This window comes from Spermophilus citellus, assembly GCF_964194105.1.
Source record: "Spermophilus citellus genome assembly, chromosome: 1".
In the NCBI taxonomy this organism is placed as follows: domain Eukaryota; kingdom Metazoa; phylum Chordata; class Mammalia; order Rodentia; family Sciuridae; genus Spermophilus; species Spermophilus citellus.
This window is the reverse complement of record NC_138182.1, coordinates 172,714,382-172,945,941: the sequence shown is the minus strand read 5'-3', so window position 1 is coordinate 172,945,941 and position 231,560 is coordinate 172,714,382. Positions and strand designations below refer to the sequence as shown.

Here is a 231,560-nt window from a genome sequence, read left to right as displayed (position 1 = left end):
TGCTGGACCTATTCTGGGGTGCAGGAGATCTACTGCACAACCTCCCTGCTCTTCCCTGCCCACACTAGCTAGTTTTCTAGTGCTGCTGTGACAAATTGCTAGAAATTTAGAAACTTGAAAGCCACAAATATATTATCTTGCAGTTCTAGAGGTCAGAAGACTCAAATGAGTCTTATGGGCTAAAAGCAAAGTAGTCAGCAGGACTTGTTCCTTCTGGAAATTCTAGAAGAGACTCTGCTTATTTGCTTTGCCGACTTCTAGTGGCCACCTGCATTTCTTGATTCATGGCCCTATCCTCTATCTTCACAATTTTTTCCTATTTGCAGTGCTGGGGATTGGACCCAGAGCCTTGCCTATGCTAGGCAAGTGCTCTACTACTGAACACATCTCTGGCCCTCCTGCCTAGATCTTCACAGACAGCAGGAAGCACCATTACATCTCCTTCACTGATTCTGTTGAACTGCCTCCCTTGGAGCCCTTGGGATTATACTGAGTCCCTTAGGTGGACATAGTGTAATCCAAGGTACTCACTGTATCCACCTAAGGACTCAGTGTAATCCCAAGGGACTCACTCGCCTCAAGATCCTTCACTTATTCATACCTACAGTCTTTTTTTTTTTGATATGTAAAGTAACTTATTCACAGGTACCAAGAATTGGAACATGGACATTTGGGTGGGCTTTAAGTCCATCTTGCACATCTTGCTGTTGCCTCCCTGGGGCCTCCCTGCCACCACACTCCACTGGCAATCAGGACCCAGCCCACCCCCAATCTGGGACCTGAATTCCAAACATTGGAAACAACCCAAATATTCATCAGTAAATAAAGAAATTGTGATGTATGCATAAAATGAAATTTAATCATCCATAATAAGGTAATGGACTACTGATATATGCCATAATGTGAATGAATCTTGAAACACTATGCTAAATGAAAGAATCCAGACAAAACAGGTCACATATTCTATGATTCCATTTATATGAATGATCTAGAACAGGAAAACAGAATGCAGATTGGTAGTTGCCAGGAGCTGGGAAAGGGAGACTGACTGCTTAAGGGTTCAGAGTTTTCCTTTGGAGTGATGAGCATGTTTTGGAATTAGCTAGAGTTGGCAATTAGATAATATTGTGAAAGTTCCAAATGCCACTGGATTGTACACTTGAAAGGGGTTAATTTCATATGATGTAAATTTCACATCAATTTTTAACAAGAGAAATATGTAACTATGAGTAAAAGGACATGAGACTGAGTCTTGATTTTAGTACTAATTCACTATGGACAAGCAACTTAAATTACCTCTGAGCCTCAGTTTGTTCATTTATAAAGTATTTGTATTTGTACCACCTACTTCATAGGATTATTATATGAATAAAATGAGATATTATATGACATATGGGGTATCCAGAAAATTGAGAGCTTCCTTTCATACTTTTCAAGATCCAAGCTGTGATAAATGTACTCACTGCTTTCTATTTTTACTCTATATATTGTAATCAAAGGAATATAATAGATCCTATTTATTCAAATAAGTACAGATAATTTTAAAAATGTACTTTAGGATATCAATTATAAAAGTGACCTTGAGGAAGGAAGATAAAACACACATCAAACCTTTAAGGACAGGTGACAGAAGTATAAGTCACTTTATGTGCCTAACAGGCACAAGTGACACCTGGATATTTGTGCTACATCAGTCTTCCTTGAAGCAGATTTTCACATCATTATTTCATATCACTACTTCAACAAAATAATGATAAAAATATGAAGGAGGGGATCTAAAACATCTTAATTTAAGGAATTATTAACCTTACTTCATGATTACAATGGCTTAATGTTTAATTACTTTGTTAAACATGTCCTCTCCACAAATCAGGATAATGAGAAATTTGATTAAAAAAAAACAGAACAGAACTTTATCTACATATTATGAGACTTAGGAAATACTACCAAAATCCCCACCACCACCACACACATGAATCCCATAAGCAGTGCAGTTCCAAAAGAATCCAGTAATAAACAAGTCAGATCTGATGGGACAATTAAGATTTTTTATAGCATGTTTATTAGGCTAGCAAGTTATTACTCTTCTTTGACTTTATTGCTCTACACTACTTCCCCAAAGTACCTAGCTAATAATTTCTTGAAATATTTTAAGAGTTAAATTCAGGAAACTTGAGGATTTATAGGTTTTCACAAATAATATAGACTACTTAAATATAACTTTTTTTATTTAGAATGCCGATGTCATTTCCTGACACTGAGATTCTGGCCTAAAATTACCCATTGGCACTATTTCGTTATTAGAAATAAAACTCTTTAACATAAACTAGACATATGTACTTGCTATGAGTGTCAGGTGAAACTATAATAGCTCTGCCTAGCTGGAATGTGTATGATTGTTTTGATACTGGTTCAGTGTTTTTTCAAAACACTCTAAGTATCTGGCAGCAAACACATTAGTCCTCAAATTTCTGTAAGCCCATCATGATGCTTGAGCTGAGAGCCAGACCCCAAAGAGTTGGTCTGGAATAACTAAGGATCCTTTGTAATTCCAAATAACCAAGGATACCTCATAACCTCCATATTCTGAGTTTTTATGTACTAAGTTACACATATGAATAATTCACTTTCCCAGTTTTAATTAATCTGTGTGTGTACCCAGAAAGATTGCTGATGAACACAGATAAGTTGATAGAGTTGCCAAAGGAACTTAGTATTTTAGTTAAATTCATTATAAGAAATATAATAATTCTATTAGTATTTTTGAACTATTAAAATAGTATTTTGAACTATTAAATTAGTATTTTTGAACTATTAAATAGAATTTCTTGCACAAACTATGTGCAAGAAATTCTATGCATCAGTAACTTGGACTGAAAACAGAAAAGATCTAATGTTACTTATGATAGGTTAGATTCTTTCACACACATCATAATACCATATGTATATGATTTGGGCATATGTATGTATTTACATGCCCATTTAACTCTCACCAAAATCTTGAGAAGAAGCTGTCATCCTCTTGTTTTGAGAGGTAAAGACACTATGGCTCAGAGAATTTAAGTAAATTGATGTCCCACACAGCTAGTAGGCCAAACTAGGGCTCAAGCACAGGGCCTTTTGACTCCAGGGGCAGGGTTTAAAAACCCAGGTTAATGGGTTAACAAGGGACCTAGCAGACCAACCTTAAAATAGCTTCCTAGATGTTGAGAAAAGAAAACCAGAACCAAGCCTTGATTTCAGGAATAGTGAATAATCTTCTAACAAGTATTTTCTAAGCACTTATAAAATGCCTTGAATTATGTGTTGTGAAGGGGACAGACTTGATCCATCCTGCCGTTATGGAGTTTATATTTTGGAAGACATCGAGCCAGTGATCATGTGGCCCTAAAGAGCTTTGGAAGTGGCAATGAGAACACACCACAGGAGAAAGGCCTTCCAGCTCCCATGCAGGCTCTCAAGATAATGGAGAGGAAGTGAAAATGAATCTGGAAACAGTAGTAAACATAATCAGTTTAATAAGAGGCCTTTGATTTATTTCACAAGCATTGACAGAACACAAACTAAGTGCAAGACACCAGGCTGAACCTTCTCTTTTCATAAGATATTCCAATTCTTCATGCATCTCATGTTTCATACATGAATGAATCTTCCAGGAGAAAGTTGCTTTTCTGTTTAGAGATCAAAGGTATTTAAAGATTTTGTTGATTACCCTAAAGGTGGTATGGAGATAAGAGGCTTTTCCATGTGGGCAGTCTAGCAGGACTTGAGGACACAAGGGTGGGGTGTTCCAGACCAGATTACATGCAGGCAGTGACCACAGAATTGGAGCATTCAGGTCGTGTCTCCCTCCAATGCACCTAACTGTGGAAACTCAATCAGGTCCAAAAATGAATCAATTTCCTTTGCCTGTGTCCTTAAATTTGATGAATAGAGCCTTTGCTTGGAGCTACTGAAGCTTCTATTCATCTCGGTTAGTTGCTAAATAAAACGTTGTTCTTGGATGTAATTCTGGCGAATATGACTTTGGAGATTTTTCGTTTAACTATGCAAACCCAAATTATTCCCCAAGTGATGCTACGTTTGAGCTATTTTTGTTCCACATGCTCCATATTTTTTTCCATGTTAGACTAGGAACCTAGAAGAACACGTTTTTCTTGTTGACTGTGAGAAAGAAAAGTCTGAGCACAAGTGCAAAATTTTGTGACAAAACAGCTAAAGTCAATCTCACGAAGAATTTGTTTTAGTAAATGTGGTTTGATCATCTGGAAATAGTTTTGAATCTTCAAATAGAGAAAATGTAAGATAATGAAGAAAGATAAAGCTTGAAGAAATAAAATAAGCTTTTTTTTTTTTTTTAATCATAGGAGTAGTAATTTTGACTTGAAACAGAGGGGCTAGTGCAACTTTCTTTACACAATAATCCAGAACCTGCAGTCTTCCACGGTTCAGGACTCATCCAGGGTCATGCACCTAGTTAATGGTGGCATATAACTAGACCATGAGTCCTTTATCCCCCCTTTTACAAAAGTTTTAAATAAACTTTGATTTTTAGTCTAAGTGAGACTTGCTTACAGTTTAGAAAATCCAAAAATAAAACAAAAAGTCTTCTCACAGAAAAGACTTGTCCTTTACCCACTGCTCACTGTACCCCTATTTCTGTCTTCTGAGTACTGCTTTTGACCTGTTGTTTCCGACACTTACACCAATTTATATGTATAAATTACGCACACTTTTGGGATAAATTTTCTAAAATGTAAGTTGCAAGCCTCGTGACACTTCACTCCTAAATACTATATAGTGAAACTAAATATAAAACTATGGTATTTTTTGCTTTCTCTCTTTTAGATATTATCACTTGACTTTCTATTATGGGAACAGAAGATTTCATTTTTTTATACCACCATCCATCTGCTTTACATCTGCCATCCTCCCAGTATAGCTATAGTTTAATTTTAGATAAGCATATTCAACATCATATACCCTTTTTTGATGAAATTAATAATTGCTTTCAGTTTTCACTTGCTTAGCTCATTTTTTTTTCTTTTTTCTCAGTGCTCAGGATCAAATCCAGGGCCTTGCACATGCCAAGCACATACTTTACCACTGAACTACACCTTCAGACCCAAAAAGTCTTTTAAAACATTCCACTCACAGACCAATCTCTGTTAAGCATATACCCCAGTGTCCAAGCTTCCTAGTACTGTATATCATGTTTTCCTCTTTCATGATGTATTTACTCCCTTGCTTTGGTAGGAGAGAGCCTTTAGGAGCTTCCTGAGAAAGGGAACGTGGAAGGTAAAATTTTTTAGAACTTCCATGTCTGAAAACGCCTTTTTCTACACTTGATCTGTATCTTGGCTAGTAATGCATTACAGGCTTGGAAGAATTCTCCTCCAGAATTTGGAGTCATTCCTTTATTGTCTCTTGGCTTTTGGTGACGCAGTTAAAGTCCAAAACCATTGTGATTCCTGATCCTTTGTATGTCTCCCGTTTTGTTTTTTCCTCTACTTCACCTTACACAATCTTATTTTGAAAATTTAAGATGATGCACTTTGTAATTATCTAATTATATTACCTTTCATCTCCTCCTACTTTCCATTTCCGTTTTCATCAATTTTCTGAAAGATTTATTCAACTTTCTTTTTTTGGCATTTCTAATTCCAATTCTAGTAACATTTCTGCGCTGTTAAGCTTTTAATTTCTAAATGTTATATTTTTGTTCTTTGCAAGCACTTGAGTTTGTATTGTTTTCTGTGCATCTCTCATTTCATACTTCTGCATTGCTTTGATTTCTCCGAGTAGCTTTTTTTTTTTTCCTGTTGGTTCATGTTGGCCTCTAACTTCTGGGTTATCGACATCCCTCACATACCTGGCAATCCTTGGCAGTCTGCTTATGTTTAATATGGGGAACTAGAAAGCTGACTGGAAGTTTTGAGATGTTTGCTTTGGGTTTATCCATGTTCAACTTCATTATAGAATGAGCTGGCTGGGTTGTTTTAGAGGCAACTTCTGAGTTAGAGTTTTTAGGTCTTATGTCTAGGACTGAAATACCCTTCTCTCTCCTGATTCGAAGGAAGAGCCTGGCTTCCTGTGATCTTGAATCAAGTGGAAGAACAAACTGGGAGGACTCAGCATTGAGTGCACAAACTTATTCACTTAGCTTGGGATGTAACGCGCCCTGCCTGGTATTCCCCTGTCCAGATACCCTCAGCTTCTCCTCTGCAGGGAACAACTGCCCAGGAGAAGGGCCAGTTCCCAGAGTAGGGGTGCAGCCAGCAGAGGGGTCTGCTAACTTCTTCAACAGTGCTCAGTTGGGTCTCCTTACTCTACTTCCCCATCCAAGCTTTCTCCTTCTATTCCAGAACCCCTGTGCTGCCAGTTTCCAAGACTTTCAGGACCTTGCTTGTCAGTCAGTCTGGTTTCCATCTTTTCCCACAGCAGGTTTAGAATTTGGTTTCTTGCATGAGCTAAGATTCCTCCTGTCCATCTGCTTTCCAATTTACAAAGTTTCTCCTGTTGTGGCCACTCTGTGGTTTTACCTTTTATTTTAAATCTCTTTACTGTAGTTTTCATAGGATTTCAGAAGAGAGCAAAATTAGGCAAATGTGTTCAACCTGTCATTTTATCTAGGACATTCCATCATGTTTTTTTTCTACACTATTACAAATATTTATGTTAACTGACTTATGAACTATATAATCTAAGATTATATGATAAAGATAATTATGATACTTATATAACCACCTTAATCAACTAAAGTAACCATGGAGTGATTATCAGAAGTTTTGAATTTTAAAGGGATGAAAAAGTTGAAAAAAGGGGAAAGAAAGAAAAAATTTTAACTTATTTTGGATGATATTATCCAATTTACTCGTAGGACAAAAACAGTTATGTAACAAACACAAGAGTGTCCTGCAGAAGCCTACTGTTGATTCACAGATGGGCAGTTACTTGATATGTACTGTCCAAGAAGGTGTGTGGCTCAAGATTAAGGGAAGCCAAAAGAGGACTAGAGAGCAGGAGCTAGGATGCTTTTACCAAGACTGAGAACTGAGAGGAAGGAGTACTCAGAGCCTGGAGCCAATGTGCTAATAAAAGAAAGAAATTTGTTTAGGAAGCTTCCCTGAGTAGGAGGCTAATAGACCCACAATACCCAGGAAGCCACCAGCCTTCTAAAACTCAAAGATCCCCAACTGAGGACCCAATGCTCAATATAGTTTGATTAAAAAGGGAAAGTGAGAAATGAGAGAGAGAGAAAAAAAAAAACAGGGGATTTCAGCTTGGACTAAAGCAAAGAATGACCTTGAAAATGAAATAGATTTTTAAAATACACAGGCAGGTCTCAGTACTACATTAGTTCATTTCAAGATGAATGTAATAAATACTTTGTGTGCCCATAAATCGCCCTCCTGAAGTATCTTTCTTAAAACAGTTTGAATTTTACACAAGCATGGAAAGCAGTGTTGTACAGTGGAGGGTGAGACTCCAGAGGCAAGAGTCATCATCTTTGGTGGTGGACTTTGGAGAAGAAATTCCTGGACCTACTGACAAGTTACAAGGAGTCCTCTGTTTGGGGGGCTCTAGTCTATTCTGGTCTATTCTATTCTGGTCTATTTGACAGAGTGTATGTTGTCCAGCCCTTAGAGTAAAAGTTGCTTTGGTCATCCAACTAATCCCTGACATTGCTTTAGATTTACTTATTGTACAAGCAGTCATGGAATGCCTATTTTGTGGCATGGAAACTAGGTGCTGAAGGTGCAAAGATGAAACTAGGTGCTGATATGGCCTTTGCCATTAAAGAGACAGCGAGAAAGACATTTTGATGGTTTTCTGGTCAAACTTCGAAATGGTTCTAACAATCTGGAGACACTCTGGTTGTTCTTTGAACAGGGAACACATTGAGCCCCTAGTATTTTCAATCTCCACCCTTCCCTGATTTTACTTCCTTTTTTTCTTGCCAAATACAGAAGCACAAGGCATTTTACATCATTACATTCACACACACTTTTATTTAACGCACATTTGATCCAGTGTTAACACTGGATGCAGGAAAAAAAGCTTCTCTGTGTTAGCATGTGCTCTCTTCTAAGATGAGAAGACTACACTTGAAATTTACTCAGAAAGCTTTCTGATTCCACCCTTAAGGAACTGGAGAAGCCAGGGATGGTCACTGCAAGAACTGTGTCCTTAAAGTGTGCACAACTTCCCAATGAGTGGGCAGTTGTACAATTTTCATTTTTCTGTCTCACAGTAACTCTGTGTGTGACAATCAACAGCCCTTGCAGGAAGGATGCCACACTAACAAAGCAGCCAATAGACATCACACACAAGGTCTCTCTGACTCAAAGTTCTACAGTTTCATTTGAATAGGATGTGACCCAAAGCTGCCAAGGCTGCATCAGTTGGAGCTTATACACAGAGCCCATTTCTCTTTAAGTAGATCAGATAGCCATTGGCCAATTGATCCATCAAGAATGAAGACCTGATTCTGCCAGTGGCTCTGTTAAAACAAAATGGAACACACAAGAGAAAGTCAGTGTCAGAGAAAGAAAGAGGGTAGAATCCCGGTTAGTTTAAGCCAAGAAGTTTCCAGAAGGCTAGAGAACTAGACTTTAGACTCCAAAATCCTAGCACAGCTGCCCCCAGAGATCAGGATCCTGCAGCTGATGGACAGCCATGGTTTGCTGGCTGCCTAGCAGCTTGAAGAGAGTGCCATATCTACATATCACTTAGCCTCGCCTAAGAAAAGCTCAAAATTCAAAATTCAAGGTAGAATGCCTATCACTTTCACACCACCATAAAGTAAAAAAATTGTCAGTCAAACTAATATAATGATTAACTGACCTGTCAATGTAAGTGGGCTATCCAGATGAACATCTTTTGGGAGTGGATCTATGAGGGTGTTTCTGGATGACAATCAAATTTGAACCAGTGGACTCAGTGAAATAGATTTTCTTCCCCTGTGTGGGCGGGCATCTTTGAATCTGTTGACAGTACCAATAGAGCAAAAAAGTGGAAGAAGAAGGAATATGTTCTTTATTTCCCAACTCTCTGCTGCATCTGGGACATCTCATCTTATTTTCTCCTACCCTGGGTCTCCAGCAAGTAGATGGTAGATCCTGGGGCTCTCAGCCACCATAATCACATAAATAAATCCTCATAATAAATCTGTCTCAATCTCCTCCCTCCCTACCCCCCTTCTCTCTCTCTCTCTCTCACACATACACACACACACACACACACACACACACACACACAGTTGTTAAACCCAAACTCTTGATACTGAGGGATATTTGAAATAAAAGGGCTTATTGAGTTATCACAGATGCTAGGACCAGATCCTGGACAAGTTTCCATAACTACCAACAAAAGAGTTAGGTGGCAGTTGGAAATACTTCTGCAGGACCAGAGCTAAGAGCATTTTTTCTTTTCTTTCTTTCTTTCTTTCTTTCTTTCTTTCTTTCTTTCTTTCTTTCTTTCTTTCTTTCTTTCTTTCTTTTTTTCTTTCTTTCTTTCTTTTTTTTGTGATGCTGGGGATTGAACCTAGGGCCTTGTGCATGCAAGGCAAGCACTGTACAAACTGAGCTATATCCCCAGCCCATAAGAGCATTTTTAAATAATTAAAATTTAGAGAAGATAGGCTGGAGTTGTCGCTCAGTGGTAGTGCACTTGCCTAGCATGTGTGAGGCACTGGATTCGATTCTCAGCACTGCATACAAATAATTGAATAAAAATAAAGGTTCATCAACATCTAAAAATATTTTTAAAAAATTAGAGAACAAAGGCATACATTATTTACACTGACCCTACATTAGCCATAGCTAAGAGGGGTGAGAATATGTAACATGAGGAAAGCTTTGCGATAGGAGGGCAGTCCATAAGTGATTTTTGCTTCTGGGTTGGGTGAGAGTGGAAAGCAGGATGCAGTGAAGCTTAGGGGATTTTAGGAAGGAGTGTAACACACATTTAACATACATTCAAGAACATGAAATGGCTCAAAAAACTTAATACCACAAAACAAATACCCCAATCAATAAAGGGGCAAAGGAAATGAACAAGCACATCACAGAAGAAGAAACATGATCAGTCAACAAATATGTGAAAAAATGTTCAACATTTCTAACAATTAGAAAAATGCAAATTAAAACCACACTGATATTCCATCTTGCTCCAGTCAAAATGGCAATTATCAAGAATACAAGTAACAATAAATGTTGACAAGGATTTTGGGGAAAAGATACACTCATACATTGCTGATGGGACTGAAAATTGGTGCAACCACTCTGGAAAGCAGTACAGAGATTCCTCAGAAAACTTGGAATGGAACCACTATTTGACCCAGTTATCCCGCTCCTCAACAAATCCCCAAAGGAGTTAAAATCAGCACACTACAGTGACTCAGCCACATCAATGTTTATAGCAGCTCAATATACAATAGTTAAGCTACAGAACCAACCTAGGTACCCTTCAACAGATGAATGGAAAAAGAAAATGTGGTCTGTACACAGAATGAACTAGTAGCCATAAAGAAGAATGAAATTATGGCATTTTCCAGTAAATGGATGGATCTAGAGACTATCATGCTAAATGAAATAAGCCAATCCCCCAAAATGAAGGTTGAATTTTTTCTCTGATATGCAGATGCTAACACACAATAAGGAAGGGGAGGATAAAATAGAAGACCACCAGATTAGACAAAGGGAAATAAAAGGAAAGGGGTGGTGGATGGAAATAGGAAAGACAGTAGAATGAATAAGACATAGGTTTCCTATGTTCATATATGAATACATGGCCAATGTAACTCCACATCGTGTTCACCCACAAGAATGGGATCATAATAAGGATAAGTTATACTTCATGTATGTATAATATGTCAAAATACACTCTACTGTCATGATATCTAAAAAGAACAAATAAAAATAACAAATAAAATCAGCATACTATAGTGACTCAGCCACATCAGTATTTGTAGCAGCTCAATTAGCAATAGTTCAGCCACATAACCAACCTATGTGTTCTTCAACAGATGAATGAATATAGAAAATGTGGTATATACACACAATGAAGCCATACAAAACAATGACTTTATGACATTTGCCAGTAAATGGATAGATCTGGAGACTATCATTCTAAGTGAAATAAGCCAATCTAAAAAAAATCAAAGGTAGAATGTTTTCTCTGATAGGTGGAACATAACCCCCAATAAGGGATGTGTGGGGGGTAGAATTTCGGTGAATTAGACAAAGGGGAATGAAGGGAAAGGAGAGGGATAGGAAAAGGAAGACATTGCAATGAATCTGACATAACTTTCCTATGTATGTATGTGAATACAGTAGTGAATCTGACCATCATGTACATCTACAAGAACAGGGTCCTAATTAGAGTAATATATATTCCATGCTTATATAATTATATCAAAATAGAATTTACTGTCACGTAGAACTAAAAAGAACCAATAGAATTTTTTAAAAAAGAATATGAAATGGCCTTTTGTTCTTGGTCTGTAGCTTGTTAATAGATTAATGTCTCACATCTCTCCTCCCCTCTGTCCTTCAACATTTGAAACTAAATTTAGGACAACCCAGATTTTTTTTCTCTTATCACAGCCATGTGTCACATGACCTTTCAGTAAATAATGGACTAGTATATGATGGTGGTCCCATGAGATTATATCACCCAGTGATGTCATAGCCGTCTTAAGTTTCTGTAAGCACAACCTATGAAGTTTGCACCACTAAGAAACTGCCTAATGACACATTTCTCAGAACATATAACCATCCTTAAATGACATATCTCTTCTTCCTATATCTATCTAGCTAGCTAGCTAGCTACACCTTCAATTGGTTCTGCTTCTCTGGAGAACTCTGATGGATACAGTGGTGTGTGTGTGTGTGTGTGTGTGTGTGTGTGTGTCTGTGTGTGTATTTCCCCTCTTTCACTTATTCCCAAGTCTTTGGCAGGCTCAGTTTTGAGTGGGGATGGGTCAGTCTTACACCAGGTGGTGGTGATGATGACAGAATGAGGAGCAGCCCTCCCTACCTGAGATTCTCCTGACACTCCTGAGCTTGGAAAGTCAGTGTGTCCTTTTGAGAAAGTGAGCAGCCCCCCTTAGAGTCTCTCCACGCCAGGATCAATAGAACAACGCAGAGAAATCCTAAAGGATTCTCTTAATAAACTCCCATAACACGATTACAGATTGAAAGATTATGGCAGGGTCAAACAGTTATCCATTATTTTGCAGCATATCACCTCCAAATTTAGTGACTGTAAAAACACTTGTTTATTATTTCTCACACTTTCTGGAGTTGGCTGGGCAGTTTCTGCTGGCTGCGTGTGCTGAAGGACTTTTTGAGCTGACAGTTGAAGCTGGCCTCACCCACTTGCTGGCCAGTGTGCTTCTTTTCTCCTTCCTGTTTGTCCTCTCAGTTTCCTGTAGGACAAACTAGCTTCCTGACCCTATAGCCTTGGAGAAGGGCTCAAAGACATGAAGGTGACCTTCCAGGGCTACTTAAGGCCTGTCCTCAGGAACCTAATTCACCTCATTTCTATCAGATTCTATTAAAGTGAATGAAGCCAGCCAAAATTCAAAGGGGCAGGGAAATGGCTACCACCTCCAGATGGAACGGGAAGCACAGTCACATTACAGAAGGAGTGCATGCTGGGATTAGGGAGGTGAAAGCTGGGATTAATGGTCACAAACAACCTACCATATGGGTAAGTTCAAGGCAGACACAATTAAACCCTTGGTAATTGCTACAGTCTGAATGTATCTCCCCAATATCATATGTGGAATTGTAACCACCAGTGTGATAGTATTAAGAGGTACAGGCTTTAGGAAGTGATTAAGCCATGAGAGGAAAGCCTTCATGAATGGGATTAATGACCTTATAAAAGAGATGCAATGGAGCTATTGCCCATTTTCCTGCTTCCAGCATATGAGGAGGCAGCAAGAAGGTACAAGCCCTCATCAGACACCAAATCTGCTGGCACCTTGATCTTGGACTTCCCATTCTCCAGAGCTATGAGAAATAAATTCCTATTATTTATAAATTACCCAGTCTCATATATTTTTTTACAGTAGCAGAAATGGACTAAGACAGTGATGATACAGAAATTGGGTAAATGGGTAATGTTCAATACCCATCTTCTCAATAAGGCAAATACAATGAAATTCAGTTCAAAAAACTGAAAAAGTATTTCTGTAATAGCTGTAGTTGAAGACAGGAATTTTTAGTAACCTCTTCTTGATGGAATTAATAACCTCCTTGTTTTTCTTTTTTAAACCGTAGCTTAAAAGTTATGAGAAAATATCACCTTTATAAAGTCCCTTCCAGCACCACGGGTCGAGAATTCCAGGATTTATGTCAAGCTTGAAGGTACAGCAGGACTTTATTGAGAACTGTTACTGAAAACTTTACAGCTTTCCAGTTTCCCTGGCATGTTCCTCCATTGAATGGAAAACTTAGAGGCTTTTCAAAATCATTTCACTGTGTTATGATGTGCCGTGAATTGAAAGGGAGATAGAAATCCCTCTCTAGTTAAAACCTTAAGTCCAGGTCTATGCTGGAACTCAGGCTGACTTCAACCCACCACTACCAGGCAATCCTTTGCAAGCAGCTGGAGGCAGCAAAACCACCTGTAGAGTGAGGTGAAGTGGCTCCTGGCTGGTGACAGAGCGCTGCCTGAAGTTATTTCACTTCCCTGGACTTCAACTTTCTTATATATTAATGAAAGGCAGGGGACTGAAGCCCTTCCTGTTCTGGTATCCTAAGGCTCTAGAAGCAAGTGGATGGGACAGGGCACCCCTGCCACTCTGGGCCTGGCTGGCTGGAGCAGTGCTCTGTGCACTCACAGAAGAGGTATGCTGAGGTGCACAGAGAGCTCATGTGACCCCAGGAGCAGTTGCGGGACATAAGTGCTCACCTAAGAAGTGAGTTGCCAGGCCCTTCCCTGTCAAGGATGAGATGCTTTCTACTTCTCTCTGCTATCTTTTCAAGTTCAATTTTTAGTTCTAACACCTGAAAGCCACTGTGTGGTGTTTGTGAGATCTGAAAAATCTTTTCTTTTATAAAGGTTTGTTATTATTGTGGGAGAGATGATACTTTAAAAAAAATTTCATTTCTGGGCTGGGGATGTGGCTCAAGCGGTAGCGCGCTCGCCTGGCATGCGTGCGGCCCGGGTTCAATCATCAGCACCACATACCAACAAAGATGTTGTGTTCGCCGAGAACTAAAAAATAAATATTAAAAAAATTCTCTCTCTCACTCTCTCTCCTCTCTCACTCTCTCTTTTAAAAAAAATTCATTTCTATAACTTACTTTACATCTTCCAAAAACATGTTTTAAAATCTTAATTTATACTTTACCACAAAAGACATCCTAGAGCATTATATTAATTGAATTCAATGAAAAAAAATAAAATACCAAGTCAAACGAGCAGAATAATAGAAAAACAGAAAGAAAAAAAACATAAAAACATTAATAGTATTTACTTTGGAAGATGAGGACATTGAATATTTTTCCTTATTTTTCTAAATTGTACATTTTATTTTTTAAAATTTACATACAGTAAAAATATTTGCTCAAAAATATTTAGTATAAAAATACTTAGTATAATAGGCCCATACCTAGAATTACATGTTTAATAAGCAATCAATAAATTTTTTGGCTCCTAAAATAATATATTAGCTTGTTTGAAAAGATTGATATAAAAACAGTGGCTTGCAGTTTATCTTATATTTGACTCTAATTTTATGACCATGGATTAGCCCTTTGATAGTGAATACAGGTAGATTTACAATACCAGTATCTTTTCTCTCCAAGGAAAGCACATTAAACTGCCACTCGAATGCCCATGGTATCTCAACCTGAAAAGTCAGTACTGTTTCAACAATCCTTCAAATAGGAATTAGAGAGAGAGAGGGGGGGGGGGAAGAAAAAGAAAAGCAAGCAACAATTTTAAAAAATCAAGCAGAGAAGGAATATTTTCTGCAACAATTTCAAATATGTCCTCTCAGCTTGCTTTCTTAAGCAGTGCCCTCCACCAGAAATCCTAGGAGCAACTCACTTATCAGTTAGTGGAAAAAAGATATTCAAAGAGAAATCCTCACAGATCCTGTTAGCCAGTGGCCAACACAGAGCACACAAAATGATAAGAATGTCAGTGTTTAAAAGAGCTGGAACTTTTTGAAACAGAGGAGTACATGGACTTTGTCAATCTGATGTTTTAACGAGGAGATAGATGCCACCATTTTGCTTTGCCAACTTTTTTCTTGAGGATGGGGGAAGGGGTGTTTGTTTCTGTGGATACTAATTATATCCAAAGTGGCAGCTAAGAAAAAAAATTGCCCTTTAGACTACTGTTGTTCCTAGCAGTTGGGCTCAGATTTGGTTATTTTTTAAAACCAATACCAATGAAAAGTATTTTATTGCCACTTAAAAAAATTGATAATCTGGGGCTGGGGTTGTGGCTCAGCGGTAGAGCTCCCCTAGCACGTGCGAGAGACTGGGTTTGATCCTCAGCACCACATAAAAATAAATAAAATAAAGGTATTGTGTCCAACTACAGCTAATTTTTTTAAATTGCTAATCTGAACTTTCCTGAATTTCCAACTTAAAAAAAAATGATGGAGGAAATTTCTCTTAACAAGAATGTGAAGGACACAAAGTGTTTAAAGTAGAACTTCTCCCCACTCCTAGGTCTTCTCTAACACAATGAGAAGTCATTACCAGTAAGAGTGGATTTGTATTTTACCTTTTATACATAATATATAGTATAATTCAGTCCCACAAAACAGGTTTTGAAGTAAATAAATCTGCTTACAGTAACTTTGCAAATGTTCCTTTGACTTTGGATTTATTATTTCAACTGTCTCTGGTAAGGGCATTTCATATGCTTATAAATCTCCTCAGTTTCTTTTTGTGTTTTAGTGCTTCATGTTAATGGACTCTATAACTGTTACATAAAACACATCTATCAGCAAAGGTTTAGGAACAAACATTTATACCAAGACTGTTTAAAAGTTGGCAGCCTTGGTGAATAGTAAATAACAGTGAATAGGACAGAACATAAATATACAGATCAATTTAATAACAGATTGTCTCCAAAGAATTAGAAACAGGGTTGCCTGAACTGTCAAGGAAGACATATCAGACACTCAGATCAATGCAGCATGGTGTAGGGATTATCATGGTTTTGCAACATTAAATTTCAGTTCCCTTGCATAAACAAAATTCCCTTAATTTTTGGATCAAAATCAATGTTTAATTAATCTCCTATTTCATTTTAAGTTGCAAGAACCGTATTTACCTGCTCTCAACTTCTCAACACTTCCTATTTATCACTCTCAGATCCAGTTAGGCTTCTGTGTTCCCTAAATTAACCATTTTGGCCACTTCGTTTTTGTAAGTTAGATATTTGTGAAATCTCCCTCACACTTGAACTTCATAGAAGCAAGCAGATGAAAGTTTCTGATGAACTTCAATTCCCTTTTTTTTTTTTTTTTTTTTTTTTTTTGGTAACAGGGATTAAACCCAGGGGCTTTTAACCACTGAGTCACATCCTCAACATTTTTCACCTTTTGTTTGAGACAGGGTCTCACTAAGTTGCTAATTAATTCCTCATTTGTATAGGTTTCTAACAATCTCTCTGCCCTCCCCCCTCCTGCCATGAGTTATAGGGGCCACTATATACAAGATTCCTTTTATGTAGCAGATACTCCATGAAGGTCAGATTTCCCTTTTGCAATGTTGCTCTGTGGGTTCAGTCTTCCATATTATGCTCTTTGGATTATTCACTTGCTTTGCAACAAAATGTTCCTTTACATGGTTTTAAATTCTCTTCATGTACATAGTCTACCTTTGAAACTCCGTGAAGTCTTCTTTGAAGTGTCACTGCTGCTTTTGTTCTGGCTGGTGGTAAAGGAGCTCAGGGAAGTGATGGCCAGACCAGCAAATAGAAGCAAGATTAGTTTTTAATGTCTTCAAGAATTTGTTATGGAAAGTTTGACATGGGCAGCTCTTGAAAGGGAGAGCATTTGGGTAAATGACTAGCTCCAGAAAATGTGCTATGTGTGATAAAGACAAGGACAATACAAGAGCCCCAATAATGTCACCCTAATCCAAGGCCCTGGCCAGTAAACCCTAGTTCCTCCTGATGACCTCAGGTGACTGCAGCTTCCCTTGTTCTAATATTTAAAAGAATTTCCCAAGCAAAAACTCATCAGACAGCCAGCAACTAACAAAGGCCTTGGACATTTATTTGCTAAAAGTAAGTCTAACAAATATATTTGTGTTGGTTCCCATGTGGTTTGAGGGGAAAGTAATGTTTGAGTTAACTAAGATGTTATTTTCAGAGATGAGAGAAAGAGTTAATGTAGTGGACCCCCCCCCCAAAAAAAAAAGGTTAAGTATTTCGAAAGACTTTGAAACGTAGACTTGAAAGCCACATTTGTTTTTATAAGTAGCAGAAATCTAAAATTTGTGACTGCTGGGGAAAACACTAGTATATAGATGACTGTGATAAGCATAAATAGGCTACATATTCTGTTGAGAACAAAACAGAAGTGATCAGACTTCACTTAAAAAACAATTTATGGGGCTGGGGCTGGGGCTCAGCGGTAGAGAACTCACCAAGCACATACAGGGCCCTGGGTTCTATCCTCAGCACCACATAAAAATAAAGGATTGTGTCCAACTACAACTAAAAAAATTTAAAAAAAAAACAATTTATGGAGCTGAAGATGTTGATTAATGAATGACCCGGCACTTGCCTAGAACCAGCAAAACCCTGTACCAGGCACTTAAAAAAAAAAAATCCAACCAACCAACCAAAAAACTCAATGTATGTTATGTTATTTATAAGATCTATATTGAAATAGAAAATGAAGAGCCAGGCCTGGTGGCACATACCTGTAATTCCAGCCTCTTGAGAGGCTGAGGCAGGATGATAGCAAGTTTGAGGCCAGCCTCAGCAATTTAGCAAGACCCTGTTTCAAAATAAAAAAAATAGGGTTAGGGTTAGTCTAGTCAGTCTAGTCTCATTTATGAATTTGGATGCAAAAACCTTAAAAATAAGATTAGCAAATTTATCCACTAACATCAAAATAGCATGTGGGTGATCCTTAACTTGATCTGAACTAGAAAGCCAGAGCCACACCTCAGCTACCATTTTTCCTGAACTTGTCTTTTTTTTTGTTTGTTTGCTTTGGTTAATTTTATTAATACAATAAACTTTAGCAAACCACATCCAGTAAAAAGACAGATAAGTGTTAAATATATTCCGGAATGTGAGGTTTTGCTAAGATTTAAAAAATCAATGTAATTCTTCACATTAATAGAGTAAAAAAATAATCATATGATTATTTCAGTTGATATCAATAGATGATTTTGATAAAATTCAAATCAAGTTCATGATAAAAACTCTTAGTAAACTAGAAATAGAAAAGAATTGTCTCAATCTGAAAAAAAGACATAATTCAACAGAATCTTCAGTGAATATCATACTGAATGGTGAAACTTTGGAAACTTTTTCTCAGGGTTGGATTAAGACAAGGTATACAAGCTTCAATATACATTTATTATTTCACAGTTCCAGAGGTCAGCAATCTGAAACCAAGATGTCGTTCTCCTTGAGGGCTCTAGGACAGGATCTTTCCCTCTTTCTAGCTTCTAGTGGTTACCAGTAATATTTGGCATCTCTTGAATTATCAGTCAAATCTCTGCCTCCATCTTCATATGGTTTTCTCCTTTGTGTGTCTTTTTTTTAAGGCTACCAATCATATTAGAGTAGATACACCCTGCTCCAATATGACCTCATTTAATTTGATTACATCTGAAAGAAATTCTGTTTCCACATAAGGTCCCACTCGTTCACAAACACTGGGGTTTAAGACTTCACTATGTCTTTATTTGATTCATTTATTTATATGTGGTGCTGAGAATTGAACCCAGTGCCTCACACCTGCTAGGCAAGTGCTCTACCACTGAGCCACAGCCCCAGCCTCTTCACTATGTCTTTTTCAGGGACAATTTAACCCACAACAGAAGGACTCACTTTTGCCACTTCATTTTATACTATAGGTCCTAGCCAGTGTAATAAGGTAAGAAAAAGAAATAAAAGGTGTAAAAACTATGAAAGAAGAAATAAAACTGTTACTTTTCATGGACCATATAATTTTCTGTGAATAAAATCATACATAATTCAAATAAATTATAAATAAGTAAGTGTAACAAATTTGGTATATACAAGGTTAATATATAAAATTAACTTTCTGCCAGTATGACAACAGGAAAATAAATGCTGAAAAAAGTATAATTGACAATAGCATGAAAAAACAAAACTTGGAAATCAATCTAATGAAATAGGCATACGACTGTTGGCAGAAGCTATAAAATATTATTGGTAGAAATTAAGAAATGACCACAAGCACCACTCCCGCAGATGCTGCTGCAGGGCTCAGAGGTCTTTTCTCTGGGCTCAGATGCCACTATCTCCAAGGCCGCAGCTTGCATTGCTACTGCCTATGCTGCTGCATTGCTGCTGCTGCCCTGAAGTTAAGGTCACCTGGAGGTCTTCTTTCTGGGTGTTGCTGCCCATGCAGCTGCAGCCACACAGCTGCTGCCCCCCGCCCCAGAAGTTGCATGGGTGATGCTGCCCTCACAGCTCCAACTGCAGCCACTGCTGCTACTGTCCCACTACTGCTGCCACCACCACTCAGAGGTCTGTTGCTAGGGAGACTACAGGTTTGGTTGCACATGGTCCGCATCCATTTTGGGACTCCAGGCGGGGCCACAGGGGCCAGGGTGCTAGCAGATTTTCTGTCAGAAGCCGCCTCTGTCTGGGGACTCAGATCAGGACTTGGAGGTCCAGTGTGTGTGTGGGGGGGGAGTATCTGTGGATTTGGCTGCTCCTGGGGTATCTCTGGTGGGAGTGCTGGTGGCTCCCATGTTGTTGCTTCTCAGGGTTGCTCCCTTGTGGTTTCTCTGAAACTTAGAACAGTTTTGAGATTTTGGGACTGCAGCATGGTGGAGCCTGGAGTATTTGAAACCCAGATCGGTGGGCTAGTGACTGGGTCTGCAAGGGCTGAGCTGGGCCTGGTGATCCTGTGAGACCTCAAAGACAGGGCTGAGAAACTTTTGAACACTGACAGAGAGTTCAATTTCCATCAAGATTTATTTTATTTTATTATTCTCTAACATCTCTACCATATTTGGAGCAGGGTGTTTTTTATGTATCAGTGTGTGGAGGACATAATATATGAATGGTATTTTGCAGTTTTTTTGTATTCTTATTTTTTTGGTTTGTATTCCTCCTCTCACTTGTCTGTTTTCCTAGATTCTCTTTCCACCCTTTCTCCAACCAACAACCAATATCTGTCAGTTCCTCTCTCACTCTTCCTGTGAATTTTTGCTTCTAGCTTCTCTCTACCTGCCTCATGAATTGCATACTATGCTACTTCTGAAACTTAATTTCGCTGAAATTCATCATATCAATAGACTTAAAAACAAGAATCATATGATCATCTCAATAGATTCAGAAAAAGCATTTGACAAAATACAGTACCCCTTCATGTTCAAAACACTAGAAAAATTAGGGATAGTAGGAACATACCTCAACATTGTAAAAGCTATATATGCTAAGCCTAAGGCCAGCATAATTCTAAACAAAGAAAAATTGTAAGTATTTCCTCTAAAATCTGGAACAAAAAAAGGATGCCCTGGGCTGGGTTGTGGCTCAGCGGTAGAGCACTCGCTTAGTACATGCAAGGCCCTGGGTTCGATCCTCAGCACCACATAAAAATAAATAAATAAAGGTATTGTGTCCAACTACAACTAAAAAATAAATATTAAAAAAGGATGCCCTCTTTTACCACTTTTATTCAACATTGTCCTTGAAACTCTAGCCAAAGCAATTAGTCAGAAGAAAGAAATTAAAGAGATATAAATATGTAAAGAAGAACTCAAACTATCACTATTTGCTTATGACATGATTCTATATTTAGAAGATCAAAACAATTCCACCAGAAAACTTCTAGAACTAATAAATGAATTCAGCAAAATATCAGGATATAAAATCAACACCTATAAATCAAACACATTCCTATACATTGGCATTGAATCCACTGAAAGAGAAATTAGAAAAACTACCCCATTCACAATAACCTCAAAAAAAAAAAAAAAAAAACAACTTTGGAATCAACCTAGCAAAAGAGGTGAAAGATCTCTACAATGAAAACTACAGAACACTAAAGAAAGAAATTGAAGAAGATCTTAGAAGATGGAAAGCTTTCCCAGGCTCCTGGATAGGCAGAACTAATACTGTCCAAATGGCCATACTAACAAAAGCATTAGACAGATTTAATGCAATTCCTATTAAAATCCCAGTGGCATTCTTATAGAAATAGAAAAGGCAATCATGAAATTCATTTGGAAAAATAAGAGACCCAGAATAGCTAAAACAATTCTTAGCAAGGGGTGGGGGGGAATGTTCATGAATTGAAAGACTCAATATTGTAAATTTACCAAGTTCTACCAAGATGATCTATAGATGCAATGCAATCCCAATCAAAATCGTAGTATGTGGAAACAGACAAGCTGATTCTCATATTTACATGGACACGGAAAAGGTCAAAGGTAGCCGATAATTTATTGACCAAAGTTGAGAGGATATGTACCATTGATTATGAAGATTTATTATATAGCTATTCTGACAATGTGATATTGGCACAAAGATAGACAAAAAGGCCAATGGGACAGGATTGGGTGCCCACAAACAGACCAATGCATATCTGAACACTTGCTCCAGGACAGAAGCAGAACTATGGGACAGTGAATAAAAGAGAAACTCTTTAATAAGTTGGGTGGGGACAAGTGGGTACCCATAGGGGAAAAAAATTGAATTTGTCTCTACCTTGTGTTATGCACCAAATAGCCACAGACAAAAACATGGAGAAATTTCACAAAAATTTAAGCAAAATCAAAACAACAACAAACAACTAGAAGGTTCCATTCATACAAAGTTGAAAGAAAAGAAGGCAGAAGTCATAACTGAAGTTAAGTTGGGAAGAAAACAGTATTAGTAAATGGGAAATGGAAAAAGAAGAGTTTCTAGAGTTCTGGTGAATATTTTATTTGTGTGCCTTTGGATGGTGAGGTAGTATAGAAAGTCTTTAGCTTATCAATATCTACCACTCTATACCAGACATTGCAGTAAGTCGGAGTCATCAAAAGGAATAAAAACAGGCATGATCCCACCACTTTGGTGGTGCTTGTCTCTGATAACTGAGACAGACAAAGGCAATTACAGTGATGAGCAGCTCAGATAAATATATACAATCACCCAGTAGGATAAGTGCTCTGAGAGATACCCTTAGCTTACTGCACAAAGGGAATTCTTTCTTCACTGGGGGTGGAGTTGAGGAGAAAAGCCATCAGGTCTTCACCGTACTGAATTATAAAAATAGTTCCAACGTGTTTTACCCATCCCTAAAAAGCACTGGTTACTCCTTTTATCTATAATAAATGGTTTCAGTGTCATTTTAGATATACTCTTAGGAATGCCATCTGCTTATCCAGGAAAAATGTTGACTTTAAAGCCAGGGCACCTGGGGCTGGAATTGTGGCTCAGCAGTAGAGTGCTTTCCTGCACGTGTGTGCAAGGCGCTGGGTTCGACCCTCAGCACCACATAAAAATACATAAAATAAAGGCATGTGTCCAACCTCAACTAAAAAAAAATAAAATACTCAAACCTAATTGGACGTTTTTCCAGGGCAAAGGAACTATGAATCCAGCAATTCCAAGTTCCTCCAAACCTGATCATTTCAATAAGAAGATATTCATCATGTGAAACAGAGCTCCACCCTCCCAGAAATCCCCAAAGTTTTGAGAGGCATCCAAAGCTTTAAGATTCTGAGAACACATTCTGAAGTTGCTTCGCCCACTGTGATCCAGCCGCAGTTTCCTGCCCCGCGGCGTTCAAATTTCGAGGAAGACCCAGAGAACTGAGCGCGTTCGACTTTCCGCCTGGGTGTAACACGCGACGTGGTTAAGTTCGCGGAGATGGCCCGGCGCGCAACCTTCAGCTCGCAGGTTCCCCTGGCAGACCCTGCAGCTTGGAACGCTGGGGACCAGCGCCTCTCCAGGTACTATGCCCTCGCCCTCGGCGCGCGTTCGTCAGAATCCCAAATTTAGGTCGCGGGAACGAACTTGGGAGGAGCGCGCCCCCGGTCCCCGCCCTGCCCCTACTACAGCCTCCCCCTCCCATCCGCCCTCCCCGCTCCAACTGGAAGCGCGCAGGCGCAGCCGACCAGGAGTCCTGCCAACTGTCCAGGAGCCTGAGGTCGCCTGTGCCATCCCTGCCACTTCCACGCTCGCCATGGGCCTGGGTCCCCGGCTGCTGCTACCGCTTCTGCTTTGCCTGGGGCTCAGCGCACTCGTGTCTTCGGGCTCCTCGGGCAACCGCAAGCGAGGCCCTTTGGTGACAGCCAAGGTGACCGAACGGCGGGCAGCCACTTCCCCTCCTGTGGGCCAGGGGATGGTGGTGCTTTGGATACTGGGACTTCTGTGTCCCGGCCGGGAGGAGGGGGCTTCCAGAGCGCAGGGACACTGGAAGTGGCGGTGCGGTAGGTGGTAGAGGGCTGCTCGCGTGGGAGGAGCGGCCCTCTTCCGGGATACTCGGGGCTCTGGGACCAGGCTAGTCTGCCTCTGTCGCCTGCTGTTTGTACTCAGTCTCTGGGGTCGTGGTCCGCCGTTACCGCGCTGGAGTCGAAAGCCTAGTTCTCCTGGGAGGAGACAACTCCAGTACTTCCTTTGGCGTGGCCTGGACTTGGGAACAAAGCAGGAAGAATGCAGAGGGAGGGGACGGGCGGCAGAGACGCGCTAGCAACCGAGTGACCGCGGCCCGGCCGCCCACCACGCACGTCATTGGGTCAGGAAGAGCCGAACTCCAAGCTGGCCTTGAATGCCCTCCTCCTCTCCCTCCTCCCTTGTTCCCCTCCCATCTCTCTCCACTTAGGAACTGTCACCTCCCCTGGGAGGGAGAGGTGCACTTTTAAACTTCGGGCTGGACCCTGAGTTTAGGATGATGCTAGGCGCGGTAGAGGTGACACCTCTAGTGTTGGGCCTAACTTTTCATCTCTGTTGGGGGCACGTTTAGGGAATCTGCCTGGAATTGCGTCCTCACGGCTTGATACTCAGAATACTTAACGCCGCTTTAGTTTTATTTTCAGCGAGTTTTACCTAAGGTTAGAAGATAATGGGATGGTGCAGAGAGAGAGAGAGAGAGAGAGAGAGAGAGAGAGAGAGAGAGAGAGAGGAGGGAGAGAGGGGTAATATTGCGGTGCCCGTGATCACCACTTCTAGAAAACCCACCGGCAGTCGTGACTTGGAATCTGGAGGGCGGTTTGGCCAGATTAAAGTGGTCTTAACAAGCAGGCGGGGGTAGTCAGTGAAAAATGATACCTTTAAACTAGTTAGCATCTTTAAATCCTCCATGGAAGGCGCCACCCAAGGAGCAGAGACACCACCCAAGGAGCAGGGAGGACAACAGAGGTGTGGGAGAGGGAGGTTCAGCCCAACGTCTGAGGTAAGGGAAGAGAACTGAAAGCCCTGGCCATGCTGCAGGCAGGGTTGATAAACTCAGCCTGGTTCCTCTGAGAAGCTCTGATTCTACTCGCAGCCTCATGATCTAGCTTTGCAACTGGTTTGTGGAGGGCCACAGAGCTGAAAGGGTTTCTTTCAGTCTGCAGGTACTATTTCTGTCTCTTGGTTGTTGAAAACCATAAACATAAAATTTATACAACTATGAGATGTTGAAGGAAATGAAACTAATATGGGTTGGGTGATATTTGAAAACATCTGATGCAGATCAAGGGTCATATGTTTTCTTTCATATGTGGAAACTAAAGAGGAAAAAGGAAGAGAAAGGTGGGTATCTCATGAAATTGGAAGGGAGAACAGTAAAGGAAAGGGACCAAGGGGGAGGCTGGAGGTGAAGGAAAAGGGAGATACTGGGGAATGATATTGCCCAAAATATATTGTTGTATTTTGTGCATCTATGAATATGTAGCAATAAACATCACCATTATGTACAACTATAATGTACCAATAAAAAAGGAAAAAAAGAAAGAAAAATACCTGATGAATGAGAAAAATCAGTTTGGGAAAGGCTTAGGTAGTAAAGGACAGGTGCAAAGATCTCCAGGCAGGAAAACCATCAGTGTGTTCAGAGGATGCAGAGTACTGCGTGGCTTTGGGGCAGGGATGAGAGCACAGTGGCCTGACATGAGGTGGGGGAGGGGTGCTCATCCATCATTTAGGGGTTTAACAGCTGTAAGGAGTGTGGGCATTGAGGTAATTATTCTTATAATTTGAGGTCTTATTTTAAGTGTAGTTAATTGCTGAAGAGTTTTATACATAGGAATGACATCATTTCATATCTGCTTTTAAGAAATCCCTCTGGGTCAGTCAGTGGAGTGTGAACTGGAGTCCAGATAGTGGTTTGGATTAGGGTGGAAATCTTGGGAATGGGGAGCAAAGGAGGAACTTGGAATATGTTTTAGAGATGTAACTAACAGGAGATGCTGACAGTGTAGACAGAGTGAGGGAGAGAGGGTAGAATGGTCAGATAAAATGCAGGACACCAATGAGATGTGAATTTCACATTAACAATGAATAAATTTTTACTGTGCATCTCCTGGAATATTTGGGAACAAGTTTCACTGGGAAACTTTTTAGACATACTGATGAAGAGCTAGCCAATCACCATCTTTGGGGAAGGAGTCCAGTTATTTACCTTTTTTTAAAAAAAAAATTTTTATTAGTTATTGATGGACATTTATTTATTTATTTATTTATTTATTTATTTATTTGTGGTGCTGACAATTGATCTCAGTGCCTCACACATGCTAGGCAAGCGCTCTTCCACAGAGCCACAACCCCAGCCCCAGTAGTTTACCTTTTAACAACATTCTGGTGAGTTTTGAGGTGCAGCCTGGGCTGGGAACCACTAGAATAAAGCTGAGCAAGGAGAAAACTGCAGGAGGGCAAGAATTGGGACACACTGAGCCCAGGTCTAGGGCACTGTAACTAAGGGAGAGTTTTCATGTGCTCCACTCTTGCTTGGAATTGTAACTTAACATATCTTTTATTTTTTTCCCCCACCAAATATATCAAGTTCTGAAAGCTAATTGCCTAGACAAGCCTTATACCCATTGGACTCTTTTGAATTACTTTTTTAGTGAACATATTTAAGCAACTAAATATATTGGAAAATGAACATATTAAAAATAATTTATCTGAGTGCAGAAAAGTAGATTTATTGGCCACTGTTCTAGTGCATTGTTTTTCTCAGCAGTGTTTTATAAGAATCTGTAAATAAAAGATAGGAGGTGCTGGTTTCTCCCAAAGGACTGTTAGTGGCACTAACCTCGTCCACGGATCCTGCTGCTGAGCCAACCTGGCAGCGTCCTCCTGCCCTGCAGGGACTCAGGTGAGGCTCTGATACACTGGACTCAGAATCCACTGAATTTTGATTTCCTGAATTTTCCAGTAAATGTGATGAATTCTGTGCAGGATCCAGCATGCCAAACAGCACTGCATCTTTCTAGCTACACAGCTTGCAAACATGTTAGCCGGTAGTGGCTACGCAGCAACAGCTAAGGGACCTTGGACAAGTTATCTAATATCTGGGGTTCCACTTTCTCCTCTGTAAAAAGGAGATAGAAATAATACCTACCTGGAAGGGTTTTATGTATTAAATGTGCTAAAGCAGGTAAAATGGTTAGTCTATGGTCCCTGGTTTAAGAGGCCACTGGTTGATGTTAGAAATGTTCATCTTATTAATCCTGTTGTGATAGCAAGGAATCATCATCTATTTTACAGATGAGGAATAAGAGCTCAGAGTTTAGTTTGCCAAGAGTCTATGGACATTTAGTGGTGGAACTGGCTTTAACCATTTCCTTCACATCACCGCTCATGCGCTTGGTACTTTGCCAGTTACTTTGGAAGGATTTTGGCAGTATTAATGCCATAGGGGTTTGGATCAGGCTGTGTGAGTGCCTCTTCTCTGCTTCCCTACTTCCTCTAACCTTCAGTGCCCCCCAATTTTTAAATGACTTTCAAGGATGGCTTGAGGGAAAAAGTGATGAGTTGCCCACCCACAAAGTGCAGCACAATGTCCAAGTCCCAGCTTTTCAGGAACACCCTGATCCCCACAGACTATCACCAGCCCTTCCCAGGACTTATCTTTATCTGACTCTTCTCATAAAACCCAGTTGCCCATTATATCATAGCATTTATGTGTATATTTTTTCTTCTACTGAACTTTAGACTCCAGGAGGGTAAAAACTTTGTAGCTCACCCTTGTCCAGCACTGGACTTTGTTCCCAGGGACACTCAGCAAAGTTAGAAATGAGTTGTCTGGCAGCCCCCCACCTCCTGTCTAGGGGTGTGCCCCCATATTTCATTTCACTTGGCATTGAACATTTCTTGACTGTCTGCTTGTGTTGACAATATACTGGGATCGCGGGAACTAAAAACACTTTGTACCCTTTTGGGATTCCTTTGCCTTGCCTGCAAGAGCTGGACTGATGATATGTCACAGTTTAACTACAGGTAGCCTGGGTTGAAATTCTGGCTCTAACACTCAACCTTGGTAAATCACTTAACCTCTCTCACCCTCACTTTCCTCATTTATAAATTAGTGATAATACTCCTCCCTCCCCAGGATGTGGTGAGGATTCATCTTATAAGAGGATGTAGGTAAAGCACACAGACACCACTATTGTGTTTCCTTCCATTTTCCTTTTTCCTCCCGCTTCCTTCTCCCCTTTATATAAAGGTGTCCCCCTGTCAACCATCCTTACATTCTCTCAGGCACCACCCCAGTGCAGACCATTATGGCGTCATTCTTTTTTTTTTTTTTTTTGGATCTGTGTTTTTTTTTTTATTGTTGGTTGTTCAAAACATTACATAGTTCTTGACATATCATATTTCACACTTTGATTCAAGTGGGTTATGAACTCCCATTTTTACCCCGTATACAGATTGCAGAATCACATCAGTTACACTTCCATTGATTTACATATTGCCATACTAGTGTCTGTTGTATTCTGCTGCTTTTCTTATCCTCTACTATCCCCCCTCCCCTCCCCTCCCCTCCCCTCTTCTCTCTCTACCCCCTCTACTATAATTCATTTCTCCCCCTTGTATTATTTTTCCCTTTCCCCTCACTTCCTCTTGTATGTAATTTTGTATAACCCTGAGGGTCTCCTTCCATTTCCATGCAATTTCCCTTCTCTCTCCCTTTCCCTCCCACCTCTCATCCCTGTTTCATGTTAATCTTCTTCTCATGCTCTTCGTCCCTACTCTGTTCTTAGTTACTCTCATTATATCAAAGAAGACATTTGGCATTTGTTTTTTAGGGATTGGCTAGCTTCACTTAGCATAATCTTCTCTAATGCCATCCATTTCCCTCCAAATTCTATGATTTTGTCATTTTTTAATGCAGAGTAACACTCCATTGTGTATAAATGCCACATTTTTTTTTATCCATTCGTCTATTGAAGGGCATTTAGGTTGGTTCCACAGTCTTGCTATTGTGAATTGTGCTGCTATGAACATCGATGTAGCAGTGTCCCTGTAGCATGCTCTTTTTAGGTCTTTAGGGAATAGACCGAGAAGGGGAATAGCTAGGTCAAATGGTGGTTCCATTCCCAGCTTTCCCAGGAATCTCCATACTGCTTTCCAAATTGGCTGCACCAATTTGCAGTCCCATCAACAATGTACAAGTGTACCCTTTTCCCCACATCCTCCCCAGCACTTGTTGTTGTTTGACTTCATAATGGCTGCCAACCTTACTGGAATGAGATGGTATCTTAGGGTGGTTTTGATTTGCATTTCTCTGACTGCTAGAGATGGTGAGCATTTTTTCATGTACTTGTTGATTGATTGTATGTCCTCCTCTGAGAAGTGTCTGTTCAGGTCCTTGGCCCATTTGTTGATTGGGTTATTTGTTATCTTATTGTCTAATTTTTTGAGTTCTTTGTATACTCTGGATATTAGGGCTCTATCTGAAGTGTGAGGAGTAAAAATTTGTTCCCAGGATGTAGGCTCCCTATTTACCTCTCTTATTGTTTCTCTTGCTGAGAAAAAAACTTTTTAGTTTGAGTAAGTCCCATTTGTTGATTCTAGTTATTAACTCTTGTGCTATGGGTGTCCTATTGAGGAATTTGGAGCCCGACCCCACAGTATGTAGATCAGAGCCAACTTTTTCTTCTATCAGATGCAGAGTCTCTGATTTGATATCAAGCTCCTTGATCCATTTTGAGTTAACTTTTGTGCATGGTGAGAGAAAGGGATTCAGTTTCATTTTGTTGCATATGGATTTCCAGTTTTCCCAGCACCATTTGTTGAAGATGCTATCCTTCCTCCATTGCATGCTTTTAGCCCCTTTATCAAATATAAGATAGTTGTAGTTTTGTGGATTGGCTTCTGTGTCCTCTATTCTGTACCATTGGTCCACCTGCCTGTTTTGGTACCAGTACCATGCTGTTTTTGTTACTATTGCTCTGTAGTATAGTTTGAAGTCTGGTATCGCTATACCGCCTGATTCACACTTCCTGCTTAGCATTGTTTTTGCTATTCTGGGTCTTTTATTTTTCCATATGAATTTCATGATTGCTTTCTCTATTTCTACAAGAAATGCCATTGGGATTTTGATTGGCATTGCATTAAACCTATAGAGAACTTTTGGTAATATCGCCATTTTGATGATGTTAGTTCTGCCTATCCATGAACAGGGTATATTTTTCCATCTTCTAAGATCTTCTATTTCTCTCTTTAGGGTTCTGTAGTTTTCATTGTATAAGTCTTCCACCTCTTTTGTTAGGTTGATTCCCAAGTATTTTATTTTTTTTGAGGATATTGTGAATGGAGTGGTTGTCCTCATTTCCATTTCAGAGGATTTGTCGCTGATATACAGGAATGCCTTTGATTTATGCATGTTGATTTTATATCCTGCCACTTTGCTGAATTCATTTATTAGCTCTAATAGTTTCTTTGTAGACCCTTTTGGGTCTGCTAGGTATAGAATCATGTCATCTGCAAATAGTGATAATTTAAGTTCTTTTTTTCCTATTTTTATGCCTTTAATTTCTTTCATCTGTCTAATTGCTCTGGCCAGTGTTTCGAGAACTATATTGAACAGAAGTGGTGATAGAGGGCATCCCTGTCTTGTTCCAGATTTTAGAGGGAATGCCTTCAATTTTTCTCCATTCAGAATGATGCTAGCCTGAGGCTTAGCATAGATTGCTTTTACAATGTTGAGGTATGTTCCTGTTATCCCTAGTTTTTCTAGAGTTTTGAACATAAAGGGATGCTGTACTGTGTCAAATGCTTTTTCTGCATCTATCGAGATGATCATATGGTTCTTATTTTTAAGTCTATTGATGTGGTGAATAACATTTATTGATTTCCATATATTGAACCAGCCTTGCATCCCAGGGATGAATCCTACTTGATCATGGTGCACAATTTTTTTGATATGTTTTTGATTCCGATTCGCCAGAATTTTATTGAGGATTTTTGCATCTAGGTTCATTAGAGATATTGGTCTGTAGTTTTCTTTCTTTGAAGTGTCTTTGTCTGGTTTAGGAATCAGGGTGATGTTGGCCTCATAGAATGAATTTGGAAGTTCTCCCTCTTTTTCTATTTCCTGAAATAGCTTGAAAAGTATTGGTATTAGTTCCTCTTTAAAGGTTTTGTAAAACTCTGCTGTATACCCATCCAGTCCTGGGCTTTTCTTAGTTGGTAGTCTTTTGATGGTTTCTTCTATTTCCTCAATTGATATTGGTCTGTTTAGGTTGTCTATATCCTCCTGACTCAATCTGGGCAGATCATATGACTTAAGAAATTTATCGATGTCTTCACTATCTTCTATTTTATTGGAGTATAAGGATTCAAAATAATTTCTGATTATCTTTTGTATTTCTGAAGTGTCTGTTGTGATATTGCCTTTTTCATCCCGTATGCTAGTAATTTGAGTTCTCTCTCTTCTTCTCTTCGTTAGCGTGGCTAAGGGTCTGTCGATTTTATTTATTTTTTCAAAGAACCAACTTTTAGTTTTGTCAATTTTTTCAATTGTTTCTTTTGTTTCGATTTCATTAATTTCAGCTCTGATTTTAATTATTTCTTGCCTTCTACTTCTTTTGCTGTTGTTTTGCTCTTCTTTTTCTAGGATTTTGAGATGAATTATGAGATCATTTATTTGTTGGTTTTTTCTTTTTTTAAGGAATGAACTCCAAGCAATGAATTTGCCTCTTAGAACTGCTTTCAATGTGTCCCATAGATTCCGATATGTTGTGTCTGTGTTTTCATTTATCTCTAAGAATTTTTTAATTTCCTCCTTGATGTCTTCTATAACCCACTGATCATTCAGTAACCTATCGTTCATTCTCCAAGTGATGCATGATTTTTCCTTCCTTCTTTTATTGTTCATTTTCAGTTTCATTCTATTGTGATCAGATAAGATGCATGGTATTATCTCTACTCCTTTATATTGTCTAAGAGTTGCCATGTGACATAATATATGATCTATTTTTGAGAAGGATCCATGTGCTGCTGAGAAAAAAGTGTAACTGCTTGATGTTGGGTGGTATATTCTATATATGTCAATTAAGTCTAGGTTATTAATTGTGTTATTGAGTTCTATAGTTTCCTTATTTAACTTTTGTTTGGAAGATCTGTCCAGTGGTGAGAGAGGTGTGTTGAAGTCTCCCATGATTATTGTATGGTGGTCTATTAGACTCTTGAACTTGAGAAGAGTTTGCTTGATGAACATAGCTGCACCATTGTTTGGGACATATATATTTATGATTGTTATGTCTTGTTGGTGTATGGTTCCCTTGAGCAGTATGTAGTGTCCCTCTTTATCCCTTTTGATTAACTTTGGCTTGAAATCTATTTTATTTGATATGAGTATGGACACTCCTGCTTGTTTCCGCAGTCCATATGAGTGATATGATTTTTCCCAACCTTTCACCTTCAGTCTATGTATGTCTTTTCCTATCAAATGCGTCTCCTGTAGGTAGCATATTGTTGGGTCTTGTTTTGTGATCCATTCTACTAGCCTGTGTCTCTTAATTGGTGAGGTTAAGCCATTAACATTTAGGGTTATTATTGAGATATTGGTTGTTCTTCCAGCCATATTTGTTTATTTATGTTACTAAACATGGTTTGTTTTCCTCTTTGATTATTTCCCCCCCCTTTACTGTCCTACCTCCCACTGTTGGTTTTCATTGTTATTTTCCATTTCCTCTTCCTGAAATATTTTGCCGAGGATGTTTTGAAGAGATGGTTTTCTAGCTGCAAATTCTTTTAACTTTTGTTTATCATGGAAGGTTTTAATTTCATCTTCCATCCTGAAGCTTAATTTCACTGGATACACGATTCTTGGTTGGAACCCATTTTCTTTCAGTGTTTGAAATATGTTATTCCAGGATCTTCTAGCTTTCAGAGTCTGTGTTGAGAGATCAGCTGTTATCCTGATTGGTTTACCCCTAAATGTAATCTGCTTCCTTTCTCTTGTAGCTTTTAAAATTCTCTCCTTATTCTGTATGGTGGGCATCTTCATTATAATGTGTCTAGGTGTGGATCTCTTATGATTTTGCACATTGGCATCCTGTAGGCTTCTAGGATTTGGGATTCTGTCTCATTCTTCAAGTCTGGGAAGTTTTCTCGTATTATTTCATTGAATAGATTGCTCCTTCCTTTGGTTTGGACCTCTATACCTTCCTGTATCCCAATGACTCTTAAGTTTGGTCTCTTTATGTTATCCCATATTTCTTGGATGTTCTGCTCATGGTTTCTTAACAGTCTTGCTGAGCTGTCTATGTTCTTTTCAAGTTGAAATACTTTGTCTTCATTGTCTGATGTTCTATCTTCTAAGTGTTCTACTCTGCTGGTAGTATTCTCAATTGAGTTTTTAAGTTGGTTTATTGCTTCCTGTATTTCTAGGATTTCTGTTTGTTTTTTATAACCTCTATCCCCCTGTATAGTTGATCTTTTGCTTCTTGGATTTGTTTATGTAATTCATTGTCGAAGTGATCTTTCATTGTCTGATTTTGCTGTCTCATGTCTTCCTTGAGACTCCAGATCATCTGAAGCATGTATATCCTGAACTCTTTATCTGACATTCCATCTGCTGCAGCTATTACCTCTTCTAAAGTTGAATTGACCTGCATTGCTTGTGGTCCTTTCTTTCCTTGTCTTTTCATACTGCTCATGTTTCTTTCTGCTTGGTGAAACTGTTGTGTTTTTGAAATTTTCCCCCTATATATTTATATTGCTCTTGTATAGTTGAAAAGTCTCCCTTGCAGGGCGGGCAGCAGCTGTGCTCCTCCTCCAATTGGGGTGATCTCTCTACCACGCTGGAGGGCCGCTGGGTCTGTTCTGCCGGTCAGTCGCAGGTCTGCCTACCTTGCAGGCGCGGGCAGCGGCTCTGCTCTACCCTTACTCCAAATGGGGTGATGTGTCTACCACGCCGGCGGGCCGCTGGGCCTGTTACGGGCGCGGGCGACGGCTCTGCTCTGCCCCTACTCTAGTTGGGGTGACATGACTACCACGCTGGCGGGCTTCTGGGCCTGTTCCGGGCGCGGGCGGCGGCTCTGCTCTGCCCGTACTCCAAATGGGGTGATGTGTCTGCGGCGCCGGCAGGCCGCTGGGCCTATTCCGCCGGTCGGTCACAGGCCTGTCTACGTTGGGGGCGCGGGTGGCGGCTCTGCTCTGCCCCTACTCCAATTGGGGTGACGTGGCTGCCACGCCAGCGGGTCTCTGGGCCTGGTCTGGGCACGGGTGGTGGCTCTGCTCGGCCCCTACTCCAGTTGGGGTGATGTGATACCACACCGGCGGGTCGCTGGGCCTGTTCCGGGTGCGGGCAGCGGCTCTGCTCTGCCCCTACTTCAATTGGGGTGACGTGACTACCACGCCTGCGGGTCGCTGGGCCTGTTCTGGGCGCAGGCGGTGGCTCTGCTCTGCCCCTACTCCAATTGGGGTGACGTGACTACCACGCCTGCGGGTCGCTGGGCCTGTTCTGGGCGCGGGTGGCGGCTCTGCTCTGCCCCTACTCCAATTGGGGTGACGTGACTATCACGCCTGCGGGTCACTGGGCCTGTTCCGGGCGCAAGTGGCGGCTCTGCTCTGCCCCTCTGGCTTGATGACAAAGTGAGAGAATGTGGCGTCATTCCTGAACTGGTACATAAAATTCCAGGTTCTCTTTCTCCTCCATTTGATTATTATTCCCAATGTCTCATTTGCCTTCCCCCACCCCCAACCCCATACCAGGGTACTTAACCACTGAGCCTCATGTATTTTATTTAGAGACAGGGTTTTACTGAGTTGCTTAGGGCTTTGCTAAGTTCCTGAGGCTGGCTTTGCACTCTCAATCCTCCTGTTTCAGCCTCACAAGCCGCTGGTATTACAGGCATGTGCCGCGCCGCCATGCCCAGCTGGGCCCGATTCATTCCATTCTGTTGTCTTCAAAACTTGAACCTTCAAGTCCACCATCTTTTCTCTGTCTTTTGGAACTGGTGGGCAGCTGTCTTCCAGGGACTTTGTCCTCACCTGTGGTCACAGAACTGCATTGCTTTTCTGCAAACAGAACACATTTCCTGCTTTGGTGCTTTGCTTCCAATAAGTGGCAGGTGAGCTAACCCTTGTGTCTGATACTGCTCCCCTTCTCCAGGCCTGTTTCCCAGGATGTCCTCTCCCAGCCCTTAATATCGCCCCAGGCCTCGATATACAGGATTCCTGGGGCATCTGTCACATGCTGCCTTGTACTTATCTTATTCTTTTAAACTACCTTAGAACAGGGGTTCTCTCGTACACCTTGTGACTTTACACTACCTTTCACATAGATCTTTAATAAATACTGGTCAACTAAATAAGATTTGATTTTCTCATTTCTGTTAGAGTTGGGAAAACTACTATAGTTTCTTGTACTCCTTCACGAAGTTGCAGGATACTGCAATTTGGGGGAAGAATCATATCAATAGGTAAACTAGACTGTATGTAAAAATATATGATTTTTATTGAAGCATTATGCTGGGACAGTCAATTTTTCTTCATCTTCTCAGGCTGCTCTCCCAGATTTTATTTATTTATTTGCTTTCTAAATATTCACAGGAGTAATTTTCTCCTTGATTTTGCAAGTCTGGAAGGCCTTTCAAGTGTCTTATAAGATGTTTCTTAGGATTACATCCCTGATTTTTTTCCTGAGACTGCTTCATTATTGTCCACATTGCATTTATACCTCGGCTTAAAAATTCTTTGTAGAAACTGCTTCTCACTACCACCAGCTTTGCCCTGACCAGGCTCCCGTGAATGCTGTCCCCAGACCACTAATTGCAGATGAGACCCTTCTGCGTTGCCTTACCTCAAGGGCAGGGTCTTTCTGTAAGCTCTTCTATATAAATAATAATAAAACTTTTGCTGCTTCAGCCATGTAAAGATTGTAAAATGCCACATGGAACACTAAATATCACATCACCCTGTGACAGATGTGCTGATGTATTGGCAGAAGTCCTTGTCTTGAGCTAAAGCTTGACAGTCTTTACTTAGTGATTTTTCTAAACTGCAAGACATCTTTTTTCTTTGACAACCCTTCTTATATTTTTTAAAGCCATCTCTTGAATGTCTTTTTTTAACCATTCAAACAGTAAATTGGTTCATATAATCTCAACTCTCTAATAGAATGCCCTTTGACTCCATGGCCTTTTCAAGCTTCTCTCTCAGTGATTTGGGAAGCAAAACGTGTATAATTTGGTTTCAGAACAAACAGTTTAAAAAAAAAAGTCTAAAAGAACTTTTAAGACTCAATCTGCAAAAAAAGGCAACTCATCCTCACCTTTGGGTGTTTTGTTTTAAGCTGTGACAGAGAAGGAACACATTCTACTTGGGTGACTTTGGGAATATGACAATAGAATCCAGTGTCTTAAGTTTAAAAGGTAAATGACTTTGTCAGGCATGGAGTGCAGTGCTCGCTGTCTTTTGGATGAGACTGGGGACCCGGTGCTTGGACCTGAGTGGCAGGCCTTTTGAAGGACTGCTGTATGTTTTAATCATCTTTTGTGAGTCCCTTGATAGCAGACATCTATTGAGAAGTCACTGGGAGTTTGGCAGTATTTGAAGTGACAAAAAAAAAAAAAAAAAAGAAAAAAAGTAAATCTAGATGGCTAGCCTCTTTCTCTCCTCACTATTTTTTCCCCTGCCAAGATTAGAGAGCAGTACCTTTGAAAAGAACAACACATTCCACTATAATCTTCATCCCAAAGCTGGGGAACAAGAAGTAGCAGCAGAGTTCATTTGGGGCATGAGTAGGCAGTAGAATTCTTGAAGACTTTATTTGGCTGATTCTTTCAGTATTTGTAGAACTGACTTTAAACTCAGTACCTAGTACCGTGCCTAGCCCTTAGAGGGTGTTCATTAAATGTTTGTTGAATGAGTAGTGCAAGTGAACCATACCGACACAGACATTTTTAGAGCACCTTTCACTAATAGCCCCTTCATGACTCCTTTCTAAAATACCGATGGGCAGGCTTTCCTCAGATTTTAATTTTGATTTAGCTTGTCTTTTTGTCTTCTCCATGTTATAACCTTCTATTCTGTGTTTTCAATTATATGCAGGTCTTCTTTGATATAAGGATTGGAGACAGAGATGTGGGCAGAATTGTGATTGGCCTCTTCGAAAAAGTTGTACCCAAGACAGTGGAAAATTTTGTCACTCTGGCAACAGGAGAGGTCTGTCTCCATTTTATTTCCTTCAACTGTGCACACACACAAAAATTGTATTTTATTTCTTTTAAGTAAAATACAAAATGCCGCTGGGAGAACAAGTATTAAATTAATGTCAAATGAATCTGTGACATTCAATTATATTTTACTATGAAATCTTTATTATTCAGGTACACAGCCTCTGTAGGCTTCCAGAAATTAGAAGAAAACAAGTGAAAATGCTCTTGTTTTTACTTATTCACATCAATCCTCTCTTTCCATAGTTTGTTCATAGTTTGTTTATTTGTTGTTTTGGTCAGCCAGTGATAAGTTTCTCTCAGTAAATCATTGCTGTCACTGGGTATGGTGGCACACACCTGTAGTCCTAGCTACTTGGGAGGCAGAGGCTGGAGGATCACCTAGTTCCAGACCAGCCTGAGCAACTTAATGAAATCTGTCTCAAAATTTAAAAATAAATAAATAAAAAGGGTTGGGGGTGTGGCTTGGTAGTAGAACACCCCTGGGTTCAATCTCTAGCACTGCCAGAGAGAGAGAGAGAGAGAGAGAGAGAGAGAGAGAGAGAGAGAAATCATTGCCAAGACCTAATCAAATTCTGTAGATATTTTGATTTTTCTCACTTTACCATTTTCAAATAAACACTGGGGTTGAAGGTTCATCTTTCAGTATGGATTTTTTTTCTACTTGTGTATTCAATTGAAATAATCTCTTTAGAAAGGATATGGATATAAAGGAAGCACCTTTCATCGTGTCATCAAGGATTTCATGATTCAAGGAGGAGACTTCACTGCGGGAGATGGCACTGGTGGTAGGTAACGCCATCTTTTGCCTTTCTCCTTTCCCACTTCCCAAGCTGAAACCCAAGAGTCAGTCAGTATGTGAACCCAAGATAGCCAGATTCCCCCATTTAAGAAGCAAGGCCGTAAAGACAGCTCAAAGTCTTTCCAGAAGATAGAGGTTTGGGGACCTCATTTATCAGAATCTTTTTGGGTATGAATGAATGAGTCTTCCTAATTCTAAATGGGATGGTTTTGGTGTTCGTTGTCATAGTGTAGATCCATTCATTTGGCAGAATATCTCACAATTATTAAAACCGCTCGACTGCTAGTATGTAGCAATATAAAGCAGTGCATGCCATAGGAAGGAAGAGGTGAACTATAGAGCTGTGTGCCCTGGGGTGGCAGCTGGCCACAAGTTGGGGCCGGGGAAGAGGATGGGACATGGTGCCAGAATAACAGGATTGGAGTGTAGGTGGCAGGATCATGATGAATTTTTCCCTTTCTTTCAAAAGTGTTTTCTTTTATTGTCGATTTTTTTAATAATAAAAAAGTTATAGCTGAGTCATCAAAATTATAACTAATTCCAAGAACAAAGTAGAATAAAGGACAAATACTTAAGGTCATTGAGTTTCAAATCTCCCTCAGCATATTGTGTCTCATTGAGGATCTTAACTACCCAGCTCCATGGACTATTTTCCTTCTGAAATGTAGGGAGAAGCTTTTCTTTTCTTTTCTTTTTTTTCCTCCAGAACACCTATTGCATGTGTAACTACACAAAATTTAAGATTTTAAGCTCAGAAAATACTTGTTAGGGTAGATATTAGTTGCTTACTTTTTAAAGAAAAGCCACCTTCAGTCATTATTTCTATTTATGTTTATTGTAATGGTTTATTTCTTGATAATAAAAATAGTTGCCATTAAATGCTATGATTTACCAGGCACTTTATAAAGAGTACTTTTAGCTCTTGCAAAAATGCTATAGGGTATAAGGATACAGAATGGAATAGAGAAGCTGGTTCAGGTTCGTCAAGGTTACAGGGTTTGCTGAGAATGCTTGTGGAAGCAATCCTAGCTGCTGAGGTGCTAGACTCACTGGAAAACCTGGTAGCTCTAGTACCTGTGCTCTTGGTACCAGCATCCACCATCCCACCACACGATCCAGCAGGAAGAGTGACTGAGTTTTACTTTGCTATCTTTTCTATTTTTATTCTCTCTCTATTTTCCCTCCCCAACACATGTGGGTCTGGGGTTAAAATTTTCTGAGAGGAAATTTTGAACTATTTAAATTTAGCCTAGACCCCTCTGGGCAGAGCTTTCCAGCTAGGTCACCCACATGTCCCTGCCCAACCAGCTATAAATTGCTTGACATTGATATCTACTTCTGGTCCTTTTAACGGAGCCAGGATTTTGAGGTTGGCAACCAGTGGATAAGGAGCTCAGTAATACAAAAGCACAAGAGGCCTTCAAGGTGTTAGGAATGAGGCAGATGCTCCCTATGGTCCATATTGTTGTTATGGGAGAGGGCTTCTACTATATCCTCTACTTTGCTAGAATTCCAGATCACAGGCTGGTTCTTCAGCAAGGCTGATCCCCAGGTGGTCCCAATTCTCAGGATGCATCCTTGAGCATCCTGAGAGCCTTGCGCTTAATGTCTTTCATCCTAGTTGCTACTGCCTCAGTGCTGAGGTAAGAAAAAGCACCAGCTTTAGAGTCAGAAAGTCAGATGTTCCAATTCTGATCTGCTGTTTTCAAGTTTTATACCTCTGATTCCCAGTGTGAAAAGGGGACTGAGAATACCAACTACACTGGTATGTTGTGGGAATAAGCTGAGGGTGTCCACTCAGTGAGTGGTTGGGTGCCAAGGTAACAGTGACCTGGGACAAGTCACCTGAATATAGTACAGAGGTAGAGCCATGAGGCTGGCTCACCCACCTTTCCATCTGGCTTTCGGATACCACCCTGCCCTGCTGTTCCTTCTCCTTTCAGAGTGAAATCATTGACCTATATGATCCAGATTTGGCATTGGTTTGAGGCCAGAGGGGACCTGCCATCCTGTGCCATATCATAGGCATTTTTGCTTGTCTGTTTCAGGCCCTAGGGCCCTGCTTCCTTAAAGAGTTAATTTTATTCTCTCTTTCACTTCTCCATAGCTTTGACCATCTATTGCCCATTCTCATCTTCTGTTGGGCTCTATGAACGGATTACACTAAAGCCTTTTGTTTCCTATGAAGAGTTTACTTTTGGTTGATGTCTGTTCATTCTCCTCCCTTTTCTTTTATCTTAACCCAGGTTTTAGTATTTACGGTGAGACATTTCCTGATGAGAACTTCAAGCTGAAGCACTATGGTATTGGGTGGGTCAGCATGGCCAATGCTGGGCCTAACACCAATGGTTCCCAGTTCTTTATCACCTTGACCAAGCCCACCTGGTTGGATGGCAAACATGTGGTATTTGGAAAAGTCCTCGATGGGATGGTAACTTGATATATTACTTTTTCCTCTTTCAAAGTTTTATATTTATGAGAGTACCTTCAGTGATTCATTTTAATATTAAATGAGTTGTTAGAGATCCATTTTTATATGCTGACTGACCTCTTCAAAGGTAAGTAAATTATATATGGCATGACATTATGGCATGTTAGGGACATTCGGATAGAAGCTGAAGACTTGACATGGAGAAGCTAAGTACTTAATTTATTTTGCTTCTGGCTGTAAATGGAAAGCCCTTTATAATATAACAAAATAAAACCAGGGTCCCATACATTCATAAAATGGAGTATTATTCAGTATTACAAAGAAAAGATGTGCTATCACATGGATAAACCTGAGGACCTTATCCTAGGTGAAATAAACTTGTCACAAAAAGACAATTACTCTACAAGTCTACTTACATGAGACACCTAAAGTAGTCAAATCTATAGAGACAGAAACTAGAATGGTGGTTGCCAGGGGCTTAGGGAAAGGCATTTGGAATGGAGTTTCAGTTTTGCAAGATTTAAAAAGGTTTGGAGACCAATTGCACAACAGTGTGAATAAACTTACACACTACTGAACTATGCACGTGAAAAATGAATTGGATGGCAAATTCTGTGTTATATGTTTCTTACAGTTAAAATATTAAAAAGCCCTGAACCAGTGTGGTTCATTCCGGATATCAAGTTGTATTCATGGACACACAGTACAGCAACCAACATTCATTAAGAGAATCCAAATTTATGTTGTTATTCTCAAAGAACAGCAAAGGATCCAATTCATAACCCATAGGCCTGCTTCTTAAAATTCTCATTCTCTTCCTTTCTCACCACGTCTCCTTAGCAGCTGCCTAAAATAACTTTCTTCTAAACTGGCCATATTGAAGTCTGTCCAACCCAGCCCTGGACACCCTTGACTCCCGTGTCCTCTTCCATGTTCCATTATGTTTTATTTTCATGTGAGTTGTTTGGCCTCCCTCATCCAAACAAATCAACCAGTATCATCACTGTAGATTTTCCACATCTTCTACCTGCTATTCTGATTCAATGCAACTGAAGTCCAGGAATTGAGATGAATAATCAATGTGTTTAGAAAACTCATCAAAAGCCTGCCTTTTTGGTCTGTGACATCTTCCCTCCTTCACTGGGAAATATAAGTGGTGCATGTGCTTATGAGGGCTTCTAGGGCAAAGAAAGGGGTCTTTATACCACTGTCGGATTGAACAGGTTATATTAGTATCAGACTCAAGATTAATGGCTTGGGTCACCTTTAAAAGGGGCAAACCCAAGGGCTGGGGATATAGCTCATTTGGTAGAGGGCTTGCTTTATATGCACAAGGCCTTGGGTTCAATCCCCAACAGCACACACACACAGAATTAGGTCTACTTTTAAATCTGGTTTATGGACCATTTTATTGTGCCTAAACATAGTATAGGGTAGAGCTGAAACTGATTCAAACTCCATGTTAACCTTTACATTGGATTGTAGCTGATGAATACAAATACTTTATTTGCAAAAGTATCTTAATTTTTTGAGTCTGTACAATGCTTATTAAGAAAGAAGTACGGAAATAGACCAATATGTTCTTGGATAAACAAGGTAGCTGGTGATTTTATTCCATGAGATATATATACATACATAATTAAAATAATTTTCTGAATCTTCTAAGTTTTTCACGCTTAGTGTGCATGGTTTTTTATAGTGATACAACTTACTTTCCCACTAGGGCTTTTGATTACAGTAACACCAGAGCTGCCTGTCTGATTTTCTCTCTCCAGAGCGTGGTGCACTCCATAGAGCTCCAGGCAACTGATGAGCATGACCGTCCTCTCACCAACTGCACCATCATCAACAGTGGCAAGATAGAAGTGAAAACACCCTTCGTGGTTGAGGTCACAGACTGGTGACACAACCGATAGAAAACAAGGAATGCACCTGGCAGGGTGTGTGTGTATGTGTGAACAGTATGTGTGTGCACGTATTGTCTGCCCATCTGCCTTTAATTCTTCAGTTACTGTTTTGCTTTGCTTTTTACTTTCTTTTAATTTCCACTCCAGGAAAGATTTAAAAACCAACCACTCTTAAGTTTAGTTTGTATGAATCTATGGTAAATCACCTATTTAGGAACTTTGAACTGAAAAGACACATCCACTTCCTTCCATGGTGCTGTTTTTAAATTAGAAAACTTTGTATTGGCTATTTATTTTTAAGAACACACTCATTTGTTCGTTTGTTTTTGTTAAATTCATTGATATCTGTATGTTAGGTGAAACTGAAGGTTTATTTGAAAAAGATGAAGACATGAAGTTTATTTTTCTGTATTCAAATAATTCTTTTCTTAAAAGGAAACTTGATTAGTATAATCTGATATATGTCTTGGGGATTTTTGCCTGAGAAAAGGTGCTTTTGTGTTCTCTATATTAAATACTTTTTATATGCATTAATTCTTTTTGCAAGTCTCTTTAAAATATAAAATTCCTTTAAAAAAATAAATGGATGGGGACCGGGGTTATGGCTCAGTGGTAGAATGCTTGCCTAGCATGTGTGAGGCACTGGATTCTATTCTCCACACTACACATAAATAAATGAATAAAATAAAGGTCCATCAACAACTAAAATATATGAAAAAAATAATTTAAAAAATAAATATAAAAACACATGCACTCTAATAGTAACAATGAACACATTAGAGAAAAAATCAGAATGCTAACATAACTGGATAATTTGGGATAGGAACCACAGAATTATGCCCTTCTACATCCCAAATACATAAACTGGTTATTCACTAATTTTTATTTAGTAACATTTTAGAAAGTTCCCTGTCCAGTTGCAGTTGAAAGGAATCTTTTGGTCACCTACATAGTGGGGGTTAAGATTCAGGCTGTATTTAAACCAGATGGGAAAATACAGTCCTTCCGGGACCTTGTGACATCCCTTGCTGCATGAAGTGCCACGCTCCATTCAGATGGAAGAAAATGGAGCTAGTATCCCTCCTCCAGCACACACGCAGTAAGAAGCTAAAGAATCCACCTCTCAAGCTGCATTCTAAGAAAATTGCCTCAATATGAAATGAAAATGGGCATTCTTGCTGCTGCTGAGGGGTATAAATTACTACAACACTCCCAGAGAGTAATTTGTTCATTTTTTTTCCAACAAATATTTATTGAAGGTCTTTAGTATACCAGATTCCAGTTTGATTTTTGGAAATATCAAAATGAACAGGAGAAAAGGGCCTCATGGAGCTGACACTCTAGTGGGGAAGATGGAGGATAGACAAGTAAATAAAAAGGGCAGTGAAAGCTATGAAGAAAACACAGAGGGTGCTTATGGAGAGGGTGGGTGGGGAGTAAGCTTGGAGAGGCCAAGGAGGGCCTCTTGAGGACCTACGGATTGAAGGAAGACTGGGAGGTGGCCAAGCAAGATCTCTGAGAAGGACCTTCCAGGAAGAAGAAGCATGAGAAAAATACAAAAGTCCCAAGGTAAGAATGAGTGAATTCCAAGGAAGAAAAGAAAGCTGGTATTTGGGGGCCTGGTATATGAAGGGAGTGTGGGGACCAAGGTCAGGGAAGAAAGGCTGAGCCTAGCCAGCTGGGGCCAGAACACTAGGGGGACACACAATGGCAGCTGTCAATTTCAAATTGGGAAGGGACTTGATGTGATCTGCATTATTTTGTCTGCCACAAGGAGAATTTTTATAGGGGGATATATGGAAGCAGAACTTACCAGGAAACCCAAACATTTACATCCTTTGTATTCCCACTCCTGGGATTTGCCTTAGAGAGTGATCTGAGCTGTAATGAACACCATCGTTTCAGTATTCTGGCTCCTTGTTCTAGTAATGGCTGCCCAGTTATTTTTTCCTTTGGGGATTATACCAATTCCCTCAACCATTTCTTGTCCTGAGGATAGACTGACCTACAGATGGCTGTACATGGGGCCTGGCAAAGTCTTCCATTAAATCATTTGATAAATACTTCTTGAGTTCAGGATAGAGCCACAATGTCAGCTCTTGTGCTTCCTGTGAAGCACACAAATCATTCAGATACTCCACATGAGTATATTACAACACTGGGAAGTAAAGAGAAGAAAAACAGAGGACAGAGAGTGAAGGGTGGTTGGACGGGTCTCTGAGTGGGAACCGAAAGGATGAGGGAGAAACAAGCCATGGGAACACTGCAAGAAAAGTGGAGGCAGAGGGGACACAAGCAGTGGCCCTTAAAGAAGGACAGGCTGGGTGGGTCCAAGAAACAGTAAAGAGGTCACTTGAGCAGAACCAGGTGGTTGGCAGAGGGAGCAGAACATTCCCTTTCCCTGGCCCCAGTGACCAGCTCAGGCCTGGATGTTTGATGTCAGCTGGGTTAAGGAACTTCAATCATGGGACTTCTGCTGGAATTATTAGGTAAGAGCAGCTGTGCTTTTTGAGAGGATGTAAAGGTGCAGAATAAGAATGAAATTACCAAAGAAGGAAGCTGGTCCAGAACACAAAAAGATTCCTGAAGACGTCATTTAGCCTTTATGTCTAGTTGTGTCTGAGACTAATCCACCCCTGGCTTTTCACTATACAAGCAGATACATCTCCTTTTTTTTTTTTTTTTTTTTTTTTTGCTTAAGCCAGAGCAAATTGATTTCCTTTGACTTGCAACCTAAAGTCTTTGTCTAATACAGCAATATTGAAAAAGTTTTATGCACAGGATGTGAAGTGTAGAATTTATGGAAGCAAATTGAATCCCAACGTGTTTGTAAAGAATACAATCTAGAATAGAATACTTTTTTAGGAAAAAAAGTAGAAATAATACATTCTCACAAAGCAAATACAACGAAATGTAAATTTGCATAAAATAAACACAAAGGATAGGATCTTTTTACTCTTACTTTTTACTTTACACTTTTTTTTTCTGTAGCACTGGTGATTGAACCCAGGGTGTTCCATCACTGAGCTATATCCCCAGTTTTTTAAATTTTTTATTTTGAGTCAGGGTCTTGCTAATTTGCCCAGGCTGGCCTGGATTTGTGATCCTTCCCATCAACTTCCCTAGTCGCTAGGATTACAGGCATCAATCACCATGCCCAGTTTTTACTTTAGACTTTTTTTAGTCTTATAGTTTTTGTCTAGGGTATGTTTCACCTTAAGAATGAAAAGAAAAATAAAACTTAAATTTTATTTAAAATAAAAGTAGCATAGGAGGAATTGAAAACAAATGACCTCTTACATATGCAAAACTCCAAAGTCAGAAAGCACATAAGCTACTGTGACCCCTCATGCATAAGGACATGCCCTACACACCACACTTACTGTCTAGATTTTGATTAGTATAAGCATAAGTGACAGCTCACCAGTGACAAAACAACAAGAGTACATTCTTGAAGTGCTGAAATTCTGAGACCACAAGTGCACAGGTGCAAATTTTCATGTTGTGCCTTATGCCAGATGACCAGGACACCCCCAACCCCCACTGGCAAGCCTCATACTGAAATATCAGCAAACTGATGACTATGGAAGTAGGAACTGTTGATTTTTATAGTCTAATATTGGTGAAAAAGCTTAGAAATAAACAGCTCACTATTTTGCTGATCATGTTACTGAAGAGGTCACATAGGTAGCTGTGGGTGAATGTGGAATCAGAGGCAAAATTTCAGTGGACACCATCACCAGGCCCAAATTGCAACAAGTTAGTCTTGAATCATTCTAATAAACAATTTAAAATATTCTGGCATCCTTAGCCATACCTATTTTATTCTCTTACAAGTGCCATTTAGCAATTTTCTGGATCAACAGCTAAGAAGCTACAAATGTATTCATGATCAGATTTGTTAGAGTGACCCTTTTGGAATTATCAATTACTTCATTTCTGATGAATTTTTAGATTTTGAACAAAACTCACCAGCCTCGTTTCTCAGTTCAGTTGTTTTGAGTTACATAAAGATAAAAAACGTGGCAAGGATTTTATAGTAGAAAAAGGATTTGGTTTTTGTTTTTCAACATTCTTACAATTCAGACAGCTGAAGAAATCTTTGATCCTAGAAAGCTTGGAAATTCAAAGACCCCTCAAGGCACTTTTTTTTTTTTTCAAATTAAGGAAGAGTAAAAACAGTATTTGTAATGGAAAATTTTGGTGCCATTAAGTACATAATGGCTTTTGCTTAAATCTATAATTCATCCCATGGATTTAAGATTTTAGCCAAGAGTAAGTTTTAGGTGTGATATAATGTAACCTATTCCAAGACTTGCTAGTGTTACTGATATGCTAAAATGGTGGAAAAACAGCAGGTTCTAATGCAGAATTAGAGTGACTATTCATAAGAATTGTGCCAGAGGAAAAAAAAGATCTATGTACAAATAATTAAGAGACAAGACAAAATACATTTCACGATCCATTAATGGAACTTTTACCCCAGTACTAGTTAAATTGGACTTATTAGGGAGTCACAAATTTGGAGGATTTGGAGGACTCCATATTTCCTAAACCCTTCCATTACTTACTTTTAATGATTTGTTAGGAGTCATGTAAGTTTCTACATATTCTAACTTTTCAGAGGGTGAAGGACTGTCTTCCTAGAGCAACCTGGATACTACAACTCTGGTCACCTTCTGTCCTAGGTGGGAAATGTTATGCCCTGTTATCCGGGTAGGCAACTCTGTTCGAAAACTTGAATATTTTTCTTCCACCTGGTCTTGAAAGATGAGTCTGCTTCTGGTGACTGTGGGTGCTACATTGTGTTGGACTATCATGAGAAGAGGAGTAAGGACTGGTCAGCCTGCAGTAGAGAAACCAAAACTTAATTTAGCCCTATCAGCCTTAAAGTACAGCCTTTTTGAGAACTCCCAAAATGGCCGCGTGCCTTGTGCAAGCTGCTCTTCAGGGCTGTGTGTGGCTCCCTCAGGAAGCCCTCATAGAGAGGTTTCTGATCTGAGTCCTATACTTCCCTGGGTGCCTCCCATCTCCTCCCTGGACTGACTGCAAGCTCCTCAAGGGCAAGGAGTAGATTTTATTCCTAATCTACCCCTAAACTGTGTCTTATACCTAACCAATAATATATTCAAAATCAGTGACCAGAAAGAATAAGCCTAAATTTATACTATGAAGTGCTTGCAATCTCTCAAGACCATAAAGGTTGATAAACTTTGGCATTAGTCATTCAACTGTTTCTACTATTTTTCAAAGATTGTTATCTTTCTCTAAAAGCATAAACTTCCTCTTTGCTTTCTGAGTGGAAGCTTGATGGGCATGCCAGAAGTGGCCTGGCAAAAGTGAGGGGAGTGGCCAACAGTAAGAGGGCAGACCCTGGTGTTGTGAGTGACAGCATCTGAGGCAGAATACTCAGTGTGAAGGTAGCATGGTCAAGGCAGTTTGTGGAGGAGCAGTTCTGAGCTAAGCATTTCGATGTGACCTGAAGAAGTAACAAGAAACCATTCCCCCCTGGAGTCCTAGGTACTGTGGACTTAGGTGTCCACTCTGGCCACTTTTACATTTGCATCCTCATTTGCTGGGTGAGCCATGTGGTCCTCCTGGGACTCCATGAGGAAATCATGTACAATGATGGCATTTATTATTTGTAAATTCACATGGTAATATGTGCTTTGACTGAGGTACTTTGGTTTGATCTCTGCTTTGTTTTGTTCCTGGCTACAGAGCATGTTCCTGACCCTAGTGAACTGGGAAGAAATTTGGACATGATTCAGCACAAATCTGTCACCACAATAGGAAAAATCCAAGCTCATTTCCTTCTGCTGGTGAGTCAGTCTTGGTCTAGATTTGCTTGCAAGCCTCTGAAGATGTACTAGCAAATGGGGGGGTCAGAGTATCTGAACTGGAGGAGGGAACGAGGCCTAGGAGAGTATTGACCAGCTCTGGATCTCCCAGAAGACTGGGCTCCCAACCTTCCACTCTCAGCCTCCATCAATGAATGGCACCAGCTCCACCCAAATGCTCTAATCAAAAATCCTACTGACCTCTTCTTGCCTTCCCTTTACTTTCCATACCTGAGACCATCAGCAGGTTGACTAGTAGCCCTACAAGGCAGCTGCAGTATCCATACCTCATCCTCTCCACTGCTGCCACTGTATCAGGAGGTCACCACTCACCCAGATTATTCAAGTGGCCTCCTAGAAGTCTCTGCTCTACATCCTACACCAGTGCACTCTTCCCAAGCAGCCAGAATGATCTTTTAAAAATAAATCAGATGAAATGTGATACATAATATACATTATCCTAAATTTCAGATTGTTTGCTGCTGCCTGGTAGCTGTTTGCAGGGTTTTTCTTAACCATTCAGGTTTTTTTTTTTAAATTATTTTTTTAAAAATATTTTTCAGTTGTTGATGGACATTTATTTTTTATGTATTTATATGTGGTACTGAGGATTAAACCCAGTGCTTCATACATGCTAGGTAAGCGCTCTACCATTGAGCCACAACCCCAGTCCCCCATTCAGGTTTTAAAATTTTTCATGCCTAGTAAATAAATGCATATTAGAAAATAGATCATATCCTTCATGTGGAAAACCTGTCAGTGGTTTTCCAGGGTACACAGACTACAAGTCAAACTCTTGAATGCTACCTTCAGTGGAGGCTCCATGGAACCCAGTCCCTGCCCTCCTTACCACCCTGGTCCCTCACTGTCCTCCACGCTCACTGGTTTTCTTTTAGGACCTTAACTGAAGCTCTCTGCTGATTCAGGGCTCTAGAAACTCCTGATGTCCCACCCTTCCCCTTCCTCCCTGCCTTTTGTGGTCAATTCCACCAACATCCTGTAGATCTTAATTTCAGTGTCACTACCTTGGAGAAGTTTCCTAACCTGCCCATCTAAATTTAGTATCTTCCCTGCATATTAGAAAAGTGTCTTGGTTTGCCTTCATAACACTTAATATACTTCATAATCACAAATTGGGTATTCATCCAGTAAATATCACATTATTCTGTAAGTTCCATGAACACAAGGATTCAAAGTCAGAAATGAAAAACTAGAGATGCAAAATTAGAGAGAGCAAAAATATAGAAAGACATCGTGTTACTGTCTGCGGGTGAGGAAAAATAGCCATGATAACCATGTATAGAAGTTCATGAGAACGATGACCATTTCTAAGGGTATAAATCTCTTTTATCTTTTACCCCATTTAAATTATAAATACCTTGTTGGTTTGGCCTAATCATCCTGATTCTTTTTGATGGGCTAGACTTCTGTTGGAAAGGCCTTCTGTAGTAGCCATTCTGGCATTCTTTTTGATTTAGTGCCTCCTCCTCCCAGAAGTATTGACACGTATATTTTTTTCTTTTAAAAGAGAATTTAAAACTTTAAAAAATGAGCAACATGAAAATAATTTGAAATGCCCTAGGATTGTCTGTAGTACATCAGAATTGCCTGAAGGACTTGTCAGATCTGTGGTCCCCACTCTCAGTTTTGTCAGATTCGGTAATCCTGACAGGGGACAAGGGTTTGTGTTTCTAGCAAGTTACCTGATGATGCTAATGCTGCTGGTCCAGGGATTGCACTTCAAAACCACTGCCCAAAGTGTCACCATACCAGGGAGGTAACCACCAACTCATTTCAGTTACTCATTTGCAGAGAAGAACAGATATTGGAGTAACCAAGGTTGGCACATCTGGGAACTGAGAGGCCACTGTTGCCCGTGACAGGAGTATGGACAAAAGCTGTGCAATGAACTTGGAGAGGGAGGCGGGAGTTTAAATTTTATTCCAAGTTGGATTGGATTGAAAGCTATTGGAGGATCATGAACAGGGAGTGACATGGCCTGATGGGCATTTTATAAAGATCATTCTGGCTTTCATGTCAGAGAGCTGGAGGAAGGGTCCGCTAGCAGAGAGCATGGTTTAATCAAAGGAACTGAGGAAGTATTTGGTATTTCATCATGTAGTGTGGAAATGTGAGCAGCTATTATAATACAAAAAGTTCTTTCTGATTTGAATATTCACATCTGATTAAAATGCACATAAATTCAGATACCTCTTGTACTTCTGATGTGAAGTTCATTGGGAAGTAGATTAGCCCAAGCTTTGTAGAAAAAAAGTTCAGATCCTGATCACTTTATTAACCAATGGCCTTGGTCAAGCTATAGCTTTTTCTCACTGTAGCATGAGGAAATCACCAAAAATGTGTGAGGCTTCAATGACATAATCTGTGAATAGGATTTGGCCTAGGGCATTTTGCAGGGGGGTGGTAGTAAATGGGATTGAACCCAGGGGCGCTTTACCACTGAGCGACATCCCCAGCCTTTTTATATTTTTTTTAGAGACAGGGTCTCACTGAATTGATAGGGCTTCGCTAAGTTGCTGAGGATGGTCTTGAACTCATTATCCTCCTGCCTTAGCCTCTCAAGTCACTGGGATTACAAGTATGTGCCACTGTGCCCAGCAGCCCAAGGCATCTTGGTCTAGATTAGTGCTCTATCATATTAGCTACTTTTTATTACTATGAATCTCTGATCTTTGATCTCTTCTCTAATAAAATCAGTATACTAAAAACCTACTTCATAAAGCACCTAATTGGAATAAAATATGCCAAACCCTAGTTCAACAACCTCTGACTCCAGGAGAAGCTTAGTACACAGGAGGAGCTAAATGACACAGAATATCATAGCTAGGGACATCACTGATGTCACGGTAACTGTGGTTAGGCATGAAGACAGAAAATGGTTCACATTTTATAGGTCAGATTACAATCACACTCTTAGACCACAAAACAATCATTCTTCTCTAGTGAATAACGTACACTCCAATGACTTAACACGGTTACCCAGACCTCCTCCACTTTACACAAAAATAAATGCTGCTTCACCTTCCTCAGAATCCAGTCTATCAGTATATTTCTGCATGGACAGAAAACAAATGTTGTAGATTTGGAGTTAGCTACCTTCCTGGGCTTCTTTTGCTGAAGTAAAAAAATCTATGATTATCATCAAAGATAAAAACCAAAACAAAGCCAAGATGATGATGATTACTTCCAAGGAGAGGTGACAGATTGGATTAAACTGAATTTTATATCCAATTCAGTGAAACGGAAAAAAATGGAAGACACTTCTAGTTAATGACTGAAAATTCCAGAAAAATAAGGATTATGTCTCTATTCTTTACATTTTCACCATACTCCCTTAATCCAGTGAAGAAACTCAAATGTGTTTCATTGAATGAATAAATGAAGGTCTAACTTTCCTACTGTGTATGGCATGCCGAATGAGACTAATTCTCAAATTTGTCAGCCTTCCTGCTTTTTTTCAGAGTCCTTTCTTGTGGTCACATGTAATATCCCAAGAGGGAAGAGGTGTTCTTTTGGTAATGGATTCCGAAGGAATTATCAAAGTCAATAATTAATCAGGAGCTGGACACAGTGTGTACACCTGTAATGCCGTTACTAAGGAGACCAAGAGGAGAGAAGGCCTTGAGCCCATGAGGCAGAGACCAGCCTGGGCAACTCACAAGAACTTGCCTCAAAAAAAAAAAAAAATGTAGGAGAAGAAAGGGAGGAAAAGGAAGAAGGCATAAAACACTCAAATTGCTAAAGGGTAGATCATAAACTGTCTGCCTCAGATGGTGGTTTTTAACATAACTGTGTCAGAATCAACTGAGCAGTGTTTCTAACTACCCAAGCACAGGCCTCAGCTCAGATTTATTGATTCATAATCCTAAATGATTCTAAGGCACGATTCTAGTTTAGAACTGCTGGTTTAGAGCCTTAAAAGTTGCCCGGGACATGGGATTAACAACTGGTGTGAGTGCCAAGACTCTTCCTGCACCCAGGGCAGAAAACACTAATCCATTACTGAGTCCTTCTTCACCAAGCCTGTACTCAATCAAAACCCTACTTCATTTTTTTCTAAATTGAACTAAAACATACATAACCAAAAGTTATTATTTTAATCATTTTTAGTGTACAGCACTGTGGTGTTAAGTCATTCGCATTCTTATATAACCATTATCACCATCCATCTCTAGAACTCTGTTATCTTTTCCAACTGAAACCTGTTAAATACAAATTCTCTTTTTCTCTCTTTCTGCAGCCCCCACAATCATCCAACTTTTTGACTATTCTAGGTAGCTCATGTAAATGGAAACCTGTAGTATTTGTCTTCTTGTGGCATATTTCGCTTAGCATATGTCTTTAAGGTTCATCCACATAGCACATTATCAGAATTTACTTCCTCTTTATTCATTCTTTCATTGATAGTTGTTTACAGCTTTTGGTTATTGTGAATAATGCTGCTATGAATACAAGTGCACAAACATCTGTTTTAATTTCTGCTTTCACTTTTTTCTTTGTTTTTGTTTTTTTGGTTTTAGATGGACACAATATCTTTTTTTATTTATTTTTATGTGGTGCTGAGGATCGAACCCAGTGCCTCACACGTGCGAGGCAAGCACTCTGCCACTGAGCCACAGCCGCAGCCCCCTCCTGCTTTCACTTTTTGGGGGCATAAATCCAGAGGTGGAATTACTGGATCCATGATTGTCGGGGTTTTTAGTTCTCGTTCCCTCCTGACCTGCAGGAGAGATGGGGAGAGCACGCCCTGACCAGGACGAGCCAAGAAAGGAGAGGGCCGACTGACCACCAGCACCCAGCCCTCCCTTGCCCGAGGACAATCAGACGGACAATCAGACGGGTCAGGGAGACCAGTCAAGGCTGGAGCTCCTTTATTGAGGAAGCACACACAGCTAAGGCACAGGAGCCATCAGGATAAAGGTCAGCAGGGTGAGGACAGTTCACGTGTACACCCATTCTACAAGCAGTAAGGGGTGACACGAGCTGTCCACAAAGGCGGAAGGTTCTGAGCCTATCCTAGAGGTGGTCTGATTTTTCGTCACAACCCACGGTAATGCCTTCTGGCTGATCACCAGGCGCCATCTTAGCCATGTGCAGCCCCAAGACCAGGAAGTGAGCATCAGTCTCCAAGTTAGGTTTCCTTTTCTCCATCATAGGTTACAATTTCTCTGAAGTGACGTGCCCTACACATGATAATTTGTTATTTTTTTGAAGAAGCCAGGTGTGGTGGTGCATGCCTGTGATCCCAGCGACTCACCAGGCTGACGCGGGAGGATCTCAAGTTCCAGGTCAGCCTCAGCAACTAAGTGAGGCCCTAAGCAACTTAGTGAGACTCCTTCTCAAAATAAGAAATAAAAAAGGGCTGGGGATGTGGCTCCATGGTAAAGTTCTTCTGGGTTCAATCCCCAGTACCAAAAATAATTTTTTTTGAAAATGCAACCATTTTACTTTACTTTTTGGGCTCTATTTTCTCCACATCCTTGTAAACATTTGCTATTTTCTGCTTTTTTTTTTTTTTTTAATAGCAGCCATCCCAAGGAGCATGCTAGAGTCCTTTTTAACATAGTGCACAGTCTGCACAGTGACATGGGGCAGCTATGTCCAATTAAACCCAAGAGTGAGATATTATTAAATATAAATGTGCATTTACACATCTGATAGTCTGATTTTTGAAGTTTTTGTTGTTTATAATTATTTAATCAAAACTATTAATCCATGCATATACATATATGTTTATATACATATACAGAAAGTTAGTTTATGATTTTTCTTTTAATATTTTTTAGTTGTTGATAGACCTTTATTTTATTTATTTATATGCGGTGCTGAGAATCGAACCCAGGGCCTCACACATGCCAGGCAAATGTGCTACTGCTGAGCGCCAGCCCCAGCCCAGTTTATGACTTTTTAAAATAAAAAATTAAAACAAATCTATTAATATGGTACTGGTTATATCAACTGTAGCAGATCCATGCAACTGTAAAAAGAAGAGAGAAGCATTTTAGGTACTGACATGAAAGACTGCCAAGATATATCAGATGAAAACAGATATTATATGCTGCCATTGTTATAAAAATAGGGAAGGTAGAATATAGAAATATATAATATTTGCTTGCATGTGAATGAAATATCCCTCAAACTTTTAGTAGAGTAGTGCTTAGGGGTGGGAACTTAGATATGAGAGTTGGGATGGGAGAGTAATTTCTGTTTTATCTATCCTTTATATTTTTCATTAAAATTTCAATCATGGAAATATATTCAATCATCTTTCCAAGATGCCTTCCTGAGCTGAATTGTCCGGAAGGCTGCCAGCTCTTTCCCAGACTCTGTTGGAGTTGGGAGTGAGAGTAATGTTCTGCACACTGGATGTACTTTGATGAGAAATGGAGTGGAATATGGAGGTGGGTGAGTACCATCTTCCTGCTACTTTGGGCTGTAGTTGCCAGCCAGCAAGGATTGAGAAGCAACTGCAGTGTAGGTGTGGCAGCTGGACTCTTCATTCTAGTGCCCAGTGCCTAGCCTCCTGGGTGCTGCTGTGAGGCAGTAATGGTGATTATAGGTACTTCCTAATTGGATTTGCTGATCCCTGGATTGTAGCACCAGTGCTGTTTTTCATCTCAATTTCTGCCCCCCACTTCCAGCAGCCTCCTGATTCCCAGAGTTCCCGCTTAAGGTACAGGTTATCGCTCCCCTGGCAGGTTGGTGCTGAAGGTTGCTCAGACTTTCTCGAAGGCGCTCCTGGACACTCACCAGGAGGAGTCCACGCCTCTCATTCTTCCAAAAGATTCTGAAAGCATTCAGCTTCCTCTATACAGCTCTGTTTGCTTAAAAGACATACAGTGGTTTCTAGATCCTGTAAGGACTCTTGTTAAAATTATATACTAAAAATTTAAATATAAAAATGAATGACATCACTAAGAAACTTTAATTCTCAAAAAAGATTTCTTGAGTAGCACATAATATTTGGTCTGTATTTTAAAAACTCTTATTATCTTGGTAAATCATCAATGAGTGCCTATTGGCTTAACAATAGATGAGGTAATTTCATACGTTATCAGATTAGAAATAAATGCCTATGTGAATGAGAAGTTTTGTTTGTGTGCAAGTGCTTATGTGTAGAGACAGACACAATCTGTTTCTAATAAAGTGCTAGAAGCAGAAGATAAATTAGAATATTTCTTATTCTTTGTTTTTATTTAACTCAAAATAGCTAGTAACATAAAAACATTTAAAAAATAAATCCAATACTTGACAATTCAGTTATTTTTGGTTTCCAACATGTAATGACATAATTTACCACAAAACATTTTTAAGTTTGCAGTAGGCTTTAAACTTACATATTTAGATCCTAATCAAACACCATGATGTAGTTATTAGTTTCAATCTTGAATATTTTTCTCCCACACAGAAATTTATTAAAGCTAATTACCACAACTAGGCTAGCTATTAATTAGTTTTTGATGAATGCCCATGTACAGCACACACATACAGGTAGCATATATGCTTTTATCCTTTGCTACTCAAAATATGAATGTTCGACATACAGTGGAGTTACATCAGAAACACATTTAACTGACTACATGAGGTCAGCGAAGAGGAACCAGCAAGGAAAATAACAAGAAGCCCTGTGACAATGCCACGAACTTGAATGCACGCCCCCCAAGTGAACCCGGACCAGTACTGTGCATCTGCTCTTGCTTCAGTCATCTGTCTCTTACCCAGCAAGCATCTTGTAGGGCTCAGTGTGGTTCTAGTGTTTAAAAGAATGTGCTTTTTATAACACAATTGCCCCCAAACCACCACCATCAATGAAATTTGGTCTTCAAAGGCACACTCCTATCTTCCAACACTGGAGAAGAGACTTGATGGAGTGGGTGTACAGACTTCCAATATGGTACCTTTTTAAAGGGCTTTCAAGGGTAGTACTAACCCGCCATTTCCTCTTAGGCACTGCTGTTAGAAGTTCACTTCTGGGATGGGATATAACTCCACTGTAGTATAAATTAAAATGCCATGATTTTTAAATGTCATAATAGTGTCAATAAAATTTAATTTCCAGTTTGGTTCCTTCCTCACAGCACAGTGTGTTTCTGTGACGTTCTTCTGGTGCCAGCACTTCCGAATGTACAATCACCAGCCAAGAAAATTGCAGGATGAAAAGATTAGTGTGTCATGAGATCTGAACAAAAATCCACCAAAGCTGATCAGTCTCAGGATGATTCAGGATATGATGTTCAATTAGTAAATGGTGCGACTGAAGCAGAGAGTAACTTCGGCGACACTCTGTGCTCCCAGCAATCTACCGTGACCTCCTTTGATGGGTTTCTAAATTGGCAGCTACTTCTACTTCTTAAACACTCGGCCTTAACCTGACCACCACCCTGGTACAGTTTCTATTTTTAAAAGCACCATTCTAATGGAAACGTCCCTGCCCTGAATTAAGCTGGGACTGTGGATTTTACCACTAGCTAGAGCTTTTATGCCATAGAGTTTAGGTTAATTTGGTAGATATCGATTTCCTTGACTATGACTTTGAAAACTTGCTTCAGCTTCTTTGAGCCAAGTAGGATTTCTACCTGGGCTGCAGATGAGGGTAAAATATCCCATGGAGAACTCCTTCAATAACCACATTTGGAAAATCTGAAAAACAAAAGGAAAATAGCTTTTCTTATTTGCATAAAAAATATAATTGCATTTGCAGAATTTAACAAGGTAAGGCCACCACAACCTAGGAATCTGCAGCGTCTTGCAGTTTGCTCTGGTTCAGGATGTGCTATCATTCATGCAGCTTCGGCCGGAAGCCACTTTCGAGTACCACCAGATGCTGCAGGAATGTGCGGCCAGATTTGTAGCTTATTGATTTAAGGGATGTTCTAATGGTTAATGCTGCTAGGCCCCAGCTCTTTATCTGAATGTTTTCTCACTAGGAAGATGGATTACTCTGGCAATTCAATTTCTAACAAAATCTCAATATACTTGAAGGAATTCCAAGATTTCTACTGGGAATACTTCGCTGCAGTTTTTCCATTGTGGTTTACAGCAGCATTTTAGTCCAAGTTGTTTTGAGTATGCTTGTTCTATTACACAAGTTTCTAGAGAGCAGCAAGATGGGGGCCTTTCTTACTAGCCTAAGAAGGCAAATATCTGACAATAGCCATCCTGTCAAACTTGAAAATCAGCCACTTCTTTTTCTGTATGATATATAAAGGAGACTCAGAGGCACACTGTATGGTGTACCAAATTCCAGTTGTCATTGCAGGTGAAACACAAATGGGTTGCTTGAGAGGAAATCAATCTGTCTTATGCTTTAGATGCTTAAGTTCTAAATTTCAATCTGTACATAATTATATCCAGAAACTATGCTATAACCCTGCACTTAACTGTAAGAAAGTTAAGTGGTCTGAGACAAAGAAATAATGTCTACTTATTAATCCATAGTTAATGTTTACTGACTAATGCTCTATAGGGTGCCTACCACCTAGAGCCATGTACAAGGAGACTGGGCTTCATCAGGGAGAGAAGGCTCTCGGCAAGGACGAGCAGGGGAATTTGAGGCAGAGCAAGTTGATGGGAAAGTCTGCAGCAAGAGGGGGCCTGAAGGTTCAGAGATCTAACGGGAAGACAGGCAGGAAGGGGAGCGGGCATGAGGAGGCCAGATGGCAGAGGGTGCCAAGTCATGCCTGGGAAGAATCGACAGCAATTCTGCCTTTATCTGAAATATAATGAGAAGCTATTGAAGGATTTTAAGCAGAGTGAGACAGGATCAAATTGTGTTTTGAAAAAATGACTTTGGCTGCCACTCGGAGAATGAACTGAAGCTAGTTCAAAGCAGACACAAGGAAATCAGCTCTGTTTCTGGAGGATCATGGTGTATGATACAGAAAAGAGGCTGGATTCTAGAGAATGAAGGAAATGACCTGGTGATTGATCAGATGTAAGCAGTGAGGGATCGCTGGGTTTCTGGCTTATGTAACCAGACAGTGGAGGGGGACCAGAGTGGGAGTGAATCTGATGATCATTAAGTGAAGAACTGTCCCTGCCCATGCCATGTAACTTACATGCTAGATGCAGAGGCAAGCAAATGAACAAATAAACAAAATACATCTTAAAATGTATCTCTTATATAAAAATATTAGAAATACTAATAGCAAAAACAGAGCTACTTATTGATTTTCAATAAAATGCCCAAATGGGACATATACATGTAAATGGCACATGTGCCTTTATCTTCTACCGTTCCAAATCTAAAAGTTTACTTGAAGATCCATTTAGCTTAAATAGATTCATCTAAGTTCAGCAAAAAGACAAAGAAAACAACACTAAATACTATGAGTAGTCTATAGCACCATCAATATGCCAGGCAGTAGCTCAAGGACAAAAAGAAAGCCTAGCAGGGCAGCTAACGAGGCTGGGGATGGAGAGAGGGGAGGGCTTCATGTGAAGGGGCTCTCTGAGGAAAGACCTGGATGAAGTGGCAGGATCCAGCTATCAGGGTATTTAGGAGCCAGCATCCCCAGCAGAGGGAACAGCAAAGGCTAAGGCCTTACTTACACTTACTGTCCACTCACAGCTGAGAATGTCAAAACACTGGGGACTTAGAAGGTGAATGTGGGTGGTGGTGGTGGTGGGAGAGGCAGGACAGGTGGTTTGTGACCATTACTCAAGGATGCAAAAGGGATGCTCTGATAAAAAGTGAACAGCAGTGGCACACGCGTGTAATCCCAGTGGTTGGGGAGGCTGAGGCAGGAGGATCTCAAGTTCAAAGCCAGCCTCAGCAAAAGCGAGGTGCTAAGCAACTCAGTAAGACCCTGTTGCTAAATAAAACACAAAATAGGGCTGGGGATGTGGCTCAGTGGTTGAGTGCCCCTGAGTTCAGTCCCTGATATCCCCTCCAAAAATACCCGAAAGTGAATGGGATAGAGGGATTTTATAACAAGGTTGAGTCTACCAACTCGTGATCCATGATATGATAGTTGGGGCTTCCCCATGGCCCTCTTTCTTTTTCATTTGTTCTACTCTACTTAAACTCTGGGCTTTGGCTTCACTATACACATGATAAAATATCTGGTGATTTGGTTGCCACCCCAATGGCATATATGATCCATGGCATGGGCAGGACTGTTATTTACTTTTATGTCCAGTAATTTGAAAGTACATAAGTATGTAGTAATAGCTGGTACTTATTGTGTGCCACACACAGTTCTATGTACTTTGTTTTATCCATCAGTATTAATACAACATCCATTATTGCTTAAATTACTCAGAAAACTGTCCTAATCCTTGTTTCCCACTGAGAGGCAATGAGAAGAAATATAATTTGGGGTAAGGTTTGTTGTGATTTTTGTTGGTTTTCATTTACTTAATAAACATTTATTGTGAACTTAAAAAAAAATATATGATTGAGTGGAGGAGGGACTCCAGCAGGCAGCTCTAGTGAGCGTGCTGCCAAAGGCCCCTAAAGCTGTGATGTTTATCAGGAGGCCTGGGAGATGAGGCATGTGTGCAGACCCAAAGGCTGAAGGAGGAAGAGGCATCAGGTACCTGGGGAGGAAAGGTTAGCACATTTGATTCCCAGAAACATTTCTAGGATGGAGGGGACAGAGTGTTGGACAAGGTCTCAGGAGACCCATAGACTAGGGCAGACTACAGGGGCCTTGCAAAGCATAGCCAGAGTTTGTGTTGGATGCAAATACAGTACCATGCCTCAGTTGCACACATGGGGTAAACAAAGCCATGAGCAAAGAGAAGATTATTCAAAAGAAAGCACAGTTAGAAGAGAAGCCCAGTATAGCCTCCATCAAGCTGCCAGAGGTCTGAAGAAAAGCAGAAAGCTGAGGGGAGACAGTGTTTGATGGAAAGAATATGAAACATCTAAAGCTGATGAAAAGCCAAGCAAGATGAAGAATGAAAATTGTCCAGAGAGTTTGGCCACACTCAGGTCACAGGGGACCTTGGAAAGAGTTGTTTTGAATTTCCTAGAAAAATCAAAATGAAGACCAAAAGGCTTATGGTTTTCAATCCATTATACAGGGCACTTTTTTGACTTCTGATGTTGAAAGCTATTAGCATGTTATGAGAAGATAACATTCAAATATCTGAACTTTAAAAACAGACACTTCTCTGGCTTTTGGAGGGTCAGTTATCTCCAAAGATATTTTCATATTCAGCATGCTCTGGAATAAACTCAACATCTTGCTAAGAGGCATCATAATATAAGAATGTGATGCAAAGTAAAGTTTCTCTTCAAGTTAAGTAAAGATTTGCAAGAACATGTCATTAGTATGACACTTTCTAAGGTAACAGGAATCTAATTTATGAAACTAGGTTGGACAAAATCCAAGAAAATAGATGTGATGACTGGCCCTCTGATACCTGGTTCCATCTAACCACTAAACCTATTATTTCCATTTACTCTTCCAGAAGGTTCTTCCTGTTCTTGGTTGTCTAGTCAGGTGTACAGCATATAGTAGGTGCTGTTTAATAATGAAAGGGTCATAAAGTAGCTTCCCTCTTCCATTATATCCTGGCTATTTTCCTCAGTGATCACTCCACTCTCTATATTTATGCAGGAATTTAGGTCAGATTCTTGCAATATGTGAACATGAACAATACCTACAAAAATACTTATGTGGTTATTTTAAAGATAATAATATTTTACAAAACACTCCCTCTTTAATCTAGACTAGGTTGCATTAAGAATATTTGCTGGAGCTGGGGCTGGAGCTCAGTGGCAGGGTGCTTGCCTAGCATGTGTGAGGCACTGGATCCTCAACAACACGTAAAAATAAATAAATAAAATAAAGGTATTGTGTCCATCTACAACTAAAAATATAAAAAAAGAATATTTGCTAAATATAACATTTAACATAACATCTACTAATATAACATGCATACTTGTTAAACATGAAGAACTTAAGAGAAGCAGTTATTCCTCACTGAAAAATATTTTGTAAACAACAACAAAAAACCATTGTGAGACTAGTCTTTACATCAAAGGCAGATCTGATCAAGGTGCTGAGGGGTCGCTCAACAGTGCAGGGCTATGTTCCGGCCACCTTTCCTTCGGCTGACAGCCAAGCGGGTGATCTGAGGATGGGTTCCCTTGCTACAGACAGCAGTCCCCTTTCTCTTGCTGGTGATAAGGTTTTCTTGTCAGAAACAAGGGCTGCTTTCAATAGATCATTTATCTAGTGCTATCTAGTTGGTGTGCTATCTTGTGACTGTCAGAAACAATGGCTGAAAATTCACTTTATGCAAAAAGTGCAGAAGGCAAACTCAGACAACAAGGAATACGTCCATCAACCCCCTGAGACTGACCAGGCAAGTCGGGACTTTCCTGAGTTCTGGTTTTCTGGTTGGGCCAATGATACTACCTACCCTGCCTATTTTGTAAGGTTGCTAAGAAAAGAACGAGTTAATGTCTCAGAAGGTACTCATAGGGACCTGTGTAAGAAAACACTTTGAGAGGGACTCTGGGGAATTTGAATTTTGTAGTATAGAGAAAGGACTCAGGCTAAAAGGTTGATTACTGTTATACTTAAATCAATTAATTTCATTCAAAATTATAACTTTAAAAAATATATATTCAACCACCAAAGATGCTTCAATCTAAATGGGAATAGAGCTACCCTTGCAATATACACACACACGCACGCATGCAGCTCTTTTGGAAAACAGTTTTAAAAGGGGTGACAGTATTGAATTTGAACCACCCATTGCATCTGGATAAAAACAAGCAGATGCCCAAATAATACCATCTCCCCCCCCAAAAAATTAGAGACAATAAATATCTTTCCTCCTTACCCCTTCTTGTTCTAATTCAAAATAGCCTTGTAAGAAAGAAAGAAAAATTACATTTCCTCCTAAAAGGCCGGCCCCAATTAAAATTCTAAATGTCTCTTACACCAAGAGCACTGGTTTATTGGCAGATTATTAAGCCCTGGACCAATGTCACTCTGTTAGACCTGTATTAAAAACGTGGTTTATGTGGTGCAGGGTCAGATCAGTAAAGAGCTGTTAGCAGATGACAGGTTTGATTACCGCTGGCTGCAGGCAAGACGTATGGATCCCTGAGGAACAGCAGCACCGGCTGGTGGGACAGTTTGCTGGAAAGGTCAAGAACAGGCATGTCAGCATCAGGGGACGACGGTAAACAGAAAACACTACAAACTAGCTTTGAGGGGATCAAACTGCTGTGTGGGGATAGCTCAGGGTTTATGTATCTTGCGATGTGGGTGAATAATAGCAAACGCAGGGAATAAACTGGCACCGTGCTCACCTGCTAAACATTTCTTTGTGGAATCAGAAGCAGATACATAATCTATACAATGCATCATTGCTGAAAATTATTTTCTTAAAAATCTTGTAATATGGTCATAGATAAAACAGTATTCTTATTACTTGTACAAAACAATGTCAGTCTCGTAATCATTCACTCTAATTATAACTGGTCACTCCTGTAACTCCCTATCAAATATTTATAATCTTAAAATTAACAAAGGCTTTCAAGAAAAACACAACTTTAAACAATTATATCATGTATAATTATACATTTAACAAGACCACAGTCTTTTTCTTCCCCTGAATAACTCTTGATTGACTAGTATGAGTTCTTACCTTGACTCTTCAGATTCTGTCTCATCAAAAGATCTAAAATTTTTTTTGAAAAGAAAAAGAAAAAGACCAAATAAGCTGGGTCAGTGTTTATACCAACATAGGCAAAAATGGCCAGTATTCTTAGAGCACTAAATTGGGAGACTGTAAAAAAAGTTGTGAGTTTGGAGTTCATACTGAGACACAGCATGGCTGATGACTCATCCTAAAGAATCTTAAGATTAGGGGCTGGGGTGTGGCTCAGTGGAAGAGCACTTGCCTAGTATGCTTGGGGCACTGGGTTCGATCCTCAGCACCATGTAAATATAAAATAAAGATATTGTGTCCACCTATAACTAAAATATAAGTATTAAAAAAAAGAATCCTAAGATCAGAGGATTCTTGTATTTCTATTTTCCTGAAGATCACTTATGAAATCCCAAGATTTTATTACTACTTTGGGGCTTATGTAATGATGAGATTTCATTGACTGTCATTGCTAATGTCACACATATATGAACTTAACCTCCAGTAAACACAGGCACACAGGTTGGAACTGAACACACCAATGACAGGTTATTTGATACGTGTGGTATACAATTCTGGTGCTGGGGCAAGTGGCAAGTGGCCCTGAGGAAGCAGTTCTGGTGAGGAGCTATGACAGGTGTGTGCAGCTCCCACCAGCAGACGGCTGGGGCTTAACAACACGTGGGGTGTGGGAGCTTGATCATCATGCAATTGGTGTGGCTCCTTTCAGGTGGGCCTGGAGGCAGTGAAAAATGGGCAAAACCCTTTCCCTGCTGACTCATTTCTCTGTAAATGTATTTGTTCTGACGGCCTTCTGAGGTTAGCTTGGCCCCATTCATGTGTCCACAGCAGGGCAAGTGGCTTGTTTCAGAATTAATTCTGCAGCCTTTCTAAACTGATGGTGATATCAAGCCTCTCAATCCTTCAGGGACACGGACTAGGGTCTGCAAACCAGCCATTAGAAGTTCCCAAGGGAGAGGGAGCAGTGAAGAAAGAACAGTAGAGAAAAAGGGCTCGCGCTGGAAGGCCTGGGCTCTACCAGTACAGAGCAAGATCTTGGGAAAGGCACTTAATTCCTGCATTTGTGTTTGCACAACTGTAAAATTACGGATCACACTAATGTCTTTAGAGCTTTAAAATGATATGAAGATGCACACCAGGTGGATATGGGCTTGGTTCAAGCATCTAAAAGTTAATAAACTGTCCCTAAATGGACCATCTAGATTCACAATTCCACATCATGTACCATCCCTCTATGCAACAGCATAATTTAAAAGGTCAATTCCTTACATCTAAACATGAGTTTGTAAGCCTTGGCCATTTGGCAGCAAGATGGGGACTTGGAGGGAATTCCTCTGACTACAAGCAGGGGGCGAGCAAGTGCTGTCCCAACCAAAAGATTGGGTAAAGCCAGTCTTCTCCTTGGGCACCATTCTGGGATATTTGTTAGGCCAATGAATTACTGAAGAGTAACTTAAAATATACATCTGGTATGTACACAACAGTTCTTACCCACAACTTTCTGCCTTTGGTAGAGAGGGCAAGTGTCTCACATTTAGGAAATCAAGAAAGAGTTTGGGAAGTTCTTCATTTTCTAAAATGACAGCCTGTGGAAGCAGAAAACAGAATTAGAAACTGAAGTGAAGTTTGCTAGGCAATCAATCAAAGGAACTATATCAAAAAGTCATAACCGTCCATCAAAGTCCTTACCAGCAACATTCTCACAATCAATAGGAAAAGTGGTCCCCATTTTGCCCACCAAGAATTCAGGCTGACACATGTGCTATGCAGCGCTGACAAATGCTGTAATTTATTCATTCAGCTGGCATTCACAGAGCCCCTCCTACGCTTCAGATGTCGATCAAGGGACAAGGCAGTGGGAAAGCTGCTACATATAGTCCCTGGCTTCAAGGAGATTCTAATCTGGAGTGAATATTTCAAACCCTAAGCACATCAATAATCTCACCAAGATATGTCATTAAATATTCCCTATTGAGTGATGAGTGGTCTGATGTGTGTGTGTGTGTGTGTGTGTGTGTGTGTGTGTGTAATCTCCCCACAAGAGACCATTACTATATAGGAATACGTAAATAGTTTTTCTAACTGGAAGATTTAGTCAAAACCCTCAGCTATCACCTGTTCTGCACTAGGATCAACTGACATTTATTGCTATGTGGAGAGCTCCACTTAAAGGGTCAGTAACAACTTTACCCACTAAGTGTAAATCACTGTATACATTGAGAAAAAAATCTATAGAGTTCTATCATTTAAAGAGCTCTGTTAAATAGCTGGCATAATGGCATAAGCATGTCAGTATTCAGAGGTTTGAATTATGCAATTTAAAGGAGAACTCTGATGGACAATTATACAGTGCATTTTCATATTTATGTTTTTTTAAAAAAAATCTTTCAAGAGTGTGTGAACTGAATTCAAAATTGTGATCTCCCCTCCATTTTCCCCTAAAAAATTATGGAAGGAAACAGAAAATAAAATAACTTCTGAAATTAAAATAACTATTGGTAAGAGTCCTTTTTTATAACTTATCATGGGGAAATTTTTCCCAATAAGCACATGTTGTTTAAAGACCAGTGAAAATTGATGTTGAAATATCATCCACAAAGCTAATCAGGAACAACCAGGTAAGATAATGAATAAGAAACACAGCAAAAGAAAAAAGTCAGGTCAAATTCTGTGTATCTTACATATATACAATTCTTCATAATATCTTGATTTTTATTCATAATTTACATATTAAGTTGTCCCATTTCTCATAAGGCTTAGTAATTGTTGCCCAGTTCAGGACACATAGATGAAGTGAGGGACTATATCAGTTGCCAGTCCTGCTAGACTGAGCTACTAGTGCCCAACCCTCTTGCTGTTCAGTTCCAGAGAGGGCTGGCTCATTTGGAGAGCCAGCACTGTCAAAGGGTAGGCGCCGTCACTATTTCTCACACAGTCTGCAGTAGCCATGGAAGCTTAAAGAATAAAAGATAAGAAAAGTGGAAATTCTACTTTATTTATGAAAAATTTACTGGGCATCTCTTGCATAAGAGACTGGGACACAAGTGACTTCTATGGTTTCAAAGGAGTGTGGGCTGGTGGAGAAACCTAGTGATGAACAAGTATACATGTGTGTGCGTGCACACACACACACACACAATTTAAAACTTGAGTTTAATAATAGAATCAAAATACTTAAATGTTTTCCCATGTAGCTATATATATATATATATATATATATATATATATGTAAATATCTGTGTATATATCGCATATTTATTTATAATATTCTTTCCCTAATTATAAAAATACAAAAATGGAAAGTTCAGAAATAAAAAAAAATAAACCTCTGTCCAGAAGCATGATCCCATTGCTCTTGCAATTAATTTCCTCCAAATCATTTGACCTTCATCTAAATTTTTACCTACCCAAGGGGGTTTTGGGGATGCCCAGAGGTCATTATTTCAGTGCCTGGTACTCAGAAGCTCGGGGAATTATCGCACATATGAAACTCCAAGGAATTTTTTGCCAGGATACAAGTTGCAATGGTTATCAAGTTGTTAGTGATCTGTCTGTTTCAGAGGACATATAATACCTATTTAAATAATAAAGCTTAATGTTGTAACAAATACAGAGCTGTTCACTGGGGCAATAGCTTTAATTATCTATACAAGTGGTAGCTTTCAGATTAAAAAAAAACGGGGGTATCACATTCTTATCTCCACCCCCACCTTTTTAAAATAAATTAAATCAATAACAAGTGTGGGACACTTTTAATGACCTGAACTACTTAATTTCCAGGATCTTTAGACATGTCATCCATCACCACAGTATGGAGGAAGACATCTCTTGAGTGTTCAGGGGGTTACTTTGGTTTTATTAATGCAAGATTTAGGGAATTTTAACAAGGTGAATTGTTTATTTGCCTTGACAGATTGGCTTACAATGCACTGGCTACATCTACAGCATGATCATTAATGACAAAAGACAGGCAAAAAGCTGTTTACACTGCAACACAGGGACAGGAATTAATCCTGCTCAGCCTCCCCAGAGTTCTCCAAATAGATGATCACATTGTTTTAGGTAACATAGACTGGCAAAAAAGGATAAAAAAAAAAACTCCAGAAACTTGTATTTATTTTTGTTCCCTGAATATTGCCAATTAATATTTCCCAGAAAACAATGACCAAAATGTTCTTTAGGATTTACAGTCAAAAAGAAGGAAGTCCTGGAAGGGGGAGGGGGCTAGTTAAGCAATCAGTTATGTGGGCAGGAATATGTTCTTAACTCTGTTAAGAGAGCTTGTATGAAAAGAATTAATACTTAAGTCCAAACAGAGATGAAGGGTAATATAGCAGAATTTACCTAATTTAATATAAAATGTACAAGTGAAACAACTGTCATTAATTAGTGCAAAAGAGGAATTAAATTAGTTCAACCAAATCTTTCTGTTCATAAACACATGATCTCACTCAGGAGAGATTGAACAGTGAAGTGGGGCCTCAAAACTGTTCCATTGACATTGTCTTCATTTCTTGAGACACTTTTGCTGGGGAGGAGTTGCCCCTTCTCAAGGCTGCACCCTGGATCATCCCATGAACTTGAGACCTTCATCTGGTTTGCATCACCTATCTCTATTCCACGAATAAGCTCTTAATTTTTTTTTTGAAGTCACATTTTTGGACAACAAATCACATTTCCCCATTGTTTAAGATTGCTTATCTTTATTTTTGACTAATCTTCAATGGTTAGTCATTTTCATTCTTTACAGAGGTAGTGCAGTATATGAAGCATGTGGGCTTTAGAGCAAGACTTGGGTTCAAATTCTTCCTCTGTTACCTTAAAGGGAAAGGTCTCCAAGAGTCTCTGGTATACAATTAGCATTCAAGAGGTGTTAATTCTCTTTCCTTTGAGCAGTTTTGTTGAATCAATGCCCAACCACATATTTTATCCATTTTGGAAGTTCAGGTTATTGTCCATCTAGTAAAAAGGGATTCTTAGCCTTCTATGATTCATGGATATTTTTGAAAACTGGATAAAAGTTGAGCAGTTTGCTTGATAAAAAAAAAAAAAAACACACACACACACAGACAGGGCTGTGGCTATAGCTCAACTGGTGGAGTGTTTGCCTAGCACATGTGAGGCACTGGGTTCGATCCTCAGCGCCACATAAAAATAAAATAAAGGTATTGTATCCATCTACTATAATTTTTTAAAAAATACACAGACATTTATAATGGTGCTTTCAGAGGAGGAGGCTCTCGGACCACTGGGAGCCCATCGACGGACACCTGCTTCTAGCTCAACTGTGGCACCACATTGCTGGGTGTACTTATTTGGCTGGGCGCCTGACACCCCGCCGGTCCTGTGCTGTATGCCAGCTCCCCAAAGACACACTGGCCTTCCTGCTGCCGTTTTCTACTCTGTCAATTAGAACCCTGCTGGAGTGCGGCTGCCTGGTTATTAGAACTCATTAAGGTTTCCAACCCTGGGATGCATTTGAAAATATTTGTCTCGTAGTGAGACTATCATGGCAAAGGATTCTTTCTGATAGATCAAAATCTACTACTTCACCAGTTCTAGAAAGTAGTTTATATTTGTGGCTTTTGAGTCTTCTACATACAACTAAGAAATGAAAGAATCATCAGTAGGAAGAGTTCCCAAACTTGAAAAAATATTATGGAAAATGATGCTAAACTCTCTTGCTGCTGGGCCAGGGTGCACTAGTCTACCACACCTGTCAGGAGAGGGGCATTTTGTTTTGTGGGGCAGTGAAGGGTCCTGGGTTCAGGGCTGTCTAACCCATTACCTAATGACTGTGCTGCGAAATCACACAGTAAGACATCAGAAATAAAAATGAACATGAGAAGTTGGAGAAAAAGCTGGAAATAAATCGTACTGTAAGCACTAAGTAAAATACTACAAGAGGCAGAATTAATTACTCAGAGGCAGGACAGAGTGACTATACGTGGGCAAGGGCTGTGGGTCTCAAGTGGTAGATCACCAAGAAGTGCTGCTTCCACAAGGTGTCAAATGAGCTGAATCATCTTCTCCTCCACTTTAGTGCAATATGATCAAGTCCCCAAACAGGGAGAAATAAGAGTGTATTTAGGAAGAAACTCAGACTCAGTGAGGTCACCCAATAGTGGGTACTACTGGACTAGTGGAATGAGGCATGGAGGGCCAAGAGGAAAATGATCTTTAAGTTGGCTAACCATTCTGTTAAGGAGGTGGCCCCTGGTTCTTTAGCATGTTCAAAGCTGTTGGAGCAAGAACAAAGTATGTCCCAACCAACAGGGAAGAAGTCTACCTCTAAGCCTGTGCAATACAACTAACAAAAGTGATACATGAATGGGGAGAGGAGGTTTCAAAGAACATCTAAATAATATGGGCCCTTAATACACATGCATATGGGAGATGCTATGGGATTAACAGAAAGAAATTTCCAAGCAATTTATAGGAATATATTTAGACTAAAAATCAGATAATTAAGAAGGCATAAAAAATGAGGTTAAATCAAAGAACTGTAATAAATATATGATATGTTATGTGACAGACTTTGATAGTACTATATCCAACTGATAAATACTAAAACTGGGTAATTGAGTATAGTTTCTAAGAAGCAAAACAATATATATACATACATATATATATATATATATACACACACACATATATATATACATATATATGTATATATATATGTATATATATATATATATTCTTTATACAGGGTTATTCACTTTCGTACAAATAAGCCATTTCCCTTAAAACAGACCAGATGATCCTTCAGAAATATCACTTGAAAAAGTAAATAATAAGAAAAAACCTCATAATCTACAAAAGGATTAACAAAAAAGTTGCCTGCATGGGGCAGAAAAACAACATCATTGCTTCCAAAGCCCCTGCAAGCTCAGTGTTTACTCCAAGAGAAATGTCTTTTTTATTGAAAAGGTACAATTATCATCATGTAACACAAATCACAAAATCCTGATTTTTCTACCTTATCAGCTTTATAAAATCATGTTCCCAAAGGATACCATTGATTAGTTGCACATGTTCTTTCTGTGACATCCCAAATACTTAATTGTCAGTTATCTTTTCTTCTTCAGTGCATAAAATGTAGTCACAAAATTACAGAGGGACTTGTTCTGCCTTAACCTTCACAAGATGCCATCATACAGCAGAAAACACTGGTAAAATATCACAGGATAACGCCATCCAACGAGGGAGACATATAAACACTGTAATGATTTCCCACGAGCTTCCATTTTAGAAAATTGTCACTAAGGCGAGCATAAACGGTGACACAATCTCCACCGAGGACACGGTGAAATCGAACGCTGGCATTCTAGTTAGGTCCAAACCTACCCAGCAGCCAATTATAACAGGAACGGAACATCTTGTTGAAAACTTGGACAAGACCACTTTGCTAACCTTACACGATCACTGCACAAAGCTGTGTTGTTTTCACCAGTTTGATCCTTTTATTCTCTTTTCAAAATGTGAAACACACACACACACACACCCCTTTCCCCATTGTCTATCAATGTTGCTATAAACGGTAGGGAACCTCCCTGTCACAAAAGCCAGGGTACTGAACCAAGTCAGAAGGTTTATGAGAGCCCTTTAAAACCCCTTTCCCATTCCATCTAGTTTGGTTTGAAATGTCTGATTTGGGGGGTGACAAAGTTCACCAAGACAGTTTTTCCTTTCTTCACCATGAAAGATGCTTCAAACCATACCTACTTCAGAGGTGCTGCTAAGAACAAGGAGGGAGAAAAATCAATACCTCCTCACTGCAGTAAGTGGGCTCCAGTGTCACTGTCCTCTGGGACTCAAACCTACTAGTTGACAGAGGCTTTGCAGTCTCAGTCTTTAAAAATGGACATACGTCCTAGCATTTGCTCACCATTTCACAAAATGAACTATAGTAAGGTTAGCAAAGAAGACTTTAAAAAAAGTCATTCAGTAAACAGATATAAGATGGATAATGACCATCTGAAAAATACAAATCAGGTGGTACTTCTAAAGAGCCCACTGCCACTGCACCCTGCACCCCCCCCTTTTTTTTTTGCATGTGACACTATTCCCAAGATATGTCTACCCTGTCTTGGTAAAAACTGTACCAGTCATGGAATTTAAACAGATATCTGCTAGGGTTTCACAGGGCTTTACGGATGATGGTGCAATAAATCTGTGGACCTGCACTAAAAACTGAATGCTAAGAAGGGCCAATTTAAGGAGTAATGAATCTGTGCAAAGAAATAATGTGATATGGCTTAAGAAGATTTGAAAAAAATGTAATATCATTTTTTTTAATTTTTATATTTTTATTTTTTTTATTTAATTTTTTTATTGGTTGTTCAAAACATTACATAGTTCTTGATATATCATATTTCACACTTTGATTCAAGTGGGTTATGAACTCCCATTTTTACCCCGTATACAGATTGCAGAGTCACATCAGTTACACTTCCACTGATTTACATATTGCCATACTAGTGTCTGTTGTATTCTGCTGCCTTTCATTTTTGATAATGTGGCTAAAAAGAAAAACTAACTACAGAATAGTAGAAACTGGAAAATCCACTATCTTTTTTGAGCTATTTTAAGATCAAAGCTTATGCTGTGTATTTCTGAATTATCTTTTCATCTAAAAATGTTATCCTCTATAAGGTACAAGCATGATGTTGAGGATATAATATTTAGCCAAACAAAAGTGGTCTTGCTCTCCCAAGGCTTACCCGCTATCTGACAGGGGGTAAGGTGGATGGTGTCCAAATAATCATAATAACTGAATGTGAAATTGCAAACTTAGTATTGAATGAAAGTTCCTTGATCAAGTTCCTTGATCATTAGTTACAAAGCACCCTTATTAACCAGTGGAGTAAAGGAAAGCTTCCCCAGGAAGTGACCTTTGAGCTGAGAGTTGAATGCCTCCAAGAGGGAAAAGGGAATGGAATATTTCAAACACAAAGCATAGCTTGTTCAAAGGTCTGTGAAGGTAGAAACATGACATTAGAAAAACTGAAAGGAAGCTACAAGAAAATAATGAAGTTGAGGAATAAAATGGGAGAATTGGAGCTAGAGATGTTGGATGGGGTTTCTAGGTCAGGGGAAGGAATTTGCTTTTTTCTGCTCAGTCGATTTGGAGGCCTTCAAATGATCTTACATGGATGGATGGTGGGTGGGGTAACTAGGTATACATGACATGACCTGAGTTCCTCAGATATAACAGTCTTGCATTCAATCCTTTTTTTGGGGGGTGGGGTGGGGGGAGTATCCCTAAAATGTTCTTGATCAATCCACTGAGTTAATTTTAATAATTATATTGGTTCATTTTCAAATCCATCTGCTCTGTTTTTCTTAGCTTCTTGGTCTTTTCTTAGGTCTTCTATTACATTAAACATATTTGATATCCATCAAATTATTGTTTTACTTCAAGTTCTTGGGATCTAATCTTGCTGGTATATGTGTATATCTTGACTCTTATTCAAAGATGCTGATTTTCTTCTGTGTTTTGTAGTTTTGGTACATGAACTCAAGAATCTACTGCAAGTTCAAGGTATATCCTCTCTAAAGGGTTTTGTTTCTGTTCTTAGTAATCCTACGGATACAATCAGCTTTAAGCAATGATTACATTCATTTTCTAAGCTGGGGCTTCTGCAGGTACTGAAAATATAAGCTTTAATCTCTCAAGAAACATTGTTAAGAAGCATTAGGAAAACTTTTTTCCATGCTCAGTGAATTTTTCAGAGGTCAATATGAAAAATTCTCAAAAGTGGGTTATGGACATATGGAGAGTTAATTCTTACCTTTAATTGTTATTGAGGAGAAAAGTATCAGAACTTTTATTTCTACTTGTGTTAATTACAAAATAAAGAAATTGTTCTTTTCTAATTTTAACATGTAGATTTATAATAGTATATGTCTAAAATCTTTAATTAAACTTACATAAATTAGAGTGCTATGTGCAAACATTATTTTATTGAAAAAGATGTATAGTGCTGGGTCAGTAGACTGTGCCTCTCAATATAGCATGGTAAAGAGTTTATAACAGCCAATGAACCAAATCTAGCCAACCAACACCACCTGAACAGTCTCTTATGCTAGCTCACCCTGAGGTAGCAAGCTAGGTGGGGGAGCAGCTCTACTATTGGAAAAGTCCTTCCACCTCTTTTCAACTGGCCAATACTACCTCATCTTTTAAGTCTTAAGTCAAGTCATATCTCACTTAGGAAATTTTCCTCAAATCTCTGGTTGGATTAAGTTATCTTTGAGGGATTTTATTTTTTTGTAAAAGAATCAGTTTATGTCATATGATGATTAATGCTGGGTTGAATCATATTAACTTTCAAAAATTTTAACCTAACAAATATGGCCATTTTCATGTGGTTTATAATAATAATATTTACTTAGTGTCTATTCTCTGCCAGACTCTTTATCATATTTAATTCTCATAATGTGATAAGACATTGTTATTACCCAAATTCTACATATGAGAAGTTGGGGCTCAAAAAGGCTGAATCTATGTAGATTCTCAAAACATAAGGGACAGTCACAATTGAGAAACTATGTAGTTTCTCAAAACATAAGGGACAGTCACAATTTAAATCCAGGTCTCTCTAGTTCCAAACTACTTTCAAATGGATATAGTGATTCACAGATTCATTCATTTCACAAATATTTATCAGCACTTACTGCATGTACAAATGTTCCATGTTATATAGTTTAGCTTCTTACTGAATTTTCTTGAAATCTTTTACCTTTTCCGATATGTATTTTTCTATTAATATTTATAAACTTATTTATACCATAGATAAACTTAAGAAAGCCATTGAAATTGGCTCCTTTACACCCATGTTTATAGCAGCACAAGTCACAATAGCCAAACTGTGGAACTAGCCTTAATGTCTGCTAGTGGATGAATAGATTAGGAAAATGTGGATACACATACAATGTACTTTTATACAGCCATAAAGAATGAAATTATGTCATTTGCAGAGGAATAGATGGATCTTGATAACATTATGTTAAGCAAAGTAAAAGTACTCAGAAGGACAAAGGTTATATTTTCTCTCATATGTATATGTTAGAGAGGAAAAAGGAAAAGAAAGGTGGTAGTGGTAGGGTGTCATAAAAATCAAAGGGAGATCAGTAAAGGAGAGGAACCAGGGGAAGGGAAGAGAGTAGGGAGAAGGAAAAAAATATAAAAAGAAATTGGCTCCTTTAAATACATTCTTGATTTTCCTTTATTTTAAATTTATCTTAACAGCTCAACTAATTCTTGCAAGTATATAAAGGCTTTCAGAAGAAAAAAGGCAATAAAATTATACTCATCCCTCATATAAAAATGTATAAAATTGAAAACAAAGCAAAAGAAATACAAAAGGATCTGAACTCATAACATTTCAAAACTTATTTGACAACTTCTGACCAGCTCAATTCTTTTTCCACAAATGATTGGTTCAAATGACTTCAAATTCATATATTCAGACTGGGAGGTAGTACAGTGATAGAGCACTTGCCTACCATGCTCAGGGCACTGGGTTCAATCTCTAGCACTGTACAAGGTAAAATAAAGTCATACATTATACACCTTTGATCCATTTAAATTGCCTGTGTCTAATAAAAATGTGCCTCTACTATACATTATAGATAACATCAGAATTTATGAGACATTTTATTGATGCAACAGAAAAACGAATTCTAAAAGCAATTATAAACTAGCTACTTACCTGAAAGTCAAAACTAAGATCAGGGGACTAACTTACACATTTGAATAAAACACTATGTTATCAAGCAAACCAAAGCTGATTCAGTAATTAAATAATGTAATAAGGCACTAATTTAAATACAAATTGTAGAATATGCTTATGGAAGTGCTCTTATTACTTTAAAGAAGAAATGGTAATCACAGGTAAGCTTGTAAGATGTTGCCTCAAGCTAGCCTCAGGAGACCAGATTTTAATGAAAGATTTACAATTAGCATAGCCATGGGTGTTGATGAATTGATGTTTTTAAAGTGCTTGAAAATAATCTGCTCTCTCAAGTCCCCTACTTGTTCCTCCAAGTACCTAGTTTATTCCTCCGATTTATTTAACATTCTTTTTCTTTATATACTGCACACTTTGACCCAGCTCCAGCACAGCTGGGTTTCAAGTGGTATAATTTAAATGGATTAGGCCTTCCTAGGTACACACATTCCTATTGCACTGTAGTTAAGACACAGTGTACTGGGTTAACATCATTTTTTTTTTCTTTTTAAAGAAGAACTTCAACACCATTTTATATTTATCCAGTTATAAACACTGCATTGAGTCACCTACTTAAATGCTGCAGTATGCGATTAATGTTTTACAGGAATTTAGCAACCCTTGGCAAAGCTCACAGTGAGCAGCACTTAGTGCGAACACAGTGGGAAATGGCCAGAGAGTGTGACCAGACACTTATTTCAAGATACATAGAAAGTCTTCAGAGAAACAATACAAAGAATGAAAAGTGGCCTTTGTGGAGGTGGCTCAGGGGTCTAAAGTTAAAAACAAATCTACACAGAAATGGTAAAGAAAAGTGAGAGGAGGTGCTTGGCCTTTTCACTACAACAACAAAAAAAATGCAATGACCTTGTTCACACAAATACATAGGAAGGCCAACAGCAGCCCAAAAGAACAACACCAAGGAAGACAGAGCACGATCACAGACAGAGGAGAAAAGAGGCCTGTATGTACATGGCTGGTAATTACTGCATGGTAGGTCAAGCTGTAACCTGTTCTCTGAGGGCATGGAGAGAATACACCAACCCTTATCCCAAACCCATCACCCAAATACATCCTCCAGCAACTTGGAATTGAATTAAGATATTTATTGAGGACCTATTCCTAACAATGAGCATGAACCCTTGCTTGGGCGGTTTATAGATTATACTAACCTTTTTCTGACTTGGCCCAGGTATCCCCAGGAAGTAGGCACAGAGTGCATGGAAAGCTGCTCCACCTGGATTCTCTGCCAGCTGTCTGCCACTGAAGGTGTGGCATCAACTGACAGTGCATACATGTGATCCAGTCTCCCCCTTGTCCTTATTAATGAAACACCAATTTTGTTGGGGTATGTGGCAAGTTGTCAAAAAAAGAGCAAATAAGAAAAACCAATGAAAATAACAACTCCTCCCACAGTGTTTCCCAGCTTCCCGTGGCTTGTGATGTGGATCTGGTCAGTAAGATGTCTGTTGGGAGTCACTGGCTGGGAAAGATCAACCAACTTCCTTAAAGTGAATGCCGCAGACTCCACCGGCCCTCATCCTTCTTGCTCATTTCTTTACCCATTTCCTCCCTCCTCTCACTTTGACTATGGACACGATCTTTGACCTTAGCTGATGTTTAGTGGTTATGAAGGAAAGGAAAAAAGAATCAAAGATTTCCAATCTCTGCTCACCTTGAACAAATGAACTTAAAAAAAAAAATCAGGATTACATACACTATACTTCTCAAAACTTGATAAACCTCAATCTTAGGTAAGTCCCTTTTCCTTGGGTTGTTATCTGTGATATAACACTAACACAGGCCTCTTGCCTATGGTTGTGCATGCGCACAGTGAGTGGGGGGAGGCACCAATTCTGTTTATTTTTAATGTACCACCTTAGTAATAGATAGAATACTTAGAAAAAAAAGAAAAACAACCTTGTTATACTATTTTTTAATTTGCTATTTTAAAAAGTCTATGACATAAAGAATAGCAAATGTAAAAGAAACAAGAAATGACACACACATTGCATTGTCCATAAAAAGCAAGGAAAGACCAATGCATGAAAACCTTGCATGCCTAACTCAGCAGCTGCCAAGAACACATGTTATAAGACAGTAAAGAAACCAAGTTTATAGTTAATCAGATGAGACTAAACAAAGAAAAATGTAAGCTGATTATTTAGAAAAATGTCCTCACAAATTGGGTCTTTTAAACAAATCATAGATAATATCCCTGTGGAAATGGCGTGTTTCATTAAACTTATTCTACAAAGGATCATCTAAATCACTGTGGAATGAGCCATAGGGAATAAGTCAGCATTATTTGGTGGAAAAAAATATAACATTTTACGTTAATAGGTCTTTTTAATCACAAATTTTATGATCTTTTAACAGTTTCCTATTAAGAACAATTAAAGACAGACAGCAAGGATTTACTAGTAGGTTAAAATGACTATACATCTCAAGCAGAAGTTTTATAACTTGAAGATCTTAGATAAGTTTGAGGAAAAAACACATTTATTAAAAAAAAAAAAGCAGCAGCAGCAGTCATAAGTCATCATATGCCTTTTATATCTCCAGATAACCTTCATGGTTCGTTCTGTCTCCTGCCCATGGGTGTCCCAGGGAAGGGCTGTTGAGGGACCAGACATCACCCAGGATGGGTAGAAGACAGGAGATAATCAAGGAGACCACCAAACACCACAGAGAAATCAGCACCCAATAGTCCACACAACCTGGCCAGATCCGACTCAGCCACCCTCATCCCCAGCCTGTCCCAACTGTGCCCAAAAGAGAGGCTGGGCAGCTTGGGATCTCCTGGCAATTTCCTGTTAATACTTCTTTATGTACATTTCCCTAGCTGGGTGTAATCAACCTGGAGCAGCCAATAATCAAGGGAAAATGACATTTATTATTTCATAGTTACTTAGAAGTGAAGGGTAGGTAGTCTGGGTTTATAGAAATTGGGTAAATTGTATGCACTTCTGAAAATCTATTTACTTAAATTGTTTGAAATTAATATTTGGTTAGTTTTTAGGTCCTCTGTGCTTCAATTTTCTCATCTGTAAATAGGCTCAGTAATAAAATCTATCTCATAGGCTGTAATCATGATAAGCTAAAACTCATGACTTTAAACTTGCTACAGTACCTGGTACATAATAATAATGTAGCAAATATAGATTATTAAAAATAAACAAAAATAATAAATGCCTGACACATCTAATAGTATGTTATTATTACTATTATGAGTTGCACAAAAATAAGTTACTATAGAAGTTGAATAATTTCAATAGCTGATTTAAAGAAAGGGAACATTTTCCAGTATGGTTTTATTTATATCATTATTAACTTTTCCTTAAAAAGCTTGTGTGTCATCCAACTATGTTGTGACTTCCTGGCCCCTTAATGCACGCATACAGGCCAAAGAAAGCATTTGTTGTCAGACTTTTTTACACAGGACTCATTTAGTCAGCTCTTGAAGGCACTATCTCTATGGCTAGTAGGCTCAGCAGGACCCAGCTCTGCTATATAAAACCCTTCTGTGCACACTGGTGTGGCCCTTCTGACATTGTGAGACCTTCAACCCACTGACCACTATTTCTTCTTCCCACCAGCCCCCCTCTGATTTTCTGCCTTTCTTGTCTGGCTTAAGATTTCATGATCCATCATTGGAAGATGCCCCTGAAACACTCCAAAGCCACCAATCCCTTTCTCTCTGCTGTCCTCAGGACACCCCTGCTCAGGCTGAATCCCAGCAATCCCTCATCCTTGCCTCAAGCCAAGCTTCCAAACACAGTGAGAAAATCACACAACAGGAACACACTTACAATATATCATTTTGTTTACTTTGTTTTTGTCCACTCAATTCCAGCTCCAAGAGTCGGTAGGACTGAGTATGTCTCATTGATCACATTCAATTTATTCAGGCTCTTATCCTTAAAATATTGTCCAGCAACACCTTAGCCAGCATCAGAATCACCTAAAGAGCTCCTTAAAGCCATTTTCTGAGTCCTACCTTGATAGTTTCTGACCTAGCTGGTCTTTGACGGGGTCCAATAATTTGCATTTCACAGGAGTAATCAAGTTTCCAGGTGATGCCGATGCTACTGGCCCAGGAACCACACTTTGAAATTCACTTCTGCTCTAAAAGAAATAAATTTCTACCCATTTTCATACCTCCTCCTCTTCTCCTTCCTCTATCTTCCCTCTCGGCTGATAACGACTCTTCACACTTCAGTGAGATCACAGAAGCCACCTGACTTGATCTTTCCTATCTTCCCCTTCCCAACTTGACCTACCCTCTACATCCACTAACCTTCTCCTCCTTCTTGTGCTACAGTGGAGAAAAGGCCCCTCCTATCAGAAGCCAGTTTCCATCACTCTGGCACTCAGCCCACTCCTTGACTTTCTCAAATATTTATTTCTACCTCCCCTGCCTATTTACTATCTAACTGGATACATCCACCTACACTGTCCTAGCAGTCTATCCATCTAAACTCATTATCTCTATTGAATCATTCTTATTAGCAAATAAACACACTGTAATATCTCATGTAAAACAACACATCAAAACAAACAAGTGGGCTGGGGTTGTGACTCAGTAGTAGAGCACTAGCCTGGCACATGTGAGGCCCTGGGTTCAATCCTCAGCACCATATAAAAATAAATAAATAAATAAATAAAGTATTGTGTCCATCTACAACTAAAAAAGAAAGAAAGAAAATTAAAACATACACACACACACACACACACACACACACACACACAACAAGCTAATTCAACCCCTTTCTCTGCTCTTCATGGCGAAGTTCTCAGATGCTGATTCCTTTTCTTATTCCCAGTTCATTCATTTCTCCATCCTTAGCTTAGCAAGGTCACACACAGACCTCTTCTATGTCGCTAGTCAGGCCACTTCTGTCCTCACTTTACCCAGCTTCTGAGCAGCCCCAGACAACTACCACTTTCCCACTTCCTGAAATACTTTTTTCCTGTTGACTCTTCTGGCTGTTGTCCCAGAGGCATTCTCATTGTCCTGTTGCCTCTTCCTTTTCTACCTGACCTCAAGATGTTGGGATTTTTTTAAGGCTTAGTCTGTGCCCTCTTATTTTCCACACTTTCTCCTCTAACTAACTGTACCACTTGCCATGGATTTTAAAACCTTAATGTTGATAATGTGCAAATTCACATCTCTAGGCTAGATCTCTTCCTGGGTTCCATCTCCACCTGAATGTCTTAAACACCCTTCCATTCACAATGTCCAAAACAAGTACTAGTTATTCAAAAACAAAAATGAACAAACAAATCAACCAAAACCCCTCACTGCCACTCCATCCCCGTCATCTTCTCAGGCAGTGCTAGCACCATCCATCCACCCAGCTGCCAAAGCTTGGAAGTTTCCCTCACCTCTCCATTGCCTGGAGCTCCTCTTATTCTCCCTCAAGAAGCTGCAACCACAGTTCCCTCACCTGGGCCCTTGCAAATGCGGTTCCCTTGGCTGCCTTCCTATGCCTGACTAGGTCAATGCTCTCCATTCTAGGTCTCAGCCTCAATGTCATATTACAGGTCGCATATTACTTGTCACATTCCTTGACCGACAGAACTCAAAGCCTCACTCTCACTATCTGATCACCTTTTCCCCACTTCCTTATGTGTTTCCTTCCTAGCATTGGCGGTTGTTTCATTATGGGTTCCCTTGGGTTATGTTCATTCAACTCCAGCTCTAAGAGGCTGACGTGCCTCACTCCACACTGCTCCCTTGAATTCCAGACATGGCTATGAACACATGGGTGTTCTTCCAGAGGCAGAACTGGGCCAATAACAGGAAATACTGACAGGGTCAATTTGGCTTAATTTATACAGCTTTCTGATGGAATGTTCCTGTTTTAGAGGGTAACAAGTACCACTGCAGCAAAACCAGCCAGAAGCTCAGCTCATAGAATACTAAAGGAAGAATTTATAGACAAGTAGGAAATTCAGCAAAGAATTTGCTAACAAAAATAATAACATCTGATATCTGCAGAGTGTATGTAACTTGCTAAGTGCTATCAAAGATACTGGGTCAATCCTCACAGCCATATTTGAGGTAGATCATCTCAAAAGCATTTCATGGATGAGAAAACTGATGTGGAGATGTGAAGTGATCTGGCATCCTTAGTAAATTCAAGCCTGGATGCTCCAAGGACAGGGTCTTCCTCTTGGAGTGGAAGGCTGTACTCGGGGTCTTGTACACCCTCTCTGAAGTGCTCTTAGGGTCCTTCTTTCACTACCTTCTGGTCTTTCAAGGGTCAGCTGTTTCCTGTTCACACTGGCCAGAGGTAGACCCACAGCCCTTTCCTTAAACTCTGGAGCACAGATAAGCTGTTGTTGATTGTATAAGCAAGACTCAACCAAGAAATAAACAAAGAGGGTTCTGAGACTTGATGATGTGGCTTACAAATACCAACAAAATAAGCCATTGCTCGTCTAAGTCTCAGGGAAAATAAACTGAACAGAACAGCTGTGCTCTTACTTGGTGTCAGACTTGCCTTGCTACCAAAAGGAGCCCTTTTTGACCCCTTTATTACAGCTTATTATAATCTGAATTGCAGGACGAAAAAAGGAAATTGGAAATAGTCTCATTCAGTACAATTTTTAATTCACATGAACAAATCCAGGTTGAAAAATCAGCTATCTCAATTTGTCTTGGATTTTAAAATCTTATTATCACAACAATTGCTAAAAACTAGGGTTAAATTTTCAAACATTTTGTAATTCTTTTAAATACAGTCAAATATGTCTTCATTTCTGGAAAATAGCAACTTGATAGAGCCATCTGTCTCGAGCACACTTTCACAACTAGAAAATAACTTGAGTCGGACATCAAATTGAACTCTTAAAAATACACCCCCAAATATTGTAGTGAGGGGAAGCTTTCCAACTGTGGTAACTTTTCTTGTTTTGGTTCACTGGTATTTCCTTATGAGGGTTTTGGGGTCAGAGCAAACTCCCAAGGACTGATCTGACATTCCCTCTGAAACTAATTACATTAAACAGCAGGTGCCCAGTGCAAGTCTGAGCAGGAGAATGCAGAATGTTCAGGGACTTCAATGATCTTGGGGTTAGTGGTCTCTTTTAGGAGTTTCTTCAAACTTAGATATCAGCTGTTCCACTGTGTCATTTGTGTAGAGATAAAAGAAGAACCAATCTAATAAATTGAAATGAAAAATTATAAAATACAATTAGCTGCTCTAAAAATACACTCTGAAATGTTTGGGTGATCCAAAATGAATCGGAAAAGCATTATTTTAGTAAACAGAAGGTATTATTCAAGTTACAATTTTCAACAGATTGATGTGATGATCCTACAAAGCATAAGCATGGAACACAGGCTGCAGAGGAAGGTGATAGATCTGGGTCTGGTTTGAACTCTACTGATAACCCTTCTCCTCTTTTTTTGTTTGGTTCATTTTTTTTTTTTTTTTTTTTTTTTTGTGATGCTGGGCATAAACCTGGGGCCTCAAGCATGTTAGGTAAATACTCTAGCAGGAACCACATCGCCAGGCCTTAAACCTGATTTGGACAGAAGAGGCACTTCCTTACTGATTGATACTAGGGGGGATTACTCTGGAAAATACATTGATATTGATGCTATACCAAACCAATGGATCTCCATGATTTTTCAGTGGCCTTCTATTATATAGTGTGATTAATGGCCATCACATTATGAACATTTAGTAAAACCAAAGTACACCTTTTCAAATATACCAACCTCACTCTATGAAATATAAACAGAAACAATACAATCATAGTTTTGAAATAATTGCTGATCACTCTGCCTCTTATATGCTAAAATAGATTTTTTTTTTTTTTTTGGTATTGGCAGAGGATTGAACCCAGGAGCGCTTTACATTGAGTAACATCCTGAGCCCCTTATATTTTAATTTTTTTCTTATTCTAAACACTAAGTTGTTGAGGCTGACTTAGAACTTGTGACCTTCTTGTCTCAGTCTTCTGAGTCGCTGGGATGACAGGTGTACATCACCACATCTACCCTACACTAACGATCTTGATGAAGTTTGAGTTGCCAGTCATTCTAACACTATAAGCTAACTCCTAGTCTCTGCCTAGAAGTCTACCCTGATTAGGATTCCAATGGATCTGATTCTGACATGCACAGAGCCGAAGCTAAATGAATTTATACAGACAGCATGTGGTACACTAAGCATTCAATAATGCTTAAAAAACCACAGGTTCTAATTGCCTTAAAGCAGGAAAGTACAGTGAAGATAAACTATAAGATACCTTCTTAGTTGAGCAAAAGTCAACAAAGAAAATGCAAAACTTAAATTATTTCACTTAAAAGAAGAAAGAAAAGGAATAAAAGTGAGAGAATAATTAAAATATAAACTAAATTGAGAATGGCCATGAATCTTATACCCTGTCTTTGGGACTAACTTTATAGCTTATTTTAAATACTGAGAAGAAAATATTACTTGTTGAAATTAGAACTTTGAGCTGTTTCCTTAACTTCTTATTGAAGCAAGCAGGTGAGTTTTGGAAACAAATATTGAAAATCTTCTTTGGAGACATAGATAACTACCAATGCCTTGCATTATAATTGTCACTATAGCTATTACTATGAAACAGCTTCTTAAAAAAGAGTTGAGATTTTTCTAATAAAACTTAGGCAATATTAATTTTTTTACCATGGTAGATAACACAAGTAAGTCTCCTATGAATGAACTTAATTTTATTATTCTTATACTAAAACTTCATGTCTGTTTTGATTTACTATAGCACTTTGGTAAAAGCCAAGTGATTTCTCTAACTACCCATATGACAAACCAAGTTGATCCTCCTTTATATTGTGTCTGGCTATCCTCATTTCTTTGAAACATACATGTTACATGGTGGTAATTTGTTTAGATCTCTGAATGGCCAATATAAATTTCTCAAAGGCAAGGATTATATGTTAATAATGTGCTCCATGCTCAGCAGCTCACACAGCAGATTTCTAAGTATCTACTGAACACTGTCATCTTTCTCCTACTTAGTGGACAGCATGCTCCAGATTCTGATAACTATGAAATTTCATTCTAAGAGAGATGCTTTTGTTATCAGTTATCACTGTAGCTTTTACACAGGTCTCCCTTTTCCCCAGTAACACAAATCAGTAAGTTGCCTATAATTCTAAATTTTGTAATTTAATTTGCCACAATATACTTCATTTAATATGCTAAATGGGGCCTGGGGATTTGTAGATTGCTCGCCTTGCATGCACAAGGTCGTGGGTTCAATCCCTAGCCCCACAAAACAGAAACAAAACAAAACATGCTAAACGAACATGATTAAACCCATTAAAAGAACTGTTCAAAACAAAGGGTGAATAAGCAGCAGTGGAATATTACACAACAGGTCTTCAGTTTAATTCTCCCACAGATCTCCCCCTAACAGATCCCTGAGACAGCAAGTGTTCTAGAAATCCGTTTCTTCCTGGTATTTACTACCATTGGGGAGTCAGGAAAGAAATTCCCACTGAAAAAGTTTTTATTACCTACCAGCCATTCTTCCCTGGAAAACAAAAGTGTTTGCCAAATGAAAAGACTAAGGTTCAAACAGAATGAAAGTTAGATTACTTTCTTCTTGCCTTTCCTTTTTTTTCCATTTCTTGCCTTCTTTCTTTCTTTTCCTTGACTACCTATGAGTACAGCTTCCAAAAGTCACATTGTAAAATACAGCCATAGACTTTCAAGGTGGTCTGCATTTGGGGACAAGTCATCTTCCAAACCTGAAGTGAACTAGTAAGTAGACAGACAATCAAGGACTGTTGAATAAGAAAAGACAGGCACCTAACTGTTAACATGTATTTGATTTTTTAAAAAAATTTTCAAGTTTATCATAAAAATCGCTCAAACTATAAGGCAAAAAGTTGGTCTTATGGCCATAAGGTCAATTTTGAGGGTGACATAAATGTCCTAAAACTGAATTGTGCCAATGATCACACAATTAAAAGTTTATTAAAAAGTTTAAATTGTACACTCTCTGTGTATTTTATGGTATACAAATTAAAAATAAAGAGCATTTTGCATCTTTCCATTCTCCTGCAGTTGATATTTTACTGCCAAATGATTAGGCTAAATACTAACCCACCGTTTGTTGGGTCAGCAAAAAGTTTGTTGAACACAGCTGATACTCAATGCCATAAAAATGGGGAGAAATTTTCTTGTGAGTGAGGAAAGACTAATTAAGCATATCACTTTTTGTTTATTTAATTGTAGATTAAGGTAGAAATATTATTTGTCTTCTAAAAACATATTAAATTGTTACAAATGATATGTTTTGCCCGAAATAGGACAAGTTCAAAATGAGGAATTTAAAAATTTCAATCACAACCTCTAACTGCTTAAATGAACCAATCCTAATATTCAAAATTTTGTTTAATTCTTTTCACAGTCAACACATTGGTGCACATGGAGTGCTGGTAGCTTGGTTTCAAAGCATTCAGATATCTTCCCTACAGTATCTTCTGCACCTTTAGCTTGCTGATTGCCTTTTGACCTCAAGGATACAGCTCGTTTGAAATGAGGCAAGAGCATTGCCAATATCAGAGGCCCTATTCCTACCCCTACGCAGCAACCAGTGAAGCAAAGGACTTCTCTCTTTTCAACTCCTTTTGAGTCTGACTAACTTGATGCTAACTATTCTCATCTTCTAATCTTAGAATTTTCCATTTCATGGGAAATGTATTGAGTAGGTATTTTCTGAATCATACTAGATATTGGAAGGGGCACAGAATACATGAACCATAGTAACTAGTTTGAGAAATTAGTTGGGTTTTCTAATAGTAGAAAAAAAAAGAAAGAAATATGAAGTGCACCTGCTATTTGTTACAGATTCGAAGAAATCAAATTTTAGTTACAATACGTGTATTGTCAGGGTAGAGTGGAGATAGGAAGAGAAGCCAGAATTCACTTGAGACCAAGCAATATGAACTTGACTCTTTCCTCCACAAACATGGAAAATGGCATATAACAAAGTGCTTTGGTGTAAGAAATAACTGTATAGAAATGTTTTTAGGACAATCATTTTAAAAATAGTTTATGAGAAAGAGCCAAGTGATGTCCTAAAAACATTTCTAAGATTGTGGGCAAGTGGTCTCATTATGAAGTTTTTGCTGGGTATGTAACTTACATTTAAAATTACAAATTGCAAACGAAGTTTAGGTTAGATATGTACGACTAACGTGTATTACTGCATAATGTATAGATGTTTTATTATGTAACTATATTTACTATTTGTTCACACTGTTTTTGACAAGAGGTTTTTGGTATTTTGAAGTCTAGAAGGGGCAAGGAGGGGTAATCCACAATCTGGTGGTGAGCTTATCCTTATATAAAGTCATTGTTGAGATGTAAAGTCATTGTTGGACATAGTTTCAAGGAAAATGTTTATAGATTCAACATCTGTAACTACCTATCGTGAAAAGACATTTCAAAACCAAATGTGATTGCTGACAAAGGACACGGGTGGACTGTTGTATAAGCAGAGATGGCACAACTGGTAAATAAGAGGTGGGCTGTCAGCATAACTTGTGTGTGCACTTTTGTTTAAAACCAGAAGGCTCAATGGTGGGCACTGCATGGTATATATGAAGATTACCTAATTTTACCCTAAAGGCAGGAAGAAAGGTTTTATTTAGTTTTCTTCAAATATCACATGCTTAAAATTAGTATTCTGTGATTATTACTCCATTTGTTATTCACTGGAGACATTTGCACAAGTGATGACCACAAACGTTCTTTCTTTAAAAGCATCAGTGCATAAAGTGGCCTATCAGATTTGATTACATTAGTTCAGTTTTCATTGTAGTAGATAGGCCTGGTTTCCAAATGAGATTTTTTTTTTTCTTAGGATTTGGGGGCAGGCTAGACAGTCCTTCTTGGCTTCCACAAATCTACACCCAAATCTACACCCCTTTTCACAATGCAGTGGGCATGCTGGGTTGCAGGCTGCTCCCTTAACTATGGAAGCAAATCAATAGCAGCTGAATGCCATCTGCTTCGGGCCGCAGAACAGAACCAAAGTGTAAGCCATGCATCTTCCCTTATTGAAAGGTTATTTTATGCAAGTAAACAATTCATCGTCTTCTTGCACGCTTGATGCTCATTTACCACTTTGATCAATAAAATATGCAAAACAACAAAAAAATTGAATCCTAAGAGTAGTTCTGATGCCAGTGTGATAGTTAATCAATACCCGGCCTCTGTTCACTAGGGCAAGTGGTGGGGGTACTCCTATTGTAACCTGCAAAATCCAGAGTGGTAGATGTGGCTCCTTCAGAAAACACTGTTTTAGAGGGGAGAGACATTACATTTACTCTGTAGATTAAACAGAATACATTCTCACTGAATTAAATCAAAATGCTAACATCAACAGGCTTGAATGTTACTGATTCAGGCTGGTCCTTCCCAAAGCTCAAGAAAAAGTAATTTGGGTTCTTATGCCTTTTAGAATCTCAAAGACAAACATTGGACAAGATCACTGACAGGGAGCTTTGGACAGCAACCCTTTCGGCTCTGCCTTATTAAGTCTTGGTTTTCAATGTATTCATGTTTCAGGTGAACTCAGTTTTTCTTCTAAAAACAAACTGCTGTGGGAATTTCTTGTGCAGTGTTTCTTTTAGTCATACCACAAGCTGCCCTATTATATTAAACCTCTTGACAATTGATTCAGGCAGAATACTTTTCTCCCAACAAAGAAAACTATATCATCTCACAGACGCCACTGGGTAAAAGCCCTCAATTCAAGACTGTTCTCTAGCAAAATGCAAAGCACTAAAAATGCTGGAATTTTCCCCCATTTTACCTGGATCTCTACTGCTGAATTGTGAGTTTTAGTGTAGCACAAGAAAAAAATAAGATGAAGTAAATTAGGTATGATGCTAGAAAGTCGAACATGCAGTTTGATAGAAAGAAAAACGCTGCCCTGTGAAATAAAAGTGCCCTGTGAAGATGGCTTTTCTTTTAGCAGGTTTTCAGATTTTCTGCATACTATAAAAGTGACAAATTGCCTATTAATCAAATACTCTTTAGTTTTCCTAATAACTACTATAATGCAGTTTAAAGATCTAGTTTTTACTCTGATCTGTTAAATTCATCACACTTGTAAACACTTCTCTAATCATTAGATATAATTTGTGTTATTCAATAAACACATTTTGCCCTATTTTTCTATATGTATACCAAAGTGCGCTATTAAAGATCTAAGTGACATATGGGGGAAATAAGCATTGCTATTTATTATGTAAAAGAAGGGAAAATAAGTATTAAAATATTAATAGGATATCTGTAAGGAAAAATGATGAAAAAATCCCACCAAACTGCCCACAATACATGTTTGAATGTCATTTCATATCAAATACTATATTATAGGTATTCTTTACAACATATTTAACTGAGACTAAAAACCTCCCTAAAAGTTCTCCACTGTGAATCAAGCTACATTTTATAGCACTGATTGTGTGGAAGTAATCTCCTTGATATTCCTAGCTTCATAAGAAGTCAGACAATAGAATTTTTTGTCTAGCTATTATTTTAAAATCACCATTCTAGAACTGACCTGATTCGTCCACTCATAATTTAAAAATCCTACATATAAATAACAATTTAAATATTTATTTAAGTCAAATAATTGTGATGAAATTAACAACAGCATGTCTGTAGAAGTGCAGTAGCTTTGAGTCAATGACCCAACCAGCGGCAAGGGTATAATTTAAAGGCAGAAATTTCCAGTGCATGCACCGTTAGCCACAGTGAACCTGTTACTGCTCTAAAGGGAATTGTTTGCCTCTTATTAGATTTTCTACAGCACAGCCATAAGTGATAAATGTACTGCTGTACTCACTGTCAAGTTAATCAATGCTGCCAAAGTTTTGTTGACCTAACAGTAATCCATAAAGTGAGCAGCATTTTCTCTATCCCGATGACATCTCAGTCCACAGAAGGGCTACGAATTCAAAAGTAGCTTCGTACAAGAAAAAAATGTATGTGTGTGGGTGGGGGAAAGAATGATGGGAGCAAGAGAGGGTTGGTAGGATGGATAAGATGGTGATTTTCAAAATTAGCAGGTATTATAGTTTCCTTGTCCTGATAAAACAGTATTTAAAATCACAGTCACAAATAAAAATCCACATTTGATGTTCAAAACCCTAATGAATAGCTGTCCTAATGAAAGATGATTCCATCCACAACCCCCCTTCCTCACTTCCAAGCAAAAGAAACAAAGTACACTGCCCCAAACCTTCAAGATTCTCAAAGCAAAATAGCCTCATCTAGTGCATGGTCTGTGCCTGTCTACAGTTCAATGCACTGATCAAATCCAGTACGGGGCTCCAGTAATAAGAATGGTAATGTGGATGAGTAAAAAAAAAAAAAAAAAAAAAAAAAAAGTCCAAATTCTGCTTCACTGTAAATCAGAACATTGTGAAAGACATGACCATTAGAAATGAGAAAAGAAAGGAAACAACAGGAGAGGAAAATCTGCCCTGCAAACAAACCACTGCCAGGCTTTCACAAGCAATTATAGACATATGAAATATGAATCGCAATTGATTTTTCTTCCTGGGGTCACTGTGCTCTGTGTTTTACGCACCCTAGGCATTTATTTGGGCAGCAAACTGACAAGTTTTTGTAGAGTGACCCGAGCAGTGTAATCTTTGCTCAATCACGGCTACTTCATTGTGGCTTCTCTTCCCTGACACTTGTCCCTCCCCAAAACTCACTGGCAAGGGATTCCTCGATAAAGACATGGAACAATGCAATTACTGGTGTAAAGGGCTGGCAGAACCTGACCAGGAGATGCTCAGCAACCTTTTGTGTGCCAATGAAAAATAAATAGCATCAATCTGGAAGAGTGGCTTTCATCTTTGTCCCTCTACAGCAAATTTTCTTATTGGACTGGTAATAATAGAACAGGATTACCAAACTCGTGGGATTTTTTTCTTACCAATAAGCAAATAAAAACAAAAGAAAGTTGTGGTTTTTGAGAAAAAGTAATATAGATTTCTTATACTTAAGGCTTTTAAAAACTCCATCCATAAAAGATAAGATCTTTTATCTGCCTATATTCAATGACTACTGGGTTACAAGATCCTGCATTTTGGTCTTCACAGAATTCCAAAGTGTGAATGTTACTGGTCAGAAGCCAAAAGTGTTATTTATTTATTTATTTTTAAAGCTCGTCTCTAGAGAACTTCCCATATTTTTTTCTGTATCAGTTCAAAGGTGTTGTACATCTTTTCCTATCAAAATAAGTAGATATACAGCATTTCAAACTGCTATGGAGTATTTTGTAAATCTTTTCCATTGAATGAATGTTGCAATACACTTTTTAATGAATCTTATTCTCATTGGACAATTTTAATGATCATATTGCAATGAAAATGCCATACACACAGCAGAGCCACATTACGTAAGAAAAATTGTAAGACAGATTTATGGAGAGGGAATTGTCAAACTGCTTTCCCAAAAGGTTAGTGCAATTTGCAGTCCCCTTAAGGGTATGTGAAATGCTTACACTTATTTCTTTGTTCCCTTACCAGTGATGGATACAAATATTTTGTTTTAATCTTTGCAGATCTAGAAATAATGTTATCTTAATTTACCATTTTCTGCTAATAATGAGTTATCTTTTTCCTTTATTTTTGAATGTATTAATTTTGCCAATTTTCTTATTGCATTGTCTTCCTCCCAGTCACATATAAAAGCTCTTTGTATGACATGGGAACCAAACCTTTGTCATGTGTATTACACATTTTCTAATAGGCTATTTGTTTATGATTTGAATTTGTGGTGGCATATTTTGTTCCACAGAATTCAAAAATTCTTATATAGCTAAATTTTGCATATACCAACTAATATAGAAATACCTCACCAATTCAGAGACTATGACACAATGAAATACTGCATAATGAAATCATATAGCCATGACTCATTTGAATCAAAGTATGTTCCAGATTATTCAGAGAACAAAAATATATAAATACATTTTCATCAAACCAAAGAGAGGGTTAAAATTATATCAAATATCATTATGAACAAACTATGTGGCCCCCCTAAGGCAGCAATCAGGATGGGCTGAGCTAAATTTAGGAGACACTGGGGGGAGCCAAGTGGGTGGCATGTAATACTGGTAACCTGGTGTGGAGAAGTAAGATCAATACTCAAGAGCTATAACCGAGGGAGAACAGTCCATTAAAGTGCATTAGTATTTAAGAATATCACATCTGGGTGTGATAATCGAGAAAGGTCTCAGGAAAGAGGGAATACTGGAAATGGATCTTGAAGGGGTACTTTAACAAACAGAAATGAGAAAAGGAGATATGAGACATGAACAGGGTATGGGAAATGCAAGGGCCAAGGCATGGGGACAGTACGTTAGTGGGGCTGACACATAACATCCATGAAGAATGAGACTAGAATTCAGAACACCGAATGTGAGAATATTACAATTTGGTACTTGACAAGGAGCCAGAAAACAGTTTTTTTTGATAGGTACCATGAGTGGAGGTGGAAGTTGGAATGAAGTACCCATCCAAAGACTGTGAGGGTGAACTAGAGCAGCCAGAGCTAGTGAGAACACTGCCGTGGCGATCATGAACAAGGGACAAAGCATTAGTCAGTGGTGATGGCAGTGGAGACAACATACAAGACTAACCAGACACGAACAGCTTCCAGGGCACAGTTGTGATTTTTAGTGAAGATATGACTAAGGAACCAATGAAGGGCCCAGACTTTTTTTCAAAAATACTAAAAGAGAGAAGGCCTGTCTAACAGGAATGCCTGAAATAACTGATTACAAGGAACAACAGCCTGAGCAGAAAGATGCTGAATTTGGTTATATATGTGGAACATCAAGAAGGTCTCAGTGGGGCCTGAGGTATCCAGGGTTAGTCCGCTATGATGAATGGTTAAAATAACAACAGACAGATTATTAGAGCTCCAACACTGGGTCCACAATGCTCTGAGTCAATGCCCTATCCTCCTGCCCAGGTGGGATAAAAAGGGAAAAGTTAGTTTGTTTATGCTTTATAAAAGGCCCTTCAGGAACAGAGATGACGACACCTCATCACAAATCACTGCAAGAATCAGGGAACACAGCACATGTCAACATGCCACTGGGTTTTTTTTTTTTAAAAAAAACAAAAACAGAGCAGACAGAGCTATGAGAACACTGCCATGGCAATCATGAACAAGGAACAAAGCTATTTTATAAATGGGACAAGAAAAACTGAGGAGGCAAAACCAGGGAACCTTTCAGAAAATATTATTAGACTTTCTTAAGACCTTAACTCCATTGCCACAACTAGAATTCACTCTGGATTCAAGAGTGTGGAAGGACTTGGCTCAAATGACTGCCACTGCAGAAAAGTGTATCTTACAATAAAGTTATAAATACACTACCACTAAACTATTCCACTCATTTAAAACCCATCAACATGAATGAAATAGAGGCTTTCACTCAAGATAGAACAATCTTAGCTAATAGAGGGGGCACAGGCCTGTAATCCCAGAGGCTTGGGAGGCTGAGGTAGGAGGATTGCAAGTTCAAAGCCAGCCTCAGGAACTTAGTGAGGTCCTAAGCAACTTAGTGAGACCCTGTCGGAAAAGAAGAAATAAAAAGTGATAGGGTGTGCCTCAGTGGATAAGTGCCCCTGAGTTCAATCCCTGGTATGAAAAAAAGAATGAAGAAAAAAAATGATAAATCTTATGTCAGTATTTCCAAACATTTTTCATCATCCATCTCTCAAACAAAAAAAAGGCTGAGTCCTCACTCTAAGAGATGTACATTTATCTACTTAGACCTAATATTTATTTTATTGTATTTACTAGTAGTACACATAACCTCGCCATTCTCATTTAAAATGACAAATAGTGATATTTTCATACATGAGTACTGTGAGTGAATATGCTGGTAGGCTGGAAAACAGCAACTGTTCTTCATTTGTGTTCAAGAGTGGCTGAAAATTCAGTTTATTTCATGAAGACTTGGCTCAAATGACTGCCGTTGCAGAAAAGAGTATCTTTCAAGTAGATCTGACAGCTATACTTATTGAATCACTATACTAATTTTTTCATTTCCATTCACCAATAATGAAAACTTTCTGATGAGATTCTGCCAGACAATTCTCTTGTTTCTTGATGTCACACAGTTATAAAACAACTTGAAAATGCTGCATTTAATAAATTTTTGGTCAAAGACCAACTTCCTGTGGAAGTTTCCTGAACAAGCTCAGGAATTCTGCTTCCAAGTTTCAAGCAAGGTAGAAAGTTTTATAGGTACACACATTCAACTCCAGCCACAAAATCCCATAACAATAGCAATTTTTTAAAGCATTCATGGCCAAGATGTTCCCTCCCAGGCTTTTGATCTTTCAAAAGCCGCTCATTTTCTCATTTGGTATTGGAGGACCTTTTCTCTGCAGGAGGGCTGACAAAAAATTTGCTGGAAGACCAGGGGCAGCAACTGTACTCCCACACAGGTGCCACCCCCACCCACGGGTGCTGTTCTTGCTTTTTCTCCTCTTATCTCCAGTGCCTGGTTTCATGGCAGAGCTGCTGTTAAGGATCAGTCAAACACAGGAAATACAGCCCTTAAATCCACCTCCTCAGGCTCCACAAACTGCAATTCGCTGCAATGAACAAATGAATCAGGCTCCAGGGTCAGGCCACTAGTTATGGGGACACTTGGCCCCACGCTGTCTGACCTTTGGTCTGGTAAAAATGCCAAGGTCGGTCTGAATAGTAATATTAGCAGATCTTACTTCACTTCTTTATCAGAGGAAAATCAAAGAGAACTGTTGAATATCCTGGCTCCTCCTGTGCCTTGGCAGACCATGATACACGTGTCACCTAGGAGACTGGCCAGCAGAAGGGCCACAGTTGCTGTACCTCAGGTATTAGATTCCCACACAGGCACTCTTTAGATCAGCTCTCTTGACACTAAGGTCTTAAAGAAGTTGAAAAGGTTTCATATGCTGGTTGCTAGTTTGCTGTCTAGTGAGAAAACCAAGGTTCTTGACAGACATGGTCTTAAACTTAGGCAGACTGACTTCAAGTATCAGAGGATGCTGTGGAGCCAGGGTGGTGGTGAGGACTACAAGATAACAAAGGTGAACATGCGGGAGATCGGGCCCAGAATGCATCCTCATGAGACTTTTATTTGTGAATTAATGTATAAGTGAATGAATGGATGAAAAATTTCATCAGAACTTTATCCTCACAACATTCTGCATCATCCTTAAAGTTTCTGCCTTGTCTGGTCCCAAACAGTATTTTAAATTTGTCATGGTTTCAGCTGAATTGCTGAGATGGTTCTTGAAAGAACATTTTCTAATTTAATTTTCATGGTTAAATAATTAAGATTAGGCATTAATCCCTGTGACTCTGTGGAGTGCTAGAGATATCTTTGGATTTGGGGAAAATGTGGAGAGGATATACATGCTAAATATGGACCAGATTTGAGGAAAAACAATAGCTACTCTTTACTGTATGTCTGATGGGTTCCAGGAACTGGATGATGCATCATGTATGCTGGCTCATTTAGTCATCATAAACAACTCAGCGAGGTACATCTTTTTATTATCCATTTACTGAAAGGTGACCAGTACTTAGAGAGCATAAGTAATTACCCCAGAGTGTGTGTGTGTGTGTGTGTGTGTGTGTGTGTGTATGTATGTATATATATATATATATATATATATATATATATATATATATGTGTGTGTGTGTGTGTGTGTGTGTGTGTGTGTGTGTGTGTATGCAGCAGAGAGTGGAGGCTTAGGGCTCTCATCCCACACCCTCCCATGCCAGGCCATGCTCTTCCATCCCAGCTCTCTACTGTTGCCACCCATCCACTTGCTACCAGCCTCTAGTCCAAGGTCAACTACAGCCCAAGGACCAAATCTGCCCACTGCTGCCTTTGTAAATAAAATTTTAGTGCAGAGCAGCTGTCACACTACAATGGCAGATTGAGTAGTGCCAACAGAGCCACGTGACTGGCATAGCCTAAAGTATTTACCTTCTGATCTCTTACAGAAAGTCTGCCAAATCCTGCCTACTCTAGACATTCTTGTGTTTGCAAGTCCACCCTGCCCTGTCAGAGGGACAATATACGCTTCTCTTTTAATTTGATCAACTTCTCCTTCCAAAATTCAAGGATCAACTTTGATTAAAAATAATTAAATCTTCTTTTCATATAAATGGAGATTCTGGGAAAAATTGGTTTTGGTACTAAAAAATCATAAGCAATATAATATTCAAATTGATTTTCTTTTTTTATTAACCAGTATAAGTGACACAGTTACCATGCCAAAATTTGTACCATATCCATTAATAAGGTTGGTTCACATTCCCTATTATAAGAAATCTGGAACTAATTGCTCTCAATTAATCTGCACCACTCTTTGATAGCTTATTTATCAGATTGGGAAAGATAGATTTAATAGTGCCTGTTGGAAACAGGTTCTTTAATTGGAAACATCACAGCATTTAGCTCACTTTGTACTCAAGCAATTAAGAACAATTTGGAAAAGTGTTGTTGATTTTTTTTTTTTTTAACGCTATTGTCTCCTTGATTAGATTTCCGAAGATCCAGACAAAACAAATGACAATACCAGCTAGTACAATTGGTACAAATAAAAGCCCAACAGCCAGATTACTTACTATGAGAAATGTGAGCTATCCCCATCCATTTCGTCAGTGTCTTACATGTATTTCCCCATATCCTCGTCTCTTGTGTAGGTAAATGGCAATACCTCTTACAAACGGCATTTCACACCTACCTTTACACAATTATCTTTTCTACAAATAAGCCAAATCAACAGAAGAAATTATTTTTCTTGATTAAGCACACACATTTCTCTTGGGAGGGAACAAAACAAACAATTAATCTTTCCTTATTTGTTCTCAGAAGTCCCTGCCTCTTTAAACGCAGCCTATCCAGGTACCTGTGGCAGCCAGTCGGCAGCAATTAGGCCTGAGCAGAAAATGAATGGACTCCAGGCTGAGGGCCTAATCTGCTAAGAGCCCGTGAGAGAGGGCAAGGTTACACCAGGAAAATTCCCTTGTTGTCAGAACACAGTTCAAAATTACTACCTGACTTCAGCATAATTAACCAGGCTTGGGAATTTATATGAACTAGGTAATTGGAAAGAATTAGCAAGAGATATGTACATTAATCTTTACCAGTTACACAGTGTTTAATGAAATTAAGGATCTCATGCTCATTCTTGCCTTGCTTAGTTTGCACACTTTCTACTTCACCTGTAGAACAAGGAGAATATGCCACGTGAAGATCACAATAAAAGAAAACCAAAAACCCTACCAAATCAAGACAAAAATTCCAAAGTAAAAATTAGAAACAACCCCAAAACTCAACAGACCAGAATGTGATAGAGTCTTTATTAAAATTGTTTTACAAAGAACCTTATATGTTAGGGATATGTATGGAAATGTGAAAATAAAATATCAGGAAGTTTCCTAAAAATAGTGTGTGGGTGGGAAAGTGTGGGAATGGAGGATATAAAATTTCCTCTAATTTTTCAAGCTGCATGATGCAACTATATTATTTTTGTACTTTGCGTATATTGAAGTTTTCATAATAAAAAATTTAAATCCTTGCCTTAGAGAAATATTAATATATGATAAATTTTTTATAACTGTATTTTGTTTATTTATTCATTTTTTAATGTGGTGCTGAGGATGGAACCCAGCACTTCACACAAGCTAGGCAAGTACTCCGCCACTGAACCACAACCCCAGCCTCATGATAAATTCTTATGACACATTTTTAAATTAAAGTAAGAGTTTATAAAGCATTATAGAGAACATAATAAACATTTAAAACATATAATTAGAAATATGAACAAGAGAAAGACTAAAAAAAAAAAGCTCACAACAATTTTGAGGTCTCCATGTCAGAGTGTCTTGACCTTGGACTAACATTCTAGTCAAACAACTATTTATTACTGAAGGCTGCCCTGAACACTATGGAGTTTTAGCAGCACATCTCTACCTACCAGATGCCAGTAGTGCCCCACTCTCAGTGGTTACACCAAGAATGTCTCCAGACATAACCAAACGTCCCCAATGAAGCAAAAATCACTCCTGGTTCAGAACCATTGGTCTAAGAGGATGCATTACAAAAATTATTTTGTTCTTTATTTAACCTGCAAGAAGAGCTCTTGCTATCTATGAAAAAAACAGACTTCTTATGTCAGAAAATAAATGGCCATGAAGTAGATATGCTCTGACCATCCCTTGGTTACCCTGGAGTCATCAAGCTAAGAGTGAACCTTGCTTCAAAAGCTAGTTCTTTTAAAACTCATGACTCTGTCACATGAATCTGATAAAATACTAATCAAATGCATCTCAAAAATAATGTCTGGTTTTCTAAAATCTTCTTGGAATGGAAAACTGCAGGTCTGAAGAGAGATTAAAGCCCACGACACTCACCTTTAAGGGACAAATATTCACAGATATATAAATGCTAGCTCTGGGCATTAAATTTTGTTAGACAAAACCACCCATTTTTTAAAAGAAGTTTGAACTTGAAGAAAAACCAACAACTGGAGATATATATGTATATGGAATGACCTCACCAACCACCTGTTTCAGGAAGTGGCTCTGATCTGGCTTTCCACGTGAGGGCAGGTCTGTCCCACTCGTCCCACCTGCGCTCTTCTGGAAACACCATGCAGCCCTTAGCACATTCACCACCACTATCGGCACTACAGGCAGTTTTAACACAAAATACTCATTCACACAGGCTCCAGGTTAAGACACGGAACCTTACTAAAAGATTATTGAGGTTTATTTTTTTTCATTGTTGTTGTTGTTTTGGTTTTTAGTTGGTACATATCGCCAAATCAAGTGGTCAACATTTGTTATTACATAGGCTCAAAATCCTCAGTTTCAAGCTGTATGCCCAATCAAAGCTTCGGCGCCACAATGCACTGGAGTTCATATTTCCATTACATTTCCATCGCACATAAATTCCTCTCCATGAGATCATAAACATTTTTGAGATTCCTAAAGCCTTTCTAATTGTCATTACTGATGCCATAGACACAGACCTATATCACCTCTGAAGGCTTATTATCCACAGCTCTGTAGGCTTCTCTGCCACTAGGGCTCGTCCATTCAGGTGGGCAGGAAGGCACTATCTGAATGGTTATTTTCTTGAAAGGAGAATGTATCATTTTCCTTTAAAAGACAATACAGTGGGTTTCAGAAATTTAAAAAACTGCTCTGCAACAAAAATAGTATTAAATGAAATATATACCATTTTCAGAACAATGGAAAACTTGCAAATCAATGGAAAAATAAAATGTATTTTGATTTAAGCAAAACAATTTTTCATAATTAAACCACAAATCCATAATAAATGCCTGTATCAAAACTAAATTTAAGAAACACAGGGTTGTTTTTATTTCTTTCTCTTTTTTTTTTTGTATTTTGTCAATCATTTCACCAATTATGCTGACATACTTTTATGTCAAATCCTAGAGTAGTAGTTTTTCCTATATGAAAAACTAACCACTGAAATAAGGTTGTAAGATTTCTAACAAGGCACTACAGAAACAAGTATACACAACAGACTCTGAAAACGCTCGCTAGCAGTGATGGATTTAAGTTATTAACAGATCAACAAGAGACGGATGGTGGTTTGCTTTCCTTAATCTACATCATCATCTAGATCTATTTAAAGATATGTGGTGCACTAACAAACTTGGTTAACGTTTCGATAAAATCAGTAAAAATAATCTGCCCCCGTTACGTTGAGTCTGTATCGATCAATAAAATCACTTGTACAAGGACGGTACTGTTAAGTACTGACAATCCCAGCCATTAATATTATTTAACACGCTGTTCACAATCTTTAACGAGAACAAAGAGCAGTTTGTCTCATGTTATAAGCAGAACCTTTAAGGACACTGTTATTTCTACAGGTTTTATGGTGATTTTCTAAAGTTCAAACTATACCTCCCTCTTCTACCAACAGTTCCCTTCCCCCATGACATAAAGTCTTGTTCTTGATTTCAGTTGCAGTTTAAAGGAAATCCTTGGTAAGAACTGAAGCTGCCATTACGAATCACTACTTTATCCATGAATTAAACTCAAAATTCTAGGAACCTGGGCTGTAAGAGTTAGGGTGGTAACAGGGACACCATGGGATCTCCCTGCTGTATTCAGACTTGACTTTATCAATGCCTTTTCCTTGTCAGGGATGAATTAAAAGAGAAAATTTCAATGAATCTTCAGACAGAGTTGAATGGTCAGGAACTGATATATGCTTGTTGGACTTAAGATTACAAAAATGGAAGGTAGAGAAAGAGAGGATAAAAATCAATTACATGAGAAACACTTTTTACACAGACATCTATGGTGATGTGACTGATAATAATAATGACAAAACTTTTAAGAAGTAAAATTAACTTAAGCTAGGCTTGGTGGCACATCCCAGCAACTCAGGAGTCTGAGGCTGGAGGATCACATGTTGGAGGCCAGGTTGGGTAGCTGATAGATCCCATCTCAAAATAAAAAAGATTTTTAAAGGTGGGGGACTGCTGGTGTGGCTCAGTGGTATAGCCTCTTGGGTTAAATCTCCAGTACATACTGTCCCACACATAGGTAAAACTAACTCAGAAATAATCATAATTCTAAGACACTAATCAGAAACCTGTTCCAAGCTTAACCTTTGAAGTCTTGATTACTCAAAATACTAGGAGTCTATGCTAGGTAGTGGTTTGCATTTTGCTGAGATAAGCAAGTAAGTGCCCCTACTCTGAATAAGTGGTTCCTGGAAACAATAGAGACCCGAATCTCAGTTCTGTTGTTCTCAGCTCAATTATGCCCACTCTACGATTCTCAAAACTTTGGGAGTTGCACAGGACTTGGAGAAAAGAACACTAATTGCCAGTACTATTTTAAAAATGAGGAAAAAGGTAAAAATATATACTAAAAAAATGACTGTTGGCCATGAAATACACATTTTTAATAATTCCAGAATGCAGTGTTAAAATTATAAGTGATTTTTAAAATCACACACACACAAATACACTCTAGTGTGAAAGGAAATGTGGTTCATAAGATAGCTTAAGGACATGTTCCTACTAGTACAGAGACGGCTCATCAAGGGAAGCACACTCCAGAGGAAATGGCAGGGAGGCACCAGACACACCTGCCTGACCGCGAGACCACAGCCTCTGCAGGCAGACAGGCCTTGTTCAAGCATTTTCATGAAGTAACATGAGATACCAGCGGTAGGGCAGTACTGACTCAACCATGTTCAAAATAAAACACTGATTTCAGCATTTTAGAAGCAGTTTTCAGGGCCTAGTGGGGAAGATGATCAAGGTACTTCAGGATCTTTTCGTTTGGAGAGTGAAGAAGCTCATAGAAATAAAAGCTAATAGGTGAAAAATACATCCAGTGTGAGGGAAGGAAGACTATTTTGGAAGAAACAAACTGGAAAGGGTCAAAGGCAGATATGGACCTTCCATTATTCATGAATCCCATGATGTTAACCCTACATATAAGCTGTGTAAACAGTAAAAACAACAAAACATTTAGGTCAAGATGCAGCCTTTGTTGGGACTATCCAGTGTGAATGCTGAAGGTAAGTACAGCAGGCTCTACTTAGTAGAGCATGCTCCATTTTGGCCTCAGTTGAAATGCATCATCTGTATAATCCGCCACTTGCTGCCACAGGTGGACAGCCCTCAGACATACCTGGATAACAATTACCCTACCTCCTACATTCTCATTCCTGAATGAACAGGATATGAAATCTGTTTCAAGTAATGGTACAAAGGATCTCCTGGAACTTTGATTTGGGAAATAAATGCTGACAAATAAAATCATAAAGTCATAAAAACAGGTGTAGGCACTCTGGTCTAATTCCTAATGAAATTTGTTATCTTGTTTTTACAAAACTCTCCATGTTTGACAATCTAGTATAGGAAAGTATTTTATCATGGCTTAGAGAAGTCTCCTGTATAGCTCCTGATAATACCTGACTGATCATGAAGGGTGATATAGCACTCAAATGCTCACTAGTGCTCAAATTTTCTTGGAAAGGAATTATTTCCATCCTAAAAATGCTCAATATTATAAAAAGAAAGAAAGAAAAAGAAGAAAAGGAAATATATTATTGAGTTGGTAAGCAACTAAGGAATGCACGATATCTTCAATGAAATAATATCAGAAAATATTCCAAACATGAAGAATGAATTGGAAAATCAAATACATTTTTCAACAGATTATAAACAGGAATTCTATACATAAGCAAGCACCAACAAGGGCCGTAGATAACTCCTAATGTCTGCTTGAGTTAGGTGGGATGGAGATCTAAAAGGCGATCTTCAAATGAAGTTGGTGTCTCAAAAGGACACATCACTAGGGAAAAATGAAGAACAGTCTAGAGCTTAGCACTACAAGGGGAAGAAGATACATATCCTCTGAGAACTCACAACCACATGCTAGTTCCTTCATAGGTTTGTAGCCTAGATTAATACCATCATTGTGGTTAAAAAGTTGTTGTTGTTTTTGTTGTTGTTGTTTTAAATCTCAAACTAAAAAGTCCCAGTTGACAGTGTTTGCAGGTGATCAGAAAAAGCAAATAAAAGTTCTCTTTGTGAATATTCAGTTCAACCCTGGCCATCAAAGAATCCCAAGGATAAAGATCCAGAAAACTGGATCACTTAATCAAATATACAAAAACAAAATCAAAAAACTTATGTACACAAAATGAGGAAATAAATAACCATGAGCAAGAACCTGCAGAAACAAAAGTAGTCAACTTAGACCCAAGACATCAGTCATTAAATTATCTGACTCAAAACAGAAAATAGAATAGAAAATGGGGATGAAATGGTACCTTAATGTTTCCAGAAACAATAACAATTTGGATTGCAACTTAGTGGTATAGCTTAGTATATATGAGACCTTGAGTTTAATTCTCAGCAACACACACACACACACACACACACACACACACACACATTCTCTCTCTCTCTCTCTCACACACACACACACACACACACACATGCACTCAGACTAATCAACATTTAGATACAGAACAATTATAAAAATGACTTTTCATAGGAGAATTGAAGAAAACCAAGATTCTAAAAGAAAATGACATATTTCTCTGAAAAGTCAGAAAATTAAACAGTTCTGATATTTTATGATTTTTATTTTTTCTTGAATGCCATCCTAGAAAAACAAATGTGCTTTTAGAAACAGAAGTCAGAGACTGATCCTGGCCCCATGTGCTGCAGAGGAGATCGACAGAGCTGTAGCCCCCCATCTACCATTGCCAATGCATGGCTCTCCCAGACCACTTCTACCTAGAGACAACAGCCAGGACCATGAAGACCATCACCAAGATTTCTGCAGGCCTAGTTACACCAGAGGCGAGGTATTGGTAACCTGCAGGGACACTACAAGATTATAAGGTAGAAACTGTAATACCTTAGATCCACACTTCCAGAGAGGAAGACAAATGAACAACATGAAAAAACAAGGGAAGAAAGTGTCCCAAATAAACCAAAAAGCTACAATAATTGAATCCATTGAGAACCTAGTAGATGAAATGTCAGAGAAGGAGTTCCAAATGTACATAATTAAAATGATCTGCAAAACATAGAATAAGATAAGAGAGCAATTAGAGGCAACAATCGATCACTCCAACAAAGATAAGAGAGCAAATACAAGTAGCAAAATATTACTTCAAGAAAGAGATAGAGACTCTGAAAAAAAAAAAAAACAGAAATCATTGAAATGAAGAAAATATTAAACCAAATGAAAAATTCAATAGAATGCATCACTAACAGACTGCATCACTTGGAAGATAGAACCTCAGGCAATGAAGACAGAATATATAATCTTGAAAATAGAGTTGACCACACAATGAAGATGTAAGAACCATGAACAGAATATTCAAGAATTATGGGATAACATGAAAAGACCAAATGTAAGAGTTATCGGGATAGATGAAGGCACAGAGATACAAACCAAAGGAATGCACGATATCGTCAATGAAATAATATCAGAAAATATTCCAAACATGAAGAATGAATTGGAAAATCAAATACAAGAGGCTTACAGGACATGAAATGTACAAAACTACAACAGATCCACACCAAGGCATATTTTAATAAAAATTCCTAGCATACAGAATAAGGACAGAATTTTTAAAGCTGCAACAGAAAACTTTCAGATTTCACACAGGAGGAAACCAATTCAGATCTCAGCAGATTTCTCAACACAGACCCTCAAAGCTAGAAGATCTTGGAACAATATATACCAAGCTCTGAAAGAAAATGGATGCCAACCAAGAATCTTATATCCAGGAAAATTAAGCTTCAGATTTGATGATGAAATAAAACCTTCCACCATAAACAAAAGTTAAAACAATTTACAGCAAGAAACCCTGCACTATAGAACATTCTTGGCAAAATATTCCATAAGAAGGAAATAAAAAACAACAATGAAGATCAGCAAAGGGAGGAACTATACTAAAGGAAAAGCCAATCAAAGGAGAAACCAAGTCAAGTTAAAACCAAAAATAACCCAAAATGACAAGGAATACAAACCATATTTCAGTAAAAACTCTGAATGTTAATGGTCTAAACTCATCAATTAAAAGACACAGACTGGCAGATTGTTTTTTAAGAAAAGACCAAACAATATGCTGCTTCAAGAGATTCATCTCATAGGAAAAGACATCCACAGACTGAAGGTGAAAGGATGGGAAAACTTATACCACTCATATGGACCGTATAAACAAGCAGGGGTTTCCATCCTCATATCAGATAAAGTGGACTTCAAACCAAAGTTAGGATGGATAAAGAAGGTCATTTCATACTGCTTAAGGGAATCATACATCAACAAGACACAACAATCATAAATATCTATGCCCCAAACAATGGAACATCCATGTATATTAAACAAACCCTTCTCAATTTCAAGAATCAAATAGACCACAACACAATAAAAAATTTTCATCATCTCTAGCAATTAGAGAAATGCAAATCAAAACTAAGATTTCATCTCACTCCAGTAAGAATGGCAATTAGCAAGAATACAAGCAAAAAATAAGTGTTGGTAAGGATGTGGGGGAAAACGTACACACATATATTGTTGCTGGAATTGCAAATTGGTACAACCGCTATGGAAAGCAGTATGGAGATACCTTAGAAAACGTGGAATGAATCCACCATTTGACCTAGCTATCCCATTCCTTGGTTTATACCCAAAGGACTTAAAATCAGCATACTACAGTGACACACCCACATCAATGTTTATAGCAGCACAATTCACAAAGCTAAACTATGGAACAAACCTAGACACCCTTCAACAGATGGATAAAAAAGATGTGGTACATACACAATGGAATATTACTCAGTCTTAAAGAAGAATGAAATTATGGCATTTGCAGATAAATGGATGAAACTAGAGATTATCATGTTAAGAGAAATAATCTAATCCCCCCCCAAAAAATAGCCAAATGTTTTCTCTGATAAACAGATGCTGATCCAATGTGGGGTAGGGGGTTAAGGAAGAATAAAGGAACTTTGGTTTGTGTAGAGGAGAGTGGGAAGAATGGTAGAAAGAGACAGACATTATTACCCTATACACACGTATAATTACGTGTATACAGTGGAGTGACTCTGAACCATGTAAAGCCAGAGGAATTAGAAGTTGTACTCCATTTGTGTTCTATATGTCAAAATGCATTCTACTGGGGCTAGGGTTGTGACTCAGTGGTAGAGTGCACGCCTAGCATGTGTGAGGCACTGAGTTCAATTCTCAGCACCACATGTAAATAAGTAAATAAAATAAAGGTCCATCAACAACTAAAAAAATAAAAATACATTCTACTGTAAAATAATAAGAAAAAATAGAAATAGAAGTCATCATATCCTACAATTACCATATATTTAGAGCCGTTAAAAATCTCTCTAAAACATAGTATGATTTTATTTTTCATATACCTTAAAATATTTCACTATTTCCTCATCCTAAACATCATTTCATATTTACTTACCAATTATTCTTAACTATGTTAAGAAAATATTAATATAATTAAAAAATTGAAGAATTATGGAATTGTCTAGAAGAATAATGATATAAAGCATAATTATTACATCACCCTTCAGTTCTCCTATTTTGTTGTCAAAGTACTCAGTCATCTTTCAAAGAGATTAGGAGATGCACAAAACTGAATTCAAAGTGGATCAAGGAACTAGGCATTAAAACAGAGACCCTGCAGCTACTAGTAGAAAAAGTAGACCCAAATCTCCATCATATCAGCTTAGGAACTGACTTCCTCAATAAGACTCCTAAAGTGCAAGAAGTACAATCAAGAATCAATAAATGAGATGGTATCAAATTAAAAAGCTTTTTCACAAAAAAATGAAACAATCAAGAACATGAAGAAAGAGCCTACAGAATGGGAGAAAATCTTTACCATCTGCACCTCAGATAGAGCATTAATCTCCAGGATATATGCACAAAATGCTAAAGAAAAAAACTGATAGAGGAAATTGCTTCACAACTATCAGAAGACTCACACAATGACTGCAGGTATAGCAGTCATTGTCTAACAGAAATAGAATGCAAGCCACACGTACTTTTCAATAACTGAAATGCAAATGTAATGTGTAAATTTTCTAGTAGGCACACAAAACGTAAAAAGAAATAGGCAAAAATAATTTTAGTAATATATTTTGTTTAAACCAATGTATATATTATTTAAACATTTAACCAATTAAACATTAAGACACTTTACATTCTTTTTTTTTTTTTTGGAAGGAGATTTGAAATCTGTAAATTTTATATTATAGAACATTTTGATTCAAACTAGCCATATTTTAAATACTCAATAACCATATGTAACTAGTAGATGCCATGATGTACAGCAAAATTGCAAAATGTCAGATCATGAGACTTCAAATAATGATATTCTGGACAAATGATCAATGTAGAAAAGAATATGTGGCACTCTCTTGAAGCTAAGCATTCAATAAGGAGAATTTTATCTCAAATTATTTTGTATGAGGAACTTGAACCACCTCATTTTGCTAAAAATTATGAAATAATATTCTTTCACTTTTTACAATATTTGTACTCCAGAACTTACTTGACAAATGCATTGCTTTGCTTTGCTTTACAAAAGCGTGTACAAATATGACTGGAAGGAAACAGTAATGTAGACATAAAAAAATCATTTAATTAGTTATTTTAATGTAAATCTAAAAATGAGAATATTTTGTAATTATGCTATCATTTCTTCAATAAAATTATTAATCATAAAATTTTTAAAGTATTAAGTTTTATCAATATAAGCTCAAGAAAACAAAGTAGAAGCACTGATGAGCTGAAACCTGTTAGCAATGTATACCACATGTTAGGCCACAAATTAAGTATCAATAGATTTTAAAAGATAGATCACATACAAACTATCTTCTCCAAAAGAAGATACTATAGTAGAACTAAAGTAGAATCAATGCTAAAAGAAAAACTGAAATTTTTTTTTAAATTGTAGAAAGTAAAAAACACTCAACAAGCCAATGAATTTAAAAAGAAATCACAAAAGAAATTAGGAAATACTAAAAGACAAATGAAAATGAAAATAAAAACACAAAATAGCAAAGCAAAAGCAGTACTATAGGGGAAATTTATAGCTTTAAATATTTACAATAAAAACCAGGAAATAAGTCAAATCAACAATTTAACTTTTCAACCTAAGAAATTAGAAAAATAATAATAAATTAGTTCAAAGCTAGCAGAAAGAAGAAAATAATAAAGATTGGAGCAGAGATAAATGGAACAGAAAATAGAAGAATACAAGGGAAAAATCATAAAAAACAAAATTTGATTCTTTGAAAAGACCAACAAAATTGATAAAGCTTTAGTCAGAGGAGCTAAACAAAAAAGAAAAAAGACTCCAATTACTAAAATTAGAAATGAAAGTAGGGGACATCACTAGCAATTTTACAGAAATAAAAATAATAATTTATGATGAGCAATTCTATGTCAATAAGTTGCATAACATAAATGAAATAGACAAATTCCTAGGAACACCAAATATACCAAGAGCAAACCATGAACAAACAGAAAATCTGAATAGATCTATGATTAATAAGGAGATTAAAGTGGCTATCAAAAATTTTCCACCAGTCAATCTCTATACTTGATGGATTCATTGATGACTTCTATCAAATATTTACAGAAATAGCAAACAGCAATTCTTCTCAAGATTTTCCAAAAATTTGAAGAGGAGGGAACATTCTCTAACTCATTCCACAAGGCCCCCATTATCCTGATACCAAACTCAGAGAATGAACACAAGACAAGAAAACTAGACCAATATCTCTGATGAAAATTGATGTAAAAATCCTCATTGAAATACGAGAAGCCAAATTCAGCTGCAAATTTAAAAAATATTTAAACCACGGCTGGGGCTGGGGCTCAGTGGTAACGTACTTGCCTGGCATGTTTGAGGCACTAGGTTCAGATTCTCAGCACCACATATAAGTAAATAAAATAAAGGTCTATCAAATATATAGAGAGATAAATATTTAATTTAAATATTTTTAAATATAAAGATATTTAAACCATAACTAAGTAGAACTTATTGCTAAAATGCAAGATGGTTCTACATGCAAACATCAATCAATGTAATGTAACAGAATGAAGGGGGTAAATCCACAGGATCATTTTAATTAAACAGAAAAGGCATCTAAAAAAATTCAACACCCCTTCTTGACAAAAACATTCAAGTGAATTGCAATAGAAGGAAACGACCCTGGCATGATAAAAGTCATATATGAAAACCCACAGCAAAAATCATATTCAATCGTGAAAGACTGTAAATCTCCCTTCTAAGATCAGGAAAACAATATGGATGCTTGCTTTCCCCACTTCTATTCAACACAGCATGTACAGGAAGCATGTCACAGCAATCGGACAAGCAAGAGAAATAAAAGGCACCCTAATTGGAAAAGAAGTAAAATGATCTCTGTTTACATATGCTATGATATTATATGTAGAAAACTAAAGATTCCATGAAACCTGTTGCTACACAAAAATTCAGCTAAGTAGCAAGATACAAAGGGCCCCCAAATCAGTTGTATTTCATTATACTAACAATGCAAAATACAAAAAGGAAATTAAGAAAACATTTCCATTTATAATAGCGTTTATAAGAGCAAAATACTTAAGAAAGTTAAGTTAGATTCCTTCCAGTGTCTTTTCTATTCCTGTCCCCCACCCCTTCCCTCCATTCCTCTTTGTCTAATCCAGTAAACACCTATTCCCCCCACCCCACCCCCTGTTGTATGTTAGCATCCACGTATCAGAGAGAACATTCATGTACAACCACAAGACTGGGATCCTAATTAGAATAAGATATACTCCATGTTATATAAATATGTCAAATATATTCTAATGTCATGTATAACTAAAGAGAACAAATAAAAAAGGGAGCTAAACAAACAAAACAAAACAAAGTAAATACTTAGGAATAATCTTAACCAAGAATTTAAAAGACTTGAGACATTTCTGAAACAAATTGGATACAAATAAATGGAAAGATATCCCATGTTCATAGATTGAGACTTGAAATTGTTAACATGTCAATATTACCCAAATTGATCTAAGGATTTAATGCAATCCCTATCAATATCCAATCACCTTTTTTTGCAGGAAAAAAAATCTTAAAAGCCATACAAAATCTCAAGGTAATCCCAAACAGCCAAAACTATCTTTTTTTTAAAAAAAAAAAGCTGAAAAATTCATACTTCCTAATTTAAAACTTACTACAGTTAGAACAATCAAAACAGTGTGGTACTGACATGAAGACAGACTTTTAGAGCACTAGAATTGAGTTCAGATTGAAACACTCATTTATATGGTTTGATGATTTTAATAGATGTACCAAGTCCATTCAATAGGGAAAAAAGATAGTCTTTTAAACAAATGGTACTAGGAAAATTGGATATCCAAATACAAAAGAATGAAGTTGGACCCTTATATAATACAATATACAAAATTAACTCTATTCCTTATATAATATAATATACAAAAATTAATTAAGGTACGGTGGCAAAGCCTTATAATCCTAGTGACTCAGGAGGCTGAGATAGGAGAATCACAAATTTGAGGCCAGCCACAGCAACTTTGTGAGGCACTAAGCAACAGAATAAGACACTGTCTCAAGAAATAAAAAGCTGGGGGGCTGAGGATATAGCTCATTTGGTAGAGTGCTTGCCTTGCATGCACAAGGCCCTGGGTTCAATGCCAAGCACCAAAATAAAATAAAATAAAATAATAAAGAAAAGAAAAGAAAAAAGAAAAAGAAATAAAAAGCTGGGTGCTCAGTGGTGAAGCACCTCTGGGTTCCACCCCCAGAGGTGTGTGTGTGTGTGTGTGTGTGTGTGTGTGTGTGTGTGTCAAAATGGATCCATGGCCTAAATGTAAGACCAAAAACTATAAAACTCTTAAAAGAGAAAACAGAGGGAAAAATACAAAATCATGGTACTAAAATTGGCAATGATTTTATGAATACAATGCCAAAGACAAAGAAAATACAAATGGGACTTTATGAACATGTAAAAAATATTCTGCATCAAAAGACATTGCCAACATAAAAGGGCAAAGCACAGAATGGGAGAATATATTTGCAAATTATATTATAAAATAAAGGATTAATATCCAGAATATACAAAAAGGTTCTAAAATTCAGCAATGTAAAAACAATCTACTAACTTTTTTGGGTGGTGGAGACTAGGGATTGAATGCAGAGGTGCTCTACCACTGAACCCCATCCCCAGCCCTTTTTAAATTTTGAGACAGGGTCTCACTGAGTTGCTTAGGGCCTTGCTTAGTTTGCTGAGGCTGGTTTTGAACTCGAAATCCTCCTAGCTCAGTCTTCTGCTGCGGGATTACTGCACCCAGCAAACTACTGATTCTTAATATGGCAAAATATTTTAACAGACATCCTCCAAAAGAGATATACAATTGACCAATAAAAAACATGGAAAAGAAGAATAAAATTTGAGAACATTATATTAAGCAAAATAGGTCAAACTGAGAAAGTCAAGGGTCATAAGTTTTTTGTTTTTTTTTCATATGTGGAAGCTAGAGAGGGAAAAAGGAAAAGAAATGTATGGGAGGGGATTTCTCATGAAAATCAAAGAGAGATCAGTATAAGAAAGGGAACAGGGGGAGGAAGGAGGTGAGGGAAAGGGGAAACAATATTGAACAGTATTGAATTGGGAACAATATTGAACTGCTATATGATATAGATGTATGAATATGTAACAATGAATTCTACTATTATGCATATTTAAAATTAGGGGGGCATGGAAATATGCTTAACTTACATAATCATTAGGGAAACAAGACAAAATTGTCATGAGGTAACACTTCTTATCCATTAGGATAGCAACTGTCAAAAATATAAAAATAACTAGTGTTAGAAGGGATATGAAGAAAATGGAAGCTTTGTCATTGCTGGTGAAAATCTAAAATGGTACAGCCACTGTGGACAATAGTACAACAGTTCCTCAAAAGCTAAAAATAGAATTACCACAAGAGTCAGCTATTCTACTTCTGGGTATACATCTAAAAGAGTTGAAAGCAGGGTCTCAAGAGCTGTTGTACACACATGTTCAAAATAGCACTGTTTATAGGAGCTAAAATGTGGAAGCAATTCAAGTGTTAATCAACAGATGGATAGGCAAAATGTGGTATATACATACAACGAAATATTGTGTGATGTTAAAAAGGAAGGGAATTGTAACACATACTACAACACAGATGAACTTAGAGGACTTTATGCTAAGGGAAATAATCTGGTCACAAAGGCAAATACTCTCTGGGTAGTAGAATCATAAAGTCGGAAAATAGAAAGGTGGTGGCCCATCAGGCTCTGGGGTTAAGGGGGATAGAGAAACTGTTCAGCGAAGACAGAATTTAAATTGTGCAAGATGAAAAGAATTTGGGGAATGGATACTGATGATGGTTGTGAAAAAATATAAATGCATGTGAAGTCGCTGCACTTAAAAGAACTGTGCACTTAAAAATGCTTAAGACGAATGGATTAAAGACTTAAATGTATGACCTGAAACTATGAAACTACTGAAAGAAACACAGAATAAATGCTTCAGGATGTTGGAAAGAGCACAATATCTTTGAGTTAGTCTCCAAAAGCACAGTAAACAAAAGCCAAAATAAGACAAATAGGATTATATCAAACTAAACAGCTTCTGCATAGCAAAGGAAACAACTGACAGAGCTGAGGCAACCTATAGAATGAGAGAAAATATTTGTGAACTATATATCTAACATGAGAGTGAAGTCCAGATCACATAAGCTACACCAAAAACTCAACAGCAGAAACCAAAGAGCCCACTTAAAAATGGGCGACAGCTCTAATTAGTCATTTATCCAAGAAGATATATGAATGGCCAAAAGATAAAAATGCATGAAAAATGCTCATCAGCATTAATCATCAATGCAAACTAAAACCACAATGAGATCATCTCACTCCAGTTAGGATGGTTATTATTAAAAAAAAAAAAAGACAAAAGACAAAACGTGCTGGTGAAGAAACAGAATCCCTTACATAGTGTTGATAGGAATGTAAATTTGTACAGTCATCATGGAAAATAGTATAGAGAATCCTCAAACAATTAAAAATAGAACAATCATATGATTCAGTTCTCTCTCTCCTGTATATATATCTGAAGGAAATAAAATGAGTATGTCCAAGACATCTGCAATTCCATATTTCCTGCAGTAGTGTTTATAATAGTTAACAAATAAAAACAAAGGGTCTATCAACTGATGAATGGATAAAGAAAATGTGGCATATGGAATGGAATATTATTCGGCCATAAAAAGTATGAATTTTTATCATTTGCAACAACATGGATTAACCTGAAGGATATTATTTTAAGTGAAATAATCCTGGCATAGAAAAATACCATAAGATCTCATTAATACATGGGATCTTAAAAAGTTGATGTCATGAAAGTTAAGAGTAGAACAGTGGTTACCAGATGATAGGAGGTGTACATGCAGAGAGGTTGATCAATAAGTACTGAGTTATCTGAACATCACTGTTTTCTGGAGTGTGCATTTGCTGGTTGCCTCTGCTCCTCCACTCACACCCAGGACACTCCTTTTTCTTTTACCAAGAACACCCTAGTTATTTCTTAAGAAAATGACCCAACCTCACCCCTAGCTTCAGGAGTAGAATCTGACTAGCCACAGTGAGGTTCAGAGGTGGGCACATGTGCAAAGATAAACCAATGACACCAGGGAAGACGGCTAAGGAAAGGCATTTTCTCCTTCTTCTATTGTACTACTGAGAGAGACCCTACTCTTCCCTAGAGCTCTGGTGTATTTGATAACAGTAGGAGAGGTCTGGAACCACTGTAGCCCTTTTGTATCAGAAAGGGGCCCAATGAAGATTGTACCATGGAAAACAGAAAAAAGAAATGGATAAAATAACTATGATTACTTAACTGCGATATGGTTCAAGGCTCCTCTGAAGCTAGATCTACCCCTTTGCCTCAAATACCACAAGTGCCTGATGAATGCTTATCTTTAAGCAAAAACTCTTATATGCATATAACATTTCTCAGTAAATTAGTGTAAAATATTAACTTGTTTTTATCTTCCAGTTAAAACATCTCACAAAGTAGATGAATTTCTAGTACAAATGGACTTCAATTAGAATGATTCAGCTTAAGAGTTTTCAACCTAACAATGGTGCAAAGGTTATATGCATCCTGTAGAAATTGTACCTCTAATTTTGAATTTTGGTCTTTTTCTCAGGCTAACAATATGTGGTATGACACTCTCATGATGCTGGACAGGAGCAGTGAGCTGAGGTTCCCAGCCAGCCATGTGACCGTGGTGTGTACATCAATACTCTAAAGTTTACTCCTGTGTTGATAAGTTGTGATGCTGGAAGGTCAGGTGTGTCAAATGCATTTCAACTTATGATATCTTCAACTTACGATGGGTTTAATCAGGACATAACCCTATCATAAATTGAAGCACATCTGTATATATAATTTGGAAAACAAAAATTTGTTACTTCGTAAAATTTTTATTTGGCATGAATTTTTTATTGGAATTAAAACAAATTAGTGTTCTTCCATTCATGTAGAAAGACCCTGTTTTACTTAATTCCACTTTTATCTGGATCAATTCCCTCATTTGTAAAACCTCAGGGAGTTTGTCTGGGGTGCAGTATTTTTAAGGGGAAGAAGATGAACACAACTAAGAGCTAGGTTTCCTAGGACAGATTTCCTATTCAATACATAGAAAATTATTCTCAAAAATGAAATTAATAATCACTGTTCATCAGATAGAATGCCATACTTCAAATCACTCATATGTCCAATGTAATTTTTAACCTCTCATTGGCTAACTTAGTTTTTTTATTCTAAGATACTGTGTGTTCTTGGATATTTAATTTTTTAAAATAATTTGTTTCTAACCAAATGATTTAAAAATGTTAAGTAGGAAAGTGATCATGGATCAAAATGTACTTAAAAATTTTTTTAAAAACTTACTAAATAGCATTGTATTATTTCTTTTTCTTTCTTTCTTTCTTTCTCTTTTTTTTTTTTAATTCCTAAGTAAGTAATGGTAAGTAATACTAAATAGCCATAGCTGTCATTGTTACATTGTTAGACTATGTGGAAATAACCATTTCCAAATCTGGCAGAAGTTTTGGAAAGTAAACGGCACTGATTAGAGCCCATCATCTACATGCTACAAGACAATTATTTAAGTATCGTGGAGATTGCATGTTACTTTTATTTGTTGTGCATCCTTTTTCCCCCTTAAGACATAAGATTTCTACTGGAGGAAAAAAAAAGTAGCTTTTGGGCTAAGAGTTGTGGCTCAGTGGTACAGCACTTGTCTAGCATGCATGAGGCACTGGGTTCGTTTGATCCTCAGTACCACATAAAAATAAAATAAAAATATTGTGTCCACCTACAACTAAAAAATAAATGTTTTTTAAAAATTATTTTTAAAAAATCATATGTCTATCTATCAAGGGAGTTGGGTTGGTAGTTTATGATTATAAAGTGTTTGTTTTTAATCTACTTAAAGACATATGCAAAGTCTAAAAATTTTTACCTAATTTAGAAAATCTACAATATACAAGGAAAAGAGACTAAACTGGTCATTAGGAAACTAAAATTCCAGTCCAAATCTTTTAACTAGTAATTCCAGGAGAAGGCAAGTTTCTGAACAGCACTAGACCTAGTTTCTCCCTCTCTAACAGGAAAGAGCAGCCTGGGCTCTCGTAGGAGTGCAGAAGGTTACCCTCTCAAGAAGAGAAAAAGGTTTTTCTCTGACCCCCACAAGAGCTGATCTGCCTGTTTTACTTGTGGGAAATCAGGTCAGAGGGGTGATCCTGAACATACCTGATGGGCAGGAGACAAGCTGGAGAAAACGTAACAGCTAAGCTCCTGTTGAGCTTGGGGTACTAGTACTTTCTGAGGTTCATGGGCCAAATCAGGAGCACTCTCTTCAGACAGACTAGCAGCAAGATGGTGCCTGCTGAAGAGGGCTCGGGGGCACCCACTCCCTGGGGTTTAGACTCATATGTAACTGGAGCTAGACAGGCAAGCAAAAGAAACAGTAATATTATCTTATTAAAAACTTTAATACTAAAAATCAAGAAATGACCCCTAGAGCCAGGGTCTGCTTTTCACCTGGGATTAATAAAGCATTTACATTCATCTCTGCAACTTCCGGCTGACTCCACTGCGGGCAGATAGAATCAGGTAGAAAAGGAAGAAGAACTCCCTTGAACTCCTCTGGGGAATGAAGTGACAACAAACTGAATATTAAAAGCACAACAGGAAACAGGCCTTCTCAGCCCTTCAACCACATCTTTCAAGCCCTATTTCGGAGAATAGAAAATTCTAAGCTCAATTTGAGTATCACTATAAACTCCTCTCTGTGCCAGATGATTTTATCCACATATTTATATCCAAAGTACAAACAACTTAAAATGTTTACACTGAGTAGTAATGGAAGTCATGTGTCAAATACAATGGGGGGAAAAGAATAAAGCTTTCTTTGGAACTAAAGCTTGAAGATATACAATATCTGTGGAAAATCTGGCTTACAAATGAAAATGCATTGTTTACCTATTCTATTTAATTATAGAGAACATGCATTTTTACCCTTTGCATACAATTTCTGAAGTCCTGTTTTTTGGGGGTTTTGGTTTGTTTTTTTGCTCTGAAGTGTTGCCTGAAGCTATGGGAGTCTGGGGAACACGGCCACACACACATTCCTGTGATTGGTGATCCCCGTTTCCTTTAAGCTTTCACCCTCAGGGAGAGACAGTGAAGAGTCCTTCCACCAAGGCCAAAAGAAAAAGACCAAGAACAGTGAGGAAAGTCCCCCTCACACATCCCAGCTGCCTCGAGCATGCCAGTGTGTGAAGACCAGGCCAACTACAGGGGGCCAGGAGAAGACTTCTGCCATCTGAGAGAAGTCCTCTGAGTTTATCACCAAGCACAGCCTCTCCTCAGCATCAAATCACCAGTGATTCAGGCACAACCATCCACAACCATCCTCTGTAGAGGAAAAAGCACAGTGGCTTTACACACTCCCTCCTCTTCCTATGATATTAAAAGAAGAACACAGTTGTGGCTGCTTATTTCCCTGATGGAACATGTCTTGGAAGAATCAGTCCTGAATTCCTCTTAGTGAAGTCCAGCTCCTTTTTTTTTTTTTTTTTTTTTTTTTTGAGAGGCAAGATTTCTCTGCTCCTGCCCTGTCTGCCTCAGTCATTCCCACACATGGATCCTCTCTGGCTCAGGTGAGGAGCACTAGCTGACCTCAGGTGGCCTATCCCAACCCTGTCCTGAGCATTGCCTTGGACTTGTGTTTTGTTTTCACTGAATATTTATCACAGGCCTCTGGGGCTTTTGGTTTTAAGTTCAGAGAACCTGAAACTGTTCAGCCTTTTCCCTTTGCTTTTCATTCACCAGTGGAGAGTGCCTTGGTCTCACTCAGGTAGTTCTGCTTCTCCTCTGCTGCAGAAAGAGCTCCTAATGCGTTCTTCCTACACATAGACTCTAATTTTCAAAGAAGGAGGTGCTTTGTTACAGGTGATACCCCCTCAGTGTGATTCTATAGGTATGTTAGTGGGGTCCACTAAAAATTCACTTTTTATTACTAAACCAATCTGTCCCCAAACACCCAAAACCTGAAGGCTGGGGCTGCTATGAAGAAGCAATAAACCCGGGGAAGAAAACAAAACACAAAAACAAAGTGCTTGTAGATGTGAGTTTAAAAAATGGATAGGTCCTCTTTATGTCAGTTTTTCCCTTTGTACCATATTTTCACTTCCCTATAGCAAAAAACAATTTTAAATAGAAACTAATTAGAATCAATGAACCAACAACATTTTATAATTATAAAACTTCCTTTATTTTAATTAAGAATATTTTGCTTCTTTATATATTTTTGTATCACTCTCATATACTCTTAAAAATAGTAAGACATACAACTATTTAGGTTATATTAACTGAGGATCTAAACATATCTTACCTGTAAATATGTTTCCAAACCTTGTCGTCGCTGTTCCAAAACTTTTGGGACCCAGTTTCTGACATGTTTAGAAGGGATTTCTGGAGTTTTTATACATTTCTTAAGCTATAAAGACAAGAATATGAGAGAAAAAATTATAATGACATTATGATCAGGGAACCAATAAAAGAAAGTAAAGCACTGTTATAGCTAATAATAATAATAATAATAATAATAAAAGTTGGGGAGAAGATAATTATGTTGGAATTTTGTCAAAAAATTCGTTACTTAGTTGTCCTAACTGTTCAGATTTTAGAACAAGAATGTTGTGTTCTGGTAGTTGTTACTATTGATATTTCATATTGAAATTACTTTTCCTGAAAAAAGCAAAAGTTCAGTAAACAAGACAAAAAGCAAAAAAAAAAAAAAAAAAAAAGTTTTAAAAATCTATTTACTTTGTAAAAGAAATCAATGGAACAAAATTTTGTTTCAAGTAATTTTCTGATAAAAAGTCTTTCCACATATTTTTCACCTAAGAAAGCAAAACCAAATACAATTGTTTATAACCACTGTCCCTAGAAATGCCACATGAATTAGACCATATTGCTTGCAGAGGTTCTTGACAATTCTATAATGGAATAGAGGATAATCTTTCCAACATCCCTAACAATTAAATTCATATTCTGTTCATGAAAACTGAATGATAGTTCTTAGCTACTTCTTCCTAGGCAGCAGTTTCAGGAAACGATATAAAGAAAATTCTGTTCAAAGCTGAGTTACAGTTGCCTGTGGTAGGCAGAATAATTTCCTTCCCCCAAAGATGACCAAATCCTAAACCTGTGAATGTTACCTTATATGGCAAAAGGAATTTTGCAGATTTGGTTAAATTAATGATTTTAAAACAGGTAGATTATCCTGGATTATCAGGGCAGGCTTGATGCAATCACAAGAATCCTTACAAAAGGGAGGCAGGAGGGTCGGAGCCAGAAAAAGACTGAAAGATGCCAGGGGACTGGCTTTGAAATGAGAGACCCCAAACCCAGGCAACCTCTAGAAGCTAGAACAGATGATACCCTATGGCCTCCAGAAGGAACACAGTCCTGTTGACTACCTGGATGTTAGTTAGCCCAGTAAAACTCACTTTGGACTTCTGAGCTCAAGAAGTGCAAGATCATAAATTTGTGTTATCTTAAGTCACTTCATTTATGATACTACATTACCAGTAGGACACTAATACACTGCCTCTAAAAATAGAGCGAATCTCAATGGTCCAATTCAAGATTTGGAAAAACCTGCAAAGGTTCCTCCTTCCCAACACATGCAAAGAGAAAAGCATCATAATGAATAAGAAAATGCACACAATTAAATATGGGTCATTAAACATATAATAAAAATTCTTCCCCTATGAAGAATACATTCAACATTATCCACTCCAGGCACGAAGAGGGAGACTCTGCATTTCAAAGATTAGCACTTCCATTTCAAGTCTTGGGGTTGAGCCTGTGTGGCCTCCTCCCTTCTTCCAAGTACCACTGAAATCACAGTGTGAAGGCAATGGCTGCAAACTCAAAAATCTATTCTTCCTTAACAACAGAACTCCTATATAATTTGGGAAAATAAAGTATTTCATTATTAGCTAAAAAACTAAATTTCCCAACGCCCCTTGAGGATAGTGGAAGCCAATGCAATATAACCAGAAGCCACAGCAAAAGACTTTCCATAAAAACTTTCCACGTGAACCAGACTCAACTGGCTGCACCTTCAGTCCCCTGCCCCCTTCACCTTTTTCCTGCCTAGCATGTGCCTATGGAGCAACTGTAAACATTTATTTCCATGAGGGAATTCTGAAGACAGAGGACAGGTGTTCTAAGTGACTAAGCAGAAAGAAAAGGCCAGGGTGCAGGACAATCTCCTGGAGCAGTCATATCAACTGTGGATTGCCCACTGCCAGGCTTTTTTGAGAGGAAAAAACAAATCCCCTTTTAAAAAAGGTTACTGATGTCTGGATTTAATCTTGATAGTGTTTTTTAAAAAGCAAGGAGCCATAGGGAATGGGACACAGAAAAATGATGAGACTAAGACAGAAAGGCAGCCCTGTATTCCACACACTCAGTAGAAGGAGCAGATTTATGTATTCAAGACAGAGAATACCTGGAATAATTAATCTAGTTGGATGGGCAATCAAGGTTCAGTTTCATAGGAAAACCAGCACTATGAAAGAAAAGGGACCAAAACAACAACAACAACAACAACAAATGGAACAACTAATCCCAAAAGAAACAGACACATCAAATAACAGGTGAGACTTTTAACAATTTGTTTTATTACCTGCAGAAAGACTTGAGAAGATATGCTTCTATATAAAAAAAGAACAGGTTACTATGAATGAAGAAACAATCAGAAAAGAGGAAAGATCTGAAAATTTAAAAATGACACAAATAAAAAAAAAAGTGGTAGAATACAAAATCATGGAAATCTTCCAAAATGTAGAACAAAAGAAAGAAGGGATCAATGAAATGATAAAACATAAAGAGAATAAATTCAGGTTGTTTGAAATTAGACTTAATAATCCATTAAGAATAGAATGGAACCCAGACATAAAAATCACTTTCATATGACCTAAAAAAAGATATGTCTTCAGATTAAGAATTAATTGGGCGTCAGCATAATATATTATATGTCTGTTGGGATTTCAGAACATCAATGATAGAGAGAGGACAGGGGAAAACATGAGGTCACAAACAGGGGAAACACGTCTCTGGTGGCAACTGATTCTTCAACAGCAACAATGAATACGGGAAGATACCCCAAAGATTTCACCTGAAAACGCACTTCCACAACCAACCACACTACCAATCAAGTGAGAGAATGAAGGCATTTTCAGACATGCAGACTCAGAACACTCATCTCCTATGCCTTGTTTGAGAACTTAATTCCAGAAAACAGAGCTTAACGCAAAGAGGAGAAGAAATAGGATTAGAACTCATAGTTCTGCCCCTTGGGGTGGGAAATCCAAAGATGGCAGAAGAGGCCTAAAGAACAACCAGTCTGGGTTGTAGTAGAAAATCCATGGATCTGGGGAGGGGAGCTATCCAAAGTGAGGTTAGTTCCATTAAGTAAATATTACAGAAACACTGAGTAAGTTCTAGAATTCATTAAAGCACATTATTCTTTCACCAGTCAGAAAAAAGTTCCAGAGAAAATGGAGCCCCTGAAGGTAGTCATGGAATATTCAACAGATTGAGCTCCTTCATGCTTCTAGGTGCTGGAGACATTTCTGCTGCATACAGCTTACATAAACAGTAACAATTAACAATAAATGTAACAAACAGTAAGCAAGTTGATAAAACAGGGCAAAGACAGCCGGCATCAGAAAGGGGGGTAGCATTTGGGAAGGCCTGTGTGAGGTGATAGAATCTAGGAGCAACCTGAATCATGTTTGTGAGGGACCCAGGTGGGGAGCTGGAGGAACGTTAAAGGAGTGACAGGATTGAGGTATTCAAAACCAGAAAGCAGGAGATGGACTGGATGAGAGGTGGCAGTGCCAGATACTGCAAAGTGGGAAGCTGGTATGTGATATAATTTTGACTTTAAGGAAAACATGCTGGGTTCCAGGAGCAATATAGACGACCCAGGGCCTGGAGTAAGAGTAGGAAGAACAGTCAAAAGCGCCTACAGAAACCCAGGCAAAAAGTGATGGTGCTTATGACTGCGTGCTGGCCATGGAGATGGCAGATGGAAGGTCACAGGGTGTGTGCAATTAGGATAGCTCTAAGACAGATCTTCCCTCTTAGGTCTTTTCTTTCTTTCTTTTAAAATTTTTTTGTAGTTGTAGATGAACAGAATGCCTTTATTTTATTTGTTTATTTTTATGTGATGCTAAGGATCAAACCCCAGTGCCTCACACATGGTAGGCAAGCACTCTGCCATTGAGCTATAGCCCCAGCCCCTTTCTTAGGTTTTTTAATTTCCCTGGCAGCCCTTCTATGAGTGACCTGGTTGTCACCTTACTGAAAAGTAGTAGAGTGGGATAAGTGGCTCATGGACTAATTTCCCCCCCAAATCCACTGTCCTTGTGTTCTACAGAATACAACTCCTGATCCTCAGGTGAGTATGTGGCCATTCAGAATAAGGAACACATTTCCCAAGCCCTCCTCCCCCTCAAGCTATGTGTGGCTATGTGACAGAATTCTGGTCACAGGTAGGTAAACAAACATATATGTGCAACTTCCAGGAAAGGTTCTCAAAGGTAGGGCTTTTCTTTTTCTTTTTCTTTTTCCCCTTCTGCTAGCTAAACTACCCACACAGTAGCAGCCACCTTTGATGATGAGGCAGAAGCTACATATTGAGAATGGACAGCAACAAAAGCCCAGGTCCCTGATGATCACAAAACTGCCTCGATAGCCCAGGCATTCACGTGAGAGAGAAGCAAAGTGGGATTTGTTAATGTCACCATTATTTTGGTTTTAGAGTCACTTTGACCAAATCTAATCCCACATGAATAGGGGAATGTAGCTGCCATTGCTAGCTGCCTGCCCAATACTCATTCCCTCTTTGTAAACCAAAAACCAAAAGTTCACCACTACCATCAACAATTTAAAAAAAAATGTCATTTAGAGTGCCAACATGCTGAGTTAAAACTCTTGAATTTCTAAGTTCCCTTGTAATTACAGTGGCATGTGACAGGGTTGTGAATGAAATGCAGCACAAGTCTACTAGGGAGTGTTCCTATTTTCTCACAAGAAGCAATATTTCTTTCTGCCAGGAATGCAGAAGCAATGCCTGGAAGGATGGCAGCTATGTTATAACCAAAAGGGTAAAAATCAACTGTGAAGGTAAGGCTGATGAAGCAGGATTTCAGGAGGAGGCCGGAATGTGATGTAGTGGAATTGCTCCATCACCTGGGACTGCTTACTTTTAATTTTCTTCTGTGCAAGAATAATAAAACTCTTTCTTCCTCAAGAAATCCAGTTAAGTTTCTATTGTATGCAACCAGAGATACTCCTAACATATCCTTTGTTCTGTTTGGAGATGCCCCACAGGCACCCAGGTTGGGGTGATGGGTAATCAGTTGTAGAAGGTCTGTAAACATGGGAATCAGAATGTAGAAGTGTATTTACAGCCATGGAACCACAGGAGATGAAAGCAGGAGTTAGGTCCAAATGAAGGAAAAGGGCCCATGGTTCAGATGCCCTGCAGAGTCCCCTCACCCTGGCCAAGGGCAGAACTGTGAAGCCCTCAGGGCAGTCACCTCCATGACCACCTTGTGTTCTGCAAGCCTCAGTCATAGCAGGCTGCCATGCTGTAAGTGTATCACCTGGCTGGGACCCAAGGATGGTCTCTGGGAGCTGAAACCTACCTTTGGCCAACAGCCACCAAAAAAACAAAAAGAAAGAAAGAAAGGGGTGGGGGACTCAGTGTTGCAACTACAAGGCATGGAAGTCCACCTGAATGACCTCAGAAGAAAGACTCTGAGCTTCAGAGTCCACAGCCTTGGTCAGCACCTTGATTTCAGCCAGGTGGGATGCTCAGCAGAGAACCCAGGACCCCTGGGCCTGGCCTCCAGACCCACAGAGACTTGGAGATAATTTCTGTTGTTTTAAGCTTATATGTCTGTGGTTGTGGTAATTTATTATGCTGCAATGGAAAAATACAAGGAGGGCCAAGGCTGAGAGACCCAACTCTGAGGGGAGGGCAGAGGGTGGGGGAGAGTGAAAATCAAGTTCTCTAGAAAAATGTTTCAAGAAGAGGGGGCAGGGCACGACCAGACCACACAATGACCATGGGTACTCGAGAGGAGGGGTACCAAGGGAAGCATGGGGTTCCCTAGAAGGACTCCTGAGAGGAAGAGTATGGTTGGATGGACACGGAGGTGGCTGGTGGCCTAAGGTGGGCTTTGTTCTGTAAAGGGGTTCACCTACTGTTACCTGTTCACCTACTGACCAATCCAGGGCTGGGAGAAGAGGACAGTGCCAGAGAGGAGGAGGAAGGAATTCGGCACTGCCTGCAAGGGAACAGACGGCTATCTCATCTCTGTACTACTTGAGGGATTTCCCCAACAAGAACGAGGTCAGGATGCTCATTTTTTCTGTGGTAATAAGCTTGCTAAGTTTCCATTTACACACATAGAAATTTCCTTTCAAATTATTGAATCACAATTTGTCTTATATTTCAGAAAATCAACTCCATTATCTGTCTCCTCTCTCTTTTGATTTTTTTTTTTTTGAATCCCACAGATACAGCACTGAAAACATTTTTCCTTTTTATTTATGTGAGCAGTGCTGAGGAAGCCCATCATCGCCGCGGCTGGACCTGTGACACTGGCGGGTGAGTAATGGATTGCTTTAGATGAGAGACAAACCCGGGACAATGCGTTTCCAGTAGGGCTCAGCTGCTTGCAAGATGAATACTTCTCTGCCGCTTCCTCCGATGATTAACTGTCCTGGTCCAGCCGCGTCCAGGCACACGGCCTTTCTGATCCACGCAGATAAGTACCAGATTCCACGATACCCACAAACACAATCCGCTTCTCCTGGTGCCACTGCTTCCTTTTCCTTACTGTCCTGTGAGGATCTACATAGAACTTACTCTGTATAGATGCTGGCATACACATTGGTTGGAAAAAATCAACCATGTTCCACAGAAAGGATGGGAAATACTTTGTCCAAAACACATGAACAAAAACAACGGAAAAGAAAAGAATTTAAAGCAGCAAAACGACCCTCCCCGCATATCGTCACCCCCATTCTCTCGGGGTTCCCTTTAGAGACAGTGCATGACATGGTACTCTTAGTCTGATCCCATGCAGCAGTTTTCTGGTTCTTCTGAAATGTGTGCTTCATTAAATTAAATAGAAGAGAATGCACTATTTGACTCAAGCCCAATGTATGCAATAACAAAAATGAGGACAGTTAATGTTAAAGAGAACCAGCACCATGTTTCACTGAAAACTTTGGTGAATAAAAAGGGTGGGCTGGAACTGACAGAAAACAGCTGGGAAGGCAGGAAAACTAAAATATGCTTAACAGTTTGCATTGCAGGGAAGGTTTTCCTGCCCATGCATGAGATCTGGGGTCTACAAAGGTAAAACTCCTCTCAAGCACCAACATTGAAAATGGTAAATTAATTGGCTGTCAGGGGTCATGGACAGGGGCAGATGGGGCATAGGGGAGGCATTTACAAGCTTGAGGGCTCACAGAAGACTTGCTTGACCTGCAGAAAGGGCACCCTGCTGCAAAGAATGAGGGAGGGGGGCCTTGCTTTGTTTCAGGGTGGCAGTGGGGTTTTTTCCTATCCTATGCTAGCACAGTGGGAGCTATGAAGGATCCAGGTAGGTCTATTGGGACCAGCAGTCAAACTTCAGTGGAATAAACTTCCACATAAGAATGTGCAGGGAGTTCTCCTAATATCCCATTTGCCAAATATTCATTCAATGCCTAATATGTACCCAACACTCTAACAGCAAGAAAGATACAAAAGATAAGGCTTGGTCCCTCCTTTAAAACAAAATTATCTTCTAATTTGACAAAATTTAGGGATGACTAAGTTTTAATTATCTTAGATGTTTTGAGTGTTTAAGTAGAAATTTCTATTCTAAATGGAAGAGATTCCAGGACAAAGACATTAGGGAACCAAGGAAACTGGCATGGAAGGAGGAGAAACTGACACATGTTGGATTGGTTGGAATGGTCAGAACACAGAAGGATGTTCAGCCTGACAAGAGAGAAAGGTGGTGATTTTCACAGCAGATACCTGGGTGCAGGGAGAGACAGAGTGGCTGGGCCGATATTGTCTTAGGAGGAGCAGTGAGAAATAAGGCCAGCCCAGAAAAGAGTTTGAGGAAGACAGAATAATGGCTTCCTCAATGATGCCCAAGAATCCCTAAACCCTAGGATCTAAAAATATATTCCCTTATATGGAAAAGGGAGCTTTATAGAGGAGATTTAAACAAAGGATCTTGAAGTAGGATGCCTTTCCTGGGTTACTGGGCTCAGTGCTACCACAGGGGGAGGCAGGTGTGTCAAAATCAAAGAGAGGAGATGTGACCGCAGATGTTATGGTGGAAGCAGAAGCTGGAGGAACGTGATTGCTGGCTTTGAAGATGAAAGAGGACCATGAACCAAGGAAGGTAGGCAGCTTCTCGAAGCTGGAAAAGGCAAAACTGGTTCTCTCCTAAAGGCCCCCAGAAGGAATGTAGTCCTATCAACCCATTTGGAGTGAAATAATAAAGGCATGTTGGTTTAAGCCATTAAGTTCTTGGTGACACTTAGTGTTATAGTGAAACTAGGACACAATTCGAGGTTTAAGAATATGGGCCTTGAGAGTCAATGTCTATGGTGTGGCAGACAATACAGGCCTATTTCAGAATGAGTGCAAGACTAAAGATGGAAATGGTGCTTTAGGAAAACTGCATGCAGCAGAGAATGGAAAGAAGACAGGAATAAGAAATGGGTAATGCAACACTAATCCACAGTAGCTCTGGACTGGGATGGTGGGAGTACACAATGAAAAATAAAATGGTATATGTTATAGAAATTTAGAAGAATGAATCAACAGGACTGAGTGACATTCTGGATAATGCAGGCAAGAGAATGTAGGGAAGCACTTCGAGGCTTAAAACCTTGAGTGGTATGGCTCTACACCTTGTGGGTGTGTATGTGTGATAGGTGAGAGGGGCTGTGTTGTAAGTAATTTCTTTAAAAATATAAGCCATAACAGAATTTATCAAACATGAATCAGCATTAAGATCCCTCTGGGGGGCTGGTTTAATATGCAGATTCCTGAGCTGCATCAGAGTCTGATTGGCATCCTGAAATCAGCACTTAGGTGGTCCAGAGTTCACACTTGAAAAAATAACAATCTATGGAAACTTAAAAAAAAAAAAAAAGAATCAAATACTCATCATAGTTCTAGAAGAAATGACAAATTTAAAAGAGTAAAAATGGACATATTATAAAACATAAAAATATAAAATTCTTTTCAAATTAAAATAACTTCATAACCAAAATTAAATAGCCATTAGGTAAAATATACTTTCAGCAAATGGCTAATATTTTATTTCAAGGCCACACAATTTTTGCTAATAAGCAAAAACAATAAGACCAGGTATTTATGAGAACACACATAAATAGACAATTTGAAAAAAAGCTACAACTATTAAGTAAACTAAAGAGATACCAATTCAACAACAACAAGGCATATGTGCTGCCAAATAAACAAACACAATTTTTGAAGAAATAAAGTTCAAGTTAATGGGGTGCTGTGAGCCTTACACTCTCATGCTTGCCAGTTACATTAAAAATCTGCTATGGGGCTTTGGCTGTAGCTCAGTGGTAGAGCACTTGCCTAGCACGTGTGAGGCACTGAATTTGATCCTCAGTACTGCATAAAACTAAATAAAATAAAGGTATTGTGTCCATCTACAAATAAAAAAAAATTTTTAAGAGAGTTTGGTTTATAATTTAAAAGCAAGTTGAAGGGAGAAAAACAATGCATACATAGAAAGAAGTTCTTACATTTTTCCAAATGTTAGAAAAACAATTCTAAGAAAGATGTAAACAGTACTTTAACAAGTTCAATTATAAAAGTTCAGGAGAAATAATAAGCATTAAGGACTTTCTTTAACACTATCAAACTGACAAGTAGGTAATGGTTTTAGTTTCTGCCTTTAAATCAGCAATGACAATCAGCTAGGCAGCATTTTGTGTGTGTGTGTGTGTGTGTGTGTGTGTGTGTGTGTCGCTGTGGTGCATGGACAGAAGCTATTCATTCATTATCCTAAAGGTGCAAAGCACTTGCAAATAGCTCATATGTTATTTAGAGTCAACTTGGGGATGCTGGTTAAACACTTTAAGCAAAAGTGAAATGTAATGTAAAAGGTAAGAAAAATCAAGATAGGTGAGAGAATAAATTACATACACTGCAGAAATAGTTGAATATTTCAAGAAAATTAAATGACAATAGATTCAACTACATTTAAGGGAACATAATTCTTGGTAAACATATAACATTCATAACCTGTTACAAAATTCAAATATGGAAAACTGTAAAGACAATGAGGCCACACATGGGCAACAGAATCAATAAAGTTGTGTACAGTATTTGGATTAATTTTTTTACCCATTTAATCCTTAGCACACACTTTTACAATCAAGATTACAGAATGATTTTTCTTTTTACATCTTACTATTACTTATATCTAATTGCCTTTGTAGTTAGCATTTTGTGAAATCTAATACAGTCAAATGGGGCAAGTAGAGGAAACTTTATCTCTTTAATAGAAGTAAAGGCGACTTTTCTAGCAGTGGCTATCACCTCTAGAATGCAGAAGATTAGACAGTGCATCCCAACTAAAACTCTGCCCCACAAACCTATTTTTGTCTCTATGTCCCTGTAATGATATAACAAATATTTTAACAAAGCTGCCAGAAATAAGCAAAATTGAAGAATTTGAGAATTTGTACTGTTTTAACTCTAGCAGACTTTGTTATGGAATTATGAGACTAGTTAAAATTATTAATAGAACTGTAGAAATTGAGAGGAGAGCAAGTCCTAGTAAATCTAGGAATTTTTTTCTGATTTCAAATACCTAAGAATTGCCTAGATCACTGGGGAGAAGGTCCTTTGCTGCAGAGGAAAACAAACTGAATTAGAGAAGAGGGTGAGTGAGCCTCCACTCCAGCAGCCTGGGCAGCCTGCTCAGAGCTGGCCTAATTGGCAATCGCCCAGCTGTGCTTCCTGTGAGCCAATCCCAGTATCTGGAGAGAAGAGCTGGGCTTTGTCGGGTCATGCAGGACTGGGTGCTGACCCAGGCAGTTAGGAAGGAACCTACACATGACAGGTTGCCCAGTCCAGACTGGTTGGCAGAAGATGAGTGGGGTGTGGGGGGAGAGCTGGTCTTACTCTCTCTCCCTGGAGAGACTAAGTTCATTAGGTATCCAGCAGAACCTCTCCAGAGCCTGTTTCCTCCAAAAAATGAATGAAAACAGAATTCCATGAAAAGGAAGTGAGACCTAGATTTCAGGTTTGTTTTTTCTTTGAGCCTCTGGAATTGGTGCTTTAGAAAATTTGCTGGCAAAACCTGGCCTAAATAGCTCTTCACCTGTAATTCTTTTTTTTTTTTTTTGAAAGTGAGCTTAACAAAATTTGAACTGGAGGATTCATTGTGAATTATCCCTTGCTGTCCTAACAGAGAAGCATACAGACAACCTGGAGCTCCCCTTAAAGGAAAACAGAGAGCAACAGGCTCACTAACCTCCCAACAATATTCTGTTAAAGTTTATACTCAATTCTCCATTTTTCTGATTAAACACAGTGGAAAAACTTAAATTTGAAAAAAAAATGTTTTAAAAGTTTAAATACAGAGTTAGTACATCATCACAAATTATTTATGCAATGATATTTCCCAGAAAATTGAAGGGGTCATTAAAGAAATCTTTTAAAAAAATGACTCTCTTTCTTAATATGTACTCAGTATCTAATCATCTAACTTCTCACCTAACCAATAGGGAGACTGAATTATGTCATATTGTATGTGTATGTATATATTTTATATATATACAGTCCATGTGGGTGGGTAAATATATATACACACACTGACATGTACATATATATATCTTATACATATGAAAAAAATAGTAAAATTGCATTGACTCATACATGGTTAGTTTTCTGAGCAATTTCACAAGGTATTTCTAATTAAGAGAATTTCAGCACCCCAATAATAATTTGTAACCTGAAAAAAATTAAATTTGGTTAAAAGATAAAAACTGTTCACTTTTCTGTTCATTACTGATCATTTTCCCCTACAACTCAGTTATTGCTTTTACATTCTGTTTCCTTTATATAAGACTTTTAGAGAAATAGATTCTAGAACTGAAACATCAGTCTTTTATAGTGGCCCTTTACAACTCAAAAGAAGGTGAGGATCTATGATCCTCTTTTGCATGTGCTCCCCAGTCTTAAAAATGCATATACATGTATATTCTCTTATCCAGGTACATATAAGTTGAGTTTAATAAATTTTTTTCCATAAAATGATAGTTTACTTTGTTTTTCCCTTTTGCACAGAACATTAAGTATATTTCATGGATAAAATAGGGTCTGGGTCTTATTCTTTCAGAAGCTATAACATCCAATGCAGTATACTACAAATGGTTTGCAGCCTCAGATTTGTATATGGAAATGATCCTAAGAGAAACCCCATCTACACAGGAAGCATACCTTTAAGAGACTGATTAATCCATTTTAAAATGAAATTTACATTATGATAATAGAAACCATGTATACACAAGAAATATTAGTGCTCCTAGAACCACAGAAAGGAGTCTTAACATTTTATCATCTGCCATATAGAGAAAAGGAGGCAAAGAACAAAAACCAAAGGTTACCTTTTTGTGCAAGGCATGAAATTCGCTGTACCTTTTTTCAACAAAATGTTTTCTTCCATTCATTAGCACTTCTATCTTAAACACCTAAGGAAAAAATTAAAGAGATTAATTCTACTAGTATAAAACCCTCAATTGTCTGATGCAGTAAGTTTGTGACCATGATATATTTCATCCCTTTAATTACAGTAGCTGATTCCCCCCAAACCCAGAAGGCTCAGGAGACCCTGGCCCAACAGCACTGATTAATGAGCACTCAAACGAAATATGCTCACAAACAAATTATAGCATTCTCCAAAAATGCGTCTTAAAACAAGGGAAACTTCCATGCATTGAAATGCTACTCAATTTTTTAACTGTTTTATTTTTATATAACTTTAAAATAACTTCATCAGATGATTATGATAATTTTGAAATGAAAGTGTGAGTCAACAGCAATACTCGGGTTAAAAAACTCAGGCTTGCGGAAGTCCATTGGGGTATTTCAACAAAGCAGTACTGTGTCATCTGTAACACTGTCATGCAAACACTAGTGCATTTTAGGTTAATTTCTTCCTAACCTGCATATTCATCTCTAGCTCAGCTGGGCTTATTCGGCTGTTTGCAAAACAGGGAAAATGTAGTAAAGGCTCATTTTCCCTGCATGATGCAAGTGACAGCTTGTGCTCCTTCCTCCAGAAGGTTGAAAGGCCAGATGAAAAGGCTCTCTGGGTGCACTAATTAGTAGGCACTAACATGACATTTTCTTGATTCTTGGGTCAGTGGGTCAAGACTGGGAACAGGGATGAGAAATATTGTGAAATGCTCATGAAAATACAATGTTCAGGTTGAGTGGGGAGGGATGCTTGGCAGGAACTCAAGAGCAGGTGCTCTGTTATTCCAAGAGTTTGCACATGAGCCTTGTTTTTCTAAGTGAGAGTTTGTAAATACCAAGATGAAAGAATATTGTTCAAGTACTTGGTAAGCCTCATTTCCTGTTTTAAGTGACTTTTGGAAAGAAAAATAAGCTGTAGTTAAAATCACATGGCACTAAAGAATTTTTTTTTTTTAAAGGGAATGTCTAGTTTCTTATTTTTATTTTATTTTTTTTTTTAAAGAGAGAGAGACAGTGAGAGAGAGGGAGAGAGAGAATTTTTTTTAATATTTATTTTTTAGTATTTGGCGGACACAACATCTTTGTTTGTCTGTGGTGCTGAGGATCGAACCCGGGCCGCACGCATGCCAGACGAGCGCGCTACCACTTGAGCCACATCCCCAGCCCACTAAAGAATATTAAAAGCATACTTATTTTAGGCCTAAAAATAAGAACTATTCAAATTTAACATGTAAGATACAAATCACACGCTTTCATTCAAAAAATAGATCTCTATGGTTCTATATTTCTGCCTTATATGTAAATATGATTATTTTAGAAAGCCAGAAATTATGTCATGAAACATGAAGCATTTTTTTTTTTTGCTTCCTTGAACTAGAAGCAAAATATTCTGTTGCCAATTTGGTTTACATAACCTGTTTTTAAATATATGGGAAATTTTTACCAATTTAAAGAATATTTTATCTTAACATTTTTTTTCAAGAAATCTTCCTAAACAAATACTTTTCTTTGGTGAATTAATGAAAATATTTTCTTCAAAAAGCACATGCATATACTTCAAGCTCTCAGATACACATCCATTATTTTAAAAAAAAAAAATTCCATTTACTAATTCACAAAAGAAAACTATTCTTCTTCAAAGACTCTGCCAGAAATAGAATCAGGAAAACACCCTGAGAAACACAAACAAGAACAACACAGTTTTAACTCGGGGCTTGGCTAATCGGCTGCAGAGTTCCCTTTTCAGTGTCAGGACCCTGATTTAAATCAGGACAATGTGGTAGCAATGAAAGTAGTTTCCATCTGCTGAGCCATGTGAAGAAAACGAAGATACATTCTGGGTCTCGTTACTTGAGGCTTCATCACAAAGCCACCACTTTAATTGGCACATTTGTCACAGAATCCATATAGCAGAGAGAAGGTTGAAGACTCAGTCAGGCTCTCCATACTAGGTCAGCCCTTCAAGTGCCTCCTTGAAGGTGAAATTGCAAGACACACTGTAATGGCTGCCCCAGGGAAGGTCACCTCTCCTCCTGATCAGAGGGTTCCAACACCAAAGCTCCACGATTCCTTTCCACCAGCACCAAGTTCACAGTGGAGGCAGAGGGATGGAGGATGCATACAAACACAAAGGAAAGTACATGATAAACTTCAACGCTTTATCATGTTGCCTGTGGCAAAACATCCAGAATACCAATACTGTTAAGACTTTTCTAAATTCTTGGAAAACATCTTTAAAAGGAAGTTGGTTAACTAGGATTTCTATGGCCAAGAGAAGCAAAAAGTGGAATCATTTTCATAAACCCTATTTTCCTGAATATCTGTACCAGACCTTTCTCTTTAGTTGTTCCGATTGTTGAACATCTACTCTCCCTGCTTCATAGAAAAAGCTCTTTCTCACTTTGCTCTCCTGACAGAAGGCAGTGTCATCACAGGATGGTGTTGAATGGCACCCAGCATAGTATCTGGTATTTATTTATTTACTCAACAGATCTTCTCTGAGGGCCTAAAATGTGCCAGAGAGTTGTCCTAGGCTCTGGGATGCAGCAGTGATGAGGACAGACAGGAGCAAAGCCCTCAAGTCACAAAATCAGACATCTCCCAATCAAAAAGAAGCAGGAAAATACAGCTCGTAATGAGAAGAAAAACCAATCAATCGAAACTGATTCAGAAGTGAACATTTGACAAAAGCACCTAACATGGTTTTTGTACAAAAACCGAGAAGAAATGCTGACAATGTTGAGTGGACATGTAAAAGGGAATGAGAAAAGACCCGAACAACAGGTTTGGGGCCAGCTGATGAAGTCACCAACGTTTGTGATAATAACATATTGGATGGATTAACAGATTAGATGTTCCAAATGTGAAGACTGTGATGAAGACCTGGTCATAGCAACTCTCCAAAATGAAACAGAGGAGGAAAAGCCCTAAAAAGTAGACAAAGAAACAGCCTAAGTGAACTATGAGACAACTCTAAATAGCAAACTGTGGAAGCGGAATCCCTAAAGGAGAAGACAGATGGGAGTGGCAGGGGTGATGAGGATACATAAAGACAAATATGTTTGAAGAAATCAAGGCCAAAATGGAAACTATAAACTTACAGATCCAAGATTAAGATCAATGGATTATGCACAAGAAACACAATGGAAAAAACCCAAGGTGTTTTGTAATAGAATTGTTTTAAACCAGGAATAAAGAGAAAATCTGAAAAAAGGAAAAAAAAAACATTTTAAAAAGTTATGTTTGATTCATTCCACTATCTTTCCTTACACAGAAATAAAAAGGATAAGTCTGATAGCAATTTTCTCTATGATTACTATACATAACCAAGATTCAAAGTATATACATTTAAATTACTTTTTTTTTTTTTTTTTTGCAGGAAAACCCACTCTATTGTTAAGGACAAATGGCATGGGTGCGGGGACAAATTATATTTTCAAAAAATATTTTTATAGAACTCACTATATACAGGCCTTTCCAATCATGTTACTTACAGTAATAATTCATTTAATTCTCACAACAACTTCATAAAATAGGCACTATTATCCCTATTTCTCAGCTAAGGAAACAGATTAAGGAAATGGAGAGAATGAGCAACTGACTATGGTACAGCTACATTTTGATGCCTGCAGTTTGGCTGAATCTGTCTTAATCAGTGCACAACACTGACTCCTGACACACAGGATCCCTAATAGAGTCCTCATCTAGGAAAAAGCAAACACCCCAAAGTAGGGGAAGCCCAGAAACATTTCTGAAGTGAAGACAGTATCTTCTTTCCAGGCTCCTTCCAAGCTTCTGGGTTTTGGAGGGGACTTTGCAGAACACAGAACACTTGGGGAAGATAGGAGAGTGGCATAAGATCTTTACTCCCAGAGGATATTTATTTATTTATAGGTTTCTTTATTTTGAATTTTTTTTAGAAACACATGACAGTAGTGTGTATTTTGATATATTATTCATACATTGAGTATAACTTATTCTAATTAGGACCCCATTCTTGTGGTTGTACATGATGTGGAGTTACACTGGTCATGTAGTCAGATCTGAACATAAAAAAGTTATGTTTGATTCATTCCATTGTCTTTCCTATTCCTGTCTCCCACCCTTCTCAGCATTCCCCTTTGTCAAATCCACTGAACTTCTATCCTCCATCCCCCCTTATTGTGTGTTAGCATCCACATATCAGAGAGAACATTTAACCTTTGGTTTTGGGGGGATTGGCTTATTTCACTTAGCCTGATAGTCTCCACTTTTATATATTTGCTGACAAAAGTCATAAAGTCATTCGTTTTTAGAGCTGAGTAATAAATACTCAATTGTTTATACACACACACACACACACACACACACACACACACACACATTTTCTTTATCCATTCATCTGGTGAAGGGCACCTAGGTTGGTTCCTAGCACCTAGCTTAGCTCTATATCTAGTATGAAGTAACTATATTTATGTGAGCTGCTATAAACATTGATGTGTAATTGTAGGTTTAACTCCTTTGGATATATACCAAGGAGTGGTATAAACAGGTCAAATGGTGGTTCCATTCCTAGTTTTTTGAGGAACCTCTCACTGTTTCCCAGAGTGGTTGCACCAAAGTGCACCAGCAATATACGAGTGTACCCTTTTTTTCCACATCCTCACCAATAATTATTGTTGCTTGTATTCTTGATAATTGCCATTTCACTTTTGACTAAGTAAAATGGAATCTCAGTGTAATTTTAATTTGCATTTCTCTAATTGCTAGTGATACTGAACTTTTTTTCATATATTTGTTGACTGATTGTATTTCTTCTTCTGTGAAGTGCCTATTCAATTCCTTTGCCCATTACTGATTGAGTTATTTGGTTTTTTTGGAGTTTTTTTGAGTTCCTTATATGTCCAGATAGAGATTAATGCTCTATCTGAGGTGCAAGTGGTAAAGATTTTTCTCCCATTCTGTAGGCTCACTCTTCACATTCTTGATTGTTTCCTTTATTGTAAAGAAGCTTTTTAGTTTGGTATCATCCCATTTATTGATTCTTGATTTTACTTCTTGTACTTTGGGAGTCTTGTTGAGGAACCTGGTTTGTAAGCCAATATAATGAAGAGTTAGGTCTGCATTTTCTTCTAGTAGATGCAGGGTATCTGATCTAATGCTTAAGTCCTTGATCCATTTGGAGGTGAGTTTTTTGTAGGGGAGCGATGGGGGGGTAACTTTCATTCTGCTATATATGGATTTCCAGTTTTTCCAGCACCATTTGTTGAAGAGGCTATCTTTCCTCCAATGTGTGTTTATGACTCCTTTGTCTAGTATGAAGTAACTATATTTATATGAGTTTAAGAGGACATTTAAAATCAGGACATTGGTCAATATAAAAAGCACACAACTCTGCAGGGCAGAGGTACTTTTTACAACAAAAATAGTATGTGCTCTTGGAAAAAAAATTAAAAGTTACAAAAGGATATAAACTGAAAAGTATAAGACATTCAGTTAAGGAATTTGTCCACGTCCTTGCCAACTCAAAGAAGCTTCTTAAGTTTCCTTTCAAAAATTGTCCATACACACGTAAGCTCTGTATGTATAGATACATGTAGGAGGGGTTTTTCCTTACACACCTGAATACATACTATATAGTTAAACCACTTTACTTTTTCATGTAATACTTCTTAGACATCTTTACTGGTGTATTTTTTTTAAGAGAAAGAGAGAGAGAGAGAATTTTAATATTTATTTTTCAGTTTTCGGTGGACACAACATCTTTGTATGTGGTGCTGAGGATCGAACCAGGGCCGCACGCATGCCAGGAGAGCGCGCTACCGCTTCAGCCACATCCCCAGCCCTTTACTGGTGTATTTTGATATACCTCATTCATCAATTGCTACAAAGTACTCTTATATATAATATTCCTATGTATGATATTATCTTATCATAATTTATTTAGCTAGGATTTCAAGGTGGACATTAAATTTTTTCGTAGTCTTGTTGGAAAGGGAGAGAACATCCTTATCCCTAAGCATGTACACATGTATATATGTACACATACATAAATATACAGGATAAATTGTAAAACATTTTGTCAAATGTCCCTCCTCAAATGTTCTACACTGTCATCAAAAAGATATGGAATTCCTGGCTCATCCTGACCAACACACACCATGAGTCACTCTGCCCAATCTGATGAGTAAAATGAGAACTGTTTGGCATATTTCAACAAAGTGTATGGCATGGTAGCACAAGGTGCCATTTCACATAAAGCAGGATGGGGCCCAACCTACCCATTTAGCTCTCCACTCCTAGAGACATCTTCCCTCAGAGGTTTACAGAAATCCCTCTGAACAAAGCAAGAGAAACCGCATGCAGTTAAATAAATATATTAACGCTTCCATTAGAAACACTGATTATTTTGTTCATTTGACTAAATATTTGCCACAGTGTCCGCAAACATTCTTAAGTCAACAGAACTAAAATTAAAAAGAAAAGCAAATGACATTACTTCAAAGGGAAGATTCTGAAGTGTGGCTTTTAGTACGTATCAGAGCCATTTTTTTTTTTCCCTTTGTGATAACACCTCTGAAATTATACTGGAAACAATGATAAAATATTTCAAAGTGTGGATTTATACATATCTAAGAAATAAATGTAAGCTGAGGAAGTACTTAACTCAATTTCCACCTTAAGTGTCTCTTTCTTCTAGAAGCTCAGATCTTACAAAGTTACTTCCCAACAAAGATAAACAAAAACAAAGTTTCCCTGGAACAAATTAGAAGCATCTAATAAATAATTCAATCACAGGTTGCAGTTCTATATAAAATTACAATTTTAAGTTCAATATTCCAAGTAGTTTAAGTCAGCATATTGTCTGAGAAAGACATGAAGGACGATTATCTGCTTAGGACATGGCTTTTCTTGTACTTATATGTTTATGTACATGCACACAGTCATGCACACACATGTGCTTGTACACACTGTATATTTAATACTTATTCAATCAAAGAAAGATGTGCTAAATATTGACTACAGGCCTGAAGTCAACAGATCTCTTTCTTGAGTAGAAATAATCAATAAAGAAGATTGTTACTTCACTATAAAAAAGTTAAATCTCTACAGAAACTGTTTATTATGTGCCTGTTGGGAGCCAGGTTCTCAACAAGTTATTAGTTCATAATACACAGTTTTTATGAGGGGGTGAAGGAAAAAAAAGGATCATTATCCAATTATTAAGTAAATTTACAGTTTAAAAATCCAGTGTAAAATTTGCTTTGTTCCTGTACTGAGGTTTAAATCATATTTCCTCTATTCTAAGATGCCACATGGAAAAAGTGAGAGACATTACTAATTTAAGTATACTTTTTTGGTTGGAGCAAAAGCAGCTACTTTTTCCCCCTCAATTTTTAAAAATATCTGTATTTCAGAAAATTTCAAATGTTTGTAAGAAAGACATATTGCTAAAAACAAAACACTGATAAAAAATGTTCTTTAAGTAACTGCCACACAGAATATCTATGTAACAGGTATGATTGAATTTATGTATGTATATGGGTAGGTAGGTAGATGGGGCTGTCCATCAATGTGATTCTTCTTTTCAAAGAAAACTTATGTTATCAAACAGGAACCCCCAAAAATGCTGATCAGGAAGATTAAGATGGAAGGAAGAATGAATATTCAACCTAAAATTAGAAGACTCCCCGATGAAAGAGCAAAAATATTAGAGGAAAAGCAAAACTCAGAGACAAAAGAAACCAAAGTTTCTTACACTGAAAAGATCCAAAGCATTTACCAAATTCCTAGGGAAAAATAAGCGAAGAATATCCACACCTAAACAACTTTTTCTTTTTTTAATTTTAAGAATAAAGAAATAAGCATTGCCAATATACAGATGGAAAAAATCAGGAACAAAAATTAGGATGACCCTAAAGTTTTTCTCTGCCACACTAAATGCCAAAATCTATTGAAAAGCTGGTTTAAAATTTTAGCTTTTAAAAGCCTTCAAAGTTTGTAGTGAATGGTCTTTAACAAAGAATTCCACATCCTGCCAAATCTTCCATCCTGTGCAAAGTAAAGTGCTATTTTCCAACATGCAGGAGCACAAAAGTTCTATTTCATACATACTTTCAGGAATCTTCTTTGGAAAATTTAAATTATAAAAAGAAATTCAAAGAGGTCAAGACTAGAGAAATAAATTTCTGTTGTTATTTTTTAATTTTTGTGGTGCTGGGGATCAAACCCAGATGATATACAATCAATCAACAAATACATGAAAAAGTGTTCAACATTTCTAGCAATTAGAGAAATGCATATCAAAACTACTTTAAGATTTCATCTCACTCCAGTCAGAATGGCAGCTATTAAGAATACAAACAACGTAAGTGTTGGTGAGGATGTGGGGGAAAAGGCACACTCATACATTGCTGGTGGGATTGCAAATTGGTGAAGCCAATATGGAAAGCAGTATGGAGATTCCTTGGAAAACTGGGAATGGAACTACCATTTGACCCAGCTATCCCTCTCCTCAGTCTATACCCAAAGGACTTAAAAACAGCACACTACAGGGACACAGCCACATCAATGTTCATAGCAGTACAATTCACAATAGCTAAACTGTGGAGCCAACCTAGATACCCTTCAGTGGATGAATGGATTTAAAAAAAAGTGGCATATATACACAATGGATTAAAAGAGCATTAAAAGAGAATAAAATCATGCAGTTGGAGAATATAATACTAAGTGAGTTAGACAATCCCCAAAAATCAAATGCCAAATGTTTTCTCTGATATAAGAATGCTGATTCATAATGGGGATTGGAAGTGGGGCATGGTAGGAATTGACAAATTCTAGATAGGGCAAAGGGGAGGAAGGAAAGGGGAGGGGATACGTGGGTAGAAAAGGCAGTGGAATGAGATGGACATCAACCAAACAGGGGCTTAAAAACCTGCATTCAATCAAAAAGGGGCTTAAAAACTTCAAGAAAAAGTAACAAACATATATATATATATATATATATACACACAATGTAAAGGTTCAACTACAAAGCAAATCAAAGGTAACAATGATTTAGTACAGTTTATAGAAGAATAAGAAAAGAGTTCCTGTTCCACAAAATGCATGAATTGCTTGCATGGAGCAGTATAGATCTAGCAATTTATAAAGCAACATTTCCTTCCCTAAAATTCCAAACACATTTTTCTCTCTTTTTTTAATTTTAGTGTCTTGCTAAATTACTTAGGCTGGCCTCGAATTTCTGATCCTCCTGCCTCAGTTTCCCATGACCCTGGGATTGCAGGAATGTACAAACACATTTCTTGACTGTATAATGAAAATATTACATACACACACACACACACACACACATACACATATATAATTGTAACATTGGAAACATACATTATTGTTCTCACTTTATAGAAGTAATCTATATAGAGTGGAAGATAATTATTTTTATACATAGATTGTATGCATTTTAAAATCTTATCACTATACAAAATAATGGTATATCCAGCCAAAGAAAGTTTATGAATCAGGAAGGGACTGAGGTGAAAGTCTGTAATGGGGTACAAATTTTCTCTTTTGATATAATTGGTGGTGTACTTTGCTAAAAGTTGGTGGATGTAGAAGGGAGTCCAAAATATGCAAAGTAGTATGCAGAAAAAACAATTATAATGTTAATTTAAAAAATCTTCATGAAATTACAATCATATACATAGTGAAAATTAAGTGTGGAGAAAAATACATGGTTAGGGTGAGCTAAGTCAATCTTTCAAAGTGGAAGAACAAAATGGAGATTTTCAAAGAGTCAGACATCAAAAAATGGAGATTATACATATGTAATATAGAGTAATTACCAATTGCTTTTAGCTAACTTCTGGTTCTGGAAAGTTCTTGTCGTATCTTTGTTTTCTTTTACATATTTAAATAATGTTGATTTTATTCCATGCACACATATTAATTTCAGACATCCTATAACAATGTAATCTCTGTTAAATGTTTTAAATCTCTCTGGAAAGGTTATGAGGAAAATTTTTCTTGTATTTATTATTTGTAGGATTAGAGGATTACAGACATTTGTGTAACTCCAGATTTTCGTTTTTAAACCCTAGAACTGACTAATTTTAGCAGCAGCTCCTTGACTGATTATTTGGTTATGAAATTCTTCATTTTTCTTCTCCTCTTAAGCTGCATCAATATGACACAAAACCAATCAATCAATTCAGTGTGAGAGAAAAAAATGTATTCAAATATATTGGGTCACACATGCTGACTAGCTACATGATTTTTCATTAGTTTCAATATAACTTTGACTTAATAAAATGTGAATACTGCCAGTTCTTTGCTTAGCTGAGTTGTTGTAATAATAAACCTCATATGTAAAACAATGAAACATTCTAGAAGATAGTTACTATATACACTTTATGATTATCCTTTACAACCTGCTTTGAGAGAACAGTGATAAGGTTTTAAAATGTATACAATCTATTGTGTAAAATAATCATTTTCCATGCTGTATTGATTAATTCTATAAAGTGAAAACAATAATGTATGTTTCCAATATTATAATTGTATGTGTATATATATATATATATATATATATATATATATATATATATATCTACTACTTACTAACATGATACATCTTTGAGTCATAGCATCTTCATTAATAAAATAAGAATGACACAACAATACCTTCTGAACCAATTTGCTGGATAACCACTGCCTTGGTACTTTGTAAAATGCTTTGATAAAAGGAATAATTATTGCTAATTACAAAGAATTAGACAGTCTCCCTTAGGAAGCAGAGGATAGTTTTCACAAGCATTCAAGGACAGCCTTTCTCACAAGTTGTTTATTTGTAGTTGAAAAAGCTTGTCATACAGAGGAACAAAAGAATCCAAACTCCTTAGCACCTCTTTATCACAAACTCATAGTTTCTGCACAAAAGACCAATTTTTCTACCTGCTTCCAAAATGCCCCAGAATATGCTCCAATTCTTCATCCAATCTTGTTTTCCACCCAGAGCCAACTCTTTTTTGAGTTCTCTCTACTCTGGCCAGAACCTGTGCAGAACTGACTCATCTACTTCTGCTCATGGGTGACCCTCTCTGGGGTCCAGGGCTGACTGCTATCCTGTCCTTTAAGCACACAAGTGAAATCCCACCTCCTTTCCAGAGACTTCTGGAACTTTAGGTATAGCTATCTTCCATACCTTGAACAATAGCATACAAATGCCACAATCACATCATTTAAAGTATAGTCAAGGTCTCTAATTTTCAGCATTGTATTCTTATTGACTACTTCATATTAATATGTACTATATGTCCCAAATAAATGGTACTATTTTAACTAGTTTTTTAAGGAAAAAAAATCAAGAGGAGTCTATCATGTTGTTTGAGAAAATATTTGTAATATAGTGCTTCTCCATGTAATTTTTGCAGATTTTATGCCAAATGGTTTTCAAAAAGTGAGATGCAATCATCATGTGGAACTTTTAAAAAATGTGCTGGTATCCTTTAAATATTATTTATTACTAAATCATCTTTGGTGCAAGGTCAGGATACACAGAATATTCACATATTTATGTTAATGCAGTGGTGATGCTTATGTGGCAAACTACCAGACAGCAGCCAAGGGACAAAAATTCCCTATCAGAACTGACTTATATTTTAGAGGGAGAGGAAGGACAAAGATTATCACACAAATTAATGACTAATGATTAGTGCCCCAGAGGGAAAAAAAAATCAGGGTAACAGGAGAAAAAGAGGGCCTGGATGAGAGGGTAGACGGCTATTATAAGAGGTGGTCAGAGAAGATCTTGCTGATAAAGTCATATTGGAATGGAGATCTTGCATGGTTTTCTGTTCCTACTATAAAAGCCACAACACCCATTCACCATCTCACAGCAGCATAGGTCAGAGCTCCAGTGGGCTTGGCTACTTTCTCTGTTCAAATCTCACTGGGCTAAAATCAAGGTGCTGCTTGTTTCCTTTTGGGATTCTGGGAGAGGACAGAGCCCTGTAACCATGCAGTTTTTTTTTGTTTTTTTTTTTAATTTTTTATTGATTATTTAAAGCATTACATAGCTCATGATATATCATCTTTCATACATTAGACTCAAATTGTGTTTTGAACTCCCATTTTCACCCCAAATATAGATTGCAGAATCACATCTGTTACATATTCACATTTTTACATAATGCCATATTAGTGTCTGTTGTATTCTGCTACCTTTCCTAACCCCTACTATCCCCCCTCCCCTCCCCTCCCCTCCCATCTTCCCTCTCTATCTCCCCTGCTGTTGTTCAATTCTCTCCCTTTTTTTTCCCTCCCCCTTGCCCCTCATAGCCTCTTATAATTTTATGTATCCTTGAAGGTCTCCTACCATTTCCATATGCTTTCCCTTCTCTCTCCGTTTCTCTCCCCCCATTCATCTTTGTTTACTGTAGTCTTTTCCACATGCTCTTCCTTCCTGTTCTGTTCTTAGTTGTTCTCTTTATATCAAAGCAGACATTTGGCATTTGTTTTTTAGGGCTTGGCTAGCTTCACTTAGCATAATCTGCTCTAATGCCATCCATTTCCCTGCAAATTCTATGATTTTGTCATTTCTTAGTGCTGCATAATATTCCATTGTGTATAGATGCCACATTTTTTTTTTTATCCATTCATCTATTGAAGGGCATCTAGGTTGGTTCCACAGTCTAGCTATTGTGAATTGTGCCGCTATAATCATTGATGCAGCCGTATCCCTATAGTGCGCTCTTTTAAGGTCCTCAGGGAATAGTCCGAGAAGTGCAATAGCTGGGTCAAATGGTGGTTCCATTCCCAGCTTTCCCAGGAATCTCCATACTGCTTTCCAAATTGGCCTCACCATTTTGCAGCCCCACCAGCAGTGTACAAGTGTACCTTTTTCCCCACATCCCCGCCAACACTTGTTGTTGTTTGACTTCATAATGGCTGCCAATCTTACTGGAGTGAGATGGTATCTTAGGGTGGTTTTGATTTGCATTTCTCTGATTGCTAGAGATGGTGAGCATTTTTTCATGAACTTGTTGATTGATTGTATGTCCTCCTCTGAGAAGTGTCTGTTGAGGTCCTTGGCCCATTTGTTAATTGGGTTATTTGTTATCTTATTGTTTAATTTTTTGAGTTCTTTGTACATTCTGGATATTAGGGCTCTATCGGAGGTGTGGGGGGTAAAGATTTGTTCCCAGGATGTAGGCTCTCTATTTACCTCTTTTATTGTTTCTCTTGCTGAGAAAAAACTTTTTAGTTTAAGTAAGTCCCATTTGTTTATTCTGGTTGTTAACTCTTGGGCTATGGGTGTTCTATTAAGGAATTTGGAGCCCGACCCCACAATTTGTAGATCGTAGCCAACTTTTTCTTCTATCAGACGCAGTGTCTCTGATTTGATATCTAGCTCCCTGATCCATTTTGAGTTAATTTTTGTGGATGGCGAGAGAAAGGGATTCAATTTCATTTTGTTGCATATGGATTTCCAATTTTCCCAGCACCATTTGTTGAAGATGCTATCCTTCCTCCATTGCATGCTTTTAGCCCCTTTATCAAATATAAGATAGTTGTAACTTTGTGGATTAGTCTCTGTGTCTTCTATTCTGTACCATTGGTCCACCCGCCTGTTTTGGTACCAGTACCATGCTGTTTTTGTTACTATTGCTTTGTAGTACAGTTTGACCTCCGGTATCGCTATACCTCCAGATTCACACTTCCTGCTTAGAATTGCTTTTGCTATTCTGGGTCTTTTGTTTTTCCATATGAATTTCATGATTGCTTTGTCTATTTCTACAAGAAATGCCGTTGGTATTCTGATTGGCATCGCATTAAACCTATAGAGAACTTTGGGTAATATCGCCATTTTGATGATGTTAGTTCTGCCTATCCATGAACAGGGTATATTTTTCCATCTTCTGAGATCTTCTTCTATCTCTCTCTTTAGGGTTCTGTAGTTTTCATTGTATAAATCTTTCACCTCTTTTGTTAGGTTGATACCCAAGTATCTTATTTTCTTTGAGGATATTGTGAATGGAGTGGTTTTCCTTATTTCCATTTCAGAAGTTTTGTTGCTGATATATAGGAATGCCTTTGATTTATGCGTGTTGATTTTATAACCTGCCACTTTGCTGAATTCATTTATTAACTCTAGCAGCTTCTTTGTAGACTCTTTTGGGTCTGTTAAGTATATTATCATGTCATCCGCAAATAGCGATAGTTTAATTTCTTCTTTTCCTATTTTTATGCCTTTAATTTCTTTTGTCTGTCTAATTGCTCTGGCTAGTACTTCGAGAACTAAATTGAATAGAAGTGGTGATAGAGGGCATCCCTGTCTTGTTCCAGATTTTAGAGGGAATGCCTTCAATTTTTCTCCATTCAGAATGATGCTAGCCTGAGGCTTAGCATAGATAGCTTTTACAATGTTGAGGTAAGTTCCTGTTATCCCTAGTTTTTCTAGTGTTTTGAACATAAAGGGATGCTGTACTTTGTCAAATGCTTTTTCTGCATCCATCGAGATGATCATGTGGTTCTTGTCTTTAAGTCTATTGATGTGGTGGATAGCATTTATTGATTTCCGTATATTGAACCATCCTTGCATCCCAGGAATGAATCCTACTTGATCATGGTGCACAAGTTTTCTGATATGTTTTTGTATTCGATTCGCCAGAATTTTATTGAGAATTTTTGCATCCAAGTTCATTAGAGATATTGGTCTGTAGTTTTCTTTCTTTGAAGTATCTTTGTCTGGTTTTGGGATCAAAGTGATGTTGGCCTCATAGAATGAATTTGGAAGAGCTCCTTCTTTTTCTATTTCTTGAAATAGCTTGAAAAGTATTGGTATTAATTCTTCTTTGAAGGTTCTGTAGAACTCCGCTGTATACCCATCTGGTCCAGGGCTTTTCTTAGTTGGTAGTCTTTTGATGGCTTCTTCTATTTCTTCTTTTGTTATTGGTCTGTTTAAATTGTGTGTGTCTTCCTGTCTCAATCTGGGCAATTCATATGCCTTAAGAAATTTATCGATATCTTCGTTATCTTCTATTTTATTGGAATATAGGGTTTCAAAATACTTTCTAATTATCTTCTGTATTTCTGTAGTGTCTGTTGTGATATTGCCTTTTTCATCCCGTATGTTAGTAATTTGAGTTCTCTCTCTTCTTCTTTTCGTTAGCGTGGCTAAGGGCTTGTCTATCTTATTTATTTTTTCAAAGAACCAACTTTTAGTTTTATCTATTTTTTCAATGGTTTCTTTTGTTTCAATTTCATTGATTTCTGCTCTAATTTTAATTATTTCTTGTCTTCTACTACATTTGCTGTTGTTTTGCTCTTCCTTTTCTAGATTTTTGAGGTGTTGTGTGAGTTCATTTATTTGTTGGTTTTTTCTTTTTTTGAGGTAAGAACTCCAAGAAATGAATTTCCCTCTTAAAACTGCTTTCATTGTGTCCCATAAATTCCGGTATGTTGTGTCTGTGTTATCATTTGACTCTAAGAATTTTTCATCTCCTCCTTTATGTCTTCTATAACCCATTGATCATTCAATAACATATTGTTCATTTTCCATGTGATGTAGGATTTTTCCTTCCTTCTTTTATCATTGATTTCCAATTTCATTCCATTATGGTCAGATATGGTGCATGGTATTATCTCCACGCCTTTATATTTACTAAGAGTTGTCTTATGGCATAATATATGGTCTATCTTTGAGTAGGATCCATGTGCTGCTGAGAAGAACGTGTATCCACTTGATGATGGTTGATATATTCTATATATGTCGGTTAAGTCTAGATTATTGATTGTGCTGTTGAGTTTTATAGTTTCTTTATTCAGTTTTTGTCTAGAGGATCTGTCTAATGGCGAGAGCGGTGTGTTGAAGTCACCCATAATTATTGTGTTGTGGTCCATTTGACTCTTGAACTTGAGGAGAGTTTGTTTTATGAACGTTGCAGCTCCATTGTTGGGTGCATACAAATTGATGATTGTTATGTCTTGTTGGTGGATGGTTCCTTTTAACAGTATATAGTGACCTTCTTTGTCCTTCTTGATTAACTTAGGTTTGAAGTTGATTTTATTCGATATGAGTATGGCCACTCCTGCTTGCTTCCGAGGGCCATGTGAGTGGTATGATTTTTCCCAACCTTTTACCTTCAGCCTGTGTATGTCTTTTCCTATCATATGAGTCTCCTGAAGGCAGCATATTGTTGGATTTGTTTTTTTGATCCAGTTTACTAGCCTATGTCTCTTGATTGGTGAGTTTAGGCCATTAACATTTAAGGTTACAATTGAGATATGATTTGTATTTCCAGTCATGCTTCTTTATTTATTTATTTTAGTTTGGTTAGTTTTGCTTTTTGGTTATTTTCCTCCCCCTTTACTGAGATACTTCCTGCTGTTAGTTTTGGGCACTATTTTTCACATCCTCTTCTTGTAGTGTTTTGTTCAAAATGCTTTGCAGAGCTGGTTTTCTTGCTGCAAATTCTTTTAGCTTTTGTTTATTGTGAAAGATTTTAATTTCATTGTCAAATTTGAAGCTCAATTTTGCTGGATATAGTATTCTTGGTTGGAATCCATTATTTTTCAGCGTTTGAAATACGTTATTCCAGGATCTTCTCGCTTTCAAAGTTTGTGATGAGAAATCTGTCGTTAACCTAATTGGTTTACCCCTGAAAGTAATCTGCCTCTTTTCTCTCGTAGCTTTTAATATTCTCTCCTTGTTCTGTACGTTGGCTATCTTCATAATTATATGTCTTGGGGTTGGTCTATTATGGTTTTGAATGTTTGGGGTCCTGTAGGCTTCCAGGATTTGGCAATCCATTCCATCTTTCATCTCTGGGAAGTTTTCTAGAATTATTTCATTTAATATGCTGTCCATTCCTTTGGTTTGAATCTCTGTGCCTTCTTCTATCCCTATGACTCTCAGATTTGGTTTTTTTATGACATCCCATATCTCTTGAATAGATTGCTCGTGGGAATTAAGCATCTTTTCTGTGTTGACTATATTCTTTTCAAGTTGATAAACCTTGTCTTCATTATCTGATGTTCTGACTTCTACTTGATCAAGTCTATTTGTAATATTCTCGTTTGAGTTTTTAATTTGGTTTATAGTTTCCTGTAATTCTAGGATTATTGTTTGATTTTTTTTTAATATCTCTATCTCCTGGTAGAGCTCGTTCTTTGCCATTTGAATTTGTTTGTTTAATTCATTTTCAAAATATATTTTTATTTCTTGGACTTGCTGTCTCATGTCTTCTCTAATATTCCTTTCCATTCGAGTTAGGTATGCCTTGAGTTCTTTCCCTATACCTGTTTCTGAAATTTCTATGTCCTCCTGTAGAATTGAGTAGTCTTGCATTGTTTGTAATCCTTTTTTCCCTTGTTTTCTCATGTTGTCCACGTTACTTTCCAGCTCTTTTTGATTGTCGTGTTTCTGCTCTCCTCTATAGATTTGTTTTGTTTCTGTATTACTCTGATGTCTCTCCTTTGTGTTGTTGAAGTATGACTGCTAACGTGGATTCCGCTGGGAAGGAATTCCGACGTTCGAGCTCCAGTGACGACACTACTCTGCTATGACGGGCCCCAGTCTCCTTGCCGGGGTGCCCTAATGGGGGGGTGTGACTGGACTGTCTCTGTGTGGTTTCAGCTCCCGGTCGTGGCAGGCGGGTAGACTCCAGCCGCCCAGTATCACAGGCCGCGGGCAGGTGATCCGTCACCAACGGGAGGGCGTTCTCCTACCGCCCAGTTACGCGAGCAGTGGGTGAACTGTCGCCGGTGGGCCTGCAGTTTACAGCTGCCCAGTCGCGAGGGCCTTGCCTCTAGGCTCCTGGTTTCTCCTGCTAGCCTTGGTTTCTCCTGCTAGACCAGATTTCCCCTCAGTGATGATTCTCGGCAGTTCAAACTGTACACTGTGCCTGTTTTGTTGTTCTGTCGGACAGTGGCGGTGGATACTTCAGCTGTCCAAGATGGTGGCCGCTGGTTACCTTAGTGGAGTGTCCCTTGTGGGGGGTGGGGCTGTACTGCTTCCGTCCCCGTCAGCAATCCCGAACTCAGCCCGGGGGTCAGTGCGGGCTTGGGCTTGGCTGGTGGGATACCACCGTGTCGCAGCCACTTAATTCCCTGCTGACTAGTTAACCCCTTCTCTGGGGCGCCACGCCTTCTGTAGCCTCGGGGCAGGCCGCGCGAATCAGATAGCCTGGATCTCCGGGGTCACACCGTTGGCTTTTGGGATCCCCGGCACTCTATGGTTTTGATTTTTTCTGCTTGCCCCTCCCCCAGCGCTGGCTAGACAGGTTTTGTTTTGGCCGCTGATGGGAGGGGGGGGTTGGGGGTCAGGTGCCTCTAGCTCTCCTTTAGTCTTTATGCAGGCTCACTCTGATAGTCCCTCCCCCTGAAAGTCTAGGAGAGATTTTAAGCGAAATCCCCCTATGTATGGGGGCTGAGCTGGGTGACACACACCTGTTTGTTGTTGCAATCTGTCGGAGAGTGGGGGTGGATACTTCAGCTGTCCAAGATGGTGGCCGCTGGTTACCTTAGTGGAGTGTCCCTTGTGGGGGGTGGGGCTGTACCGCTTCCGTCCCCGCCAACAATCTCGAACTCAGCCCGGGGGTCAGTGCGGGCTTGGGCTTGGCTGGTGGGATACCACCGTGTCGCAGCCACTTAATTCCCTGCTGACTAGTTAACCCCTTCTCTGGGGCGCCACGCCTTCTGTAGCCTCGGGGCAGGCCGCGTGAATCAGACAGCCTGGATCTCCGGGGTCACACCGTTGGCTTTTGGGATCCCCGGCACTCTATGGTTTTGATTTTTTCTGCTTGCCCCTCCCCAGCGCTGGCTAGACAGGTTTTGTTTTGGCCGCTGATGGGAGGGGGGGGGTTGAGGGTCAGGTGCCTCTAGCTCTCCTTTAGTCTTTATGCAGGCTCACTCTGATAGTCTCTCCCCCTGAAAGTCTAGGAGAGATTTTAAGCGAAATCGCCCTATGTATGGGGGCTGAGCTGGGTGACACACACCTGTTTGTTGTTGCAATCTGTCGGCGAGTGGCGGTGGTTACTTCAGCTGTCCAAGATGGTGGCCGCTGGTTACCTTAGTGGAGTGTCCCTTGTGGGGGGAGGGGCTGTACCGCTTCCATCCCCGTCAGCAATCCCGAACTCAGCCCGGGGGTCAGTGCGGGCTTGGGCTTGGCTGGTGGGATACCACCGTGTCGCAGCCACTTAATTCCCTGCTGACTAGTTAACCCCTTCTCTGGGGCGCCACGCCTTCTCAACCATGCAGTTTTAAGACGGCTGTCCTTGTTTTCTTGCTAGTTGTTTGCCGCTCCTACAGGCCACCTGCATTCCTTGGTTTACAACCTCTTTTTTCCAACTTCAAAAGCAGCAATAGCAGCTCAAGTCCTTCTCATGTCCCATTTCTCTAACCTACTCTTCTGCCTTCATCTTCTTCTAAGGACTCATGTGATTACACAGGGCTCCCTGATAATTCGGAATAATCTTCCTTATCTCGACATCCTTTACACTTTGATCACATTTACAAAGTCCCTTCTGCCAGTAAGGTAACCTACTCACAGGTCTGGGGAATTAGAGTGTGGACATGATTGGGAGGGGAGCGGTCCCGGCAGATGGAAGAGAAAATGCTTGGCGTGTTTACGTGCTTAGAGTGATCAATGGAAGGATGCTTAGGGATAAGTTGTAATAGGGGATGAGGAAAGTAGGACCAACTGGGGGTGATGACTGAATATAGATAGAGTTTGTAAAAAATTAAAAAAAGACAGAGAGAGGGGAATCCTATGCAATGGTGAGGATTTTGGTCTGAGCAATAGGAGGAATGGTGGTACCATTACAGAGCTGGGGCAGAGTGCCTTGCTCAGTTCATGGGGGCAAACAGCAGCTCAATGCTATCTGGGTTGTGTTGAGGTCGCATCAGACATCCAGTAGAGATGCTGAGTCGGACTGAATTTTCTGGGGACTAGGGGAGTGGTCTTAGACAGAGATATCAATTTGGGAGTCATCAGTGTTTCAAGGCCAGAAGACTGTTTCTGATTACCTAGACATTTATTTAGGGATTTTTAGATCATATCAGGCTTATAGCTTCACCATGTCAGAAATGGGGAGCCTGTGCATCATTTTATGAGCTTTCCTCTTCCAAATTAATCTTCTCTAGCTCCCACACCTGTCCTTCAGATAACTGGTTTTCATATCTTGCACTATTAACCACCTTCTGGATACAATACATTTGCCAACATTCTCCTCAAAGTTTTGAATCCAGGACTCAATAAAATAGTGGCATTCCCCAAAGTCATGATGTGCCCAAAATTCATTTCTTAGGTAGTTTAAAACTCAGCAAAATCAGTATAAAGGGTAGTGAGGTTTAATGCCTACCTAGAAAAAAAAAACCAATTTAACCCCAAATATGTATAAATTACAATCTTAATGTTATTATTTCATGCATAAGATTTTCAGTTAGCACAGTGGTGAAGTTCTAGCTCTTGAATCGAACTGACAGGGTTTGGGTGTTGGGTCTGCCGTTGCTCTCCTTTGGGCTCTGTTAACTCACTATAATTTGGGGCAAGTTATTTAACCTTTGTAGTCCTGTTTTCTCAGCTACTAACATGAATCTTACAATGGCACCTATTACATAGGTTTGTTGCAGGGATTAAATATGATTATCCAGGTAAATCATTTAACACATTGTCTGTCTTTCATCAAGAATCTCAGATGACATTATCTATTCATATAATTATTAACGCTAATGGTTGTGACAACTGTTTCTTTGGGAAAAAAGGGCACTCTACCACTAACGTACATCACCAGCCCTTTTTATTTTTTATTTTGCAATAGAGTCTCTGTAAGTTGCCCAGGCTGGTCTCCAACTTGTGATCCTCCTGCCTCAATCTCTTCAGTAGTTGGGATTAGTTGTGTGCCACTGCACCAAACTAAACTTGCCCTGTTTATGAACTGATGATCTCATGTATTGTTACAGTGACAGAAAGCTGATGAACACAGAAGGAAAACAAATTGGGAAGAATGAAATGACACCTCAGTTCAGCTTAGCAATTTTATAGTGAAAACGATGAGTTGTTCTTGTTAGAAAGAAAAGCCAGTAAATTAGACATGATAGAGGCAGATTGTGCAGTGTAAGATGTTTTTTGGTGGGAAAGTGCTCTTAGTTGGTCAAAATACTACAACTCATAAGGCCTGAAAGCTATGAGAATAGCTTTGTAATAAAGACCTTTTATTAGAGAGACACTATCAGTCTTCATTAATACTGTTCTGGGGAAAGCTACATGATATGGAATCATGATATCCAAATCTTCCACTTCCTAGCTGTACTTCCTTACAGGTGCTGCAGTATTGCCTCCTCTGCAAAATAGGGATGAAAACACTTCTTTAGTAAGACTAAAGGTGGAGCAAAATAAATAAATAAATAAAACAAGGTAGATAAAACACTCTGCACCCAACCTCGCACATTAAGGTTGGTGCTTAACACATTCTAGCATCTTCCTGAATATTACCAGGTTTTCCACAAATCTAAATGGAATCAATAACTTTTATTTCTACAGTATACTATGAAGTACTATTATGTGCTATGCCTATTTCTGAAAAACAATTATTTTCACTAAAACAAATTTAATGTTTTAAGGTCTCGGTCTCTCTCTCTCTCTCTCTCTCTCTCTCTCTCTCTCTCTCTCTCTCCACACACACACACACACACACACACACACACACACACTCTTAATAAATAAGCATACATGTACACATTAAAATAGGAAAAAAATTAACCCAAAGAAATGGCAAGTATAAGCTTGAATGGCTGGGAATTACTTGTCTCATCATTAATTAGGCTCCTTTCTATGGGCATCATGGAGATAAGATCCAAGAGCTTCCTGTGTTCTCTCAAGGCTGATCTCATGGTCTTTACTGAGACCTGAAAAGGGAAGCTGCTCGCACACAGCAGTGTGCAGCAGGACTGTGAGCCTCCGAGCTCTGAAAGATAGAGTAGGTGGAGAGGCAAGCCCTGCGGCCAGAAGAGAATGCAAGCCAATGACTGACATCTATAATCAAGGACCCTCCCTACAAAGAGGACCCCTGCTCCTGTCAATGGGAAAGAAGTTTTTCCTGATCCAGGGACAGGTGATAGAAAGCATGCATCTGTGGTTTTATAATGCCCTCTTATATAGGGTATGGTGGTACACATCTGTAATCCCAGTGCCTAGAGGATTAGACAAGAGGATTGCAAGTTCCAGGCCAACCTGGGCAACAGCAAGACCCTGTCTTGAAATAAAAAGGGTTAGGGATGTAGCTCAATGGTAGAGCACCCCTGGGTTCAATCCCAAGTACTGAAAAAAATAGGGGAAAATTAAAACTCCTCTTGTATGAAAAAAGTAAGCTTTTAATATCATAAAATCCCCAGTCTTCCTTCAGAACTCAGAAATTTCAATTCTTAAGAAAAAAACATTTATTAAGCCTTTTACTGTCCCATGATATACTTGGTTTAATAACTTCTGTACTATAAAAATGATTATAATTTTGATAAAAATATTTTTGAATACCTATCATGTGCTAGACATAGTTTAAGCCCCATCCCACATGAAATCTAGGGACTTGTGTGTAAGGCAAGTGAACTTCCACTAAGCTCCATCCCTGCCCCTTTTAATTTTGAGACAGGTTTTCTCACTAACTTGCCTAGGCTGTCCTTGAACTTGTGATCCTCCTGCCTCAGCCTCCAGAGTAACTGGGATCATAGGGTGTGCATCACTGTGCCCAGCATGTACAGGTTTCTGAAGTTTACCACTGAAGTAAAGTGGCAAAGATCTCTGTCTTTAATGCTATTATAGTCTAATAAAAGAGACAGGAAACAAACAATGAATATAAAAATAAGAAAATTATAAGTTTTAGAAAGTGGTATGTGTTGGGGGTAGGGATAGTAATGGGAATAAAGTCTGGTAAAAGAAATCAGTGTTGCTGGGGAAAGGTGTCAAATTACAATAGAACAATCAGAGTAGGCTGCATTGAGAAGGTGTTATTGCAGAATATGGTATCACAGAGCTTAATTTAGGAATAGTCTTCACTGTTTGTTTTAAATTTAAGTCAACCTACTTAAAAAAATCTGCACTGCTACACAATTTTAAATACTAAGTTTACTTAATGAAGAATTTACAACTAAATTTCTGAATTAAACCAATCGCTAGCTCTTCTAGATCTATATATCCAATATCAGTGTCAAACACTCTCTAAGAGAAGTTAGGAGTCTAACGAGGCCCTCGGCATGAATCACTGTCATTCTTCATGTAGAATCAGCATTTCTAAACTCATATATAAGGAGCTGCTAAAGAGAGAGAGAGAGAGAAAGGCCATTGCTAGAGCTTTGTGTATTGATTTCTTTTACCCCAAACAAAGAGATTCTCCAAGTTACATGATATATCATAATCACTTAATTTGTCTGATTCCTTTAAAGAAAGAACAATAGATTCCAGAAAAGCTGTTGACTTGCAAAAATATAATGATTTGGCAGCATTTTTGTTGTTTCTATGGGTCGCTTTCCCTTAGTAATATGACATTTGTACTCTCTGTAGAGAAACTGAAAATGCAATGCTATAATTCATGCCATTCCCAGGGGCCTGTACTAAATCTAAAGTGACTAATATCTGAGAACTCTTACATTGCTCTGAGAGGAAGGATGAACCTTTTTTTTAACCCCTCACTTTAATGTATTAGACATTCACAATTCAATCACCTGGATATGAACTTTTTTCTTTCTCCCCACAGTATTTCTGTACAGAGACAGTAAAACTGTGAATTCTCCTGACAAGAATTTCCCTGCGGGCCAGTGCACACAGATTTAAAGGAAACATTATAAAAAAAATATATATATATATTTTTTTATAATAGATGGACATAATACCTTTATTTTATTTTCATGTGATGCTGAGGATCAAACACAGTGTCTCACATGTGCTGGGCAAGCTACCAACTGAGCTAAAGCCCCAGCCCTAAAGGAAACTTTTTGATAAGTCCTTTTCTGGGCAAAACCAGTTCACAAGATAGGGAATGCATACTCCTAATCATGATGAGTTCTTTCATTTGCTCTTAAGAAAGCCTACCCTTCTTCAGACTAAAATTCACAATATCAGCCAAATACATAAAAACATTTCCAGGGAGTTCAGCTGCTCAGCCCTCAAGGATGAATAGTCCATCCTATTTAAATACAGTAGCTACTTGGGTGGCTGAGGGAGGCTCCTGTTGGCAAGTTTGAGGCCAGCCGAGATGAGACCCTGTCTCAAAAGGAAAAGGGCTGGAAATATCGCTTAGTGGTAGAACACTCCTGGGTTCAATCCCAGTACCAAAAAATGGGGGCAGGGGAGAAATGCCACATATTTAGGATGGACTGTGAATTTACTTTTCAGGATTTTGTCTTACAATTTTTCAACATTGAACATATATGGTTCATATTGTTTTTTTTTTTTAATTTTTGAGTAAAAGTGGTCTTTAACAATGAAAAATGTAGCTATAAATTGGAAATCCTGAGTTCTACCTGTCTTTTTTGACACTTGCTTATTAGCCATAAAGGCAGGAAAATAACTTCTTTATAATTTTTTTTTTTTTTTTTTTTTTTTTTTTTTTTTTGGTACTGCAGATTGAACTCAGAGTCACTCAATCTCTAAGCCACATCCCGGCCCTATTTGTATTTTAGAGACAGGGTCTCACTGAGTTGCTTAGTGCCTTGCTGCTGTCAAGGCTGGCTTTGAACTCGAAATCCTCCTGTCTCAGTCTCCCAAGCCACTAGATCAGCCTCCCAAGAGTTGACCAGGTGTTTTTTCACATCTTAATATTTCATTTACATATAACAACTGCATATTGCTTTGTTACATATATTTTTTTCTAGGTCTGTTCTAGGGTAGAGACTGCAACATATACATATTCCACTCTATGCTTCACACACAGGCCCAGGGCAATCAAATGCCAACTCATTCATGGCATGCTATGTACTGTTCAAATGGCTCTCTTCAGGAGCAGATTTCATTCAGTTAGCTGTCTTAGTTTGTAACTCTCTTGCTAAACAGAAAATTTAGTTTTTAAAATGAGACAACCCTACCCTGTACTCTACCTACCCTGCCCTATTTCTCTACCCCGTGTGCAACTTCTGGTTGTGAAACCAGGGAATTCTGTCAAATGTAGCCTCAGGTTTATCTTAGTCGTTCTCCAAAAGGCTCCACCAAATGCTCTCTGTTCTCTTCTCATTGCACTGGCTCCTTTTCCAAAATCCTCATTCCTCTCTTCCCTGGCTCAAAATGGAATGCAATAAAGCCTGCCTCTAGTCTCTAGACATTTCCTCTTGTCTTGGAGGGACACATTAAAATATCCCACAGCCAAAGACTGTAAAGCAAAAAATTGCACTCATTCTCTGGAAGGGATGGACTCAGACAACGGGTCACTATTTAAATTCAGCTAGGATATCCATGGTGATTTGACACATAAAATCAGGTCTTTTAAAAGGCATTTTTCTGAAGTTTTTTATAACCTTGTGTGTGGGAAGGATTTGCTGGGCCCTGATGCGTGTGAACTATGGAGCCAGAGTCTGATCTGGGAGGAATGTTGGCACATTAGCGGGTTACTTGTCCTGTCTCTTGGCTAATGTGCAAAAACACACTCCTTCTGATAGATGAAGAAGATGTATCAGTGTTTCATTTTTGTTTTTGCTTGATTACAATTATTACATCAACTACTTTCCTAAAATCCAAACAATTCTAAGTTAACCTACTATTGGATCTCTTTCATATGCTTTCTGAAATACAATAAAACTAAAATGACTAATTTTCCTGGCTGTGAAAAAGCACTACACCAAAGCCCACAGAAGTAAATCTAGAGAAACCTTCTCGCCATTTTCCTACTCAGGTATCTTTCTGATTGCGAGATATGACCCTCAAATGAGTTTTGTACTTTTTCTTATTCAAAGATATTCCCACTTCATTAACACAATTCTTTATTTTCTACTTCTTTGTTAGTACCAAGGAGAAATTCCAGGCTTTAAAAGATTCAAATGACTTGTATCTAAATCAGACCTGCACTCTCTCCTCTCCACATGCCGATTTACATGAAATCTCTTAGAGTTTCTCTGCTTCCATAAAATGTGGATGCCACTGCCCATCAGGTCCAGGTTTGCCTCTTTGCACAAACAGTCCAAAACAGTTTTCCCGATCTGTTTCAACTTGAAGTGTTGTCAATATATGGATTGTCTTGCTTTCTAATTCAGTGAAAAATCTAGTTTTCCATTAGTCTCTGCCTTTCTAATTTTCGATACAGCTTTACTAAATGTAATTATTAAAGGCAGATTCAAGAAAGCAATTACTGAGCTACTGGTTTGTATCTCTGAAGTCTTAATAAGTGGCAAAAAAGTTGTAATTGCACTTAGAGTATAAAATAATTTTTTTTATAGATTAGACATATACATACTTGAATTTGTATATTGGGAGATGTACTTAAAAGGGCATATAAAGCATCCCCTCTTAAATCACAAGTTTTAACCTCACTTAAACTTTATTCAAAGGCAGTGAGTGCAATACCTCATACACAGTAGAAAACAACATTTCAGAAAGCCCACATCCTGCTCTTTTTCCAGGACTCAGTGACTTTGGTAAACATTTAAGTCCTCTGGATCTCCTTTTCCCCTCCTTCTATAAATATATGACAATGCTAAACTAGATGATTACCACATACTCTTCTAGCTCTAAAAGTCTATGAAATATTTAGGAAATCCTTAATCAATGCTTGTGTTTACTAGACACAGGACACAGTAAGATGTTGTAATGTTATACCAATTCTAATTCATAGTTTCAAGAACCTTAAAATGTAATAAAGAGGAGACATGTAAATATAATTAATTATGAAGCAATATACCAAAGTGCTACCCCAATGATATAAAGCAGATTATCTTTCAAAATGTCCTAAGGGATAGCTGTACACGCAAATGGGAGATACAACTTCTTTGGCAGTGATTTAAATAATACAATTTGGTCTTCTAATTGTAGGCAAATAGAAGAATATTCATCAGATGGTCACTTAATGAAACTACAAACTTTGTGAATGAAGCCCCTGTTCCCCTGTTAGTGACTGGATTCACACAAACACACACACACACACACACACACACACACACTTCATGTTAAAGCTTTAATTCTCAATGTGACTGTATTTACAGTCAGGTGTGAAAAGAGGAAACTAAGATTTAAAAAGGCAATAAGGGTGAGTCCCTAATCTGATAGGGCAGGTATGGTTAAAAGTAAAAGAAGAGAGACCAGAGATCCAGCCTTTTCTGAGTGCAAACAGGAGAAAAACCATGTGGAGACAGAGAGAAGGATGTTCTCTACAAGCTACAAAGAGAGACCTCACCAGAAAGCATCCCTGGGAGCACCTTGATCTTGGACTTCCAGCCTCCAAAACACTGAGAAAATAAATTCCCATTGTTTAAGCTACCCGGTCTGTGGTATCCTATTAGGCAGCCTGAGCTGACAAATAGAGTCCCCAAACTAAGGTGCCTCTGAAACATTAACAGTCATGTAACAACCATCTAATCACCCTTATTTCAATATCGTGACATTACTTAATAGCTCATGCAAGGCCCAAAGGGCAATCTATTATCATCATTTTAGATGAGAATATCAAAAGAGGATGTGAAAAGTAAATGACTTTTCAAAGCCTCACAATGGAGGAATGGGTCTTCCAGAATATGATTATGACTGCCTTTCTTACTTTCAGTTTGTTTTTCTTTTTGGGGTGGGAGGGGGACAGGTACCAGGGATTGAACTCAGGGGCACTCGCCACTGAGCCACATCCCCAGCCCTACTTTGTATTAGGACAGAGTCTCACTGAGTGGCTTAGCGCCTCATTAAACTGCTAAGGCTGGCTTTGAACTTGCGATCCTCCTGCCTCTGCCTCCAGAGCCGCTGAGATTATAGGCATGCGTCATGGTGCTCAGCATGGCTACCTTTCTTTAAATTAATTTTCTTTTCTTTCTTTTTATTTGTGGTGCCAGAGATGGAACCCAGGGCCTCATGCATACTAAGCAAGTGCTCTATTACTGGGCTAATAAGAAGGGGACTTTATCCCTACTACCTCTTCTCACCCAGATAAATCTTCATTGCCCTCAATGTCATCTTCTGCTATGTCAGCATCATTCACAACAGAACCTACTGTTTTCCTTGAACACCATGAAGTTACAGCACTTCTATCTTACATATATTTAGCTAATATGTGAAGAATACAGCTTCATGATTTCTAGGCTCTGTGCTAATTGCTTTGGTGTTGGGTCCTTATACCAAGGTCTAAAAATTTATGACGAGCATATTACCATTATAATTTGAAGACAAAGATGCCAACATAAAACTACACCACCATGGTTTTCTTCAAACCCTCCTTCTTAAATGTCTGGTAACCAATTTTGAAGCCAAGGAAAGAAAGGAGAACTGAACCAAGCAAGCAAACAAACAATATCCTTATTCCTTTAGTAGTAAAAAGAAATTAAAAATCTATATGCTAGGTCTACACCAAATCACCTCCTAAAGGTTTACTGAGCTCAGTTCTGGAAGCTGCATTTTAAGGTCATTATCAAATGAAATAGTCCATTCCATGGACAAGCCACAGCAGGAGCAGGACTCTTCCTCTATGTCATTTGAAGAGTAGGAAAGATATTTACATCAAGGGAGCAATCTTCAAGTACTTTCAGGGAAAAAAAAAAGATGAGTAAAGGAATTGTAGTTAAGTTTTATAGATCCCAATAACAGAATTAAGGCCAGCTAGTAAATTTTCTGTACAGTCTAGAGCTAAGAAAAAAGATCATGACGGCGTATGCTATGCAAGCATAATGAGCTCACATCCCAAATCACCCACCAGATAAGGCCGACCTGACAGCTTCCAGGCATCTTATGTGAGAAGGGATTCCTACTCAACCCAGTCTCTGGAAAGAGGTTGCATTGTGGGGAAACAGACTACATGCCACTGTTTAGGCAAACAGCCTCTTTCTTTAAAGTGGGTCAGTAAGGGCAGAGTTGTTACTAAGCCATAGAAATAACTACACAGAATTTGAGAAGCAGATGGTAAAGATAAAGCCCCCAGATAGACTTTTCAAAGATAATATCTTTGGTAAGAAAGCAGCAAGATCAAGACTCAGAATGAAAGCTTCTACAATCCAAAAGTAAGACATAAAATAAACACAAGATCTGAAATCGTCACTTTAAAGAATTAAGAAAAGTTAGAAACATTCAACTTTTAGCTTTTCGATGCCAAGAGAACAAAGAAGGTCCTCGGTGATGTACCCCAAGAGGGGCCAGAGGAAAAGCACCAGCAGGGGCCAACTCCAAGAGGGCTGCAAACAACAGAGACCCTGCTCCCTGGAAACAGAGAAGAGGCACATTTTCCTTTTGCAGTCAAAATGAATAAGTCACATGTGTGGACCCAGACTACTAATAAAGAGACAAAAACCAGACACAGTGAAAAATGCTGTGGGTTTTGTCCTCATTCTGATATTAAGTGGCCACGCCATCTTGGGTAAATCATTCACTCTTACTTCAAGTTGTAGTTACTTTATTTATTTGTTTGTTTACATAGTAAAAATGTATCAATCACTTCTATCTATAAACGTGTCCCAGATACTGGGATTACAGTTAATTAAGGGCATGCCAATGCTGAAAGGGGACAGAGAGCAACCGAGAGCATAGAAAGGGAACAGCTCATCAGGGCAAAGCCCTGGGAGATGATGCTGGCACTGAGGCCAGAAGCCAGCAGGGGAGTTGAGGGTGGAGGCTAGGAGGGGGCAAAGACAAATGATAAATTTAACAAAAGATTTATTTGAGGAACTAAGACTGTGAGACTGGAGTTGTGGGTAGGAAGGATCAAGAGCAGCTTCTCTGGCAGGCTGCAGCCAGACCTCAAGAGCCATGCTAGGAACTGGCCATTGGACAAGCAATGAGAGCTATGCAGTGACTACTCAGGAAACGACTTGGTCAGAGGTGCAGTGTGAAAAAGCTTCTGATTTTAAACGATTCTAGAAAGCTCGGAATGGATGGGAGAACTGGGCAGAAAGTTGCTATAATTAGGCAAAGATGATGGGACAGGAGGCCAGGAGAATGAAGATGGAGAGGAGTACATGAAAGTAGGCAGATTTTAAACGATGATTAGGAAGGAAGATCAACAGACTGGCTGTTGGAGATCAGACAGAGAGGGAAGAGACAGGTGGTTCCCCTGTCTGGAGCCTGAAATCTGGGTGCATAGCAGCAGCTGAAAGAGAAGGAATATAAGACAGAAGACAAAAATGAAGACAACAAATGAACCCTCTACAGTCTTCTCCAGAACTCTCCCACCTCAAACTTTTATGTTTCAAATTTTCACTTAAGCATTTTATAATTATATAACATCAACGTAAAAGTGAACTCAATCACATAGCAGAAAGCTGGGTCTTTAAACATTCAAAACGGATGTTGGCATTTTAAAAATGAATCACAAGTTCCTTTGAAGAAACTTTTCATCAAAGCTTATTCTCCACTTTCTACCCATGCAAAACCCAGAGAAGGCTATATATGACTGGGATTATCTGTGACAATGATCAACTTTAGGTTCCAGTAAAAACAATGTCATGATTAGGGTGGTGACATAGTTTTGAAGTATAAGAAAGAAGTACCAACCAAGTACTGGTTTCCTATCCAGAATGTTACTGGGAGAAGGTGAGATGGTATATATGGGCACACGTATCTTTAGTCTATTTATGTGTTGTAGGAAGCACCTAGAAGGTTGAGGCCAGAGAAGATTCTTCGGCCGGTTTCAGAGAAAGACAAAGTGGAGAATGGATCAATAATATCCAAAGCACAGTTTTCCATCTATCTCTTATCAGCATCATTCCCTCCCTCCTCCTCAAGCTGATCAAAGGGGATGCAACTGTCCTCAAAACATACACATGCTAAGATACCTGTGCATTTGCAGTTCTTCCCACCTTTACTCACTCTAGACTTATCTCATGGATGATTGGCCAGCAATCATCCATGCTGGAGCCTCCAGCCTCCCCAGTCACACCTTACCTAAACTTCTCCCCACTCACTCACTCACTCTTCAAAGACTTCTTCCCCAGGCTGGCCCCTGGAGGAGCTGTAGCGATGGCAGTAATTTTGAACTCCTTCCAGATTCTTATAACCTTGATCCTGGAGTACACAGGAAAAGAACACCAAAAGAAAAAGTGAAAATATAAAGGATGGTAGAGATGGGATGGCTGTAAACAGGGAAGGGGGCTGGACTGCAGCCCAGGAGGTTAGCTTGGGAAAGGGGTAGTCTCAAGACACATGCAAGGCAAAGAGCACCTCGCCCCTGTACATCTATAGTACCTTTGTTCTGTTAAATTATTTCAATTAAGTTTCCCACTCTCAAAGCAAACTTGATTGCCAGTGATTTTCGTAACTTTCTTTCTCTCTTTATAGCTCTTACTCCTATGAGTACAGCAACAGAGCTGGGATTGTGGCTCTGTGGTAGAGCGCTTGCCTCGCACATGTGAGGCCCTGATTCAATCCATAGGACCACATGAAAACAAATAAATAAAAATAAAGATATTGTATCCATCTGCAACTAAAAATTTGTTTTTTTTAAAAAAAGGGGTACAGCGATGGTTTACTATTTATAGAATAAACTGATATCTTTCCACCTTGAACCTATAAGCTCTCAATCCACTCTCATCTAAACCCTAAAATCCTCATTAGTGAAAAATGTGTACTACAAAGAAATATTCCCTTAGGCCGTTTGTGGAAGATGCCCAATGTAATATAATCTTGACATTTCTACAAAATCTGCCTGTAGTATTTACGTCAGTCATTCCTTTAGCAATATTTATGAAGTACTTTTCCTGGGCCAGGGAATACAATGAGCAGCAAGGGAAATGCAATCTCTCCCCATTGAATTCAGAGAAGAGACAAGAGTTTAACCAGTGTAAGCACATTATTATGACTAAAATGGGAGCTGGAAGGAAATGAGATGATGCCAGAAAGTCATCTTAATGGGGAAGACTGGCAATAAAGGGCCACTCAGCGATGTCACCCTATACACTACCTTTGATGGCATGGCCAGACTAATGCAACTGTCCTCAAGACATACACATGCTTAGATACCTGTGCTTGGCATTTGCAGTTCTTCCCACCATTACTCACTCTAGACTTATCTCTGGAGACCCAAAACGTGGATTGGAATTCTAGCCTTCTCACTAGTTATATGACCTACAGGAAGTTCTCTGAGCACCGTTTTTGTTTTCTTTTTCCCAATCTACTAAATAGAGATGATAATACTTTCTACTTTCTCTGCAGAAATTTAAGTCAGTTAACATTTATGAGGCACAGAGTATAGTGTCTAGTATATGGTAAGCACTCAATAATTGATTGGTATTATATTTTTCACAATTCAAGTCTCTCTGAATTTCAGCCAGTGACATTAAAGTCATTTAAAAGTGTTTAATAAACTAAATGTGGTAGCACACACCTGCAATTGCAGTTACTTAGGAAGTAGAGGCAGGAGAATTTCAAGTTTGAGGACAGCCTGAGAAACTTAGTGAGACCCTGTTTGAAAAAATAAAAAGCATATATCTCTGTGGTGCAGCACCCCTGGGTTCAATCCCTATTATGATGGAAGCAAAACTAATAACAATAAAATATAGTAGCAGTTAATGAGACTTCATTACCCCTCATTCCAATGTGTCTGAATTTTTCTAACTTTTGTAATGAAGAATCTAACCCAAATGCTCTTGGAATACATATCCTTTGGTAATAACATAATATCATATTTTAACTATTTTAAGTCAACTTCTTATATGAAATAAATCTTTTTATAATTTAATATAAAATATATTCACATGGTTTAAAAAGCAAGATACAAAAATAAAAATAGATGCATAGGAGGAATCCTCCTCAGCCCCAACTGTTTGACAGGTCCCATGTTCAGTCCTCCTCCAGGTGCTCACAGGTAACTAAGGTTTCCGCCTATGCTTTGTGCACATCTGAGCAGAGCCAGTCGCAGGCCCTTCCTTAACAGGAGGCACACGTGCTGCTTCACCTCTGGCTCTTTCACTTAGCAGGGGGCCTGGATGCTACTCCCACGTGAGGACATAAACCTTTCCTTTCTTCCTTTTGTTGTACAACTGCTTTTTGTCCTTTTGGCTACATGTCTTTCTGGACTGACAAACTTTACTAATTATAGTTTTGGCAGAGTGTGACAGAGAAAATGGGTAGAAATAGAGTATTTTCATTTGCCTTAATTGTACTTTGTCAAAAACTAACATCAACTATTTGGGGTATCGTTTATGCAAATACCCTACACAATGACTATGTTACAACTTAGAAGAATAATTTTTCCCTTAAATAATTTTAAAACATCTGCTCTGTCTTTTATACATAACAGTATCATTTTCCTTCTTGTTTATATGAGAAAAGAGAGGCTGCTACAGTATCCAATCAGTTACCCCTAGGAGATGTCAGCTGTCGACCATGTCTATTGCAGCGATTTCCCTCACTTCTCTCCCTTCCCACTCTGGGTGAGCTGTCAAGTTTCTAGTTTCTGACGTGCATTTACATCACTCAATGACATCTGACAGCAGTGAAAGGCCACAGAAAACTGCTTATTGATCAGAGCAAAATCAGTTGACGGAACAGATGAGGTTGTATCACAGAAATGCAGCCACATTCAGGTGATGACATTTTGCTCCCCGTACACAAGAGCTTAATGGAATACAACTTCATTATATCATGCCACTTGTGCTTACAGCACCAAACCCATCTCCTGACTGTTTTGTCTATGTGGTGATGAGGACAATCTACTTGAGTTGGTATCAATGTATCACTAACCTGATTTGTTCATGAACACTTGCAAACTACTTGTGAATCTGTCCTGACAAATATAGGAAGAGACACTGAAGTCTCAATCTTACCAAAATCTAATTGTGCTGTCCTTTAAAAAAAATAGAATTACCATTTAGTGAGCTATAACTGCTCGGTTGAAAACTTTTATAGCACTGTGTAAAGAAGTTTAAATGAATATTTCTTTGATTTTTGTGGCATTGTTAGGAAAACAAAAAAAATGGTAACTTGAGATACAGCAGAAGTTTACTTATAAATGGAAGAATTTAGTTGGTTTTAAGAACCAAGATACCAGATTAAAGACCTCTGCATACAAATTGCTCCTTTTGTTTTTTTTTTTTTTAAGAGAGAGTGAGAGACAGAGAGAGAGAGAGAGAGAGAATTTTTTAATCTTTATTTTTTAGTTTTCGGCGGGCACAACATCTTTGTTTGTATGTGGTGCTGAGGATCGAACCCGGGCCGCACGCATGCCAGGCGAGCGCGCTACCACTTGAGCCACATCCCCAGCCCCCTCCTTTTGGTTTTAAAGATAACACTGTCAACCTCTTCCCACTTGCATTGCCACTGCAGATAGATGGCCATTGAGTTATAAATCAGTACATGCCGAGAATAGGATCTTAAATCAGGCTGACTTAATATTCTGCCACGCGACTTCTCATACATAAGAAAAGGAAAAGGCAGCAAGTGGGACAGGATTACCACCAGCCCTCTGACTCCTAGGTGAAAGAATGCTGAAGCCCTACTCCAAAGGGTTGTCTGGATCTTATCTTTACTCCTTAATTCCTCCCTTGAGGAAGTATTTTCCCAAATTACAAATTCCCACACTACTTTCACAGCTTGGCAACATCTGCATCCTATCTGGACTGAAGTTCTGTTTCATTTTTTAAATAGATTTTTTTTTATTTTGCTAGGATTTAAAGAAAACTTGATGTCACAACCAGATATGAGAAGCCTATATCACTTGGCATAAATAGAAGATAAGTACTAATTTTTTTTTTTCAAATTGTGTTTCTTACTGAAGGCTCTGAGCTTGAAGTGGCTCTCTCTTCCTTAGAAAGAGAGATTAGCAAAGTCAAGTTAAAGCTTTTGGAGAATTTCTTAGGGGAGGAAGGGAAATGACATAGGATTAAAAGATAAGTGCAAAGAGAATAACTTTCTCCCTTGTGAATCACTGTTATTCTGTGTCCAGGCACCATTTAAATCATTTCCTACAGCACTGGTGGCTGGTATCCAAAACCAGGAACCTGGCATAGTACACAGGAACAAGAGCTATAGTCACACTGCTGCTGTTCAAATCATGGCCCCACCCCCACTTACAGTGTGACCCAGCAAGTTACTTAACCTCTGCAGGACTCACTTTCCTCTCATCTCTATAAAAAGATATTAACAGCACATGAACCTTAAAGGCTTGCTCTGAGAGGTAAACAAACTGTACATGTAAAGAGCTTAGCACAGTATCTGACACTAAGAAAACGTTTAAAAAACATTAGCCATTTTCATTCATTTTTTTCCCAATTCCTTAAGTGGACTTCAGATTTCAAAAAAGAAATGAAAGACCCCAATTCCAACTCCTAAGTCCTATGTACTCTTTGCTTTCTCTAATAAAGCTACTTCATCCAGGCCAAAAAAAAAAAAAAAAAGTATAGGGCTGAAGAGACTCAGACCCACTTGAGCATTCTCTATTAGTAAAGTTCTCTTCCTTTTCATCAAGTTGTGTTCCTTTCCTTTGGGAAAAAAAAAAAAAAAAATCACTGCTCTTCCCCTAGATCCTCTAACACCATCCAAGCACAGTATCATGCCATCACTACTCGCTCGAACTCTTGAAAAAGGAGGCCAGCCTCCCCCAGTGTGCTCAATCCCAGCTCAGTGCCCAGTCCAGCTAGCATGGTATAGCTGGCTAAGTCAGCACACACTCTCAGGGTTCCTCGTTCCCAAGGCCACACCAACACCAGGCTGGCCTGAGGGTGGAGGTATGTTGTAGATATGAATAAGGGACTGTCTGTTTTGGCTTCTGACCTTTTACTTATCATACCAGCTTGAATAATAAAACAAGTAAAAAACAGCATGGAAAGGCTCAGTGTATTTACTTCCAACACGTTACATTTTTTTCAAGAAATACTACAAGTTCTGCTGTTTCGTAAGTCATACCACATAAAATGCTTCAGCTTCAATTTTTATATTTTGAGATCACTAGAATAAAATCTTCCCTTTCAACCACACAGAACAAAATGTATGTCTTAGCACACTTAACTCAGTGCCGCTGAATCACAGACCACATGTTGTTTTCCAAATACTTTTGTTTCACACTTTGTGTTCTACATCTAGATGGAAACAAATATTGACATGAGTCAGATTCACTCTGTCTTAAAAGTAATAAGGCACATAACAACCATTAAATACATTTTTGTAAAGTATGCAATCACAAGAGTGAGCCAGCTGCTAAGTGATAAGTGGAGAGACTGTCCCCAGAGAGTGTGGGTTTAATGATATTATCCTGACATAGTTATCAATACTGCCACCCTTCACTTTCAAAAGGATGTTAGTCTGGGAAACTTATATGGTCACCATAGGAATGCAGAAGGTATATTCCATTCCATGCAGATTCTGTAATCTTGGAGCTCTTTGTACCTAAAGTGTTTGTGGCCCATTGTTTTATATGTATGTAGTTCTATATAGATATTCTTGCCTGACTCTGAGCTGTTACTCTAATTCTGTCTCCAGTGCCCAATGAAGACTTTACCAGATACTGCACACTTAATTGTGGTTGAATGATTACTCCTGAGACATCCACAACACCATGGACTAGAATTTACCTGATAGGACTGAGTTAAAGCAGGGAAAGTAGTGAATGATTAGGTGAAATTCATTTACATTCTAGTTTCTAAGTATTATGTCCAAATATGAAAATCATAATTACAAATGTAATCTTATGAGTTGGAATGTGAGAAGGGCCTTAAAATTGGGGTGTTCTAAGGGTAAGCATTTTTTTTTTAATTTTAATTTTTACTTATTTATTTTTTTGGTACCAGAGATTGAACCCAGGGATGCTTAACCACTGAGCAACATCCCCAGCCCTTTTTAAAAATATTTTATCTACAGACAGGGTCTCACTTAGTTGCTTAGTGCCTCACCAAGTTGCTGAGGCTGGCTTTGAACTCGAGATCCTCCTGACTCAGCCTCCTGTGTTGCTGGGATTACAGGCATGCACCACCACACCTGGCAAGTGTGATGTTTTATTAGGACTACTTTGGGATGAGTTAAGCTGTGGTACCTGCTTAACTCTGAGTGGCCTTCTGAGTGGGTGGCTGTGGCTGACCATCCCCATCTATACAGTGAAGATACAGAAACCCAGTCTTCATCAAAAGCTGTTAGGAGCTCTCTCTATACACCTGACAGTCAGAACTAACCATTCTACACACCGCTTCTCACCTCAAAGGCCCCACCTCCCTCATTTCCACCCATTGCTGATGACCTCAGGATGAAATTAGAACCCTATCTATAAACAAAAAAAAAAAACAACAAACTACTTCCAAACAAACAAAAACCAACAAAACCTCTGAAGGTCAAATATACTTACTGCAGTCTTGTTTCACATCTACACTGCTGGAGTGTGGGCCATACACACAATTTGCTCTATGAATACTTTCACATTAAGGACTTGGAAGAATTTCTCTGAACAGAAACATCTATGTTCGTATACACTGATTTAATGTCTCCTGGGGGCCACCACCCAAATCAGGCCTCCTAAATGTTGGCTGTGTTTGACGGGTCACGAGAGGGGAAGTGCCCATTAGACTCTTTGGACATGCTTGGAGTGCCAGCTGGTCTTCCTTCCACATGGGTGCATGATCTGCAGCAGTGGCATTTTTTTTCCAGTTAAACTCCATGGAATTTAAGTTAAAATCAAAAGGAAAATTAGTCTTGGACTTGCTATCAATGAAAAACTTTTAGCTTTCTTAGTTGAAGTTTTCTGTTGATCACAAGGTTAACTTTATAGAGCATAATGAACACAATTAAATACATTAAATCAAATTATCTGATGACTATATAAATTACTGATGTATCTACAAAATATAGAAGAAATCTGTAACTATAGGACAATATTTTAAATCTCAGGAGCATATAGTTACAGATTTATAGAAAAGGCATTTAGACATTTAATGAATTTAAAATCATTAACTTTTTTAAAAAGTAGGTATTCTATTGAGTGCTTTACGTCAACAACCTATCATTCTCAAGGTTCTCTTGCTCTAGTGTTTAAAACTGTGTTACGAAAACAACCTAATGAATGGATAAAAAGAAAATGTGGTATAGATACACAGTGGAATGCTACAGAACCATAAGGAAGGAGGAAATATGGTCATTTGCAAAAACATGGATGAAACAGGAGATCATTATGTTAAGTGAAATATTCCAGGCACAGAAATAGAAGTCCACATTATCTCATTCATACATGGAACATCATACAGCTGCTTTCAGAGTTGGGGTTGTGGTTCAGTGGTAGAGGACTTTCCTAGCATGCACAAGCCCTAGGTTTGAGCCTCAGCATTGGAGGAAAACAAATATTCTCAAAGTTCAGGGTAGAATGGTGGTTACCAGAGCAGTAGGGAGGGAGGAGAAGAGAACAATCAGTCAGTCAATCCCTATTAATCTACAGTTACATCGGAGTAAGGAGTGCTGCTGTACTATTGCCCAGTAGAAAAAATAATGTACATTTTGAAAAAAAATAAATCTACAGGAAAGGGTTTTAAATGTTCACACCACAAAGAAAAAAATAAATGTTTGAAGAGATGGATGGTCTTACCTTGATTTTAGCATTACACAATGTACACATGAATCAAAACATCAGATGGAATCCTATAAATACATATAATTATTATGTTTAAGTAAAAAAATTTTTTTTGGTGGTACTAGGGATTGAACCCAGGTGTTTTAGTCAGCTGTTTCACTGTTATGACCAAAAGAACTTACAGTAACAATTAGAGGAAGAAAAGTCTATCTGGGGACTCATGGTCTCAGAGGTCTCAGTCCATAGATGGCCTACTACTTTGCTCTGGACTGGACGGAAGGCAGAACATCATGGCGGAAGGATGTGGTAGAAGAAAGCAACTGGGAACATGGTACCAGAAAGTGAGGGTGGGGGAGCACAAATTCTGCTCAATCCGGATAAAATAAATATCCCAAAGCATGCCCCCAGGGACCCATCTCCTCCATTCACACCCTATCAGCCTACAGTTAAATCCTAGCAGGGATTAATACACTGATTAGGTTAGGGTACTCATAGCCCAATCATTTCACCTCTAAACTTTGCATTGGTTTCCACATGATCTTTTGGGGAACACCTAATATATGACCATAGTATTAGTAGTGTTTTACCACTGTGCTATATCCCTAGCCCTTTCAATTTTTTTTTTTTTAATATTGAGATAGGGTTTCACTAAATTGCAAAGCTGGCCTTGAATTTGTAATCCTGCCTCAACCTCCTGAGTTGCTGGGATTATACAGGTGTGCACCTTTTAATTTTTTTTTAATGTTAAATTTAACTCACATAACCCAGCAATTTATTAGGGCTACCCCCCCCCCAAAAAAAAAGTCTCCTGTCCCTATTGTGCCATTTAACTCTAGGACCAATTCAATACAACACTCATAAATTTATGTTTTTAATTTTAATATGTGTTATATTTATATATCTTTTTATGTACTTACTGGAAAAGCAGTAGGATAAGAATTTAGGACATATTTGTACAGTAGATAGAGTATTTTCATTAAAAACAGTAGTCCATAATGAAAGGAAATCATAAATGTAGCAACACAGGAGCTTAACAAAAGTACAAACAGACTGCCTCGATTCATTTAGTAATTATGCTTTAAATAAAAAAAAAATTACAGGAACATGGAGGCAGATACACTAAACTCAAAGAAAATTTAAAGATAATTAAGAAACAAAGCTCAACATTAACACACAGGAAAAAAAAAATTTAAATTTGATTCAGTGTGGACCTTCATTCACAAAGATGAAGATTGTGAGTGTCAGCACCTAAGAAGTACCTGCATGCACAAAGTATGATCTGCAGGTCAGAGATCAAAGATTAGTGGAGGGACAAACAGCTGGCCAGGATAATACAGCACACACATTGGTATAAAAATGCAGAGGGGAGTACAATCAACTCTGGGTCAGATAAGCAACAATTCACAGAAGATCATGCTTTTGAGTTAGGGTTCTTTATTTGTAGGGTGGACCTAAGACCACAGGGTGGAGATGGCTCAGGTCTATGGAATAATAAGTAGCAAGGCACAGATCCAGCACTGTTATGAAACGTCTGTGCAACACTGAGAAATTGGTATGAGCTGAAACTTGGTCAAGTCGGGTAAGGGAGGGGGTCTGTAGTTAAAAATAGGAGAACCTGCTAAGAAGAGATCACAGAGGGAGTCTGGGACAGGACTGGGAAGAGACCTTTACAACTGTGCCCATGAGATTGACATTCAGACTGTAGACAGCCCAGAGGCAGCAAAATTACTCAGAAAGGCAAATTCAAAAGTGGAGAGATATATAGCAGGGTGGAGCTGCTTACAGACACACAGGATGGCATTGCCACCATGACTACACAGGAAAGTGGAAGCCAAAGGAGGACACAGTGTAGGCACCAAGGCCAAAGAGGTATCTGGTAAACAGCTGCATATCCAGAAGAGAGATAGACAGTGATTCTATTCATGTTTTATGTTGGGAAATTGGGTAGATGACATATGGTTTGGATTTGGAATGTCCCCCAAAGGTTTATGTATTATTGATGGCTTTGTCCCCAGTGTAGCAGTGTTTGGAGATGGAGCCTTCAGAACTCATTGGATCACAGGCTCTGACTTCATAAGTTGATTACTGATGGATTACTGATGGATTCAAAATTTGAATGGACTATTGGGAGGTGGTGGAAATTATAGGAAGAGTGACCTAATTGAAGAGAGGAGATCCTTGGGGGTTGCCCTTGGGGACTCTCTCTCTCTCTCTCTCCCCCTCCCTCCTCCCTCCTCCCTCCCCCAATCCCTCCCCCCCACCCCCCACCCCCACCCCCACCCCCACTCTGCTGCCATGAGCTAAGCAAATTTGCTTCTTTATGTCCTTCTACCATGATGCTCTGTTTAACCTCAGGCCCAAAGCAATAGAGCTGGCTGATCATGGACTGAAGCACCTGAAACCATGAGCCAAAATAAATCTTTCCTCCCCAAGCTGTTTTTCTCAGGTATACTGTCACAACAACAGAAAGATGACTAATACAATGTTAATGTCCAGACTCAAATCTATAAAACTAAGATAAAAGAACTGTGTGTTTATGGGAGCAAGAAAAATAGAATACAGATAGCAAAATTAGGTTTGGACATTTTGAATTAAGATGTCTATAAAGTGTTCTGAGTACAAAGAAAGAAAGGGCAGAATGGTTCCACTAGGGCCACTGTGGAGGAGGACCCTACAGCCAAGCATCTACTGAGCACTGTGTTTACCCCCAGAGGCCAAGGTCAGAAAGAACAAGAACATGTGTGCAAGGTATGTCCAAAGGAGAGAGGATGGAGGGTCAAGATCCTTAAAGATAGGACCGGGGATGTAGTTCTGTGGGAGAGAACTTTGTGAGGCCATAGGTTCAATCCCTAGTAACTCATACACAAAAGGTTCTATAAGACAAAGATAAATCTGTAAAGTTCAAGGGCTATGACAGGAGACAAAACAATCAAAGGGCCAGTAAGCCTGGGATGGGAGCCGGAGTATGGAACCAGGAAGCAGTGGAGCAACCAGGTCTAAGACTAGGGCTGGAATGTCCACGTACCCTGCATGTCAGCCCTCTGGACCAGTCTGTGGTCCCCACATCTCTAGAATGTTTATCATCTCTTTGTATTCTGACTCTAAGAATATACTTATTTTCAAATTGTTGTAATCTCTTCAAATAGTCTGCGAATTCCTAAAGGAAAGATAATGCATTTTATAAATCTATGATCTCCTTATTGTCCCCCACGGTGTAAAGCATAAAGTAGGGACACAATAAACACTTGCCAAATTAAAGAAACAAGCTGTGTTGGGAGGTCCAAAAGGTCTTCATCATAAACATGAGCACATTTTGTCTTTCTAAAACAAATTAATCATATATCCCTCTCAAAAAGGAGTATTACTTGTACTGGTTAAAAAATAAAATTTTGACTTTTGAGTTTTAACAAGATCTCATCCCTCCCCAGTTATGTTTTCTGTACCACACCATATCCATTTCCATATGGCCACACAGAATTGAAATTTGAGCATCTTTTCGAATGCACAGACTTGCATGTTCCTTGTCCCCAGTTTTAAAAAGGAGGTTTTATATTTCACATTTTGAAAATCACTTACATACACACAGACACACAGACACATAGACACACACACACACACACACACACACACACACAATAGTAACTATATGAGGTGATGGAAATGCTAGTTTGCTTGGTTGGGATATTCAGTTCACAATGTGTATAACAAAAACATCACATTATACACAAATACATACAATTTATACTTCAATGAAGCTGGAAAAAAAGGGAAGAGATCAAGATTTTAAAAATTACATTCACAAAGTCTTAATAGGAAAATCTTTCCCCTGCTCCCCACACAAACATATGCTGCCCTTGAAGATTAGGAGCTCACTAAATACCTCCATCATCATTCACATCAAGCAATGCTCAAGTAACCGTTGGCAGAACTTTGTATTGTTCAACAGAAACATTACAATAGACTATATGTTAAACTACTTTTTCCTGGCACAAATGGTAAATATCTATTGATTCCACAAAAGCTGAGGAAATAAGTTTACTGCTGCAAACACCAGCATGAACCCTCCCCTTAGAACATATGGGTCAGAACCCTACCAACAGCAAGGATTTACTACTCCAGCTCCAAAGCACCATCAGCCAGGTGTGTGCTGAGGCCTGTAGGAGTAAGAACAGGGGACACATGTTGGAGGCTGGCAGAAAGGCAGAAAGTTATTCCATAGGAATGGCAGACAGCAAAGCTTCCAACATCAAGGAGGTGTCAACAACAGCCAGGAAGACCCACCAACAATGCATATACACTGTAAGCCTGTAGCCACCCTCCACACACACCAAAAGAGAAAAAGAATACAAAGCAACAGGTCGAAGGTTAACTGGTGAATCTGAATGAATATGTACTCCTTGTACTATGCTTTCAATGTTCCTTAAGGTTTAATTTTTTTTCAAAATGTACAAGGTTATCCAACTTCAATTCTTGCAAACTTGCCTCATCAGATATATTTGTCCTGCCCACTTAGTAATAAGACACCTGGTATACCAATGATTCTCAATCCTGATTCAACATTAGTTATCTGTGGAACACTTTTTGATTTTATTGTTTTGGTGCTGGGGATTGAACACAGGGTCACTTAACCACTGTGCTGCATCCCTAGATCTTATGTTTTCTGTTTTGTTTTGTTTTTTGGTACCAGGGATTGAACTCAGGGGCACTCAACCACTGAGCCACATCCCCAGCCCTTTTTGTATTTTATTTAGAGAGAGGGTCTCACTGAATTGCTTAGTGCCTTACTTTTGCTGAAGCTGGCTTTGAACTCACAATCCTCATGCCTCAGCCTCCCAAACTGCTGGGATTACAGGCACGCTTCACCACTCCCAGCCTTATGTCTTATTTTGAGACAGAATCTCACTAAGTTGCTTAGGGCCTCACTAAATTGCTGAGGATGGCTTTAAACTTGCAATCCGCCTCATCCTCCTGAGTCACTGAGATTACAAGTGTGTGCCACTGCACCTGGCGACCTGTGGAACATTTTGAAAGTATCGATGCCCTGGCCTTCAATCAAACCAATTAGATTAGTCTCTAGGCAGAAAATGGTACAGACACATTAATATTTAAGAGATGCTTACATTTTTCCATACTTAAGCTTGATTTCAACTTTTAAGGAACAAAATGTTAAAATTTAGCCAAAGCCCCCTATTTAACCTTCACAACACTTGAATCCCTTTCCCAGACCAAGGAAGTCAAAACTGGAGAAAATACGAGTTTGCTCCCATCAGCACACAACCTGGTGTGCTGTGGAGTACTGGAGCCCCAACATCTGACCCCAAAGCATGTGGCTTGCTGCAGTGCCATGTTTTCTGCAGGGACTTGGATTTGAGTGAGGGCTTTTGAGTATTATTACTTTTAAAAGTTCTAAGTGAAAGGAATTTTGAGTAAACCCTTCTTCAAAATCTTGAAGCCAATTTTGTTCTTACCATCAGAATTCATCTCCATTTTTATTATGTCTATCAGGGAAAATAGAGTCAAGGTGATTTAACACTGGCTCTGCAGGAGTGTACCTATACCCTAAAGCCTCACACAGGTACACTGGGTTCCACAAATCTTCCCTAAGTCACTCTTCACAAAAGAAACAGAAACTTTCTTCTGAATGGAAAAACCACACATAAGTATTTCAGATTACATACAGATCCCAATTCCAGTGCCCCTTCCCCCAAAATACGATGCACAAACACAGCTTTCCACTGGTATTCCACTGGTATAACTAACTGGTATTACTAAACCAAAGAAAGCATCCTACAGTGCTACTGGTCTTAACAGCAAAGTAAGTAAGTGAGCATCTCACTAGCTGCAAAAAAGATATAAAGGCCAATACTTGCACTTCTTTGAATGAGCAAAGAAGATAGTAAACCCACATAAAAAGACTCAGATAGGGCTGGGGTTGTGGCTCAGCAGTAGAGCGCTCGCCTAGCATGTGTGAGGCCCTGGGTTCAATCCTCAGCACCACATAAAAATAAATAAATAAAATAAAAGGTATTGTGTCCAACTACAACTAAAAAATAAATATTAAAAAAGACTCAGATACTTAAATAATTAATTTCTACTAGAATTATAGGGAACATAGTCAGTTAGACTCATAAAACATGATAAGAAACAGTTTCTTTTGTTTTAGAGATATCTGGAACAGAACTGAGTTTCTTGAGTTACAGAGAAACTAAAGAATCTGAATAGTAGCCTAATGAATATGTTGAGGGCCTAAAAATACTCATTAAAAAACCCTATGGGCTGGGGTTGTGGCTCAGCGGTGGAGCGCTCGCCTGGCATGGGCGAGGCCCTGGGTTCGATCCCCAACACCACATGGAAATAAATAGATGAGGATATTGTGTCCAACTAGAACTGAAAAATAAATATATATTAAAAAACCCTTCAGGTGACAATCACGCATGTGCAGACATACACATATTCACTGCATGTTAGCAGATTTTAAAAATACCCTTGCACTGTCACAAATAAATATTGGCAGTGAAGAACTCTAAGCCTTTCAAAAGAAAGATTTCTAACAATAAAACTCTGTACCATGAGCCTGATATTCACAAGTGAAAAAAGATCAATTCCTTCAGCTTAACATGTTCATATACCGCCTTCTGATTCTTTCGAACACACTGAAAACAAATATCTTCATGTGAGAGCTCATAGCAGGTGGTAAGGTAGCAAGATCAGGGGGTGAAGGAACAACACCAGGTTTTCTTAAAATAGTCTAAGAAGATAATGTTTAAGACTATTAAAAAAAAGGAAAGGGTATAAATATTCTAACTGTTGGGAACTGTTTTTGAAAAATATGTAATGATACTTATTGTCAGAAAATCCTTTAATGACATTTTTGATTTCCACTTAATGCATACAGTGACACCTACTGGCATACTGATGAGGTCATGAAGACAACATGAGAAAATTCATGCACAGGCAGAAGCCTCACAAGATACGTCCATATGTCCTGTTAAATGACAGTTTAGTTAAGCCCAGTATTCTCAAATGCTGTTATCAATCCGACACTAGAAAGAATCAAGAGGAAAGCTCATGTCAGCTGTTCAATTCTGAGTTAGCCATGGTGAGCCTGACCCACACAGGGGTCTGGAAGCTCCTTCAGAGCCTGCAGTACAAAGTTTCCAAAAGCCATAGGCATTTTTATTTGGTGGTAAGAGTCAAACCTCAGGCCTCACTCAGATCAATATGTTTGGTTGGGGGCAGTCACATAATGTGATAATTTCTAAAAATCATAGAAACCAGGAAAAGAGTAGTAGGGAGAAGTTAGCTGCTTTGTAAACAAAGCTGTAGCCTATTATAAATAAACTGTGGTCTATCACAGAAATAAGGCAAGACTTAAGACCTTTTTTTTTTCTTTTTGACTGTACATATGCTATTGCTGCATTTGGTCAGAGGGAAAGAAATAAATTCAAGATGAAACAACTGGAAAAAATAGGGGTAAGTGGGTACAGCATCAGAAATTTGGTAAACTAGAGGTAATCTAATTTCAAAATAAAAGGGTGTGGGGCTTGAGAGGACTAGAGGTTCCAGAAATGACAGGGATGGTAGCTGCCACCAGAGTGTGAAAGCCTAAGAGTCTTAGCCAGAAGAAATTAAATCTGCTTCAGTCAAGCTGGACCAAACAGTGCATGAATGAGTGCAGGACAAGTTCTGTCTGTGAAGTCAACTTGTTGGCAAAATTTAATTACTTTAAGAACAGGATGTACAACTCACACGCCAAATCTGATTGACCAATAGAGCTATCCTGCTAAGGGTTTCAAGACAGAGTCAATGGAAAAGAGTGCTGGGATCAATTAGCAATGGCTGCCATGGATCTGGAAGAGGGAAATTAAAACACATGTGCCAATGATCTGCAATACTGTTGCCCTAAGATAAAAACAAAAAATCTCTACTTCATAAAATCACCTGGTATGTACTGCTACTTTTTTTAAATTGATGTATTCAGTTTTTCTCTTTGTTCTGAGTGAAATCTATTTTGAAAACAGATCCTCATATATTGGCTCAAATAAACCAGGGGAGATTTTTCTTTGGATACTTGGAGAAACAGGATGGGGGCAGCAGGGACCACTGATGAAGCAGGACACACTGGCCTGGGAAGGGCTGGCTGATGGCATTTATGGTGGTTCTTTGCAGAAGTCTTCTTTGACCATTGATTCCCCCATCTGAGGGCCTTGAGCACAAACTCACCCTCCCACCAGGAAGAACACAGCCCAAGTGTGGGCTCTACATCAGATCACCAAGGCCCAATACCGCCTATAAACTTTCTATTACAAACATAGACTAAACTTTTTAATATTAAGGTAATCCATGTATAAAGTAACACATTAAATGTGTAGACATTATAAACCAAATCAATAGTTCCCTGCTCCATCCCAGAGGCAACTCCTTTAAAATGTTTCTATTATTAGGTATTCTGATGGTTACCTTGAGAACTGGATTAATATTCTTCTGCTTCCAATGACCCCTGTAAGGAAGATGAGGATGTGGATTGTTATATTACGCCCCACTCTTCTTACCCCTCCCTAAATCGTGTTATTTTACTTCTATGTTTTCTATTACTCAACTTTTGTAACTTTAACTCTCTGCAAGAACTTTATTAGTATTCTAAACTATTTCGTGTCCCTTTACTTACCTCCTTTCACCTCCATCCACTTTGCTTTTATACTGTCAAAAATATCTGGGCTGGAGGTGTAGCTCAAATATAGAGCTCTTGCCTAGCATGCCAGAGGCCTTGGGTTCCATTCCTAGCACCTCCAAAAAAAAAAAAAAATCCTAACATATATACTTTTTTAACCTACCTAGTGTTCACCTGTTGTCTATAAATTGACTCTAAAAACTAAAAACCATCAAACAGGATTTACACTGATTTAAATAGCATGTATAGAGAGCCAAATAGCACACTAGGTTTATTCACAATGACATGAACCATACCAAAAACTACCAGAAAGGCAAGACACTAACATGAAATGAATTATGAGAAAGCCATTCAAGGTAAAAACATTGAGACACAATGAGACAAAAGATGACCATTTCTTGCACCAGTATTTAAAACTGTATAGTGTTCAAGCTTTTCATCATTTGACCTTTTTTTAGACCTAATTAATATAAAATGTAAACTATCCTTGCAATATGTTAACAAGATTTAACAAACTGCCCTTCAGATAGAGGGAGCATTTATTAAAATGTTCACTGAAAATAGGTATTGTAGGTTTGGGGGGCTCCCCATTACAGAATGAATGTCAAGCTGGAAAGGGCAATGGGCAAACTTGCAAGAGCAGGATCAACCTACAGAGTGAGGTGGGGAACTTGGGCAAATATACTACCAACCAATTAGAAAACTGAAAACAAGGAGTCCAAGAGCTTAATTGCTAAATTCTCTAAGCCAGTATGTACAGTCCAGGTGTAACCACAACCCAAAAACCAAAATGGTAATTCTACATGGATGACACACTGCACATCTTCTCCAATGTATGTACTAATGACACCACATTCAGAATTACCTTTTACATCCATGTGAAATATTCCATAGTACCACACAATGAATTTCAAAGCAGGGAAGATTAAATAAAAACATTATTTTAGCTGAATAATACTAGTAAGAGAAAAATTTCTCTATATTCTCCCTTTAGGAAGTATTATTAAACTAAAATGAAGAGATTTACTGAAACACAGCACTTATTGTTCAATAAATTTATGAAACACTTGATGTACTGAAGAGTATTTAACATGTGCATAGGACGGAAGGACCATGAGACATAAAATACATTTTTATACAGTTTTAAGTTTTGAATCAAATAAATGTTCTATACATTCACAAATTTAGTTTTTAAATTTTTAATTTTTGGGGTGCTTGGGATTTGAACCTGAGACCTAATGCTAAGCTTGTTCTCTATCATTTTGCCACACCTCCAGTGATCCTTAAATTTACATCAAAAGAAAAAATCCCCACAAATTGAATAAAAACAGAAAAAGAAACTAACTCTATATTAAATTGATTATATAACAATACAGAGCAAATACTTCAGGTACAAACTTAACAGGATATATTTTAACACAAAAAGAACTGCATGAAAAGCTTATATTTTACTTAGTAGATTTATTAGTAAAATGGGTTCTGTCTTGAAATACTAGAAGTATTAAGTATGTGAATAGAAAGATACAACATGAAATATCATAATTTAAAATATATGTATAGTTATATACATACATTATATATAGTTCATATTTATAACAATTTATAGTTATCATATAAATATGGATATACCAGTTGAATATACCTAATTCAAAAATCCAAAATCTGAAACTCTCTGAATATTGACATGATGCCACCAGCAGAAAACTTCACACTTAACTTCAAGTGGCAGATCCCAGTCAAAATGCAGGTGCACTGCCAGGCACAGTGGCACATGCCTGTAATCCCAGCAGCTCAGGAGGTTGAGGCAGGAGGATCACAAGTTCAAAGTCAGCCTCAGCAACCTAGCGAGGTCCTAATCAACTTAGTGAGGCCCTGTCTGTAAATACAATATAAAAAGGGCTGAGAGTGTGGCTCATTGGTTAAGTAGCCCTGGGTTCAGTCCCTGTTGAGAGAGAAAGCGAAAGAGGGAGGAAGAGGGAGGTAAGAAAATGTATGTGCATTACAAATATTGTTTTTTTTTTTTTAATTTTTTTAAAGAGAGAGTGAGAGAGGGAGAATTTTTAATATTTTATTTTTTAGTTCTCGGCAGACACAACATCTTTGTTGGTATGTGGTGCTGAGGATCGAACCCGGGCCGCACGCATGCCAAGCGAGCGCGCTACCGCTTGAGCCACATCCCCAGCCCACAAATATTGTTTTAAATTTCCTTTAACTGAAAAAAAAATTGCAGTCAGGATATATGTATATAAGGTGTACATGAAACAGATGAATTCAAGTGTTTAGACCTGGGTCTTACTCCCAAGGTATCTCATATTCCAAATATTCCCAAATCTGAAAAAGTCCAATATCCAAATAGTTCTGGTCTGAGGAAGTTCAAATAAGAATTCTTCTCTCTCTCTCTCTCTCTCTCTCTCTCTCTCTCTCTCTCTCTCTCATACACACACACACATACACACACACACACACACAGTACATTACTTATTTCTAACTACAGAAAGAGTCTAAAAGCAATGACAGACCATAGAACACCTACCATCCAGATTTTAGTCTCTATAGACCATGCCCCACTAAAAGGAAGCCAGGGTCTTTGGAAAAATCCAGAACTGGGAAATACAAGGTGAAGCTGCATAACATGATGGACAAAAAGCAAGAAATGGCAATAAAAAAAAATGTGGTCATGTCAAAAGGACATAAGAAGTGAGACAGGAGGAAAAAAATAAGCTTTTAGTTTTTACTTCATATATTTATGCATTATTAAAAGTTTACTTTATAATCCTTGCAGAAAGCTCCTAGAAGGATGCAAGTTTTATTGATAATGTTTATGAAAAGATACAAAAAAGAGGGCTGGGGATATAGCTCAGTTGGTAGAGTGCTTGCCTCACATGAACAAGGCCCTGGGTTCAATCCCCAGCATCACCAAAAAATAAATAAATAAATAGATAAAAATAACAAACTGTCTAACTATAGTTGTTTCCTTAAAAACAATCATTTTCATAAAAGATAATATTGGGGAACTTTATTATCAGGATAAGGCTCTAAATTGATGCTTTAGAATCCCTTCAAGTCAGACAGAGTGGCACAATCCTGTAATCCCAGCAGCTCAGGAGGCTGAGGCAGGAGAATCTTGAGCTCAAAGCCAGCTTCAGCAATTTAGCAAGGCGTTAAGCAACTCAGTAAGAACCTGTCTCTAAATAAAATACATAATAGGGCTGGGGATGTGGCTCAGTGGTTGAGTGCCCCTGAGTTCAATTCCCAGTACTACCACCCCCTTCCCCACCCCGCAAAAAAAAAAAAAAAAAAAAAAAAAAAAAATCCCTTCGAAAGGAATGATGGAGTTGGAAAGTCATTTTGGCCAACATTTGAGTGAAAACTTATTTTTAGGTAAGAAACATCAATGTCTGCTGAATCAAGGAAAAAAAATATTTGATGAGGAACAGAATATTGGTATAATCTCAAAACATCTTCCCAATGTTACTTATTAATTACAAAAGGGAAAAGTAAATATGCAGTAGAGAAAAATCAATAAAACCAACCAGGTGGTCAAAATGACCATCACCAGTGAGAGGCAAACAGATGCCATATGTCTCTGGATGTGCTATCTTAAGAAAAACACAGTATCACTCATGAGGTTTTCCAGTCCTGTCACCTAAATCTACCTATCAGAAGCCATCAGAAGAGGCCAAACTGAAGGACAGTCTACAAAATAACTGACCTGTCTTTTATAAAAATGACAACATCATGGAAGAGAAAGGCTGAGACAGTTTCAGGTTGAAGGGGACTAAAACAGCATGACAACAAAAGAGAATGCATTATGTGGGTCCTGTAACAGGGAAAAATGCAATGAAGAACATTTTGGAGACAACTGACAAATTTGCAACACAGACTACAAAGTATTATGCTAACGTTAAATTTCTTGATTTGGCAATTTTATTGGGGTTAGGGAATAACCTTGTCCTTAGGAATAATGAGGGAATAGAAACACATTGTATGCAACATATACTCAAATGATTCAGAAAAAAAAATATGCCTAGGTGTGTGTGTGTGCGTGCATGTGTGTGTGTGTGTGTGTGTGTGTGTGTGTGTGTATGTGTAACAGAGGGGGATCAAAGGGAAAATTATAAAGCAAAATTGGCAAGATATGCCAAGCACAGGGGCATATGCCTATAATCCCAGCAATTTAGGAGATCTAGGCAGGAGGTTTGCAAGTTTCAGGGCCAGCCTGAGTGAGACTTTGTCTCAAAATTTAAAGCAGGGGTGGAGAAATAGGAGTTGGGTACATGGCTAAGTGGTGGAGTGCTTGCTAACATGCATAAGGTCCTGGGTTTAATCCCCAGTATTGTAACAACAACAACAACAAAGTAGCAAGATGTCAAGATTGATGAGTCTAGGTATACTGAAATGAGAATTCTTTGTATTAATCTTGCCAATTTTCTATACATTTGAAATTATTTCTGACTAATAATAAAAAATATACCCCTCCTTACCCCATTAAATCTATAACCCACTGACCTCCAAGATCAGCAGCAGACAGAAGAGGCTAACAGATCATTTTATGTGATGCAATTGGGATCAAAAGTCCATTCTGTGAACAGAACTGGGGGAGCCAGGATACTTACTGCCTCAAGTTGGGCATTCTATGGCCACAAAGAAATATGGCTTAACTAAAGCTGCATGTTTGAGGCAGGAGGAGATGGGTAGCTGGTACAGCCAAGGGACAAGCAAAATCTGGTTGGGTCATTCTGGTTCAACCAAGAAAACTGACAAAATTAAAATTGACTGACTCAATATTTTATTTATGCTTATCACCCAGAGATCCTCACTTAAATTTAAATGAACTACAGTTTGGCAAATAAAATGTGAGCCTGGAGGGAGATAAAGGATGAAACAAAAAACAATGAGTACAGATACTGGTACACTGTTTTTAGAAATAACTTTGTGGTTACAAAAATAAAAATGAACAAAACCAGGTCTAGTGGTGCACACCTACAATCCCAGAGACTCTTGCTGAGGCAAGAGGAACACAAGTTCAAGGTCAGCCTTCGTAATTTAGGAGGATTCTGTCTCAAAATAAAAATTTAAAAAGAAAGACCGGGAACGTGCCTCAGTGATAAAGCACCCCTGCGTTCTATACCCAGTACTCCCCCGCAAAAAAAAAAGGAACAAAATTCTACTCTCCCTATATAAAAGGAAATGGGATGGCAGAGAAAGTCATTCAAATTCTTCCTTGCTCAGGAGAAGAATAAAAATAATGAATAATTTAAAATCTTATCAGAAACATATACAAAAAAGGATAAATGTTAAAAATTTAACACTATATATTATAAAGTTTATAGTCTCTGAAATAGCTGGCAAAAAAAATAATAGTAAGGAGAGATAAAGAAAACTGTGTATAAAATATAAACCAGAGAGGATAGGAAAAAGTAGAAATTAAGCATGATAAATAGAAAACACAAAATAAGATGATAGACATGTATTAAGTTATCAAAATAAAGAACAGCTTTATAAAAATTCATATTTTCTTCTACAAAGTGAAGTATTGCATAGATATTTGCAAATAATGACTAAAAAGAAATGCTTGCCCACTCTCGAGAAGCAACTAAAATAGTTTTAGTCTTTTACCTTAAATAAAGTCTAAGCTAATTCCATACAGCTCCAGTGTCTCCCCCAGCTGCCACCATGCTTCTGACACTTCAGAGGTCAACCACTTGCTCTGGACCACCTGACCTGTAGCACATATACACTCAGTTCTGTTTTAGCTCCTTTAAATTTCCCCAAATCCAGGGTCCCCCAAATCTCTATCGTTGTTCAAAATTGCCTGATTCTTTTACTGCCTGATCTTCCATGAAAGCCAAGCCCAAAGGAAAGGATGTGCTGCTTGACACAAGGTTAAACAGGTGAGATTAACAGGCTGTAGGCTCCCCTCAGAGATATATTGTAGAATAATATTCATGACCACACTTTAAACAAGAATGGGTACTCTCAGTACACCACAAACTGTCGTAGATAAAGTATTAAAAGTGAGTGAGGGAAGAAGCCACAGGCCTCAAAGCACATACAAAAGAGAATGAGGCCAAAGGTGCGGCAGGGACTCCTACCCCAGGAGGGGCCAGCCTTGGAAGGTGCAGCCTTGTCCACCCAGGGCCAGGCTGTGGGCAACAGGTGCCAGTCTAGATGGAACATGCAAAGCTTGAACTTATGAATTTGAGGAGGAGAGATGAGAAGGAAGGAAGGAACACCCAAGAAAAATGGGGACCCCTCCACACAGAGGACTGGCTTCTCAGAGACCCCAACCCTGCCTTAAACCCAGCCCGCCCCATTTCTTATTCCATCTCAGAGGAAGGGGCCCCTCCCCTTATCCAAGGCCAGCCACTTCATCTGTGCTTTTCTATAAACTGTTCAGTGTGTTTATTTCTAAACTATATATACCATTCTCATTTCAAATACGTCTTTTTCCACAAAAACATGCCTCTGAAATGGCCCAAGAGTCTCTAAGAACTGATGCACCAACCTGGACCATGTCAGAAGAACAAGTGTTTGTGAAAATGTATTTGCCTTTCTGCAGATGATGTCTTTTTACTGAGAAGCTATATGCACATCTTCAGCTCTCCATTCAGAGGAACCAGTTAGTTTCCACTAGAACAGAGAGCCCTTGAAAAAGGGATGCTCTGCACTAGGCACCACATGGCACCCCAACTCCTTGATACCCTCTATTCCACCCCACCCCCACTCTTCTGTCAAAAATGCTCTTGTAATCCTCACCTGACATATGCTACAGTCTGTATTGCCTATTCTTTATTATTCAAGTTTAAGGTGTGTCAACTGCAGTTGAGGCAGTAATCATTAAAGATAACATTTATTGAGGGAAACTGATCACCTGACATGTCTGTCAGAGAAAGAAATAAATGAAGGCACATAATAGAGCAGAGAGGGGAAGAAAGATCCAACACTCAAGAAGACCAACTCTCTCCTACAGGAATGGAAGGAAAAGTTAGAAAACACATTTCACATCTGACACTTTCAACTCCTGAATTCATAAGTTAAAATGGACATTTATATATTCAGTTGAATAAATCAGTGTTCATTAACTCTGACACTAACTCTGCTTCCCCTATGGAACCAATGAGAGTATTACAGAAAATATTTATCAATCCACCTGAAATTGTAACATAAGAATCAATGAGGTGACATTTCTGAGTAATAAATTCTGAGAGTTTTGAATGCTTACTGGTTGCATTAACATCTTAATGTAATGTATGAGCATTGATAGAAGTTCAGAAAGTTATGGAAGAAAGTAACCATTCCTAAAGCAACTACTTAAGTAAGTCCAAAATTCAGAAGGAAAAAAAAAATGTAATGGTGACATGAAGGAAGATGCATCATTAGTTTATTTAAGGTACACCAACTATTTACGAACAAATATAGAATGATGCTGTGATATTAATAACAGTGATTAAAAATAAGGAAGTCTATAAACAAACAGAAATACAACTCAGAGAACAGTTTCAGCTTTGACGGGAATTTCATTTGGACTAGTGATTTGAATTTATTCTCAATCTTTGCTGGGGTCATAGAACCCAAAAACCTCTGTGGAAAAGTATACACACTGCACATACTACTCACAAGATTTTGCCTGCATTTTCAAGATTAAGAACCCGTGAAAACAGCCACCTTGTTCCCTGATTAACTGACACCGAACGAACAAACCTTTCTGGCCAGGCTGATTCTTCCTGCTGGTCTCCACACTCCCTTGCTCTTTCCACTTTGGATTTCTTTGTTCCTCATTCTCTTAATCTGCTTCATTCATCCCTATACCCCATCTTCTCTGTCTCGCTGCCTGGCATCCCCCAGTTCCTCACCTATCCCCATTTCTCCCTTCATGCCTCTTCACCCCATTCATTCCTTAATTGGTCCAGAAATGAAAATAAATTATATGTTTAGTTGACCTCACTAATTTTTATGCCACTGTTCATGATTTTAAAAGCCAATGAGCTGAAAACTCAACATTAACTGACAGATTGAGAGACTATGAGGTTAAAAAAAAAAGAAAGAAAAAGGTGAAAAATGGTGTTTTCAAAGGAAGAAAATTAGTTATTTTTATATCTCGTTCTTAATTTTTAAATTAAATTTATTTTTAACTGATGCATAAAAATAAGATGGCACATATTTATAGAGGTGTCACATGATGTTTTGAACATATGTATATATATATTAGAACACTTAAATCAGGGTAAACATGTGTATCTTCTCAAGCACATATCATTTATTTAAGGCACAAACTTTCAAAACCCTTTCTTCTAACTTTGTAAAATGTGTAGCACATTATCATTATCTATTGTCCTGTGCTGTGTAACAGCACACAGAACTTATTTCTGTCTAACTGAAACTTAACACCCATTGATCAGCCTCTCCCCATCCCCACTGTCCACTACTCTCAGGAAACCACCATTCTACTCTCAATGGCCCCTGATTTCTTTAAAAATGTATTTTTTATTTTAACGGACACACAGTGATTATACATATTTATGGGGTACAGTGACACATTTCAGTTCATGTATATGATGTATAATTAGGGTAACTGGCATAACTATCACCTCAGACATTCATCTGTTGTTTGTCTTGGAAACATTCAGAATCCTAATAGCTATTTCAAAACATTCAACTAACTACTGTGTAAACCACAGTTCCTCTACTGTGTTATCGGACATTAGAAGTTATTCCTCCTAAGTGCACCCCTTGGTCCTTAATTTTTATCTCTATATTTTTTCCTACATGTCCTGCATTCCTGCTTGGGACCATCAGGAGGTTTCAGGGACACAACCCCATGTATCCATACTGGGTCCAGAACGCAGAGCACAGAGACTAGGGCAGGAGCTCTATCCAAGCTTGCCCAAGGTCAAGAGGCTCAGAAAGCTGTGAATACAAAACCCAGCTATTGTCTAATTTTTTGAGTTCTTTGTATACTCTGGATATTAGGGCTCTATCTGAAGTGTGAGGTGTAAAAATTTGTTCCCAGGATGTAGGCTCCCTATTTACCTCTCTTATTGTTTCTTTTGCTGAGAAAAAACTTTTAAGTTTAATTAAGTCCCATTTGTTGATTCTAGTTGTTAACTCTTGTGCTATGGGTGTCCTATTAAGGAATTTGGAGCCCGACCCCACAATCTGTAGATCGGAGCCAACTTTTTCTTCTATCAGACGCAGAGTTTCTGATTTGATATCAAGCTCCTTGATCCATTTTGAGTTAACTTTTGTGCATGGCGAGAGAAAGGGATTCAGTTTCATTTTGTTGCATATGGATTTCCAGTTTTCCCAACACCATTTGTTGAAGATGCTATCCTTCCTCCATTGCATGCTTATAGCCCCCTTATCAAATATAAGATAGTTGTAACTTTGTGGATTAGTCTCTGTGTCCTCTATTTTATACCATTGGTCCACCCGCCTGTTTTGGTACCAGTACTATGCTGTTTTTGTCACTATTGCTCTGTAATATAGTTTGAAATCTGGTATCGCTATACCGCCTGATTCACACTTTCTGCTTAGAATTGCTTTTGCTATTCTGGGTCTTTTATTTTTCCATATGAATTTCATGATTGCTTTATCTATTTCTATGCGACAAATGGGCCAAGGACCTGAACAGACATTTCTCAGAGGAGGATATACAATCAATCAACAAGTACATGAAAAAATGCTCTCCATCTCTAGCAGTCAGAGAAATGCAAATCTAAACCACCCTAAGATACCATCTCACTCCAGTAAGATTGGCAGCCACTATGAAGTCAAACAACAACAAGTGCTGGCAAGGATGTGGAGAAAAGGGTACACTTGTACATTGCTGGTGGGACTGCAAATTGGTGCGGCCAATTTGGAAAGCAGTTTGGAGATTCCTGGGAAAGCTGGGAATGGAACCACCATTTGACCCTGCTATTGCCCTTCTCGGACTATTCCCTGAAGACCTTAAAAGAGCATGCTACAGGGATACTGCCACATCGATGTTCATAGCAGCACAATTCACAATAGCTAGACTGTGGAACCAACCCAGATGCCCTTCAATAGATGAATGGATAAAAAAAATGTGGCATCTATACACAATGGAGTACTATGCAGCAATAAAAAATGACAAAATCATAGAATTTGCAGGGAAATGGATGGCACTAGAGCAGATTATGCTTAGTGAAGCTAGCCAATCCCTAAAAAACAAATACCAAATGTCTTCTTTGATATAATGAGAGCAACTATGAACAGAGCAGGGAGGAAGAGTAGGAAGAAAAGATTAACATTAAACAGAGACATGAGATGGGAGGGAAAGGGAGAGAAAAGGGAAATTGCATGGAAATGAAGGAAGACCCTCATTGCTATACAAAATTACATATAAGAGGTTATGAGGGGAATGGGAAAATAAACAAAGAGAGAAATGAATTACAGTAGATGGGGTAGAGAGAGAAGTTGGGAGGGGAGGGGAGGAGGGATAGTAGGGCTTAGGAAAGGTAGCAGAATAGAACAATTACTAATAGCGCATTATGTAAAATTGTGGATGTGTAACCGACGTGATTCTGCAATCTGCATTTGGGGTAAAATTGGGGGTTCATAACCCACTTCAATCTAATGTATGAAATATGATATGTCAAGAGCTTTGTAATGTTGTGAACAACCAATAAAAAAAAATAAAATAAATAAAATCAAATCAAAAAAAAAAAAAAAAAAACCAAAACCCAGCTAATGCTGAGATGGTGCCAAGCCCAATCTCCAAGAGTGACAGGGTGCACTTTACAAACAGCAATGTCCATAACATGACATTCACTCTAAATTATGATGAAGTTAACAAGATACCTGATTTGGGGTGTGGGGAGTGGAGATACCCTAACCCTAAATTCAGCTACAGTTGGCTAAAGTTCATCTATAAAATTCACAACCTTTGTATCACAGAAATTATTTGTAGGTGAATTATTTCATAAGTAGATAACTTTTAATGCTCTTAAGGCAAAGTCCATAACATCTTTCATTTATTGTACGCTTTCTATCAGGCACTGTATGAACAGATAAAGGCATACATAATTTAATCCTCAAGATAACCATACAATGTAGTTATTATAACTCCCACTCCATACATGGGAAATCCAAAGCTTAGCACAATTGATCAAACTGTCCAAAATCAAGCAGACCAAGTCAGAAAGGTGGAATTTCAACACAAATTACAATGACCTCAAAGCCTGTTCTCTAAGCCCTGGGTTCTCAACTTCTCAAACCTAAATATGCATGTAAATCCCCTAGGGATTTGGTGAGAAAGCAGACAGATTCTTCAGGGTGGGACCTGAGAGCCTGCATTTCTAACAAACTCTTACCAACACTGCTGACCCATGGGCTACATTAATGGTTTGCATTACACTAGAGTGACTTCTTATAGCTGTGACTTCTAAAAGTCAAGTCTTGTTACCAGTAGTACATTTCTAGAAGCAACTAAGAGGGGGAAAGAAAAAACAAACAACACTGTTTTTATAGTTATTAAATTGTGCAGCAAAGTCTTAATCAGAAAACACAACTCTATATCCTAAAACTAATTTTTAATGAAACAAAAATGAATCTCCAATTTTTCTGCTCGCTCCTGTTGTCTTTGGTCAAAAGTCTTTCCCATGTCCTATGTCCAAACCAGATGCATCCTGTGTTTCTTCAAGGAAACCATCAGAATCTATTAAAATTACTGTACACTGATAGCAGCAGGGACATGACAAATCACAGGCCAAGAGTCAGATACCACAGAATGTGTTTCAGGGCTTTAGGGCCAGGCCTATTTGCAACCAAATGATATTGTGTGAGGCTGGCATGCTCAGTGCATGACAAACTGATGCAATTTCAGCGCTGTCTGTAGGCCAGAGGAGATTTCTCTGATGCTGGTTGTGGTTAGTTTACAGAATTGTGCAGAGTTCCCAGATTTGAATCACTTGGGGCTTGAAAGGGCTTCACTTGACAAGCTACAAATAATTACACTCTACTCTTTCCATTGTACTCTATTATTTTGCCCCCCTTATCTCTAGGATTTGAGCTTTTGTGAACAAGCAAGGTCGGCTTCTATTTTGACCACAACACAACAAAACATTGTTCTTTTCTGATATGATAAATAAAACGAGGTCTTGCAGACTAAACATTTTTATCAGGTCCATTTTCTACTCCTACACTCAAAAAATCAACTCCAGTCTCCATTAGAAGGGTTGAGCTGGATGTAAGCAGGCAAGCAGGTGCATGCACCCTCTAGGTGATGTGAGCCAACGATCTGGTTTTTGTAAAAGCTAATTTGAAAAATGGGGCACTGACCAACACATAAAGGGCATATGGGAAATAGCTTTCATAGGGTTTCTACTTTCCTTGTCCCCTGCCCCGCCCCCCCCCCCCCCAGCTCATTCTAACAGTCTCTTCTTTCAGATCCTTTTTTTTTTTTTTTTTTTTTTTTTTGGTGGTACCAGGGATTTAACCCAGGGGGCACTCTACCACTGGTACAACACTCCCACATCCTTTTAAATTGTATCTAATGGTGAGATTTGTTGCTACACTTTTGTACATACACACAATATAACAATGTAATTTGGCCTATGTCATTCCTCAGTATTTTCTCCTTCTCTTCCTTCCTTCCTTCCCCTAGTCTCTTTCCTCTACTGATCTCCCTTCAATTTTCATGAGATCCTCCCTTCACCTTTCTTTTCTTTTCTTTTTTATTTGTTGTTTTTAGATATACATGAGAATAGAGTGTATTTGGCATATTATACATACATGGAATATAATTTATTCTAATTAGGATCCCATTCTTGTGGTTATACATGATATGGAGTTCCCCTGGTCGTGTATTCATAAATAAAGATAGGAAAGTTTTGTCCAATTTATTCTACTGTCTTTCTATTCCCATCCCTTTTCCCTTCCCTTTATTCCCCTTTGTCTGACCCAATTCTTTTCCGTTTTCCTCTCTAACTTCCACATAAGAGAGACCTTTGACCTTCTGAGTTTGGCTTATTTCATTTAGTACAATGTTTTCAAGTTTCACCCATTTTCCTGCAAATGACATAATTTCATTCTTCTTTACCTTTACCTTTTTTATTATTGTTCATATGTTTGAGGGATGCCATTCTGACTGCAGTAAGATGAAGTCTCAGTATAGTTTTAATTTGCATTTCCCTAATTGCTAATGATGTTGAATGTTTTTCCATCTATTTGTTGGCCATTTGTGTTTCTTTTGAGTAGTGTCTGTTTAGTTCATTTGCCCATTTATTAATTGAATTTTTTGGAAAGTACTAAATTCCAAAGGGTTACTACAAAAATAATATAAGCAATCTCATTAATAATGTTTATATTGACTAAATTTTAAATAATATTTTGGATTTACTGAATGAAATAAAATATACTATTACAATTTCTTTCACCTCCCTCTTTTTACTTTTTTAACATGACTATGAGAAAATCCCTATATGGCTCATATTTTTGGGTTCAGATTGTATTTCTATTGAACAACGCTGCTACAAATGCCTCCTTTAATTGTAAACTTTGTATGCCTGAATCATCAGAATGAATCTGAAACCCTGACAGGAAAAGCAACTCCAACAAACAACAGAGTTTGTGCACCCACCCCTCACCATCAATTCCTTCGCTCCTACTTACACTTCCTCCCTCTTCAGATCCCTCCGGGTCTCACATCACTGCCTCTTCTCCTGACTTTGAAGTACTCGCTGTCTCTGGGATCATTTAGAAAAATGATTTTCCCGAACCACTTTGCTGTCTTCCTGCTATGCCTTCTCCCTCTCTCATAGTCAAAGCATCTGGCAGGGTCCTTGCTCTCTCCCCAACTTCCTCATCCTCTGCAATCCTCCTTCCACCATCACCTCCCCCCCAGTCTCCTTCTCCACATAGTCTTCCTGACCTCTCTGTCCTGTCTAGAGAGGTCACTAGGTCCCCAGAACAGCACAATGGGCCTCAACTGAACACCAGCCAGACACTTGGAAAGGAAGAAAGAAATGATAGTTCTGTGAACAAAAAGGAAGCAGCACCAACCAGGAAGGATGTTCTCTCATGACCTAGAAATTCTTTCTCCAAGGCGGATGCACTGGTTATAGGCCCCCAGAATCAGCCATGAGGGGGCCCCTCCACCCTGCCTTTTCTGGCCAGGAAAAGCCAGAATCAGGGTGAGTCTCAAGGATAATCTCAACAGACTGGACATCCAGGTACATGAAACAGCTACTCTTCAGGGAATGGCCTGAGAGCTCTTGTCCACTGAAGAAGAGCCACCAAAAGAGGAGATCAGTAGAGATCCTTATTCAGTGGCTTATAGGCTGGAAGACACAATGGAGTAAGGAGCAAAATCTGGGGCAAAAGTGAAAATCTCACTATTGGCTATAAGGAGGAATTGAAATGGGAACAAGTTCAGACATGGAAAACCCAAGTTAACCAATTTCAGAGAGAGAAAGGGATAGATTCTGAAGACAGAAGATCATGAGTCTTAGAGCATGAGTGTACAGATCCAGCAACCAGGGACTGGGTGGGAATGGGCAGTTTAGAAATGCAGGGGAGAAGTGCTGTATGCAAAGGTTAAGTAGAGATGAGATAGAAGTTGTAAGTTTTTCTAAAGGCCACTGATATTCTCTTTAGAATTCTCATGTCTGTCCCATGATACTGTCCTGTCCAGACTGTCAACCTGGGCCCTGCAATGTTGTGTAGCTGACTCCAATCAACCCTCTTTGGGAATGTTCTGTCCACCAATCTGAGTTTAATCAGCATGCTCTCCTTGCCTCCCTGTCACTATGTTGTTCAGAAACATTTTACACAGACTTAATTATTTCTGCACAAAGTCTTTGGATTTCAGGGTTTCTGGTCTTACTCTTACCTGCTGTGCAGGTCCCAGAAACACTCCTGGTAGTCCTGATACTGTTCAAATAATGCCAGAGATGGGGTATTCCCTCCTCCCCTCCAATTCTCCCAAAGCAACTCATACATTCTCTTAACTCAAATGTGCCCTCCATCCTGCAACCCACACCAAAAGAATAATGGACTGTGATAACTCCAGTACCGGTCATTGCCCACCGTCCAGGAGTACGTGGAACACAGGCAATCCTCCTCAGGGACCTCTGCTCCATGTATCCAAAATATTTCCATCCTATATATACCTACTGTACCTACAACACTGCTCTCTTCCCATCCTTCATGATATAAGGTTAATTTAGATCTTTTTTTTTTTTTTTTTTGGTATCTGGAACTGAACTCGGGCACCGGACCACTGAGTCACATCCCCAGCCCTATTTTGTATTTTATTTGGAGAAAGGGTCTCACTGAATTGCTTAGCACCTCATTTTTGCTGAGGCTGGCTTTGAACTCATGATCCTCCAACCTCAGCCTTCCAAGCTGCTGGGATTGTAGGTGTGTGCCACTATGCCTGGCTCCCCTGCCCTTTTTATGTTTTATTTTGAGACAAGGTCTCACTAAGTTGCCCAGGATCAAATTGAATTTGAGATCCTTCTGTCTGAGCCTCCTGAGTAGCTGGGATTTCAAGTGAGGACCACCAGACTAACTCATTTATATCTTAATATCTTTACTGGAGGTGCATTGCTTCATGAAGCCCTATCTTTTTCATCCACATAACTAAATCCCACCTACCCTTCCAAATGCAGCTTAAGTACCATCTCTTGGAAATCTTCCAGGTACTCTACTTCTCACTGATTCCATTCTCAAAATCTCCATTAAATATAATTTATTACCATAAAGCATTCATTAGGTCTTCATGGGTACTGTGTAATTTTGTGCAGAGCTAAACTACAAACTCCTAGAATTATGCTTTATAGTTGTCAACTGCCTGTAGCTGTCACTAAGAAGGCAAGTACTTGATTTACTGTATTACACTGATTTATACGGCTTCATAACAGATAAATGCATTGCTTCCATTTTATGTTGGGACTAGGAACACAAGAGGTTAAATGGTACTAATCTTTAATGATCCCTATCTATCTTTTATGTAACTACCCATTAAAATTAACTGCCTTACAATACTACATATATATTAATTAAGCATCTAATCAGTTCAAAATGTTAAGATACTTGCAAAGACTAATATCCCTCACTCTTATAAACTGATGTTATAAATGGCCAAGAAAACATCTCTAACATAAAGCAAATTCTACTTTTAAAAAACACTCCAAATATTAAAAATTATAAAACACTTTCAAAATGAAGTACTATAACCAATCCCACACACGAGTGCTTACTACCCACATTCCTTAAGAACAGTCTGAGGGCTGGGGAAGTGGCTCAAGCGGTAGCGCGCTCGCCTGGCATGCGTGCAGCCCAGGTTCGATCCTCAGCACCACATACCAACAAAGATGTTGTGTCCGCGGAGAACTAAAAAATAAATAAATAAATTTTAAAAAAAAGAACAGTCTGAGCCAGGAGCAGTGATGCACACCTATGATCTCAGCTGCTGGGGAGGCTGAGGCAGGAAGATCAAAAGTTGGAGACCAGCCTCAGCAACTTGGTGGGACCCTGTCTCAAAATCTAAAATAAAAAAAGACTGGGATGTGGCTCAGTGGTGAAGCTCCCCTGGGTTTAATCCCCAGTGTATACAAACACACACACAAACTCTTCCAATCGTTTTTTCAGCATCACTATTTAATAGGCCAGTCCTGGTTTTTTGTCTATACTCATTTTTATAAGAAAATGTTTCCTATTTTCTAACTCTACATATTATGAGACATTTAAGCCTATTAAACACTTCCTCAAATTACCACAACTCACTGTACCATAGACCATCCTTAGTGCTGAGTTTCTATTTTAAGTTCCTCTCCCCAGTTTGGTGAAAACACTAGAAGTCTCTTTTGTTGCCTCAGTTAACCCCTAAGGAACTGGTGCATGTTTCAGGTCTGACCTCTGATTCCTTTGCATGACCAGAAACATCCCCACAGGCACTAGCATGATCCTCTCAGAGGAGCCACTCTGGAAGCAGCCAAGCCAGGGCTCTTGGGACCACAGTTCAGGTGGAATCCCAGTGAGCAAGGCTGCTGACACTTTGAGCCAGATGAGAATAACTCTGTCCAGCAGAAAGGACTCTCACAGCACCAGAAACACAGAAATCTACCCCACAGGATAAAAGTACCTACTTGTATTTTCCTTCTACAAAGTGCAAATCCCAAGATTTGGGATGAATGGATGCCTCAGGCCTGATATAGGGATGGCACAAGAAAAGGTAGAATGAGTGCCTCCCATATCCTGGTTGTCACAAACACAACTTCCCTTTTATTCTTCCCCTGCTTCTTAGACCCAGGTGAATACCAACAACTATTGGTTAGTGCAGGCCTTCACTCTACAAGGTGTCTTTCATCTATTAACTCAAGAGGTTTTTAATCCTGACAATTCTCGGTGATAGTGTTCTCCATCTCCATAGATGCTCCCCATCTCTGTGGCCTCACCCAGCCCTCAGCATCTGTCAGCTCTTACAGCTTCTGTCTGGTACATCTGCCTGGCTCTTCCTGCCAGCCCCCCTCTTCAGGACCTAGGAAGCACCCGGCATGTAAACCTGCCCACAGCAAAGCCTACAAACCTTTGAGCTACACTCCCAATTAAATAGACTGCCAGCCTCTGCCCCTAGGAATTTAAATTCTCTGAGCTATAGAATGATGAGCTTCAGGGAACTTTTCTAGAGCCCCTACTCACTGAAGAAGCAAATCCTGATGGGGTGAGGGGGACCCACTTCAAAAACAAAACTCTAGGTTAAAATGACATTCACTGAAACTGGTCTCATCTGAAACTGGCTGAGCCTAACTATGATGAGTCAGGAGTCAAAAGTTCTACTTCTGCTCAGAGCAAAACACACAGGAATAGGTCACAGGAATGGGTAGTGACCCATTCCTCTGCCACCAGGCTACAGTCATATACCAAGATACTTTCACATTTAGGATTAGCTGTCTGGCCTCTTCCAAAAGACTGTCCTAAACTGGAAAAGGGAGAAAACCAATGAATGCTAGATTTTGCCTGAGAATACTGCTGTTAGGATCCTAAAGCAAAAAAAAAAAAAAAAAAAAAAAAAACATAGTTGGAATTTCATTGAAATAGTCAGTGATCAATAAATAGCTTTTGGGGCTGGGGATGTGGCTCAAGCGGTAGCGCGCTCGCCTGGCATGTGTGCAGCCCGGGTTCGATCCTCAGCACCACATACCAACAAAGATGTTGTGTCCGCCGAAAACTAAAAAAAAAAATAATAAATATTAAAAAATTCTCTCTCTCTCTCTCCTCTTTCACTCTCTCTCTTTAAAAAAAAATAAATAAATAGCTTTTATTTGCAATTGGTTGTTTAATTACAGAATTCCCATTCTTCATTTCTTCTTACATACAAAGTGACTGGGACAATTCAGATGTCATTCAATAACTTGGAAGCACAGGAAAAATCTTTGTCACATTGCTTCTACAAAATTTACTTAAGCAGTGAATTAACTATGAAATTACTCAAAGAAAAGGAAAAAAGTATCACACAAGATGAAAGGAAGGTAAAATATATAATAATCCCACTTTAAAAATTCAATTAGAAGTGTTAGAAATAACAATTGCTGTCCCACATAGCAAGTTGACCCTTATGAGAAAGATGACATGATATTTTGGGGAAATGAGGCTCAGGGAAGTTAAATGACTTGCAGAGTTCTCTCACTTGTCATCAAGCTAGAATGTGGAACCAGGTCCATCTGGCTCCAGTTCAATAATGACATTCCAGAGTAGTTCTGCAAATAGGCTAAGGTCAGTAAAAAAAAAAAAAAAAAAAAAAAAAAAAAAAAAAAAACTTTTCTTAAGTTCATTTGTTTATAAGCAGGTCTCAGATGTACTTTTGCTGAATCAGAAAGTGACCAATCCTTTAAAGTTTTAAAATAAAGCTGATGTTTCTCCTTCATGCTAATATATATTATATGGACATCTTTTTCAAAACAAAGTTGACTACCCCATAGTAGGCATATTTACCTACAAATTAAAATCACCTGCTTTTCATGCAATGGAGGAAGGATAGCATCTTCAACAAATGGTGCTGGGAAAACTGGAAATCCATTTGCATCAAAATGAAACTGAATCCCTTTCTCTCGCCATGCACAAAAGTTAACTCAAAATGGATCAAGGAGCTTGATATTAAATCAGAGACACGGCGTCTGATAGAAGAAAAAGTTGGCTATGATCTACATACTGTGGGGTCGGGCTCCAAATTCCTCAATAGGACACCCATAGCGCAAGAGTTATCAACTAGAATCAACAAATGGGACTTACTCAAACTAAAAAGTTTTTTCTCAGCAAAAGAAACAATAAGAGAGATAAACAGGGAGCCTACATCCTGGGAACAAATCTTTACTCCACACACTTCAGATAGAGCCCTAATATCCAGAGTATACAAAGAACTCAAAAAATTAGACAATAAGATAACAAATAACCCAATCAACAAATGGGCCAAGGACCTGAACAGACACTTCTCAGAGGAGGACATACAATCAATCAATAAGTACATGAAAAAATGCTCACCATCGCTAGCAGTCAGAGAAATGCAAATCAAAACCACCCTAAGATACCATCTCACTCCAGTAAGATTGGCAGCCATTATGAAGTCAAATAACAACAAGTGCTGGAGAGGATGTGGGGAAAAGGGTACACTTGTTCATTGTTGGTGGGACTGCAAATTGGTGCAGCCAATTTGGAAAGCAGTATGGAGATTTCTTGGAAAGCTGGGAATGGAACCACCATTTGACCCAGCTATTCCCCTTCTCGGTCTATTCCCTAAAGACCTAATAAGAGCATGCTACAGGGACACTGCTACATCGATGTTCATAGCAGCACAATTCACGATAGCAAGATTGTGGAACCAACCTAGATGCCCTTCAATTGATGAATGGATAAAAAAAATGTGGCATTTATACACGATGGAGTATTACTCTGCATTAAAAAATGACAAAAATCATAGAATTTGGAGGGAAATGGATAGCATTAGAGCAGATTATGCTAAGTGAAGCTAGCCAATCCTTAAAAAACAAATGCCAAATGACTTCTTTGATATAAGGGGAGTAACCAAGGACAGGGTAGGGACGAAGAGCTTGAGAAGAAGATTAACATTAAACAGGGATGAGAGGTGGGAGGGAAAGGGAGTGAGAAGGGAAATCGCATGGAAATGGAAGGTGATCCTCAGGGTTATACAAAATTACATATAAGAGGAAAGGAGGGGTAAGAGAAGAATAATACAAGTGGAAGAAATGATTTACAGTAGAGGGGGTAGAGAGAGAAAAGGGGAGGGGAGGGGAGGGGAAGGGGGATAGTAGAGAATAGGATAGACAGCAGAATACATCAGACACTAGAATGGCAATATGTAAATCAATGGAAGTGTAACTGATGTGATACAGCAATCTGTATACAGGGTAAAAATGGGAGTTCATAACCCACTTGAATCAAACTGTGAAATATGATATATTAAGAACTATGTAATGTTTTGAACGACCAACAATTAAAAAAAAAATCACCTGCTTTTAAACAGCCTGGGCCCCAATTACACGAGAATCTCTGAGGACAAAGCCTTAAAAAAATTTGTATTTTTAAATGTTTGTCCAAAATCACTATCTTAATAAGATGTATCTGGGCAAGTAACCCACCTTAATGATTTCCACAGCATGTTGGGACATGTTAGTGCAGTAGTTCTCACCTTTGTTTATTAGAATTACCCAGGGACTATTTTTAAAAAGTCTGATGCAGGGGGCTGAGGCTGTAGCTCAGTGGCAGAGCACTTGCCTAGCATGTGTGAGGCACTGGATTCGATCCTTAGCACCACAGAAAAATAAACAAATAAAATAAAGGCATTCTGTTCATCTACAACTACAATTTTTTTTTTTTTTAGAAAAGTCTGATGCGGGAGTGGAAACGCAGTTCAGTGATAAAGTATTAGGCAAGCATGTACAAGGCTCTGCCTGGGTTCAATCCCCATCACAGCCCAAAACAAAACAAAATCTGATGTTCAACCCACACCCCAGAATCCTCAGAATCTCAGAGGCATCAGCAGTTTGTATCGCTCTCCAGGTGACCCCAATATGCAGCAAGGAAAAGAGCTTTAGCAGATGGCTCTGTACACAAGAAGCCCTAGCCCTCCTAATGATGGTGTCCAATGCACCATCCAACAGCAGCCCCACCATACTGAAAAGGAGCCTTTCCTCATGCTCCCCACCTTCTCCCTTGGCATCAGGCACTAGAAGTTGGTGCTCACACCCAAAAGTTTTTCCATTTGTCAGCCATTTCCCCCAATTCTGCACATAGGCATGTCCACATGCATGACTGCAAGTCATGCAAGACTGCATGACTCTCTGTCCCTCTGAATTGTTCCTTCCACTGAGTGATTCATCCCATATGCATTGTCATTCTCCTGCCACTTTCAATTTTACCATCTCCACTTCCTTTTCTCGCTTGTATTTTCACTATCAGTAATATTGTCACTTCTTTTTCCATCATGGACAATACGGGGTTAATACTGTTGTGGACACATTCAACTTTGGAACAAAGCTACAGGCTAAAAACAACAGTGTAGCCAACACTAAATTGGCATTCCAGGACTGCTGCCAGGGGTAGGGGCATGAAGAGTTATCCTCTGTGCTCTGGAGGGTAACTGTTTATGTCTCTAAAAGTTTAAAATGAAGAATTTTGAAGTAGAAGAACTCTGTGCTGCTTTCTGATTACAGGCAGCTCCTAAAATGCGAAGCTCAGGCTCTCCTCAATTCCCAGAGCATACTTTGTGGTTAACAACAAAGATCTTCATGGTTGGAAAGAAGAAAAACCATTGTACCTTTCCATTCTAAACTTTTGAATTATGTAAACATTCCTCCATGGGGCATGAATGAAAGCTGCTTTACATTGGAAATAAAACACTTTTTATTCAGCAATATTTAGATGCAAAAATACAGCAGCGTTCAGCATGAAAATATTCTCTCAAAGGGCAAATCAGGTGTTGATTAAAGCTTCCCTAAACATGTACTACTTTGGACTACTAATGAATGGCTGACAAAATTAATCCACATCCTCACCCTGCAAACAATGCTCCTCCACATTCACACAACAACATCAATGAAAAGTTCATGGCACTAAGAAAATGTATTTGCTTGATAAACTACTTCCTGTATTAGGTAAAACTCAGTCCATTACATTGCTTTTTTCAATGCTATCTCAGATTATTTCTGTAAAACATAAATTGAAAAGGCACAGACAATGAATTCAGAGTCTGATGTAGAAAACATCTGATTTGCATACAAACTATGAGATAAAATAAGGCAATCATATACTTTAATAATTTTTATGGGAAAAATTAGTATCATGGACTTTTAAAATACGGTTTCCACTAATAATCCTAAATTAATTTCAATCCTATTCCTAATAATTGGTACTTGAGAAGGAATTTAAGATAATATTTACAAGTTAATTAAAAACAGTGTAAGCATTCATGTCAGTCAAGTGTGACCTTTGCTCTACAATGCATTTAAATGCATGTCACCTTGACCTGTAACACAGCAATGTAAAAAATTTTGGTCAATATAAATCAAATGCACACTGATTTATTCAGCAGGTTTCCTGGTATCTGAATCAACATCAGAAATCTAACCAGTATTTGTTATTCTGTTATTGACAAAAGGAAGCATATTTAAATGATAACAAGTACTCATGGGTGTCATTTGGAAGTTAAATTGTTCCCCAAGGACAGCTTCCATAAATGGTTTCACTTAAAGGTCATTTACCACCAAATTATGAACAACTGTTGCATTTATTAGTGCAGGCTCAATAGTTGGGAAGCTGCAGTCATCAATTTTTACTGACAATAAGATCTAATTGTTCACTGATAATAAACATGAAAAACAGACCCTTTCTATAACTTTTATTCCCTGCACTGTGATCACATTTTAAAAACTAGGATACAAACTTTAGTAGGTATGCATTTGATGCAAACTTTAGTAGATAGGCATTTGATTAAAAACCTTCCAACTGCAGGAAAAACACAACATAGTTTAAAAGAAACCTCAGATATAAAAATATAAAAACTTGTCTTCTCATGTTACATGCATCTGAACTAAAACAAAAGGGAAAGAAATAAAATGAAAAGTATGTTTCACTTTTAGAAGAGGGTTGATGGTAAATTTGATGTGTCAACTTGACTGGACCATGGGGTGCCCGGATATTTGCTCAAACATGATTCTGGGTATTCCTATAAGAATGTGTTTGAAGGATATTTACATTTAAATCTATAGATAGGCCTCCATAATATGGGTGGGCCTCTTTAAATTTCAGAGGCAAAATATTCCTCATTAAGGTGTATTACTCCAGGTCATTTACCAAGTGACCTGAAAAGGTTCCAATTTTGGGTGAGGTCCAGAATAAGGGAAGCCTCAGCAACAGATCCAGGCTGCCATGTAAGAGGCTCTTCTACTTGGGCCAGATGATACAGCATACACAATGGTACTTGAAGTGTCAGTAGCAACTAGGGAGGTTGCCTAAGCCTCCAGGAGGTTGCCAATAGGTGAACTGCACCCCAGACCCTCAGAATTTTGGAGCAAATCTATACATCTTCTGAGAACAATTTACTTTCCCTTTGAGTAAAGCTCTTAGCCTCTACTGGGACTTATTGGAGACTGAAAGCTTAACCAAGGGCTAGTAAGTTACCATGAGACCTGAGCTATCTATCCATCATAGACAGGGTGTTACCTGACCCACTAAACCATAAAGTGGGGCATGGACAGCAGCTTTCCACCATCAAATAAAAGTAATATACATAAGAGATCAGCACAAGCAGATCCTAAAAGCACAAGTTACACAAAGAAGTAGCCCAAATGGCCAAGGGTCCCACTCTGGCCTTCTCTCTCTCTCAGGCAGCAATCCCGGCCTCATGGATAGTTCTCTACAATCAGCCGACAAAGGCATAGAAGACTTGGGCCTGGTCTACAGATGGCTCTGCCAAGTATGCAGGCACCATCTAAAAGTGGAGAGCTACAGCACTACAAAGCCTCCCCAGGACATCTATGGAGAACCGTAGTGCACAGAAATCTTCTCAGTGGATAAAACTTTGGGTAGTACACCTATTGTGCACTTTTCTTGAAAGGACATATAGCCAGACATGTGATTACATACTAACTTAGGAGCTGTGGCCAGATGGTTTGAATGAATGGTCAGGGATGCAAAATGCTAAGGAGGATTTTACTAAACAAGTAGATAAAATGATCTGTTCATGAACACCAGCCCCGCTTTTTACCCTAGTCACACTTGGTGGACTCATGAACAAAGTGATCATGGTGGTGGGGATGGAAGTTATGCCAACAGAGTCAACACTGAGCCCCCAATAGGGTATAATTCCCCTGGTGATCAGCCAGCTACCTAGTGGCAGGGTACACTAAACCATTTCTACCATGAAAGGGGTGACTTTTTTTTTTTTTTTTTTTGCACCAGGTATTGAACTCAGGGGCCCTCAACCACTGTGCCACATCCCCAGCCCTATTTTTATATTTTATTTAGAGACAGGGTCTCCTGAGTTGCTTAGCGCCTCACCATTGCTGAGGCTGGCTTTGAACTCGTGATCCTCCTGCTTCAGCCTCCAGAGCCACTGGGATTACAGGCATGCGCCACCATGCCCAAGGAAGGGATGAACTTTTGACCTTACTGAAACATATACTGTATACAATGCCTCAGCAAAATCTATCATTTGGAGACTTATATTGCCTTATTCACTGTCACGGTGTTTCATACAGCATTGCTTCTGAACAAGGAATTCACTCTACAGCAAATGAAGTAATCAATGGGGTCCATGCTCATGGAATTCACTGGGCTATCATATTCCCTAACATCATCAAGCAGCTGGCTTAGCAGAGTGGCACCACAGGCTTTTGAATGTTCTGCAGGGCGGGGGCAAGGTTCTCCAGAAGACTATACATACAATGAATCAGCATCTAATATATGGTACTGTTTTTCTCACAGCTGGCAATTGCAGGTCCAGGAATCAATGGGTGGAAATGGGAGTGGCACCACTCACCCTCATTATTATGCTAGTGACCCACTAGCAAAACTTTTCCTTCCTGTCCCCATGCATTCTTGCTAGACTGGCCACATTCCAAAGAAAGGAATATGTCCACTAAAGGACACAACAATTATCCTATTCAACTGAAAGCTAGGGCTGCTGCTTACCATTTAACACTCCTCACATCTCTGAATCAACAAAGAGGAAGTTACTATATGCTAGCTGGGGTGAATGATCTTGACTACCAAGCAGAAATTGGCTACTACTCCATAGTGGAGGTAAGGAAGAATATGTCTGCAACACAGGAGATCCCTATGGTACAATATTACCAGGCCCTGTGACTAAAGACAATGAAAAACTACAGCAACACAATTCAGGCATGACGGCTACTGGCCTAGAGCCTTTAGGGATGAAGGTTTGGGTTGCTCCACCAAATAAAGAAGCATTGGCCAGCTAAAGTGTTTGCTGACAGCCCAAGAAATACAGAATGGGTAGTAATAAAAGGTGGTTACAAGTACCAGTTACAACTACAAGAGATATATAGTAGATATATATGTATGTATATGTGTGTGTGTGTGTGTGTGTGTGTGTGTGTATAAAATGAATCATTGTTAATTTTCCACCATAGTACTTAAGTTACAGGTCAATAAGAAAAAGAGTAAAATCACTGAAGACTCTACCTCCTATTCTTGGAGAGAGATTAGTACATTTTTGGTTTTATGTGGGATAGCTGAATCATCTCTGGAGATTGAGCAGAGTTAGTGTAAGGATTTTCAAATGGGTGCCAAATTCACAAGGGTGGGTCTGTGATGATTAATTTTGTGTCAATGTCATTGGACCACAGGGTACATTCATAATAACACAGATATTCACTCAAACTTTTCAAATTCAGCATGTCCCAAAATGGAACTTCTGATCTTTTCCCTAAAATTGTCTCTGCCCACATTCTTCCTCTTCTCAGGATTCAGTGCCAATATTCCTCCACTTTCTCAGACAAAAAACCTTAAAGTCACCCCTATCACTTTTTCTTATACTCCAAATCCAATTCCTTAGGGGATCCCCTTGACTCCAGCACCAGAATCTATCCAGAATCCACCATCTTCCACCCCTTCCACCTACAGAACTGTCCTAAACCATCATCGTCTTTCACTTGGACTATTAAAATAGCTTCCTGAGTTTTCTATGAAAGTCTATGGTCCACACCAAAATGAGAGTGATGCTTTGAAAACATAACTCATGAAACCAACAGGTGACCTCTAGGAGGACAGGGAGTTTTATCTGCTTTCATCTCTTCTATGGTCTCCGACTCTAGAACAGTGTCTGGCACTTGGTTGTTGATCAGTAAGAACTTGCTGAGTCACATCACTCCCCTGCTTCTGTACTGACCCTGACATTGCCACTTGGTCTAGTAACTATGCCTCCCCCTTCTATCACTCCCTTCACATTTTCCCCCTCCTCATGCTACTCATGATCTCATCTCCTACTACCCTCCATTCCAACCCCAGTGGTTCTAATCCTAAAGCACACTGAGTATACTCCTACCTGCTGTTCTCTTCATGTGCTGTTCTACCTAGAACTTTCTGCCCTAGATAACTGCAGGACTCACCACCTCATCTCCTTCACAATGTCACCTCCTTCACAATGTCACATTCCCAATGATGGTTTCTCTGATGACCCCCCAGCACTCTGTATCTCTCTTTCTTTATTTTTCTCCACAGTGCTTTTCACTGAGATAGTATATGTAATTTAATTATCATGTTTATTCATACCCCCCCTCGACTAGAATGAAAGTTCTTTGAAAAAGAGTTGTCTATACAGACATTAATTGTTGTGTTCACTGTCAATCTAGGCAAGCAGATTACTGCCTGCCAATAGGTCATCAATAAATATTTATTAAAAAACTGAAAGACTTGTTACCATTTTCTCTTGACATTGTAAATAATGCTACAACAAACAACTTTATATGTATATCCTTGTATATTTGTGAATACAGAACAAAAAGTGAGAAGGTTGGGTCAAAGGGTAAATATCTTATTTAATAAATATTGCCAAATTAATCTCCAAATCAGCCTCATCAACAGTGTTATAGAACCAGTCCCTGCTCACGTCCATTCTCATAAGCACTGGTGTTTTATTTGTTTTTGTTTTTGTTCTGTTTGTTTCTTTTTCAGTACTAGGGATTGAATCCTGGGTGCTCGACCACTGAGCTCTACCCCCAGCCCTTTTTATTTTGAGACAGGGTCTCACTGAGTTGTCCAGAATGGCTGGAACTTGTAATCCTCTTGCCTCAGCTTCCCCAGTCAGCCTCCCCAGTCTCTGGGATTATAGGCATGCGGAACCATGCTTGACACAAAATTAATTTTTTAAAAACCCTTAAAAATACAGCATGAGAATGAGTAATTAGTTGGTATCATAAGCAGAAAGGAAGGAATAACCTAAGTGATTTTAAAATATTGCCATTTATATAATAGGACAGATCTGAGAACAAAATAATATGTTTAAAAAACAGTGTTAAGCTGTATTCAATAATCATGCTGTTGACGGTTGTGCTGGTATTATATATAGGACAGATTTATGTGTTTAATGAGGTATAAAGTAAATTGTTAATCATGTAATATTCTATTGTCTCAGCAATTTAAGAACTAAGACCAGTGTGGGAGAAAAAAAGACACAGTTGACAACTGAAAGAACTCTGTTATCCTCAATTTATCCTGTATTTCATCTTTTAAAAAAATGAAATTCTAGCTTTGACTACTGAAAAGATCTAGAAATTTCATAAACTCAGTACATACCTGGTGTTTCTAAATATCATTTCACAATAAAAGCGACCAAAGATCTTTGGAAAAAATAGCTAATTTCAGAGCTGGGGTGGGAATGCAAAAGAAGGGCCAGGGATATCTTGTTACCAAAAACTACAAAAGGTTTGCATTAATGGCACAGCTCTCAATTGAAAAAGGACAGACTTGAATTTGGAAAAAGATAAATAAAACTGTATGTAAAATGATACATGTAAATAGATTGGTAAATATGCCACATCCATACTTTTATAACAAATTTAGGTAAAAATAGATTGATATTTGTGATACCAATGAATTACTGCTCATTTTTAAACGTCTCTGATAATGACATTGTGGCTATATTTTAAAGGGGAATCAATGTTATGGTTTGTATATAAGGTGTTCTCCCAAAAGTCCTGTGTTAAAGCAGGAATGTTCAGAGTTAAAATGATTGGACTATGAAAGCTGTAAACAGTCCATCCTAGTTTGAATGGACTGTCTGGAGGGTAACTATAGATAGGGACTCTGTGGGAATGGCTGGAGGAGGTGGGTCACTGGGGATATGCCCTGGAAAGGTATATCTACCCTATGGCCTTTTCCCTCTCTCCCTGCTTCCAGGCCACCATGAATGGAGCTGTGCTTCTCTACCAAGCCCTTCTGTCATGATGTTCTGCCTGACATTGGGCCCAGAGCAGTAGAGTCAGTCCACCACGAATTAAACCTCTGAAACTATAAGCCAAAATAAACCTTCCCCACTAAAAGTTGTTCTTGTTGGGTATCTTGGTCACCAAGATTAAAAGTTAACACACTTTGTGTTTTAGATATATAAATATCTGAAAATATTTGCTTCAAACTGAAATGAGAGAGGTTGTATAAGAGGTAGTAAGAAAGAGTAAGAAACAAAATTGAGTTCATAATTTCAAAACCTGAGTTTAGGAAGGGTCGTAATTCTCTACTGCTGTAAATGTTTAAATGTTCTATAATAAACAGCTACTTTTATAGGGAAGGAGCGAAGCAACAATAAAAATAAATAAGTAAAGAAATATACAGGGCTGGGGTTGTGGCTCAGTGGTAGAATCCTTGCCTAGCATGTGTGAGGCATTGGGTTCAATTCTCAGCACCACATGAAAAATAAATAAAGATATTGTGTCCATCTGTAGCTAAAAATATTTTTTAAGAAGAAATATACAAAGCAAAATAACAAGGAATGCCATCAAAAATCTAAAAACCTACATAAGAATGCAAGGCCTTGAGAGCATGACAGTGACCTTGACAGCTTCTCTGTCCTGAAGGAATACAGTGGAGATGGAAAAGAATGGAGAAAAAGGAGAGATATGGGGAGATCCAACATGGCAGCGGGCGCGGAGAGATCAAGTCTCTGACCTCTTCAGCTGTGCGGGCATAGGGAGTCGTAAACAGTCTAAATGCTGTTTGCTCAGGATCACCAGGCAATGCTGAGCTGACGTGGATCTGGGGCGAACAGTCTGGGCCTCTCAGAACACACACTGAGCCCGGATCAGCTGAATTCTAGCTCCCGTTCGCCTGCTTCCCGAAGACAAACAGCTGTGACTCAGCACTAATCCATCCCGCTGAAACAACAGGTTGGCCCTTCTGATCCTACAGAGGTAAATGCCAACCAAGCCTTCATAGGCAGTGGCCACAGGATTTAAACAGGGCTTGGGAGAGACAGTCAGGACCCACCCGTTGCATTGGTCACCTGGCAAAGGGAAACGAACTGTCGCCATTTGCAAGAGATACCACCATGGCAGAGAACTGACGTCACCGGACTGCGGCAGAGGAGATAACTTCATTGAAACCTGCGGCTACAGGTGTGTAATCCCCTAGCCTTCCCTCTCCAACATCAGGGAAACCTTAAGGGCCCCTCCCAGCTCTCCCATGAGAGATAGCCAGACCGAGGGAATCAGAAGTGGCGCAGGATCCGTGGCTTGGAACTCCCGGCTACCGCTCCCACCAGTGCTGACAACTGAGGTCTCTTGCACCAGCTTCCAGGGGCGTGGCTACCGGAGAGCAAGTAAAATTCGCTGAGGATTCTCTGCCCCAAGCTCTACAAACTTAGGGTCTCAGGGAATAGCAAACAGGGAAAGTGTGCCCAGTCGTTCATGAAAACAGGGCTCCTGGGAGCAGCAGACCTGGCGTGTAGCCAGTATTGTGGTGAGCATCACCGGTGAGAGGGGCCTGGCTAGAGAAAAAGTGGGGAAGTGACTAGACACAAGAGGAGGCCCTAGGCACTCAGGATTGGAGACTCGCCCAGTCTGGGAGGAGGAGCTGCTGCACAGTGATTGGTTCCCGCGTATTGAAAGGAGAAACTTGGCCTGGTGGGCACAGCGCCACCTACTGGAAGAGAAGTTAATCAAGCTCTATGACTGCATTTATTAGTTTTTTTTTGTTGGTTTTTTTTTTTTTTGATTTGGGTTTTTTCTCATTTTCATTTTTCTTTCTTGTTGTTTTTTAAAAATTTTTTTGTTTAATTTTTTAAATTTTTTTCTTCTAAATTTAATTTTAATTATTATTATTTTTTTTTAATTTTTTCTTTTTTATTTCCTTTTTTTTTCCTTTTGTCTTTTCATTTCTTTTCAATTTTCTTATTCCCCCTTCCTTCAATTCTACCTGCTTACTCTCATTCTCTTTAGTGACTTCTTCCCTTCCCTTCTAATACCTTTCCTCCCAAGCATCAAATAAATTTATAGGAGTAAACAGTAACTCAGCAGTCAAACAGAACAAGAAGTAACATGAGCAGCATGAAAAAGCAAGGAAGAAAAGGAGTACAAACAATGCAGGACAGCCTAAATATTCAGGAGGACCTACAGTCATCAGAAAAATGGTCATATAAAGAACTCAAGGAACACCTTAGACAGATGGAATGGAACCTTAAAGAGAATATGAGACAGCAAATTCAAACACTGAAAGAACACATTGAAAACGAATTACATAAACAGATAAAAGAAGAAGTTAAGCATCTTTATCAGGAGATAGAGATTATAAAAAAATCAAAAAATAATTCTAGAAATGAAGAAAACTATAAACCAAATTAAAAACTCAAATGAGAGTATCACTAACAGAGTGGAGCCAGTAGAAGCCAGAACATCAGATAATGAAGACAAAATATATCATCTTGAAAAGAGTCTAGCCAACTCAGAAAGGCAGGTAAAAAATCACGAGAAAAACATCCAAGAGATATGGGATAACAAAAAACCAAACATAAGAGTCATCGGGATAGAGGAAGGTATAGAGATTCAAACCAAGGAATGAGTAACCTGCTGAATGAAATAATTACAGAAAACTTTCCAGAAATAAAAAAGGAAACGGATGTACAAATTGTAGATGCATACAGGACACCGAGCATACAAAATCACAGTAGACCAACGCCAAGACACATTGTTATGAAGATATCCAATATACAGAACAAAGAGAAAATATTAAAAGCTACAAGAGAAAAGAGGCAGATTACATTCAGGGGTAAACCAATAAGGTTAATAACAGATTTTTCATCACAGACACTGAAAGCAAGAAGGTCCTGGAACAATGTATTTCAAACACTGAAAGACAATGGATGCCAACCAAGAATTCTGTATCCAGCAAAATTAAGCTTCAGGTATGACAACGAAATAAAAATCTTCGAAATAAAAATCTTTCATGATAAACAAAAGTTAAAAGAATTTGCAGCCAGAAAACCAGCATTGCAAAGCAGCTTGAGAAAAACACTACATGAGGAAGAAATGACAAACAATAACCAAAACCATCAGTGGGAAGAGCCTTGGTAAAGACAGAGGGCGGGGGAGATCAAAATCCCAATGGCATTTCTTGTAGAAATAGATAAAGCAATCATTAAATTCATATGGAAAAATAAAAGACCCAGAATAGCAAAAGCAATTCTAAGCAGGAAGTGTGAATCAGGCGGTATAGCGATACCAGATTTCAAACTATACTACAGAGCAATAGTGACAAAAACAGCATGGTACTGGTACCAAAACAGGCAGGTGGACCAATGGTATAGAATAGAGGACACAGAGACTAATCCACAAAGTTACAACTTTCTTATATTTGATAAAGGGGCTAAAAGCATGCAATGGAGGAAGGATAGCATCTTCAACAAATGGTGTTGGGAAAACTGGAAATCCATATGCAACAAAATGAAACTGAATCCCTTTCTCTTGCCATGCACAAAAGTTAACTCAAAATGGATCAAGGAGCTTGATATCAAATCAGAGACTCTGCGTCTGATAGAAGAAAAAGTTGGCTCTGATCTACATATTGTGGGGTCGAGCTCCAAATTCCTTAATAGGACACCCATAGCACAAGAGTTAATAACAAGAATCAACAAATAGGACTTACTTAAACTAAAAAGTTTTTTCTCAGCAAGAGAAACAATAAGAGAGGTAAATAGGGAGCCTACACCATGGGAACAAATTTTTACTCCTCTCCTTCAGATAGAGCCCTAATATCCAGAATATACAAAGAACTCAAAAAAGTAAACAATAAGATAACAAATAACCCAATCAACAAATGGGCCAAAGACCTGAACAGACACTTCTCAGAGGAGGACATACAATCAATCAACAAGTACATGAAAAAATGCTCTCCATCTCTAGCAGTCAGAGAAATGCAAATCTAAACCACCCTAAGATACCATCTCACTCCAGTAAGATTGGCAGCCACTATGAAGTGAAACAACAAGTGCTGGCGAGGATGTGGAGAAAAGGGTACACTTGTACATTGCTGGTGGGACTGCAAATTGGTGCGGCCAATTTGGAAAGCAGTATGGAGATTCCTGGGAAAGCTGGGAATGGAACCACCATTTGACCCAGCTATTGCCCTTCTTGGACTATTCCCTGAAGACATTAAAAGAGCGTACTACAGGGATACTGCCACATCAATGTTCATAGCAGCACAATTCACAATAGCTAGACTGTGGAACCAACCCAGATGCCCTTTAATAGATGAATGGATAAAAAAAATGTGGCATTTATACACCATGGAGTATTACGCAGCACTAAGAAATGACAAAATCATGGAATTTGCAGGGAAATGGATGGCACTAGAGCAGATTATGCTTAGTGAAGCTAGCCAATCCCTAAAAAACAAACACCAAATATCTTCTTTGATATAATGAGAGCGACTATGAACAGAGCAGGGAGGAAGAGTAGGAAGAAAAGATTAACATTAAACAGAGACATGAGATGGGAGGGAAAGGGAGAGAAAATGGAAATTGCATGGAAATGAAGGGAGACCCTCATTGCTATACAAAATTACATATAAGAGGTTGTGAGGGGAATGGGAAAATAAACAAGGAGAGAAATGAATTACAGTAGATGGGGTAGAGAGGTCAGATGTGAGGGAAGGGGAGGGGGGATAGTAGGGGATAGGAAAAGTATCAGAATACAACAGTTACTAATAGGGCATTATGTAAAATTGTGGATGTGTAACTGACGTGATTCTGCAATCTGCATTTGGGGTAAAAATTGGGAGTTCATAACCCAATTGAATCTAATGTATGAAATATGATATGTCAAGAGCTTTGTAATGTTGTGAATAACCAATAAAAAAAAAGAAAAGAAAGGAGAGATATGTCTTCCTATAGGCTCTATAGTATAGCCTAATTATTTATATAAATATTTTAGCTTTTATGACCATAAAGAAAAAAAGCATATGTAGTATCTAAGACTACAAAACTGAACCTTAATTGAACACACAGTTTGAAAGTTGTACCAAAAATTCCAGTTAGTTACACGTAATTGTCATCTCTGAAGTACTTGCAAGTTTTTGCACAGGGTTTATTATTTTTTATAACATAAATATTTCTCCTGAAGTTTTGTTAATATTATTATCTTACATTAAAGAGCTTAAAAAAGTAAACTTCAAGGCAGTCCCTACTTAAATAGTAGAAATAAATAAAAAACACAGCTAGAGATACTTTCTGGCACTTTGCAAGCACTGCCCTATTTTTGCAAACCAGTCCTATAAGTAAGGTAAGTACTACAGTATTAACCTCTTTTACTGATATAAGAAACTGGGAGATTAAGTAGCTTACCCAAAGTCAGTTGTGGACTAAATGGAGGAGGCAAGATTTGAACACAGACAGCCTAAGCCTAGCCTGGGCTTTTCATCATAAACTGGTGGACTATTATAAATAAGCTCTTGCCAAATGGCAAAAATTATCCAGGAATTAATTGAAATTAACCAGAATTTAAGTTGATCTCTACAAGTTCATCTCTAGTAATATGTCTGGATCATTTTTGAGACATAGTGTGCTATAACTTGGAATACTAAGTATCAGATCACCGCAGACTGAAGTAAATACAATGTGGTATTCTGGACTGGATCCCGGATCAGAAAAAAAGACAATAATAGAAAAACTGGCAAAACCCAAATAAAGTCTGGAGTTTAGTTTTAAATTATAAACCAGTATTAGTTTCCTTATTTTGACAAATGTACCACAGTAAGGCAGTATGCTAACAATGGGGGAATTGGGTGAGGGGCATAAAGGAACTCTACTAATGTTCAACTTTTCTGCAAATCTAAATTTATTTATTAGGGTAAGTAGAAAATAACAACTAAAAAATGACAGATTAAAATGTTTTTCTACCTCAAAGAAAATAAATGGTGCCCTCATATTTCTAAGCACCAAATTTGCAAATATTGATCCTCTTGTACCAATTTTTATTTTTTATTATTAATTACTTTATTTATTTTTTATTATGCTGGAGATTAAACCCAGGGCCTCATGCATGATAGGCAAGTGATCTTCCACTGAGTTAAATCTCCAGTCTTATTTTGATTTTTAGATGCATGCACAATCGAGATTTGTTACTGTTCAAACTGTATTTTTTTTTTTTTTTGTCCTCAAGGGTAAAGGATTGTTGATCCAATCATTCAACAAATATTTAATGTGTGCTTCTGTTATGTCCTTACCACATATTAGGCACTGTGCCAACTGTGTCCTTGTTATACAAAGGCCTCCTTCATCATATATGTTTATAATGGGTGATGGGAAGATTTTGTTGTGGACACTGTGGTCTTACTGACATCCTTCTGCCCTTCTTCCACATAAGTGCCTACGGAGATGGGTGGCCAGAATGGACTGAGACATTCCCAGCTCCAGAGAGGCTCCCTATTTTAACTCCATCAGGTTAACCTATTCTCCTTTCCCTGGTGATTGGTTCAGGTAATGCTTGCCTTGGCCAATCAGCACAAAGAATTCCCTTGGCAACAGGATTGACTGAGAAACAGGACTAATAATAAGATATGAAAGGAAATCTGCTCAGAGCTTTTGAGGGGGAAGGGGAGCCCTTACCATTAGAAAATGCCCTCTCTCTACACAATCAAAAAACTAATGACTGCAACATTTATCACTATTTTATCACTGGGTAGAAGTTACTCTGAGGATGAAAACAGAGACTTGGTCAAGGGGCCAGGTTCCCTCATTCGACCTATCAGCCTCGTTTGTGAAATTATAAAATGACAATAACAATAAAAAGTAAATCACTGTTAAATTCTAAGTAACATTGGCAGTACAATTATGTTTAAAACAACTGAGGATTGAATGATATTAAGTGTTGCCAATTTTAAAGTAATATTTACATTTTGGTTATGTTTTAAAAAGTCTTTACCTGTCACATATTCATAATGAAATATTTACAGGTGAAATTATGTCTCAGATTTGCTTTAAAATACTTCAGAATTGCCACAAATGGTGGTGCACATCTGTAATTCCAGCAATCTGGGAAGCTGAGGAAGGAATATTGCAAATTTAAGGCTTGCCTGGGAAACTTAATGAGACCTTGTCTCAAAATAAAAAATGAAAAATGTTGGGGATGTAGCTCAGTGGTAGAATGTCCCCAGGTTGTATCCCCAGTACAGGGGTGGGGTGTGAGGACTAGGGGGACTTTAGAATTAAAAAATATATATAGAGAGAGAGAATGAGGGATGCTGAGTAAAATAAGAATTGCAAAATAATGAGGGTGAGAAATGGGTATATAATGGTTCATTATATTTTTCAATTTTTCCATTTTAATCCCTAAAAACTTTAAAACAATAATCATCCCTGTAGGCATCCCAAGACAACGATAATGTATATATGAAGTTTCCTTATGTAATGAAGATCATGATATATTTTAAGGTATATATTAAGTAAACAATTGATAGATTCTAGATCCCAAGAAAAAGATGTATTTGTACAAGGACAACTAGTGCTAATCATAATCCTGAATATTATAATCTCAAATGTTGAAATCCCCAAAGATCAAAATACTTAGAGGCAAAAAAAGAAAAAAAAAATTCAACCCAAATCACAATCCCAAAAGCTAGTATCGTGAAAGCTAAAATTCCCAAAATTGCAATTTCCATTGGGGAGAAAAGTTGTAGAAGAGGGGTAGAAAGCTGAATTCTGGAGGAGTTGGTCAATTTTTAGTCATTGGAGGAGAGGTGTAGCACATTACATGGAATGAATACCTAGTAAATCATTATTTGGGGTTTATCTATTAGAGGTTTCCAGAGGGTATTAGTGAAAGATAAACCATATTTATAAAAGATAAAATTTCTCAAAATCCAGCTCTGTGTGACTGTCCACATGGTAGTAACCCACGTGGTTTTTAATCAGTCTTGTCAAGACTTAGGTTCTCTGTCTCAGTATTTCAGATGATCACAGATAAAAAGCTGGGTGCACACAAAAGCTGGGTGCACCAATCATACTGACTTGTATTTATAGATTTCTCTTGACTCATTTCTTTATGAATCTGCTCATAACTGTTACACTCATTCAAATGTTAGCATACTGGAGAGTTTATGCTCACAAAAATATGCATTTTTATCCATTTTATTGCATAACTTGGCTTGTGAAGTGTTCTGTCATGTCTACATATATCTTAAATAAATCCATTTTTATAAATGCAAATAAGTATCTTTTAAATAAATTTTAAATTATTTTTCCAGAACTGTATTTAGAAATTTGGGTCTCTGGGTATTTATTTTAGGTTTGGGGGCTTTTGATCCTTTGGGATTTCATCTTTTGGGTATTATTGCATTCAGGACTATGCCTGTCCAAGTTGTGGCCCAAACATAAGCACAGCATATGCAGACAGTCACAGATATTTAAAATGGAATTGAAAAACTTCCTAAGTCAATGCTTTGATTTTATATCTATGAAAACTGAAATCCAGTAATTTTGACTTTCGTGTTGTTACCTAATTCTAGTTTTATTGTAATTCTAGTTTTGAGTTTTGTTGTTCTTACAAATGATGCATTTTAAAATGGAAAAGACTTGCCTCAACCGGCCTCCAAATCCTGCTTATTCTCTGGTTTGCTTATTCTGTTCTCCTCACATTGCAAGACCACTCAGCAGCTCCTGGCACTTTCCCCCTTGTAAAGCACACCCACACCTTCTCTTCCAGCCTCACACATCTGGATTTCTTTCTCCCTACAGATGCTATGCTAAGACTTCTTCACTCACACAAGTTCCAAGATTTACCCTCAGCTCTTCCTCTTTCTCTACTCACTCTGCCTGTGTTTTTTATCTCCTGTGCTGAATGATCCCTTAGAGCTATATTTTCAGCCCAGACCTCTAAATACTCTGAACTATACCTATCACCAAAAAACCCAGCTGACTTCCAATGAAATATGCCCCTGCTTCCATTCTTATACTGGCATCTGTATCCATGGGAATCACTCTGCTGCCTCATATCCAGTTACTAGGCACTGGAGATTCTTATAGTCACCCTGTCCTTTCTTCATCCTCTCCATCCTGGTTATCTGCAAGTGTCTCTTCCTGATGAGAGCTCCAGGTTACTGGCATGGTCTGAATGTTTCTGTCTTCCGCAAACTCATAAACTGAAATCCTAACTCCAAGGTGACAGTATTAGGAGGGACAGCCTTTGGGAGATGACTAAGTCATGAGGGTAGAAGCCTTTAAATGGAATTAGTGCCCTTATAAAATAGGTCCAAGGGAGTTCTTTACTTCATCCCCCACAGGAGGACTCAGCAAGCAAGCATCATCTATGAATCAGAGAATGGGCCTCCACCAAATAATGAATCAGCCAACACCATCATTTTCTGCTTCCCAGCCTCTCACAGGAAAATGAATTTCTGTTATGTATAAACTAACCAGCTTATGGTATTTTGTCACCACAGACCAAATTGGTTAAGACAGTCATCCAAAAGTAAAGCTAGTCATGTTACTTCCTTCCTTAAAACTCTCGGAAGACTAACTGCCTGAGGTCAAAGTCCAGGCTCCCTTTCTAGCAAAGTTTTTTCTCCTTTTAGAGCTCTCAAGGCTCCTGACCTGGTTTCCCCAACTCCTTTCTGGAATCACTTTGCACAATCCCTGCTACTTACTTCAGATTTGTCTGCACTTGCCTCTCACCTCTGCACTGAGCTGCTTCATGCCCCAAGATCATTGCTCTGCTGATAAAAAATTCACTTAAAAATTATTATTCAAGAGGCACATGCTGAATCCTCACTATGAGATACAGTCCACCAGGGAACAGAAAACAAGTAAACTACTGGGGAGGAAAAAGGCATGAAAGACTAATCTCCCCAGAAAGTAACATTTGAATTTAGTTGTTGTAACATTTTGCTACTATAGTATCTGCAGTATCCTTTCATACTTCTTTCATCTGGGAGTTTAAAATTCCTTTTCCCTGAGATGAGATTTTTGCCCTGCATTTCCTCTTTCTAAAATTCATGATCCTAGCAAAATGCTAATCAGATTTCAAAGTCAGCATTCCTAAGCACCCCACCCCAAGTATGCCCTCTTGCAGAGCAGAATTGACCTCTTTCCCTCCCTCAGGCCCTAATAGAAGCCTCCAGCAAGTGACATAGTATCCTAACCCTTCCCTAGGGTTGGTGCCCCAAGGCATTCCTGGGTGGAAGGAGAACCCTTAAGAGAAGGGGTAACATCCTTCTCTTTTTTTTTTTTTTTTAAAGAGAGAGTGAGAGAGGAGAGAGAGAGAGAGAGAGAGAGAGAGAGAGAGAGAGAGAGAGAGAGAGAGAGAATTTTCAATATTTATTTTTTAGTTCTCGGCGGACACAACATCTTTGTTGGTATGTGGTGCTGAGGATCGAACCCGGGTCGCACGCATGCCAGGCGAGCGCGCTACCACTTGAGACACATCCTCACTAATACTGTGCAGCTCTACAGTAAATGTTTAAATAACCGCAAAAAAAAAAAAAAATCACTTAAAAAGGGCAAATTACTTTGTACATTAAGCATAAATTTTTTGAAGGATAACTGAGCAAAATCTGTAAAAATATTAAAGGGCCTGAAAGTACCACTTTTACAGAAATCCTAGTAATGGACATTATAAAGTATGTACATAAATACTACTATTAATAGAGCATTACATAATACCATTATTAAAATAATAATGCTTTTAAAAGCAGACATAAGGATGTCCTATTCTAACATTAAATATAATTGCTAAAAAATTAACAAATGTCAATGGCCAGAAATAGTCACCCAGCTAAACAAATTATGGGACATTGCTTATTAAAAGATTCCTTCACTAATAGTCACAAGGAGAAGGCTGGAGGTCAACACATTTATGTTAAACTAAAAGATATCTGTCCATATGTTAGGGGATAAAGGCTGTAGTAAAAATTGGTCATTTATTCATTAAAAAGATGTTTTCATAATATGGGAAAAAATATTTAAGAACACCCTCCAATACTTCATCTCTTGGGGCATGGAACTCTCATGAGGCAAGAAGAACCACTCATTTCTACTCTAAACTTCCTGACACTGAATTTGTTAGAATTTGTTGTAACATTTTAAAAATTTAAATACAAAGTATACATTGTTTTACTAATTACATTTTTAATAAACATGATATATTTTAATTCTTTTTTTTTCAAGCTGAAATATTATTCACAGCTGGGTATAGATCCAGCACCTGGAATAGGAACATAGAGCAAGCACTCAATTAATATTTGTTGGTGAATGAATCATGGCTCTACAATTATAAAACCTGTTATTCATGAGGAACAAAGTGTCTAACAGCCACTTCACAAACACACATAAAAGAAAGGTATCTTAACAGTTTGGCTAACAATCTGGGTTATATACTTTATTGTTAAGTAAACTTTTAAAGAGCACACAAACTCTCATCATACAAGCAATCTTCAAACTCTTGCAAGTTTACTCCTTCAAAACTGGAGTCCGGGATATACCTGATCACACATACAAGCAATTTTTTACAGCATGGGAAACTAAAATTTCTCAGTATCCACACAATTACTACCACCACCTCTCAGACCTTATCTCTTCCCCAACAGGGAAGAGGAGACATCTATTTCTACTTTAAATTTTTCTATCAAGGAATTTGCTACAATTTGACTTAAATTTTTAATATTTAAAACAGAAACATAACTGCTAAGTAATAAATATAGGAAAACTTTGAAGGGTGGACATAGATCTTCTATTAAAAGAAAATTAATAAGAAGCAACGAACCTTCCCAGTTTTTTTATCTGCAAGTCTAAAACAATGCTCCCCAAATGAAAGGCGCTGTCATTGCTATTGATGGGAGAAGCAAGATACTTGGAAGAATCAAAGATAACCAAGGTTGTAAGCTTAAGAGGCTGGGATAAAACCTCCAAGGGGGGGGCGGGGAGCCCTGAATGGGTTCAAGTCCAATTGTTTTTAAGGAAATATGGAATATTTAAGCAGATGTTAACCCACTGGAATGGATTTACATAAATAATGGCCACTATTGAACATAGCTTCCTGACTGAAATTTCCTCCCCATGAAAAGCAGTTTGAGTATTTATTTTGGAAAAGCTGGATCCAGAAATCTACTTAATTCTAAAAATCCTCATACACTCTGTATTTTTTTCTCCCAATCACTGCTCTTAATTCTAAAATCATCCTTTGTGAGGGTGATTTAGTTTTTGCTAGGAAAGCATAAGGACTTAAATAGGCTGTTATCAAACACCAACAATATTTAGAGAATGGAAGAGACTTTGAAGTACTTTACCAAATTAATATCATTGGTGCTTAGCAAGTGAGTGAATTAGCTGTGTATAAAATTAATAATCCTGAGGCTGGGGTTGTGGCTCAGTTGTAGAGCGCTTGCCTAGCATGTGTGAGGCACTGGGTTCGATTCTCAACACCACATATAAATAAATTAAATAATAAAGGTCCATTGGCAACTAAACAAAATTTTTAAAAAATTAATAATCCTTTCAGCATTCCCTCTGCAATCTTCCTCTAACCCTAAATACCTCCAATAAATTCCATTAGGTCCTGAAAAGAACATTATAAAAAAGTACATTTATGCCTGCTAGTTCTTAGGCTAGATACATCTTCGATTTTATAAAGATTCACTACCATAACCATACAGCAAATATCCTATTCAACATCATAAAAGGAAGCATCATAATAGTGTCAGTAACTTTATCACAATTATTGCTTGACATTTTGCAGGAGGTCCTAACCAATGTAATAAGATGAATAAAGGAAATAAAAAGTACGAGTATCAGATAGGAAGAAAGAAAACTAATTAGTAGGTGAAATGAACTCTTTCAAGGTCTACCCACCCTGATGTGTGTTTCCCCCACTAGCAATGCCTCTCTGCATACAGATGTTTAAATTCATCTGTATGGGAAAATCAACCAACAACAGTTCACTCATTAAACTTGTTACTGAAAGGGCGCGTGCCTTCACCTCTGCCCTTTCCTGCACTCTTTGAGACCAGTCACCCCGTTTCCCATTTCCTGGTGACCACAGACCTACGTTATGGAACAGGTGCTCAGTAAGTACTTGATTTTGCCATTTCATGTCACTGCTGAACTAAAAGAAGAAGAGGAAGAAAACTTTGGAAACCCTCTAAAATCAGCACATGGGTTTACTCTGGCTAATAAACAGCTACCAGAGGAGGTTTTAAACAAGTAACGTGTTTCATCGGAACTAATCCTACAGAACTTGGAAGCCACCATGAACCTGCCGCGAAGCTACTTCTGTCTGGACAGAGGGAGAAGCTGTGCCAGAAGAGAAAGCAGCCCATCCTGGGCTCCCGAGGGCCGGCGGCGGGGAGAATGGCGAGCGCCGCGTCCGAGCACTCCAGTCCCGGTGCCGCTGCCCGGAGGCCCGGAGCCGGGCCAGGAGGGGGAAGGGATGGACCCCAAGGGTCGAGAGGCGCCCACAGCAGCCGCATCAGGGAGGGGCGCCCGTTTCCTTGACGACCGCGCCGGGGCGCAGCCCTTCTGGGCCGGGGGAGGGGAGAGGGGAGCGAGGGGACCCTGCGCAGGGGCGGCGGCGGCGGCCGCCGGAGGCACCTCCTGGGCGCAGCGCCACGAGCAGGGTTCGGGTGGTCGCGTCCGGGCGCAGCCCGCGCCTACCGTGTATCCCCGCTCCAGATCACTCTCCTCGTAGCGAAAGGACGGGATGTAGACCTCCATGGCCGCGCCAGCCGGCCGGCGGAGGGCGAGCGGGGGGCGGGCTCACGGCTGCGGCCGCCGCTCCGCCCCCGGCCCGGCCGCCCCGCCTCCCGCAGCCCTCGCCCGCGTGGCCCTGAGGCTGAGCTGCCGCGGCCGTGGTCAGCGCGCTGACCACTGCCCCCCGCGCTCTGGGCGTGTCGGGAGTCGGAGCCGGGACCCCGGAGAGGAGGAGTCGGGTTCCGGGCTCCTGGGTTTCGGGCCTAATGGGCGGCAGAGATCATCTGGGCCCGAAGGAGGCGGGGCCTGGAAACCTGAGTCTGCAGAAAAGGGGTGTGCGCGCCGCCGCGCTGGGCGCCAGGACAGGGCCGCACCCCGGCACTCCCAGCCCCTGAGGCTCCCTAGGGACCGAGGTTTGAAATTTGCAAGACGCCACCCCTAGCAGATTAAAAGATAGCAAAGAATAGAAAATGATGGAATTTTTAAAATTTTGATTTGGTTGGCTGAATTTTCGGTTTTTGCTCTTTGCTGGCATTAACAGCAATGAACCCTCCAACTTTTACTAAGATTCCTATTTCTCTTGGACTCAAGGGTCTGCGTCCCATTCTGAGGTTAGCCTGAGTTAGCCGCTGAACGTGGGACTAGTATTGTACTGGCATAAACCCTCTGGCTTCTAGCTCCAATTGTAAGCACTGCCTCTAAGTAACTGTAAGGGTTGAGAAAATAGAAGAGGAAACATAAATAAATAAGGGGACGTGACTATGCCCCTTAGACCCAAACCTATCCTGAAAAAAATACCTAAAAGATAAGTGGCCCAGTTGAGGAAACTTCATTATCAAGTTATTCTAGGAAACACTAAGTTTTTTTCTTAGGTGAGAGCATGGAGCAAGATAGAAACTTGTAAGTCACTTGTGGGTCACTGAGAAGTGATTTCAGCCTAATCCTTTGGGTAGTTGGGGGAGCTACAAAACTGACCTGCCATTGAGGTTTTTTGTTTTGTATTTTGTTTTTTGTAAACAGGTTTGATTCACTTTATTTTTCTTGTACAAAAACCCTATGTTGAATCCATAGCTGGTTCCTGAGTCCTCGGCGCAGAGAGACTTTGGTGTGGTTTTTCCTAAGAGAGAGACTTAGTGAACATAGTCTCTTTCCAGAGGCAGGGTCAGAAAAATGTAGGTCTCAGAGATGGCATCAAAGGTGGCATTGGCAAAATTGCCCCTGTTGGCAGTGCTGCCCTGGAAGAAGTGTAGCAGTCATTAATAATGCCATCAACAGCAGCTTCTTGGGCACAGAAGCTGAGATGGTGCCAGTGCCCCCGGAGGAGGGATGAGGTGCACCAGCACAGAACCACAGCATCCTGCCACCTTGCAAGGGACAGTATGGGGTTTTCAAATCTTGTTCCCCCAGTGGCCTTTCCACATAGGTACAATGGAGAGTTTAGCCAGCATCATGACCCCTAAGATAGTGCTGGCTGCCTTCTTGGCATCCTTAACTCCTGGGTTGATATGACCATTGTAGTCTATGAAAAGAACTAATCTCTTGAACCTGGTACACTAACCAGAGTGAGTCTGCTTCTCCAAAGGCATTATCTTCAAAACCTCATCCTTGAGTCATCCTCCCAGGAAAAAGTCAATGACCTCAGACTCCTTGATGGGCAGGGAGAAGAACTAGATCTCCAGGGATTTGATCTTCATGTCCTGGACTAGGCAACCCAGCTTGGTGGCAGGGAACGCTTCTTGTAATCTCCCTTGACTCTGTGGGCTCTGGGACCATCAACCCTGCCCAGACAACCTTGGTCTTGGAGGCTGCTGCTAAAGCCTATGTGGAAGCCACTGCAGCCTCCCATGCCAGGGCCTCAATATGCCACTTGCTGTTTTCCCAGAGGAGCTCTTTTCTTCTGCTGGCCCAGCACCTCCTGATGGAACTAAACAGCTCTGTGGACTCTATACTGTCTTGAGTTCAGAGCTTACCTTGTAGGTTGCCATAACTCTCTGGCAACTATCACCCTGCATTGTGATTTATCTGCCTTTACCATCATGTTTCAGGCAAGAGTCCTTGAAAACCTTGTTATCTCCTGCTTAGCATAGTACTCATATTTACAAAACCAAAGAAATGCAGCAGGGACTACACTAGATAGTATCATATACTTTGTCTTATTAAACCCCCCCCCTTTTTTTTTTTTGATACTGGGTTTTGAACCCAGGGGCACTATTCTACTAAGCTACATCCCTAGCCCTTTCCATATTTTGCCTTATTTTTTGAGATAGGGCCTCACAAAATTGTCACACTGTGATCCTCCTACCCCAAACTCCCCAGGCACTGGGATTACAGGTGTGCATCACTGCACCTGGATTACTTATGCTTCATAACAACCCACAAGGAAGTATATGTGTGATAGGATGCAATAGAAGTGTCAAAGGCTTGGAAGTGATGTTTCTGCTCTTTATTTTCAAAATAATAACAGCTGATGATGGCAAAAGACACCCTCCCTGCCGCAGTCTGGCTGGGCACAAGATCACGAGCCACTCACAGCTTTGTAGATTCAAACAGCAATTCTTTATTCCCGAACTCACACCGGCCTCTACACACGTTCTGGGGAAATCCAAGTTCTGGGCCCAAATTCACATACTCCACCAGGCTTTTTTATCCCAAATACTTTTTTTTGAATCCCACGAGAACTCAGGGAACTCAAGGATCGGGCGTGTCTGAGGCAGCAGGATACGCCCTATTCCCAGCAGGGTATACCTTAAACCTGGAACAGCCCTAAACCCAAGGATGGGATACTCCCTAAAACCTGATCAGCTCTAAACCTGGATCCGCCCTGGTGCTTGAGCAAGGTCACCTTACTAAAGCATACATGCAATGTCACAGCGAATGTCCAAGGCAAGTCCATTTCCACGAGTCCTTCCTCTAAGCAACATGGGGTACGCTGGCAAGGAAATTTCGATGCATCATTCCTACTTGGCAATGGCCCTCAGCACCTCCCCTGCAGTTTCAAGATGGGTTAAAGCAGGTATTATAAGACAGGACTATGTACTGATGAAATTCTAGAGCCACAGATGCTGATCAAACTGCTGCTTCTGCTGATGATCCTTCTCCTCTTTCTACTTCTTCCTCTTCCTTTTCCTCATGCTCTTCTTTCTTTTCAGTTTTCAAAGTGTCATGATGTTACCCAGACTGGCAAGGAATTCCTGGGCTCAAAACAATCTTTCTGCCTCAGCCTCCTGAGTAGCTGGAACTATAGACATGGATCATGGCACCCAGCTCGATCAAGGTTTTCATTTGCTTTCTACACCATACTTCTACAACAGTCTGCCAATAGCCTGTTATAAATATATATAAATTGTTGATAAATCTTTATTTTATTTATTTATTTATATGTGGTGCTGAGAATCGAACCCAGTGCCTCACACATGCCAGGCAAGTGCACTATCGCTGAGCCTCAGTCCTAGCCCTACTGTCATATATTTTTGAAATTATATGGCTCAATCATTTACCCACTGGACTTAGGGGACAGAAATGTGAGGGTCCATGAAGATCTGACAGATGGTACAAATGAAATCTGTTTTCTGTATTCCACTAATTTACTTTTGCCTTTCTGAAAATTTATACAGGTTATCAAAGTGCTAATCTGTTTTTGAGGGTCTATTAGCCCAGCCATCAGTGATATTATTATAGATGACACAATAAAGGCTAAGAGATATGAGTAACTATGAAATTATGGGCTGATAATTGGCCAAATATCTAACCAATTTCTGTTGAGTCTACCAGTAAAGACCTAGAGAAAGGTATAGCACCAAAATAAAAAAACATGGTAAATTCTATTGTTCCTATGTATCTTTTAGTCTGACTCTACAATTTATGACAGTCCAGCTAAATAACTTTTCCTCAAAACATCATTAATAAAAAATAAATAGCAGCTGGGAGTGGTCATACATACCTATAATCCCAGCTACTGGGGAAGCTGATGTAAAAGGATCATAAATTGGAGGCCAGAGATGGCACTTAACAAAAACCCTATCTCAAAATAAAATAAGAAGAGCTGGGGATGTAGCTTAGTGGTAAAGCACTTGCCTGGCATATGTGAGGCTGATGGATTCTATCCCCAGTGTTACATACGGGTGTGTGTGTGTGTGTGTGCACACATGTGTGTGCACATATGCACACACACACACAAATTTAAAGGCAAAATTTGCATAAAAAGCAATATAAAACATTGAACAGTTAATATCTGTTAATAAAAGCAAATAGTTTGAGTAAGTAAAATAATACAATTCTGCTGGAATGCAGATATAAAATATTACACTAAAAGTACCATATTATCTATTATTGGGTAGAAATATACTTGAGCAAACTGAATGATAAGCTGCGTTAAATACCAAGTTATATTAGAAATTTTAACTAAATTTAATGTATATTAATTTTGGCTAAATTCACTTAATCTCAATATTATATATTCAACATTTAATTATCAGTTTAACACATTAGGAGCAAGTAAGGTTTATCCCAGAAATGTGAAGAGGGTTAAAAATTAGGAAATTTGTTGCTATATTTCTCAATATTGTCAGATTAGAAAAGAAAAAAATCCCAATGGATCCTGAAAAAACTTAATAAAGCAATACCCCTATTCCTACTAATTTTCAGGCTAAAAATAACAAAAAAAATCTTTAATTTGGTAAAGGTTAACTATCATAACCCCATAGCAAATATTTAATATCATAAGAGAAAGCAAAACACTGTCAGTAACTTTAATAGAACTATTGTTTGACATTTTGTAGAAGGCCTTAGCAAATTCAAGAAGACAAAAAAGAGGTTCAGATACTGGATAGGAACAGAGAAAATTAGTTATTTATAGATGATATGATCATCTACATAAACAGAATCATTAAAAAATTATTGGAACTAATGAAAAAGTTTCATAAGATGCCAGATATGAAATCAATATATAAACCTCAATACATTTCATATTTGATAGCTTTCTCATATGCCAACATTAACCAATTAGAAAATTACACAGAAAAATATTTTATTTTATTTTATTTTATTTTTTTTTTTAAAGAGAGAGAATTTTTTTTTTAATATTTATTTTTTAGTTCTCGGCGGACACAACATCTTTGTTGGTATGTGGTGCTGAGGATCGAACCCAGGCCGCACGCATGCCAGGCGAGCGCGCTACCGCTTGAGCCACATCCCCAGCCCAGAAAAATATTTTATTAATGATAGCATTTTAAATTTAAGTATCTAAGGATAAACTTAACAAAAATCATGCAAGATCTATATGCAGAAGATGAAAAAAATTAAAGGACATAAAAGAGCTGAAGAATAGTTACATCATGTTTTTGGATGTCAATGTTTTAAAGATGTTTTTATAAAAATGATTTAAAAGGTTAATACAATCAAAGCTCCCAACAAGCTAAGAAAAATGAAAAGCTGCTTCTAAAATTCATTTGCAAATGGGTAGCTAGGACAGTTTTAAAAAGAAAAAGAGTGAACAAGGTGATAACTTATTCTATGGGACATCAAAACATACTATAAAAAGTGTGATCCTGCTGTGGAATCAGCCAGCGATCAAGGGAACTAAACCACCTTAGAAATAGGTTCCCTGAACATACAAGAATATAGTATAAAATTAACAATGCTGTTTTAAAACATAGAGATGAGCTATTTAGTAAATTCTTCATTTAATAAAGGATGTAGGGATAACTGGCTTTCCATTTGGAAAGAAAGTAAAACTAATTTTTTTAACTTTATTTCATTTATTTATTTATTTATTTATTTATTTTTATGTAGTGCTAAGGATCGAACCCAGGGCCTTGCACATGCGAAGCAAGTGGTCTACCGCTGAGCCACAACCCCAGCCCCAGTAAAACTGATTTTTAAAATGAGTTCTCTATATAGTAAACAGCTCTGTGAAAAACGAGGTGTAAAATATAATATTTTCACAACCTTAAAGTAGACAAAATCTTATTATTTAACATAGAAAATGTCAAGGAAAATAAGAGATTATATTTTAGACAAAGATTTAAAATTAATGTAAACCAAAGACCATAAAGTTTAAAGATATTTGCAACTTATATAACAAAGGATTAATATATATTTTATATTTTAAAAATAGGTACAAGCTGTTGTGGTAGTGCATACTATAATCCCAGTAGTTTGGGAAGTCGAGGTGGGAGGATAATAAATTGTAGGCCAGCCTGTGCAACTTAGAAAGACCATGTCTTAAGATAAAAAATAAAATGTATTTTAATACACTGGGAATGTATTCAGTGGATTAAAAAAATAAAAATATTTTTTGGATTCTATATGGATTCAATCCCCCATATAGAAAAAAATTAAAAATAAATAAAAATAAAAATCACCACTTATTTTTTAATGCCCCAACAGGAAAATGGATATAATACGGTCAGGCAAGTCCCAGAAGAAGTCATATAAATGGACCAAAAAATCTGTACTATTTATCTATATGTATACATATCTATGCATAACAAATTGCCCCAAATTTAGCTGCTTAGAGCAATAAATGCTTATCTCCCACAGTTTCTGTGAGTCAGGAGTCTGAGAGAAGCTTAGTTAGCAGTCAAGCTGTCAGCCCCAGCTGTGGTCATCCCAGACTGGATTTGGTGGCAGGATTCACTTTTAAGGTGGTATACTTCAAGGCCTGGCAAGTTAATTGTGTTTGTTGACAGATCTGAGTTCCTGGTCAGCTCCCTTCAGGACTATTTGAATATCCTGAACACATGGAGGCTGGTTTCCCCTAAGTGACTGATCAAAAAAATAAATAAATAAATAAACAAAAAACCCTCAGGGCACAAGGCACACCAACTATTTTCATAAGGCCTCATTTTTGCAATATCCTATACAAGTTAGTACTAATCAGTGCAGGAGGGGGCTACCAAATGGCTTACATCTAAGGAAGAAAGAATTAATTAGGGTCATTGTGGGGGCCAACTGCAATAATTATGAAAAAGATGCTCAGACTCAGTTAATGATCACAAAATGCAAATTAAAACAATGAGACATCATTTTTTCTCCTTTTAGATTGGCAAAAATTTCAGATTATTCTGTTGATGATAAGGATGTAGAGAATTGCACAGTACTTCAGTAAACTGAGATAACATTTCTGAATAACAAATTGGCAGTAGCTATTAGTTTTAAATGCAGATATTCAATCGGGCATTTCACTTCTTGAAATGGCTTCATACATGCAGGGAAGGAAAGATGTGTGCAAGAATGCTCTATTGTTTGTGATGGCAAAATTGGGAAACAAAGTTTATCAATGATGGTTGGATGAAAATAAGTTGGTACATCTGTACTATGTTGTAGTTAAAGCGATTGGGAAAGAGATCTTTAGGGTTAACATAGTAAAAAATTGGACATACATAACTAATTTAAAACTACAATTAAAATCTCCTCTGATTTATTTTTATTTTTTTTTAAATATTTATTTTTTAGTTTTAGGTGGACACAATATCTTTATTTTGTTTTAATGTGGTGCTGAGAATCAAACCCAGTGCCTCATGCATGCTGGGAGAGCACTGAGCCACAACCGCAGTCTCCTCTTTTACTTTTAAACTTAAAAAGTTAGGAAAAGCAGGAGAGAAGAGAAAAAAATATTTGTAAGCTGGTGATGAGAAGTAACTCTTTCAACAAATAAGAAATCCAAATCTTACACCAGCAGTAGCAAAGCTGAACAGGAATCTCAGATACTCAAAGGGCATTACAACAGGGTTCTCCTAGAATGGGAAGGAAGGTGGCTAAAATAGGGAGTATTGCTGAAAACTGAATATCAGAAGCATCCTTTTTTTTTTTTTTTTTTAGAGTGAGAGAGAGAGAGAGAGAGGGAGAGAGAGAGTGAGAGAGGAGAGAGAGAGAGAGAATTTTTAATATTTATTTTTTAGTTCTCGGCGGACACAACATCTTTGTTGGTATGTGGTACTGAGGATCGAACCCCGGCCGCACGCATGCCAGGCGAGCGCGCTACCGCTTGAGCCACATCCCCAGCCCAGAAAAATATTTTATTAATGATAGCATTTTAAATTTAAGTATCTAAGGATAAACTTAACAAAAATCATGCAAGATCTATATGCAGAAGATGAAAAAAATTAAAGGACATAAAAGAGCTGAAGAATAGTTACATCATGTTTTTGGATGTCAATGTTTTAAAGATGTTTTTATAAAAATGATTTAAAAGGTTAATACAATCAAAGCTCCCAACAAGCTAAGAAAAATGAAAAGCTGCTTCTAAAATTCATTTGCAAATGGGTAGCTAGGACAGTTTTAAAAAGAAAAAGAGTGAACAAGGTGATAACTTATTCTATGGGACATCAAAACATACTATAAAAAGTGTGATCCTGCTGTGGAATCAGCCAGCGATCAAGGGAACTAAACCACCTTAGAAATAGGTTCCCTGAACATACAAGAATATAGTATAAAATTAACAATGCTGTTTTAAAACATAGAGATGAGCTATTTAGTAAATTCTTCATTTAATAAAGGATGTAGGGATAACTGGCTTTCCATTTGGAAAGAAAGTAAAACTAATTTTTTTAACTTTATTTCATTTATTTATTTATTTATTTATTTATTTTTATGTAGTGCTAAGGATCGAACCCAGGGCCTTGCACATGCGAAGCAAGTGGTCTACCGCTGAGCCACAACCCCAGCCCCAGTAAAACTGATTTTTAAAATGAGTTCTCTATATAGTAAACAGCTCTGTGAAAAACGAGGTGTAAAATATAATATTTTCACAACCTTAAAGTAGACAAAATCTTATTATTTAACATAGAAAATGTCAAGGAAAATAAGAGATTATATTTTAGACAAAGATTTAAAATTAATGTAAACCAAAGACCATAAAGTTTAAAGATATTTGCAACTTATATAACAAAGGATTAATATATATTTTATATTTTAAAAATAGGTACAAGCTGTTGTGGTAGTGCATACTATAATCCCAGTAGTTTGGGAAGTCGAGGTGGGAGGATAATAAATTGTAGGCCAGCCTGTGCAACTTAGAAAGACCATGTCTTAAGATAAAAAATAAAATGTATTTTAATACACTGGGAATGTATTCAGTGGATTAAAAAAATAAAAATATTTTTTGGATTCTATATGGATTCAATCCCCCATATAGAAAAAAATTAAAAATAAATAAAAATAAAAATCACCACTTATTTTTTAATGCCCCAACAGGAAAATGGATATAATACGGTCAGGCAAGTCCCAGAAGAAGTCATATAAATGGACCAAAAAATCTGTACTATTTATCTATATGTATACATATCTATGCATAACAAATTGCCCCAAATTTAGCTGCTTAGAGCAATAAATGCTTATCTCCCACAGTTTCTGTGAGTCAGGAGTCTGAGAGAAGCTTAGTTAGCAGTCAAGCTGTCAGCCCCAGCTGTGGTCATCCCAGACTGGATTTGGTGGCAGGATTCACTTTTAAGGTGGTATACTTCAAGGCCTGGCAAGTTAATTGTGTTTGTTGACAGATCTGAGTTCCTGGTCAGCTCCCTTCAGGACTATTTGAATATCCTGAACACATGGAGGCTGGTTTCCCCTAAGTGACTGATCAAAAAAATAAATAAATAAATAAACAAAAAACCCTCAGGGCACAAGGCACACCAACTATTTTCATAAGGCCTCATTTTTGCAATATCCTATACAAGTTAGTACTAATCAGTGCAGGAGGGGGCTACCAAATGGCTTACATCTAAGGAAGAAAGAATTAATTAGGGTCATTGTGGGGGCCAACTGCAATAATTATGAAAAAGATGCTCAGACTCAGTTAATGATCACAAAATGCAAATTAAAACAATGAGACATCATTTTTTCTCCTTTTAGATTGGCAAAAATTTCAGATTATTCTGTTGATGATAAGGATGTAGAGAATTGCACAGTACTTCAGTAAACTGAGATAACATTTCTGAATAACAAATTGGCAGTAGCTATTAGTTTTAAATGCAGATATTCAATCGGGCATTTCACTTCTTGAAATGGCTTCATACATGCAGGGAAGGAAAGATGTGTGCAAGAATGCTCTATTGTTTGTGATGGCAAAATTGGGAAACAAAGTTTATCAATGATGGTTGGATGAAAATAAGTTGGTACATCTGTACTATGTTGTAGTTAAAGCGATTGGGAAAGAGATCTTTAGGGTTAACATAGTAAAAAATTGGACATACATAACTAATTTAAAACTACAATTAAAATCTCCTCTGATTTATTTTTATTTTTTTTTTAAATATTTATTTTTTAGTTTTAGGTGGACACAATATCTTTATTTTGTTTTAATGTGGTGCTGAGAATCAAACCCAGTGCCTCATGCATGCTGGGAGAGCACTGAGCCACAACCGCAGTCTCCTCTTTTACTTTTAAACTTAAAAAGTTAGGAAAAGCAGGAGAGAAGAGAAAAAAATATTTGTAAGCTGGTGATGAGAAGTAACTCTTTCAACAAATAAGAAATCCAAATCTTACACCAGCAGTAGCAAAGCTGAACAGGAATCTCAGATACTCAAAGGGCATTACAACAGGGTTCTCCTAGAATGGGAAGGAAGGTGGCTAAAATAGGGAGTATTGCTGAAAACTGAATATCAGAAGCATCCTTTTTTTTTTTTTTTTTTAGAGTGAGAGAGAGAGAGAGAGAGGGAGAGAGAGAGTGAGAGAGGAGAGAGAGAGAGAGAATTTTTAATATTTATTTTTTAGTTCTCGGCGGACACAACATCTTTGTTGGTATGTGGTACTGAGGATCGAACCCCGGCCGCACGCATGCCAGGCGAGCGCGCTACCGCTTGAGCCACATCCCCAGCCCGCAACCACACCTTTACCTGCTAAGCAGAAAACACTGCTAATAATGAGGAGACAGCCACAGACTAACTTCCCTTAGGAAAGCATCTAGCATGAAAGATAGCCTAAAACAAAAAAATAATTTGGAGGAAAGAGAAACTAGGAAGGAAAAAAAAAAAAACATAAAAAATTAAATACCCTTAGTATTTTCATAAAGGAAAATATTGACTCTATGAAACAAGAAAAGGAAGCTACTAGAAATAGGGACAACAGGAAAAGAACTCTCAGAAAGTAGAGCAATATGACAAAAACGAGAAATAGGAGCGAGGGCTGGGGATGTGGCTCAAGTGGTAGCACGCTCGCCTGGCATGCGTGCGGCCTGGGTTCGATCCTCAGCACCACCTACAAATAAAGATGTTGTGTCCGCCGAAAACTAAAAAATAAAAATAAATATTAAAAAATCCTCTCTCTTAAAAAAAAAAAAAAAGAAAAGAAATAGGAGTGAATAGTTAGTCCAGGACATCCAATATTCAAACAATGGGAAAGATTAGATAATAAAGGAAAGGAATTATAAGTGAAATAAGTCAAGAAATTTCTAGAAATGAATGTTTTATTTCTAGATCAAAATGCTCCCAGTATAGGGTGAAAGCAGATACACCATAACAAATCTCCATGAGATTTAATAACACTGGGGATAAAAGAAAATCCTATCTCCAAAGATCAAACAGGGATCTGAATGTTTTTGGAATTCTCAACAGCAACACTGAAATCAAGAAAATAATGGAGTAATGTCTTCAAAAAAATTTACTATTTAGCAGGGATAGTGGCACATACCTGTCATCCCAGCTACTCAGAAGGCTGAGATAGGAGGATAGTAAGACTGTTTCCAAAAAAGTAAAAGGTATATGTGTTCTATGCATTCTTTCTCAGAAATCTATTCTCTGTATCCACTCAAATGAAGAAATAAATCAAGAAAGAGAAAAGCATGGGGTATAGAAAGCATATATAACCCCAGGGTAGAAAAGCAAAGATAATCTTCAGAATCTCCACTATGCCACAAGGAATAAAATGGTTACCAATCCAGATTAGGGTGATGGTGACTCAAGACAGGCATTCTGAATGTTGTTTTCACAACACTTTCCACTGTACCTGCTTTTTAATATAAAGAAACTGCTAGAGAATATGCTTCACTGACACAAGAAACTAAAGAAAGAAAGAAACTCAGAATATAGGGAAAGCATCCCAGGAGAAGGGTACAGAATGTTTCAACGCAGAGAGCAAGGGGAGTACAAGGATAACACTAGGGCAAGTCCAGGGAGCACCAGCCCAGGAGAAACAGGAGGCCCTGGGGAAGTCTAGGGAAAACTCTGCAGTGGTTGCTTTTTTTCCCCCTATGTCTTCCCATGGTGTCTCAGTACACAGTCCCTTAGACCACTCACAGGGACTGTGTACTGAGACACCATGGGAAGACATAGGGGGAAAAAAAAGCAACCAACAAGGGGAAAAATACTAACCAAATGAAAAAAAAAATTAAGGTATGTTTTACCTGGGGTGGGGGAAGGTCATTGAACACAAAGTCTGAGAAACTATTACAAGCAGGAGGAGAAGGGTACAAAATGTGTGTTGGACGTGGTATCCTGAAAAGGATCCTGAACAGAAAAAGGACATAAAGCAATAGGAAGCAAATCTGAATACAGATTTTTGTTTATTAAAATAATAATATGCTAGTGGGAGGAATAGATGAACTCTAGACAGGGCAGAAGGGTTGGAGGGGAAGGGAGGGGGCATGGAGTTATTAATGATGATGGAATGTGATGATCATTATTATCCAAAGTACAAGTATGAAGACACAAATTGGTGTGAATATACTATGTATACAACTAGAGATATGAAAAATTGTGATTTATATGTGTAATAAGAATTGTAATGCATTCCTCTGACATATATACATAAAAAACTTACATTAAAAAATAATAATGTGCTGGGCATGATGGTGCACACCTGTAATCCCAGTGACTTGGATGGCTGAGGCAGGGGAACCCCAAATTCAAAGCCAGCCTCAGCAATGTAGCTAGGCCCTAAGCAACTTAGTGAGACCCAGTAGCAAAAAATAAAAAAGGGCTGAGGATGTGACTTAGTGGTTAAGAACCCCTGGGTTCAATCCCTTGTAACTAACTAAATAAATGAAGTATTAATGGATATAATTGTATATCCACTAAAAGAGGATATACAATTTATAATTTTAACAAATGTACAAATGTAACTGCTGATATGAGAAAAGGTGCAGGGCATAGGAAAACTATAGATACTACTGTAAATCCAGAACTGCTCTAAAGCTAATGTTTGCTTTTTTAAAATGGAAGAAAATCATGATGAAATACATTCTAACTTTCAGCTGTGACCAATGGTCATACAGGCACAATAATGCAAACATTGAACCATCACATTCAACCATCATTAATTACCCCAGGCACAATAATGCAAACATTGAACCATCACATTCAACCATCATTAATTACCCCATGCCCCCCTATTTCCTTCCTACCCCTCTGCCCTATCTAGAGTTGTCTATTCCACCCATGCCCCCCCTCCTTACCCCACCTGAGTTAACCAAAAATCATAACTACATTTGAAAGGTGGGGGACATGTGTAAAGAAGAGAGATGGCAGAATAGGAAGACTAAACTGTTGTTTACCATTAAAAAGATAAAATGTGGAGGTAGATAATGGCAGAAGAAATGAGTTAAGAGTAAAAAGACATTGTCTCTGAGAAAAAGGACTGGAGCAAAACTGGGGAACATGTGGGCATAGAAACACTGCATTGCTTTTTAGTCTCTTCAAGTGGTAGCTTACTTTTCACATTATGTGCATATATTAATTTGATTAAATAAAAATTAATTTAAAAAATCATATGACTGAAGTAGATTTTTTTATGTACTGACAAGTAAAAATCTTCCAAGATATTGGCAAATCATAAAACAATCTCCCGAAATAACCCTAAGGATATTACTAAAAGCATAAGCAGTTGTTGC

At 38.5% G+C, this 231,560-nt stretch overlaps 2 protein-coding genes and 1 pseudogene across 4 annotated transcripts; 1 reads left to right on the top strand and 2 right to left on the bottom strand.

Annotated features, from left to right (window-relative positions):
- The first annotated feature begins 23,299 nt into the window (after positions 1-23,299).
- Positions 23,300-42,474, top strand: PPIC (peptidylprolyl isomerase C). 2 transcript variants are annotated; one of them, XM_081285294.1, is made up of 5 exons: positions 23,300-23,491; positions 36,682-36,795; positions 37,501-37,594; positions 39,855-40,039; positions 41,815-42,474. In XM_081285294.1, the coding sequence occupies exons 1-5, from the start codon at positions 23,378-23,380 to the stop codon at positions 41,941-41,943; spliced, it is 636 nt and encodes a 211-aa protein (XP_081141420.1). In that variant the 5' UTR covers positions 23,300-23,377; the 3' UTR covers positions 41,944-42,474. The 2 variants fall into 2 exon arrangements, with proteins under 2 accessions (XP_081141420.1, XP_081141421.1); XM_081285295.1 differs by lacking the exon at positions 23,300-23,491 and adding an exon at positions 24,446-24,586.
- Positions 42,475-55,059: 12,585 nt separating this feature from the next.
- SNX24 (sorting nexin 24) lies at positions 55,060-218,009 on the bottom strand. Its single transcript, XM_081307442.1, has 7 exons — positions 217,703-218,009; positions 128,187-128,270; positions 115,819-115,923; positions 63,939-64,033; positions 62,424-62,456; positions 61,848-61,912; positions 55,060-56,447 (listed from the first exon to the last, which is right to left on the bottom strand). The coding sequence occupies exons 1-7, from the start codon at positions 217,760-217,762 to the stop codon at positions 56,380-56,382; spliced, it is 510 nt and encodes a 169-aa protein (XP_081163568.1). The 5' UTR covers positions 217,763-218,009; the 3' UTR covers positions 55,060-56,379.
- An 846-nt stretch (positions 218,010-218,855) lies between these two features.
- Positions 218,856-219,432, bottom strand: LOC308653588 (small ribosomal subunit protein uS5-like; annotated as a pseudogene). The gene has a single exon. The product of its transcript is annotated as a small ribosomal subunit protein uS5-like (transcript).
- Between the last annotated feature and the right edge of the window lie 12,128 nt (positions 219,433-231,560).

What these genes read in the sequence shown, in the direction of transcription:
- SNX24 (XM_081307442.1), bottom strand. Translation starts at nt 217,762, where the DNA reads ATGGAGGTCTACATCCCGTCCTTTCGCTACGAGGAGAGTGATCTGGAG. An exon ending in TTCATGCCTTGCACAAAAAG is followed by an intron (nt 115,924 to 128,186) that starts GTAACCTTTGGT and finishes TTGTCTTTATAG; the next exon opens with CTTAAGAAATGTATAAAAAC. An exon ending in CGTCTTGCCTGCAGCCAGCG is followed by an intron (nt 56,448 to 61,847) that starts GTAATCAAACCT and finishes TTTGTTTTTCAG; the next exon opens with ATTTTCCAAATGTGGTTATT.
- PPIC (XM_081285294.1), top strand. Translation starts at nt 23,378, where the DNA reads ATGGGCCTGGGTCCCCGGCTGCTGCTACCGCTTCTGCTTTGCCTGGGG. An exon ending in TGCGGGAGATGGCACTGGTG is followed by an intron (nt 37,595 to 39,854) that starts GTAGGTAACGCC and finishes ATCTTAACCCAG; the next exon opens with GTTTTAGTATTTACGGTGAG. An exon ending in GAAAAGTCCTCGATGGGATG is followed by an intron (nt 40,040 to 41,814) that starts GTAACTTGATAT and finishes TTCTCTCTCCAG; the next exon opens with AGCGTGGTGCACTCCATAGA.